Raw genomic sequence first — 288,358 nt, 5'->3', positions numbered from 1 at the left:
TTCAATCCAGTCTTAATGTGGTTACAGAATGAGTGTTGAGCTGCGAGTCCTTGTCGCTCCCTACTGGTCAGCTCACCGCATTCGGCCTGTACAAGCCCATTGAAGCCCTTATCTTGTCTTAATTGGGCCCTGAAGAGCCCTCTGTGTCTCTGGGCAGGGCACCATTGAGCTCCAGAAGGCTATTAATTCCCAGATAACCCAGTAAAATCTCACTCCGGCGGTGGGAAAGGTTCAGGATGTCCTCGGCTAAGCAGTGACAAGAGGTGAAGCGGACCTTGTCGTGATCGAACATATCCTTAAGGTACTGCACGATTTGTTGCTGCACATGAAAGGAGAGAAATGACAGAAACTATTATATATGTAACATGGTGATCCCAACTTTTTAAGAGGCTCTCTGCTGATCTTATCTTAGTTTAGTTTACTTGTCACTATCAATCCAACATAAGACGGACCCACACGAAAGATTTTTGAAATCTTAACAGATGATGAAAACATGAGAGACCCTTGACATTTCCATGAGCAGATTATGACACAATGGGCCCCTGGGCATAGATATGCAAACGACCCCACCACCTCTACCACATGGGTGCAGGACGCATAGTCTTTGTGGTGGGTTTGTGTGTCTTTGAAGTAATTTCATGTGTTTTGGTCACTGTGTGTCTCCTTGTAGTCTTTTGTGTAACAAATGAGGTCATTTTGTCTTATTGAGGTACCTTTGTGTCTCTGAGGTCATTTTGTACTGTGTCTCGTGTAGCTACTTTTCTGTCTCTTTGTGGTTGTTTTGCCTGTAATGTAGCTTTTTTCCTTTACATCTCTTTAAAGGTCTTTTTGTGTCTCTTTGAGGCCACTTTGTGCTCTTCCTGGTTGGTATGTGTTAATCTGTGTGACATTTTGCAAGGGAAGACGAGAGGGCTGCTGACACTTGGGGCCCCTGGGCCTGTGCTCAGTAGGCCCATTTAGTAATCCAAAATCACGTAGGAAAAAGCAAGCACTCTCAAAACTAAATACACTCGTAAGGTGCACGGCCAAAAACAGTCAAAAAAGGGAAAAACGTCAGCACTCTCAAATGTCCTTTCAGTTCAGTTTAATAAACCAGCTTGGATGGCAGCACCAGTACACAGACATTTCGACAGCAAGGTCTTCTTCACTGCCATCCAAACTGAACTAAAAGGACATTTGAGAGTGCTGACGTTTTTCCCATTTAGTAATCCATCCGTGCACATAACGACACGTGATGGTAAATTTAATAGTTTTGATCCTTAAGTGTGTAGAGAGCAACAACTTGGCCAATACAGTAAACAGAACAATTACAAATTCCGCTTATAAACAAGTCATAACTCTAAAATCTCACAAATCTCTCAAGATCAAACGTGATTTAAGAGTAAACAAACATAGCTGGAAGAATTACTAGCTGTTAGTTTTTGCAGAAAATTCACAAAGAAAACATTAAAAAAGTCGGATACAGTCATGGAGATGGTGTGAACATGAACTGTATGTTACAGCACGGGTTGGAGGCAAGTAAATTCTGGGATAAATCCCATTTGATATTGCAATAAAACCCACTAAGACCTGCAGGACTGCTGACAATTTTCAGGGTCTCACCCTCACAACATGATATCAGATTGTAAATACTGAACATGTTTAAATTTGCAATTGAAATTGGTGTAACCAGGATGGAATTCTGAGCAAATTGGGGTGTGTAAAAAATCCTCTTAACATACCTGACCTCATGGGTAAATCTGGTAAGATGATCTTTAAAACCATCAAAAAAATCTGGGCTTTGCTGACCAATGTCGGAAGGGAGGTGCACCCAGCATTAGCCTGCCAATACGTTTCTACGTTGTCTTTTATAGTTTCAGAGGCGCTGCTCATCAAGTCTGAAAAAACACCAGCTTGGGTTTGGAGTCTACAAATTTATAACAGAATGCATCTGTTATCAAATGGGAGCATGGAGTCCTACATAAGATGCTACTGAGTTGTGATATATGAAATGCTGGATCCAGCATTTTGAAGCTTGACCTTTACTAGGGATTAAAAGTTGGGATACCTTGGCCTCTACTGCTTCCATTTTGACTGTTCTTTTTTTAAATGTGTCCCTTGCAAGACTCACAAATTTATGGAAGTCCTATACTGCACTTTCATGAAGTTATTTTTTAACAGAGATAGTTCAAATCAGAGCAGAAGAAGCTGAGATATCCTGACCTTGCCCCTTATACACTTCACATAAAACCACTGGATAGCATCTTTCAACAGAAACCCTCTGCCTGATAAGCACCCTCATCTTTCAAACTCCACCTGGTCCACTTCCCGTTATAAATCTGAAGTGTAAAGCCAAATTTGAGACAAGGATGTTCTCTCAGACTTTGGACAGCTCCTGCAGAGCCACAGAAAACATTATACTGTACAACCTAAGGCTGTATTATCCTCCTCATGATCAGTAAACTAAACTCCATGAGTAAAGTCGGTGTTACACCACCAAATAGGAACTTGCTTTCCAGAGATGTGTCAAAATCACAGCTTTTTAGTTGTTTGCTCTCACCTTGAAAATAGTGCATACTTCACTTAGGTGCTGCCTGGGTCCCAAAAACCCAAATGCTAAAACTGGGCTCACATGTTCTGATATGGCATAGAAGTGGGAGATAAAACCATCAGGCACCTGTGGAGAGTAGAGAGAGAAAATCAGCTGTCAAAATCAGAGAAACAAAGATGCAGTAAAAAGATTTCAGTCTTTAAGTTAGCTCAGACTCACCATCAGAAGCCGCCTTTTCGCTTTTAGGACAGACCAGCAAGCTGTCGCAAGAGCCTGACAGGAAAACACAACTCTGTTATTAAAGTAACTTGTAACTAGCCTATTGGTGGCGCAATTGAGGAAATACTGTGTGTGTGTGTGTGTGTATAAATTAACCGTCTCTTTGAAGCTGTCAGAGAGCCAGCGGTTCCTCAACACAGCCACCACAGAGGAGGGAGGGCTCTCCAGGTCTTCAAATGCATCCATGAGGATGAAGTCCAACACGATGTCAAAAAAGTTCATGCACACAACCTGCACAGATTGCGACATGAGAACCCAAAATTACGTTGTGTTAATATTACTATGATCATATTTTCTCTTAAGGCTCAGATGCACCAAACCAACATCAGAGAACTAGTGTTGACAAAGCTGACTGTTACATCACCTCGTTTTGCCTGTGTCTCAGCCAATAAGTTGCACTTGAACACACCACAGAGACAACGGCCAACTAGTACTGTTTTCATAATCTAACAAGGGGAAACAGTAAGACTGACAGGATGGATTCAAGATGCTAGTTAGCCAATTAGCACCAATTACCAACACAATCCAGTGTTCAAAGAACAGAATGCAGTGGACACATTCATAAGATCTAGAGAATACACACAACATTGTACCTTTAACTTCTGAGGAAAACCTTTTCCAATGGTATCTATTATTTTTTTTAATTAAAGGGTTAATTGCAAGCAAGCAACCAACCAGAAAGTAGCTAACGTCTTGTGATGGCTTTCTTACCAGCAGAAATCAAAATACCGAATAAGTATTCATTAAAATGTCCCTGTTGAAAGTCAGCTTTTCCTAAAATAGAATTTCCTCTGGTATCTACTCCATATTATTTACGTCCAATCTGAGGCATATTGCAGTGCATCTGACTGTAACCAAATGTGCCTCTTACATGAAGACAGATTGTTTGCCAGTTACACAACCAGCGACACAATGACTCTAAAATGAGATTTACACCGAGTAAAGTTCAGAGTGGCCTGACTGTTGCTGGCTGCATTTCCGGTAAAGTTAAAGTTTAATTCAGGTTAGCTAGTTTACATGAACTTGAGCTACACCGTGACTAAGCATCCCTGTTCCCATGAATAAACCAATCAATGCATAATGCATACTTGAAGGTGGAACAGCATTTATAACAAAGTAAAAGTGAAAAATTTGACATGACACACGAGATGAATGAGTGCATTACTCACCCCTCGGCCCTCCAGCTCCATCTTAGTGATGGGCCACGTTTCCTCTCTCTGAGTATAAAGCAGCATGTCCTCGTAGCTCTCCAGGAAGGCTTTGGGACTCTGTGTTAAAGTAAAAAATAGCATGGGAACTTATTAGTTATGGCCGTGCAAATATGTCCACAGAAGCAGAAGCTTGTATTGTTGATCCAAATCCGTTGTGATTTTACCTTGTTTGCCTTCACCATCAACCCTGCAATCATTTGCTTCCCGGTTTCCATGAAAAATGTGCGGTGACTTTCATCTAACAACAGGAGCTGAAAAAAAAAAAATCATTATCAATCTATTTTCTGTGATAATTTCTATAACAGTTTGTTTCAAAACAACATTCAGCCCCACAGTTTAACCTGAAAGTGAAGGACAATTATTCTCATGGATCAAAATGAAATATACTGAGCCAGTGGATAAACCACTAAAAACACAACAGATACAAATGCTCGGTTCAACTCCAGCTGTGCAATTGTCCATGCAAGCCATATAAAACATCTGACTCAATTCCCATGCCTGTGCAGACGTTTGTCTGCGACTGAAGGAACAAAGCTAAAACTCATATGTTGCAGACACAAAAGTTCCATCCATTTTTCTAAGTGTGAGGCACACTATGTGCCATCTCTCCTGACTGCAGCTGCAGTCTTTATATTTGACCTCATAGCTTTTGCCTATATGTCGCTGTAGCAAAGAAACCTGACTCGCAGCCCTTGGGCACAAAGGCAGCATATTACAAACTCAGGTATGTTGAGTGTGCTGCCAGCAAGATTCCAGCAAAAGACAGAAAAGAGAGAGCCATCTTTTTTTATGAACAGGAACTATGATTACTGCTAAGACTAACCTAGCTCATGCTGCTAATTCAAAACCAAAATCATTAACATTCCAAGTGACCTTGTAGAGATTTGACCAATGGTAGTGCTATTGAGTAACATTTTTGAAGGGGGATGCAACATTAAGAAATGGCTTAAAAGCGCATAAAATGAAAGGGTTTATCACACTAACTGTTATCGTCCAAACAAAGAGAATGATCTATGTAACATGGGTAAGTTTTAGAAGCTGACACAGACCTGGAATGCTTGTCTCACACATTGAAGCTTGGCGAGGAAGTCTTGGTCACCATAACATTCAAGCAATTCAGTCCTGAGAGAGAGAGAGAGAGAGAGAGAGAGAGAGAGAGAGAGAGAGAGAGAGAGAGAGAGAGAGAGAAAGAGAGAGAGAGAGAGGGGTATAAGGAACTCAGTTAAGCTTTATTCTTCTTTTGACTGTACGTTTAAAGGAGTATAAATAGATTTTTTGGCAGCTTGTGAGAAGCGGAACAAGTTCTAAGCCCAGCACTAATAATATCATCATCTTAAATGGCAAACTTGTAAGCAAGACACAGAGCATCATTTATTTGGAGTTGTATTTCTGGCCACTTGATCACTGTCAGTCCAGTGTTCACTCTCATTTTGGCTCTGTGGTGGTTTTCTCAACCTCCTGAGAGTAATATCTGTCTCTTTAGCTACTAAATGGTCCACTATGTTCACCAGCTAGTTGCTATCTTTGTCTGCATTTAGGTGCTGGGCAGGTAGTGCACAACAGCTGCCTGTTACATATGGAAGAAGTGCTGATAAGAGCAGTGACGGTGTACAGCTGCCAAATTTGCTGGACCAAAACAATAACCTGAAAGACACTAAAACGCTTTATATAACTGAAAGTAAGTGCAAGGTCTGGGTTCATCACTCCTGTGACTCCTTTGACAAAACACAGTCATTCAATCCACTGTTAGTTAGGGCTGTGTATTGACAAGAATCTGGTGACACGATACGCATCACGTTCCAGGAGGACTGTTTTTTTGCAATACCGTAAGTATGGCGATATATTGCGATTTTTAAAGTCTAATTTCTGGAAAACTGTCACTGCTAGCAGTGCGCTCTTTAAGACCCCTGTTTTATAGGCTTGTGTTCTTTGTGTTTATGCTAGTGAAGGATCCAGCAGCCTGGGGTTTAAATACAACAGAAAATGAACCACTACCACAAATATTTGTAAGTAAACTATGAATCAAAAATAAATAAAGTTTAAGAATCAATACAGTATCATAAAACATAAGAACGCGGTATTGAATTGTATCAATATTTTCTCACATCCCTACTGTTAGTATACACCGCATCATGTACATACAGTGAAACAGTGCTGAACAAATGCTGCCTGAATTGGTTACTTTTTGGCAACCTAAAAAAACACTATCATTTGAAGTGTGTGCTCTATTTATATACTTGCTGTCAGAAAGCCCTTTCCGGCGGGGAACGGAAACTGTTATCTCTAAGCCACCAGACTCTACTGACAAAAACATTTTCATTTTCAGTTTTCAGTTTGTGTGTATGTAAAGTGGCGAAAATAAGTGTATATAGGATACACTTAAACTGATACTGATTTTACTGATACTGGCAGCAGATACATCAAACAGGTCAGACCACAGTGTTTAACTATAGATCTTTAAACATTACACTTGCGGCTGAAAATGACCATGTTTTCTGATTTCATATATTTCCGCAATTCAAATCAGTTGCCAGTTGGAAATGACTGTGGGTCTGTTTGAAACCGCATACTTACCTACTACTCATACTAACTCTTTGAGTATGTATTGTGTTTACACTGCGCAGTATGCGATTTTGAGTATGCGAGAAGTTCCCGGATGCATACTAGATTCGTCAGAAATGTTGAGTATACATCATGAGCTTACTACTCACACTCAAATTACCCAAGATGCAATGTAACGTGACGTCATTGATCGTTACTTCCTTGCCGCGAACAGGACAAAAGAAAAAAAGAAGAAGAAGTTATTTATTTATTTATTTATTTATTTAGTTATATTTATTACTACTGTATATTATAACTTATGAAACTTTATGAAATCATTCAATTCACAACGACTTTGTTGTTCAATGATGTACATTTTTCCCTCCAATTTTCAGGCTGTGAGGTATGTTATATTGCGTTGTATATTATGATTAGATTTATAGTTGATTAAAAAGGAAACTTCAGGAAACTGTACCGAAGACGGCAGGCCGATCTTCGTCTCAGAGCTGACAAGACTCTCCGGTGAGGCATTTTGAACGGTCAAATTCCGTTAACGGGACGAGATCGGTCAAAACGGCGGTTTCAAGCTAGCTACATCAAGGGTAGGTTCGCCTCCCGTTTTCAAAGTAAAAGCACAAATTTTATCGTTATGGTTTTCTGTATAAGAAAGGGCAACGGGTGTTTTATTTTGTGAAAATAACCGGAAGTGCGTTGCTCACTACGGCTAGCTTGAGTAGCGCCGAAATCTCCGAAATCATCCGAACAAAATTGTAAACAGCTGGTATTTGGTCAGATTTTAACACGTGGATCTAAACGGCTACTTTCTCGCTTAAAAATGTTTCAAATGTTGCTAAAGTTATATATTTACAGAGTTTAGAGCTTAAGCGAAATCAGCTTAAGGCCGGCTGATTTCGGCTTGGGCAGGAGCGAAATGCATTGTGGGTTATCATGTAGTATGCTACAGTGTAAACGGTCTGCATACTGTCTGTTGATTGAGTATGTAGTATGTAGTATGGCAGTATGTAGTATGTAGTATGCGGTTTCGAACACAGCATGTTTGTGATCGTCACAGTGATCCAGTATATAAAAATATTGATTAGTACAGCTTTAATATTTAAAAACAGACATTACACTTCACAGTTACCTCAAGGTCCTGTAGGCCACTTTACCCTCCCTGACCAGAGACAAGGCATCTTCATAAAGAGCAGATGGCTTTAGTGGCTGGTAGACATCTTCCAGAGACATGGCATCAAACAGCTGCACAGACAAACACACACCTCAGTGTATAGTCCACATATGGTTTATATAGAAAAGCAGCAGATATGAAGTGTATTCATATATGTTCATGATACAAATACTACACCCTTGGAAATAAGTGACAGCCACAATGTGTCTTGTTTTCAGTCTTCAGAGCACAGAGGAACGAAACTAACCTCTGCAGCCGAGAAGAAGGACTCGTCAGAGGTAACAGTAGTCGCATCATCATCTTGCAGTCTGTGGAAATTCTCCACTTGAGGCAGGATAAGAGTTCCTTCACTCTCTGCCAAAGGAACACCACAAACTCTGACTGACAAGGCAAGAGTCAAAACACAGATGTACTTAATAAAAATAGAAAAGGTGTGCCCTCACTGAGGAAAACAGAAACTGTTTACTACTGATACACACACTGTATCAGTAATGAACCATAACAAGTTTTCTTGGCAGCGCAGCTTTGTCGTTGTTCTTCAAACACAAGTCTGTAATCCAAATTTGTCCTCCTTGATTAATAACATTTAATAAGCTCAACATGCCTCTTACCAAAATCTGCCAGTACACTGTCTGTTGGGATACTGCTGCCAAAGTCCTCTTGTAGATGGTACGCTCTGTGCAGTAGTGTCTCCAGCTTCTCAGCAAACACTTTATTACGAGTTTCAACCTATAATGAGGAGGAAAAAAGGGTATAAAACAGGTCCAGAGTTATTTTATTAGTATATAATAAAAAGCTTGAGTTTGGCATCAATTCAATGTCTTTCAGTTGTACTGTATTAGTGCTGTGGCACCAACAGCATCACAAGCACAGTAGGTGAAATTACAACTGCTCCATGAAATACAATACTGTGTTCAAACTGTAACATAATCCAACCATGTAGAAAACCTTCACGTAATCTGTTTTGGTAATTATTGTTTGATAGTTACCACAGGAAAGTCTGCAGACGTTGCCCCCTGCAGAGCGAGGCTGTTGTTACTGGAGGTCGAGTGGGGGTGATGGCGGATATTCAGGGCCTGTTCCCACTTTCGTAGAGCTTCCTCAAACAGCTCCATCCCTAGCAGGAAATGAGCAGTCAGACTTTACCAAACTGTTCATTTGTGAGGTAATAAATCAAAACCCTGAGCTAAAAGTGACTACAATTCTGACTTTATCAAATGTATTGCTAAATGCAGGTTTAAGTGACACAAGTCTGATCAGTTGTAACATGGGGAAAAAGACAAGAATTCAAATAGTTCATGCAGGATAATCCAAATACCTAACGACAGCACTGCGGGTCTAAGAGTCCAACATTTATCTCATTATATCCTAGATTTTCTCCACTTGTTCTACATCACAAACACCAGAAAATTAACGCTAGCTTAACACAATGTAGGAAATGCTGCATCATAATTATTACTACAATAACATGGTAAAAGCACACACAAAATTAACTTTGACATGATACTCAAGATGCAAAGATTACAAGTCATCCAAACTGATTGCACATGTGAATATTTCCTTCCTCATTCTGCCGGTGCAGCATTTATTTTAAACAGCAGTCATTAAAACAGATTATTTTGTTCGACAACCAACTGTTATTAATCACTAAAAAGTACTACACAAATACTAAGAGACGATGTACAATTTATCTCTTGGTTCCTCACACTATATTTCAGATAACACAACAAAAAAGATGTCACCACATTTTACATACAGCTCATGCGTTACACTTTTATAAGGAGCAAGGTTAATAGTAAATACCTACCCATTATATAGAGGTTCTCTGCATTTGCATCCTCTATTGCCCCTGACTCTTCCACCACAGGCTCTGCTTCCCAGGGGGTGGATGGATTGGCAGACTGATTTGGAGAGCTTGGGACCCGCATCTATGCCAGAAGCACACACAAAGACACATTAGGAAAATGCGGAATAAGAGAAATGGTGGGTAAAAATGACACCAAATTCGTTGTAAGTTGTAAAACTAACAGATGCCAAGCTGTGTGAGGAACTTGAGTGTTTACTGGGGGCCAGGGAAGAAATCCCACTCATGGTGTCATTGCTCCGTGTGCTGGGACTCATCATCTGTCGGCCAGGAAACGGGCCTGTGGAGAAAAAAAACATTCTCTCGTCAGTAGATGTTGATACGCCAATAACCACAAAGCAGAAATATAATTTCAAAACTTTCAACATGACTTTTCCTCCAATCTTTAAGTCACGCACACCTCTCTTTAGTGATGAGGGTCTCCCTGTCTTCATCAGCGCCTCAGGTATTCCCACTGTCTTCTGGCCCTCCTTCCCTTGTGTTACCTGTTTCCTTTTTCTCCCCCGTCTTTTCAGCTGATGAGCGGTGAGAGCCAGGGCGACACTGCCCAGTGCTGTGGCAAACAGCACCTTCTTCAAGCTTGGGGTAAGCTTCAGCTGAGAAAATATAGACTGAAAGCAGGAGAGGCAAATGTAAGCCGCCAACATAAAAAGCTCTGCTAAACATTAATTCAGCCACTGTTACTTATTTTCTACTGAACAAGGACAGTGAATAGTGCTTATGTGTACAGATGCAAAATGTGACTGTAAATGCAAAGTTTACCTGCCCAAATGTGGAATAGAGAAACACTGGTATCTCTGCGACAGTCATGGCCAAAGCCTGGGCGATGGACATCCCGTCTGCTCGTTTGACTGACATCTCAGAAATGGAAATGCCTTCAGGCCTCGGCTCACCACAGCTCCTTCACATTCACCCTAAACGAGGTCTCGTCTCTGCTCTGAGATCAGCCAGCGTAGGGCTTGCTGATGTTTCGTCTGCTGTCATCCACTCCTGAGCTCATACTCCCCAGTGGTCCAATGTCTGATTGAAAATTTATAACCCTTTAAGAGATAAGACATGTGTTTTAGGACATGATCCAAGTGTGCAAGTGTCCTCCTTTAGAGCTGCGATGATAAAGACATGCCATCAACAGAAACACTTATCACTAATACAACAGTGCTCTTGGTTCTGGGGCAAAACAGTGGAGACGCAGACGCAGAACTTGTAAAGGTTCACTGTTTCAGCTGGAAAAATCAAGCTCGCATTAACTGTTAAGCAGCAGAGCAACCTGACACTCTGCCAACTACTTACCTATCTACACTGTCTGGTATGCAGCCAGTTGACCTGCCTGTCCCACACCTACTGTGCATGACAAACACCAGGTGTCCCCACATGTGGGAATGGCTGATTTTTTTCACTATATTTTAAGCAATACAGACTAATACAATAAAGCATCGACTGATATATAAAATAAGCAAACATTTTCCAATCAGACAGGACAAATTATTGATAGTGGAGAGGCTGCTGGCTGAAAGAGACTTGACTGTGAGGTGAATGGCAAGCTAGGCAGTTAGCCGTCAAGGCAGCTAAGAGCAGAAATAAACCCTGTCACCACTTATTTCAAATGTTACGTAAAAATAAAGCAAGTATGAGTTCTGTCTTTGGGTATGCGGATAATAACTGGCCAAAACCAGCATTAGGCAGCAGCACCAACAGACGAGCACGCTAATGTAGGCTAGCACACCTAGCTAGCCTAGCTCAGCCTCATCTGTCACTTCACATCACAGCATCATCCGGTCAACTGAACACTGGCTGTGTGGCTTTGAACTGACACCTCAGAGGCTTCACCGGCTCTGTGTACAACTAACCTGCGGCACAACTAATAACATAATCCCTCTCATAAGTACATACCGTGAGCATCCGAGGCGCCAGGGAAGGACATTCCTGTGTCACAGTCAGTGAAAGCCGCACACTAGCTTTGTGCTCGGGGGCGGGGATTTGGGAACGTAGCGATACTGACGCAACCATTAGCCAATCGAGAGTGGAGTACAGAGGTATTCTTTTCGTCTTGACCAATCGGATGGAAGGTGGGAGGGAGCAGGTACTTTTACAATCCAATCAGGTCGTAGATCAAAGAGCGTCGTCCCTGAATGGACAAAAATCAAAAGGTAAAGGTGACAGAAAGTTTGCAGTGGTGCGCATATATATATATATATATATATATATATATATATATATATATATATATATATATATATATACACATATATATATATATATATTTAAATAATGTAGAAATTATGCAAAATATATGCACATCATCCGTAGAAAGCTGAATTAGACAGAATTATAACTTTTATTATAGAAATGTATCATATTAGAATAAACTCCTTGAGATGCATCATCTCGTTTTTGAATGGGCCGCAGAACAAGCAATCATAGAACAAATGGAAACAGAACAGTACAGGACGTGTTACACGACATAACAATGAAAAACAATCAAAATGATCAACCCATAAATAAAGGCACAGCATGGCATTCCCAAAAACACCGGCAATCTGTTTTAAGATGAGAATACAGAACATTTTTAAATAAGTTGAAATGATGGTAACTTACTCCAATCAGAATAATCTCGAAACATGAAATATTTTGTTTCTTAACCAACTTCTTTACACACAAAGGACATCATAACGAGGATCTGATCAGAGCTTCTCCGCGAATAATTTGCTGTATAGGGAGCAACAAATTGTTTTAGACAATGATAACGTTTTATAATAACATTTTTAGAAGCAGGCAAGCAAAGACGCTCGTTCACAGCCTTCGTAAATTATCGTAATAAACGATTTGTATATACAGCTTGCTGGCTTTTTTAGTAAAGCAATTTCTGCGTGGAATGTAACATTTACGAGTGGGACTTGAAGGCGGCATTACAAAGTTACCTCAGTAAAACACAATTTCCGGTTTTGGCATCTACCCTTCGAAATAAAAGCACGAAACCTACATACAAGTTAATGAGAACTACGTTAAAGTTCTCAAATCATATTGTACTTTTTGCACAATAAAACTTACGGCCATTATTTTTTATAAGTGTCTATTATATGTGTTATTTGTCGCCTGAGCATTTTTATGTAATATATGCTCAGATAACACTTAGCTGGTGAAAAAGTCGGACCGGAAGTAGTGCTCTGGATAGCGGAACACCGTGCGGATCGATGAGACAGGGCCCAGAAATCGTTTGTCGGTTACTGTGTCAACTCGGATGAGATAACAGTAAACAAGATAACAGTTATTATAAACGTGCCGTCGATTAGACGAGACTAGTGAAGTAGCAAGGCGATGAAGGTTACACCGAAAAGAAGATCCTGGATTTGACAACTGACTGAGAGCAGCCATTAAAATCTGTAAATATGAAACCTATCGATCATGATCCGTCCGTGGCTGGGCTTGTCTCTGTACCCGCCTCTGCCTCAAGTTAAACGGCTGGAAAAAAATGAATGCCGTCGTAGTCCCTGGAGTAGGGCTTTCTTCAAGACCTTGATATGAAATATCAGGTAAGAACGAGCTCGTCAAATCCTTTGTGTATGTACACAATAAAAGAATTACTCATTCTTGTAATATGTACACATCGGCCGATAAATGTTTTTAAATGTAATATGTGCTGTATTTGATGGATGTCCACTCTGTTCACTTTTTCAGATGCTGCGCTGGCTCTGCCTGCTCAGCCTGAGCCTTCCTCTGTTGTTCTGGTTAGGATGTGTGATCATACGGGACAATCCGTCTCCCGCCGTGCAAAGCAATGGGCTCAGGGGCTACATGAGGATCACCCCCGGCAGGACGGAGCAGGTGAGAGGCAGGGCTGGAATTATACAAAATGCAGCTCCTTCCAAAGGTTTGCAGTCTAATCACAGTTCATTCATAATGTGAGCATGAGAATGATTTCGGATCCTTCATGTTTTGCATATAAAATTATGTTTGAGTTTCATATCTTGTCTAGAGTTAGTGGTCATGATGTGTTGACCCAGTGTTACCCTGTAGGCAGATACTGGTCAGAAACAGGGCTGAGAATAACAATTACTTTAATTATTATTGAATCTGCCAATTGTTTTCTCAATTCATGAATGAAGTGATTATAATTTTGGTCTATAAAATGTTAGGAAATGGTGAAAATGCCTGTTCCAATTTACTAAAGCCCAAGGTGACATCTTCAGATTGTTTTTGTTCGATGAACAGCCCAAATCTAAAAGTTATTCAGTTAACTGTCAGTTAATAACAATAATAATAATGATCTTTAATTATAAAAGCGCTTTTCAAAACAGAGTTACTAAGTGCTTTACATGTCAATAATTAAAACAGACAAGACATAAAAACACTAACTTTTAAAAGAACTGATAAAAACACTAGTGTATGAAAAGTGAGGAAATAAGAGACAGTCTAAGTGAACTTAAAATTCAAGTAAAATCAGGAAAGACTCTCCAATAAAAGTATGTTTTAAGAAGGGACTTAAAAGAGATCACTGACTCGGCTGACTTGATTTCCTCGGGCAGACTGTTCCAGAGCTTCGGACAAAGAAAAGCAGCATATGCTCCCAACTGAAAAGCTGGAATTTTGGTTTGGCATGTTGTACTTAATCAGTTATTAATTTAGTTGGTAATTTATTGTGAATTAATTTGTAATTATTAAAGCCATAATCAGGAAGATTTCCAGTGATGACTTTTGTTTGGCCTCAGTATACATTGTGACCTCTTGCTTGCAGGAAATGACAGGGCTTTGATAAGAAGAGATTACTTTCCTCAGTGTAGATATTGGTCACGTAGAATCAGCTGACAAAGCTTTCACATGACACCACCACCTGTATATAATCCAGTGATGTTGACGATACACTGAGAAGGGCTGTAACACTGACATGGTGCCAGCGATGTGCTGCTGAGATAAAAGCAAAGATATCAAACAGAAGTGGTTTCAACTTTGTTACTTAAATCAGACATAAAATACTTTTTTAGGAGTTTTCTGTAGTTCTGTCAGCATAACTGCTGAGTTATAACAATAAACTGACTGTATGCATGAAACCTAAAACAACTTCTTTATCCTGTTCTCTTTCAACAGTTCCTGCACATGCACTGCAACCAGTGTGCCTTGGTCTCCAGCTCAGGTCAGATGCTCGGAGCAGGCGTTGGAGAAGAGATAGACAAAATCGGATGTGTGATCCGGATGAACAACGCACCCACACAGGGGTATGAGAAGGACGTAGGGAGCCGCACCAGTGTTCGGGTTGTGTCTCACACCAGTGTTCCCCTGTTGGTGAAAAACGAGCGCTACTATTTCAACCAATCAGCGGGCACCACATATGTGATCTGGGGTCCTGAGAGGAACATGAGGCAAGACGGGAAAGGACGTACCTTCAATGCTCTCCTGAAAGTAGCAGAGAAGTATCCAAATGTCAGAATCTACGCTGTGACCAGCGAAAAGGTTCAGTACTGTGATGGTGTGTTTCAGAATGAAACTGGAAAGAACAGGTACAGTATGAATTCAGCATCTCAGTTCAATAAAAGTCTTGACTGAGGCGCTGTTTGTTTTCTGTGCATCTCCAAAGTAAGAGCAAGTTGTGGAAGAAGAATGAGATCCCCAAATCAAGTAAAAGTACTAATACAAACCTGTAAAAATACAAGTACAATTGCGGCATTAAAAAGCATGTAAATATAAGCAGGAAGATGTACAAAATATTAAAAGTAAAATAACTTAATGCAGACATGGCCCCTGTTATATAGGCTTTTGTGTCATTATATTAGTATTATTCATGTATTAATGTAAAATCAACTGCTGCTGTAGTTGGTTGAGGTGGAGCCCATATTGTGGGGTACGCACTTTGTTATCTCTCTTACCAAAGTGTATGCACTTGGTCCAAAAACAAGATAGTTTACAGCATCCTGATATGTAAGTGGAGGTAGTGCATCGGGGTTTGTAATCCAGCCTTGGCTAGGCAAAGGAAACACAGCGTGATCCTCACAAGATGGCGTCCCCATTTAAAGAATTAACATTGTGTGACGTCAGCTTCACTTTCTCTATAGATAATGGTCAAGTAACAGTACATGAACAAACTAATAATGATACACATCACAGATCCATATGACTTGGTAGCCCATGGCTGAATTACAGACTCTGATGCACTACTTCCACTCATAAATCCAAACACTGTAAACTGTCTCAATTTTTGCAAACACTGTACTTTGGTAAGAGAGATAACAAAGCGTGTACCTCACAAGATGGCACCCCTGTCTGACACAGCGTGAGATATTTTCATGTTCTGTATTGTACAAAATTCCACATTCTTAAAAATAAAATTATTGAAATTATTTAAAGGAACGGTGGCATGATGGGTTAGTGCTTAGCACTGTCGCCTCACAGCAAGAGGGTTCCTGGTTTGAACTCAGGGTTGGTGGTCCAGACCCAGGGTGGGGGAGTGTCAGCGTGTGTTTTCTCTGGGTACTCAAGCTTCCTCCCACAGTTCAAAGACATGCAGGTGACTCTAAATTATCTGTAGGTGTGAATGTGAGCGTGAATGGTTGTCTGTCTCTATGTGTCAGCCCTGCGATAGTATGGCGACCTGTCCAGGGTGTACCCTGCCTCTCGCCCAGTGTCAGCTGGGATAGGCTCCACCCCTCCCGTGACCCCCAACAATGACTGTTGCCATTTAATTTTCAGTTGTTTCAGTTGCACGTGTAGTCTATATAACTCAAGTAAAGTAAAAGTACCTCAAGTACAGCCCAAGTACCTTAAGTACAGCACTTGAGTAAATGTACTTAGTTACTTTTCCACCACTGCCTACAGCTGAAGAGAAAAGTACACAAACAGAAGGAAAGACAATAAATCACAGCTCCCTTAGACTTCACAAGTCTGTTACATTAATTGGCTACAAGAGAATGTGAAGTGGTGGAAGGTCACATGGTTGAGGACGGGGTGCCATCTTGTGAAATACGGACTTTGTTATCTCTGTTACCAAAGTGTATGCCCTCAGTCCAATAACGAAACAGTTTACAATGTCCAGGTATGTGAGTAGAGGTAGTGCATCATAATTGTTTTGTCAGAATACCGTTGCTTGACCACCATGGCAGGCACACGTTACACAGCTGGATCGTCACATGATGGTGCCCTGGTCCAAGAAATTTAACACAGCATGATGTCAGCTTCGTATTCTCCTTAGCACACCAATTTAGCTAACTAAATTAACACCTCAAATACATAAATACATTGAGGCTATACTATGCAGGATTGTCAGTTACTCTTTGTCAACATGCTTGCAAGCAAAAGTGACAGTAAAAACCATCCCTAGATTCACTCTCGTTTGGCATTTTGCCTCATTACATTGTAGTTTTTTTGGGAGCTGTGTCTCTAGGATGTCTTATGCTTACAGTCTGACACCTGGATGCCAACACCCCAACCTCACCTGATGCACTGTGGCAGAAAATAAGTCTTTTAAGAGCAGATGTTTGGTCTCTTACTCAGAATGAAGACGGGGGCATTTCTCAGTACGGGATTCTTCACAATGATTCTGGCGATAGAAATGTGTGACAGCATCCATGTTTATGGAATGATCGATGATAGCTACTGCAGGTGAGGTGTTTTACATCATGACCCAATTTATGATCTATACTCTAGCTCTGTGATTTTTTTAAGTGTCGGAAATAACCTTAACCTAACTCTGGTACTTGTCCTGACAGTCGAGCCAATCACAATGTTGTTCCTTACCATTACTACGAGAGGAACCGAATCGATGAGTGCAAGATGTACAGGGTCCACGAGCACACACAACGTGGGGGTCATCGCTTCATCACTGAGAAGGCCATCTACGCCAAGTGGGCAACACGGCACAAGATGGAGTTCAAACACCCCTCTTGGGTCCTCTAAAGAAAGAGACATTAACCCCAGAAGATGTTCGCTGGGCGCACACTGGGATTCACTATTGCTGGTTTATAGTCTATTTTGCTGAAGACTTTAGTGTTGCCTTACATGGTATTGTTACTGCTGGACTCCAGTTTTCATTTGGAATTTTACTTTTTTACCTACTCAACAGTTTTTTTCAAGTAGAAAAGACATTTGATACTGGCTCATTAGTGGTTAAATAATCTGCAGCCATATATATAAACAAATGCTTGAGACATCCACATTTACCAGCAGTTAACTGGTGACAGATGGTGAAGTACCACTCTCAGTATTACTGAACATTTGCATTATGTACAGCCATATACAGTATCAGTATAGCATAAAGCCACTAAGCTAGGCACTGAAACCAGTTTATACCAAAGCTTCTGGTTTTTAATTTCTTCATACCTGTGCCTTGACTTTTGGTTTTATTCTGCAGTGTTTTATTTTATGCTGCAATCATGCGTGTAGCTACAAAATGCACCCTTACTCTATGACACAGGAGTGTATTGTTTAAGGCTCCAGCTAATGATTATAATCGATCAATCATTTGGTCTACAAACTGTCAGAAACTATTTTAAAAATATCCATGACAGTTTCCTAGAACTCAAGTTCATGTATTTAAATTATTTGTTTTATTCAATCATTGGTCAAAAACCAAAAGTTTTTCAATTTGCAATTATAGAAGAGGAAGACAACCAGCAAATAATCACATCTGAGATTTTTTGGGGGGCATTTTTGCATAAAGAATTACTTAAATTATTAATCAACAACCAAAACAAATTGCTGCTAAATTTTGTGTCAATAAACTAATTGATTAATTGACTAATTGTTTCAGATTATGCTGACAACTTGCTCTGACTGCAACCAGTCACAGTGTTATAATGCTTGAAGTAGTAGTATTAGTAGTAGTAGAAGTAAGCTTTAAACCTTTGAAACCTGGAGCGACGTCACTTTTCTTGTGCTCCTTTTAGACGCCTTTCACAAGTATTTAAATCTTGGAACTCTGAGCAAGTTGGTGCAATTTCTTTCAAAGACATGGGGGAAAAAAGGCAATGAGCAACTTGGTAAGGAATGTCCCACAAATTGCAGAAACTTTGCAGGTTTAGAAAATTATTTGAAGAAATATGGAAAAAAGAAAAAGCTAGGGAAAATTATATTTATTATTTTTAAGCACCTTTTTCTAAGTCAATTCCTTCCTTTGTTTGTTTTAACTTTATTTTTTTAGCTAATTTTCTTGTTTTTAATTTTGTCTTGTAGCTAATTTCTTGCATATTTTCGGGTTATTTCATCTTCGTGTTTTTGAAAGAAATCAAGCCAGTTTGCTGAGGTTTCAAATGGTTAATGTAAACAGTGTCCAGATATTTCCATTGGGAGCTGAGTGCCATTTGACCCAAACAGAGATCATGCAGTTTGCATTTGTGCCTCGTGTGGTTTAACATGTGCTGAGGGAGCACAGTGACATAAACAAATGTGACCACGTGTTTACAATTCACAGGAAGGACAGTATTAAAATGTAACTGCAGAAGAGTCTACAGTCCACAGATGACAGTCCACTCATCAACAGCACACAGCTTTAATGCTGAACAGTGACCAACAAACACAGTATTAAATACAAAGAGCATGATAAGAAGATGCAAACAGAGCCTGCAGATCTTTGTGGTCAGTGTGTATTATCTGTACACATTTCTATAGTGCTGATGGAACAAGCAGCAGCTGCACTGTTGGCAGTCCTACCACTGTGTGGCATCCTAATCCTCTGACAGAAGGAGTTTGGTGTCATGTTTTGACATTGAATGTAATTGGTCCGATACCATAAACACAAAGTGAGTTACTTGTTTTTAGACATCTACTTTTAAAGTGTTTACCCTTTATGTTCTGCTGCTTGTTTACAGTGAGAAACATAGTGCTGCCTTTCCAGTCGCATAATGCTTCTTTTGTGACTAATTCCAAAGACTGTATAGTATTTGCACTACCGAGCAAACTGCTGTGTCAAAGTATTTACTGTAATTTTACATTTCAGACAGGAATTGTTTGAATTAAAACGTATTATTGAAGACATTGGTAACCATATGTAGTCGTCTTATTTTGTGCAAAGTACAAATTTGAATGTAAACTTGATTTTGTGTGTGTGTGTGTGTGTGTACTTGTTTTAGTATGAGACTTTAGACAAATGCTGTTTCTCTCTGTCCTTTTAAGACCACTTGGATTGTTTCTGCACGTTAATTCAGTTAAAGGCTGTACCCACTCTTGGTTCACTCACACAGATGTTTTCACTGATTAGACTTCCTCACAGGATGGTGTGGGCGTGTACAAAATGTGAGCTTGACAGTGTCAAACACTGTATGTACTTCACTTAATCGTAATTTTCAAAGGTCTGCACATTTCATAACAAAACCTCAATTATTTTAACCTTTAAATTGTCAGTAGTTCAGCCATCAATAATGATTATGTTAAGGTATTTTCAATGTATTTTAAAAGATATGATTAATTAATTAGTGGATTGTATGGGGCGACCTCCAGGTCACCTGATGGAGTGTGCACCCGACATAGGCTGAGTCCTTTGCAGTGGCCTGGCTTCACTTCCGACCCGCGGCCCTTTGCTGCATGTCATTCCCCCTCTCTCTCCCACCTTTCCTGTCAGTCTATAGCTGTCCAATCAATAATGGCAAAAACACACCCAAACAATAATCTTAAAAAAAAAAAAAAAAGAAAATACTGTGGGGCTTTTAAAGTGGAAAAATTCATTGAAATCAATGCCTTTTTCATGTTAATTGAAAATTGGCTGTCAAGCTCTCTGGTAATTTTGACAGGGTTTTTAACTCTCAGAAGCCCCCATCACAAACAGCACATTAAAAGCTCTTTCATGTATAATCCATTCATTTATCAATTTATTAACCTCAAATTTGGAATACACCCCTGACTTTGCACTTTGCCTGAAAAATTAAGGTCATTTAAGATATTTGTGATGTTATTATGGAAAATTGAAGGATATTTTTACCCATTCATTTGTGCAGAAAGCCCATAGTGGAGCAGCTTAGCTCAAGAGTAGGGAGGAATTGTGCAATTTGCGGGCAGCCTTTGTGAGGGGGATTGACTGCACATTGTGCCTTTTTGTAAATAACGTCCGCCTTGCCATGTCGAATTCTGTGCATGTGCTGGTTTGGTTATAGAGTAGTATAATGAATGTCTCTATTGTGGCCATTACCCCCTGTGGTATGTCATTTGGGGCAGAAGACAGTTTCAACAGGGCATGCGTAAGCTCTGGAAACACAGCTCTGGCCATGGGGTATACAGCCCATGGCCAAGAGAGCTTGATACAGCGTCACAGCCCATCAATGCATGGAACATTGGTAGTGTACTTGCTTTCTCAGGCCCTACTGGCCCTGCTGCAGGTTCATGGGCTGCAAGGTATCATACGTTCTTTCCAGTTCCAAATGCCAACCAAACCTCATGTTCTGGCTGTAAAGTCTGAGCCACTGCCACAGCCAGCACCACAACATCAGTATCAACCATTTGAATCATGATTTTCTGATGGCCATTTCTTGCTGCATGGGCAACATGTAATAACATGCGAAATCGGCTTCCTCATGGGTACAAGGGGCAATCGAAGACACATGTAGGAGTGATGGCTTGCTGAGAACTTCCCTATCATCTGTTACAACATGCTGTTTATCCTTCTCCACAAACCATTTAAGCAGAGCATCTGAAAGCAAGGCAAACAACTCAGTTTTAATGCTGTCAACTCTGAGAAAGTTTTGCCAGTTCCTGGGAATGGCTGCTGCACCTAGCACATGTCTCTGCATCCCTGTACCACGCTTTGCACTTGTAGCAGCTTTCAGAGACTCAGGAAAGTACCGGTTCCACACTAGATCAAGCCTAGACACACTTTCAAGTTTTCTGGCTAAATATGGAATGAAGATCTCTTGGGCGTAATCACTGAAGGTCTTTACAGAAGTTGGTTGCAGTGTCTGAATAACAGCCGCCCCATCTCCAATAGTGCAGGTGATCTTGGGATTCTCAGAGTATGCACTATGAACATGTTCCAGGCATCTCCCGCACTGGCACATCTTGTCTATTCAGGTTCGGCTATCCAACTACATCTAAATATGCAAACTACAATATTAATTAGATGCGAGGCTAATTTAAGATAGCATTTAGGAAACTAAAATACACTACTACTAAACTATGACCAGAGGCAGTACATTGATTACTGATTACAGAAAGCATGGCATTATAAAGCAGAGTGTATTTAGCTGACACTGAACCCCATGCTGAGTTTCACAGCAGTGGTGATGCAGTGTGCCCTGGCTTTGTTTTGACATCAGCTCTGTTACATTTTATTGGAATTAAATAATTGAATGAAATGGTGTTCATATTGAATTGTGAGATAGAAGGAAGCTTCCAAGCAATTCTAATGTTCCTGTTCCAAATTCTGCATCTAGAAAAATGTAAAATTCTACACTGAGATCATTCATAGCTGACCAGTCCACCTCACAGCTGAAAACTGGCGGCCATCTTGGCCGCAAAAGGGCAATTCATAATGGTGTGGTAAATAAATTTAACAAATTGTGTCCTCAATATCAAATTATATCCATCACACATAAGAAAATGTTTGTTGCTGGTGGCCATTTTGAAAAATGGCTGCCATGGCCGCCATATTGACAATTCAAGATGGCTCCATATCCAATTATTTTCAGAATGTGTTTGGCTATAAGTGTATCAAATTTCATGCTTTTATCACAAAGTGCACAATTGTTTTGGTTATCTGCCCCACTAAGATAAAAACTCTTATTGTATTAGAACCCATCAAGTTATCCATTAAATATTTTTGGAAATTTAGAGTGAACCCTTGAGTTTGCACCTTAACTGAGAGTTCAAGGTCCTTTTTAGGTACAAGGTGGTGATTTCCCCTGTAACCCATGCAGAAACCCCTGTAATATTTAACGTCTTCATATACAAATAACCCCAGATTCAGTGTGAACTCCTGCATTTGCATCTTGACTAAAAAAAATAAGGTTCTTTTAAGGCACAAAGAAAAAGACACTTGTTACTTTGAGCATTTTAAAGTTTTTTTTCTTTGTACCAAGTCTATCCAGAACATTCCACAGACAATTTAAATAAATAATTTAAATAAGTCAAATATTTCAACTTAATGTGTGACGAAGGAGAAAGCCATGTACCCCTTAAAATTTAAGTAATTTGTGAATTAAACATCCATTGTGTAGGATTTAGGGGGATATAATATAATGGCAGAAACAAAATGTAATGTAACAAGTATGGTCTCTTTAGTGTACAATCACCTGAAAAATCTCCTGAAAGTCTGGATTGTCTGTGACAAGCCGAATATGATACATGAAACAGACATTTTTTAATGTGAAACTCCTTAATTCTGTGTTTCCTCAGAAGTGTCACTTGGTGGTGGCTGTGATGCGTCTTTATCAGCTGATCAGTCAATCAGCCGATATTAGGGAGGTGTGACCGTCCTGTCACACCTGTCCTGTGACACTTCTGAGGAAGGGGGAAGTTTCCGCCGAAACATGTCAAGGTACATCCTAACATGTCTGAGATAAAAGAACAACTAAAGTCATTATCAGAAACTAAAGACATAATAAACACCATTGAACTTTTACTATCAAGTATTATAGATCGCAACTTTTGCGTACGCCTATTTCAGACCTTTGCTTTTCGCGTATGCAATGTTTATAAATGAGACCCCTGATCCGTTTGTTTTGGAGAGGAAGATACCTCTGTTCCCCACTAGATGCCACTAAATCCTACACACTGCTCCTTTAAGGGTCTCTGGGGTGAACATGTTTTAAGGTGGTTCATTTTTTCATTTAAATGTACAAAATGGAGCATCTCTTGGATCTGTGGCTGACTGGCTCTCACACCAAACACCTTGATTTAGACTGATGTTATGTGTATGAGTCACATGAAGCATCAACTGGAGCAATTTTAGGGGATGTTTATAAAACATATACACACAGTGACTAATTTAAAGGCGAACTTGATAAAGTTGGACAGCCCCCACACACATATCACTGTGCTGCAGTGAGAGACGTGATGATGACGTCAGCGAGTGGTGCAGGAAGATGGGGCACGAGAGAGATGAGAAAGACATCAGACACGGAGACCGCAAAGGCCATGAAACGGTAAACACTGGATTAACACTGGAGGCAGTTATGATGCTTTGATACGTCTTTTAAGGTAATATCTTTGTCATATCAGCGGCATTATGTTTTTCTTTTATCTGAGCCAACGTACGTCAACAGCGGAGGGACAACGGCTGCGCATTATGTTTTATATTTATACATGTAATAACGTTTAAGCGCCTCGTGCGTTTGTGGCGTTAGGTAAATACGAGCTAAAATATACGTTAACTATCTAGCCTATGACACCACAGAAAGCTCATTTCGTTGTATACTAAGGAAATAACTGTAAACACTTAACGGTTTTTTTTTTACGTCGCTTTAACAGCTACTGACCTGTGAAAACATTCACCCACATTTGAACATCAAAATCTGAAACCAACCTTGCCGTAACATTTGCATACATTGAAACATACTATCGAAACTACAGTCTAAACTATATTTGTCTCTTCCGGGCAGATATGATGACAGACAGTCACAGCCAGTGTGTTGGTACACAGCCTGATCAGACAGCATGGGGCTCAAGCTCAGTGGCAATAAGGTAAGAAAAGACCAAACAGAGGGTGTGGCACTTAGATCTCTTATCTTTTATCGTCATTATTATCATTATAAGTATTATTAGGGCACAGAGTATTACATCCATGCTGGTATTATCACTGTCATGACTGTTAACAAGTGTTCAGATCCTTTACTGTGGTGAATGTACGACTGTCAAACTGTAAAAACACTAATCCTGCATTGAAAATGTTACTCAGATATGATTAGAAAAATATACTACTGGCATATAAAATATAATTAGATTATTTCTTTGCTCATACATTGATGTCAGTGGGGCTGGGCAACGCCACAAAATGTGCCTTCAATCTGATACCAAGAAACACAGGGCCAGAATCACAGACACCAAAACTTTTTATTATTAAATGTGGCTTACATAATAATGTAGGGGAAAGCAGTGTGTCATGATTTATTAATCTGATTAACAATCAGTTGGATAAAGTAAAAACCAATGATGAGCAAATACAGCAGAGATTGCCACTGAACTCTAGAGTTGACTGGTTATGTCAGGGGACTAGATGCTGAGGAATTTCCCTGTTCTCTTTCTTGAGCTTTTATACTCTTTAGTTCCGCAAACATTTCAATTATGTGTCGGATTTATTTAGTCAGGGTACAAGCCGTGGTGGTGCACACCGAGGGCACAAAGGGACGCTTATGTCGTTTGAGCGCACACAAGACAACAGCAGTGAAGAAGCAAAAGTACATGGACTACAGTACTACAGTACACTACGTGTTGACGACAGACAGTTCTACCCTGAAAATAAAATTTGGTACAATGTAGGACAGAAACTGATACCTTTTTTTTTGTTATCGATCCTTGTGATGCTAAAATCGATCTTCAAAACAAAAACACAGTATCTGTAGTATTGATATTTAGGTATTGATCCATCCGCGCCTACGAAGCAGCTTTTTGTTGTTATGGTTATTAGGGTGGAGCTTTTTAAATATTTCATATGGAGCTGCAACTAGGGATGTCAGGATTAACCAGGTTCACCATAACCGCAGTGACATAATGTCATGGTTTTATATCCTTGTAAAAAGTAGATTTGATGCGATATCGATGGTGTCCCGATTGTTGTCCACTGAAAAACGAATCGTGTGTGTCACGTTGTTTGTGTGTGGCAGAGGTGAATGTAGGCTGGTACACTCCGGTACTCTGTGCCACTAAAAGATTCAGCGCTGCTACGCAGTACCAGGAAGAGAGGACAACAGCTGCCTGACTAAACCAGTTTGGTTAAGTTGGAAAGATATTCACAGTTTCAAATTTCCTGTATCAGTAACTCAAAAGTGAGACGTTGTTGAAACACAAAAGAGGCCTCTTTCTATCTGTAGTAAGGTGCATGTTTCTTCTCTGATTAATATGTGTGAAAATTGTGAAATGGTGATATTTCCTTTGACAATAATCATATCAAAATCTGCTGATTATTTACTGTTGTTTGGTTTGTAAAATGTCAGAAAGCAGTGAGAAATATCCTCCACAGTCAGCCCAAAGGGACATCTTCACATTGCTTGTTTTGTTCAGCCAACAATCTAGACCTCAACATTATTAAGTGTACTATAATTTAGGGCAAAGGGTGGCACTTTGGTGCAGTGGTTGGTCGCATCGCAGCAAAAAGGGTGGCTAAGTTTAGTTTATTTAGTTTATCAAGGGACTGTGTGCAATAGCATTAATCATTTACAAGAAATGAGGAGATGGTTGCACCAGATTTAGCAATAACTGCTAATTTCCATCTGTAGTCCCAACATATAATTTACAATATACACAGACCACAATCTAAAATACAAAGAAGAAACCTAAAATACAGATGAACAGTGGACAGCACAGAGACAATACAGACATACAATTTCCACATTTAAAATAACCAAGTTGTTACAGTAAAGGGAGGAACAACTTAGGAAACACTAAAAGGCAGTCCAAGTAGCAGTCCAAGCAGCCGCCTTAGCTAAGTGGTTTTAGCTAATTATTTGTGATAAGGAAATGCCGTAAAGAAGAAGCTGAATCCATGACCAAGTGTTTTGTTGCATGAAAAGCTCTAATTTTACAAAGGCTAATGTTTGGTAGTTTAACCTACAAAAATGCATCATATTTTATAAGCTTTTTAGAGGTTTTGCATGTAAAATCTAGATTTATAAAGTAGATACAGATGTGGAGTAAAAGGTACAATAATTCCCTCTGGAATGGAGTGGAGCTGGAGTATAGAGTGGCACAAAATGTAAATGTGCTTAGTTCATCCCTGTTGTTTATGCTACAGGGACAGCAGAGCCACAGGCTGGTGATCTTTGCGGCCATCATCGTCCTGATGACACTCCTCATCCTGTATGGCTCCAATAACGTCAATGATGCTGTTTATGCTCCCTTCCATGTGGCTACAAATTATGCTATCAAGGCAACAGATCTGAAGAAGTGGTCTGGGAAAGACGGCTATGTGCCTTTTCACGGAAACAAGGTATTCAGTAGCTTGTGCACAAACAGAGACTTGTGTTTTAATGATGGGGAAATCCACATATGTTTAGAATGCTGTACATCATTGTGAGTGAGACAATGTGTTACTGTCTCTCAAAGACAGATTTTGTTTGCATGAAGTTTGCATGTCATTTCAGTGGTGCATATTAACGTTGGTTCTCTAACTAACAGGATGTCAGTAAAGTTTTTTCTTTCTGCCTGTTTCTGCAGTTTCTACTTGTCTTCATCATTATGCCTGAGCTGACACACCCTAACCCCTTGTAAAATACCTCATTGGTGTGATCTTGTTTCTGTTAGCATGATCTTGTTTGCAGCCTCTCTTAACCTAACTCAAGAGCACACAGCCAAGCTAGCGATTATGTGGGAGGGAAGTTGTTAGAGTTGACAACATTTCATGGCAATCCATCCAATGGTTGAGAAGACACAGCACTAAAAAACTAAAATATCAAGTTTGTGTTGATACCAGAGGTAAAGTCAGGAGATCTCTAAAGTCAGTATGATTCATCCTGTGGGGACCATGAATTTTTGTACAAAATTTCATCTTGATCCATCCTGCTTTATATATTTCAGTCTGGACCAACATTGCCATTTCTAGAGCCACTCTGCCAGCACAGCTAACAACTACCAATGACGGACCTACACACATTTAAAAGATGCTGAAACTAGCTATTGAAACACTGCGCACTAGTCCCGGTAGTGTTGGCTACTTTTAGATTAGGGCTTATTGTTCTTTGCAAGCTCTGTTAACTGTAAACATAATGTTAAGATTAACATAATGATAAACATAATGTTTTAGAAAACAAATACACATCGAGAGTGGCTGAGCTGCGCAGCCTCACTTACTCTGCTATGATGGACTTTATTTCCACCCTTATTTCTTCTCATTTCAGACTATGAACCTACAGTGTCATAACTGTGCGCTGGTGACGAGCTCCAGCCATGTCTTGGGTACTCGAGCCGGAAAAGAGATTGACAGTACGGAGTGCGTGATTCGTATGAATGATGCCCCCACGCTGGGGTATGAGACTGACGTAGGGAACAAGACCTCTCTGAGGGTCATAGCCCACTCCAGTGTGTTCAGGGTGGTGCGGAGGCCTAATGAGTACCTACAGAGGCCAGACAGCAACCCAGTGATCATCTTCTGGGGACCCCCAAACAAAATTGGGAAGGAAGCCAAAGGAACGTTGTACAGGTTGATCCAGAGGATCAGCATGACCTACAGCAACTTGTCTTGCTTCAGTATCACAGCCAACAAGATGCGCAAATTTGACAGCCTGTTTCACAGGGAGACGGGACGAGATAGGTGAATATTTAGGTGGCCAGTGAATCTTATTTTGTTGTGTATCAGCCCTACGATGGGTAAATGTCACTTTCACAAATCCTTTTTTTCCATTTCAGGCAAAAATCTCACTCATGGTTGAGCACAGGCTGGTTCACCATGGTCATAGCCATTGAGATATGTGACAATATCAAAGTATATGGGATGGTTCCACCAAACCACTGTGGGTGAGTATAATGATGGCACTAATCAACCTATGTAGAAGGGCTGGGTTAAATACTTGGATGAAATAGTATCTGGTATGGATAATGTACTTTTTACAAGCACTAGTATCATTCAAGTAAAATTGTGATGAAGGAAAGTCCTTTAGGTAGCTGTGTTCAACTGCAAAAATTAGGCTGTTATGTAAAGTTTTTTATAAATAATAAATATAGCAATCTCTGATCAATCCATACCAAACATACCGCCAAATTGACATCAAAGAACTCGTCGATACGAAGACCAACTGTTTCGTTGCCTCACGTCACCTTTGTCTTGCAAAGGCTACAGTTAACGGCAAACTAGCATGTCGTTCTGCACCTGTGTGAGCGGAAATGACTCTCCATACCAGCAGTCATTGGCAATCTGTAATCGTCATTTAAAGAAGAGAAACGGGACGGATTCAAGATGCTAATTAGCCAGTTAGCACTTTAACAACAAAATCTAATATTGAAAGAACAATGGATATTTAGCATGTGCTGGAAAACAAAAGCACAAACAATTCGGAGCTGTTTCTGCTAAAGAACTCAATGCCGAAAAAATAATCTCACCTAACCTAACAACTTTGTTTCAATCTCACACCCTCTTGACTTTAGCCATTTTTTTGCTTTCCTCGGTTCGGTTTGTTTTATCGTGCACAGACCTGAACTGCCAATCAAGGTAATTTTGTTCACTGATGGGCTCCGCCAACTCCAAACCCAATTCACCATGCTGAATCAGCTGGGGAAAAAAATCCAGAGAAGGGCCGACTAGTGCCAACGGTGGGACACACAGCAAAAACTAGGGCAACAGATACTTACTGATGGCCCGACATTGTCCAATGGCCGCGATGTGTCAGTGCCTGTAGAATAACAACCTTCAGTTAGGTTCCACCTACTTTGGTTTAAGTACCACTCATTTATGGATTAAAAACCAGCCATTACAAGTACGGATATGGATACAGATAATTTAGTTGAAGAGACAGAGATAATGGTGTACTCGCTCACTTGAGTCTTTAATAAATCAAAAATGTATTATTTGCCTGATTATTACTAATCACAGATCAAGTGGTTGTTAAACTAATGAATAATATTAAAACCCGTCTTTTCTAGAAAATCCAAACCTGGATCTAAGAAGATGCCCTACCACTACTACAAGCCCAGGGGTCCTGAGGAATGTGTGACATATCTACAGAACGAGGGCGGCCGAAGAGGGAACCACCATCGCTTTATCACAGAGAAACAAGTGTTTTCACGCTGGGCAAAGCAGTACAACATCACCTTCACTCACCCCAACTGGTGAAAGACTTTTGTGAAAACCACAAAAAAAATCTCTCTGCACTCACAGAGGCCCGATAGAGCACGACGGGATGACGAATCCAATGAGCCATCAAGAAGCCCCACTATTTCCAGGAAATGCCATAAGGATAAAAATAGGTTTTGGAAGAAACTACTATCAGTGGACCAAACGACTGAGAAAGAGAGGTCAGGGTCTCGGCTTAGAGAGGAAATACTATATTGTGTATATTCCACATCGATATGTGGCGGCCGTCTGACAGATCTTTTTTGTAAATAGAAAAGAAAATGAATTTAAAGATGAATTTTTACATGTTTATAATATTTTTGTTATGTATTGAAAATGCACTTTTGTTTACCATGTTGAGGGGGGATTACATCAGCAGGCATTCTCATAGATATGACTAAGTGGCCTACAAAACATTATATTCTATCAGCTTTACATTAGCATCCATCATACGGAGATTATACTCAACAGTAATTGCAGTGAGATTCAGCTGACCACTAATTCAACATGCATGTACACTGGAGCCCTCTGATGCAGTGTAAGAGCAATGTGGCTGGATGCAGTAAGTAGAGTACGTTTCGGAGACAGTATCAAAACCATACTTTCTCCATTGTCTTGGCTTGAATAGTATAAACATTTCTACATATATTTTAATTTAAAAACAACTAAATAAGTCTTAAAATGAGCAAAAATGGGATTTAAATCAGGAAATATCCGACTCATGAGTAAACACGACTGCCAGCATACTGTACTTGGTGCTACAGATACCTTTGTGTAATTCAACACTGACTAATTACACAACTGTTTGTGGGTCAATTATTCTTTTTGTAATAATAGGACACACTCAGATTGCGGAAATTATGTGGCGCCAAATGTATTCTAGAGATACTGATTGTCACATTATACATTATATTATCATTTATAGCATCAATTTGAAGATTTTAGTACTTCATTGTGTCATTTTTGCTGCACTAGATGTTGATTTGAATGTTCTCATGGAATTTAGACTATAAACATAAAACTGTTGCCTCATGAACTTAAACCTTTTTACCTCAGTGGCATACCAACGCATGCAGCTTCAGTTCAACTAGTTCACAGAATGCATCATGGTCGTGTTATGTATTAGTATGTTGCTCTAGGGACTGCACGATTCAATTAAAAGTGACATTGCAATTTTAAAACTTAACTGAAGCAGAGGAAGGTGCAGTTTTGTAAACTATGTTGCCTTTTGCAAGTAATTGTAAAAACATTGTCAGAATATTAATCTTCAGGAGAGGTACGCAATGCGCTTGATTAGTTGTGATCAGAAACGGCGGTATCGTTTACTTGTTTGAAACAAATGATCAAAATTGAATGAGGGAAATACATTAATCGACTGTTGTACTACCTTACCGACATTAAATTGCCTGCTAAATTTATCGAAGTATTACATTGAAATAGTAACATTACTGAATTTTACATGATGCTTAATTTTAGAAGAGCTGTAAACCTTAAATTTTGTCCACCCAATTTACAATATATCAGTGAGAATGGAGTATTAGAAACACCTGTGCATACAACTCAATACAATAGAACAGCAGTTCAAACTACAGGCTTCAGAGTAACCAAAAACTTAAATCACCATCTCTCTTAAACAGTTTAAACTCAAACTGGACATTACAACCTTTATGCAGGTATTATTTATTGCAGGGCTGTTGTATCACACTTCATAACTTTTTGCTTGGTGTACCTAATAATCTGGACAGTAAGCCCATGACTAACCCAGAAAAACATTGCAAACCTGGCATTAAAATGAAATCTGTACCTGGCTTACTTGTGTGAATGAGGAAAAATGAAATACTAATACAGAAGGGGCAGATGCATGCAGCATGCACGGCAACAGGAAAGTGATTGCACCCGCAACACACTCTGAGAGCTATAGAGGCCTGTAGTCTTGCATTAAACACAGATGGGGCCACTTTCTTTTAACGCAGGCATGTGTTTGACCTACTCGCTCAGAAACCTGAAGCCGACTCTGATGTTTATTGATGAAAATATTCAGTGCCATTTGTTTGTCCATGTTGTGTCAGTCTCAACGTTGTTTTTTTTTTTGTTTTTCATGAAAAGTTCTGTACTGTTTATCAAAAACATATTATATGCTTTGAAAAATACAATATGAGTCAGTTCAACCTTGTGGATAGTATTTGTATTTAAATATGTACAATCTGTTGAGTCATTTACAAACACACATACAGAATGAAGACCAAATAAGGTTTGTAGCACCGACTGCACACAATGCACTGATGTGATGTTTGAGACGACAGCTGTTTTGACAGTGAGCAGAACTTAAGATCTAATTATGGAGGACGAACATCTCAGTGGTGGAACCAGTTTGATGACAAAATGTCAGCCAGCATGTCTGTTTAATCTCATCGCTAATTCTTTAATGAACCATTGGGAGCGTCTGAAAAGGCAGCTGTGATCTTCTGTCTCAGCCCTGCCATGGAAACCAAGATGGCCTCCTGTTGAGAGACAAAAAACTAAATTACCACGCTGCTTCACATCAGCGAGCACAACAATTACATTTAATCCTAATTGCTCACAGACTGTTCGGCATTTACTCAAACAAATGGTGTAGATTTATCTAGTCACAAAGTTCAGTGATTAAAACAAAGTCATATAATAAGCCCTCACCTCTGTGCGAATGGTCCTGCTGCCCTGACTGGGGCATGTGTTGAGGTAAAGGTCAAATAAAACACTGGGGTCGGTCACATCCAGGTTTTGGTCAGCATCTACACTGGCCTCCAGTCCCTGGAGACCTCCAAAAACTACCAAGAGATGCCTGAAACGTGGAAGAGAGTCAAGTTTAACTAATTCAAATGTTAAAATACAATTTATGATAACATAAGACTGAGTCTAACACTGTGCTAGCAGCTCTGTGAGGTTTTACTTTGAGCTACATGCTAATATCAGCTTGCTAACATGCTCATAATGACAATGCTAACGTGGATATCTAGTAGCTATGTCTACCATGATCACCAGCTTAGTTTGGTGTGTCAGCATGCAGTGGTGGAAAGTAACTGAGTACATCTACTCAAGTACTATACACTAGTTAAGTGCAAGTATCTCAAAACTGTGCTAAACTGTACTTAAGTGGCTGTACAGTGTGGCTGATGCTGTTTTCACCTTTTGAGTCTCACTGTGTGTCATCATGGCAAAATGTGGTCCTGGAGACACCAACTGTAGCAGGAACTACCACAGAAGCTGCTATGAATTCTTTACCAGGTGTCTGTCTATCTATCTATCTATCTATCTATCTATCTATCTATCTATCTGATAGCATCTTAACCATGCAAGATACAGTCACAATTGTTTACAGGTGAAGGCCAGGTTTGAAGATGGGTGTGGTCTGAGTAAAGGCGATGGAAGTCGAGGGGTAGGAAGTAGGGAAGGGGCCATCACCCTCCCAAACACAAACACACACGTAAACACACAATTTACACCCCTGGCCCACATTCTTCTTAAATAGCCGATCACTGTATCATGGCTAGCGCGATCCCATCACAAAATAGTCTCTAGTTTTGCCAGCTATAGTTACTGGTTACTTTGATTTTAAATACAAAACACATGATCAACTTATTAAATTTGAGGAACTGTTATAAACTGCAGGCCCCACATACCCTCACAGGTGTTTGATTTCATGGCAATTCATCCATTATTTGTTGAGATATTTCAGTCGCAACCAACCAACAGACCAACACTGCTGTGCTATGTGCACAGCTAAATTAAAAAAAATTCTCACTCTCATTGGCTCTGAACCTACTTGAATGGCGAAAGGGTTGTTTGGTCAATGTTGCTGCCTCTCTCTGATGTACCAATCGTCAGATCGTATCCATCTTCATGGGGACTTTCTGTGAACACTGCGCCTGTATTAACACAACGACAGCAATGAGGATAAAGTAATCACAGCAGGGCTGAGCCTCACACTGAATACACAATGTAATAGGATGCGTGGATGAATAAAAAAGTGCTATTCGGCTCTTATTCCTATAGCCTGTTGCAAATTAATGTGGAGCACATGCCTGATAGTATCACAAGCAAAGGAAACCTACTGAGGGAAGACGCCAGGCGGACAGTGTAACCCCAGTAAAGCCCTCCTTCAGTCCTGGGCAGGTGAGGAGCCACAACCATGCCTTTACACAGTTTACTCTCTGAGGATGACGAATAGACACACACACTGGACTAATTTGCAGAAACATAAGATCTTTTCTCCGAAAAAACATAAATCAAACATTATCAATGTCAATCAGACGGACAAAATTACCTTGATTCTGCATCTTATTGAGTTTCACAGTGACTCGAAGTCCAGACTGCAGCTGTTTATCAATCCGAACATCCTGTAGGAGCAGATGGACAGAGATGAGTTTGATAAAGCTAAAACAAATAGTCTATCAACAGAGTAATAATCGTACAAGGATTTTGACTGTTAATTAATTCTTGGTGTATTTGTTAAAGCACAAATGGTTAGTTTCAGCTCATTCATTATCAATATTTTCTGATTTTCTTTGTCTTCAATGATGGTAAACTGCATATATTTGGGTTTTTGACTGTTGGTTGGACAAAACAAGATATTTTGGGACATTTCAATAAGCATTTTCACTATTTTCTGCCATTTTTCAATTGATTAATCAAGCGAATACCTGGTCAATTAATCATTAGTTGCAACCCTACATCCTTATAAACGCCAATAACTTTAATCATAGTGTCCACATCAGTTGGTGACAGCGACCTCTATGAAGACATGCTCACCTTTCTCATCCCACAGTTGACCAACGAGCCTTTTCCTTGTTTGATCGGCCTGTCGAGGACTATTCCTTCCCGGTATTGTGATTCATCATCTATCCTCATGTGGTGAGGACTGTCTAAAGGGTTGAGCAAACCTAAAAAAAAAAAAAAAAGACCAATATCTTGAGAAAACACATCATTTTGATGGCCACCTCACTTCATCATATACAATTTCTCTATGCAGATATGATATTCAGATAATAATCAAATTGCACCCTCTGTATTTCCATATGGTTTCACTGCAGAAACAATAGTCTTGTATGATGATTGGACATTACTTTCTGCCAAAAACAACCATAGGAAGTTACTCCAGCAGCAGCATCAAGGTGTTTACATTTATATACATTTTGTCAGAAAAGTAGCAAAATATAGTTCAAACTTTATTTCAAAGTGAACACAAGCAAACACCACTCTATAAAATCCTTGGAGCCTGACTGCAGCATTTTGTGTCACACATTGTACTCCTTTTCAGAGTCATAACTCAGTCAAATCTGGACACACAGATATGGCATACAGGCAAATCATATTATGATCCACTGCTGATAAACATCAATGAATCAGCTTAGAAATGATGGACCATTACATTTTTCCATTATCAGAGTAACCCAGTAACGTGTCTGTGCATCGGTGGATACACTGCAAACAGGAAGTGCGGAATTGGGGCATGGGGCACAGTGTCAGACGCTGAAAACCCTGGCTATAAATGAACGTATGAAAAGTAAATTTGAACTATTACCTGCATACTGTAAATCCTGATGCTTTGGGAAAAACCACTTGCGCAGATACCTGGTGGAGAAGAAAAGCTGTAATCACAGTCTAATAAAACGGGCTGATGCTGGTGATTTGATAATATAGCCCTACTTACTGTGGACATTCCAGGTACTGAAGTATTCTTGCAAGCTGAATACAAGCATGTCCCTTCTTCCCAACACCTTTAAATTCTCCTTCAACGCTCCTGTGGGACAAAGAAAGAATATTTTCTATCAGCTTTCTGCTGCCGCAGGAGAGTGTTAACCAATAACTTGTACCTCTTAAGTTAACTTACTTGACATCTTCCCCTTGTTCATCAAACACAACGATCTCATCGACACAGAACACAACACAGGCTCGGGCAATCTGTCCGGCCAGGTACGTCCGAAGTTCAGTGGACTGAGCGTTATCTAGAACAGAACCTGGCAGAGCCACACTCACTGTGTATGCCCGACCTAAGAGATACATGTGCAGATCACACGTTACAGCACTCCATTCACAGGTATGATAACAACCAATGACAAGATAATATGGTTACCTTTACTGTTTTGGCTTTGTTCATGTTGCGCTCTGTCTGCAGCTTCTTGCTGTTTCTGCTTTTCCAACTCTTTGATCAGCTTGGCCTCTTTCCTTTTCTTCTTAGCCTCTTTTACTGTTATTGAAGAACAATCATTGACATTAATAAGATAGTTAGGTTTAGGGAAGACAAACTGGAAATATCCAAATTGAAAGATTTTCAGCTTGTGACCCTTTTAAATAAGGCTAAATCTACATGTGACCCCATCTGAGTTTATTAGCAGGTCAACCGAAAGCATAATATTTCATCCTTATTTATTTTTAATTATTATTTTATTTTTTTATTTGATAGGGATGATGCAATTTAACATAGTTCCAATACAAAGTATGGGACTGATGTGTTGCACAGAGAGTTTATAGCTATTGCTAATTTTCAACTCTTGTCCCTAGTTGGGTTTTTACACTTCTTATTTTACTTTTCCTCGGGTCTGATTTCATCTTAAGAAATTTAAGCTGAAAAAAAAATAGTTTATTAGTTAATTGACAGGAAAGCAATCAGCATTTTTTGATAATCATTCAATTCATTTTCAAGTAAAAATTAACCAACATTTACTAGTTACAGCTTCATGGTTATGAGGATTTGCTGCTTTAGCCTATTTTATCTTGTGTGATAATAAACTGAATATCTTTGAGTATTGGACTGCGTGTTGGAGGGAAAAAGACATCCATATGGACTTACGGTAATTATAACTGACACTTTTCAACATTTTGTGATGGTTTACAGACCAAACCATTAATTACTTAGACAAGAAAAATCATGGCAGATTACTTGCTGATGGAAATAATCATTAGTCACAGCTCTACAAAGGATCTGGAGAGGCCTGTAGGTTAAAGTATCCACAACAGATACAGGAAAAAAGCAAAGATTTATATAAATGGTGTAAAATATAAGTCAATCAATCAATCAATCAATCTTTTTAAAGCCCAATATCACAGATCACAATTTGCCTCACAGGGCTTTACAGCATACAACATCCCTCTGTGTGTGAGTGTGATTTTGTGGAACAGATATACATACATACATACATTTTCTCCTGGTTACTTAATCATTTTGTGACTCATCCTGACCCCCCACAGAAAGTGTCATATCAGTTGTATTTTAAAGCCCTTTGAGGCAAATTTGAGATTTGGGGCTGTTAATAACTACACTTGACTATTTACACCTAAATTTAACAAATTAAAGTTAAACTTTGACAACAGAATCTTCAGAGTGAGTGCTGTGCAGGGGCTAAAGTGGTAACAACTACGTGAAACGACTCTATTAGAAGTATAAATGATCATAAACATTAATGCTGTGGCCACACACATGCTAAAACATCATACGAAATACTGAGGCATTACTTTACTATAACGTCATAAATAAAAACAAGTAAAACCCACACACTTATTCTTGAACAAAGACACATTGAGACACTTTACCTTATCGCCATGGCGAATAAAAGAGCTAACTGTAACTTATGTGTCAAACAAAACTGATTTAGCTCTTTAGCTAATGTAGCTAGCTGTTTACTCACTTTCTGCTTTCCTCTTCTTCCAGTCCACCTTCTCTTCCGGCTGTAAAGACACACAAACACATTATAAACTATGAGAAGAAAAAAGAGCATCATTTGGATGTAAAACAATATCGTAACAGTACCTGAGAGGGCACAGTTTGGGGTCTTTTCACTGCTACGCCAGTGGACATTTTTACACACACCAACACGTGAAGTTTATTGACTTCCGGGTCGGAATCAGCGTTTCAAAATAAAAGTCTGTTGGTTCTGGCCATAGACTGGAAAAAGTTAAAGTTTTATAAGACGCAGATTTAACTTCTGTGATTCTTTTTAAACATACAACTGGAACTTAATAGAGATATTGGCATGTAAGGTTTAGCCTTTTTCTCTCTTTACTTAATTTAGGATCCTAGAATTACTGTAAGACTGTAGGGAAAATGTAGGAAACTTAAATTTCCACTAGAGGGCGATAGTTTGAACGTGTGTTTTTGTGATTTATTATATTATAAAATAAATATATATATATATTTATTATTCAAATGTTTTTATTGGATTTTAACACATTATATGCAAATATATATATTTATGACTGCCAAAAGTGTAAAAATTATTAATGAGAAATTTTACTTAAGTCTACTTCAAACATCAGCTACAAAATATGCTTGATTTTTGGCCAGGTTGGTATCATAGGATTTATTTATTGTAATCAGATTTGTTTTGTTTTTTTCAAGCACTGAGACATTTGTTGTCTGCAAATTTAATTATTTTGGTGGTTATATAAAATGTCCTTTTTGTGTAAGGGGCCTGGCTATAATGGCAACATTTTCCACTGTTAATATGGACACCGAAAGACAGCACCATTCACATATATTTATAACACAGGCCATGCCACAGGGTTATGAGACAGAGAAGGGTAATACTAATTAAATGAAGATGAGAATTTATAAAGCTTTATTCAAAATTTTGGACACTCGGGTACATGACAAATATCTCCGCACATACTGAGAAATAAAATATTGAAAAATATTTCATGTACAGTTTTCTGTAAAATAGAAATGATCACACAGAAACACTTACAGTCATTCAGTGTTTTGACTAGTACAGTGTGAAGAAAAACTGGAACTAAAGAAGCCTCTTGGAGGAGAGGTTAAACATCTTCAAGAAACTCAAGCAAGTTCAGTTGCCTACGTTATAGCACTTAAGATTCCCATGACCTGGGTGTGTGCTCAACACTTTTTACTGTCTTTGACTTAATTTTCTCAAGATGTCCTCAGCTGCATCCAGAGTGGAGTCCTCCTTTAGACAAAAAAGAGTGAGTTTGAGAACAACTGACAAAGAGCAACACAATGACTTCAATCAAAATCAGATTCAGTTCAATGTAATAAATTGCATTGTGTTCACCTTGACGAAACAGAATCGGATGTATTTGTCAAACTCCTGTCGGTGCTCTGGACTGTAGAATGCAGAGACTGGGATTGTTGCTAAACCCTACAGATTTAAAAAAAATGCCAAATTACATAGAAAGAAGCTGAGAGAACCACACATCACACAAAACTTACAGTCTTTTTATATCTTTAATGACATTAAATCATGTTTTCACCACATTTTCTATTTACCTTTTCTTTAGTTAGCCATTTAACAAATCTGAAGTCATAGGGTTCATCCCCAGCGCTCATGGAGTCATTAAAGTCCACCTCTGTCAAAAAAAAGAGGGTTAGTAATCAATACAATTCACTAATAAATATAACCTATTCAAGCTGCAAATGTCTTCGTTTATTTACAAGAAAATTTTACTTTTACTGCACAGTTTCCTGTCATGGTAAGTTCATTTAAAAAGGTAATATAGCAGGCAGCACTCATCCAACAATAACCAGAAAATGATTTCTGAATGACTGATGAAATCGGTTGAAATGGGGGTTTTTTCTCCAGAATTTGAAATAAGCCCCAGAGAAATTAAAAGTGTTGAATTTTCATCGGTTTAATAGGAGGTAAATAAGAGAACTCACTGACAGAGGAGATGTCTGCGATCAGAAAATAGCCTCCCTCTGGCATGATGGGCTGCAAACCCACACTCTCCAGGCACGAGGCCAGCTTGTTTCTTTTCTGGTGCAACAATGCAGGCAGCTGCTGGAAGTAACTCTCTGGAGTCCCAAACAGCTCGTATTCTCGCTCAAATCCACGAGCGATTGCCTCCTGTTGAAGGCAGGGATGGATGAGAGGAGCAAAGGGAGATACACAGATCTGAAGCAGTGCATTATATGCAGAAACAGGTATGAAAAATAGGATATATATTATATAGAATTAGTGACTATGTTTGTGACAAAAATTGCTTTTAAGTGGGACAAACTCCCTTTGTGGGCTCCTACTTTCAACATGTACAAATATTAAAACAAAATACTTATTTGGAATATTGAGGGTAGCTGCTAGAAAAGCAATTACAAAGAAATGGCCTAAGCCAGATGCCCCATCTATAAGGTACTGGTATGATATTATTTATGAAATCTGTGGAATGGAAAAAATAACCTTTTCAATGAGGTTTCAGGAAATTAAATTTGATAACATATGGAAGAAGTGGAAAATGTATATTTGCCACCCTTCTTTTGATTACATTTGTTAACTTATTATAATTATTACTATTTATTTATCTCAACAAACTGTACTATTAAATGATAGCAAAAACAGGAAGAAAAAAAGGAAAAATTAGGATATGTACAGATATGTCAGGAGAAAAACATTCTTTGCCATATCGTAAACCATTATACAATATTCTCTTTTGTGCTTCTTCCAATATTCCACTTACACTGTGTAAAATATTCAAACCCATGTTGTAATTAGACCTAGAATTAGACCAATAAATCTTTATCATATTGGACAGTATTAGCTTGTTGCATTTGTATCTGTATTGATGTTTGTTGGCCGATAAGTAACAGGACATTTTAGTACATATACCAAACTAGGTATTAGTATGCACCTTGGTAATAATTCTTTAAAAAAAAAAAAAAAAAAAAAAAGCAAAACTGAAGGGATCTGGATTATGAAGGATTATTGCAGTATATGTGTATGTAACAAAAATAAATGTTCAATGTGTCCAATGTTATTGGATTTTTTTTTTTACTAAAAAATATTTAGAACAGTAATGGCCTCAAACATCAATATTTGTTAGGCTCATTTTAATAGTCAAATGAAAGACAAATGAAATGCAAATGCTATTGATAGGTGATACTCAATTTATGGCCCGTGATAGAAAATCAATTGATTTGTTTTTTATACTTACATTTTAAATTATGCACCAGGGTGCACAAAAAGCATCAACAATTTTTGCTAATTTTAAACAAAAAAAAATAAATGAAAAAATACTTAAGAAAGGGTCGAATCCCCTAGACCTCCCCAACAGAGGTCAGTGCCGAGCTTAGTGCTGAATGTCCTTTCTTCCTGTCCTTTTGCAAAAGTGCCCCCTGGGCAAAGCAAGTTGAGTATCCCTGCTACAGATAGTATCCATTTTCATATAATTCTGTATGATTTATGATTTATTTACTCATGTATTTTCCTCTCAAATTTATCTACTATATTTACTTCCTCTTCTTTATTTACTTCTTCCCTTACCTGAACAGTGGTTGCACAATCAAAAACAGACATCTGATGCATGGCTTTCAGACGTTTGATGTTTTGCTCTGAGCTAATAGTCCAGCCGATCTGAAAAAACAAACAAAACAAAGCAAAACCCCCCATCACAACAAGTTGTAGTGAACCAAATTATGACCTTGTTTCTCAGTGTGTGCATTACCTTCCAGCCAGTAGCACTGAAGGTCTTTCCTGCACTGCCAATAGTGATGGTTCGTTCCCACATGCCAGGAAGGCTGGCTGCCATTATATACATTAATACATTAATATATTAATATCTTTATATAATGTGATGTTATAATTTGTGAGCACTCTGTTCAGCTCACCTATCTTAACATGCTTGTTTCCATCATAAGTCAGCCACTCGTACACCTCATCACTGATGCACAGCGCATCATGTTTGATACACAGATCAGCAATCATTTGCAGCTCTTCAGTCTTGTAAACCTGTAAAGGACATAAATGTGTGAAATGTATTTATGACAATGATGACTTTATGACGTATTTATGACAACGTCGACTGCAATGTCTTACCTTGCCCAGTGGGTTATTGGGAGTGTTGATAACGATGGCTTTTGTGCGTGGAGTGAATTTACTGGCCAGTTCCTCAGCAGAAAGAACCCAGTCTGCACTTGACAGGACGGTGCTTCCCTCAACTTTCTTAAATTTAACAAAGAAAATTAAAATCCTTTAAGATAGATGTATACATTTAAAGAGATGTCAAAGGCTGTCAGGAGATGCTTTATAACTCACTGGCCTCAGAGGTACATAGACTGCCGTCCCCCCGGCCATCTTCACCATTGGCTGATAGCAGTCGAAGAATGGCTCAATAATTATGACCTGAAAGACAAATGTTTCCCATTTTTCTTAGCTTGTGACCTGCGTTTGGTACCATTTCTGTAAGTTTTATTATGTAGAAAGTAAAACTAGGAGAATTTAAACAAAGTAAAACTCCATATTTCCCATTTAGAACTAGAAGAGTAAACTACACAAAAGACTAAAATATAACTTAATTTATTGCCCATTATAAAGTAATATAGTATGTCACCAAATATTAATTCTTTATCCGTCTTCACACAATAAACACGAGGGTTATAATAATGACTCTTCTATTACAAAGTATAGAGCATCTGTAAATAATTTAAGTTTAAAAAAAAACTGTGTTGGGTTGATTTCTGTACCTCATCCCCTTTATCAATCAGAGCCTGAAATGCACAGAAGAGAGCCTGATAAGCTCCAACTGTGACCATGATGTCTTCAAGAGGGTCAATCTCACGTCCCACAATCCTACCGAAGAACTTAGCAAGACTTTTCACCAGAGGGAGATGGCCCTGAGGAGGGGAAGGAAATGTAAGGTGACTCTTACAGTTTGTTCTGTATCTGTGTGTCTCATTAAAACTTGCTGAAAATGACTGAAATTGACACAGAAGGATAAAACTGGGACCAAGTGTGTGTTTCCACTTACAAAAGGTCGGGTATACTGGTGCATTTGGGGTCCTCCACTCACAGCTTCACTAAATGCATCCTGGATAAACTTGGGAGGGGAGAAGTCAGGAAATCCCTGTCCAAGGTTCACTGCTTTGTAGTCTGCTGCCAGCTGTGCGAATTCAACCCTGTTGGTGCAACACTGCTTGTCAGGCACTATGATGATATTCTCAAAATTATCTGTAAAGGTTAACAGTAGAAGAAGCATAAACAGGTGCAGCTGGGGTTGCAGCACTGATGATGTAGTCCCTGTTGGGGACGCATTAATGTTTACACTACAATGTGGTCCAGTGCATCCCAGATCACTTCGGCATGAGGTTTGAGTGTTCGGATCACAGTGTGTCTTCGTGGTTATGTACACTTACACTTATATTTTGCGCTTCACACTTCTGATCGGATCACTCAACACACATGTTAATAGCAGTTATAAACAGGGACATAATGTTCATAGTTATTAATGCTGCATTTGTATGAAAGTTTAACAGTTGCTTTCTGATTTTGAAAGAATTAATCAACAAATAAATAAAGCTTAGAAAACTGAGGGATCATGTTGCTGTTCGAGGACAAAGTTCAGGACTAATGAGCAGCAGCTGAGGAAGGCATGATCAATACATCCAGCAGGAGAGGAAGCCACTCGATAGGCTCAGCTTAGGATACCAAAATCCTTCAGTCTGCTATCACCACAGTTGTTTGTTTCGCTTCCTTTTCGTCTGAATGATTAAAAACACAATGAATACTCCACTACAACAAACTGTCCACTGACAGGCTGATTGAACTGTACTGGCGTCAACAAACTCACACGAGCTCAGGTGTCAAAAGTCCACCTGTGTCATTACCACTTACCACACACTGTTGTCCACACTGTCTGTTCTGCGAGCATAAAGTCGTCGGGACATGTTTATCTGAAATGAAAGCACATTTCAAGCACGCTCAAAGCTGCAGTTATTATAGAAATGTCTCTTCAGTGCTGCTGCTGTACTCACCTGTTGATGGTTTCTAATAGAACACACTTCACTCAGATTTACTGCAACATTCAGTCTCCTCCACCCCTCCTTCCCACGACCTTTCAACCTTCTGTATCTTTATATGGCAGCACTTTTGTTTCCCTGCAAGAGTCCTGAGATGTTTAAAACGTCAGAGTGGTCACACAATGCATAAGAGGCAGCAATGACATTGCAATATACATATTTACAGTCTCTACAGCTTTCATTTTTGTGCAAGATTTGACAGTGTTATTGCTCAGATTGGTCATGAAAGATAAAAACAAAATAGACTTTTTATCTTCAATGTCTCTACCCTTAAAGGGACAGTTCATCCCAAAATCAAAAATACATATTTTTCCTCTTATCTGTAGTGTTATTTAGTAATCTAGATTGTTCTGGTGTGAGTTGCTGAGTGTTGGAGATATTGTCCATAGAGATGTCTGCCTTCTCGCCAATATAATGGAACTAAATGGCACTCAGCTTGTGGTGCTCAAAGTGCCATAAAAAACATATGAAAAACTCAACAGCAATGTCTCTTTTCAGAGGTCCTAACCCTGCCTGAACCATTAAAGCTAAGCAAAGGAGGACGCAAATAATACATATTGTGCGGTCATGAGCACAAGCCTCTTGTCCATGAGTAGATGCATGCTTCCTTCTGTGCAGTGATACGGTTGGTGGGTGTAGTTCAGTAGAAAGAAAATAGTTCCAACATGAAACTGCTCAAAACAAAGTCTGTGGATTATCTTGAGTAATCAGGTCATGATTTCTGGAAAGAGACATTGCTGTTGAGTTTTTAAAATATATTATTTGGCGCTTCAAGCACCACAAGCCATCTAGTTCCATTATATTGGAGAGAAGGCAGACATCTCATATTGCTGCAATGCTTCAAACCTCAAATTTACCTGGAAATAAGACCCTAATTGACTGTATGTCTATATTACTATTACGCTGATGTTATTTCTGTTTCATACTGTTTATGTGGACATCCATGGGCTGTAATAAACACTTATTACAAGGCATGAGCCCGTGAAGCTATACAGCTGAGTAAAGACACACTGAGACAGGGAATGTGTGCATACATTAAAAGCTTTATTAAACTTTCTGTAAGTTTGATTCAGGAGAAATATATCTGCAGTTAAATTGTGTTGAGCTGTTGAGTTTTTCACAGCTGAGTAAAGACACACTGAGACAAGGAATGTGTGCATTTATTAAAAGCTTTATTAAACTTTTTGTTAGTTTGATTCAGGAGAAATATATCTGCAGTTAAATTGTGCAATACAGTTAGAGGACATCATACAAGAAAACAAAAAACAAAACAAAAAACATATCCTTTAAAATTACTGCAACATAATCATAACATTGATATTTTTTTCCTTTCAGAGTTAAGCGCTTAAGAATCATTGCATACAAGATTGTTTTCACAACAGCAGTAGGACAAACTGAGTGGACAAAGTGGACGTTGTCTTCAAGTTCCTGACTGTGCCTGGGGTGTCAGTAGCGTAGTGGATAGTGCCGGCGCCCCATGTATAGAGGTGATGCCTCGCTGCAGTGGTCACAGGTTCGACTCTCGGCTTGCAACCCTTTGCTGCATGTCATCCCCCACTCTCTCTCTGTCACCCCATTCAACTCTGTCCTGTTCATTAAAAGCAAAAAGTACCTGATTGTGTCATAAGCACACACTGAAACACTGAATATGGCTCATTTTAACAGAGGAGGCAACCCAGAGAGCAGCCTGGAGAGGTCTTTATGGACGGGTAATACTTTGCATCGTGGTCGGTTTTACTGTTCCTGACTCCACTTTCTCAAGATGTCCTCTGCTGCGTTCAAGGTGGAGTCCTCCTGTTAGACAAAGAGAGTGAGTGTGAGTCAAAGAGCGAGGCAGGAGAGGGGTCAAATTTATTTCAGTTACTGAGGCTGAATTCACCTTAACGAAACAGAATCGGATGTATTTGTTAAACTCCTTGCTGTGCTCTGGACTGTAGAATGCAGAGACGGGGATTGTTGCTAAACCCTGAAGAAAAAAAAAGCCAATTCATACAGTTAAAAGACAGAAAAGTCAGGAGCATGATGTTCTAAATACAACAGACCAAGATTAAAAATTGCAGAAAACACTAATCAAATCACTTCTTCTTCTCTTCAAAACAAACTAAAACACTTGCTTTAAAAGGGATTTGTTTAGCTGTCTTAAATAAAAATGAAATGTTATTTACCTTTTCTTTAATTAGCCACTTAACAAATCTAAAGTCATTGGGTTCATCCTTAGTGGTCTGGTCACTGATGTCCACCTCTGTTAGAAAAGAAAGCCCAGGTACATATAAATAAGACAGTGCTTATCAAAGTAAAAAGGTTTTTGAATTATTTTATGATAAGCTATGATGGATACAGGTGTTTGCTCTTTACTCACTGACAGAGGAGATGTCTGCCATCATGTAATAGCCTCCCTCTGGCATGATGGGCTGCAAACCCACACTCTCCAGGCACGAGGCCAGCTTCGCTCTCTTCTGGTGCAACAATGCAGGCAGCTGCTGGAAGTAACTCTCTGGAGTCCCAAACAGCTCGTATTCTCTCTCAAATCCACGAGCGACTGCCTCCTGTTGAAGGCAGGGATGGATGAGAGGAGCAAAACGGGAAATAAATAAGTTTGAGATGTTTGACTTATGTTCAAATAATCAGGGCATATGTGGATTTAATACAACAAACAAAACATAACTATCCTCAACATTTTCTGAACATTTCCATACTGCAGGAAAGTTGTTGGTCAAGTAGTTAAAATCTTTCATCTAGAATTAATCTTCAGCAAATCAGAAGCAAATAAGCCTATTTCCAAAATGTCAATCTTTTCCTTTAAAGGTCCAGTGCGGAATATTTTTCTAGGTGATGTACTGGCAAAAATGGAATATAATATGGTATGTTTTCCTTACTGTATAATCACCTGAAAATAAGAATTGTGTTTTTGTTAGCTTATAATGCGCCGTTTACACCTACATAGGTACATACATACATGTTCTCCTGAACAATGAACACTGAAGAAATTCTAACCAGGAGAAGTTTTAGCTGGTTGCAATCTGCAATCCTCACCACTAGATGCCACTAAAGTCCTCTAAATCTTTCACAATGGACCTTTAAAGGTGGAAAAAATATGTCTACACCATCAAATACAACAGAAAGGCTCTGGATGATGAGGTGTTTTGTATTTTGTAAACATTGGTATTAAGGATAGTGTTCTAAATATAAGTCCCCTGACTACTACTGCTAATAATCCAGAGAAGAGGAATTAAATTTCTTACAGCATGTGGAGCCTCCTCTGATAGACGCTCAAGAAGAAACCATGTTTTATTTCTATAAATGTATCAATAATGCTCAAACAATGATGTGTTGACCTGAGCAGCTGTAGCACAGTGGTAAACACAGTTCTGATGGATGGTTTTCAAGTGTTTGATGATGTGCCCAGAGCTGATGACCCAGCCGACCTGACAAGAAGAACCACACCATTATTATGTGGACATAAAACGGATACATTACTGAAATACGATATGAGTCTGTGCATTACCTTCCAGCCAGTAGCACTGAAGGTCTTTCCTCCACTGCCAATAGTGATTGTTCGTTCCCACATGCCGGGAAGACTGGCTGTCAATAGATTAATATAATTAATTTAACTTATATTGTGCAGCTTTATCCTTTGTGTGCATTCTGTTCAGCTCACCTATCTTTACATGCTTGTTTCCATCATAAGTCAGCCACTCGTACACCTCATCACTGATGCACAGCGCATCATGTTTGATACACAGATCAGCAATCATTTGCAGCTCTTCAGTCTTGTAAACCTGTAAAGGACATAAATGTGTGAAACATGTTCATGTGCAAGAACAAATTTTATTCAGCAGGCTCTAAAAGGAGACTCCTCACTGGTAAATGTCTTACCTTGCCCAGTGGGTTATTGGGAGTGTTGATAACGATGGCTTTTGTGCGTGGAGTGAATTTACTGGCCAGCTCCTCAGCAGAAAGAACCCAGTCTGCACTTGACAGGACGGTGCTTCCCTCAACTTTCTTAAATTTAACACAAGGAAATAAAAGCTGATATAAACTTTTAAAAGTACATGTACACAAATTGTTCAAAGATGCTCTGTAGCTATTATGTAAAAATGTAGAAACCACTCACTGGCCTGAGAGGTACATAGACTGCCTTTCCTCCAACCATCTTCACCATTGGCTGGTAGCAGTCAAAGAATGGTTCAACAATTATGACCTGAAATACAAATTTCTGTCAGTTATTTTTCAAACATTAAAACCCACAAAAATGGGTAACTGAAGTTATAGTATTTTTACACACATTACAGTTACGCACTTAGCACCATGTGGACTTTTATCACACCGTTAACCACACATACACTATATTCAAACTTGTTTGAACATGTTTGCTGCTGTTACGTTTTCCTAATTATTGCTGAACTGTACAACATTTTGACTGGATTTGAGTTGACTTTCGTACCTCATCCCCTTCATCAATCAGAGCTTGAAATGCACAGAAGAGAGCCTGATAAGCTCCAACTGTGACCAGGACGTCTTCAAGAGGATTAATCTCATGTCCCACAATCCTACTGAAGAATTTAGCAAGATTTTTTACAAGAGGAGGATGGCCCTGAGGAGAGAAAGGAAATGTAAACATAAGGTGGCTGTCACTGTTTTTTCTGCAAACATTTATACTTTCAATACCTGGTCAAAAATGACTGAAACCATCAGCCAGCAGGGGTTGTAGCCGATTCCGTGGTCTGTCCAGGGACCATGGTCTCTGGCACGGACCAGTGGTCACCACCACTAGGGGCGCTAGAGACACTGGTCGCGACCAGCTCATCAGTGGTCAGGACCAGCTGGTCTCTTTAGGTATCTCATTTTCATGTTGCGCCAGGGTTTCCCCTAGGCCCTGGTCGTAACAATTAATTATGAAGATCCCTGTGGTCAGGACCAGGTGGTCCCTGGCACGGACCAGTGGTCCCTACCACTAGGGGCGCTAAAGTTACTTGTGCTGACCAGCTGCACTGTGATCTGCCCTGTGGTCTGTGAAGTGACTTTAGTATTTTCTCCCCTTTCCAGTCGTTTAGGCAGCACTGTTAGCTGGATAAATGTCAAAGATCATAATATTTTGTCTATAAAATACACTGGTCCCTACCACTAGGGGCGCTAAAGTTACTGGTTCTGACCAGCTGCACTGTGATCTGTTTCAATGAGAAACACGTAAGTAATATTTTTTTAAAAGTGGTCATTTTGTCAGAGTGTATGAACGACTGTTTATTTACCCTTACTATGTCCAACAGATGAATGACCTCATCAATCTGATAAAGCCAACGCTGTCATTGGATTACAGCCTCCTCAAAAACATTGATTTTGTCATTGATGTCATGGTGCCAGAGGTAAGTTCCAATTTTAGTTGACCAAAGACATAAAGGTATCCATTACTGTAACAGTTCTACCATTCTAACAGAATTGAGCTTGAGCTCACTGTTAGTTGATCACCCATAAATATAATTACATCTGTTAATTTAACATTAATAAAGCTGTTAATGTGTCCTCTTCCTTGTGTTTTTTTTCCCCCTGTGTTGTCCTGAACTAAAATGTTTTCTTTTATGCAGACCACAATTGACATCCTGGTGAGACTAGAAGGTTTTTCAAGATTTTATGCCGAGAAAATCCTCGGAACGATCATCGAGTGATCAGGTGCTGGATCAATCAAGATTTGACTGTTACTTTTGTTACTGTACTGTGGGCTACTTGTGTTGAATTTTTCATTAACTTTTACATTTTTGTATTTCCATTTGATGTTCTTTTGTGTGATGACCCCTGCTGTTGAGGCAGCAGCCTCCTGATGTGACTTGGGTTTGTGGGAGGAGTTCTGGTGTATCAGGGGCACCTGGGCCCAGTGTCCTGAGATTATAAAACCCATGATTCATTCATTGTCTCTCTCTCTTCTCCAGCAGACGTCCCATGGGGTGATGTGGCAGCTGCAGTTTAGTTCCTTATGCTCAGTTCATGCATTCATACAACATACATTACATCTTACACACATGCACATCATACACTTCTGATAGTACTGATGTTCACATCCCATTTATTCATTATTTTCCTTGTTTCACATTTTGTTCCTTTTGTTAATAAATCTACTTTGTTACACCTCCTTAATTCAGTGTGTCTCCCGTCCTGTCATGGCCCAAAGAGCCAGGTTGTGACACTTTGTCACTCAACTCTACATTTTTTTCCTCCACTACATTTATTTGACATTAGTTTCTAGATCAAGATTTGATACAAAGGGTAATGTCACAAGCTTTTAAAATGCAACACATTGGTAAAGTTTAAACCAGTCAGGAAGACACAGACCTGCATAATCGATAGTATTACTCATACAACTATGACTAATAATTTAATCATTCTTATTATGACCTCTATTAATAGTGATAACATTGGATAGACAAATGATTATGGCTTCTCACATTTAGGCTATTCTGCTAACACAGTAAGAAAAGGGAAAATTTGTATTAAAAACAAACACTCCACAGATCACTCAACTGGTCCAAACAACAGAACAGATCACAGAGCAGCTGGTCAGGACCAGTAACTTTAGCACCCCTAGTGGTAGGGACCACCAGTCTGTGCCAGAGACCAGCTGGTCCTGACCACAGGGATCTTTATAATCAATAATAATAACAATATTAATCATAATAATTCTGATCAAGTTTATTTTATAGACAAAATATTATGATCTTTGACATTTATCCAGCTAACAGTGCTGCCAAAATGACTTGAAAAGGGAGAAAAGACTAAAGTCACTTCACAGACCACAGGGACCACAGTGCAGCTAGTCAGGACCAGTAACTTTAGCGCCCCTAGTGGTAGGGACCACTGGTCCGTGCCAGAGACCAGCTGGTCCTGACCACTGATGAGCTGGTCGCGACCAGTGTCTCTAGCGCCCCTAGTGGTGGTGACCACTGGTCCATGCCAGAGACCATGGTCCCTGGACAGACCACGGAATCGGCTACAACCCCCTCTCGAAACCATTCTAACATGATCTAAACTTAAGCATACTGCTCTGACGTTAACAAAAGATAAAAGTGTTCCTGAATGTGTGTTTCCACTTACAAAAGCTCGGGTATACTGGTGCATTTGGGGTCCTCCACTCACAGCTTCACAAAAAGCATCCTGGAGGAATTTGGGAGGGGAGAAGTCAGGAAATCCCTGTCCAAGGTTCACTGCTTTGTAGTCTGCTGCCAGTTGTGTGAATTCAACCCTGTTGGTGCAAAACAGATCAGACACTGCTGTAATGTCACCTAAATTATGAGCTAGAATCAAACAACCACAGGTACAGTACAGGCCAAAAGTTTGGACACACCTTCTCATTCAATGCATTTTCTTTATTTTCATGCCTATTTACATTGTAGATTCTCACTGAAGGCATCAAAACTATGAATGAACACATGTGGAGTTATGTACTTAACAAAAAAAGGTGAAATAACTGAAAACATGTTTTATATTCTAGTTTCTTCAAAATAGCCACCCTTTGCTCTGATTACTGCTTTGCACACTCTTGGCATTCTCTCCATGAGCTTCAAGAGGTAGTCACCTGAAATGGTTTCCACTTCACAGGTGTGCCTTATCAGGGTTAATTAGTGGGATTTCTTGCTTTATCAATGGGGTTGGGACCATCAGTTATGTTGTGCAGAAGTCAGGTTAATACACAGCCGACAGCCCTATTGGACAACTGTTAAAATTCATATTATGGCAAGAACCAATCAGCTAACTAAAGAAAAATGAGTGGCCATCATTACTTTAAGAAATGAAGGTCAGTCAGTCCGGAAAATTGCAAAAACTTTAAATGTGTCCCCAAGTGGAGTCGCAAAAACCATCAAGCGCTACAACGAAACTGGCACACATGAGGACCGACCCAGAAAAGGAAGACCAAGAGTCACCTCTGCTTCTGAGGATAAGTTCATCTGAGTCACCGGCCTCAGAAATCGCAAGTTAACAGCAGCTCAGATCAGAGACCAGATGAATGCCACACAGAGTTCTAGCAGCAGACCCATCTCTAGAACAACTGTTAAGAGGAGACTGCGCGAATCAGGCCTTCATGGTCAAATAGCTGCTAGGAAACCACTGCTAAGGAGAGGCAACAAGCAGAAGAGATTTGTTTGGGCCAAGAAACACAAGGAATGGACATTAGACCAGTGGAAATCTGTGCTTTGGTCTGATGAGTCCAAATTTGAGATCTTTGGTTCCAACCGCCGTGTCTTTGTGAGACGCAGAAAAGGTGAACGGATGGATTCCACATGCCTGGTTCCCACTGTGAAGCATGGAGGAGGAGGTGTGATGGTGTGGGGGTGTTTTGCTGGTGACACTGTTGGGGATTTATTCAAAATTGAAGGCACACTGAACCAGCATGGCTACCACAGCATCCTGCAGCGACATGCCATCCCATCCGGTTTGCGTTTAGTTGGACGATCATTTATTTTTCAACAGGACAATGACCCCAAACACACCTCCAGGCTGTGTAAGGGCTATTTGACCAAGAAGGAGAGTGATGGAGTGCTGCGGCAGATGACCTGGCCTCCACAGTCACCGGACCTGAACCCAATCGAGATGGTTTGGGGTGAGCTGGACCGCAGAGTGAAGGCAAAGGGGCCAACAAGTGCTAAACACCTCTGGGAACTCCTTCAAGACTGTTGGAAAACCATTTCAGGTGACTACCTCTTGAAGCTCATGGAGAGAATGCCAAGAGTGTGCAAAGCAGTAATCAGAGCAAAGGGTGGCTATTTTGAAGAAACTAGAATATAAAACATGTTTTCAGTTATTTCACCTTTTTTTGTTAAGTACATAACTCCACATGTGTTCATTCATAGTTTTGATGCCTTCAGTGAGAATCTACAATGTAAATAGTCATGAAAATAAAGAAAACGCATTGAATGAGAAGGTGTGTCCAAACTTTTGGCCTGTACTGTATATGACCAAAAGTTACAATCATATTATGTACCCTGCCTTTTGAGTGACTGTTGCCCCTGGAAGAATTTCATCAATTCTAAATAATGAATGATTAACCTACACACAAGTGAGTCAGAAAATAAATATTTTTCACTTATAAATACTACTTATAAAGAAATTATTTCTGTAGAAATCATTGTTAAAAATCTTAGTTTAGAGTTTAGAGCTGCCAGTGAGTGAGTTAAAATTATTGGTCAGTTCACCCAAATTACAAAAAAAAGAGAAAATTAAATCTATCTAGATTTGCACACAGTTTTGGCTTCATCAGTTATCAGTCCTTGATTTCTGCAATGGCCCAAGTGAAAAATACTGCACATTTTTTAATACTCAAATATTGAGCAATATGTAAAATATATGATTAATTTGCAAATCATTAACAGAAAGTCATTGCTTTTCAATTTAATATCAAAAAAGGACAGCTTATTTGACTTCTGACTTTTTTTCCCCCCACAAATGCTATCTTGAACGTACCATATGATTGACGTTTTAGAACTGAAATAAGTTTGGAGGATATTTATGTGATATGACAATACTTCAACCTCAACTTTATTTTGTCCTTAGAAGGCAATTGGTTATACAGCAAATAAAAACACACATTAAAAAAAGCACATATGAAGAGAAAAAGAATGATTAGCAGCAACTGAGACCAAGAGTAAGTAAAGTGCATAGTGACCCTGCAAACAACCTAGATATCGACACATATGTATCTATACAATATTACAGCATTACATTATATAATCTGACTGCTTATTATTTACAGACTTAATGTTTTTTTATGTAGTATTCACATCGTCTACTTTAGTAAAAGATGCAATACCACAGTGTAGAAATACAAGTAAAAGTCTTGCATTCGAACTCTAACTTAAGTAAAAGCACAAAAGTATTAGCATCAAAATACACTATATAAGTAGCAAATGTTTAAGTACTCAATATGTAGGATGGCACATTTCCAAATCATACATATCATATTAGTGTATTGTGATTAATCATGCATTTATGTGTAAATCACTTCGATATTGCAGTTTGTAAAGGTGGGGCTAATTTCAATTACTTTACATACTGCTATGTAGTTTAACTTATAATACTATATCATTACTTTTAAATAGATTTTAATTTCATATAAGTAATCTCAATCTGTAAAGTAACTTGTGACTAAAGTTCTCTAAATGCAGGGGAATAAAAAGAACAATATTTGCCTCCAAGGTGTGGTGGAGCATAAGTAGCATAAAATGGAGACACTCATGCAAAGTACCTCAAAACAGCATTTAAATACAGTACTTGAGAAAATGTACTTTCACCACTTTTTTTCACCTTCTCTTGTTGCACAGTCTGCAGCTGCATCAATGCTGCATTTAAGTATAAATGTGTAAAGTTACAAATTTAGAAGTATAGTAAAGGGACTTGCCCCGAGGCTGTGCACCACCCCCGTGCTTCACCAGTCACAAATTACTATCGTTAGCCTTTATTGAGATTAATAAATGACTAGGTTTGGACTCTGAAAATCCAGGCAGAGATTTACAACGTAATGCAACAATACAAGTGAAACCTATGTCCATATGTCCTTTTGTGCCAAATATTATCACTTACCAGATGTTTTTATCCACACCGTCTGTTCTGCGTGCATGAAGTCGTCGTGACATTATTACCTGAAATATAAGCACATTTCTAAATACGCCATTTATCATTTTGTTGAAGTGTCTCTTTAGTTTGAACCCACCTTGTGTTGGTGTCTAATTGAACTCTGATAACTTATTAAGTTAGTCGCAAGCTTCCTGGTTATTCCCATTAACAAATGTTTCCTATCGCGTTGTTTCTCCTAATGTGCGACCCTCTGTTCATTTACGGTTAAGTAACTGACTGGTAAGCGGACGGAGAAATCAAAAGCTCGAGACCCCTTCACGGCCAACGTCATCAAATAGTTGCGCGCGCACTTTGGCAACGGAAGTGGTGTTGTTCCCCAGCGTTCCCCAGCCGTTCTGACCGACACAGACGAGGTAGCAAGCATTTAAAAGTGGATAAAAATTGTTTCCAGCATCAAAATGTCTGGTTGTTGCGTGTACGGTTGTCAGAATCGATATTCCACCGGCGGACTAAAGTTTTACAGGATTGCGACAGGATCACGACCGTTTCAGAGCAACCGGCGGCGTCTGTGGCTGCAAGCGATTAAACGTGTTGACTGGAATGAGGACATAATCAAAAATGCTCGCGTCTGCAGCGCCCACTTTGTATCAGGTAAGGTTATCTATCTACTCTTTGATTTTACTGGAAAGCCTGGTTTACATTAGTGATTGTCTGTACGATGTAGAATAATAATCAAATGCAGCTAAACTTTGATGACTAGCTGGCGTTAGATTTGACTAGTAAACAAACGTGTGTGTGTGTGTTTTATTTGCAGGTGAGGCATCATTGGACTCTAGTAGTCCTGATTTTGTGCCTTCTGTGTTGCCCCCCTCTCAGTCGTTTTTTTTTTAGTTTGTTTTCCTCTCTTGCATAAGCTTTGGTGCCTACAGCTGCTGTTTTGTGATATGGATTAGTCTAACTGTAAATTTCTGCTGTTTTTACTGTAGGTACCATAGGAAAAGGAGGAGAGATGACAGACCTAACACTGCAGTAAATCAACCTGCTCATTCTGAAACTCCAGAACAAGAATGCAGTATGGATCATTGTCCTGGTATGAATATATTTAATCTTACAGTTAACTGACCTATTGTCAGGGTTCCCACCGTCATGAAATTCCAGGAGAAGTTATTAAATTAGAACAGTTTTCCAGGCCTTGAAGTGGTTTTGGAATTAACAATGTTTATGAAAAGTTTTTAATACACACTGTTTTGGGGTATTGTTTCTCCCTCGCTTCACCTCCTCCTCCTCTTATTCTTCCCCTCTTTTCCTGTTCTCCTACTCTCCTTGTAATCATACTACAATATAGGCCTACCTATTTTAAAGTACTTAAATAAAGTTATGGGAATGGGGCAAAGTATAATGGAAACATCATGGAAAAGTTTTGAAAATTCATTGGTAAAAATGTGTGAGAACCCTGGATTGTGAACTTGTCTGCATTGGTTGCAGCACATGCTAATTTTTCACTTTTCTATATTAAAGCTGAGGAGGATATCCCAGTTCCAAGGAGAGAGTACGATGATCTGAACCTGAGACACAGTCAACTTCAGGAGGAGTATGTCAACCTGCGACAGGAGTTTGACACACTACGAGCTGAAAATGTAAAGCTGAAAGAGGAGCTGCAAAAATCTACATTTTCCTATACCACTGTTAAGTGCAACATTGGACAATTGATTTTTCTCACAGGACTGACCTCCGTGATCTTTGAGTGGCTGCTTACAAAAATAACGTGCAGCGTACAAAGAATTAGCCAAAAACTTACAGTAGAGGACCACCTATTGGTTATTTTATTTTTAATTTAATTTAATTTTAATTTAATTTTTAATTTTATATACTTTATTAATCCCCGAGGGGAAATTCAATTTTTCACTCTGTTGTCAATTACACACAGGTCCGAACACACACATGCACAAACTGGACCTATACATGCACTAAGTGGAGAGATGTCAGAGTGGGCTGCCCATGACAGGCGCTTTGAGCAGTTGGGGGGTTCGGTGCCTTGCTCAGGGGCACCTCGGCAGTGCCCAGGAGGTGAACTGGCACCTCTCCAGCTACCAGTCCACGCTCCATATTTTTGGTCCGGACGGGGACTTGAACAGGCAACCCTCCGGTTCCCAACCCAAGTCCCTATGGACTGAGCTACTGCCGCCCCAATATCAATATATTGATGAAATTAAGGTTGGGCCTAAGTAATACTGACTTGGCATATAGATTTAAGGTATCAAAAACCACCGTATCAAATATTTTGCGGAGCTGGGTCCCTGCTATGGCCGTGGTCCTCAAGCCACTCATTAAATGGCCAAGTAAGGGGGCAATACTTAAAAATATGCCAAAAATATTCAAGCGTAACTTTAAAAGATGCCGGTGCATGAAAATTTTCAAAGCTAGACCCAGTAATCTGACTGCCAGGGCCCAGACATGGTCAAATTATAAACACAACAACACCATTAAATATTTGATCGGCATCACTCCAGCTGGTGCAATTTCATTTCTGTCTCCTGGGTGGGGTGGACGGGTTTCAGACAAGCAGATCACTAAAGAGTCAGGTTTCTTCAAACTTTTGGAGCCTAAGGATGAGGTTTTAGCAGACAGAGGATTTCTCATCAGAGATGAGCTTGCGGCTTATGGTGCAACCCTTCGTATCCCTCATTTCACCAAAGGAAAAAAGCAGCTTTCTGCACAGGAAGTGGACACATCTAGACTTTCTCGTGTGAGGATCCATGTGGAACGAGTTATTGGTCGGTGGAAGAACTTTAAGATTTTGCAAACAGTTATTCCAGTGTCGCAGGTTAACATACTAGATGATGTTGTGACTGTATGTGATGCCCTCACAAACCTCTGTAAGAGTGTTGTTCCCAAATGAGTTACCCATAACCATGTATGAGTTATAAAGTGATTTACATCTGTAAAACATGTATTTACTGTACTTAAAACTGAATTATAATAAACCTTCCAACATTGGCTGCCGCTGATGTGTCTAATGGTCCTTTTTCCCCCAGATTATCTCAGACTACAACAATTCAGAGTGCAGTATCACTTTTATTTGTAATGATGTTATTAACAGAGTTTCATTCCAAAATAACCATTTGAGAAATGTATACAAACAACATAGGTGCCATTAAAGTGCGATTAAACATTAACAACATGGAAAGTAGGAGTATGTACAATATATTAGAATCAAACTGGTTCTGTATGTTGTAAACAGTAGTGTAAATAAACAAATCTGTCAAATATTCCTTAATTTTAGGTCGCAAATTATCTCTATGGATACATACATACATAGCATTACAGAATAAAACTTTAAATGTCTTGTTGCACTGAAGTGCATCTACACACAGCAGTCAATAACAACAACATAAAATGTAAGGAAAAGGCTGCTGATGAATTCATTGTTTCAAACTTTAATAAATGTAGGTCTAGGTGATATGGACCAGATTCAGATTGATATTTTTGACCAAATACCTCAATATGGATGACTATTAGTGCTTACACAAAATATTTACACAATGAGATGTTTGATCTATAATAATCAGTACTGTGGATATAATGACTAAGACATTAAAGGCAATCATAATAATAATAGAACAGAACAGTCTGGTAGGTTCAGAACATGACATTTAACTGTAATGCAACTTTTACAACCAGGAAAAGACAATCCATATCCAACATTTAAGACCATATCTGGTCTCATATCACAATACCAATATATTGCCCAGTTCTAAATGAAGGCATTCAGGCCTCAACTCTCAGACATTTCCTACATAACCATGTTGCTGGCTTCCTTTTGATCTGTGCACAGCTGTAGTGAAAGCGGTTGTTGCATTTGACACAGATCATCATTTTGCCAAAATCTGGCCTTTCACAGTATTTGCATGCTCTCTGTGACACCAATACAGGGTCATGTCTTCTTGTCAGTAGTTCAGGCAACACACTCGAGATAAAGAAGTCTTGTGCTTTTGGCAAAGCCTCCTGCAGAAACTCCTCATTTCTTAGGATACGTTGCACAATGAACTCCTCCTTCGTCCGTAACACAAAGTCATAGTAGCTAACATCACACACAAACATGTGAAGATGAGTTTGATAGTAGTATGGGTGTGAATGTTTCAATGAGAATGACTTGTCCAGACAAAACTGCTTGTCTTCTGTGCATCCTTGAAGGCTATTGCAGTATTTGTAGGGACACTTTATCTCTACCACCCCTTTGCCACAGCAGGTACATCTTGCTATCCCGTCTGGCGATGATCCAAGGTGTGGCTCAGAAGGCTGCACTACTAAGCCACATGAGCTGATGCTGAAATCTGGATGGCTTTGGGACATAAATGCAGTGTAGGCTTGTCTTGCCATTTCCTCCATGTTTTCACCCCAGAGCACAGATGGGACATTTAACTGTGTTTTGCTGTACTGCATTATATCATTTAGGTATGTTTTGCTGATCTTGTCAGTTGTGGTCGCATGGTGAAATTTGGTACTTGTGACCCGACCAGCCCTATAGGTGTGCCACTCCTTTGACCTTGACTGTTGCTGTGTCACAAATTCCAGTTTCTCACATTGATGAGGTTGTAGTGTAGTTTTTAGTCTGTGAAATGTATCCTCACATTTCACCTGCATTTCCTGTGGTGTGAGTTCCCTGAGTGTTGCATCAAATAAAGCAGTCAAGGGCTCAGGTAAGTCTGGATGCTCCTCTGAATCAGTGTCAGATGATGCAGTGTCAGTGTCACTATTCTCCAGGCTTGTCATCTGTCAACACTGATAACAGAGCAACAAAAAGACACAATTATTGTGCTGCATAATATTCACATTTTAAGAATACTGACTGAATTCTTCTTAAACCAGTTAAGCAGAGCTTTAAACACGCAGGTGTACAATAGATAACAAACAATCTAATTTCTAGAATCAGTAATCTGAAGACAAATGCACAGACATATTCAAACTAACATAACAAATGATACTGACATTATTCAAACTGTGTCTGTAGGCCTTTAGGTTTTTCATCTCTGAATCACCAAGTAACACCTTTCTAAGGCTACATTATGGTGTCAAAACAATGAGGAGAAATCTTGAGAATTAATTAAATGCACTATGGCAAAAGGAAACTTATCTAGGCTCTGTCAACTATTACATGCCTCTGGGTGTGATACTATTCTTCCTAGCAGATGTTGAAGCTGCTGGAAGCTGCCTGCCTAGCCTCTTTGGTTTGTGGAAGCTGATTTCCCTCAATGGAGCTGGTCTGACTTCTTTCCTGCTGATGTCTTTCCACATGCACACTCCAGAAGTAACTGCTGCTTTCTCTGTCCTTCCCATCCTAACATAGAGCTCAACTTTGAATAATATTGCAGCTGCATGGCTGCAGCATGACCCAAGCCTGAAATTTCACAAAAACATAATAAACATACTGGCTGATCCATAATGATAACCTGAAAGGACAGTAAAACAGAAGCATAATTTATGTTTGCATAACCACTATATCATAGAGCTCTGAACTATGTTAGCTACAAGCCCACAACACCAAATAATAGGTTACTTACCCTGCCATACAGGTGCAATTCGTCATCAATGTGTACAAACCATGAACGGGTCTTGTATGGGCGGAGCGAGACGTAAGCAGGCAGTTACCAGATGTAACTCTAGTTCTATGAGCAACGTTACCTGCGTAGCCGTAGCCTTCTACTTTTAGAGCAGGCAAACTCATTCTGGTTCATGGACTGCATACAGCCCAAGTTGATTTCAAGTGGGCTGGACCAGAAAAAACATTTCATAACAGTCTATAAATGACAACACCTCGATTTTTCCCCTTTCTTTTAGGTCAAAGAAATTCATTCTGAGACATTCATTCATTTACAAAACAGATGTTTAACAGCCAGACATGTCTGTAGAAAAACAAATACAATTCAACAATATGTCCCAGTTTTTCCAAAGTGGCAACCTCCAGGGCTGAAAAATGAAGCCGACACGGAAGTGCCAAAAACTGCAGTTCCTTGACTGACCACTAGCTGACTGTAGGAGCCATTCAATCCCTGTAGATTCATGTTAAAATGCCCAATTTTACAGCAGAAATAAACATGTTTACAGCCTGCCACAGAAAACAGTTTTGGTCTATATAGCTAATATGCTTCAGGACAACTGTGTTTTTATGTGACTCACCCATTTACATTTGATCAAGGCTTAGAGTTGTGCGTAAGTAAAGGCAGGCTGCTTTGAGTGACAGGCTGTCTGCTGATAATGTCCTTGGTGTCTTGGTCAGATCTAACCCTCAATCTGATCTGATTTCAGATATCAGATTTGATCAAATCTTGAAAATGTGCTGTTCATAAAAAAAAAGTATAATTAAAGTTACAACCTCAAAGATCTCCTTACTGTTCTCTTTGGCAGTACCTATGGCAATAAGTGGTAATTGCATCGGCAGACTGCCTACATTGTGATATGCAGTCCCATGTAGAGCAGTGTTTATCCAGATTTGGTAATCTTGAAAAGTTTGTATCTGGATCAGGGAGATCTAATTCAGTGTTGCTTTGAAAAAACAGCACAAAAGTAAAATGGATTAGCTGATCCTGGATAGCAAAACATGGGTTTTCAAAATCAGGACCATTCTGATCCAGATTAAATTTTTTTGAGCAGCTGGACCCAGGATGACAACAGCTGTAATGCCAAACTCGAAGTCCCAAAACCGAGTACATATAGCTGCAGCTGGAGCAGCTACGTAACCTGCCCACTAGCTACGACTTGTCCACCATGCATCAGTCCATGAACAGCCCCCTTTGCCCCTTGCCCCAGAAGCCCAAGCCCCTACAAAAATGCTGTGTTAGCGATTAGCTAGCTATGAAGTATTAAGTTAAAAGAGAGGTGGTAATGGTAAAGATTACATCTCATTGTATGGTGAATCACGTCTTCATGTATGATCAAGTATAAAGTGGATTATTGCTATGTCTGGACTCGCTTTTATTCATGCTACATGTAGCAGGGTTCAGATAACCTTTGGATGGTGGGTTTGTCTTGTGCTGGTGGTTGGCTCAGTTTGTAGGGGCATGTCGTGTACCCTACAAATATAATGTGTCTGCAGCTTTACATGGCTCTTCAAAACGGGAGTCCACTAACCAATGGGTGACATCATGGTAGCTACGCTCATTACTTTTACAGTCTATGGGTTTTCCACTGTCAATCAGTCTACTAATCAGTCATTATTTGTGCATTTTATCAAACATTTCCACTCTGCTGGCATCACCACACCAAACTATAGTGAAAACTTTTAAGGAATCAGGTTAAGCTGTCCCCTGCCTTACAAATCATTTATGAATCAAAAGTTTTGGCAGTGCCTCAGCAGCAGGGTTCCACCGGTGTTGTTTAAGATAGAAGTCTAAAACAGATTATTTTTTAAACGACACTCAACAGGCTGGACAGTAGGTAAAATAAACACATACATTCCACAACAGAGGTCAACCTTCATGTCATAATGATGGATCACATTTTATTGACTATACCACACATCATATTAGTCCTTGACAGGAATGAAGGTACAGCATGTGCAGCAGCCATAGCAATTTCATATCATGTAATTAAATCATATGGCCGTGAAAAAGAGACTGATTTACTCATTTAAAAATTGTCTCTGTTGTCTTGTGATAAATCTTCACATAACACACACTCCTCCTTTTACACTGCTGCTTTTTTCAAGTCCTCAGGCAGCACTCTGCCTTTCTTGTGCGCCCTGTCCTTCTTCTTCTCTGTTTTGACTTGCTTACGTTTCTGGAGGTTCTTTCGTCTCTTGTCCTGGCGTTGCTGCATCTTCTCTATGACATTCTCACTACGCTGACTCCATTGCTTTTTCCTCTGAGCACGGTGCTTCTCCTTCTTCTTCAACGAGGAGCGCAGCATGTCTTCGTCATCTTTGATTTTGATGCCCTCTGCCTTATAAAGAATGTTGGTCCACTTTATCTTCTCCTCCATCTCTCGGGCCTTCCCCTCGTCTGTCTCCCTCAGCTTTGCCAGCTTCGCTTTGCGAGCCTCCACGCGACTGAGAAGCTGCTTGTAGTTCTTCCCTGTCAGCGGTGTTATCTGGCCCTTAACGCTCTGCTTCTTGTTCTTCTTTTTCAGCATTTTGTCTACATATCCTTCGTCCACTGTCTCTACCTTGTTGAAGACGATGGCAGTTTCGTTTCTTTTGCTTGCAGCCGGGGCTCGCTCCGCTTCCTGTTTTATCTGTGGCTGGGGCTGTTCTTTGCCACTTTCTTCAGCCAGTTTCTTCATCTGAAACTCTTTCCTCTTCCTCTTCTTGCGCTCACGTTCAAGCTTTCTTTTTGCTCGCTTTGCCTGGAATTTCTCCGATTCGGCATCCTTTGGGGCTCCCTAATAAAAGATTAGTGGAACACGTTAGTCTCAGTGCAGTCACTTATGAACTATGGAAGAAACGAAAACAGGACCATGCATTCTTCACAATGAGCTGTGGCCAGGTTAACACAGAACTTGCTTCCTCAGGATTAGGATTTGCATGTGTTTGTTTACCATCAATGAGTGGTATAAGTACACATTCAACATTCAAATGTAATCTTTTAAGGAAATACCGTGAGTAAATATTGTTTTACTGGTGTAAATAGCATGGCTCCAGCTGACTGTCTCAGTACAGTTTAGATAATGTTGGATAAACTGTCACTACAACAACATATAAATAAACTACCACATGGTTTTCTTTCATTGTCTTCATTGTCTTTAAAAGGTATACTACTAGAGAATTGTCAGTGTCTGTAAACAGTATCACCAGAAAAGTGAAACCCGACCAACCTGATTGTCATTTCGCCTCACTATATTTGCATTTTTTCTACACTGTGTCTGTGATTTTAGTAGCTTCCTCTTGGGTGCATGCTGCTTACAGTCTGACACCTGTTCACTACCTTTATATAAAGTCCCTACCTCTTCTGCATGCTGTGCTCAACGTTTTCTTCTTCAGGATTTGTTCTTAGACAAGAAAAGAATGTACGCACCCTCAAGAACACTTCTACGAGTTTGTGCAAAAAACTGCTCAATGTGTTATCTTGAATTCTACATAATATTGGGTTTAAAACACATTTTCTAATTTGTAATGTCTTTAACAATTATTTTGATCATTTTACGAAAAGCCTATGGTCAACAAACACTACACAACTACGTCAATTCACATCAGTTATGTTGATGGGAACCATGGCGTCCAATCATTAGTGATTGATCATGCTAGAAAAAATCATGAGCGGTTCAGGCGGACAGAAGAAACAATTACAAAGAAGTGGCAAAAATAAGTTATTACTAACTGACAGAAAATTGCGTGAAATAGTCCGGATCTTTTCAGCAGCTATTTCTGTAGGCGGGCCTGTCTACTCCTGACGCTACAAAAAGCAGCATGTTTGGTGTTAACTTTCTACATAAGTAACTTTACTCGGGAACTACTGAAGTTTTTTTTCCTTCTTCTTCTTTTTTTAAATTTTTTTTTTTTAAATTCAAGCTGCACCCTCTTTCGAGTTTTGTTTGGGTATTCTTGAATTAATTCTCTCATCTTTTCTTCTTCTTCTTCTTCAGTTTCCGTGTGTGCACACAGTCCTACAGTCTCATGACCTTTTACAAGGATTGGTGGGGCATTTCCCAGTGCAAATTGGGATCAACAGGCACATGCTTTCAACTCACACGCACAATGGGATTCATCATTATTTAACACAGGTGCGAAAAATTGTGCAGTTTAAGAACACGTCATGAATCTGACATCGACTTTTTTAGGACCATTCTCCAGAACAAATTTAACAAAAAACCTGAGCAGGTATATGTAAAAAAGGCCCATTGTTTTTTCTAAAGGGGAATCCTGCGTAGTATACCTTTAAGTACAGCATTTTGCTTTTCTATACTTTTACATATTTAAATCAGCACTGTTAGATGGAGCCTGAGATTTTCATTGCCGACAAGTGCTTCTTTGTTAGTGAAACTCAAAACTCTGTAATCAACTCTGTGGCCAGTTTAGCACATAACTCTCTCCCTCAGGATAAGGATTAGCATCTGTTTGAATAACATCAGTGAGCAGTAGAAGTAAAAATTCAACATTCACATGCAATGTTTTAAATAAATACTGACCCATTTGTTAGTTCAAATACATTGGTTCCAGTTTAGGACACAGTGGGTGGAGTTTACTACGTTAGTACAGGTCAAGTGGATACACTGTCACTGTCAGAGAGAGTATAAATAAACCTTCATGTGGTTGTTTTTCATTGTCTACAGCATCTTAAAACACTGCGTACCTGCCCTCTGGACTCTTCGATCTTTTCATGGAGTCTCTTGCGTAGTAAATCTACTGTGGAGAAGTTGGACCCAGCATTTCCTCCTTTAAGTGAAAAAAGGACAAAATGGGTGACTTTAGGAAACACTAACAATTCTTAATAACAGGAAAGACAGAGTAATGACACTTACTGTACCTTTAGGTTCCTGTGCTGTAGATCCATTTATACTCTGAGTTTTGGACACACTAGGTTTTGCTGTGGCTGGGCCTTTCTGTGCTGCAGCGGAGGGCGGAGGCTTTTGTTGGGATTTAGGAGCAGGTGTCTTCTCATCTGTGCTCTTTTCTTTAAAATGCTTCTTTTTGCACTTTTTCTTCTTCTTTGGAGGACCGGCATCATTTTTACCCTTGAAATAAGCTAAACACACAAACAAAACACATTAACACATATATTCAATGTTAAAATGTGAACTAATTTTTGGTTCTTCAATTGTTTTAACAGTTGCCTGGCTGGGAGATTAAACATGCTTAGGCAATGACATCAAACTGAAAGTAAAAAGTCAGAAAAATCAGGTGATTTTCTGTCACCAACACAGAAATAGCTCATAGTCAGCTTATTTCATGATTTTCTAACACACAAGAGTCAAACACAGTTGATATTGTGGGTAATACTTCCCCTCAGAGAGTGATGACTGTGTCACACAAACTAGTCTGTCTCAAACATAATAATTCAGAAGTGTTTAAGTCTATAAAAATGAGTTTAACGTTGTCAGACAGGTGACGCTTCCCCCCTTTCTTTCTGTTAAAGGCTAGAACTAATAATCACTGATTATCAGTAAAACTGTTCTTTATAATTAACCCAGTGTTTCCCAACCCTTTTCCTCTTGTGACAAAAAATATCAAGCAAACATTTTCTTTGTTATCCCTCATCATAGGTTTCATGTCTACAGGCTGTAAGCTGTTCAATCTTCAAGTGATTTCCCCTCTCAGATTGTTCCATTTGAATGTTTTTAAAGCCCCAAAGGGTCTACACCACATTACTAATGCCAACAGAACAGAATGAAGAAAAGTCAGACAAATAAACATAGTTTTGTGTACTGGAATTTAGTTGCGTATACTGCACTTGCATATATGGATGTCTACTGAGTACAATCGTATCTCTGCCCTTCTCTCTTTCCTATCTTTGTAATATTTTTATTTACAAACTAATGGATTAAGGTATACACTGGAGAGCGCCTTAATCAAGCTCCTCTGAGAGTTTTTTGCATCCCTCCATCACGAAATAGATGATACCATTGAAAGTGGTATCATGCAGACTGTGGGGCCACTGGCTCTCCAGCTTGTTTGTGGGTGCAGCTAATTGAACTTTGTCTTTTTATATGAACTTGTATTATGTAGTGTTAATTAAAAATAATAATTAACAATTTATTTATTATATTGTATTTTTGTACATAGACAATTGTGTGTTTGCATGTGGTCACTGTGGACCTTTCTGTGTCCTTAATAACATAAGTATTATTATTATTATTATTATTATTATTATTATTATTATTACTACTACATTTCTTTTGTACTTTTTTTATTATAATTCTTATCATTATTATTATTATTGGTAGTAGTATTTTGCGTGTGTAAAGGAAACCAAACCAGTTTAGTCTTAGTTCTTTTTTCCTATCAACACAATCATTTCTCTATATTAAAGCTGCAACCCCTTGTAGGGATCTTGACCCTGAGTTGAGAAGCAAAGAGTTAATCAATTAATTATTCTGTCTGTAAAATGTTAGAAAACAGTATAAATGTCACAATTTACTGGCTTACTGCCTTCAATTATGCACAACAAGCAGTCACAAAGCCCAAAGACTTAATCTAATTTACAAAAATAAGACCAGAGAAAGGCAGCAAATAATGGGTCATAAATAACCTAAATATTATGTTGATTATAAAAACAGTTATTCATTCATTATTTTTTGCAGATCGATTAGTCTTGTCAAACTACATCAGAAAAGCTGGTTTTGCTCGTCTCTATTTTTTTAACAGTGCAGCGCCTCCTTTGGTCAGTAGCAGTAATAACCCCGTGTTCGATGACATTAGATTTAGGTGCTTTTCTACAACCACTAAAAACACAAACACGAAGAATACACATAACATATGCAGTCACAGAACAGAATAATGATCCAGAATAAGGTGTAAATGAGCTAAAGCAGTGAGCTAACATTACCAAACGGTCTCTTCTTGGGCTCCTGGTCTCGCTGAGACAACACTTTACTTGCGAGCTTCTGAATGTACGAGTCTCTAGAGGCGAGGTCCATGTCGACAGAAGAACCGAGCCGTCACCTTTTACTGCGGCTAAATCACACACATAAAAACAGCAGTGTACTAACAGAAATATCAACACATTTCTGGACACACGTGGGTAACATGAAGGGCGGGGCGTCACTAAACCGGATGTAGTAACACCAGAAGAAGTCCCCCGGTTGAGCAGTTATGTAGCTGTCATGTACTCGGTGGATAATCTAACTTTTACCTTTTCATTAATGTTTTGACTCAACATGGCTGCTCTGAAATCAGCGCTGGCTTATTCCACCAGGGTGCTAACGACATTCAAAAAACAGGTGAGTTATTTGTTTCACATCTGCGTCTTTACATCCTAAACTTCACAGAGTCTGTTGAAAGTCACTTCTCACTGGTGGCAGATTTCTGAGCTTGTTTCTGTTATTTCAGACGCATGTCGTTTACATCAAGAGGACTCTCCTCCTGACCAGACTGCCACTCTTCAAAGGTGCTAAAGGTAAAAAAATAAATAAATAAATTTAATTAAAAAATATTGCTCTAGGGATGCAACGTTATGGGATTTTCACGTTAAGATAACTGTCTCAGAATATATCGCAGTTTAACGGTATCACGGTATTACTGAATTATCATTGTCATCAGTTAGAATGACCCTAAAAGAAAATGAAAGGGTTATTGTTGGTTAAAAGTTTTATCACTATAACTGAAACTTGACACCATTTTGTTAATGTGTGGAAAGTCTCCCCTTAGAAAACATGTAAAATAAGATTAGATAAGAAGTTGCATTTTTTTTTTTGTTTCAATATCGTAAATAAGCAAATGTGCACAGTATGATAATCATCAACCTTTATGTCACAGTATACCTTAAAACTGGTATATCGCTGCAACGCTAATTTGCTCACTGTAAACAATTGAATAATGACGACACCGGACTCCAGTTTCCACTTTTTACTTTTTTTGAACAACTAGAGAAAATACACACTCACACATTCACATAAATAAAATAAAATAAAATAAATGTATGAATTACTTACAAACGATAAAATTAAAATGAGATAAAATTAAAATTAGATAACAATATAAAATAAAAACTAAATAAGCAAATACTCTTGTCCTACCAATCATACAATAATTGTAGACAAACAAAAATAACAAACAAACATCTAAAACCAGTGGTGGAGTAAGTATAAAGATCTTTTACTAAAGTAAAAATATAAAAGTATTGGCATCAAAATACCCACAGTAAAATAATTAATTATGCAGAAAGACCCACTTGCTTTTATTTTATGAGCCAGGTAGACCCCTCAGGTCACCTGGGACACGCCGTCTGGTTACTCCCAGGGTCTCCACGAAAATTGGTGAGGCTGCGTTTATCTCCTACGCTCCTAGACTATGAAACAGCCTACCCAGTCCTATTAAGTGTGCTCCAACATTTCTATCTTTTAAATCAAAACTCAAAACATTCCTTTTTAGCCATGCCTTTCAGTATTCTGGTTTTTATTATTTTTATGTGTAGTTTATGTTTTTTACTTATGTCTTAATCATAATTGTTTTTTATTATTTTTATTTTGACTTTTATGGTTTTAATGTTTTAAACTTATTGGCTTAACATTATTTTAATGATTGATGATTTTATTTATTTATTTATTTTTTCATTTTATCTCCACTTTTGGTGGGCTTTTTAAATCACATTTATTGTTATTATTATTATTATTATTATTATTATTTATTTATTTATTTTTTTAACTGTGCTTACTTATGTGCTCATGCACATTGTACACTTTTTAACTGCAACCTCTATGGTGGCATATGCTCTTTGAAGCACATTGTGTTTCCGCCTGGAATGAATGAATTCATTCGTTCATCTTCTAACCGCTTCATCCTCTTGAGGGTCGCGGGGGGGCTGGAGCCTATCCCAGCTGACATCGGGCGAAAGGCAGGGTACACCCTGGACAGGTCGCCAGACTATCGCAGGGCTGACACATAGAGACAAACAGCCATTCACACTCACATTCACACCTACGGACAATTTAGAGTTATCAATTAACCTAGTCCCCAATCTGCATGTCTTTGGACTGTGGGAGGAAGCCGGAGTGCCCGGAGAGAACCCACGCTGACATGGGGAGAACATGCAAACTCCGCACAGAAGGGCTCCCAAGCCCGAGATAAAACCGGCAACCCTCTTGCTGTGAGGCGAGAGTGCTAACCACCACACCACCGTGCCGCCCCTGGAAATGAATTGTGCTATACAAATAAAGTTTTGCTTGCTTGCTACTTTAGATAGTTATATTACTAGATCATAATTATTGATGCTTTTATGTGTAAATCATTTGAATGTTGCAGTCGGAGCTAATTTTAACCACCCTATATACTGTTGTGTAACTTACTCTATCATAATACACCATAATTTATTAGTTGATTTATATTTTGTATTAGTAATGTGATTCTGCAGTAACTAAAGCTGGCAAATAGGGATGCACGATAATTTCAATGTTTGCTTTAAATGAACTATCAGAATCGACCAACATGCTTTTTCTTATTTTGCACAATGAATAAATATATACATTGGAAAGTATTGTGTTTCATGTCTCCATCTGCTGGTGGGCCATCACGACAAGAGTATGCCTGCATTATATGATGTTAATTCCACTACAAAAGAGACATGATGATCACTGAAATTTTGGTGCGGAAAAAAGTGGATATATCTATATCAGTATGGGTTATTGGTCAAATAAGGTGTTACATATCAGCATATTGGATATTCAAATCCAATATTGTGCATTGCTCCTGTCAAGTAAATGTAGGGTAGCTTAAAATGGATATACTCAAGTACAGGTACCTGAAGTGCAGTACTTGAGTAAATGTACTTGGTTACATTTCAAAACAGCCAAATAAATGTTGTATAAAAGCAACACTGTTTCAAACTCACAAAATTACCATTTTACATCAATATCAGGTTTAACCTTTGTCATGTAATGCTGAGCTGAATAACATTTGTCCTGTCCTGTGTATTTTGAATACCCAGGCAAGTTCATCACCTTCGGGCGACAGTCCAGCTCCACAGCAGCCGGAGCAGAGAGTGGAGAAGACTCCTTCCTCAAATGGTTCCTGCTGCTCATCCCCTTCACCACCTTTGGCCTGGGTACATGGCAGGTACAGCCTATTTTACTGTGTGTTCTCACATTTTTAAAAATAGAGCTGATGTTTTATGACGTGTCGGGTTTGTTGTTGTTGGATGGACTCGAGATACTTTGTTTCTGTGAAGGTGAAACGGCGTCAGTGGAAGATACAGCTGATTAATGAGCTGAAAGGACTCACTACTGCAGAGCCCATTCCTCTCCCTCTTGAGTAAGTACATGTTAGATACTTTTACTGATATTCTCGAACACACTTAGGATTATAGATTTTTACCTATTGCATATGGCTAACAGTAAATGCCACTTGGCCTTGTTCCCCCAAAATCTACATGTGTTACCTGTTAATCTGTTTACATCTGTCCTCTTGGATCCTAGTCCTCTTGAGCTGAATAGCCTCGAGTACAGAAGGGTCAAAGTGCGCGGATGGTATGACCACTCAAAGGAGCTGTACGTTCTGCCCCGCTCACCAGTCGACCCAGAGAAAGAGGCCAGAGAGGCGGGCAGGTTGTCTTCAAGTGGAGAGACCGGCGCAAATGTCATCACTCCATTCCACTGTACTGACCTGGGGTAAGATGACAGATAAACCACCCTGTGGTTCAAATACTGAGTAATCATGTTACACCTATCACCCACTGATCTTTGTGTCCTTCTCCTGCAGCATCACAATCCTGGTGAACAGAGGATACGTGCCTAAGCAGAAGATAAGACCAGAGACCAGGACGAAGGGGCAGGTTGGTATCTCAGATGATGATACATGAGTAAATTTTTATTAAAGGAGCACTCCAGTAATTTAGCATTGCACTCTTATAACACTGTGGCACTCATGAAAGACAGTCTGGTCTTGTCAAAACCTGATGTCTGCATTACCACAATATAATGCAGCTAATGTAACCTCTACCCACTTGCCTCAAAAGGCTTCAGAGGTCTTGTAAACTGAATTCTTTCTTAGGTCAGCACCCCCAGGTTTTAGTTGTAACCAATGCTGACTCAAGTGCTATTACTTGAGGCAATATCCAATTTCATGCAGCAAGAAGTATGAAGACTTATGTGTCAAATCGGTGGAGCTTCCCTTTAACACAACCGCAGACACTTTTGGTAAACATAGCTGATTTACTGCACTCGTCAAATTGTTTTAGTGGTACTGGGATTCCTGTGTAATGTCACAGCTACAATGAACCTCAAAAAACCACAAATATCACCATTAATATGAAAGGTAATGGTGGTACTGTAATTGTCCCGTAGTGATATTTAAATGTATTCCTTGGCAGCCTGTTCAGAGTTATTTAACATAAAGTAATGCTTCTTCTGTGCAGGTGGAGGGGGAGATGGATGTGGTCGGGATAGTTCGGCTGACGGAGACTCGTAAACCCTTTGTGCCCAACAATGACGTGGAAAGAAACCGCTGGCATTTCCGTGACCTGGAGGCCATGGCCAGTGTCACAGGAGCTGAGCCCATCTTCATTGATGCAGACTTCGGTAAGGTCTCAGGAACTGCAGGGGTCCATGATGCTTTTTAAATCAACTACATCATAGTGACCATCAGATTTAATATATAATTGGCTCATATTGGTAGTAATTGTTCTACAGGTGAGAAAAGAACAATATATCCCACTTGCAGAAATAAAGATTTTATTTATTAACATGAATTATTAATGATCATGTAGGGAGCACCATTCCTGGTGGACCAATAGGTGGACAGACCAGAGTCACACTCAGGAACGAACACATGCAGTATATAATTACATGGTAGGTGGATGAACTAAATCTTGTTTTCTGTTGTACTGTAAATAACCCACTGTCCTGTTGTTTTATTCATTTATTTAACTTGGTCAATCATCTTCTTTCTCTCAGGTATGGCTTGTGTGTAGCGACGACCTACATGTGGTATGCAAAGTTCATCAAGAAGATTAAATTGTGATGATTAAATGCAGTGAACTTATATCACAAATGAAGACTGATATGTTGTAATCCTGATGTACATGATTTGTGCTGTATGAGCTCATCTGCTGCATACATCCAGACAAATGTAAATAGTTGTGGATTATTCTTCTTAAACATGTATGAGAATAAATTACTGGCCTAATTAATTATGCTCTTGCATTCTTCTGTGCTTACATACAGATCGACAACTATTGTACCATAAACTGATGGACACTCAGATAAAACATCTCCTTGAAATAGAATCAGTGTTTCGCAGAATATTTCACTTCCTCATGGACCTATTAATTTGAGCTAGTTGGTTTTTAAAGTGAAAATAAAAGATGAGCTGCAGTGATGTCTTGTACACTAATGGTGACTTTTAAACCGTAGGTGCTCAAGCCTCAAATTCACAAATAGTAATTTGGACATACCATCTCAGATTTCCACCTCTAAAGGAAACAGGCTACGGATTTCAGCTCTCCCAAAATTTGGTATCTCCATAAAACTGGTTTAATTGATATTTCTTTTCAAACCAATGTTACAAACCCATCAGCTCGGTTACTGCCTTTGCCAGGAGTTCCTCCTTTGCAAAATGATCATGCACTCTCCCCTACTCAACCATTTCTAAATTTAGATAAACCAATCATGTCACCCACTGCCATACACACATATTTACTCTTCATCCCCTTCTACAGTGAGATTAACTGTTATATAGATTTAACTGGACAGCCAAATTCATACTGTGTTGTAAATTTATCTACAGTTGCATTTTGCTACCAATATACCATACATGTAGCTGAGACAATAATGAAACCAATTCTGTTTTTAGGACATACATTTTTTATTCCAAACAATTTAACCAAGCTTGGTTGCCAGTTCCTTGGCCTTTGCCTTCTCCAGCTTAGTGATGCGGGCTGTTGATTTCGGGCCCATAATACCACCTCCCCAGTGACGACGGATCTGTAAAACAAGAATATAAAGAGTTAATATGGTGCAATTTGAAATGAGCATGTAATTTCAAAGATTTTTGGATAGGAGTCTAAGCATGAAAAGTGGGGGAAAGGGGGCGTGACAAAGCAAAGGACAAAGGGCTGCAGGCTGGAAATGAACCTGCGGCCACAGCAGCAAGGACACTGCCGTCATATATGGGACACTGCTATACCAACTACGCCATCAGGCACCCTAAACATGCAATTTACTCATTTGAAGATACTTAAGTAAATTCAAATAAACGCTCACCTCTTCATATCTGTCATTGTAGTTGGTCTTGATGGCTTCCACGAGCTTGGCAAGTGCACCTTTATCCTCACTAGAAAGGAACAAAGCTAGTTAATACAGTGCTGACACGATTATAGAGATGGAGCAACAAGGCATCATTAACAAAATCATATCCACTTTAATGCATTTGTATACTTATCTATTGGTTCCAGAAAGACCACAACCTTAACCCTTATCACGAATTTGGTGTTATGCCCTGTTTGATCCACAGCATTGTAATCATGATTAATGCATCATGACTAACCTAGCAGAATGCGCAACAAGTGTTGTCACTGAACTGGATTTTCTAACTATGATACAGAGCCATGAAAAATATAAGTAATTGATAACATGGTGAAAACTGATGCTGTCGGCACAAAATGTATATTTTCATGAGATTACAGCAAGGCTGTAAGATGTCAATAATGCTGATTTTTTTCTTTTCATGGTATGTAGCAGACAACAGCAGAATGACTATAGTAAATAAAAGAGAGCAAGAAAAGCCCAGTTTGTACTGTTGTATCCATGCTGCAGAAAGTATTTGTTTCAAGTACTTGGAATACACCAATATTTTTAACACCAAAACTGCCCTCTTTGAAAATCTAGCAAATTTCCCACTACATTTAGTATGTGCATCAGTTACACAAACAGTGTGATTATTGTGGGGAAACACTGCTGCAGAAAATTACCTCTTATTACTTTTAAAGAGATTGAGAATTTCACAATGTGCATTGATGTTAAGGTCACTACACTATTGCCATTTTACTAGTCAATGAACTAGCAAAATACATTAGAATATTGTGTCAAATTAAAAGGTCACAGCTCAGTCTATGCAGACACTTACGGGTTAATCTGTGTGAAAGCAACTGAAGTGCATGTCTTTCTGTGCACCAGTCTGCCCAGTCTAGCCTTGCCCTTGACGATGCAGTATGGGACGCCCATCTTGCGGCACAGAGCTGGCAGGAAGACGACGAGCTAGAAAAGCAGGAGAGCCACAGGAGAAAATGTTAGCATGTTAGGAGAAAATTATTACATTTGGGTAATGTTGGAGGAAAAAAAATTGTTGAATCTGACCAAAAACTGTACTGTCCACAATAAATGTTGTGGTCAAAACATGAATTCTTGGTTAGTGGTCTCTGCTCAGGGTTAAAAAGCTCGTAAGTTTTGATCCACACAGAGGATTCAGGTGAAGAAATTCAAACATCATTGCCAGAGACCACTTTCAAGACTCAACTCCTAGTATGGCATGTTGCACTGCTACTAAAATAATGTATGACAAGCTTACCTCAATTGGATCCACATCGTGGGCAATGATGACCAGCTGGGCTTTCTTGCTCTCCACCAGAGAAGTGACAGTGTTCACACCTGCAGAGAAACAGGGGTATAAAAATTAGCTTCCACCCATAAAACACCTTCACAAAAATATCGCCTTTATATTTTGGCCAATGCTCAGGGTTAAAAAGCTCATAAAGCATCAAGGCATGTTTCAGGTGAAGAAATTCATGACATCACTGCATCCAAGCCAAGTAAGACAAGACTTCGCAAGACGGGTCACACTAATAAATCAACTTTGATAAACATTGTTCAACACAGCCGGACCAACAAGACTTTATAAAAGTCTGCAGCCTCACTGACGCTTTAGGTGGGACAATTCAAGCTACAATGTTACCCGTCAATTACATGTAATGCAACTCTTCATTTGTTCTTCTGTGTACCTCACCTGCACGGAGGACAGGGGGCCTCTTGGTTGGGGTATCTCCCTTTCCAGCTGCCTTCTGCTCAGCGCGGGCCAGCAGCCTCTGCTTCTTCTCCTGCTTGGTCTCTGGCCTGTACTTGTGGGCCAGCTTGAACAGCTGTGTGGCTGAGGAGGAACATAAAGTGCATTATAAATCTAAATTCCACCATCCAACACTGGCTACAAGCGTGGTTTGTTCTCCAAATGGGAAGTGGACAGTATTTCAAGTAACTGCATCAGCGGTCTTGGAGAAAATGTCAACACAGACTTTCAGAGCAAAAATGTCACATCATCTGCAGAGTCACTATGGCACAATTTAGGTTCCATAAGCCATTCCAGAAACGCCACATACAAAGCACCAGGGATCCAACATGAAATGCCCAAAACTCTAGAAACATACCAGTCTGGCGGTCCAGAGCCTGGGTGAACTGGTTGATCGCAGGGGGGACCTTCAGACGCTTGTAGAGGATGGAGCGCTGCCTCTGCAGGCGGATATAACGAGGCCATTTCACGAAGCGTGTCAAATCACGCTTGGGCTGAATATCCTGGCCTGTAAAAAGAGATAACACGTTTCATATCTCAAACTGAGACAAAACCTGTATTATTTTCTTTAATTTAAAGTGCATCAGCGATCTTGGTGATAAGATTTGTCGTCAATGCTGTTAAGATAGCAAATATTCATTACATCATCTGCACTGCTCAATCCTAAGTTCTCCCAAAATTCCCGCCATAGCTACTCACCGATGCCAAAGTTCTTTGGCCTCTTCTCAAAGAGGGGGTTGATTACTTTTTTGGCCTCATGTTTCTTGGCCACAGAAGGGGCAGGTGCCACCTTCTTCCCCTTAGCCTTCTTTCCCTTAGGCTGTCAAGAAGAAAACAGTGTTAGGATGCATTCATGAATTCACTCTCTGCGAGAACAATTCCTTGAGTATTTTGGCCAATGCTCAGGGTTAAAAAGCTCAAAAAGCATCAAGGCAAGTTTCAGGTGAAGAAATTCAGGTCATCACTGCATTCAGGCCAATTAAGAAAATGGGTCAAGTCATGGTGTTGAACTTATACCAAATCGTTAGTTACAATTCCTTTAAAGTGCAAATCAATTCTTTCAATATGAAGGCAAAAACTATAAAACTTACCTTTGACAAGAAAATTTAAAGTCTAATTGTAGGTTTCAATCTAAAGCTATGCCTCAAGTTAAGTGCACAGCATCACTGCTATAAAGACCAATACATCTTAAATGCAGTGTCCAAAAAAGGTAGATATGCGAGGCTCTTGTGTTAAGATTTAAATCTAAATTTAACATGAATGCTACGTGCACTGCTCCAATTAACCAGCATGTATGGGCTTTAGCACCCATTACTTAGCATGCAACTTTGCCCTGTCAATTCATTTTCCTAAAACTATTTCCATGACACATACTTCAGCATTACAATCTCAACCAGCTACTTGTCAATACAGTATGGGCACAAACTTAACGCTAACGCTACTAAGTACTACAGTGAGGAGAGCTAGCCAAATCTCCATCTCCACCTGTATACACTGCGTTAGCATGCCAGACAGCCGGAGTTAGAGACAATGCTATTACTTTAGCTAGCTACTTTAGCTGCTACCACTGAAGCTCTAATTAACAAACCAAGACATTCTCACTTTAGATAACTATAAAGTCACTAAAATCATGGGCTAGATTTAAGACATGGCTGCCAACCTTAACGTTAAACAAACAGAAGCAACGCTCGGGCCCATTCACTTAGCACTACCGGGTAACCACCGGGACATACTTGTATCCCACATCACATTACAAGTCCAGTTAACCTTCCCTTGGTCACTATTTAAAATTAAATTACCAGACACGTTCTGGCAGTTAACAGCTATGCAGAAAACAAACTATTAGAGCTATAATGCTCCTGAAATCCAGCGTGTTCACCACCGTTAGCATTAGCTTCTTACGGGCAGACATGGTGCTACTCATACCGGCTACACCAGGGTTAACTTTACCAAGTTTTACCCCAAAATAACACAACATCCACACTCAATATCTACATTATATTAACGAACAGGCTGTACAGAAGTCATAGTTACATTCTACAATGTGAGATCAAACATACATACAGAGATGGAAACAGATACAACAGCTGTAATATTTCTGCTAAAGAATAGGCTATGCACCCACCATGTCGGTTCAGGCAGAAAGGAAGACCGAGGCATTCTGGGTAGGCTAAATACCGCGAGGCTTGGGCCGTGATTACGTGGACTCAAGCGCAGATCTGGAGTCAGATGTCAGAGCCGCTCGCCAGGATTAGGCTTTATAGTTTTAAAAATTAGGATTCTGACTCAGGATCAGTGTTAAAATATACAGCCTCAGCATTATTTTGTACGTCATTTTCCATCACCTTTTAAGATACGTAAAAACATACAAACACTTACATTATTTTATGTATATTTTAATTTATTTCGTATACAAATATATAATATAATATGATATAATAATTTATCTTTAAACCATATTAATTTTGAATACCATGTATGTTAAGTAGTAAATATCGTTTGTATTTTACATAATAGTGTCATATATGTATTATATAGTATTTGATTATTACTTATATTTTATCTATATTACATAAGAAAATAATGTAAACATATATCTGTCATGAGGAAGTCTCTCATACACATTTATTCTATTTTAATTATAGCCTTTCCTTTTTAATCTATTAAACAATTTTAATTATATGATCTTGTAGGACATTTTCTTTTTATGAGTGGGCTATAACACATTTTGATTGTTATGTTATTCTGATTTTGTTTGTTGTCATATCCTGCCCATTGTTCTATGTCTTGTCGTGTCATATTTTAACTGTTTTTTAATTGTACATTTTGCAGATAAAGACAGGAAAAATGGGAAATGTAATCAACTTTGCTAAATTCAACCACGCATTACCAGACAGGGGATTTTCTTGTTTAGCTTTTAATGTTGTCAAAGTCCTCTTCATTACTATAGTTGGTCAGGTTTATGGTATCGTACATGCTGGCTCACTGTCACACTGTCATGGCTTACTGGGACACTTAAATACAACAGAGTCATCATGTTCTTATTAACACCTGTGCTTTTCCTGCTGTGACAAGTCAACATGTCTGCTGTGATAAAAATACATTCAGACAGATCCAGTTTAGAAAAGGTATTTACAGTTAAAGTCAGATTTCAAATGTTTCTTTTACCAATTTGTCTGCTTCTTCATTTCCATAAGTGAATGTACTTGGACCTACATAAATGTGTTATGTTCCCCTTAACTTGGCTTGGACACATCATCAGTCATAGGGTGTTTCAGGTCTTTGATCATCAGACATCCTCACCTGGGTGACCCAGCCAGGGGTGATCAGTCCCCGGCTTGTGTCCAAGCAGCGCACTACACCATGGATCTGCCCTCTTGATCACCACCTTGAGGCTTTTTCTACTGCCTCTCTGATGTTTCTGGTGACTTTCCTCTCCTGCAACCCTCTGATGCCAAGGAACCTGAGTGCCTGGTGCACAGATTGCCCTGGGAAACTCCTGCAGCCCACCTCGACTGGCTCACAGTGGGCCCTCCTACCACCCACTCTACAGGCCTTTTACAGCTCAAGGTTTTTGGCCTTCTTTCACTCATCCAGTCTTCCCAGGGGACTGTAAGTTCCAGCAGCACTACTTCCTTTGTGGAGTCAGATGTTAAGACAAAATCTGGCCTGAGTGATGTCTTTGCAAAAAAAAGAAGAAAACAAATATATACATTCAAATTATGTGATGTTCTTTTACTAATTTCCACCTGGTAAATGGGAATCACAACTGTGCAGTCTGTTGCATCTGTGGATAACCATCAGTAAAAAATTTTAAAAAGTCAATGCACTTATGATCACACAATTGCAGAAAACAGGGCAAGTAAAGTAAAGTGCGCTGAGGGTAGAAATTGCTTTTTGGTTTTATAATAATACTTTAATATTTTGAAAATAGAATTGATGTAATGTATTGGTTGAGTTTATTTAAAAAAATAAAAAGAAAGGTTTGTGATTGGAAATTTTTGATTTATGAATATGAATAATTATATACTGTTCATAAAAGAAGAGACAAAAACCAAAAAACAAACAAAAAAAAACCACGATAAATAATATCAGCGCTTCAGAACCATCGTTCCCCCTTCACTACGTAACGTCACACCCAAAATGTCAAACTATGCCTTTAAGCACTTTTACTCTAAATTAATTCACCTCATGACGAACTCAGAAATATAAGACACGGGTTGCAAATGTGCTGTTAGATAATTAACTGTTTTATTTGACATGCATACGTCTAATCAACTGTTCTTCCAAAAGTGGGCTTGGGGACCGTAGACATATATACGTAGACGCCGCATCAAGTGGGTTTGCCCGCTGCCGCGATACGTCAACGTCGCCGCCATATTGGATGTGGCAAGGCTGCGCTGTAAACTATTAGAAGTGCATGGACTTAATTTCATAAAGCGCCTTTCTACAAAGAAATTTACGTTAATGCCTCTCGTTTATTCATTCACACATACACTAATATACTTGGGAAACAGTTAGGCACCAAAACAATGTGTTTGATCTTCTCAGATGGCTAAGATAAGAACTTTATTGATCCCACACAGGAGCAATTCATGTTACATCAGCTATAGAGAACAAGGTAGTGCCGAAAAACAATGCACTATATGTATATATATATATATATATATATATATATATATATATATATATATATATATATATATGTATATGTGTGTGTGTGTGTGTGTGTGTGTGTGTGTATAGTACAGTAGGCCTACAATAAAAAATACAAGACACAGTAAAAGGACAGACAGATGCAAAAATAGCAAATATTTGCATATAAACTAAAACGCCAATGGTTCCAAAGCCTTGAGGTGAACCTAACCGTACTCATGGCAGGATTTGCAAGCGCTAAAATTAAGCTGTTTGGTGACTCAGATATCCTACACAATTACACTTTTTGGGGCTTCTGAGGCTTGCGCTTCCCTTCCTTCAGAACGGTACTCCATGCTGGGGAGAGGAGTTGGGGGCACGCCGTCACCCCCAGTGACTGCCGAGCAGGCTCCGCCGACCCCGGCGCTTCCCTCTCCTGCGATCCCGACCACCAGCACCAGCCCCACGGGCCCGGCCGGGCGATCCATGGCAATGGCACCTCTCCAAGTCCGTCATCCGGCGATCCAGAGCCGCAGCTGTTCCCTGGTCTTCGATCACGCTTGCCTGTGTTTCCAACGCTTCTCTCAGAGTGGAAACTTCCTGGCTATATATATATATATATATATATATATATATATATATATATATATATATATATATATAGGCTACTGTGTATTGTTTTTCGGCTGATGTAAGGTGCATTGCTCCTGTGGGTGATCAATAAAGTTCTTATCTTAGCCATCTGAGAAGATCAAATACATTGTTTTTGGTGCCTAACTGTTTCCCAAGTATATTAGTGTGTGTGTGTGTGTGTGTGTGTCTGTGTGAATGAATAAGAAGCATTAACGTGAATTTCTTTGAAGAAAGGCGCTTTATGAAATTAAGTCCATTCACTTGTATTAGTTTACAGCGCAGCCTTGCCACATCCAATATGGCGGCGACGTTGACGTACGGCTCAGCGCTCGATGCGGCGTCTATGTATATATGTCTATGTTGGGGACCTATTTGACCGACGCACAAATCTACGTCACTTCCTTAAACACGGACTTTAAACGTTACTGATTAAAAAATTAAATCTATCTATTTGAATAATAGTTAATACTAAATTACACGTAGCAAATACATGATAAAGAAAAAAACTATGAGATTAAATCGATGAAATAGGAGTTTCATTTTTTAAAAGCCTCGCTGTGGGCTGGATTTGTCAGTGTGACGTCTCCGTGTCACCACCTCCTCCTCCTCCTCCTCCAGCCCTGCGTTGGGCCGTGCGGTGGATGGGAGGCGGGGGGAGTGTGTGTGGGGATGGTGGGCCGGGGTATCGCGTCTCTCGACTCGGCTCCTCGATATCTTGCTAGCATACAGACAGTCGCCTGCCCGCATCCAGTATGGATTGTTTACAGGAAGAATAAAAAATAGCGATCACCATCGTGGCAGCTGCTTCTGTTGGTAAATACGCATCATTCACAACCGCTGTTGTCATCGCTGCATTGAGCAGATGATTTCTGAGCTTTGGTAAACATAAGGCCTTTCAGCTGTTTGACTGTGTGGTATATGTCGGGGGTTATTGTAGGAAGATGATCTAAACAACACTGCGGATATATCTAACTTGTGTGCCCATTATCACCCAGAGGCGAGGTGCGTGTGATATCTTTTGTGTTTCTGTGTTGAGACATTAAAGCTAGCTGTAGCTACAGCAGCTTGTCATCTGAATCACCACAGTTTTGTTATTGCTGTATAATCAGCACACGTTCCCCTGAAGACAGCGAGTAACTATGGCAGAACAAGACATTTGTCCTCACCTGGACTCCATAGGAGAGGTAACCAAGGAGGACCTCCTCCAGAAATCCAAGGTGGGTGTTCATTCAGTTACTGGAGATGTTGTGCACAATGTCAAAGATGCCCAGTGTAGGTCACTGGCTGTGTGTGTGCCATGGCCTACACGACCCTTGAGGTTGTTACAGCAGCCTTGTACCATTGTAATAATAAGCAAATTAGATGGAATATATGCTCTGTTATGTTGTCTTTATTTGGTACAGCACCCACAATGAAAAACATCCCTGCTTGCACCTGAGTGAACCATCATGTTTGTGTATTTCTAATATCTTATTCTATTCCTTTTTACTCTATTCTGTTCATGCTGCAGGGCACTTGCCAATCTTGTGGAGCAGGAGGCCCAAATCTGTGGGCCTGTCTGCAGGTAAGGTCCTTGAAAATCCTTTTTTAAAATGCTTTAAATCATATTCTTTTCATGGGTAATTGCTGCTTTAGCTTGTGCACCTTGTCACAAAAATGATGACTACTGCAGACACAACTACCACTGCATTTCAGATAAGGCGGCCAGGTGAATGCTTAATAATTGATGATGATGTAGAGCATAAATGTAATTATAAATGCAGTCGCTTTCAAACTCAGGCAGGCAAGCAAGCAAGTACACACTGTGTGCAGATAGAGCAATGATTTTAAACTCTGATTGACGTTTGACATTCTGGTATGAAATTAATTTATAAATTAAGCCAATTCAGATAGATAAACAGGAAGATATTATGATGTAATGTCTTTGCAAGTTAGAAGAGAAGAGTCAGCAGCCTGTCTAATACTGTGTCTCTGCTCTGTAGAGTGACTGTCCGTATGTTGGCTGTGGAGAGTCCTTCTCTGATCACAGCACCCTGCATGCACAGGTAAAACCCTCCCACACAAATATCTGTCAGTTGATCTTCTTGGTGGATGCTTATGAGAGGAAAAATGTCAAAACATAGCCTCTTAAATGACTGTGCCTGTGCTTTCTTTAGGCTAAGAAGCACAACCTGACTGTGAACCTGACGACGTTCAGGATCTGGTGTTATGTGTGTGAGCGAGAGGTATTTTTGGAGCACAGGCCTACGCTGGTGCCCGTGCCTGCTGCTCCCCACCACTGTAAACCCACGGAGCAGGTGAGTCCTAGTGATGCTATTTCAAATTCACACACCGTGTTCCTTACTCACCTCCATATTTATAGTATCTTTTAATCATTTTCTTAGGAAGCAGCTCCTCAGCCAGTAGGTCACCCGCTAAAAGCAGTACCGATTGCTGTGGCAGAGGAAGAAGGTTCAGAGTCAGAGGAGGATGAGCTTAAACCCAGAGGTACAACATGTTTACTATAAACATTTACTCTCCCAAACAACAGTACACATTGGTCAGACAAAAATGGTTTTAATAATCTGTAAAGATAAGCTCCAAAAATCTCTTCTCTGATTATTAAAATCATTGTTGTACTTTTCTATTAGGCCATGGCTGCCATATTTAATAGATATAATTGCTTTGAGTCCCGAGAATAGATACTAGGCCTGTTTTGTTTTTTTTTAAATCCAGGCATGCATGGGTAGTTAACCCTTGGTGGTGTCCTCTCTTTTCTCTTCTAAAAATATACATCTACATTTCTCAGTTTGTACACTTTTTGCACTCTCAGAATACAAAAAAAACCTGCATGGCTTTTTTTTTGTTTGTAGGCTTGACAGGAATGAAAAATATCGGTAACTCCTGCTACATGAATGCAGCTCTCCAAGCCCTGTCCAACTGGTGAGGTCACGTCCTCCCATTACATTTGGTCCATTACAGGGGAGGTCTCTCCTTTTCTGTGTTAATCTGTTTTCCTTTAAACAGCTATGATGATGTCATTTCTTCCTCTCTTTCCTCACCAGTCCCCCTCTCACTCAGTTCTTCCTGGACTGCAGTGGATTGGTTCGGACTGAGAAGAAGCCTGCTCTCTGCAAGAGCTACCAGAAACTAATCTCAGAGCTCTGGCATAAAAAACGGTAATAAACACATAAAAAGTGACAAGTGACAGAATGTAGCCATAAGAGATTGTTATGTCCCAGTAAATCATGTACAGTGTGTTAAACTCACTCTCATTGCGACTACTTTTCCAGGCCCAGCTATGTTGTGCCTACCAGTCTGTCTCATGGCATCAAACTAGTAAACCCCATGTTTCGTGGTTACGCTCAGCAGGTAGGGGCAAGTACCCAGCAGGTAACTACACCTGGCATCACTCAACAGCTTGATACGATCTTGTCTTTGCTTTTAAACTGTGAATCCTTGTGTATTTTCCTCAAACATTCCCTGAAATTTACTGTTATTTTTGCCATTAACATTTGTTATTTAAGAGTAACTTCAGTATTTTTGTAAACCGGGACTCTTTTTTTATTTTCCCATGTTTTTGTGTCTAAGTGACTAATGAGACAACAATTTTTGAATTGGTCCAGTATGGATTGAGTGCTGCAGCTGGCAGCTGGGAAATAGGCTGCAATGTAACGTTAATGGGCAAATGTACACTGTCAGTCTGCCTACTTTCAGTTTAAGTAAAACAGAATTTGTGTACATACATACAAGTCAAAGCAAATCAACTATTCAAGATTTTCTTTAAAAGTTTCAACAAATTTGACAAGACCTTTACTTTTCGAGATGACATTAACTTTCGAAACTTATAAATATTTGGATTTGCTCTATAGAACTGTCCGACCAACTCTCTTCTCTCTTCATCGAAAAAAGAACACACAAGTACATAATGACATTCGTCTCCTCGATTGCCAGTCAGACAAAGAGTACATTTCCGGGGGACATATTCAAGATCATACCTGCGCTCAGAGATAGGTAACTTATGATTTGAAAGTGCTTTTTTTGCCACTGACAGGCTCTGACAACATTATGGAAAGGATCCCTGCAGAGGTTGACCTTTTTTTTAAGTGTCAAATCCTTTTTGTTTAACCAGAAACAGCCCTGAATTCACTATCCCCAAAACCACCAGACTCCATTTAAATAAACAGTAATTTTATCATCGTAAAAGTTTTGCATCAATTCAAAGTTGACGGAATCAAAATAAAACACACAAAACCTGTCTTGGTTCACCTCTCCACTGGAATAAACTCTTAACTCACTCAGTTCGATGTGAAAATATGCTGGCTCTATACATGCTTAAATTACTCTCACTTTAAATGGAGTCTGGTGGGTTTGGCGATGAAGATGTCGCAGCTGATTCTAGTGAACAAAAAGGATCTTACCCTTTACCAAAAGGGTCTGTCGCCATAGGGATCCTTTCCAGTGTTGTCAGACACTTAATGTGAGCACATCAGTGGCAAAAGCAAGCACTTTAAGTGGATGCAAATTGACGATGTGTAATTGCCCCGAGTGGTTACAGAGCAGCTTGTTTCGCTGCTGTCGAGGTGTTGCTCAAAACTGGACAAATTTCAAGAATTGTTGATCCCATTTGTCATTAGACACAGAAACATGAGAAAATGGGATCCAGGTTGAAAAATACAGAGGCTTGACTTGAGTTGTTAACTTGCTTGATCGTTCAGTTTTTGGGGGGAACTTTGTATTTGTCTAACATCCCCAGAACCAGACAAAGTCATAGATGTATTGTTTTGTCTCTCTGTGGAAAACAGTAGAGAGTAACTAAGGGAGAGGATAGGTATCATTTAAATTCTTTGCTAATCATGACATTAGGGACTTTATAAATGCTTAAACTACAATGTGTACTTTTGTCAATCCAACAAAACCTCTTAGAGAGGTTTGATAGTGTATTTCTTCAAAGAATACCTTGCCATTTTAGGAAATGCACTTTTTTTGCTTCCATGCAGAGAAGCAGTCGGCTCAGCTTAGCACAGCAGGGAAAACAGCAAGCCACAACCTATAATTTTTATACTTCAGTTTTCATGCAAATTAAACTCAAGATATAAAGTGTTAATTAGTGAGCTTTAGATGTGCTAGTAGGGTGGATGTTGTCACTGTCAGACAGTGCCAGACTAGCTGTTCCTTGTTTCCTGTTTATGCTGTTCAAAGCTAACTGTATCCTGGCTGTAGCTTTTTATTTTGCACACAACAATAAGAGTGGTATCGATCTTCTCATTTAAGCCTCGGCAATAAAACAAATAAGCATATTTCACAAACTGTCAAACTATTCTTCTAACTTTAGAGAGGCTACTTGATCCAATAGACTTCCAGCACGTGCTAAGACAGGCTAAACTCATATGTCAACATACCTTCAAACTGCATGTCGACCTGTGACTCTGCATAACTCTTCTTCTCGGAAGAAAAACTAAATTACTCCTTGAATACACAAACACACAACTCAAATCAAACCTTTGTGTTTGTCTGTTTCTTTGTCAGACACTGAATTTTTTATTTAACCAGTTAAAAAAATGTTTCATTCTTAGTGCATGTTTGATTGGAAGAGTCTGGCTTTGTTTGATCGTGATTGTGATTTAAAAATGTTTTTTAATAGAAATGAGTTTTGCCTGTCTGTTGTGGGTATGATTATGTCGTCCTTGTGCCGCTTCTTACCAATATACAAACTGCTCTCTTGTTGCAAATAAGACAAACACCATTAACTACACGTTTCACTGTCCATCCACTTGTTTCGAAACAGTTCTCGACAAAACTCCCTTCTGTGTCTGTAGCCGCACTCGTGCCTCCTCCTTTTGAGTGAGTGTAATGTGCTTTATCTGCTCCAGGACACTCAGGAGTTCCTGCGCTGTCTGATGGACCAGTTACATGAAGAGCTAAAGGAGCCTCTGACAGAGTGCAGCATGAGCGGGGAGGGAAGTGATGGTGAAGAGATAAGAGATGGGGACCGCTCCCCGTCCGAGGACGAATTCCTATCCTGCGACTCTGGCAGTGACCGTGGGGAGGGAGGAGGAGCGGGTGACAGTGAGCTGCTCCTGCAGGATGAGTGTGACGGGGTCAGGTCACCGACAGGAGGGATAGTGGGTGTCAGTACCGGCGGGGTGATCTCGGAGAAGGAGAGGCTGAAGGAAAGGAGGGTGTCTGGCTCACCCTTTCGTGGAGGCTCGCAAGAGATGGATGAGGATGCTGATGTGGATACAGCAGCTGAGGAGGGGGCTCCTGAGAGGGGGGAGGAAGAGGAGGCGATGCCAACCGCAAACACTGAGGTCCAAAGCCAAGAGAATAACCAGTTATCTGATACTGGGCAAGGGCAAAGCCAGAGCAACAACACCTCAGGTATAAAGCCTGCAGTACAACTTAAAAAAATATTTTAAATCCCTAGCTTGTGGATCATTTATCTCTAACCTGTCAATTCTGTGCGTTCAATGTGCTGTTTTCTAGAGCCAGACAATGAAGCGTCAATGCCCCAGCCCCAGTCCACTCCCTGCAGTCCTGTGCGAACCATTCAGGAGCTGCATCCAAAACTGTCCTCCAGTCAACCTCGCTCCAGTCCCCTCCGCTCTGCAGGACCTGCGTACACCTTCAAAAAAGGTAAGAAAACATCCCAAAGTTCAGACGTTACGCTGCTCATTCAAAACGCTTCTTCATTTCTACTGACTCCTGAAATTCACAGTACATTTGCAGTGTTATATGAGAGTTATTAAGGCCACATTAAGAGCCGTGAGAGATTTTGTTTGATTGAATTAAGGAAATCAAGTCATCAGATGTGAGGTGCCTTTTTCGTTTTGTGTGAATCTGATGAATTAGAGAGGGTTTTTAATGTTTTATACAGCAGGCCTCTTTTTCACCTTTAGATTTGCAGTCCTTTAGGTTAAGCAAAGCATTGCTGCATTAAAGGGATGGTTCTAATCTTTTTAAGTGGCGCTGTATGAGGTACTTACTCATAGTCATTATATTTCTGACGGAAAGCCGTTAACAGCTTCAGGTTGCCAACTATACTTTCATCAAAGCCACCAGACTCCATTGACAAAAGCAGTATTTTTAGCTTGCTGAACACTGGAGCTGCTGGTCTACCGCTGCCTCTATCACTTAGTTTGTGTAATTTTGTGACTTTGGTGAATCCACAAACCCAGTTAAACACCAAAGTCATGCAATACACAAACTGATGGAGGCAGTGGTAGACCAGCAGCTCCTGCTATTCAGTGATGTTCAATTACTGGCTTTGAAGAGAGTGATATAACAGCTTCAGTTCCCTGTTGGAAATAGCTGTCTGACAGCAAGGTAAAGAGATGAAATCATTTTCTAAATATAGCATACACTTAGAACTAACATTTGTATGGGACGTTCTTAGGTGGCTAAAATACGTTCTGCTGCTGCCTCCATCAGCACCAGTACATTGCTTAGCCTCTGTGTCGGTACGCCTCCTACATACAAACTGGGAGCGCGCCGACTGCCATCTACAGTGTGTAATACACTGACTATGGATAAGTACCTCATATAACTCCACTTCATATAATCCAACCTATCCCTTTAAGGTGCCAGGTCTGTAAATCACAGTGTTGATGTTTGTTTGTTTTTTAACCAATCCTTCCTTCATTTTCAGACTTACCAGCAGCATATGGGTAAATCTTATTCTACTTTTGGTATAAATGCAGCTGACGGTGGTGGTCTTCTGATTGCCACAATATACACGGACATTTCCTTGCTTGCTTTTCCCTCATCCACACACAGTATTGCAGGTTGCACTGATTAAGGTAGTTTTGTCAGTCAAAAAATATCAGCAATATTAAGTTTGTCATTGAATATCCTCCCTGCTGTCATGAATCTTCCAGCTCAGCTGCTGCTCAGTGCCAGGAAGAAGAAACAGTCTCACTATCGCAGTGTGATCTCGGACATCTTCGACGGCTCCATCCTCAGTCTGGTCCAGTGTTTAACCTGTGACAGGGTGAGTTGTGCTTCACGTGTTTAAACACCAGGGGGAGCTACATATTTAGTCAGAAACCACAGTATATTTACTTGATAAATAATATTTTTTGTTGAGATAAAAGTATGTCCTTTGTAATGGTGTCTTTTGAGTATTTTTCATTTTTAGAATGAATATAATGCATGAATGAAAATTTTAATTGATGACACATTTTAAACCTTCATTTGCTGAGATTATTTGGTTTGTATTTCATCACATATGGCTTTTTGGAAACACTGATGTCAAAGGTTAATTGTAATCTGAAATAACTTATCCATCACAGTTGATTTTTTTGTATAAGCATTTATTATATTATTATATAAGTACATTGTTTAAAGCTCTACTCTTACTGGTGGAGACATGCTGTGTAAACCAGTTCTCTGAATGTGTGACAGGTCTCTACAACAGTAGAAACCTTCCAAGACTTGTCTCTCCCTATTCCTGGTAAAGAGGACTTGGCAAAGCTCCACTCTTCCATACATCAGAACCTTCCAGTCAAGACAGGCGTGTGTCCCGACACTTACAGCTCACAGGGGTGGATCTCCTACATCATGGACTCCATACGCCGGTCAGTGGACCATGTTTAACTGTCAAAACAGAGGGAGGAGTTTGCGTGTTTGAACGCATGAATTCAGCAAAATCCAATCTATCTAGTATCTGATTGCACACTAATATCGTGAGGTTATTGGAATTATTTAATGAGGCATGCTTCTGCAGTGAGGTTTCTTTTTTAACCTGGCATTTTGATGTAAACAGATAAGCTGAACACGATATGACTTCCTGAGTTCCTTTCGGAGAAAGAAGGCAAGTGGAGTCATGAGTTGTTTATTCAGAAAGTCATGCTCACTTAATTTCTTATGAAAATCCACATCATCTCTGAAAATCACCAACAACCACGGGGAGGATGCCAAGGAGAGTGTTAGGTGGGGATTTGGCTCCAGTGAAGTCTCTTTTCAGTAAACTGCACTGTATGTGGTTTTGAAGGCCACAGATGACACAGGTGAAGGCATGCAAGTATCAGTGGGCTGTGCTAGATCTGTCAAGGCAATGTTTATGTCCTTGTTGTTTGCTGCACATACATGAGCTGGCTCAACAAAGCCCCAAGCCTCAGTCAGAGATAACAGGTACCACCAAGGTAGTTAGCAACTTTTATGGTTAACCCAAGCTTCCCTCTTCAGAGTCTGTGCACATTTCTATATAACAAGTCAAATGACACGTTCAGCACGCCATTTGAGTCTTAAAAGTGATTGATCTCGTACTGCCTACTATCACCTTTGAAGAATATCAAAAACGTTTTACAGCAAAAACCAACACTGTTGCTTCAATTAAAGAATCAGCGTGTAAGTTTTGGGGGCATTTAGTAGCATCTAGTAGTAAGGAGTGCAAATTGCAACCAACTGAACCTTCTTACAGTAAGAACTCCTTCAGTGTTAAATGTTCAGGAGGTTTTTAACATGAGCTGAATTATCAAAAGCGGTCTCCTCCTCTCATAAACAAACAGAGCAGTTGATTTGAACCAGTAAAAACACTGAACAATGCAGTTTTATGTTAGAAATGAGTGTTTCTCCAACGCTGTTCAGCATGGTGGCGATAGGCCGCTATCCCAGGCCCTGCCCATAAGTGCTCACCTTTTTTCTCTGCTATCTTAAAGTCCAGATGTTCAGGAGGTTTTTATCAGGAGCCAAATTATCCACAGAGGTCTTTTCCTCAAAACAAACAGACCTTGTGATTTAAAGCAGAAAAAATAAAGCAGTTTAACCTTAAAAAAACATGTCATGGAGGGCCAATGCGAAAACACGCCTGGCCCTATCTGTCGCAAGTATCTGGCTCATCCATTCTTAACTATTGTGGAAACTTGGTGGTGCAACATGGTGGAATCTGAGGACGAGGACCTGCTCCCTATGTAGATTCATTCTAAGGTATCGAAAACACTGATTCTTATTTTCAGGTGATATACACCAAAGAAAACATACTTATTGTATGATTCAATATCTGTCAATATATCCCCCTAAATCGCACACACTGGGCCTTTAAGGCGAGAGAGGAAAGCTTGCAGAAAATAACCAATTATATATCTGTTTATCTCTTTCGTGACAGCTGCACATTTTACAGCTCAACTTCAAACTTGATGCAGCTGATAGAAACTTTGCATGTGGTTCATGCAGTGAGAGGGCCTTGAGGACTTCTGGCAGTCAGTGCAGGACTGATGGGTTGGAGGAGATTAGGAAGATTGAGGAGAGCTCTAAAATGCCTGACCCAGTGCTTCAGGAAAAGATTTGAGTGCTGATCTACCAGATGACGCAACAGGAGTGATGTGGAAAGAGAGGTTCTTGTCTGTGTCAGCAAAGCAGTGGTTTTCCTGAGATTTTCTGAGATGGGTGAACTGCTGTCCACAGAAGAGGGTTGTATGTGGCTTGTTTGAAATAAAAGTTCAATCACTTCCTTTGCCAAGAGCATTATTCACATAGCTGGACTACGCTAGCTGTGTGTATTATTTTACATACTGGGACAGAACTGCAGAGACAGGCCTTGACTTGCTATTGGCTCATCTTCCATCAGTTCCCAGATTTTGATAGCAGCGTCATAGTAACAGTGCTGGTGACGTTACATTTCTGAGAAAAAATAAATTAAGTTTTCAGGAAGTGGGCTGCATTGTCAGTTGCATGTTCCAACTAAAAAATGACCATCAGGCCCATCCTGCTGCTTCCATGTAAGACAAGTCATATCTCTTCTTCATCTCCCTGTTCTGTCAGAGTGTCTGGGCACAATTTAATTGGAAGAAAGGGGCACACAATTCCTGCCAGGAGACTGTGAAATCAGGTGTATTTAGGCTAAAAGCAGCCCTTCGAACTTGCCATCAAAGAGCTTTTCAGCAGCATTTCTTTTGGGGTCATTTAATCATTAAAAGTTCACAACCCACATGAAGGTTATTTCTGTCAGTATGATCACTGTAAGGAGACAGACTGAAAGAGGCACTGTGGCTTTTTGTGTCTGTAATGATTGCGTCTCTTTGTATCACTGTATGCCTGTGAACAGGTTCGTAGTCTCATGTATCCCTAGTTGGTTCTGGGGGCCCATGGTGACCCTGGAGGACTGCCTCGCTGCCTTCTTTGCAGCAGATGAGCTCAAAGGTAAAGAGGACTACACTGTACTATTCTGCTATAATACTCTAAGTGGTCAAGTGTAGGCGAGAAAATGTATCTCAGGAATAACATTTACAATCATTCTTCCCACAGGGGACAACATGTACAGCTGTGAGAGATGTAAAAAGTGAGTATGTTCAGTAAATCCAGGTAGAGTCATTAATTAGAACTGGAGATGTTCTCCTCTTTAAAGGGACAGCTCACCCCAAAATCAAAAATACATATTTTATCTCTTGCCCTTGACACTGTTTATCAATCTAGATTGTTTTGGTGTGAGTCTGAATGTTGGAGATATCAGCTGTAGAGATGTCTGCCTTCTCTCAAACATAACGGAACTAGACAGCATTCGGCTTGTGGTGCTCAAAGTGTCAATAAAAAAAATGCATTTGAAAAACTCAACAGCAATGTCTCTCTCCAGAAATCCTGATCCGGTTACTAGGATGCCTGCACCTTCTCATGTGCGAGAGGCTTGTGCTCTAGCAGCATGAGATGTAAATATTAATGGCATCCTCCGTGACTGAGCTGTACCATTAGCTAAATCAGTGGTGCTAGGTTAGCTAGCAGTAGATACACGCTTCCTTTGTGCTGTGATACGGTAAGCAGGTGTAGTTCGGTAGAAAGAAAATAGTTCCTACATGCAACTGCTCACATCAGAGTCTGTGGATTATGTTGAGTAAGTGGTCATAATTTCTGGAGGTATCAAAGACAGAAAGAAAGAAGTATTAACTGTTGAGTTTTCCAGATGTACATTTTTGGTGCTCTGAGCACCACAAGCCAAGTACCATCTAGTTCCAATATATTTGAGAAAAGGCAGACATCTCTACGACCAATATCTCTAACACTCAGCAACTCACACCAAAACAGTCTAGACTGGTAAATAGCACTACAGGTAAGAGGAATAATATGTACTGTCCCTGTCCCTTTAATGCATCAGAACATCAATTTAAACAAGGGTATTTTTCATTTTTTTCACAGTGTTTTGTTTTCTACAGGTTGAGAAATGGTGTCAAATATTGCAAAGTACTTAGACTTCCAGAGGTACATGTTTTTTTTAAATTTTTTTTATCTGATATCCGTCTTGCTGCAGATAACAAGCTTAGTCACGCTCGTGGTTTGCTTCATAAAGTGCTGTGTGTTTGTGTAGATTCTGTGCATTCACCTGAAACGCTTCCGGCACGAGGTCATGTATTCGTTCAAGATTAGCAGCCATGTGTCCTTCCCGTTGGAGGGCCTCGACATGCGACCTTTCCTGGCTAAAGAGAGTCCATCCCAGGTCACCGCTTACGACCTGCTGTCAGTCATTTGTCACCATGGCACTGCAGGAAGTATGAGATAATTTAATTTCCCTCAGATAAGTGGCACAAACGATATTAGAAATAAACATGCCTGCTTTATCTTCTCCCCCTTATCTATGTAGGGTAATCATCTTTCTTTCTTACTTCTTTTCTTCTTCTTCTTTTTTCTTCCCTTCTCTTCTGTGCTGCAGGTGGACACTACATAGCTTACTGTCAGAATGTGATCAATGGCCAGTGGTATGAGTTTGATGACCAGTATGTCACAGAGGTCCATGAGACGGTGGTGCAGAACGCAGAGGCCTATGTGTTGTTCTATAGGTAAGCATTTAAAGACCTCGTAACGTGAAGCATTTATGCTGAGTCTATTAATTCAAAATGTTGCTAATGACTGCCCCCCCCCCCATACTTGTGCAGAAAAAGTAGTGAGGAGTCTGTGAGAGAGAGGCAGAAGGTGGTGGCCCTCGCCAACATGAAGGAGCCCAGCCTGCTGCAGTTTTACATCTCCAGAGAATGGCTGAACAAGTTCAACACCTTTGCCGAACCAGGCCCCATCAGCAACCACACATTTCTTTGCCAACATGGAGGTGTGCACTTAAATCTTAACCTGATGAACATCTTGTCACACTGAGAAAACATATACATGCTTCTCTAAAGGGGAACCAAATCGGCCTTACTGAGATTTTAAAGAAAAGATGCTGTTGAGTTGCATTATGTGATTGAAGACTGACTAGCAAGTCAGTGCATTTGTCTCCCTGAATTTCCAAAAACCTGTTCCCACCATCTCCACACAGATCTCTCTGGCCATATTATTCAGCTGTTAAAAAATGCAGGGTGGTGGTGTGGGGAGGTTTCTGGCCCCTCAAGACGTTTCAGCTCTTAAAACAAATAATTCTTGTTCTTGTTAAACTGGATGTTCCTTTTAGTTTCATGACACTTGGCTCGTAGATACGTCTTAATTGGAAAAACATGGCTTTATTACTTTTGTGAGTTACAGGCCATCATTGTTCAAGAGGTCAACAGGGATAAGGTTGGGGAATTTTGTGTAGGTGGAGAAAAATCTACCACAGTCACAGGCCAGAAAAGGGGAACAGATATCTCCTTTAACTTTTACATGTTTTATCTTTGCACAGGGATCCCTCCTAATAAATACCACTACATAGATGACCTGGTTGTGATTGTTCCTCAGAATGTGTGGGAGTACCTTTACAACAGGTAAATATGCAACATACTACCGTTTTCACGTTGTTCCTCTATATTATATGGGTCAAATGGCTACGTGTAATGTTAAACAAGTCATTTGTAGTGACCACCAACTGTGCAGCTCCCCTCAGCCCTACAGTGTGTTCAGCTCAGTCTCACTGATCTCATCAACACCTTCTACAGGCAGCTGTTTTTGCACAAAAGAAAAAACACGAATAACAAAAAAATGCATCTTAATTAGTCAGTGTCAATGCAACAAAGGCCCGTTTTGAATTTCACTGAATGAATTGCATTTGGATGCACACATTCACTTACAGCAATCTGTCACTACATAAATGTTGGTGTTTCTGTGTCCAGTTTTGGAGGTGGCCCAGCGGTGAACCACCTGTATATGTGTGCCATCTGCCAGGTGGAGATTGAGGCTCTGGCTAAGCGCAGAAAAATGGAAATAGACACCTTCATAAAGGTAAAAGCGTGCATTCTGTGAGGGTTTACCTGTGCAGGGATATGTCTCTGTGTTGGATGTTGACCGAGCAGTTTTCTCTCGTCTGTAGCTGAATAAAGAGTTTCAGGCTGAAGAGGCTCCGACGGTGATCCTGTGCATCAGCATGCAGTGGTTCCGAGAGTGGGAGAGCTTTGTGAAGGGCAAAGACAACGGTACAACCCTGCGATTAGACAAACACAGTAGTGCATTAGAGTTCTTTGTCTTTACAAAAATGTTTTCATGATTTGTTTCCTCAGAGCCACCTGGTCCCATCGACAACAGTAAAATTGGTGTTATGAAAGGAGGACACATACAACTGAAGCAAGGTAAACCTCAGCACTGGTTGTAAAGGTGGTAATGAGAAAAACAGACATGTCAGTAAACCGCCTTTTATGTGTGTTTCTCCCCCTCAGGCGCAGACTATGGTCAGATCTCAGAGGAGACGTGGCAGTACTTGTTGGGTATTTATAGCGGAGGCCCTGAGATCGCAGTGAGACAGACTGTGGCCCCGGCTGACCCCGACAGCCTTCATGGAGAGAGGAAGATCGAGGCAGAAACCAGAGCACTTTGAGATAAAAAGAGGTTGGAATGTTTACTTATTGGGAAACACTGTAAGATAACTGTAAATCCTCATAAGACCTCACACTCCCTTTCATATACACAGACTTACATACAATCACGTGTTTAAATATACTCTTGGATAATGTGTGACATTTTACTGGTAGCGGTGATCGTGGAGCTGGTCTTGGAACAAGCACGTTTTCCACCCACTTTGCTTACTCAACCACATGAGCTCATAAATTCCTTCTGGCCAGCAGAGAGTAAGATAGCCGCACACGTGGCCAAGAATAATGGAGGCAGCACATTGAGCAAATAAACAGCTGTAAATCCAATCTGGACTGTTTGAGCTGAGGGCCCATTATGAGTCTGTTTGTTCTCAACTTGTTTTTTATGTTCCCCAGGTCTTCTGATTCCCCCCTTTCCACTCCTGCCCTCGCAGGAAGCTGAGGAATTTGCACCTTGGTGAAGAAGCCTTGTTGTGAGCACTTTGTAAATGTAGCAACGTATTATTCTGAAGCCGTGACGCGAGAGGGTGAAACGGTACTTAAATATCACATAGTTTATTTATTGGATAACTCTGATCCTCAATGTTAAGGTGTAAACAAAAAAAAAAAAAAAAAATAAGACGTCGTGTCACATCTCTGGAGCTGTTTTTGGTAGCTATGGTGTTTCAGTGGCTGCTGTAGTGACTAGGTGTCAGATACTGCTTTAGTGGCAGACAGCTGCTGGTGTCGGGAACCAGCCTGCTGAGGAGGACAGAACTACGGTGTGATGTTTGCTTTGAGGACTGCACTTTTCTTCTTCGTTGAAAGCAACAACCAAGAGATGTTAACAAGCTTTCTGTTTGCCTGTTTACTAGTTACATAGCAACAAGTTCAGACATCAAAGTGAGAGATATTACATAAATCATACTCTTGCACCTCCAACCTTAAACACACAGGATAACTGAGCCCTCAGGAATGAAGTCTTTGGTTTGTTAAAGCCAGTGAAATGATCAGATTAACAAACTTTAAAGAAAACACCAAAGCAGGTTTGTGTCACACCACAGAACATGCATGTGTTCCTCAACGACCATTTTCAGGGTGGGTTTGCAAAGCTTCAAAATGCATGTTACTGCTCCTCCTTTATTTGGACCTGTAAGGCCATTTCACTGACAGGATGAGGTGTCGAGTTTGTTCGCTCAAATGCAAAATAAAATCTTTTCTGTCTTTAAAACGATGGAAATATTGAGTCGCTCCTGTCTACAAATAGGCACATGGGCATAAAGATATAAAGACATGGCAAAGTTCGGAAAAGTCAAACTAACTTAAGTTAAATATGGCAGGAGTTATGTAAGTAGAAGAGTATATATCTGGTGCAATAGCTGTACATTTTCCAAAGAAAGAGGATGTTGTGCAACAAAACATCAACTGTCTTCTCTAATGACAGCATACAAAGTAAGCTTGTAATTCCTCTGAAACAGTTGTCATACAGTTAGTTCTAGTCATTAAGTGACTAATAATGCAGTACCTGTTTTAACAGAGAGGGCAGTATTTTCACCATGTAATAATTTAGCAGAGAAGTAGAAATCTGACATCACAAATAATGAGCACAACATGCACAAATCCAAGACAGCAGTAAAGTAATTTATGATAACTATTTGATTTTTTTATTTAGTCATAATGTCTTAATTGTGCACGTTTCGCCATCAGAAAAATGAAGCTGTACCCCCCATAAGGTTAGGGATATCAAACTATGCGTTATTTACTTGTAAAAAATATTTGTGCATCTGCAAATTTCATTTCTGTTGAAGAGGCATTTTAGATTTGTACGCAAAGATACAGATCTTCACTGATTGAGACGCTTGTTTACTCAAATTATAATCTGCTCCACCCACACAGGAAGCCATTGATCAAAATGTTCCCCTAACCGCAATGCTTTGTTTCGAGAAAAAATGATTCAGATCTTGAGGTTTTCTCATCTTTTAATATCTTCTGATCAGAGATCAGACTGGTAAACAAGGGTGTTTTCTGCAATATAACAACATTTTAAAACAACTCCTAAAGAGCAGCCAATATGCACAGTTGCTCATTTTTGATGGCTGTTACTAAGTTTTAATCTGAAATATTCAAAGTAACATTGCATATTGTGTAGATTTTTTTTCCGTTACAGCATTAGTCAATGCAAGATTAAGGTGCCAGGGTTACATCTGTAAAAAATGGGTCAGTGAGTCAGTTAAAGCTCAGCAAGATAAAACACTTCCTCCTTTATGTTATTGTAGATAAATCACATGCCTGCCTTTTTTAATGTAGGCTACAGATCTGCAAAGACAAAGTTTGCCACCACATTTAAAGCAGATGACGCCTAGCATTGCATAACAAGACTGTTGAGTGTAACAGCTTTTCTGTTATTTATTAATGTTAATAATAAATACTATTTTTGAAGGCCCAGACTAGAAAAATTAAATTATTATTTTTTTCTGTTAAAGAAGCTGTATGCGACATTCAGAGCGTATCTATGATTGAGAGTCCGAGCTGGGCTTGTCTGCACATGGCTTTCAACATGGAGGTGGTTGAGCAGGCAGCTAGCAGCTAAAGGTGCTAACAATGAGAATGCATTATCAGAGGTAATTGTTGTATGAGCACATTGCAGTGGGGACGATAAGCTAGTCAGTGGGTTACACGCACAGGGTCTCACATGCACTGAAATGCACAGGCTGCCAGCACAGCTACCACAACAACAACAACAGAGAACCTCAGATAACAACACACACAGAGGAAGCGTGACTGCATTCTCTGCTCAGGACGCCATTACTCCACTATATCTTTACATAGCAAATAGCAGTTTGCTGCTATATTAATACTCTGAATGTTGCATACAGTGCCTTTAAGTTGAATAATTATTTTTAATAGCACAATTATTTAAACTATATTAAAAATGGCAAGATAGTATTAAATAAAAAAAATTTGAAGTTACAGTTGATTTACATTTACAGTTTTATGGTAAAATCCTGTTACATGTCATGTTACATAAAGCACCAATTCACCAGTAAGTTGTTTTAAAATCTTTTCCATTATCATCAATCTTTAAAGTAGTAATTATAATTATTAGACTTTTGCAGAAAAACATCCATAAGTTGGAGATCCACTCGGATAAATACTGCTATTTACCAGTCTAAACGGCCACAAGACGTATCAGTAAATACAAATGAGTGACAGCCCAGCATCTTGAAGCCTGTTTGACTGTAACTTTTAATGCCAAATGACTGCAAAGAAGAATGAATACTGATTTTAATCTTTAGCTGCGGCGCAGTATTCACATAGAGATACAGTAGTTCAAACCTTTTGCTGTTCCTTTTTTTGACACCTTTTTTGTAGCAGCACTCAAACTATGAGATCTGGTAAAGATAAAAGCTAATTATGAGCTGAAATGTAAAGAATATAGTAGTGTTATAATTTATGATGCAGCACAGTCATCCTACCTTGAAATACAGTGCCTTCAAGCCCCTTCACACCCACAATGCACGTGCACAGGTGTTTTTACATATTTTTGCCTGAATATGACTGTGTGAGCATATACAGACATTAAGCATTTGAAGTTAAGTTCATGGTGTTTGTTGACCTCGAAATTCCCTGCATCGCTCTGCTCAGCTGTAACCTGAGCCAATCTTGCATTGACATCAGCCAGGATGTGTAAAAAACAGCTGTGTGGGTGTTAAAGGGTGACCGTAAACTTTCTATCTACCTTGGCTTTGGAAAGGTCTCGTTAGCGGTGTACTATTAGATCTCCCAGCTGTATTTCACTGTAAGATCAATCAAAAGAGGTGACCGTGATCTCAAAAAATGAAATTCAAATACATGACACAAGATACAGTGTGGGGAGGGGGAGTGACGTATAAATGTGTATGAACTAAGAAGGGTATTCAGAGTGCCCATTGATTAAAAAATGTTAAAGTTTCTCTCCCGGCACTGATTTAACCCCTAAAAACTCATCTCTGTTCATCAAAATCTCATATTTAAAATCCTTTTATACCTTGAAATGGTGATCATATAACTATACATCTTTACCTGACTTAGTATGCGTGGATTGATAAATATGCAAATTAGCCCGCTCCCCAGACGCTCACCTGCAGCAGCGCATCCATCCACCTTCGATTCTGTTCATCAAACAAACAAACCTCTGCTTGTAAACTGTATTAGATAACGTGAGCCTTTAGCTTGACCATGTTATCGGCTAATAATGTGTTGCTAATGTTGTAAACTTTTTCCCAACTGCCCTGACGAGTTGAACTCCCGCCTTTCGCTGTACATTATGGGATTGGTCTCTAAGGTTTGTGATGACACAAACTGTCATTGGTACACTGCAGTTCCAAGGTGAAAATGCTCACCCATGGCACTGACTGCTTATTTCGCTCATGATATATGTCTTGTAGCACATAAAAAAAACACCATATGGACAGATTAACAAGGTTAAAAACTTGATATTCAGTGGAGGGGGTCTTTCAAGGTATAGTTTGTCATTTCGGGCTTTCTGGCCGAGAGTCAGATGAGAAGACTGATGATGATTTTCTCATTGAACTTGATTTCAGACTATTCCTTTAAAGATGTAAAATAAGTTGTTAACATACATAAAACAAAGCTTGGCCTCAAAATGATGCATCACTTAGATTCAAAGTTAGTTTTCTTAGTTAGCTAAAACTAGAAAAACTTAGAGAATTCAGGAAAAACAAGACAGACTTGTGATACAATCTAACAAAGATCCAACAATTTCAAAAAGCTCAACAGAGGTATCTGTCCAACAAGACACGAAGATGGTTACTCAGAATACCCAAGATGACTTAAAAGACTCACTACAGATATTTTGACTTGGCGTAGCAGGAAAAGCAGGTGTATCTTATACCATTAACAATCATCCAATATTCTGTTTAAAGGCTCAGTTTGCAATTCAGGTGAAAGAAAGTTTATTGTTGAGTCTCATTCCCAGGTCATCAAATACAAATACTTTGGGTTGGTGGTGTCAGTATTTACAGACTTTGGCGATAAATATAAGCCCCGTGCTCTGTTTTTTGGTCCCTACCAACTCCCAAGGGAAATATCTGGCTCTTTAGCTGCTAAATGCCCCACTATGTTTAACAGCTAGTTGCTAATTGTGCCCATCTGCAGTGGGTTTTTAGTGAAGTTGTGGGCAGGGCAGCAAACCAATAAGCTGAAACTCACTAATAACCTCTGGAAAGCTGATAATCATCGCAACCACTTTCAAGTTGTCATTTGATGCACTGCTATCAAAAAGACATCAATTATAGCCATCTTACATTTGAAGCTAACAGTCGTGATACAGCCTAGCTATTGTCACTGTCATGGCTAACATTAACAAAAGCTGCAGTTCCTTGAATGACCACTTGAGGCTGGCTACAGAGGTGAAAACGGGGATGGATTTTTATACAACTCACCCTGTTACATTTATTAAGGCTTCAAGTTATGCATAATGAAGGGCGGGGCTGCTTTGAGTGACAGGCTGTCCATAAGATAAGACAGCTCCAGCCTCCCGTCCAAATATGGTCACCTCTGGCTCCAAAAAACCAAGACGGTGACTGCCGAAATGCCAAACTCAAGGCTTTAAAGCAGGAGTCCACAAACCAATGGGTGACATCATGTTGGCTACATCCATTATTTTATATAGCCTATAACATTAACCTAGCAAGTAAACAAACCATCTTACAGTTTCCCAACACTCTCAGATGAGGACACTGAATACATGGTGGTAACAGAACCTATATCAGTGGTTACGGCTCAGTGTCATCATACCTGCCTGAATGGGGCCTGAAAAAAATACTTAACAGAAATCAGCAATCATTAATATTTTTAATTTCAGTTGAATTATTCCTGCCATGACATGTCAAACATCACCTCTGTCTATGAACTTTCTTCCAGACCATGGCCTAAAGCAATCCATGTCTCTGTTTAGTTTGTTGATGTGCCCAAAGAGCAATTTACCATTTTTAACAGCAGAGGACACTGATCTGCCCATTTGTCAAAACAGTTTTGTAGTACTTTTCCTTTTTACACATGTTCAGTCTAGCAAGAGATGATATCAAAACTAGGGGAATGTGTGTGTGCTATGTTGAGATACTTATTGGGGAGTTTGTGCAATTAAAAAAAAAAAAAAAAAAAGGCAAATCTTTGTGCAATCTTATCATCAGAGAGACACTGGGCAGCTATCAAACAGAGCAGTTTGAGCAGCTGACAGTAAAAGACTGAGGCACTGCAGCTTATTATATTGCAGTGTTAAGACGTGCCATGTGGTAATTACTCAATTATCCCCACCTGTGAGTTTGCCTCTGTTACAGCACGTAGCCATGCGTGTGAGATTTCCATTTCACTGGTAAATACAAGCATTCCTGTGGTTGGACGGAGTTCATCAGTATTATCATGACACCCTGGAGACGGCACAACAGGATTTCACTGACTTATGTTTTCCCCTCATTTTACAGTGTGGCTGTTGTGGTCATGATAATGGTGATGCCTGATAACATGGGACTTAAGTGGTTGACCTCAATTCAATGGGATGTCTTAATGTCTGTATAACTGATGTAATTATTCATGTCTGGTTAAATGATTAAAACTGCCTGGTCTTTGATTTGATTTGTGGTTTCTTTGCTGTTATATTTATATATAAAAAACAGCCAGCACTGAAAATGGAAGAAAACTGGAACTATTGTTTCTGGATAAATATTTTAAACCACATCGAGTTGTTTTTTTAAGTGAGAAAACGGATCTGTTTGTTGAAGGCGCTTTGTCAAGCCTGAGAAGAAATACCCTGGTGATGTCATCAGGGTTATCTCAGCTTAGAGACTTCACTGTTATACCAGAAAGCCTGCATTACAACCCAGAGCCATGGAGTTTCAAAGAATAGTTTTTACCTTATGGTAAAGTTGCTTAATTACTTTCTTGTTGAGATTTAGATGAGATGATTGAAACTACTGTCATATTTGTGGGTTAATGAAATATGAAGCTATAGCCAGGAGACAGTTAGCTTAGCTCAGCATAGCATAAAGACCGGAAACATAGGGAAACAGCTAGCACGATTGTGTTCAAAGGTATAACACACACACAATTTGGCTTGTTGCAGACTGGCCGCTAGCCCAGAACCTGCTAATGTGTGCTCACCTTTTTTTTTATAAATGAATGTGAGCTCACCTTTTTTCTAATCCAGATGTTTTTATCAAGAGCCAAATTATCCAGAGGTCTCCTCCTCTTCGAAAACAAAACACAACCAGTGATTTAAACCTGTAAAAGCACAGAATGAAAAAGGTTTCACATTATAAATCAGTGTTTTTCCTGCGCTGTTTGGCCCGTGCCCAGCACATGCTAATGTGTGCTCACCTATTATCTCTGATAAGATCCAGACATTAAGGAGGTTTTTACTTGGAGCTAAATTATCTGCAGAGGTTTCTTCCCTCTCCAAAAGAAATAGACCTGGTGATTTAAACCTTTAAAAACACAGAATAAAGCAGTTTTAGGTTAAAAAAAAGTGTTTTCTGACATTGCACTTCGCGAAAGGGCCCATCTAGAGCCAGTGTTTATTCTGTTTCATTTTTGCCAGTATATACCCCTAAATCCTAAACACTGGACCTTTAAACCTGTACAAAAACTGACAGACCTTACTTACTCAGACAGAGCTAGGCTAGCTGTTTCCCCTTGTTTCCAGTCTTTATGCTAAGCTAAACTAGCAGGCTGCTGACTCCAGCTCCATATTAAGCATGCAGACATGAGAGTGGTATCAATGTTTTTAACTAACTCTCTTTAAAAGGGTGAATAAGTTAAGCTCTCTAAATGTCAATCTATTCCTTAAAACGACATGAGAATATACCTTTACAAGGAGGGCCTTTCTCAAAGACACTTCTGACTGCATTGTAAGAAAAGACAGGACATCTTGTCCTCAGCTGTAAAGATGTGACCAGTCTTTACAAATCTGTCTCTTGTGATTCCTGTTGATGTGTGTAAAGCCACCTCTTTAGATTAGATACACAAATAAATATGTCCAGATAAATTAACACACGCATATTAAAATGAGTCATCTCTTCCTAGGGCACACTGTCTGGGATTATGTCCATTTCGGCTTCATCACTACTCATCTAGAGTAAAGCTTTGATAAATAGGTATTTTTTTAAGGATGAGGCAAATAAACTGGTTGTTTTGTTCTACTGTTTATGTAACTCAGAGAGAAAATATGGTTACATGTGAGACACAGAGTGAGAGGGCTTACCTGTTTCAATTTAAGAAAGAGGGGGCAACTCTCAAGTGAGCAGCTGTGATGTCATCTCAAGTCCCATACGTATGCTGAGCTGTATCCAGCCCAGACAGAGGCAGACCAAGAGCAAAACACACCGGGCTGATGCAAGGATATGATGCACACACTGAGCCTTCTTGAGGACGGGAGAGCTGACAGGCTGTTCAGGTAAGAGACAAAAAACAACACAAAAACTGGCTTAGAGGACATGAATGCAGCTGCAGCATCGGTCCACATCACACTGCCTAAAACACTGGCATGTTTCCTGCACTGCGTGCATGTCATCAATGCTGGGATACTTACTGGGATGTATTTCATGACACACCGGATTTACCGATGAATAATTAAACATCCCATAGCAGTAGTTGTACAGGCCATTGGATATTAAATCAGCAGATCACAATACAGCGAGAATCCAGGACAGCAGGGGAGGCTGGCTTCCAGAGGGTTGCCCCTTCTGTGTCCATTCACTGGGATGGGATGGGTGTGGCGAGTAGCAGCAGACCACTTGTCCTTTCCATCCTCATCATTAATGCCATTTTTTTCATACTGTTGCTAATTCACTCTCTGTGCACCAGCCAGCTTTGCATGCTGAAGGTCAGACTATAGATTTAGGAGGGCAGGTTGGGATCTGCATTAATGAAGTGGAATAATTACCAGTTATGCATGGAAATATCTGTGTCAGGGAAAAAATGAGCTGCATAGATCCTCCTGTAGCTCTGTGACGGCTCTGAATCTGCTGACTAACTGTATGAAGTACAAAGTATAAACAGCTGTTCATCTCACGGAAGCATTGGTGTAACGTTATTTGCAAAAATAACTCTTGTGGAAATGATCTGTGTCTGTTGCTACAGCTGTCAGAACAAACTGGATTCGGCTAAGGTTGTATATACATTTTTAATACTCCAGATTATGAACACTTGAGTTGTTACCCCATTTTATCTAAGAGTATGCACTGGTTACCCCTCTTCAACTGTGCTCACAGCACTCCAGATGTTTGCTACAAGAGTCTTAAATCAGTGCTGACTAGCAGGGGTGTAGCACCAAATTCTGTGCTCTGTGGCCCCCAGCCCTTCCTCTTCCATCTATCAGTTTTTGCACTAATTTAAAAATAATTTTTCTTGTCTTTGAAGCTCTTCCTCATGGTCTTGCACCAGCCTGTTTGACATGTTTCGACATGTTTTGCAATGAATGATCTTTATGTAAAGCTTTCAGTTTCAAATTACAGAACACATTTTTTTTGTGTGAGGCAGCTTTTAGTTGTCGTGCTTTAAGCAGTTGAAACATTCTGCCTCAAGGACCTGAGAGCAGCCCTTAAACTAGTAATCCAATTTTTCAGCCTGGCTCTCATTAGCATGTTTTTAGATGTTTTTTATGCCTTATGTGCACGCTGTCTACATTTGTCTCATAATGAACTTGGGGCCCTTTAACTTGTCTTGAAAACTGACACTGGAGTGTCATATATTAAAAAGGAACTACACATGTTGTTCTTATGGTCAAAGACAGTCCAAATATATTCGTAAACATGAATAACTCTCTCCCAAATCTAAAACTAGAGTGCTAAAACTCATTTTGTGATGTCATAGGGTACAATATGAAGTCTGGAGCTGCTCCATACATTCTGTGGATTCACAAAATCAGGCTTCCATTCACTGGAGCAGCTCCATACTTTATACCCTATGACATCAACAGTTTGAGACCTCTCTGGTTTCATGCTTTGAGAGAGAGTATCTTATGTTTCCAAATATTGATTGAACATTCCTCTGCCACAGGCCTAACATATAGGAATTCTTAATTTAGATGGTGTTCACCTTTAATCTGCTACTAACTATCCTCCCTCCATTTCTTTCCACAGGGATACATGAGATCTTATGTGACAGCCATGCTTCGTCAAGCTGAAGTAAGGATAACAAACATGACACAGGGAGCATTTCATTTATCAGAGCTCCAGTATGAGCAGACTCTGTGGTGATCCTGTGCCCAACTATAGTAAAAATCAAAGTGCTGCAGCACCGTCAGAGGAGCAAGTCACCACAAAGAAATCCTAAGAGAAGCGTCGCTGGACAGACTGTAGCGCAGTGATTCAGCTCCTCTCTCTGGGAACCCTCTCTCTGTGTTTTTTTCTGCAAAGGCAACCGCTGTAAATATTTACATGCCGTGTCTGGCAGCTCTTAGAGACGAAGAACACCTTGAGAATAATGACTCTGTGACCCTTTAACTCATGATAACCCTTGTCGGGCCCTGCAGGCAGGGCTGGATGGGAGACTTGTGGTTTTTCGGGTGCTGAAAACAGGAGGGAACTGGATCAGTAGCTCCACTAATTGTTTTGCGGTACTTTGTGCCGTGCCTCCCTTTCCCTGCTTGTTGTGGTTTTTTTTCCATTGCAAGCCTTTTTACAGGAGAGAACACAGATACACACATTCCAGGGAAACAGCCTGCATGTATTTCGCTACACATGCCAATTCATTGCCACATACCTGAATGTTTGCAAATTATAATGATCAAACATCTCGTCTTGTTTTTCTATTTAGTTGGCATTTATGGAAAATACATGCGTATATAATTTATAATTATTGCAGTAATTTTGCATGCATATTATTTAGTATATTGTACAATACCTTGAAAATCCACTGGACTGTTAGATGTGGGTAAAAATTTAAGTTCTCAGTACATGTAAATATGTTATAAATTGTGTAAAAATGCAAAACATATTAGTGAAGGTGGTGAATTAGTGTGGATGAGTGTGTATACTGACGCCTTCACACCTGTATCTCCTGATCTGTTTGCACACACATACACACATCATGGGCTGTGCCATGTGTTCCCAGCTGGTTGACATGTGGACTGTGAGGGCGAGCAGGACGGGCCGCAGGGCCATGGAGCTCACCGCCTACCCACAGATGCTCCAGGGAGGCTACCACAGAGTGACGGGCCTCCACTACATGTCCTCCTTCTCTGACGCTGAGGACTGTTGTGATGACAGCAGCTCAGGCAGCTCTCTCACCTTGGACTGGCAGACACAGGGCACCGATGGCTGACATACAACCTAAAGCTGTTATACTATCAATAAAACAAAACAAACATGATGACATACAAAGGAAATGTGGTGTATTTGCAATAAATGTGATTGGAGTTGAAGAGAAATATGATGTGAGTGATGTTTGTTTTCATAGTTTCCTCTTTATTTGATTAAGTTTTTTTGTTGTTGATAAAGTGGTTTTCCAAATGAGCTTTGTTGCCTTTCTGTTTTCATCAAGAACGGATACATGTAAGAGCATTTTAATGTTGTAGGTTTGTCCACTTTTAGATACTTCTTACTACTACTGGGTAGATTAATAGTATGGTACTTAATCATATCATATGAGCATATCAGATTTTTTTTTATGTAAAAGTAAGTTGTAACTTTAAGTGTCAAATAAATGTTGTGGAGTTAAAAAGTTAGTATTTCCTTTCGAATTATAATGGAGTAGAAGTAGGAGTATAAACTACCAAAGAATGGAAATACACAAGTAAAATATGAGTACTTTACTTGAACTTCAGTACAGAACTTGAGTAAATGTACTTACTTACAGTCCACCGCAGGACTTGTAGTAGTGTGTATACTGTACATATATCTATCTTAGAATTTTTACTTTTGATGTGAGTACTCTGGACTTAAGAAACAGTATTTTCAGTAAAATATACTTAAAGAATCGAAAGTAAAAGCACTCTGATGAAATATGATATTAGATAATCATTCATCATCATCATTAGATCACATCAAGTAGTAGTAGTAGTTTACATATATTCTATTGAGTAGTTTCATTTATAACTATGTCTTTTTTCTAGGCTGTATGTATTATTACATTAGAAAAGTAGAGTAAGAAAGTCAATGTTTGTCTGAAATGAACTGGAGTGGAAGTATAAAGCAGCACAAAATGAAAATACTCAAGTAAATGTCAAGTATGTCAAAATTGAATTTTAGTACAGTACTTGAGTAAAAGTACTTTCCACTATGTGGACTGCTGTTATCCATAAAACCATCATTATCCTGTACTATGTAAAGTGATGACAGATTACGATGTTGGGCAATCTAATTACCGGATCATGGAACCACAACAATCTAAACTGCAGTGGAAAGTTTCATTGTTTTCCAACCAACCACTCATCCCATATTTTGCCAACAGTATTGCATTAAGTCATTTTCTCAGCATGACCGCCACAGTGCGCAAAAGACATGCTGGCTCACAAGCAGCCTGACTCTGAGTCAGATCATAATTATCTTTTTACCCACTGTATTACACAGACCCCAAATGTGATCTAAGTTTCAAAATGATCCTCAGCTGTACTTTTCCTCTCTCTTACAGGATCCCCATGTGCTGTGGCAGAATGTACACCAGCGTTGTACTTAGGTACATTTGTGGTAACTGTACACTAGGGATGGGGCCGATCCGATCCATTATCGGTATCGGGTTCCGATACCAACGTAATTCACGGATCGGAAATTTCCGATCCACGAGCCGCGTCTGTGCTTTCACGTTGTCTGCTGGAATGATATGATGATTACTACATAGTAGTGTTGCACTGACCGAGGTTCTAAAACACGATGGTACATATGATACCATAATGTTGGAGTAGGCCGTGTTGGACTAAGAGTCTCATCCTACTCTCCAATGTGCTATGTGTGAGCTCAGTCCTGCGTGTTCTTTAATGAAGCAATAGGAGAAGATATTCGGTCTCAGTTAATGTAGTTTATTAAGCAGTAAAGGAATAAAATTACAGAGCTCTGGGTCTCAACTTCACGTCCCTGACGAACAACAAAGGTGTGTCAGTTCACGAAGTCTGACCTCCTGTCCTTTCCCTGACCCAGTATATTTGAGCGTAACAGAGTGTCATTGTGCACGCAAGGCGTTGTCCTCTTCTTATTGGCAGTTCCACTTCCTCCTTCACCACACCACGCCCCTGCCTCGTGTTAATCTGACTCCTTCCCGCTGGCGGTGGGGGCGTGGTTCCTGTTTTGAAAGACAAGAGAACAACACAACTCCCTACACGTGCTGTACCTTACTATCTGTATATCACTTTCTATTCTTTTTACCATATATGAAACTAATTATCTAAGCATTGCGGTACGTGCTCCTCAGACTTCATGTCTCTTCCTCTCCTGTACTTCTCCACTTCTGCAAAGCAAACACATTCAGATCAGCTGAAATCATCTCAGTATTCTCATTGTTCACACATCTAAAACTTATATAGTGAAACACAATTTATAGTAACACACATAAAATCATTCTATTCCGAACAGCTGCAGTACTACGGTACCTCAGGTACCACTACTGTGGGATAAGATCAAAGTCCAATCGCAAGAGCGTGAGTGTCCATGCGGCGTCCAATAACGGCGGCGCTGTCCACCTGGCACTCGATATGCCGCTGCAGTGGTTTGTATCCAGTGACATTTCAGGTATGAACTGAGCTATTGAGTATCTTTAAGCTGTGAAAGTTATTATTAATTTATTTTTACTTGTAGGTTCGATTTGTTTATATATGCTACAGTGATTTGTTTTCCACTACAGAGCTCTACGTGCGAGCATTTTACTGCCATTTGCGACTAAAAATAGTTTTGTGCGTGCAAAATAAATCATTCAGCTGTGCCAGTACAGATTTCAACCAGCAGCAGAAACTAAAGGCAAATCCTGCCGGTTGTGGGTTGAACGGGGGTCACAGACACAGAGGGGAATGCTTTCCTGTCAAATACGGCGGAGGCTCATAGTGCTGCGCGGCGCAAGAACGACTTACCGGCGACAGCTCTGAAGTCTGACTCCAGGTCTAATAATGTCCTCTTCTTGGCGTCATGACTGCCCAAAAGTACCTGAACAGCCGAACTGTGGCGGCACACAGGTATGTGATGTGTCAGAGGAGAAACGAGCCGTTCACATTTCTCTCCGTGGCAGGGAACGGTTCACAAACCTCACCGCACTTTAGGGACCGTTCGTTACTTATGAAGGGACTGTTCTTTACTTATGAAAGGACCATCAGGGGGGGAGGGTGGCTGGTTGATTTTTATTTTATTTATTTATTTTATTTTGATCCCCCCTATGTTAATCACTTATTGATGCCATTTTTGAAGTATGAATAAGTCAATAAGTAATTTATTCCATTGAAATATCATTGATGTATTATAGAAAAGTGATTTATCTTTTTATAAATGACAAAAGGCACATCTGCCTCATTTTCGCTGTGGTATCGTGATACTACTCAGAACCATGATACTTTCACTGGTATCGTACAGTGGGTCCCAATTTTGCTACCGTGACAAAACTACTACATAGTAGTGTCTACTTGATTTGTATCTGTGCTGTTCAGATTAATATGACAGGTACTTTTTGTTTTTTGATAGTGTATATTGTACTAGTAGTTTAACACTGTCTTGGAATTTAATAAATGTTGACAATCAATCTGAAACCCTTACAGTTGCATATTTGTTTTCACGATGGGATTTTTCCTGTGAACAGGATTTCCTGCTTTTCTGACCTTATACTTACCTCAACTTGCCTTTTGGGACATACATGCATACATATGTACATAGCATACTTGCCTGTAGAGAGGAGTTTATTACAGCCTCATATAAAATCAACAATAATGATAATAATAATATTAAAGTAAACAGAGCTAGTATCAGTATCGGCAGATATCCAAATTCAGGTATCGGGATCGGATCGGAAGTGAAAAAATGTGGATCGGTGCATCCCTACTGTACACTTTCGTATTTACATTTCATACTGCATTAGAGGGAAATATTGTGCTGTTTTACTTCACTACAGTCATCTGACAGCTGTAGTTACTAATTACTTTTAAGTAAACAGAACGGGGTCATCCCTATGTTCCCGGGTCCTATATTCCCCAGGTCCTATGTTCCCCCCTATGTTCTGCAACCAGGGCACATAGGACCCTTTTCCGAAAACGGGTCCAATGTTCCCCACTTTTCCAAAAAAAAGGGTCCTATGTTCCCCGGGTCCGATGTTCCCCCCTGAAACGCGAAAGAAAAATGCACTTACCTCATGTGATCGCATGATTCAATGCCCAAAGGCGCAGACAACGCTCTCCAAGAGTCACATATACACTGCTCAAAAAAATAAAGGGAACACTAAAATAACACATCCCAGATCTGAATGAATGAAAAATTCTTATTAAATACTTTGTTCTTTACATAGTTGAATGTGCTGACAACAAAATCACACAAAAATTATCAATGGAAATCAAATTTATTAACCCATGGAGGTCTGGATTTGGAGTCACACTCAAAATTAAAGTGGAAAAACACACTACAGGCTGATCCAACTTTGATGTAATGTCCTTAAAACAAGTCAAAATGAGGCTCAGTAGTGTGTGTGGCCTCCACGTGCCTGTATGACCTCCCTACAACGCCTGGGCATGCTCCTGATGAGGTGGCGGATGGTCTCCTGAGGGATCTCCTCCCAGACCTGGACTAAAGCATCCGCCAACTCCTGGACAGTCTGTGGTGCAACGTGGCGTTGGTGGATGGAGCAAGACATGATGTCCCAGATGTGCTCAATTGGATTCAGGTCTGGGGAACGGGCGGGCCAGTCCATAGCATCAATGCCTTCGTCTTGCAGGAAGTGCTGACACACTCCAGCCACATGAGGTCTAGCATTGTCTTGCATTAGGAGGAACCCAGGGCCAACCGCACCAGCATATGGTCTCACAATGGGTCTGAGGATCTCATCTCTGTACCTAATGGCAGTCAGGCTATCTCTGGTGAGCACATGGAGGGCTGTGCGGCGCCCCAAAGAAATGCCACCCCATACCATTACTGACCCACTGCCAAACCGGTCATGCTGGAGGATGTTGCAGGCAGCAGAACGTTCTCCGCGGCGTCTCCAGACTCTGTCACATCTGTCACATGTGCTCAGTGTGAACCTGCTTTCATCTGTGAAGAGCACAGGGCGCCAGTGGCGAATTTGCCAATCTTGGTGTTCTCTGGCAAATGCCAAACGTCCTGCACGGTGTTGGGCTGTAAGCACAACCTCCACCTGTGGACGTCGGGCCCTCATACCACCCTCATGGAGTCTGTTTCTGACCGTTTTAGCAGACACATGCACATTTGTGGCCTGCTGGAGGTCATTTTGCAGGGCTCTGGCAGTGCTCCTCCTGTTCCTCCTTGCACAAAGGCGGAGGTAGCGGTCCTGCTGCTGGGTTGTTGCCCTCCTACGGCCTCCTCCACGTCTCCTGATGTACTGGCCTGTCTCCTGGTAGCACCTCCATGCTCTGGACACTACGCTGACAGACACAGCAAACCTTCTTGCCACAGCTCGCATTGATGTGCCATCCTGGATGAGCTGCACTACCTGAGCCACTTGTGTGGGTTGTAGACTCCGTCTCATGCTACCACTAGAGTGAAAGCACCGCCAGCATTCAAAAGTGACCAAAACATCAGCCAGAAAGCATAGGAACTGAGAAGTGGTCTGTGGTCACCACCTGCAGAACCACTCCTTTATTGGGGGTGTCTTGCTAATTGCCTATAATTTCCACCTGTTGTCTATTCCATTTGCACAACAGCATGTGAAATTGATTGTCAATCAGTGTTGCTTCTTAAGTGGACAGTTTGATTTCACAGAAGTGTGACTGACTTGGAGTTACATTGTGTTGTTTAAGTGTTCCCTTTATTTTTTTGAGCAGTGTATTTAGAAAGGGCGTCAAGCTTCATTCATTCACATAAAACTGATAGCCAATTACAACCTAGAATAACCTACTTTATAAGTATTTGGATATGCGCGTCACATGGGCTATATCTTAAATGCAACATTAAACTATGTGGGAAAATGCTGAATTAAATCAGGGAAGCCCTGCATAGGCTATTTGTTGTGGAATTCGGCAATTATAGTGGAGAAAATGAGCCCTTTCTAAATATTATAATATAGGGCAGCCAGTACTATTAATTATAAATATACAAGAGACAAAACTCAGACAATTACACTAACCTACAATAAATAAAAAGATCTTACCATGGTGGGTGACACAACAAGCAGTGTTAAGCCACACAAATTCAGTAACGTGACACTTCTTACAGGATTAACAGCATATAAAACATCACCAAAGTAGACAAAACAATAACTGTATAATCAGTATAAACTCCACAGCTGGCCTTTGTTGTTGTTATTTACTTGTCGTTATTTGCTTGCTTACAATACTGACTGACTTTGTTGTTGTGCCCACCTGTTTGAACGTCAGTCTGAGTCTTGAGTACCATGAAGTCCTCTTCAATCTGCTCCAGACAAGTTCAACTTCTCTTGGTCAAGGCATAGCCTAAAATAACAGTTCACTCAGCCTCCTCACAATCCCAGTATAACCAGTCCACTCGGCCTCCTTGTCCCAGTATAACCAGTCCACTCGGCCTCTGTGTCCCACATTAGCGGTCAAAAACTGCTGAAAGTCCAAAACCACCTCACTAAGGGTAAAAGTTCCTCTGTAAACACAGAAGCCAAAGCCACCATTAGCTTGTTAGCATTTAGCATGTTAGCCAGACAGAGCTGAACGTGCTCATGGAGCGCGCGCACCTGTTGGTGACGCAAAAAAAGATGGGTGTGTTTGATTTATGTCACAAGGCGTAGTAGCGGGCGGTGCAGTTAATTAGAATCAAATAGATGCAACTTTTTTTTTTTTTTACAAGTGAGTTGCAATAATGCTAACATAACCATATAAGTGGTACATAAGTTGAAGTAAAAAATCTCTAAATACTCAAAAAAAAAAAAAAAAAAATACAAGGTCTGGTCTAGCTAATAGGCTACTTAAATAGTACTTATAAGTTAATGAAGTGAAAGATCTGAATACTTCCACCATTGCCTATGTGACTCTTTAAGTAGGCCATACCCTCAGGGCTCCAAATTTGGCGTGCCAAGAAATTTGAATGTTCAGTCTGGAATTCACAGAATTATGAATGAAACATTCCGCTTAACCTGCCACCGTGATTTAAGTGAGTGGGTGGAGGCATCACCAACAGTACATAACAGCTTCCCCCTCCGTCCGTCTCACTCTCATTTTTAGCAGCTTTACGCTCGCACGCACCAACCTCAGAGCTCCTCTTCCATTTCAGTGCAGCTCACTTTGGATCATTAAAGAAAGCCAAGCCATGGCAGTCATGATAAGAAATGAGGTTTTCTCCTGTTTTGTTTTCTACGGAGTGCTTCTGGTGATCAAAATGTACGTGATAGCGATAATAACGGGACAAGTAAGGCTGCGCAAAAAGGTGAGTTACTATGGATTAGAAAGAAGGATCAAAGCCGAGAAAGCAACATCATTTCATAATTAATTTAACCAAGAAATGTTCACTGATCCAAAGTTTTTTTTCTTTCCTGAAAGGCATTTGCCAACCCTGAGGACGCACTGAGACACGGAGGTTTACAGTTCCACAGAGAGGATCCCGACGTGGAAAGATGCCGGAGGTATGTACAGAAACTGGCACTATCACGACATGGCTTTATTTTGTAGAAATAGCCTGCTGTCAGATCAGAGACCACACAGTCAGTTATATTTTGACTGGGTTATCCACTTTTACTGCAGCACACAGTGAAGGAAGTATTTAGGCTACTTAAGTAAAAATACCACAATGTAAAAAATACTGCATTACAAGTGAAAGTACGACAGCAAAATGTACTTAAAAGTATAAAATATGGTACTCAGCACAGGAAAATACTTGATCCTATATTGGATCTTTTAAAATAGTGATGCACTCATACTTTAGTAGCATTTTATTAGTACTATTACTTGTCTTAACTCCATGACAAGTAACTCCATGACAATGCATCATGTTTTACCTAAAATCCCAATTTACTAGCTGCTGGACCTAGCATAATTGGCGCCCTAGGCATTATTATTATTATTATCATCATCATCATTAATGTTTATTAATTGTATTTATTACTAACTACAACAAGAGGTAATTACAAATCAACAACCTTGCCAACAAAAAAATAACAATAAATAACAAACAATAAGAGAATAGGCTATGTCCACATTTGCAAATTTTTGTATTCATACAGCACCCCAGGTGGTTTTTACCTTTTCATGTTCACTTTAAAGCTCTCCACATACACTCCACTCCACCATTTCGCTTATGTTCGTCATTTTCTGGACGTCTCACCCCTGCCTGCCCCCCACCTGCCACCATCTCTCCCATGACCTGAAAAACCTCATGTAAAAAACCTCAATATTTCTAGTTACAGTACAGTACTTGAGTAAATGTACTTTCCATCACTGTTAGCATCATAACTTCTATACACTTCTTGCCTGCAGTTTCCACATCAGGATGTTGCTAAATTTTGTCACTGTGTATCTGGTTAGCAATAGTTGATGTTAAAAGGTTAAAAGGTTATGTGTTCACAGGTTTATTAGAGGCTTCTGAGGTATCTGTGGCTGGGTACTTAACATTTTATAGACCTGCACGTGCCAAAAATAGTTCCTGGAAGTGCTTATTATTATTATTATTATTATTATTATTATTATTGTTAATTAAGCTTTTTCCTTCCAGTGAAATTTTCCCTTTAGATGCAACTCTTCAGTGAGATCATGCGATTCCCTCTGTTGGTTTTCAACAAGAGCTGGCAGCCTGTAATGAATGTGCTTCACTGCTTTGTTTTAACTTGTCCAGAATATGATCTGCGGCAGCAGTGAGGACAGCCAGTGTTTTTCTACTAGTAAAAACTTTCCCCTCGTCTGTGTATCCTGGACCATCCCTTCACTTTTGATGGGAAACTGTGTATTGACAGTTACAGACAAATCCTGATATAAATCTAGAGATCTGGCTCGGTTGTGTATATATGTTCGTGAGTTTTTACAACATGATGGACTTGAATAGTCTACAAGCCTCGTAACCTGCTTTTAATGTGCTGTTACTGCAAGAACTTTTTACAGGGCAGGTTCCCTGAATAATATTATTCAAAAGTCCACCCACTGGGATCAACTTTTGAATAATATTATTCAAAAGTTGATTCCAGTGGGTGGACATGAGGCAGGAAAATAGTGTGGCTGATAAGCAGTCTGACTGGGCTGCCAACAGGAGAAAGTCACAGACACTTGCTGCTTTCCCAGACTGAATTCAACTGATGAGTCACCTTAATGAGAAATTACAGAATTCATCTAACAGTTTGGATTCTGTAATTTCTCATTAAGGTGACTCATCAGTTGAATTCAGTGGGTCGTCAGATTACCAACTCTCCAAGAAAAATGCAGAAGAAACCACAACATTATCCAGAACTGAAATCACTGAAATGTGTTATTGAGAAATACTTTATACTATGCCATCCCTTCACTGCATCATAGCTGAATCACAACATTGCAGGATATTGAAAACAGCTGTGTGTGTGCATACACGTACACACTTGTGACTAACTCATTCTTTTTTTTTCTCCTATAGAGCTCATTTTAATGACATGGAGAACATCCTCCCCTTCCTCTTCCTGGGTGCTATCTACTCCATGACTGGACCCTCACTGGCTGTGGCCCGCCTTCACTTCCTTGTCTTCTTCATGGGTCGTGTGCTGCACAGCATCGCCTACCTGTTGGCCCTGCGAGCACCGACTCGCTCTCTGGCCTACATTGTCGCACAGGTACCTTGTTTCTCTATGGCTCTGCAGATCCTCACGGCGGTCGCAGCATATGCCTGAATATCCACAAAGAGAGAACTAGAGGTGTTGTTCTGGCTGGAAAGATGGCGGTTACGATCCGTGACCTGGGTCAGAGAAAGCAGGAGGAGGATACCGGAGAGGCCTCCTGGGAGGGAGAACATAAAAGACAAGAATGTCAGTGAGAGTGCAATACAAGGTGTGTGATTACACCACAGCCTGGTTTTGAGAGACTTTGTCAGTATTGTTATCGTCCTATTTACGTCTCTGAAATGTGAGAATGTCTTAAAAGTTATTTGAAGTTGTCATCCTGTACTGTAATATTTAAAAAGCAAATGAAGGTTGTTGCTCATTTTTGTCTTTTTGTTGAAATGACCTAATGGAATTTCACTCACAGACAGTTGTAGACATTTTGTTAAAACCACTTTGGAGTATTTTCCAACACTGTGCTGTGCTGTATGTTCATCCCCGCCTGCCCTTTTTGGGTTTACACACAACACAGACCACCATTTGTTTGGTGTTGTATCCTCCATGGCTTCATCTGTTTCCTGTGTGGATGTTCCATCTGTTGTGTTAACATTTGTTTGCTTACTATGTTCAACAAAAACATGAATGAATCCTGGCATGATGGCTGAGGGTATGTTGAGAGATTTGATATCACTCAGCAAAACAAGGTGTGATGCTTTTACTGAGTGAGTGAAACTGTCAATTTTAAGGAAGAAGAAAGTAACACAGAGTTTGGACTGAGAGTGAATTCTGCAACAACCGGCAGAGAACAAAACTGGTGGAAGAATTTTATCTGTGAAAACACATTTCAAGGCTATTTTTAATATTGTAATAATATTTATTTTTCAGTGTAATGTATACAGTGCTTTTTTTTTTTGAACACCTATATACATTTTTGGAGGAAATAAAACAGTTGGCACATGCAACCAAGTTCACTTGAATGCGTGTTAATTCAGTATTCAGTCCTTAAATTGTCTTTTAATAGAGAGATCATTGTGTTTGCTCCACCTAGTCGTGCAGAGACAGTGTGTTCTGGTGTTACAGGGGACCGGGCCCCACTTTGTGTGTGCTTTTGTGCGAGAGTGAGATGATCCAGAAGTCCACGGCAAAGCTCCAGCATTCCTCCACCTATTATGTAAGACCTTTGGCTGTGCTGTAGTTGTATCCTGAGGGGCCGGGCAGGGTGCTGGGAAGCCATCTAGACGTGCTGACAGACAACAGAGCGCCCAGTCATGCATTCATACTGATCATGATTACAGCATGTGTGGCACGTATGTTAGTCTGCTTAAATCACCTGTTGCATCTGGAGTGAAATGTTCTTTTCAAATTGTTTTTGGCTTCCCTGCTCCTGTTTGACTTGCATTTGGCTCCAAGCAATAATTTCCCAGCCCTGAGATGTTGTATTTCCAGAAATCCCATTTCCACTGATGACTAAACTTAAAATTACAGAGCTGCAATGTATTCTGATTATGGAGTTGTTATTCCAGACAAAAGACAGACGACAAACCCTGAAAACGTGGGAGGACTGGAAAATTCTAATCCTTTTCTTTGAGTGGAGGAGCGTTAGCAATACATACGATCAGGATGAAAGCCAATGACATGCCTATGTGGGTGTGACTATTTCCTGTATGCCTCAGCGGTGGGGTCGTCTCAACCTGCCTTTACCTTCAGGGCAAAAGGAAACAAGGTCTCTTCCCTATACGCCTCACTTTTCCTTTTTTTGACGTTCTCTTTTTCAGCCAGTGAACTCACCCGGTGACTGAGCAGCGAGGCCTGACTCACACACACACACACACACACACACACACACACACTAAAATCACATACTACAATGTTACCTAATGTGTTGAGTAACTGGAAATTTATGGCCGCATAAAAATTTTACTCTCTCCTTTTTGTTCTGTTTTTTCATGCCAGATCAGGTGATCACTCTTACAAAAGCTGTGTTTTCATTGCCCCTGGCCAGCCTCTGTCTAGAGATAAGTTTATGTTGGCTGAGATGGTTTATTGTTCAGGGGTGTTGGCTCACCTCCTACAATAAAGAAAGAAAGCAGTACAGAGAGAGGGGTTTGTGTGCAGACTGTAAGAGAGGGGTTTAACGTGAAGGAGGCATGACTTAAAGTTGGTTAAATCACACAGAACCACATGAGATGTCACAATGAGAAATCAGCAAGATGGCAGATCATACAGAGACAAGACCCTTTAATGATGGACAGCTTATCGACTCAGTAGATCATCTTCTAGCATACAATGAATTTATGTCTCATTATGAATTTCCCATCCAGACAAAATGTTATGTAATGATTTTATGCGCACCTAAATGGTCATATACATATATGATGATGATTTTCCATTTTTAAGCCACACAGCACCTTTATTATTCTTACAACACCTCCTTTTACACACAGATTATTGAACCAATCCCTGCCCTGGACATACATGGACACACATTAATCAGATAACTGCTGATTTGTTGATTACTTATTCAGTTTTTTTTACTTTTGTAATAAAATGTTGACTACACTTGTCAGCAGCATGGCTTCTTAATTAAAGGGACCTTATTAACCAGATCTGTGTCACCAAGGTGTGGAGACTGTTTGTATAGGAACGGTTTCGAGGCACTGCCCTTGCCAGCAGCACCATGAACACCCCACCTGTGCCTTGAGCAGAAATCCATGACGCGGAACGCATCATTTTACATCGCTGATGATGCCCTGTGCGTCATCACTGACATGTTTTGCATCATCCGGTGGATTTTGGCTGGTGGATGAATTAGGAGCTCTAGGAGCTGGCAGCACAGGGGTTGCCTTAACACATTTTTTAGGAGTGCAGTTTTTTAAGATAAGGGTATTATTATTATTGTATTGTATTGTTTTTTACACTCTTACCAGTAGGGGGAGTTTTTGGATTTGAGAGAGTTCATTGCAGTGAGAGTGAGAGTGGAGCTGCACAGTTTTTTTGACCTCCTATCTCTTATATCTTTTATCCCTTTTTTTTTTTAACCTTTTTTTGTGGATAATTGTGGATTTGGAAACGGATGACTGTTTCTGTACCATTTTTGAGTTTTGAAGTAAACAGTAGTTGAGTGGGCCGGTGGATTTTTTGCACATGCGGATTAAGATGAAGCGGATGATTAGAGCGTCAAGCTATGGCTTCACTAATTGGAAACCTACACAGTTCATCTGCAAACACTCTCAACACCTCGGTGACACAGACCTGGTTGAAAATCAGCAAAATAACCCTTTAATGCTTCACACTTACAGATGAGTTGGCATTATTGGTAAAGAGAGAATTGGTAATACCTGAAAGCTGCAGAGACCAACTAGCACACATGTATTCATTTTTAGAGCTCAACTTTTGTTTTCTTTTTAACAGTGAATTAAAACTGGGGTAGACATTTTTCTGAAAAAGGCATCATCCGGCTTTCTTTTTGTTTTAAGAAAGTGCACATTATACTCATATTTGTCCATCAGATGCTGACATTATGTAGTAGTGCAATCTTCTACATATTGTCTTGCAGCCTCGGACAGAGAACACTCCCTCATCTTTGGGGAAATACTCTAAATCTCTGGCCACCCGGTCCGCCAAAGCCAGGTCTGGCCGCAGTCCTCTGGCTTTCATCTCAGCCATGACACACTGGATGACTTGTTGGTACTCCAGAGGCAGAAACGCGACAAAGAAGTCCACCAGGTTCTTGTCAATCAAACTTGAATGCCACAAGCCACCTGGAAGAGATTTAGAGATACTGCCGGTAGTGAAAAAGGTAGAAGAATAGAATCTATTTTTGTGTGGCAAAATAAGCTTACTCACCATAATTGGTGTTAAATACTGATACAGAGAGCAAAGTTTCCAGGTCTTTTAGCTCAATCTCTTCTCGATCTCATCCTCCTTTCCAGAAATCCAAAGCTGTCTGTGTAATGCTCGTCCCTCCAGCGTTACTAGGAGGAGGATTTAAGCAGGAAACAGAATTAGCCTGATTGCTACCAAATTTATATTTATCAAACATAAAACAATATATAATTATATCCTTAAAATGTTGCTGCTCATGTTTTATGCATTACAGGATTTTGCAACCCTGTTGATTTAATGGCATTTTGATGATGATAAAAAATAGTAGGGCATACAGTGAATAAAATAGATTGAAATAAAAACACCCAAAGTACAATATAATAGGACAAAAACAGGACAATAAACAACGGAAAAATGAAACTTTGGGCTGACATAAATAAAAGACTTTTAGTTTTAAGAAGTGATTTGAAAGTAATGGTATTATACAGCAACAGCAGCATTTTAATGCATTTCTGTAAAGTAATTATCAGAACACTAGAAATGAAGGTTAAAATATAGACTCTGATAGTGTAAACTGTGTTCTGTGGTGAATTGATGTTTGTGTTTCAGCCTCAGCACATCAAAGTTTGGGCAAACATATCTCAAATGCAGTAAAACAAAGAACATACGCAATCAGCAGAAACTATGCCCTGTTAATATTGTCACTATCATGTTTTTAATTTTTCTTGCCCAGATTGTCTCTTTGTGCTGTTCAATATAAAATTCTGATCTGTCAGATAAACGTGTTCATCTTTTCACCTGAGGAAGATGAACATAGCTTTCCGATAGGAAACACCATTCAGCTTGCTGTGGTACCCCAGGTATGGCTTTATGCTGTCAATCAAGCCAGGATGCATCTTGTACATCTCATCAAAGACGAACATGAAACATGCACAGTTGGTGACATTTTCTTTGATCTGCTGCTGCAACTGAGACTGAGGAGAAATTTAATTTAATTATAGCATATTTAATCATACCAAACATAACTACAATCACCACCTCGTGGTTGTTTTCACTGTAAACAATCCTTCAAATATGAATCTTTCTGCAGAGAAGCTACAGTTTCAAGGTGGGCACCCAAAATAAGTGTCACCAAATCAGTATTTGACCAGGTGTCTCTCCATTTGTTCCTGAGTTATGACGTTGAATGATGGCCAGAAAGGTGTTTCTGCAGAGCATTATGATGTCACACTGACGTTGATCTTTTGGATATAAAATATCATCACTTTATCATTTATCCTGTTCGACATCTGTGTGAAATTTTGTCATAATTAGAGTAGGAATTCTTGAGGAATGGCCAAAAACATGTTTTTTGAGGTCACAGTGACCTTGACATTTGACCGCTAAAATCTAATCAGTTCATTGTTGAGTTCAGACATGTTAGGATTTTACATACCTTGACATTCTTCGGCGGAAACTTCTGTCTTCTGAGGAAGGCGGAACTAAAGACATAATGAAAACCACTGAACTAATGCAGCTGATGCTTTTTGGTTGTTTGGTTTTTAGCACAAGCTGCTTTTCTAACACTGTATTAGTGCCTGGTTGCATCAAACACCTTTTCAGACACCACTGACAAAGCGTTTGGCTGTTTGTCATTTGTTCAAAACATCAGCCTGCGTGATCTGCTCACACCTAAACAGCAACTCTGTGCCTCGTGACTCACTGGTCACTGACAGCCCTGTTGGTAGTCCTACAGTGTTTAATATTTCCTGCTGGCCTATGATTAGTAAAATACAACACTTAGAAAAAAAGAAAAGAAAAAAAAAAGTCAAACAGTTCAAATTCCATAAATATTTATTACATATCAATGAACAGAATCGACTACTTTCACAGCAGTGGTCTACAGCACTTGTTTAAAATAATTGCTCAAATAATAATCATAATAATATTATTAATAATAATAATAATATAGTTCAGTTTCATTTGAGGCCACATTTGATACACAAACATTTACAAGTAGTACTTGGCATTAAAAACGATGGCGATACAATATTTTAAGACACTTGGTGTTTTTTTTGTTAATTTTCTTTCGTTTTGATATCACAGAGAGGTTCAGCAACAGTCTAAACAGTAAATATAGATTCAAATACAAAAAAAAAAAACAAACTAAAACAGTGAAAATGCCAAGGGGAGGTAGAAACAAAGAGTACTTGACAGAAATACAGGAGAAATAGGAACATCATAAGTGGGAGAAGCAGTGTCACAAACTGTAACTGCCAGACATTCCCCAGTCACCCACTCATTTGGAGTAATAAACACGAAAGAAGAGTACCTTTGTAAAAAAAAAATCCCCCCCATCCCGTTCTTCTTCTCCTTCCCTTTTTAGTTTTTCTGAGTTTTGTTATAGTGTTGGAGGGGTTCACACTGAGACAGGCAGGGAGGAGAACAGAGGAGGGGCGTGAGGGGAGAAGAGGAGGAGGAGGAGGAGGAGGAGGAGGCTCATGCAAGATCTGAAAGCTGCTGTGTTGTGAAACCACCACATCGAGGTGCTCTCATACCTACATTAGCATAGTCAAAACCACTGCTCCCAGTTTGTCACCCAACCTACCACTGGTTCCTTTTTTTTTAGTTTAACTGACTGTTTTGTGTTAATTATTCACTGTTTCATTTTAGATTCAACACTAACACTGACTCACAGGACTGATGTAACTTCCTCAGTGCTTAATACAAAGAAGAAGTATGTTTATACTCAAGAATTAAATTTCTGGAGGAATTGCAGTTTGCTCTCCGGCTGCTGAAAAGCTGACACTAAGTTCTACTGCTTCACATATGTCAGGGTGCTGAGCAGCATTGCTCTGAGAGCCAGAAGCTGAACTATATTGCTTGATGGATGGCTGAGAGCTAAACTGGATTCCTGGCTTAACGTTTTATGAAGGAGCAGCTGAACAGAGTTTGAAGAGTTGTAATAGTAGGGAATGAGAAAAGGGTGCAGCAAATAGTTTCAACAATGAAAGGTGTTGAAATGATTGTTTAAAGATTTATATAAGCTTAAGTGTATGGAGAAGGAGTTGTCTTAGATGGAATAAAGGTAAAACAGCTGATGTCTAGGAAGGAGATTAGTTTGTGTGTGTGCATGTGTCTGTGTCTATGACTATGCGTCCATGTGTTATTGCTGTTAGCACTAAAAGCTGTGTTGAACTGCCTTAAAGCCTTATGTGAGACAGAGCAGTAGTTCCCCAAATTTTCCCTTAATTGACCTAACTAAGTGACATACTTAATGGATATTTAATTTTATATTCAATGCATAAACATAACAGTACAGAACAACTGATAATCTGTACATTTAACTCAGACAGTGAATGCAATAACTGCAGGACATTTGTGTATTCAAGTTTCACTAAATTCCTATACAATTATCAGTCTGTATGATGTTATGATTTATTTTATTTTTTGTTTTCCTTCTCCCTGACACTTTGCTATTGTTCTATTAGCTCTTTGGTTGTTTTAATGGTGTACTTTTCTCATGCAGGATGTAGCTGTTAAGCAAATATAGAAGGCTCTGTGGATTATAACATGTGTTCAGGTCTTAACTGTGCCCTTATCCTGTCACCTTTTTTAATTTCACATTTTAAATGGTAATCTAAACCTTAAAAATAAAAATTTCATTGAGTTGACTCTACAGAAATGAATGAAATGCTAAGATATAGGCCTGTTGTACACATATAAATATTTTCCAGCACCTCTTTAAATCATGAAGGCCTCACAACCTCTCCCTGAAGCTTTGGCGACCCCTAGTGGGCATCAGGACCATTAAGAACCCACCAACTGTAGTTAACTGCTAGGGACTCCTGGGTGAGACTGGTCACCATCTAGGGATTCAAAAGGTGGGCAGGAAGCAATAAAAGGAGTTGAGATAGCAGGTTAAATGTTAAAATGTGTTTTTTAAACCCGTGTTTATCAGTAATAAAGCTCCCGTGACACTGCAGAGATTTTCCCACTGGACTAAAAATCCACTAACATCTGGCTTTTGTATTTAATGGGAAGACAATCAGCATTCATTCCTGGAAGAAATGACTCTGCAGTAGTCTTGGGTATTCATTGGTTCCAGCTCTGATCAGCTCAGATCAACAGTGACGATAATACGACACCTGGGTGGATGCGCTAATTTTTGCCCTTTTTCAGATGCGATGACAATGTGATCCACTGTATCTCTAGGCTCCATGCAGCTTTCTGCTGTTTACGAACCCTGTTTTCTGGCTCGTACTTTACACTAAACTTGACACACGTGCAATTAATGGTTGCCATGGTGATAGCAACTCAACCCTACTCTGCTTGTGATGGCAGCCACTCTGTGAGCACTCCTTCCATTAATTTGAATGTGGGGAAAATCCTGGTTTACACTTAATATTTTGGAACATATGTTGTACCAAATAAGCTGAACATTTTAAGGTTTAACTTCAGTTTTTGCACTGTGTTGAAGTAGTTTGGTGCCAGAAATGAGGAAGATACTACTGACTACTACTCAGCCTGTTAAAAAGGTTGCACAGTTTTTTCTGCAGTTCTAGTGGGAACTTTCTGTTTGGGCTTCAGACATATGTCTTCTGAGCCCTACAACTTCATGGAAATGCAATACTAAATCACTGGAGTATCCCTTTGAGATCACCCTGTTAGAGTTTGAAACAGGACTGATTTCTAATTTACATAATAATAATGAAAGTCAGGATGTCAGGGACAAAATAGAACAAATGGGAATAAAGTGTTCCTTGTCAAGTTAGAACAGTCAGTGAATGTTTGCTTATGACTGCAAATAACTGCTGTCAGGCTCTGACCTAATACCCGCGAGTTAACTGATCAGTAAATTAAACTATGTGCAGGTGTGTTGGCCTTCAAGACATGTATACCTGTTTATCAGTGAACACATGGGATGGTATGGGAATTAAAGAAAATTGGAGTGTCACCAGCGTCCCGTAAATTGGCCCATAATTCATGGCTTCGCCTTGCACCTGGGGTCCCAGCTGTAAATCAGAGTTTTACTGGACATCCGGAGTAGACACCAGCAAGGCTTCTGTGCTCGCTGCTGAATGCCTAATAGGGTTATTTCTTTTATAGTGTTTCCCCTTTTTTATGCTTTTCACTTTTAGTTAGTTTTCATGGATAGTTATTTTCTTCTTCTTTAATTTTACTTATGTCTTGGTGTTAATTTTAGTTGAGCAAATACAGCAATTTCCTTAAAGGCACAACTATCTAAATTCAGAGTATGTTTTCTGTGTGTCATTCAAATGGTTTATTGTGTAATGTAAACAATATACTTTTTATGTCTACATTAATGATTAAATATTGAAGACCACTTAAAATTCATCACCTTTTTGCTCCTTCCACTTAGAGTAAAGATCAAATATTTAAAATATGTCACACTTCACAGCCAAGTTAGTTTTAGCTTTTTACGTTATGACAAAATTCTGCTTTTATCATTTCAGTTTATGACAATATACTTTATTTTATAAATATTTTTTGTCTTAAATTGATTGTTTTGTCTTAATTCCTTTGCTATACTATTGACCCTCAGGCCATCACACATGACAGTCTAGTAAAACATCCACACTTCTTCTGTTGTCTCAGGTTGTGGTTTGCTTTATGCTGCTATGTTTGGTATGATGTCGCAGACCTTGTGGTTTCCAAAGAAGCTTTTTTAAGTCACAATACATGCAGCAAAGGCAGGTCATGCAGATTTAAGGACGTCTCATTCTTATAGGGTAAAATGTTGAGTGCATGTGGCTCTGAGGGTGCCTCCAGTAAGTGAATTTATCCAACTTAATGGAGCTGTGGGGGTCACCATAGTAATCAAATGTGGACTACAATCATGGCTGCTACTGTCAGACACCAGAATACGGTGGCTGTTAGAGGTGTAGTTCAGTGGAGGATGCTGGGAAATGGCACTTGTGGGAGACTTTGCCTCCAGCCCTGTCTACCTGTATACTGTGAATAAGGAGAAGAACAAGGACTAATATGTGCAGAGAGAATAAAACATCATCTTTTACTAAATATGGGAATAAAATGGATTTTTTATAATATATCTATAAATATGCATCACAGGCATGACAGGCATGCACACCTGCCACTGTGTATGCATTTTTATGTATAAACAGATGTACACATACATATGCATACCATACAACATTTGAAAGTGGATCGGAAATAATCACATAATATACAACACATATTTAAGCTTTAGCAACTTCAGAGGGCATTGTGAACGCAGAGATTTTTATCGTGCCTTGGTGCGCAGATTTACATTCAGTTTGTGGTTTGGGATCAAACCGTTAACATTATCTCAAGGCTGTTGCAGAACTCTGAATAAACCACGGCATCGTACACAACCTCACCGCCTCTTTGGGTTATTTGCTGCGGGGCAACACAAACACCCAACACACAGGGGCTGAGGGACTGCTCGCGAAAAACACGCACACAGACACGTCTTTTCACTCCCACTGCACCCATCTTGTCGGATAAATGGGGAGACCCAAGATACAGGGATAAAAACAACAACAAAAAAGAATGCAACAAACAACAAATTAAAAGCAAACCAACCAAAACAATAAAATAACGGTGACAGTACGGGAGTGAGCGGGCAGAGAAGTGCACGGTGGGATTGTCTTCACTTTAGGTCCAGGACATCTTCTTCGAAGGATGTGGAGAGGGCGAAGGCGCTGGCGAGAGGCGGGCTCTCTGCTTGCAGCACCACCTTCTCTGGCTCGGGCTCCGAACTGGACGAACAATGCAGCTGGACATCCAGGTCTGCTTCAAGAGACTCTGAGGCTAACCTGTTGTGCACAGAAACACATGGCTCAAGTCTGTGTCACATCAGGAAACTGTTAAATGTACAATGCTGCTGTTGTTGAATGTGTCACCTGTCACTGTTTGTTGACGTCAGTGGCCGTGCTTTGGGGTCTTCCTCTGTGTTCTTCTTGCTCATTTTCCTCTGTTTGACTGTTCCACTGTCTGACTTCCCACTTGGTTCCTCCGTCAAGCCTTCACCGGTATGAGGTAACAGAGAATGTACGATTTAGAGGAATAGTTTTGGAAACACGCCTATTGTCTTTCTTGACAAAAGTCAGATAAGAAGATTAATACCAGTCTCATATCTGTCTCTTTAGTATAAGGCCACAGCTAGCAGCTAGTTAGCTTAGCTTAGCATTAAGACTGGAAGTAGATATAACAAGGTGGTCTGGCTCTTTATGAACGTACCAAAATCTCCCGACCAGCACCTCTAAAACTCAATAATTAACACATTATATCTCATTTGTTTAATCCATTAAAACAAAACAAAAAAAACAGCAATTTGTGGCCAAGTGTAAATAACATGTTAATTAGTGAGCTTTAGAGGTACTGATGGATTTTGTAACCTTTAGGACCATGGCATACAAAGCTGATAGTTGGCCGTCGGTCAATGTTGGGTTGTCCATGAGCGTCTGCCGCCCTAGTCTTTGCAATGTGTTGTGCACCATTGGCCGTCATGGCCCTTGTCTGCTTTTTTATTTTGCCGATTTGGCAACGGATAGCCCATTGGTGTTTGAAATCACTTCGTGCACGTAAAGAGAAATGAAGAAATTAAGCAAATGACTAAAGTCAAGAGGGCCTGAGATCGAAACAAACTCAAGATTATTATTTTCAGATTCTCAATTGTTTGTTATTGTTCGTTAATGCGTGGTAAATATGCTTTGTTCTTTCAACATCCGATTGTGCTGTTAATGTTAACTGGCTAACTAGCATCATGACAGTCTTCCGGTTTCCCTTTTCGAATATCGAATACAGACTACCGCTGTCTGCTGGTATGGAGAATTATTTCCTCTCACACACGCAGAACGTATGGGTCCATGTCATTGGTTCGACAGCCCATTAGTCCGACTGTCCGCGGTGCTGAACGGCTTGCAGCGGGCGTATGGTGCGCCGCGACCGACTTGAGGCGGAGCAGGCTCATGGTTTATGTGTTTGTCACTTTCTTTTTCATTTTAACCCACACCATGATCCTTTCCTGACCCTAACCAAGTGGTTTTTGTGCCTAAACCTAACCAGACCTTAACCACAGGGCATCATGATGATTTCGGAACGGACTTAGGAACAATGGGATGTCGAACCAATGGGCAGTTCCCGAACGTATGTGGTGGTTGGCTGCTGGCTGTAGCCTTTGGGGTGTGTTCATGTGCAACTTAGCAGAGACAAAGGCGATGTGAGTCGACGGAACAGTTGGCTTTTGTCACGGCTAGTTCCTTGACGTCCATATTGTGTGTCTGGGCCTTTAGGCAGAGCCAGGCTAGCTGTTTCCTTCTGATTCCAGTCTTTATGCTAAGCTAAGCTAACCTGCTGCTAGCTATAGCTTCATATTTAGCCTACAGAAATGACAAGGTATTAATCTTTTAGGTTAACTCTCACCAAGAAAGCTATTACGTATAGTCCAGAAAATGTCAAACTATTCCTTTAACTTTAGAGAGGCTACTTGATCCAGTAGACATCCAGAACTTGAACTAAGGGCTTAACTCATATTTCAACATATTGGCTGCTAGCTGTAGCTTCATATTTAGCACACAGAAACAAAGTACGTTATTGATCTTCTCATCTAACTCAAGAAAGCTACTGAGCACATTCCCCAAGATGTCATACTGTTGCTTTAATACATTACATAAGGTGAATTTGTAATTTGGCGTTTACCCAGCAGCTCCTTCCGTGTGCGGCTGGCTATCTCTTTGATCTCCATGCGTGACAGCGAAAGCGAGTGTGTGGCAGAGATGAGGGGAGTCGGGGGTACCATGGTGGGGGCCGGCGTCGTCAGCACCTTGTTAACCAGAGGGGACTTGAGTGGTCTTTCTATGCTGCGTCCCACCAAGTTACACAGAGGGATCTTGAATATGTGCTTGCATGACGATTCACCTGTGAAGTACAAAATCCCAAAGGAGAGAAGGATGGAGAGGAGAGCAAGTGGGTAAAGTCAGAAAGCCGGAAGGAGGCAGGTGACATGAGAAGACATGAAACGAGAGATAAAAAGAGCAAAAGATGGGAATAGAGTGTTGGAAAGAGACACATATAAAGGGTGAGGAATGTGTGGCAGCTAATGAGAAATGCATGAAAACTCCTGGCCTGAAGCACTAAAGTGTCTTTGCATGTTTGAGCTCATTAGCTACAGAAATATCTATTTAAAACATATCCTTTTAGAGTGTCCATGCACCCTCTGAACATTTTGTCATTGCAATTTTTTATTTACTCTTTGCCAAAATGACATTATTGTTGCAATATGATGCAGTTGGTAGTAGTGACTATTTTCTGCCCAGAGTTAGATGAGAAGATGGATACCACTCTCACTGTTGTCCGGTAGAGAGGTGCATTAATACTTCTGTCCATGCACCTGGTATTTATCTGTCAGAAAACATTTGCTTACCTAGCTAATGTTTATAGGCATGAACTAGGGCTAGCTGTTTCCTTCTGCTCCTTTATGCTAAGCTAACTACTTTTCTGAAGGGACAGTTCACCCCAAAATCAAAATACATATTTTCCTCTTACCAGGAGTGCTGTTTATCAGTCTAGAGTGTTAAGTGTGACTTGCTGATTATTTGAGATATCTGCTGTAGAGATGTCTGCCTTCTCTCCAACATAAGGGTACTAAATGGCACTCAGCTTGTGGTGCTCAGAGCAGCAAAAAAAATATATTTGAAGAACTCTAAAGCCATGTCTGTTTCCAGAAATCATGACACGATTACACAAGATAATCCACAGACCTTACTGTGAGCAGTTTAATGCAGGAACTATTTTCTGTCTGCCGAACTACACCCGCCAACTGCATCATTGTGCAGAAGGAAGCGTGCATCTACTGCTAGCACACTGACACTGTTCTGTCACAAGTACGAACCTCTCACCCATGAGTACCACGCTTTCTTCTGCGTGGTGATTCGGTTGGTGGGTGTAGTTCGGTAGAAAGAAAATAGTTCCTACATGAATATGCTCACAACAAGGGCTGTGGATTATCTTGAGTAACTGGGTCATGATTTCTGGAGAGAGTCATTGCTGTAGAGTTTTTCAGATGTATGATTTTGGCACTTTGAGCAACACAAGCCAAGTACCATCTGGTTCCATTATATTGGAGAGAAGGCAGACATCTCTACGGCTGATATCTCCAACACCCAGCAACTGACACCAAAACCATCTAGATTAATAACTAGATTAATGACTAGCACTACAGGTAATAGGAAAAATATGTATATTTAATTTTGGGGTGAACTGCCCCTTTAAATATCTTTACCAGAAAGACATGAGAGTTGTTAGGTAATCCCTTGCAAGAAAAGAAAATGGCATATTTCCCAAAATGTCAAACTGTGGATTTTAAACACCCCCTTGCCCCTTGGCGTTGCATTCAAGGACCCTCTAATATTCGGCTCACTAAAGCATTGCTCCCATGTGCTGTGCTGACGGAAAACCAAACCCACAACACAAACAGCAAACAGATATTTTTGAAAGCATAATGTAAACTGGTCATTTTATGTGTTTAATAAGAGTCCTTGAATGCACCATTAGAGACGGTAATCAAAACAGAGAGTGACTGCAACAGCACAAATAAATAAATAAATAAACAAATAAACAAAAGTGTTTATTGTGATGGACAACTAACCTCAAGCAAGTTTCAAGTCTCTGCAAGCCACGTTCATAGCTCAGTAAAAGTAATGGTAAACAATGGCCGCCTAGAATGTAAGGGATCAATCTAAAAATTAACATATGCATAATAACTTTTTTTGTGACTTCGAGTCTGGAGGTTGACGAGCTGATACAATAGAGCCAAACCTCCATTTTCAAATGAAGACACTCAAAAGTGATTAATAGTCCTATTTACTGAAACAGCATGTGATCTTAAAATTAATCATCCTTACCGCAGAGAGCTAATGTGATATAACTGTTCACTTGTAGCCATTTATAGCAGACCATCCATTATTCAGCCGAGACTATAAACGCTTAAAGTCTGTTTGGGACACAGTAAATGGATGTTTGGAGTTTTTCAAATGGCACAATCTGCAGCGTGCCAAACCTGCAGTGCCCGATTGTGCCATCAGGGAGCAGTATTGCAGTTCGGCAGCCTCGCTCTGCTCCACCGAGGCAGGCTGATGGAAACATGGATGAGACTGAATCAATGTGGTGAGGCTACGGCGCACAAAGAGGACTGTCTCATCTGAAATGTCAGCGGGTGAGAGGTGAGCAAAGAGCCACGGAGAAAAATAGAGGGTCACTGCTGATGTTTGACAGGTACACCGTGTTAGTGTTGTCACAGATCTTCTCTCCTGTACCTGCGCTGTCACACAGCAGAAATGGCAATAAACCAAAATGCAGGGAAAGCATGCAGTTATTTGGAATATATAGTCACAGAGATCGATATATTCCACGTGCGTTTCTGGACCAGGGGAAGTGTCACACTGCATCACACTGGCGAATTAATTAAATATGAATATTGGGGTTGTTTTCAGCACTAATTGAAGTCGAATCCTCCACAGCGGAGAGATGTTTCGCTGCAGGTCTTTGGCGCATGTTGGAGCCAGTGGATCGAGGTGGCGGCTAGCAGCCACATCAGTAACAGCATCTTGTTCACATTACTGATGCGATTACATCAGATGAAACCCTCCCCAAGGAGCAGATACGGCAGGCGCACAGGCAGTTAGAAGATGGGATTTTTGTCAGCACCTCTTCCACCTCTCTCCCTTTTCTTCAGCCTACGCCCCCCCCCCCCCCCCCCCCCCTTAGATTGTGACACCGCTGTTTGGACTACCACTTTGGATCGAAGAGAGGGCTGACAAAAGTCTCCATGGCGACAGTGCAATCTGTAAATCATGCTGCGGCAGACGTGTCTTCTCCTTCCCTCTTTCCCTTTTCTCCCTCCTTCTCTCCCAACCTCCTGCTTGTACACAACCCCTCCCTTTTCTCCCGCACTCATGCATACCTTATCTGCATCTCCCCCCCTCAGTAATTTTAAAACCCACCGCTTTGATCGGCGTTATCTCCTCTGCCTCACTTTTTTTGTACTTTGCACTCTATCACCTCTTCTACCCTCTCACTCTGCCCTCGCACTAATGCTTTAATTAGTTAAAACAGAAAAGGGGGGTGGGGGGGATGGGGAAGACATAATGTTCACTTAACATTCAACCAACGTTCAAGTCAACATGCCGCCTTGGAGCAGACAGGGTGGTACACTCTGGGAGCATGTGCATGTTAGTGGGGCAGCATTATGAGCATTATTGTCATGAGCTGAGGACGAGTTGTGGGAAAATCCTGCAGTACCTTCGGCGTCCTTAGACATGTACAGGGAAAGCTTGGTACCATAGGGGATCCGTATAGAATCTGAACCAGGGATGAAGAAAAGGGTTACACAAACTGAACACACACAGTACTGTAACATACATTTCAACACACACACACACACACACACACACACACACACAGTAGGATTCTGTTAGGTGTACGACTCCCAGTGATGCAGAGTCATATGCATAACCAGCTAAAACAGGAAAGAAAATGATAATCCCTTTGAGAGAAATGATTACCCGAACCAGCCCCAAAAAGCATAAAGCTCTTCCTCGGCTAATTGCAGCAGCAACAGCCGAACCGTCCTCCTTGTTAGCCTTAATGGGACCTGTAAATACCCGCTCCCATCAGGAAAGCAGAGAAGGACTGCCTTGATGGCGCACACAACCAGGACATTTTAATAATTGTTTTCTTCAAGCCTCGTCCTTCCCTGCAGCCGTCAGAATTACATGGATGCATCTGAGGATGACTTTGTGCCCCTTTCAATAGCTACAAAGTCTAATGGACAACGAGAAGTTGACATTGCCTTGAAACATCACATCAGTCTGTTGTGCTCATGGCGAATGACAAACCTGTATGTCATTAACGACAGCTGCATATTACAAATATGCTCCATTCTGAGGCAGTTGTATCAGTCTGGAAGAGGTCAGCCATGGGGGAGAGGGGAGACTCCGAATGGTCAAATACACAATAAAAGATGGAGGTGGGAGGGAGGGGCTCTTATTGATCCTCAATCATCCTTGAAAGCCTTCTCTGCCTCTGAGGACACTTATTGTGTGCCATGAATAGCGGTGGTGGTGGGAGGTATGTGGGTGATTAGTCTGTTCCTCTTTGTGATTTGTGGTTTTTAAGAATTGAAAGGATCATAGCGATGCATTTGAATGTTTCAGCCCTTTAACTACAAAGTAATTTTCCATAACTGACAACAATTTTTATATTGAAGCCACAGGTTTCCATTCCTTTAAAGACATGGTATGTAACTTTTTCACATTAAAATGTCTAAAAACAACTGACAGACCAGTGTTAAGCTATCTAATTTGTTAAGTTGTGTACTTATATTATCCCAAATGTTTCCAACAATGTACAAGCCCAGAGAAATCTGTAATTTTTAATCAAGTACATGGTCCATGTGATTTGGTTGCTGTCACGTCTGCTATGCACATGCGTCAGGGTTGTGGTTGTTTGCCAGCAGTTTTAAGCCACATTTAAGATGCACTTTCTGGATCCTGGTCATTTTTAACTATATATTTCAACCAAATAAAGGTTTTTTGATTTAGATGTCTGGATCTTAAGTTATCAGAGAAACAAGCTGCGCAAACATTAGTGACAACTTGGTTCCAACCCCTGCTGCACCAAACACCTTTGGAGAAACACTGATTTTTAAGGTGAAAGTGCTTTATTCAGTAATTTTACTGGTTTAAATTACCTGGTCCGTTTGTTTTGGAGAGAAACAGACCTCTACGGATAATTCGGCTACTGGTAAAAACCTCTTAAATGTCTGTGTCTCAAGTTATCAGAAAAAAAGGGTATCATACATTAGCAGGAGCTGGGCTAGACAAGCTGAACAGTGTCAGAGAAACACAGACTTCTAATGTGAAACTGCTTTATTCCGTGTTTTTACTGATTAAAATCACCTGGTCTGGTTTATTTTGGAGAGGAGGAGACGTGAGGATAATTTGGCTCCTGGTAAAAACCTGTTGAACAATACACACTGAAGGAATCTCAACTAGGAGAAACTGACTGAAACAATGACATTGCTCTTTTGTTATTGTTTTGACTGACATACCCCTAGCAGCAGAAAATTACATATTGCAGGTTTAACTATTGTGTAAAAAAAAAAAAAAAAAAATCAATTTGCAAGCGTCACGTAAATGACCACTGTAGATATTTTGTTGTCTTGATGTTTCTCATGTTATCACTGCATTTAAATTAGACTGTTTTGAAAACTGGTGTGCTCAAGGATGCTCCAAAATCCAAAAGAGCTGGCTGTTCTATATTTTTCTTGTTATCAACAAATCCCATAAAAAGACTAAAACCAACAAGGAATTCATCCTAATAACAAACTAACAAGTACTGCCTGTATATTCAAAGCCTGATTTATCTTATTCCCCTGTGCCACAGAGCTCCATTGTTTTCCATAACTATTATTAACACACTGTTGCTTTGGGTGACATGTTTCTTCATTACAATGAACACGGCTGCTGTTGTTTATTTTGAGTCAATACCACTGACACCCTCCTGGTGCTGTAAATGCAGAGTAAAGTGCAAATTGCATAATATTCCGCTGCTGAAAATAGTCCCCAACAATCACATTTTACTGCTGTTTGAAAAATGTTTGGTAGAAACTACACTGCCCATCTGTTTCAGGAAAAAAAATCGTATTCTTAAGCTTTACATCCTCAGTAAGGAACCAATGAAAGAGCAGATAAGGTGCAAAAATATGAACCATCACATCCTGGTTTTTGGTCTTTCAATGGGATTTCTGACATCAAGAAATATATAAAATAACACCAGCCACATTCTTTAAAGAGGCAACAGACAGCATCTTTTCCTAAATATATCATTATGAAAATAATGTGGGTTGCACAGGGTAGTGGCCACAGTAAAATCAGACTATCAGCATTTACATAGGTTACTTAGTGGCTTTGCAATCTTGGCAAGCTTCTGCCACCGGTGCCGAAATTTCGCGGAAAAAAATCGGCTTTACGGCAGGAAATGCGTCATGTATTACGAAATTGGTTGGTCAGCCAATCAGGGACCGGAGCGAGTCCTTATGAGGAGTTGGGCATGAGATAGTTGAGTCACGAGCACAATGGTAGACAGACAAAGTTTGGAGACAAGTGAAAAACGGCCTAGAAAAAGAAAACGAGCCCCTCTGTCTGAGGAGGCAAAGAAGAGCAAAAAGGAGAGTGATAAAAGAAGAGGAAAAACAAGAGTAAACCTCAGTCAGGCGTTCAAGAGATGGAGGGAGTTCTGTGACCAAAGAGGCTTCAGAACCAATGTCCAGCTAGCTTTCTTTCTAATGGATCAGTAAGTAACACGGCTAAATGTTAGCTAGACCAGAGAGTACTGTACTGTACTGGCTGCTAGTTAATTCCTAGCTGGCCAGCATCGCAAATCGCCGCAACTAGGGACCGCATAGCGAGTGTTGGTCGGCTGACATCCTCATTGCCATTCTACGGCAGCCCTCGGACAGTTCCTTCCTTCTGTTCTCTTCTCACGGAGGCAGCTATCGACGGACATCGCCCAGCTAAGTTACGCCCAGCTAAGTGAACACTGAACTTTGTTTCCCATTCAATTTGAACTCCAACAGGCTGCATCGTTTCCATACAGTACCGTTTATTCTAGAATCGGGACTGTTTACGTGTGCATATTGGTATAATTCCACTGTGTCTACTGTTGTTTGTACTGATACTGTACATATTGGTATCATTTACAGCTGTTTGTACGGGTACTGTGCATTCTGGTATAATTATTTGCATTACTATTTGTTTTTTCTTCAGATAAATCTGATAATTGTTGCTTATTTTTTATGAACATTTAATGTCATAGAGAAAAACTTATACTTTTAAACAGTAGGGATTTTAAACCAGGTTGTTTGGGACTTTAAAATTGCCGCAAGTTGATTCTCATATTGTACTGAAATAAACTGAAGCAAATGGAAAATGGTCAGCTACTACATAATGTTAAGTTAACAAGATTTGTAGTTAATGGGCTAAAATATTCCAAATTATCAGTAGGGTTATATAAGTTATCGTAAAAAAAAGGAAGCTACACAAAGAAAACTTTGTGAAGATCTGGATCTTTCCCAGCATCACACTGATTAGTGCCAACAATGAGGACATTTTGTCATAAAACTAAATTATGTCAGAATGTACAGTGAGAAAATATGAGGTAATAATGATGCAATTAAACATGTTGCCCCAGAAAATGACACATGATTTGACCATGAGAAAGTAAGAACTCTGGAGGAGAAAGGCTGCGGCTGCAATGAACCATTCTGCTGAGACAAGTTTATGGAAATGGATCTGCTCAGGGCAGCATCCAGACTCAAACAGGTCTGCAGGCAAAGTTGACATTTGAAAACCTTTTAATACCGAAGCACTACTATCAACATCCTCTGGTTATTTTGCTATGCGGGGCTTACCATCACCGAGTGGCGAAGGGAACACGGGCATCTCGTAGCCGGTGGGCGTCTGCGGGGAACTCTGGGAGCTGGTGTCTCTTGAACTGCAGTTGGAGGCTGAGCTCACCGGAGCCGACGAAACAAAATAGATGTCTGACTGTGGGTGGAAAAACGGGAGGACACAGAGAGGGAATGAGGTCAGTAAAGAGACGTGGCGAACATGTGAGGATACCGAGAAATATTAAGAAGACAAGAAGGACAGAGGCAGAAGGTGAATCATGGAAAGAAACAAAGAAAAAACAGAGATCTAATGAGGATAGAAGTGTTGTTATATGACAGGTGCAATGTGGTCTTTTAAAACTTATCTTTGTGTATGAATTATGAGTGTATTATTGATTTCTAACCATGCAGATTGCCAGCCATATTTCCCACCAGGGTAATAACAATTGATTTAAATGAGAAAGCTGAGACAGCTACTTCTATAACGCAGAGCAGAGCGAGGCCGTCTAACACCGACCCTCACAAGCTAAAAGGCCTCTTGCTTTAGTGAAAAAAAAGTTTGTTGTAGGTACACCCATGATGCATTTCTACTACCTAATCACCTTACTTACATATATTTGAAATATAAATAAAAAAAATACATCTACAAAGCTGCAGTGCACATTGCTGATTAAAGCAGGGCATGGACACTGTGTTCACTTTCAATTATACTGACCCGTGAAGCAGCCAACTGTAGCTCTGGGACCACTGCTGTGTACACAAGGTTGCCATTGACCACCAGTCGGATCTCAATGGAGTCCGTTGTGAATGCCAGGATGTAAGGGAATGCACAAACTGCAAAGACAACATGAGCATTGATCAAACCAGCTTCAAATGATCAACAGGGGGTGAGAGACCCCCCCCCCCCCCCTCCATTACTTCACAAAGTTTCACTGGAAAAACAAGAAATTATTATTATTTTTTTTAATTGGCTCAACTGCCCAACTCCCGCAATACGAGACATTTAATACTTTCACTCAGAATGGCATTTTGAAATGCCATCATTAGCCGATGATATATGCAGAAAAATGAGAGACACAACAATCGAGCTGAGCATCTCTCTTAGGAGCTCCGGTCGCTTTCCCTCTCCTCTGTATAAACGTAGAACAAGGTGAAAGTGAACTGCGGCACAGCGTGGGCACCAGTGTTGATAAGTAAAATAAAATTCTGTGAAGCCCTCAAACAATCAGCAGACACAGAGCAACATTAGCATTCATTTAGAGTTGTGATGAGTGTAAGTCCCATATTCATTTTGTTATTAGCTCTGCTTGGTCTCCACTAACTCCTGAGGACAATATCTGACTCTTTAGCTGCTCAGTGCTCCACTATGCTCACCAGCTAGTTGCTAACTTTGTCTGTCTGTAGTTTGGTGCTGAGCAGCTGGTGTATAGTGGCTTAATCAGCTTTTTATCTGCAGAAAACAGCTTGAAATATGGTGGGTTTGTCACTTAAAGTGACAACTTTCACATTACACATATTTCTAGTTCATTTTTAATAAAAACATTGATTAGAGTAGCTTAAAGGAACAGTTCACCCCCAAATCAAAAACATATTTCTCTGACCTGTAGTGCTTTTTATCAGTCCAGATTGTTTTGGTGTGAGTTGCAGAGTGTTGGAGATATCAGCCGTCGAGACATCTACCTTATCTCCACTACAATTAAATTACGTACAGTACAGGCCAAAAGTTTGGACACACCTTCTCATTCAATGCGTTTTCTTTATTTTCATGACTATTTACATTGTAGATTCTCACTGAAGGCATCAAAACTATGAATGAACACATGTGGAGTTATGTACTTAACAAAAAAAGGTGAAATAACTGAAAACATGTTTTATATTCTAGTTTCTTCAAAATAGCCACCCTTTGCTCTGATTACTGCTTTGCACACTCTTGGCATTCTCTCCATGAGCTTCAAGAGGTAGTCACCTGAAATGGTTTCCACTTCACAGGTGTGCCTTATCAGGGTTAATTAGTGGAATTTCTTGCTTTATCAATGGGGTTGGGACCATCAGTTGCGTTGTGCAGAAGTCAGGTTAATACACAGCCGACAGCCCTATTGGACAACTATTAAAATTCATATTATGGCAAGAACCAATCAGCTAACTAAAGAAAAAGGAGTGGCCATCATTACTTTAAGAAATGAAGGTCAGTCAGTCCGGAAAATTGCAAAAACTTTAAATGTGTCCCCAAGTGGAGTCGCAAAAACCATCAAGCGCTACAACGAAACTGGCACACATGAGGACCGACCCAGGAAAGGAAGACCAAGAGTCACCTCTGCTTCTGAGGATAAGTTCATCCGAGTCACCAGCCTCAGAAATGGCAAGTTAACAGCAGCTCAGATCAGAGACCAGATGAATGCCACACAGAGTTCTAGCAGCAGACCCATCTCTAGAACAACTGTTAAGAGGAGACTGCGCCAATCAGGCCTTCATGGTCAAATAGCTGCTAGGAAACCACTGCTAAGGAGAGGCAACAAGCAGAAGAGATTTGTTTTGGCCAAGAAACACAAGGAATGGACATTAGACCAGTGGAAATCTGTGCTTTGGTCTGATGAGTCCAAATTTGAGATCTTTGGTTCCAACCGCCGTGTCTTTGTGAGACGCAGAAAAGGTGAACGGATGGATTCCACGTGCCTGGTTCCCACTGTGAAGCATGGAGGAGGAGGTGTGATGGTGTGGGGGTGTTTTGCTGGTGACACTGTTGGGGATTTATTCAAAATTGAAGGCACATTGAACCAGCATGGCTACCACAGCATCCTGCAGTGACATGCCATCCCATCCGGTTTGCGTTTAGTTGGACCATCATTTATTTTTCAACAGGACAATGACCCCAAACACACCTCCAGGCTGTGTAAGGGCTATTTGACCAAGAAGGAGAGTGATGGAGTGCTGCGGCAGATGACCTGGCCTCCACAGTCACCGGACCTGAACCCAATCGAGATGGTTTGGGGTGAGCTGGACTGCAGAGTGAAGGCAAAGGGGCCAACAAGTGCTAAACACCTCTGGGAACTCCTTCAAGACTGTTGGAAAACCATTTCAGGTGACTACCTCTTGAAGCTCATGGAGAGAATGCCAAGAGTGTGCAAAGCAGTAATCAGAGCAAAGGGTGGCTATTTTGAAGAAACTAGAATATAAAACATGTTTTCAGTTATTTCACCTTTTTTTGTTAAGTACATAACTCCACATGTGTTCATTCATAGTTTTGATGCCTTCAGTGAGAATCTACAATGTAAATAGTCATGAAAATAAAGAAAACGCATTGAATGAGAAGGTGTGTCCAAACTTTTGGCCTGTACTGTAGATGGCACTCAGCTTGTGGTGCTCAAAGCGCCAGAAACATACATTTGAAAAACTCAGTGATGAAAATCATGACCTGGTTACTCAAGATAATCTACAGACCTTGTTGTGAGCAGTTTAATGTAGGAACTATTTTCTTTTTATTGAACTACAACCACCAACCGTATCACTGCACAGAAGGAAGTCTTCATCCACTGCTAGCTCACCTAACACCACTAAGCTATCTAATGTTACAGCTCAGCAATTACACTGTAAAAGGTATAAATTAATGCTTACGTCATAAGCACAAATGTCTTGTCCATGAGTAGATTGCTGCACACTAGTGCTCTGACTGGGCCCAGAAAATTCAGGCCCAACCATACATGAACCCACACAGTTTATGTCCAAGCTTGACCCAAACCACGGCAGCAGTTTTGAGCCTGAGTCTGATTAAAAACCTGAATTTCTACTGTAATAAATATGTTCTATTTTATAGAATATATTTATTTTCATATATTGAAGGCTATGGGCTGGCGTGTTTCCTTGCACAACTACTTCTTCTTCTCTTCCTTAATTCAGTGGTCTGTCATCTTGTGAAGGACAGGTCCGGTAGAGTGCGCATGATGATGATCATCGCTCATCACTGCATGTTACGCATATTTCGTCTCACTGCTTGGGAGGTAGAAGCAAACACTGCCAACCAAGATGCCTTGCAGCCCCCTCTATCTCTCTTTCTCTCATTGCCCATCCTTCTCTCACGTGCACTCTCTCTCTCACCCCAGGTTTTCTGCTATATTGCTGCGTCACTCTTGTTCCCTCTTGATTTAGTCCATTAAAAACTCCTGCCATTTACAAATGAGAACTGTAGTTTCATTAAAAAAAAACAATAACAAAACAAAAAATAACCACCAACAACTGGTGACAACCTGACTCAATTCAAGCCCGGGGGGAAATTAGAAGACAGCCCGGCCCGAATCTGGCAGGTCAGGTCGGGGCCAACTGGGCCTGGGCAGAGAATCAGAGCTCTACTGCACAGTTCCCTCTGTGCAGTGATACAGGTATGGGTGTAGTTCCGTAGAAAGAAAATAGTTCCTACATGAAACTGCTCACAACAAGGTCTCTGGATTATCTTGAGTAAACGGGTCATGATGTCTGGAAAGAGACATGGCTGTTAAGTATTTCAAATTCTATTTTATTTTTTTTGCTGCTTTGAGCACCCCAAGGCGAGTGCCATCTAGTTTAATTATACTGGAGAGAAGGCAGACATCTCTATGGCCAATATCTCCAGCACTCAGAAACTCACACCAAAACAATCTAGATTGATAAATAACACTACAGGTAAGAGGAAAAATATGTATTTCTGATTTGGGGTGATCTGTGCCTTTAACTGCTGTTTTCAAAATGAGGCACTCCAATACGTATTGGTACATTTGTTTTATTACTCAGCACACTCTGTTATTGCTTATTTCAGTGTGTGTGAGTGCCTGTGTGCGCATTTTGTTATCAGCTGAGTCTGGGTCACAGATTCAGCACCATTTGTATTTGCTTTTCATCACCTTCTCCATTAATAAGAACACGCACAGACACAGACACAGACACGTATACACGTGCACGCACACAAATAATCACATCGGCCAATTGGATGCTTGTGGCTACACATGGTGTTTCCATGGCGACAGCAAGCTCCGGCCAGGCCAGCAGCATCGACTGGGTGGGGCCCAAGCATTGTTGCCGTGGTAACCTACCAATAGCATTGGGCATCTGGTTCCAGCTGAAGTGGAAGTCGGAGGTGTTGGACTGGATCATCGGTGTGGAGCCGTTGAACGGACAAACTTTCTTATAGTAGCAAATATCTGTTCAAGACAGACAAAACAAGTTGAACTTTTGAAAATACTATGTGTTTACTGTTGTTTTATAGAAATTTCATATCTATTTGTTCTATTATTGAGACATAAAAAAAGCAAACAAAAGCTGAAGTGGGTGGCTGCATTTTCAAAATTCATATCTGACTCTTAATATTCTGGAGCTGTGTTATCATTTTTACTCCAGAAAACACAGAGAAAAAAACCTTAAGGCTCAGCTTTGACAGCAGAGACAGAGACCTGAACCAAAAAACATCTAAAATATTCAGAGTTAAAGGAAGACTCACAGTTGTAACACAGCAGCAGACCTGCCTCCCCGTCTTCATACACATCAATGGCTGCTACAAAATTTACCTGCAGGCAGAGACAAGTCGGTTTAGGAGAATCATTTCAACAAGATTCAAAGGTCAGGTATGACAGATAATACCAGGTCACATACCCGCAAGGTACAGGGTAACAATCCAGGCAGAATAAAAGATAGATGTCTACTGCGGTCTGTGTATTTAGTCACTCTTTCAAAGGAGAAATGATTAAAGCAGAGTAAGATGGTTTATTAGAACAGCTGTTCATCCTCCAGCCTACTCATTCATGCCTCTTCCCCCAGCTGCTGCTGTGAATGACAATGTGTTGATTCACCCAAGCAGTCTGGTAATCAGCAGGTAAATAAAGCGACTAACTGGGCTGACTCAAGGTCTCACTTCAGAAAACCACCAGGGTTTCACATATGTGTGCGCATGTGCCTCACCCTGTTGGCGTCCACATGATGTAGCCGGTAGGCATCTCCAGTGCTCTCATTGATCAGGTCAAACTGATGTTTATAGGCCACGCAGATCATATTGTCATTTTCCCCCGTCGGCCCGTCCACAAGTGCCATCACCACCGGCGGGTCACACAGACAGATCTCCTAAAGGGCGGATGATACATGATAGATACCTCAGTGCTCACACACACATGCACTGGTTTAATTACTTCAGCAGACTATTAAGGTTGTCTTACTTCTGTTTGGTAAATACCCATGCTTCAGGTTTTGAAACTACCGTTCCCATAATGATTTGAGGGATACTGCTATGGAATACAGACTGTATATAGAGTTACATTGTTTTTAGCCTGTATTTGTTGACATTTTGGCACATTGGCACTCTTAAAAGTACGGCGAATTAACTGTTTGCAGTTCCTGTTTGCAATGTACCCATGAATGTAAAGACAACTCACATTGGATCACTCTGATATTGAAGAAAACTTAAAAATACTGAGATTTTTGGGCAAGTTCTGGAGTTATGAGTGCCTCTTTTCTGTGACTTCTAAATGGATTTATTGTACTTTATTTGCTATGTACACTGGAGATTATGTTATCCCTGGAAAGTGCATGTCACACTGAATCTAAAAATATATCTATCATGAGTCGGAGGAGTCGTACATGGGTACATTTTTCGACGCAAACTGGGACAGCTAAGACACTTAAAAATTCTCCTGACTCCTTTAAAAGGGAATTAACATTATATACCTACTCATTCATTCACGAATGAATTCATTTTTCTGTCCATTTAGCTATTATGTTAATCACTCATATAGAGTTTGTTGTACCCGTATGTACTGAAACTCCTCCACCGGTGAGTCTGCTCCCGATGCGATGGCGCTGAAGCCTTCGAAACGTGGATGTTTCCTGGTGATGAGGAGGAGTTTGTTCCTGATGGCTGCTACTATCCTCAGCTCAGAGCCGTGGTGGGTGTTGATTGAGTACAAATGACAGCCTGGGACAAAGAGGAGGAGGGTGGTGGGGGGGGGGAGATAGAGAGACAGACAGTACATTGGACATGTGCTGTGCTGTAGGTGGTTGTTCCCTGGCATCAACCCACAGATCGATGAATCCACCACAGACACTGGCATGACACCAGCAGCAAGTTAAAGGTTACGTGTTTGTGCTGCAAAAAAAGGATGTTCATAAAGGTCACAACTTCCTGCTTTAGGCTGACATGTCTAAGTGCATTAGGAGGAGATCTCTTAATAGCTAGTATGAACAGGGGTGAATTTACAGCCAGCAGAACCTGTATAATGGGCACCTGACAGCTGAGACAGTATATTTTTTTTCCTGTTTGTTGTGGGGATTAATTTGCAGTGGGTGCAACGCTGTGTATATTCTTGCATGCCTCGCGTCGTACCTTTAGTTTTCTCCAGTTTATTCTCCCGGCTGTCACACTTGCTTCTGACGAGTTTCTCCTCCAGGCCTCTCCTGAGTGCGCTGAGTCTGTACACATAGAGCCGAGCGTCCTTCCCTGAAAACAAAACAAAAGCCACTTCTGTTTTCCATGAAGGTTACTCTTAATTTGCCGTCTCTTTTTTAGCATCCTCCCACGACCAGACAATGGTGCTGTGCTGCAGGAGGATTACTAGAAGGCTTCTTAAGACTCGCGCTCTCTCAGAAGCTTAATCAAAGCCCACACACAGTCGTGACAAATGTTTGCGCTGCCATCACATAATCACTATCAAAACCGAGTCAACCCTGTTTGTCAATATTAGAGTTAGCTAATCATCTGCAGGGTAATTAATTGCATGCTCCTCTGGTCAAGGCAAACATGAGACGAATCCTACAGCTGTTTGTAAGCACACGGCGACTTCTTATATGTGCTATTTGTGCCGTTTTATGCATGTATGTTTAATTTTATCTGTGCCTGTCTGCATGTCTGTCGGTCCTTTATAGCCCACTGCACTCTCACAGTCAATCCAGTCGTGCAGAATAAACACACACACACTCCCATACGCACACATACACAACCTCGACAGGGATCGGTTCTCTATAGGTCAATTTCCTTAGATCACAGCCAGAGATCAATGTGTTCGGTGGGGCAACGAAGGTGGAAAGGGTAAGTATGTACTCGACAACGCAGGGAGAGATGACAGAGATGAAAGAAGAGAGAGGAATATGAATAATAAGAAAGAAGATAAATACTGTTGAAATGAAGAATGAATGAGGGAGATGACAAAAGACGGCTCCACGGGGAGGCAGTCTCTGATGTGCTGCAGGGAGGAGGTGATGAGGTCTAAGCGTACCTTTGTCCGCCCTGGTGATAAGCAGGTCCTGAGGCTCGAGAACGTGCACCTGCTTCACCACCATGGTTTTGTCAAACACCTGCACTGGGGGCACAGTCTGTGGCTCTGAAACACGATGCAAAGGTCACAATAAAAAGACAGGCAAAACCATATAAACATGTCATAAGTGAAGCTGACATGCTTGTAACAAAAAAATCCCCCGAGCAATAAAGAGATGGATTGGTTGTGTGGCACTCACCGGCGTTGGGCAAAGCTGGATCAGGGCCTGAAATGTGGACAACATCATTATCAGCACCATGTTAGCTGTTGGCCTTGGCATTCAGCTGAGCGCAGTATTGAATGGATATGGATGGGTGGCTTTATTTTAGAGGACATGGGGAGATATTGATTAGGGATGACCTCACCATCCAGCAGCATGACCCCTGCAGCGTCGGTGGCAGCCAGCAGAGACTGACCCCAGGAGTCAGAACACACGATCTCATAGGGGAATGTGCTGCAGAACAGCTGAGACTCCCATGGCTGCAGCATATATGCACATACAAACATGCAGACATATGAAGATATATGCAGAGACATTCATATAACAGCCACTTGCTTTGGCAGGATATTAAAAAAAATCTGAACACACACTGAAAAACACCTTTAAGCACATATTTAGATTTGAAGATATGTTTTTATAAAACAAATCAAGTTCTGCAAGTGAGTAAAATCCATGTTTCCTGTACATTTTTTCTTATTTCTGGAATTTAAAGTATGTTAAAACAAACAGGGCAAGGCATATTTCTGCTCTAATATCAAGAAAATAATCCAAAAGAGAATAATAACACTTGATTCTAGAGCCTATTTATCAGCCAAATTGAGCTTATTACAGAAATTCAGCAGAAATACCCAAGATATGTTAAAGGTAACTTAGAAACAGTGTCTATATTAAATAGTTTGTACGCCAAAGACAACTAACAAGCCTGTACAGTTCATTTGTTGATCACAATTGTGATAATGTCTTTGATAAGGGATCTTAAGTACGAATTGGTTTGGGGAAAAAAATGAATTGCTTTGGAAATATTTTAAGTAAGCAAACTTTTCAAATGTATAAAGCAATGTTTTTTTTGATTCAATAAGAGAGTAAATGACTTAAGATGAAGTGCTCTCACCTCTTTTCTGCACAGGCCGGTGGTAACAAGGCTGGTTGGGGCATCTCCTCTCACGATGGTCTTCAGCTTCAGTGCCTAGAGAAAATAAAATGGCATCAGATATGACACAATGACAGAGACATCAGTGCTCTCAGTTCCTTATACTTTGGCCTGTGGTGCTGGAAGAACGCCTTTATTTAAGTAAAGGCAGCAAAACAACAATGTAAAAATATCCCAGTACATGTAAAAGTTAAAGTAAAGTTAAAGTTAAAGTACAGAAATCTTACCAGCAAAAAGTGCTATGGCCCCTGTGATTCATATGTCATTACATATGGCATTATTAGAGTTTTAGCTGGTCAAGGTGGAGCTATCTGTAACTACTTAAACAGTTGCATTAATCCAGTTATTCCCAACCTAGGGTGCGGTCTCCCTCCAATCGCACAAGATAAATCTGAGAGGTCATGAGATGATCTTTTGGATTTAATAAGGCTGGAAAGAAGAGCAAAATAAATTCTGCTACACACATTTGTATTTATTTTTCAGACTTTTCTCTAGTCTAGTGATTTTGTTGATAACATATTAAATACATTAATGAAAAGCATGAATTTTACTACTTTGGGTCTTAAACTACTATTTAAATGAAGCCATCTGTTTCTAGAGTTCAGAGAGGTGAAACTGACGGGCATCTAAAATGTAACGACGAACCTCAATTGGAGACAGCTCTACCTGTGTCAAATACTTGGTAAAAAGTATATTTCCCTCTGAAATGTCGTGGAATAAAAGCATAAAGATGCATTAAATAAAAACATTCAAATAAATTACAAGAACCTCATAAATAAAACTGTGCCATGTGCAAGTTAAGGTTGCACGCATTTTTAACCTACACTTAAAGTGAGCGACTACTTTTTAAAGGGACAGTTCACCCCATCTGTGTGTTTATGTGGTTGACAGGCGTGGTTCAGTAGAAAGACAACAGTTGCTACATGAAACTGCTCACAGCTGTGTATTATCTTGAGTAACCAGGTCATGATTTCTGGAAAGAGACATTACTGTTGAGTTTGTTTTTGACGCTTTGAGCACCACAAGCTGAGTGCCATCTAGTTCCATTATATTGGAGAGAAGGCCGACATCTCTATGGTCGATATCTCCATCATAATCTGGAATGATAAGCAGCACTACGGGTGAGAAGAAAATATGGATTTTTGATCTTGGGCTGTCTCTTTAAAATAAATTAGAAGCTTTATATTTGTACAGTGTCTGGACAACAGTGTTAGGCAGTAGTGTCACTACAATTAGCAAAGTTAATAATTTAACTACAGTACAGGCCAAAAGTTTGGACACACCTTCTCATTCAATGCGTTTTCTTTATTTTCATGACTATTTACATTGTAGATTCTCACTGAAGGCATCAAAACTATGAATGAACACATGTGGCGTTATGTACTTAACAAAAAAAGGTGAAATAACTGAAAACATGTTTTATATTCTAGTTTCTTCAAAATAGCCACCCTTTGCTCTGATTACTGCTTTGCACACTCTTGGCATTCTCTCCATGAGCTTCAAGAGGTAGTCACCTGAAATGGTTTTCCAACAGTCTTGAAGGAGTTCCCAGAGGTGTTTAGCACTTGTTGGCCCCTTTGCCTTCACTCTGCGGTCCAGCTCACCCCAAACCATCTCGACTGGGTTCAGGTCCGGTGACTGTGGAGGCCAGGTCATCTGCCGCAGCACTCCATCACTCTCCTTCTTGGTCAAATAGCCCTTACACAGCCTGGAGGTGTGTTTGGGGTCATTGTCCTGTTGAAAAATAAATGATGGTCCAACTAAACGCAAACCGGATGGGATGGCATGTCGCTGCAGGATGCTGTGGTGCCATGCTGGTTCAGTGTGCCTTCAATTTTGAATAAATCCCCAACAATGTCACCAGCAAAACACCCCCACACCATCACACCTCCTCCTCCATGCTTCACAGTGGGAACCAGGCATGTGGAATCCATCCGTTCACCTTTTCTGCGTCTCACAAAGACACGGCGGTTGGAACCAAAGATCTCAAATTTGGACTCATCAGACCAAAGCACAGATTTCCACTGGTCTAATGTCCATTCCTTGTGTTTCTTGGCCAAAACAAATCTCTTCTGCTTGTTGCCTCTCCTTAGCAGTGGTTTCCTAGCAGCTATTTGACCATGAAGGCCTGATTGGCGCAGTCTCCTCTTAACAGTTGTTCTAGAGATGGGTCTGCTGCTAGAACTCTGTGTGGCATTCATCTGGTCTCTGATCTGAGCTGCTGTTAACTTGCCATTTCTGAGGCTGGTGACTCGGATGAACTTATCCTCAGAAGCAGAGGTGACTCTTGGTCTTCCTTTCCTGGGTCGGTCCTCATGTGTGCCAGTTTCGTTGTAGCGCTTGATGGTTTTTGCGACTCCACTTGGGGACACATTTAAAGTTTTTGCAATTTTCCGGACTGACTGACCTTCATTTCTTAAAGTAATGATGGCCACTCATTTTTCTTTAGTTAGCTGATTGGTTCTTGCCATAATATGAATTTTAACAGTTGTCCAATAGGGCTGTCGGCTGTGTATTAACCTGACTTCTGCACAACACAACTGATGGTCCCAACCCCATTGATAAAGCAAGAAATCCCACTAATTAACCCTGATAAGGCACACCTGTGAAGTGGAAACCATTTCAGGTGACTACCTCTTGAAGCTCATGGAGAGAATGCCAAGAGTGTGCAAAGCAGTAATCAGAGCAAAGGGTGGCTATTTTGAAGAAACTAGAATATAAAACATGTTTTCAGTTATTTCACCTTTTTTTGTTAAGTACATAACTCCACATGTGTTCATTCATAGTTTTGATGCCTTCAGTGAGAATCTACAATGTAAATAGTCATGAAAATAAAGAAAACGCATTGAATGAGAAGGTGTGTCCAAACTTTTGGCCTGTACTGTACATCTCTCAGCACCATGGAGGTAAGGTCACTACTTTCTGAGTCAAATAGCTTTTCAGTAGCAAAGTTAATTAACTGAGCAAATAGCGTGGTAGCATCCCCAAAAGTTAAGATATTTTTTCTCAGCAAAAGCTCTTTAGTGCAGAGGTCTGCCTAAAAGTAAGGATAATAAAACTGAGGATAAGTACTGTGATTGACGCCAGCACCACACCGAGGCATGTAGACAAGTGACGCCAAACGCTAATCCTCCAGTTTATTCTGCTTGCTGCTTTGCTATTGGCTTTTCTTGGCAAGACCCGCAATGCCCTGCCTCTCATTGGCTACATTGCACTTCTTGACATGTCTCTTATGTGTCTTTCCCATAGACTGTATATATTTAGTGGATTTGCAGAGGACACAAGAGAGATAAACACAACAAGGGCCAAGAAAAGAGCTGAGAGACAGAGAACAGTATTAAGAGAGAAGAGAGGAGAGGGAGTGAGATACTGATGTCACGTTTGCAGGACTTGTTCATGTTCTAATGTCCCCCAAAAGAGAAAAGTTTTAATTTAGGTCTCTTATTTTTATTGTTTATATTAGGGATGTCCCGATTCAGCTTTTTCACTTCCGATCCGATACCGATATTACAGCCTTGAGTTTTGGCCGATACTGATCCGATCCAAGCGCGTATTATACATATTCACTTATTTTGTTGTCAGTCATGTTAGAAAAGGTTTGATCAAGTGATATTATTCTAACACGAGCAACTACTTAATCGGGTTAGTTAGAATGATCCACAACAGTTGGTATGAGAAACTGACCTGTTTATTGTTAACAGGGTTAAATAAACAAACTTTAAACTTGAACATTAACATTAAATAAAACATATAGCTGGTTTGTTTTGGCTGTTTTGGCCCCTTAATAAATAGAAAATAAATCAAAATGTCTAACATTGAAATTAAAATAGCAGCAAGACTCCACACACTTGTGCTTTGCTCCCCTAATAAATAAAAAATAGATTAACACCACAAGACATTGTTGACATTTAACAAACAATGCAGCCTTTCCTTTTCAGTTATTTTTGTAGTGTCAGTGCCAGCCTGGTGCTGCTCTTTCCTGTGTGTCTGCATGCTGGCCTGGTGGATTGATAGTAAGTGCTGGAGCGGATCACTGGAATGGACTCCTTGAATTGCGGAGCGCTGGGCTGACCGGAAAACCTGGATCGGACTCTATGAAAAACTGGATCAGAGTTCTTGGATCGGCATTTTTCCATGCAGTCCGATCTGATGCTGATGCACGTTTTTTGCTAATATCGGTGGCCAATACGGGACATCCCTAGTTTATATTGCTGCCTTTTATTTATTATGACTTTACTGACAGAAAAATTTATTTTGAAATTCTGTTTTTTAATTTCTGACATAGCCAGATAGCCTACTGAAAGAGGCCAAGACAGAGAAATACATTAAGTAGGATGAGGAGAGAGAAAGACAGAGAGCAACAGGACGACTGATGATGTCATGTTATTGGAGGACATGTTCAAATGTCACAGTCTTCAAAAAAAAAAAGAAAAGAAAAGAGGAAAGTTAATTTAAGTCCATTATTTTATAATAAACAGTTCAACTGAACACTTTTTTGCCTGCCTATTTTTTCTTATCACTGAGAAAACACTGATTAGACATAAAGTAAAAAAATAAATGTAACTTTTGCTAGCTTTTCTCATAACTTAGCTTGCTACATTTCTCTGGAGAAAGCTTCGTGCAGTGAAACAGAATTTTGATGTATAGTAGCTAGTTGCTTAGCTCACTACATTATCTAAGTAGCCGGCCCAACACTGCTGGACAAGACATTCAAATCACGAACCCTGCCTTGGATAAAGTGAGAGTGTGTGCATGTAAACTGTGCAGGTAAATGCATCACCAGAAGGAGAGCAGTGGTCTGGGCTTGCTGAATTATGCACCTTGTCTTCCATCACTAATTTTTAACTAGCCTGCTGTTGTTGTTTCCTTGCTTTCATGCGTATTTAGGCGCTGAGCACTGTGACAGCTCACAGAGATGAAGAGTATCTGGACAAGCAGACTGGCGACAGTAAAAAAGTGTCATAATACATTAAATAAAAGGTGTAATTTCTCCAAATTCAAAGAAGAACACAGGTTGCACAAATGCTAAAGCAGCACCCGTCTGATCAGACTGACAATTTCCAATCCAAGTGCACAGTCAGGCATTTGTATTTACATATCTGCATAAACAGGCAATCTGGAGATAATGAAATCCATGAGAAAATATCCATAAAAGAAATACATATTCCAGCCTATCAGGAATCCATGACAAAATGAAATCATTGTGTGTAACGTGCGTCACACAATGAACGACCACACAGAGAGTCGGTTTACTTGAGGACAGACGCCTTGTCTTGACAAAACTGAATAATCGATGACTCGACACGTCTACCTTCCTTTGCTTTCATGCTTTGCAGCACAATGTGTCGATGCCTCGCCTTTGTGTTTATGAGCAGAGAGTGACGGGAGCAAGAGAAACAAGGCAGAAAACACAAACAGTAATGCCGAGAAGAATAAGGGTTAGCAAATGACGACAACAAGCAAAGGAAACAAGAGACAGAATTACTTTAGCAGCATAAACAGGTATCTTAATGAACAATTTAAAAACAGGTACCGACTATGCCGACTTAATTCCTTCTAGCAGTTTGTTTCACAGTGTGCGGCTGTGATGGAACAAACACAAATCATCTCCATAAAGCCAGGGGTCGTGTAGGCTCAGCACCACAGACAGTTCTTTACGCATTTTCTTTTTTTTCCCTTAATGTTTTCAGACTTTGTTCCTGTATAATTACAGTTACATCAGCAGCTGGAACAGAGGTGTAATGATGATTACATCAGCCCAGTAATGACTGCAGAACTGTGGCTCAGAGACTTGTTCCGTATATTATTCCACCCTGACCCTCCTGAAAGCAGGTGTCCCGTTCACATAGCCATCTGTCAGGAATTACAGCTCTTGAATGACTTATCATTTAGAGACACAGATCTTCCTCACATAGAGAGAGGCTAATTTTTTGAAAAACGCACTGGTGCTGGTAGATAAGTGTCTACAAAAGGCATTAAAAAGTAATTAAGTAAGTTTAGAAGATACACGCTTGATTTGACTATCTCAGACTGATGAAGCCTTGCATGAACTTTCCAACATTTTTCATCCAAGACAAGGACTGAAGGTTTTGTCCCCCTACACTGAACTATCCTCAATTTGATGGTGACAAAATGAAACACATGGCACATAAAAAGGACATGATTTCTTCTGTTGAAGTTGTAGTTGTTGAATTTTACAAGAACACCTTTTTGTCATATTTTCTGAAACTGTCAGCACATCCACACAGCCGTACGTGAGACAGATAATCTGTGAAATAAAAATCATGCTCCTCTGCCTCCTCGTAGCGCTTCTCATGGTCTGACTGCATGTGAACAAAACCAACCTATCAGATCCCAGGAGTCTCACAGCAGCTGTCAATCACTGCTCCCGAGCTGCAGTCAAACTGTCAAACTAGGCAGCGCTGATCACATATGAATCAAGATTTTGTCACTGCATTGCCTATTTCTCACCTGTAATGTTTTCAGAAACATATTTTAGTGCACTGTTTAGCTGTGAAATGAGAAAGTTTGTGACCCGACAACCAAACGGCTGAGTGAAAACCACGCACTGCACACCAGCCAGACCAACCTCTCATTTTACAGCTAAACAGTACACTAAAATATTTTTCTGCAAACATTTGAGGCCAGAAAAAGGCAATGCAGTAACAGACTTTTGATTCATATTTAACGTAAAACTTCACGTAATAACCCAGGCTATTATTTGCCTCAGCTCTTGGGAAATACTTTCAAATTATTTTTAAGTCAGTATGAATATTACTTGTGTATAAATTGGGCTATGATTATGAATAACATAACAATTACTCATCATTCATTTGATCTAGCTCAGACAGAGTGCATCACAGAGAGAGACTTACAACCATTTATGACGGCCGTTTTACGGCGCCTGACATACTGACACCTATTTATTCTGCTAAAACAATATTTACAACGTGGATAATTTTCTTATGATAACCCCTTTGAATTTTTTGATCAGTGGACCCTGACAGATTTAAGGAATATAAATACGAATGGACACATATTCCGACTTCATGACTCCCTCAGAGGTAGCTAGTCACAGTCACCAACTTGTTTTTCATCTCTCTGAGCAGGTCAGTAAATCAGAATGAATTACAATCTTCTTAAGTGCATGTGGTAAAGGTGAGGAATCTTTGAGTACCGCAGGAAGGGTGAAATTAACTTGTGACACCTGGACTTCAAGGTCAGTGGATTCATCTGTGACTATAACGGCACATTATCTCACAGAGGACTGGCGACTGCTGTCTCATGTTCTCCAAACTGGAGCAATACACAAAAATCACACCAGAGCAAACATGGCAGACCTCCTGCAAAAAGCAGCGCAAGAATGGGGGATTGTGGTTGTAACAGACAATGCTTCCAACACGGCTGTTGCTGTTCAAATGGTGGGATACCTGCATGTGAATAGTTTCACTCATGCACTTAATCTGGCCTTGCAGAGGGTATTAAATCTGCCAACAGCTCAGTTTGTCAGTTTGTCAGTTTGTCAGTTTGCATGCAGCATTTCTGACAGGTTTAATGATGGTGTCGGTCAGTCTGTCTGTTTTGCATCACATTTTGCTGCAATAAAAATGATTAAAATCAGATGAACAGACTGAAAACTTGATCTTATGAGGTAAAACTCATGTTGACTAAGTTTGCCTTTAGGCAAATAATTTGCACTTGGGAAAAAAGGTAGTAAATCGCAATATATCGCAATATATTTTATCACAATATTCAATATATCACAATATTGCAATAATATCGTATCGTGACGTAAGTATTGTGATAACATTGTATCATGAGTCCTCTGGCGATTCCCACCCCTAATATTCATAAATTTATATTCCTGATCATTTAAATACCTGTTAGGTGCTGATGTCATGCTCCATGACATTATTATCATCAACACCTGTGTTTACATGTGCATGTGTGTTTAGGTTTCTTAGGTGTGTTTGTTTGTGGCTTCCTTTGTCTGGGTGTGTATCCTGGTTCCCATGTGTGTGTGGGTGTTTCTGCCTGCTTACTGCAGAGCTCTGGTTTGTTAGTAAAACTGTGTTTGTGTGTACCTTGGCATGTTTATCACTTTCTTACCTGCCCTATTCTGACAAACTCGGCCTGCCGTGCCTCCTCCTTCTTGCGTGCTGACTTTGGAGACTCAGGCAGCACGTCGCTGAAGGACCGCCGGTTTAACATGTTCTGGGGAGAAAAAGGAACCTAAACGTGGAACACCAAACACACACACACACACAGAGGGGAAAAAGAAAGCAGAAAGGGGTCTTAGAGAGTGACCCTAGCAGGGGGTGAGAACAGCAGCAGTGAAACACAGTGAGAACTAAGTTGTGTTAGGAGCAACAGTGAAAGGAGGGGAGAGAAAAAAAACAAGAGAAATAAGAACAAAAGTGATGTGAGGAGAGAGAGCCCTGCTGAGAAAGTCAGCATTGCAGTAGTATCCAGTCGGTGTGGTGCAGTATGCAGAGGCAGACTGAGGGCTGCAGTGGAATACAGCAGAACACAACTCAGCAGTGGCTACAGTCACTGCCAGTGACTCAAGTGACAAGGAGGAGACAACTTTGGTGGACAAAAAAGTACGCACATCCAAGAATGAATAAGACACTGGTGGTCAGCAGTGCAGCTGTACCTTGTGCAGGTCAGGCATGAGATCTTGGTAGAGCGAGCGGATCAACATGTCAAGGGTCCGCTGACGCTTCTGGGCAAACGTTGGCGTCTCCAGTGTGGCTTTCTCTCCATTGATTACTGCAGGAGATGAAACAGGATCAGATTATAAAACAGGAAATAATGATGGTACATTTAGTAGTCATATTCTGATTTTATTAGTTTTATTTTCTTACATTTGACTAATAAAAAGTCCCTGAATTCTTGGTGATCAGTAAATACAGGCGGAGATGGGAGAGGGGGTCCAAACAGCGGAACACTCTCCTCTGAGAATATCTTCAACCTGTGAAAAAGAGCAGACATATAAAATCTCTCTTACACTTATAATGGATGAAAGCACTTCAAACATTATGGCAAAGTAAACTATTCTTTTTAATCACAGAAACAATCAACAGGAACTAGTAGCAAGAATTTAAGTTTTTTAGGTCGAGATACTGAAAAGCAGTTGCTACAACGTCTGGATTATAACACTATAAACCACAGCATCAATTCAAGCACTCACCTGTAACTGTCATTCTGGCAATTATACCTAACTAATGCAAAAATATCTGGAAGTGAAGTAAAGGAAATGCTGGTTATATAGGAGACACAAAAGCAATCCGTGTATCTTCAGTGTTACAGGGCCGATGTGACATTAGCAGAAGCTCCTCCGAACATGTTGCTGATTAGCACTTCGTTTCTCTGACAGTCACTGTCTGTGTGAAGGATACGGGTGAAGTGCGATCGGATCATAGACGGTTTGAAGGACGACGATGCGTCATCCCCTTCCTGGAATACTATGGTAACAATGTCATTTCCAATGTGTCTCTTTCTCTCCACCTGCCAGACAGAACAGACCGAAGAGACACAAGATGAGGGAAAAAAAGACAACTTAACCTCTGTGAGTCATGTGTGACAGGAAGTGTCTTCAAACCTGGATTCATTGATTTTATGGTCACTTTGGAGCAGAGCAACAAACTTAGCACACAGTTGCCTATTTACACATCTAGCAGACACACATTAAAATTAGCATTCAACTGGAGTCGTGCCTCTGTGCACATGATCAATGTAGGTACAATAGTTGAGTTATGCTGTGGGCTATAACTTGATCTCTGTTTTTTCAGCCTATTTGTTTTAATTTTAGTAAATTGGCAACATTAAATGTATGCTGAATCACCTATTAGCAGCTCCTGTTTGCAATGTACCCAGTTATGTTCAGACAAATATCACTGAATTACTTTGATACTGAAGAAACTTGGGTAAGATTCTTGGGTAAGTTCTGGCAATCAGGCAAAATTAGCGTCTTTTTAGTGATTTCTTAGCAAATTTATTGGACGTATATTCACAGTGGACACTGGAATCATGTCCTCAGAAAGTGTAAGTCACACTGAATAAAAAAAAACAAACTCTGTGAAGTCTTTGTGTTCCGATTTGACTGAGTCATGACTTCAAGAAGGAGTGCGTAGTTTGACGCAAATTGCGGCAATCGGGCTCTAAGTACCGTAAATTACCTCTACGAGCTGTTTGTCACCGTCAGTTGCTGCTGCTGCTGACTGTTACGTGAGCCAAATCAGGGGGCCAATCTACAATAACTAACTTCATGTTGCTTTTAAAACACCAGCATGTACCTACCCTTTTCATATCAACTTTATTTGGTACAGGGAAGGTAGCTTTAAGTGGGTTTATCTGAGCTTTTTCGCTAAAGCAGCTTCCTGTAGCATTTAGAAATGATGCTGATAAGAGCGGTAAGACTAAATCAACCCAATCAAAATTAAAACAATCAACTGAAAGATGCTAATAGACTCTGTAGAGCTAAGGGGGGACTATAGAGCTGGGTGGTAATTCTCTGTGGGTTCATCATTATGAGCAACACCTTTCACATTAGAAGTCATTTCATCGGCTGTAAACGTAAAAATATTAATTATAGCAGCTTTAAAGTTAATGAGTTTGCATCATCCTGTTGATGAGGTACTGAGTAATGGGACATTTGAGTGTGAGTGCAGAATAGGTTATGATTTTAACAGCAAAACATTTTCCAAGCTCTCAACACCACAAACACCTTAAGAAGCGGAGATAATTTCAACTCTTTGATCCTAAAACTTCAGAGGCACTAACATCGAGCAAATCTACTGCAGTCTCACCTGCTGGTTTTGCCATTTCTAGTTTGCTGCACTTTTATTATATTTTCTTTGCCACCCATCCTCTCCTCATCAATGAAAATGTAAAATATTTTTGTCTGTGTGATGGCTGACATGTCCATCCAACACTTTGTTTCAAAGAAAGCCATCATAACAGCTACAACTTCTTGACTTGACTTGAATCCCAACCAAGTTAAAATCTATCCTCGTTCAACTCTTTGGTTCGTGACAACATTTCTAATAAAACCTGCTTGCTGAGGACAATCATGGTCCTCAGAGGATGAAGCTATACACTGTGAGCCTTCCTTGAGGGCTACAGTAAGGCTAAAATTTCAACTTTGCACACTAGCTTTTTTTATTATCAAAAAGACAGACTGCTATGTGATTACCTCTGCACAGTCATGCTCCAAGGAGGACAAGTCCTCTTGATCTTAACACAGCTTTTCTTCTAGCATTACCCTAAGAACTTTTTTAGCTTTGTGTTAAGTAGGGGTGTGCCATATCATCTCATTCACAACAATACCTTTATAAGTTTTAACATCATATGAAAAATTCATACTGTGATACCCGCAATGTTTCAACTTGTTTATATATAATACTGTTACCCACGGCAACAAACAGCATGGCTGGAAGCGAAATTATTACAGAATCTGCTGTGGTTTCAAAAAGAGGAGCAGCTTCAGTAGTGTGGAATAAACCATGACATGTCATGAATGTGTTATGAACAGCCCTGGACTTCTCAGACTCTTTCAGTGAGTTACCATGAGTTACCCTCCCTGTCATCAAGTCATTTTGTCATAAACCTTTGGTAATGTAAACCTACATGACGCTTGAGGCTCAACAAAAAACTGCATACATATGAATGTGCAATAGTTGTAGTAGCATTACAGCACAACAGTGATGCTTAGAGGAGAAATGGCAGAGCATAAAGGTCCAGGTGGAAAGAGTTTGCTAAAAAAGAATGAAATCACCTGTTGATTTATATATATAGATCCCAGGGTACATTTTTTGTATTTGGGAGCTGTTTAAATTTGTAATTTGTGCTAGATTTTCTACTGTACTATTGATATTGTATACACAATCTGAATGTCACTCTGAGTTATTATTGTTGTTTACAAACTAAAAAAGGAGAGATCATTTTTGTTTAGTTTTTACTGAATATTCAAAGGCAAACTGTTAGGTTGACATGTAAAACTATATCACTTATTTTGTTGCAATTTCATTTTCTTATTTTTTTTCCCCACTAATTTGTCATAAAGTCAAGAAAATCATTAACGCAAAAATACCTTGCAATATTATGATATTATGTAAGGACCATATTGCCCACCCCTAGGGTTTAGCCTTATTACCTGGAAGGCTATACATAGTGTAGCAAAACTGTCAGGATGCTTTTCCTTATATCCAACAACTTTGAGGTGACATTAACACCACAACTTCGCCAATTAAGCTGAACTTGAGTTACTCTGGTGTGAAATAAAATCACGTTATGTCATTCGATGACAGTTTTTGTCTCTCAGGTGGATGTGAGACAAGCGACAGACCAGCAGCCACACTCACATGCAACACAAGCACAGACTGTTCCTTATTATTGACCGCCAGAAAGCCTTTTCTCTATCTTAAGAAGAAATCCAATTCTGTGTCAGATTTGCTGAGCAGCTGCCCTTTTAAATCATCCTCACTAATATTGGCATTACAGAATGGAGCTCTACAGTAAAGCAATAACATCCTTTTTTCTCCATTCTTTCCACAGTGAGCATATTCTGCCAAGTTGGCTGCTATTGTCCTGGCTTCCTATTGGTGGGATATATTCTCGGCTGAATGACTTAGAGATGAAGACCTGTGACTGATGTACAATTAAAGTTTCTGCAATTTCTCTAATACCAGTGTATAGCACAAACAGAAGGGCTCAATCTTTGGGGGGAGTTAGTGGTAAGACATGAAGATGAAAGAGGAGGAACATATGCAAAGAGTAGGATACAAAAATATCATGACAGAAAAAAAAGAGTAGAGAGAGAGAGAGAGAGAAATATTTATCTCGAGTATTGCAAGTCTAACCCAACACGGGGCTACTGTATGTTCATCTCAGCTGTTTCTCCTCTTAGTTGTTTTCTCTCTCTCTTTTGGATGAGCCAACACTAAACAAGACAACAGTCTACAGCCGCGCTAGTGGCTCTTCAAGGCTGTACTGGAGCACAACGATGCTTTGAACTGAATGCAAAAGTCAGCCTGTTAACATGCTTACAATGTCTGTGCTAACACGTAAATGTTTTGTGGGTATGTACATCATGTTCACCATCTTTGTTCAGGGTGTAAACAAGCTAGCATTTGCTAATTAGCACTGAACGCAAAGTAAAGCTAATGCTGATGGAAATGTCATTAGTGTTGCACATATTTAGTCATAAACCAAAGAATTAGACAAATTAAATTTGGACAAAGTTAAAACAGTTCATCCTCAGGGGATCATAAATGTCTGAACTAAACTTTATGGTAATATATCTGATACTCAAACCACAAATGTCAACCTCATGGTGGTGCTACAGGAATAGTCAGTGCCAGTGGATAATGAAGGTCTATAGGATTCATCCTCTGGGAATCCTGTTCCTGTCAGTCCATCCAGTAGTTTAGATATTCCATTATGGGCCACAGAGGTGGGCTGACATATAGCAGGACAAAATTGCACAGCTACACCTGCAGACACATACCTGCTGTTTGTTCTCTTTCGAGTAGGGTAACATGGTAGACACATGGAACATGAGCTCGTGGCCCTGATACACTGTGTAGATGGACTTAATTCCTGTAGTGTCATCTGCAGGTGAAAAGAGACAAAGATAACTGACATATTCAACAGCCTTTTGCTTCAAAATCATGTTAATATGATGTCATTTAAACAGATGTCTTACTCTTGGTGTCTAGCCCTCCACGGTAACCTGCCCATCCCTGCAGCGTAATAGAATCCCCCAGCAGAGTGAGAAACTTATCAAAGCTCTCACTCCCCGTCTCTGAAACAAACACAGAACTTTTGACTAAACAGACGGCTCCTCTTGCTGCTGTTTTGACACAGGGATAGTTTGACATTGAATTTGCTTTCTTCCCCTGAGTTAGATGACCATTCGGCTTTGTAGTCAGATGTAAAGCAGCCGCTTAGCTTAGCTTAACACGACTGGAAACAAGGAAAACAGCCAGCATTGTTCTGTTGCAAAGCAATAACATCCACATGACAAAACCAAATACTATTTCTTGGCTGGGTGCAGTAAACAAATGAGATGTAACATGTTAATTAGTGAGCTTTACAGTTGCTGGTTGACAAACTTTGTTACCTTGAATGCTTGGCTAAATGTTTCCCCCCGTTTCCAGTCTTTATGCTAAGCTATGCTAAGCTAATATAACTGGCTGCTGCCTCCAGTTTCATATTGAATTGACAGATATGAAAATGGTATTGATTTTGTCATCAAACTCTTGGACACTGTAAAAAGTTAGAGGGATTTACCATTGCTAAACATCTCGTCATCCGTGAGCTGTCCGTCTTTGGCAAACAGGACGCCAAATTTAAAGTTGACAGAACCCTGAAAAATCATAGCTGGATTAAAATTATAAAATAATTTACAATTGATGCATTTATTATTCTTTTCCATTGTCATACAGTGTTGCTATTGAAAAAAATATGATGCCAGAGACACACAAAAAGCTATTTGGACTGCATCTTTAAATAAAAATAACGAAGATGCACTGAGAGAATAATTACTCAACAAGACAGTATTAATAGAATAAAAAAGTAATGAAAATGGCATTATAATGAAGGACAGCTTTACTTGGAGATATATTTAATGCTTTTCTCCTGCAAGATTTCAGACAATATTAAAGACTTTTTTTAACTGTCTGGCAGAGACTTATGCCAAAAAAATCAATAAAGACCCAAACAAGTGAGTGATATGTGGGTGTGTGAATGTGACTTACAAGCTAAACAAAAGGAAACCAAACAAAATAACATAAAAGAAGTAGTGTCCAACCTTGTGCAAAATAAATCAATAAATAAGTTACTGTGAATGCAGTATCCTGTACCTCCTGTTCCTCCAACACCAACAGATCCTGAAGAAAGAGGACATAACAATTATTATTCACTCTGACCAGCCTCTAGCCTGAGGACATACAGTTTAGATGCTGCTGATCAGGCCCGGCATGTACGGACCGGTGATAGATTTCACTGGGAGTTGGCCGATGCTTTAAATCTCACCTTCTGAATCTCCGGGTTGAGGATCTCCCTGGGGCCTTTCTCAAACCTGTCCATGTTCATTGCACTGGGAGTAATAGGAGGAGGAGGAGGAGGAGGAAAAGGAGGAGTGGAGGAAGTAGTGATGAAAAAAAGAGAAAGGGGTATTTAGGATCGATGGAAGACAAATAGCTCAAAGGGTTACACAGAAAAATGAGTGGGAACTGATACAGGGGATTTCTCATCCTGCTTGTACCATTTGTCCTCATTCAGAGTTTGAGCGGTGACGCTGCTCAGCCTGAGGAATTTATAATCTCCAGTCTCTTGTTTCATGCATCTTGTTACATCCTGTTACCTTTCACTCATGAAATCTGCTATCTGGAAACATAATGTTGAAGATATGAGCTGGCAGATTGGGTCTATGTCCGAGCCATTGGCAACTTTGGGCTAACTGTGAGAATTTGCTGCATTTTTGTTATATATCATAGTGAACTAAATAAAATTTTTGACTGTTGATAAGACAGCATAAACAACATAAGTATGTCCTCTTGGGCTTTGGAATTAAATAACACTTTAAATGAAAATGATCTAAATTACAGCCCTAAACTGATGAAACCAAATGTTATTTCAGTTCTTTGTGACTAGGCTTAACATTTTTTTTGATTCAAATAATACATTTGTCATGGCTATATTATGTTGTAAAAGCTGTTCATCTGTTCATAAAAGATGATTTTGGTTTTGCTGTATGTTCCACTGTGTGGCAGATACAAGCATAGTTGAGACCAATCTGCATGTCTGTCTTATTCCAACAACACTTATCATATACCATATTGGAGACTTATGGGACAGCTCACCCCAAAATAAAAAATAAAAAAACATTTTGGTGTGAGTTGCCGACTGTTGGAGATATTGGCCGTAGAGCTGTCTGCTTTCTTTCAAATATAATGGACCTAGATTGCACTCAGCTTGTGGTGCTCAAAGCAACAAAAGAAAAATACATTTAAACTAGAATTACCGCCCTGTGTTTGTATGCCTCTGTGCACCAGTCAAATTTCTCTTACAGTTTACATCCATGTCTGTAAAGACATGATGCTTCACACATACTTCCCCCCAGCAGGACAGAAGATCTATACAATCAGCACAGTTTCAAGATCAGCGTCACCAATTCAGTGTCTGACCAAATGTTTCGCCTTCTGTTTCTGAGATATGACATTGAGTAATCATCGGAAAAGTGTTTTATGCAGAATATTATGATGTCACAGTGAAGTTGGCCTTGACCCTTTGGATATAAAATGTCATCACTTCATCTTTTTATCCTATTGGACATTTGTGTGAAATTTTGTCATAATCAGCGTAAGAATTCTTGAGTTATGGCCAAAAACATGGTCACACTGACCTTGACCTTTGACCTTCAACCACCAAATTCTAATTAGTTTATTCTTTAGTCCATGTGGACATTTGTGTCAAATTTTAGGAAATTCACTCAAGGTGATCTTGAGATATCGCGTTCACAAGAATGGGATGGACATAATGCATCTGGTCAAGGCTACCGCGGGCAAGGAGGCATAAAACAGCTCAACAGCAATGTCTCTCTCTAGATATCATGACCCGGTTACTCAAGATAATCCACAGACCTTGTTGTGAGCAGTTTCATGTGGGAAATATTTTCTTTCTTCCAAACAGCTCCCAAGTAAGTATGCATCTACTCATGGACGAGAGGCAGTCAACAAGTTGTCCTTGGCTAAGCTGGTACATTAGCTAGCTCACTGATGCTAGGTGGGCATCCTTCCTTCTGTGCAGTGGTACGGTTCCGTATAAGAAATGGTTCCTAGATGAAACTGCTCACAACAATGTCTGTTGATTATCTTCAGTAACCAGGTCATGATTTCTGGAAAGAGTCATTGCTGTTGAGTGTTTCAAATGTATTTTTGGTGCTTTGAGCACCACATGCTGAGTGCCATCTAGTTCTATTATATTGGAGAGAAGGCAGACATGTGAGACAGGTGAGAGTAAAAATATGTGGTTGTGATTCTGGGGTGAACTGTCACTTTTTTTTAAAAAAGTATAATTTCCTTAATATCTTTATAAATGTACAATCATATTTTGTTTTCACACAAGCATCTTAGTGGCAAATATGCTTGCACCAACATAGCAGTAAACACTGTGTAACATATATATACTATCAGAATATTTTGTGTGTGTGTATTTGTGTGGACTGGACATGAAAATGGTGCCATAACAGTATGATGGCAACTGGGGGGGATTTGTGGCTTTGATTTGCTGTTGGTCACATCAAGTCTTTATGTCTCAGCAGCAGCATGAGATAACCCACAATATTAATTCTCATACATGTATTGTCAAGACTGAACTGTGCTGTCTTAGAGCTCCAGGCTGCACCGCTCACCTTAGGATGGACTTGACTGATAGTGTTTTGGTCGGGCTGTAGGGCAGGCTGATCTTCAGAGTGCCCTGAGCAAACAAGACACAGATCAGGGATTGCAAACTCTTTTCTCCGAGGAGACACTTGCTCAAACCTGTTGCACATTTATAAAAAGAACATCCTGCAAACGATATTATCCCAAAAGAAATTCACAGCACACAGCATCTTTTTTAATCAGTCATAGAATAATTACAGAGGAACAAATTAAACCGGAGCAGTTCAAGCCAGACAAAGTTGTTCTGCTCAACAACAACAACAACAACAACAACAACATCCTGTACCAGTTAGAGTCTGACAGAAACAAGACAAATCGATGTGATCAGGCAGCGGAGGTGCACCACCCTAATCAGGTTCCAGATGAGGCTGTAGGCCAAAATTAAATCCAAGCTATCCTGGTCATGCAGCTGAGTCACCACACTACAAACACACAACAATGAATATGCATCTTACACTCACACACACCTACACAATCTTAAAAGTGGAGCATCATAGTCACTCAAGATGCCATTTTGTACCATCTTATATTTAGACGTTGAAAAAGTTCCACCTGCTACTGTGGACTCCAGTCGAAAATGTTAACAGTTAAGCTCCTGTTGAAGATGCTGTGAGGCAGTGGTGGGAACTAAGTACATTCAGTACAGTAATGAGGTACTTGTATTTCATTTATTTCATTTTATGCTACTTTATACCTCTACTCCACTACATTTCAGAGGGAAATATTGCACATTTTGCTACTACTCCCTGTATTTGTATTTAAAGGTGTTTTCTGATAAACAAACAAAAGTTATGTCTACATACATAAAATGCACTGTGTGTATCCTTGAGGTGTAACAAATGTCTTCCCTGCCTTTTTGCATGTGTCTCATGCACTGCAAACCTGAAATTATCTATACATTATCCAGAGAACACAAATGTCCGAATCAGTTGGTTCAGAAATTAAACTGACTTCATCCTGCCAGCAAAGTCCCTATAAGCACAAAGTCCCTGCAATGTCAGATGTCTGAGCCCATGTGTGAGTAGAGCATCAGAGTAATTGGGCGCGTGGATGATGTTTCTGTCATGCAGATGCCGGAAAACAGGAAGAAAACAAACATCTGAGAGAAGAAGAAGAAGAAGGGTCATCTACATAAAGACAGCAATGAAAATGTCTAAATGGAGAGATGACAAGATTCGAGAACTTCTGTCAATAAGGGCTGATGCCAAAATCATCAGACAAACTCAAGGAGCAGCAAGAGATTCTGGGACTAACTCACAAACTGGCTATGAGACAGCAGTGTAATCCATGTCATCTTCTGCATTCTGCACACTCTACCCAGGCACCACCTTTTGCCTAAACCAAACAGAGTATTTTTAGTAGGTGAGAACACGTCCAACAGAGACGAGTGCTACACGTGTGAAAGGGAAATGTTTGGAATTCATACCAAAAAACTATTGATTTGAAGGCTGCTGTCTTGAAGCCTCGACTTTAGTACTTGGCCATTGCCGTCTTGGATTATTAGAGCCAGCACTGACCCGAGGTGACCATATTTGGACAAGAGGGTGGAGCTGTGAGGAAGTGAGAGGTGAATCTGAGCTGAGGTGATGCCTTGCAGACAACCTGCTGCTCGAAGCAGCCACACCCTAAAATGTGCATAAACAGGCGATTTATAATTCACCCCTGTACAGTTGTCATGAATGTTGAAATTAGCTGTAGAGACCTCAAACTGTTGTTTGTACCAGGCTGTAAACACACTGATTTCTGCTGTAAAGTTGGGCATTTTAACATGTGGGTCTATGAGGACTGACTGGCTTTTGGAGCCAGCCTCAAGTGGTCATTAGAGGAACTGCAGTTTTTGGCATTTTAGTGTTAGCTTCATTTTTTTTTAGCCCTGGTGGCCGCTTCATGTATCCTTGTGTGCACAAACAGAAGATTAAAAAAACTGCTTCATTAGATGTCAAAAACTCAGGACTACTACTTGTAATGGAGTATTTTTTTATTGTTGTGCTGCAACTTCTACGTAAAGGATCTGAGTACTCGCTCCACCACTGCTGTAAGTAGTGCAGATGGTGAACTCACCGTCTTTCTCCAGAGGATGGCTCTGTACTGAGGAACCCGCTGGTTGTTCTGGTCTGAGAGGACGACTGACAGGTAGAAGGGATTCTTCTCTGCGTCTGTACCCACATAGTTCTGATGGACTGAGGGAGACAGAGACAATATACAGATACAATTATACATGCACACAGAGTGATTAGAAAACTGATGTTTAGTTTTACTCATTTAGGTAGATTTTTTTTTCTTTCTTCCTCTGACACCAAAACATTAAAGGTATTCCATGCTCCCTTTTAACCCTCACTGTCTTGGCCTGTCTTTCTCTGCCTTTTTGTCCTCCTCTCTACCTGTTCATTCATTATTTCCTGTGTCCCTTTTCAGTTTCCCCCACGTCCATCACTAGCTTTCTCGTTGTGTGACATGGGCACAGACAAAGATCTCCACAGCATTCATGCCTCTGCTTCTTCGGTTGACAGGGTAACATCTTCGGAAACAATGCTGAACAGACCTCTAAATCCAATTAGACACAAGATCTTTGCCTGCATTGCCGTTTCTTTGTCCTCCTCAGATGCCTTCTTTATTCCACAATTTCACTTCACATCTCCATTTGTTTGTTTTTTTTTAGATTTCATCGTTCTCCTTTAGCCGTGTTTTTATGCTTCAGGTGAGTGACAATTTTGCAAGGTTGGGCTGCAATTATGTACTTATTGGTTTAGGCAGCAGGAGCTTTTTCTTTGTGTGAGGAAAAACTCATTGTAATCATTTGGGAATTGGGAATCTAATGTGAGACAACAGGGACACAAATTAGGTCAAACTGTTTTACTATTCCTCACCCAATCATCAAGAAATCGAGAATTCAAGTATCTGTATTGGATGCTTCATTAGACAGGAAGTGCCTGTGTTACAATAGCTGGCCTAGAGTTCATAATGTGTTGTGTTGTACGATGCAGTCGGCTCTGCTCAGGCTGTGAGACACAGATGGCTCAGCTGCAGTCCAAACAGGTCGAGCCAACTTTCTGGAGACGTGGCTTGTTTTAAACTGCCCATGCCATAGCATGATTAGACCCTGGCTGGAGGAGGAAAGGCATTTCTTGTTGTCCAACTTTCCCTCACAATTATCTCCATCCATCTCGGGCTCCGTCCTTTATCTCAGCCTCAGAAGCTGAAGGCATTCCCCCTGCTTCGAATCGCGTTAAAGAAACCTGGACAATGATCTTTTGTTGTGCAATTTTCTGTGTCACCTACACTGTGAACCTGAGGACAGGCATGCTGTTAATGAGGATGGCGAGATGATGAGGGTCACAGAGGTGAAGGGGCAGGTTACCACTTCTAATGCATTTTTTAACAATCACAGAGAAGAATGGCTCCTGCTAGCCGGCTGCAAAGCACCAGGCTCATTGCAGAAGCCAGCAGTCCGATCTTAATTGTGTTATCTGTTGGAGGCGAGCTCTGTCTAGTGTTGCTGAAGCTGTATGTCCTCTGTGGGCTTCCTCCTTGGGTGGTGTATGGGATTAAAGTGTGGTTGAGACTCTCAGTGGGGATATGGCTGGATGCTAACAAGTTTTGGCCTTGAATGAAGAGCAGTGCAGCGCGAGGACAAGACTGACTTCGCAAGATAAGAAGCATCCTGCAGACCAGGGAGGATATTCAGAGGATGTTTTATTTCTGCAGCTCATAGGCTAGCCCTCACCCTCACCCTCTGTATTTCCCTCTCTATCTCACACTTACACCATGTGTTTTAAACATAGCACAACAGAGCAGCGCTGACCTTTTCCCAGGAAGTATTTAAAGAACCATCTGGTGTGGTACTCTGGATTCTCCAGATGGACATCGGTTCTCCTCCAGGTTCCCGGCGTGTAGTCCAAAGCCTGTTTGTAACACGCATATACACACACACACATACAAATGCACACACACATTGTCATCGTGATGGCCACAGCTTGAGTCACAGCGGTCTTCTCTGTGGAAAACTGTTACACAATGCAGCAGTAATGATTAAAATACGGGTCAGGAAATCAGATACAGCCAAAGCGCAGGCATAGTGAGTTACACTTAGTCTTTTTACTGTTATTGTTTCATCATGATGGAAATAATCCATACCAGGATGCGAGACAAAAGCAGGGGAGTGAATTACAAACACTGCAACTGCATTTTTGAAGCAGCAAAATAAAAAGCAACAGAGACAATTAACAGTTCAAGGAAAAATTAAAACTGCATTGAGTGTGACATGCTGAAATTGTTTGTTAGTTTACAGAAGACCAAAAGTGTATGAGCAGAAAGATATAATGCTTTTGTAATCAAGTAATATGACTTTAAGGATGTAAGACAGGAAGTTGGATGTCAACGTGTCTATAGTAAGTTGGGACAATTAAATCAGGAGATCTGGTGATGAAGATGACTGATGGACAACTTGATTTCCCATCGTAATTCAAGAATAAGTTGATTCTTCTAGGGTATATATACCTATATATACCTGTATTGGTGCATTTATCAAGAACTAGTGCAGTGCCTGTTTAGAAGGAGGCCTATTGCTTGGCCTGTGGTATTGCTGCGCTTCTTGTGCTCCACACTGCTCTTCCTGGGTCTTGAACAATACACCTGCTCTCACAGTTGCCTCCCCTAGCAATGCAAGAGTATAAACAACATTTGCTAATAGCTAGCTATATGGGACCAGGCTATGCAGGGACAAAAGGTTTCAATCCATTTCATCCCTGATGCTTGAAATGTTTGTGTTTGCTACAGTGTAACATCTCCAGTCTCTGATTCTGCATCTGGACTGCACTGAGTGACGGAGAGCGAGCTGTGCCTAACATGCTGCGGCAGTGTAACACCTCCTCTGACATACAGCGAGCAAGTAAACTCTCATGAATGGAGCCTGAAAAATTGCTCAGGTATATGAGCAACATTGCAGCATGAGGAGGGGATGTGATGGTTTTTTTTTTTTTTTTTTTTTTGAGTGTCTACATTATTTATTCTTAAAGGCGCTGTATGTAAGAATGTGGCTAAAACGGTTACTGCACTCAAATTCCTACAGATTTGAGGTTGCTGGACAGCAGCACGCTGGAGACTGCTTTGTTTTCCCATGGGCGGCTGCCATGGCAGGGCTGCATCGCCATGTCCTTGATCTTCGGTTTTCCAGCGGACCGTTTGAGCAAGTCCGGCTTCTCTGCTGCTAACGCTGCTGCCGGGATACAGCTGAGGAGGAGCCGGCTGCTAATGCTATGTACTGGGACACTGCTAATGCTGCTTGCCGTGCTGCTGTAGCTCAGTCGTAACTGTAACTGATGCTGAGACTCTACTGACTGTGTGACTTGTAGACCGCGGTGGGTGGCTCAACAGGCCAAAACACAAATTCAAAACATAAACATGATTTGCAGACTGCAAAAAATTTTTTTAGATGCAAATACTCTGGCTGTACTATTGTTGTCGGTGAGATCAGTATGTTATATGAACATTATTCCTTAGACTCTGTGACATATTAGGATGATTTTACGACTATTTGCTTTAGATTTCTTACATATAGCTCCTTTAACTAACATCATTTTCTTGAGTCAGTGTTGATTTTGACCATAGACTATATATAAAGCCTGCATATCTTGTATATAACTATATATCTTTATGCTGTATATCATTTTTACCAGTAAAACTGAATTATCACTAAGTCTGTATTCTGACACCTTCTCCTGGAAAAGCTGAGACAATCTGATGTTCCCTCATTTGCACATTCCCACATTCGCATTGTGTCAAGTTAGAAAAAGTTAAGTTGTAACAGTTAATAGGGGCCCCCTGAAAACACCACACAGTGTCTCCATAATGCACTACTTATAATATGTCCCATAGATGTTACTTAAGACCTTGCACTCAATGCTGCACTTCCCTGACACCTCATGAATACCCCCCCCCCCCACCCCCAAGTGACAGACTCCTTCCATTTTTAGTTAGATAAAAAACAAGTGCCTTTCAGTTAGCGATAGTACCTGTGAATGTTATCTCACTTTGCTAATTTTTCAGATTTTTTCTTCCATATAAATTAATATTTTTGAGCCAGTGGCTCCCAACCTTTTTGTTGTGACCCCTTAAACTGAAGCAGTGTGACCTTTCATCACAGGTAGCATATGTCTATGTGTTGTGAGCACAATACAGATGTTCGCCTCAAAATGTCTCAGATTGCTTTTAACTAAATCAATTTTAGCAACCACAAAAAAGTAAACTCTTCCGTATTACAATTAAAAAGCAACAATGGGAAAAAGTCAGAAGAACAAACCCAAATGCACATAGCAGGTTAATGTTTTTTCTTCTGTTTCTATTCCATTAATCATCTTGTGGCCCCTCAGATATAACTTTTGACCCTCTTAGACAGGTCCTAACCCCTGGTTTGGGAGCCACTTCAATAAGTAGGTCTTGTTGATCACAAAGGCAGCTGTACATGGAATAATTCAACATTTTGGGAAACATGCTTAGTTGCTTTTGTGCTGAGAATCTTGTGAGGAACATTACCACTCTTGTGTCTGTGTTATAAATATGAGCTGGCAGGTGTTCACCTTATCACCTGTCACCTTGAGAATAATAGTTCCAGTCCCTAACCTCCCATGCTTTTTTTTCGTACAAATTAAATGAACAAGATAACATGTTAATAAGTGAGCTTTAGAGGTGCTGATAGGCAGATATTTGGACAGAGCCGTGCTTGTCATTTCCCGCTGGACCTGAGCAAAAGCCCCGTTTCCACCAAACACTTTTGGTATGGTACCTTTGGAACCAAAAGTAACCCTTCAGACATGGTATACCTAGACTCTAGGTCTGCTTAACGTTTTCACCGCAAACAGTACCCTTAAAGCACTCGCTGTATTTCCTCCTTTATCAGTCTGCACCTCATTTATCGTCCACAGAATCTACAGGGACAATGTTCTGCAACACAACTTTTCACAGTGGAAACGAAAAAAAGCGTTCCGATCTGAACTGTACTGTACCGTACATGCTCTGTGGAAACGGGGCTTAATTGTCTCCTGGCTGTAGCTTCATATTTAGTGTACACACATGAGAGTAATAGAATCCTCTAATCTAATTCTCAGCAAGAATATATCCCAAATGTCAAACTATTCCTTTATGTGACAGTAAATTAAGTATAATTTAATAATAATGTGTCTTCATCTCTGACCATCGCCAAGGCAACTCTGTGGCCTCAAAAATGACCACCCCTTTCGATATTTTGTCCTTTTACTAAGGTTAGTGAGAGCAAGACACATGTAGGGGTGAGTGGACGGGTGGGATGCCTGTGTGCACAAAAGTGTATTATATTGTATGGACCTCATCTGACGAGCCATTCTCCACCCTGAAGCGTCCTGCCCTCTGAATGGCCCCATCTGCGTCACTGGAAATTAGCTGAGAGGGAGACAGAGAGAGACAGAGAGAGAAAGAGAGACATGTTTAAAATTAGACATGTGACAAACCATGACTTGTGGCAGACAGTAATAAGCAGGTCATAAATACATTAGAGCCAGCTATCATCACGGACGACAAAAAGAGGAACCACGGCGGACACATCAGCTTCATGTGACAACAGCAGCATGAGTCCTACCTCAAACGTACAGTATCTGTCCTCAGCAGATTACCAACGTCTCTCCACACTCCTTTAATCATCAATAATTACTCAAGTCTTTGTGATGACTCCACCAACACCCCCTTCACCGATTTTTTTTTCTTTCTCACATCTGCCACCCTCCACTTATCGCCACAATTATCTGTCTGTTGCTGACTCACCTCTCTCTACTACAGCATTGGAGGAGACATTATGAGAGTGAAATGGGACAGCTAATGATAGTGGAAGAGTGAGAACACAATGTATCCTCTGTAAGTACACACAACTTAAAGAAATGGTTCGACATTTGGGATATACTGTACGCTTATTGGCTTTTTTTTTTTTTTGCAGAAAGCTGAATGAGATTTAGGTGATACTGCAGCTATTTGTAAACTCCATATGTGACTCCATGATTTAGTACTATGTTTTTGTTTATTTGACCCCATTTTAGTGTGGATGGGTGGAAATGGAGGTTTTTGAAAACGATGACACAGATATTCATACTATTTCCCAACTGATCTTGTCAGTCATGATGTGTCAAGGCAAAAAACATTGTAAGTCGGGTCAACATAATTTCATCCTTCTTTTGTGGGTACTATTTCCCATTGCTATGGCTTGCTCTGCTGATGCATAATGCACCCAGTATTGCTCTAATACGTCGCAGTAATGACTCAAAATCTGTTTTCTGCCACCTTGACCACCTTATACTCATGTTATACTCATGACACAGTTCCACGTCACCGTTTTCACCATCTGCGTAGCATTTTCTATAACTAAGGAACAAATAGCAGAATAGAGTAGATCTGCATCCTGTTTACACAGACATGTGCATGCCCAGTATACGTGAACGGTCATGCTCTGAAACAGTGCTACAAACGCTCATGTGTACAGGGATGGATTTTGTTTTAAAATGAAATGTTCCCTACATGCATCTTAGGAGACGAGTCAAAACATTAATTTTAGCAGCAGAAGTGGGTCAGTTTGTTGTATTGAAATTCAGGCTGACCCAAATGCTTCGAAGCTTCGAGCGATGCCATGGTAGGTTTTATATTTTTTTATATATATATATATACACACACGTTAGCCTCAAAATCCTATGTATTAGCATGTTTTGTGACTCACACTTGCTCTTATCTAACGTTAGTCATGATCAGTCCAGCGTCACTGAAACTGGGACACTTTGACAGGTGATAAGCTAGAGAGATATCGAAAGAGTCAAGCATCTGGAATAGTTTCAAAATTTGGGAAGATGACCTCTAAAATGTCGAGTGATAAACTCGCAAATATCTTGGGGTGACGGTGGGTAACTGCTTAGCCATCCTGTAAAGTATTCTATTTTTCCAGCTATTACAGCTAATGTTTCTACGACCTGCATGCTAACAAAGTGGATAACTGTCACATCATTTTAGATGCATCGCCCCTGAAAGCTTAAAGTAACTGCAGATATTTCTCACTGAAGGTTTGATGCCCAAATCTGATATTCAGGACAGCCCTGAGAAATTTGCAATATTTGGCTGGTAAATGGTTCATGATTTTTTTCTTTGCAAATCCCTGGATGTGTGTAGGCTGCAGCCCTCTCAGTGTCGGGTCAAGGTTTACATGTCCTTAGACCTGTAACAGTGCAGCCAATACTGAAGAGCAGTGTCTGCTCTGCTGCAGCAATGTAAAGCCAATATAAGTGCAGTTATTTAGATATCTCAGCACCAGTAATGAGTGATTTGCCACCTTTTTCTCACTTTTGTGAACATCCTCAAAGCCCCCTTCAATCTATTCCTCTTCACATCCCCCTTTCCTTTTTTACCCCCCAACACAATAGCACTGTATGATGCTTTGTTGCCAGGCAACGGATTGCAGAGTGCCTCCTCCCTTGTCGCTGTTTCTCCTCCTGCCTCTCTTTTCTGCATCTTTGCCCTCTGCTCTTTGACCTCGCCTTGACTGCCGTGCTCTGTTTTTCACTTCCCTCACAGATAGAGGTCCCTGCTCTGCCGACATGTATACTTAAAAAAAAAAAAGAGTTGGCTGTGTATCCCTGCACCCACTGTGATACGTCCAGATGGCCTGAAATGGTCTGGGGGAGCCAAAAAAGAAGAGGATGAAAAGGAAGTTCCTCAGAGAGAAAGCCTGAATGTGGAAAGCTGCTAAATGTACCTCTTAGCGTAAATGACCTTTAGGAAGTACACACAATGAACACAGTAAAGCAACTACAAAATATTTTCATTATCGATTGATCTGCAGATTGTTTTGCTTCATGAATAGTATAGTCCATAAAATGTCCATCCTGGGTTCCTCAGCCCTTCAAATGTCTCTCCTTCTCAACCAACTGTTTAAAAGCAGGAAATATTTATATTTGAGAGCCTGACAACAGCAATTTTCTGGGCTTTTTTCTAAAATATTACTTTAACAATTAGTTGCTTATCAGAAAAGCTGCAGATTTTTTTTTCTGACTAATTGTTGCACTGTGGCATGTACACATCTCATCCGGGGTTCTGACCATTCTTTGCTGTGTCTGCAGGTGCACCATCACCTAAAGCTATGTAGTTCTTTGTCAGAATAACTCAAAATATGATGGTAAATAATGATACAGATGCTAAAATAAAGGCAAAGTCCGACTTAAGAAACGCAGATAATACAGTAAGTTGTATCATCGCTTATTTTCTATTTTTAATGACGAGATGGAAAAGCTACATTCAACACAAACTATGTTCAAACTATGTTCATCAACTGTTGAAGCAACTCAGTTGGCACAGAAATAAAAGCCTGAGATGTTCAGAAATCAAAGACCCACCTGCAGGCGGACCATCAGAAACGTGGATACTCTAATGATCATGCGTACAGGGACATGAATAAGTTTCTCATTTGCCATGTATCTAGAAAATGATCAAAACCAGGCATGTACATGTACTCTCAGAAGTTTTCCTGCTCTGTGCACAAAGAGGAACAGATATCTAAAACCGCACTGTGAATGGCCGACACAACTTGTACAGGACTGAGCAGTGTTTATCAGTTTGGAGAGTGGGTGGTGTGTGCCCTACTTCAGCGGCTCATTAGATCACGTCCGACGGTACAATAACGAGAGAAAGTGATGAGAGGGCACTTATCGTGGAGAGAGAAAGAGAGAGAGAGAGAAAGAGGGTTAAAGTCCATTCGAAACTTTGCTGTGGGCAAGTGAGGATGAAAGGCGAGTGCTTTACATTCTGAATAAAATCATTAATAACTGTCACCATGACTTTATTGTTCATGCTAAATTAAATCTGATATGCAGTACTGTACTGTAGCTGGGGGGATTAGACAGCTCTCAAATGAGATTCTGTAACTTTGGCTTTACTGGAGTTGAGTCTGAAAGAGGAAAGAGGCGTGCATATTGTAGCACATAAATAAATAGTTTGTTTTATGTCATCCTAAACATTTGGCCAACAATTACAAGTCATCACAATATATCAGTTACCTGCACCTGTACATACTTTGTAATTACCTATATTTATGAGGACATCTTTTAATAATTGTACACCTAATGGCAGAAAGCAAGAAAAGTAATGCTACAAGAATAAAATTAATCCTGAGGACCTTACTTCCTTATCCTTTAGGCTTTCTTCTTAAATGTCTCATACATGAGCAGTTTTGTGTATCATCCATGTAGAACAATAATTTGTTTTTATCTCTGTACACAAAGTAACTCAATTATTGTTATCATCAATTAATTAACTTGACTTATCATTTGGTCTGTTGTCAGAAAACAGTGAAAAATGGCAGTCACAATTTGCCCAAGGTGGCATCTGTGTGTGCTTGTTTTGCTAACAGTTCAAAGCCCAAGGACTTTTTCTTCTTTTTTTTGTGCTATCAGAAAGATATGCAGAAAATCATCACAAGTAAAAAGCTGGAAAATATGATTTAGAGTTTGGGTAGGCCGTTACGTTTTGGCATCATTGGGCAGAAATCCCATAATAAACTTCAGCGTATTGTAATTCAAGTGGACTGAAAGAAATCTAGTCTTTGCATCTCCGCTTGGCTCTGTTTTCAGGCTTTAGAAATTTGGCCCATGATGGGAGACTTAAGCCAATCACAGGTTATTTCAGAGAGGGGGCGTTCCTATTGGCTTTTGTACAAATGCAGATGCGCGTGCATGTCTCTTTGATGAAAGCCTGATTCAGTGGCGGAGAATCTTGCAGAGAAAGTTGCTATTCCAGCACTGGCAACAACTGCCTATACTGTAAAGCAACCCAAAAAAGGAAGAGGGACTTGTCAAAAAGAGAGTCTGCGGTTAAAATAAATAAAGCACGTGTCAATAACAGCGAAGCGAAGCAAAAGACGGGAGTAAGAATTGAGCCCACAGCTGCTGCAGCAAGGACATGTAGCAGGGACATGGCCTTTAAACATAGGGTGCCTGCTCTACCAGGTGAGCTAGTGAGCACCTCATATCCAAAGGTCCTTGCTACAGCACCTATGGGTTCAGTACCAGCTCCTGCCCTTCGCCGCATGTCATCCCCCCTCTCTCTCTCTATTTCCCGCTAGAGCTTTCCTGTTTAAAATGGTGTCAAAAATGGTGCTAAAGCCAAATGTTGCTAAAAGGTTAGCCTTTTGCTAAGGCTTCGAGTTAATGTGGCTAATGTTAGCCACAGCCTTGAATCACAGTGTGTCCTCTGCCCAACTCCCTGCTGTTACAGACCACCTCACTGGGAGAAAAGCTGGCAGCAGCTCCAAAGTGTAACCCCCAGTCAGCAGCTGCAGCAGTTCTAATCCAGCCAGTGCAAACCCAGCTCCAGGGGACCGGACAACTCTGACTCCTTGCTGCATCAGCAAACTTTCTGATGCTTCTGTAACACAGGTTAGATCTGTCACTGCCACTGGTCACCAGCCCACTGTGACACCCAGTGCTGGGGATTTACGCTGACCAAAGAGGACCTGCAACAGCTAACACCTGGCTAAGTAGTCCACAGCAGCTGGGAGTGAGGTGAACGGGCCGTGGGGTGGCTAACTTTAGCTTGGTAATTCATGTTTTTGTGGCTTGATAAACAGAGAGAGAGAAAGCGGAGCGAGAAGAAGCTGAGTGAATGTGGTCTGTACAGTGAAATAAGATTTTTTAAAAATCAATGTATGGGAAACAATGGGTTACTATGAGTATGCCCATAGTCGTCTGGTGGGAGGGGCTTAGGACAGAGAGGGGAGAACTGCAGGAGGGGGGTGTATTTCTAAAGTTTGCCTTTTCCTGATTTCTGCCTATGCCAGCTTTAAATGACTCATTGTAACAATAGTTTCCAGTTATTTGTCTGTCGATTGATTTAAAAATTAATCGGCTAATCTTTTCAGTACAATACACTATGCTTATTGATCGACTTTGAGTGGAATGTGATTATATGACTATAATCTGCTGTCATGTTACAAAATTCTGTCTGTATAGTGACTCCAAGTAAAATATCATTAAAATCTAACAAAATGTATTAAGGTATAAGTTTTACAAATCACGATGCTGTGACTTATAAAAAAAAAAACACAAAAAAACCCATAGGCATTCCTATTAATATGACGGTGATTTCACCCACCCACACATACAGCACTGCCTGCATTTTCTCCCCATGGTATACTGTATACAATGAGATAATACACTCCAGCTAAAGCATGTTTACTGCAGGTGTGAAGCTCTGATAAACGACAGAGAGCTTTCTGCGCAGTAATTGGCTGTGTCTTAGGAGAGGCTGCAGGAAAAACTGCCTCCTCTCCTTTCATATGCATATTAATAGGCCTGAAAACAAATATATATTTTCTGCATGCGTCTCGGTGTGGTGGTATGTGCCGGTTTATGTGTGAGCGAAAGCGCTTTCTGTTGCGATCTGTGCATGTGTGCGGAAAATGGAAAGTAAATGTCGAAGCTATAGGCCTCTATCTCCCTCCATTTCTCTCGCCTCCTGCAACATTAACTGTCCAATCGCGGGATAATGGAGGGGAAACCAATGCAGTGTTCACACAGAGCAATGCACTGCTTTCCTAGTGTATGTGTGTGTGAAAAACACAGGAGGAAATTTGTGACATTCTGTATTAAATGCGTGTTTAGGTAAGTGTTTGTGCTGCTGTGGGTGAATAGGCTTTCTTGCTGGTTTTTGGGTGAAAGAATGAAAAATAGCGGTAGAAAGGAGCCATTAAGCGCTCTGGGGAGTCTGTGTGTGTGAGTGTGTGTGTGTGTGTGTGTGTGTGTGTGTGTGTGTGTGTGTGTTTGTGTGTGCACATGCATCACACAGCCACTGCTTTTAAATCATGCAACACAAGAGTGGCAAAGAAGGAAAAGCTGCACTCCAATGATTCCCCCGTGGGCCGGGGGAAGGCAGGGCAGAGGAAACAGGGGAGAAGGGGCAGCCTGTTATGCTTCTACTCTTTAACAAACAACCCATAAAACACCTCACCTCTGCCGCCGAGCAACAGTGGAGGAATAGGGCGGAGAAAAAAAAAGAGAAGGGGCATCAAATGTTTCGAGAGAGGGGGATGGAATGAAGGATGAGGTCGCTGGCGAAGAGAGAGAAAGAGCGATGTCTAATGACAACAAAAAGCCGAATGATAAAAGAATAATAGCCGTCTCCACGATGCGTAGCCCCATGGGAGAGACACAAGGCTTTCGAGCTTTATAGACGGAGAAGAGATGCACACACACTCTCTCTTATACACACACTTAAACAGCTCCCATTTTAGGGCCATGACTTGAACATTTCACAAACACAATCGAGCTCACGGCGTACTCAGAGAGCCTCTGATTTCCCCAAGGCCCACGGGACAAAGGAGCGCTGCAGTGCAGAGAGAGATGCATATGTGTGTGTGTGTGTTGGGGTATTAAATCAATACTTTTGTGACTGCTGATAGATAATTGATCTCATCAGTGGGCCTGTTCATGCACACTCACAATCCTCCAGGAAGGCAGGGAACACAGAGGCATAGGCAACAGAGCGGGAGAGGAAGTGAGCAGAGGGTGAGGAGGGAAGTAGTAAGTAGCTGGAGGGGGAGGATGAAGAGAGGCAGGTGCACAGTCAGAGAGAAGATGTGAGTGATGGATGAGAGAGAAGAGAAAATTAGGAAGGAGATGACTAGAAGAAAAGAAGAAGAAGAAGAAGAAGAAGAGAGGAGGCAGAAAATGAATAAAGAACTATTCAGAGGAATTTAGATGCTATCTGGTCTTTTTCCTTCCTCTGCTAGCAACTGTAACTAAGCAGCTCTGTCAAGCTTTGGATTTTTGGAAGTTGTATTAAGCTATAAACCCAAGAGCAAACTGTAAGGAATAAATCAAACATGTCTACTCTGACATAAGCAGATGTTACCTTGCTAAGTAGTTTAGTTAGGCCTACATTTTGTGTGGCTCCTATGTTCAACTGGTCTATCCACTGAGTGGGGACCAACTTGTTTTTATACTATCAGAGTTCAGGGTAAGAATAGTCGAGTAATAATCGTACCACTGTGACAAAGTAACACGTTACTGTCATTCCACTACTTTTGGCCGTATCTAGGAATGTAACCAATTACTTTTTCAAATTAATTAACCCGATAACATTAACTGGGCTCGTTTTCTGGTGACATTATAATCTAACGTCACCCAACCTTTCTGCAGCGTGGTCTTGGAACCCATCAATTATAGGTCTGACAATAATGATCCTCTGGGGTAAAGGCTAGTATTTCAGGCTGATCCAGTGTTGCCACCAGATATCCAAGCCAAGACTTTCTCTTGCGTTCACTGGTCAATTAATTTACTCATCCATTCATTTTCTGTAACTGCTTATCCTGTTGGGGGTTGCGGGGGGCTTGAGCCTATCCTACCTGACATTGGGCGAGAGATGGGGTACACCCTACACAGGTCACCAGACTATTACAGGGCTGACACATAGAGACAGACAACCATTTATGCTCACATTCACACCTACAGCCAATTTAGAGTCACCAATTAATCTAACCTGCATGTCTTTGGACTGTGGGAGGAAGCTGAAGTACCCAGAAAAAAACCCACGCTGACACAGAGAGAACATGCAAACTCCGCACAGAAGGGCTCCCCAGCCCAGGGTTTGAACCATGAACACTCTTGCTGTGAGGCAGCAATGCTAACCACTGCACCATCATGCCGCACTAGCCATTTCAGCAAATCTCTATTTTACAGATACCTGCAAATGAAAGTTTAAAAAGCAAATATAAAGCCATCGTGTTGTCAGCCGATGGGTTCTAAGATTGCATTTTTGCCAATCTCCACATACAGACTGTTTACCTGCTGTTCAAATGTGATTGGTCAGTACTACTTAGTCTACAAACAGAAACTAAATTCTTGTCCTGTCGCCTACAGATTCTGCATACATATGCAGATATCTGCTTATAGAGAAAAACAATGGTGCGATGAATAATCGATCAATCAGTGTGATGCTGTACTCACATGGACTCAGGCAAATGGACAACACAGTGTGGGCGGTACATGAAACACAAGCAAACAGTCCGACAGAACGGCAGGAGGACGCCAAAATGAAACATGCATGACGAAATGTTAGTGAGACAATGTCCTATTGTTTACAAAGAATGGAATTAAATATATCAAAACTATTATCTTAAGGACAAAGTGTTAAAAATTAGCAACAAAAAATGATGCTGCTTGTTGATGCTACAATACATAGGCCTAACAACACACCTATTTTATTGTTTCACTACTTACTTTTCATCATGGTGATAATGGTTATACTCAAGGATGCAATTTGACAGTTGTGTTGTGCCACACTGAGTCACAGCAACACTAAGATAATATAATATGTAGTAATAAAGAGAACTGAAGCAGATATTTCCAAGTAATGAAAAATACCCTTTTTCCCGCAACTTAGTATGTTTATATGCATGAATTGCTCATTTTCAGGAGCCTGCACAGCACTGCTTAGGATACAGTAAAGTCAGACAGTAGCCTCAGTGAGTGTGTGTGTTTGTGTGAAGTTGTTTAGGGTTATACAGTAAGAGGTAATAACATGAATGTGAGAGAGTTATCATTAAAGGTTGCACTGAGAGTAAAGAGAGTCTGAGAGCTGTATGGACATGAAGTGTGTCACATAGGTCACCCAATGACTCAGACAGTTCAGAGTAAAAATACTACAGCTGCTGCATTTAGAGAAGGAAGTAAAATGTGGCAACTGAAATCACTGCGTGCGGTGAACAAATGCTATCAGCCTTTTTTCTCACATTGTTTGGTCTGTTTTCCCAAAATGACTGTTCAAGTGACCGCACGGCCGTGAAGTTTCTTTTTTAAAGTCCTGATTCAGAAGGCCCTTACTGCATGGTGTCAGTACAAGACATCAAGAAATCCCATGACAAGAGCAAAATCAACAATGAAGTGATCCTACTAACAAATATTGACTGTGTTGTCAAAGCCTGATTCATCTGTTCCACAGAAGTCCATTGTGCTTTCAATAGTTTCTTTTGACAACAATAAAGCTCTTTGGCACAGAGGAACAAATCAGGCTTTGGATACACACACTACTCTTGTTAGCTGGATCATTTCATTGTTGGTTTTAGTCTTTTTGGGGGAGAATTTGTTGACAGAAAGAAAAATATACACCAGACTAACCAGACCTAACATTTAAATACTACAGAATGAATTAACCTGTAGTGTACTAGCATAAAACATAACCATTAGCTCCTCCTGTCAAGCTGCAATCACACAAACTGATTGCTGTACAGCATGCATGTAAAAAAGCTCTTTCATGTAGGGGAAGACTCAGTGCTAGTAATGATGTATAATGCATGATGTTGCTGTAGACATGAAATAACCACCCACTACCTGTGAGGGAGAAAATTAGAGGTGAAAATTGCAAATCAAAGACAAACGACGTCTGTAATGTGGCTGTTTGCCATGTAGCCATTGACTGCACCTGATTAACATTAACGCTGCCTGCGGCTAGGACAAATCCAGCCGCGCTTACAGCAGCACCACATCAATAATCTGCCCATTTGTACGACAGCAACACTTGCGATGACTAATCTGATGGCGAGGACTGAAGGCATCAGGCCATTCGCCCACCCAGGAGTAACGCTAGTAGGGTGAAGCAGCTTACAGGGACCCTCAAGAGTGGGCAGATGCTGCAGTGGGGCCTAGGATCATAGCAGCATAGCACCAAGCATCAGCTGCTCTAATAGACTGTTAGTTATGTATCAGAGAGAATGGGAGGAGGAGGGACAGATGGAGAGACAAGAGATAGAGGGCGAGGGAGTTTAATCTTTGGACGTTTGGATAAGCACCCACTATGACTATTTTAAATGACTCTTAAAGAGGCGCTTCATTATCCAAACTGACATTTTTTAACTTGTTACAATGATCAAAAATGCGTCTTCATTCTTCTGCATATTATAAAAGAGGTTTCTTCTTCTGTAGCACACAGAGACACCCAGAGATAATGCATACAGATTAAGTTGCATGCTTTAAAAACTCAATTACAGAGTTTGCAAGAGCAGATGACAGCACTGCTACGTCTAAGAGAGACATACTGTAAAGTGTCATAAAATGAGAAACAGAATAAAACAAATGTACAGTTTAAAGGAACAACAACAGCCTCTGCTCCCACATTTAAGTTGCAACAGGCCCCTGCAGCTTTACTGAAGTGTCAAGTATGCAATTGAGCTCCAACAGAAAAACTTAACTACCTCTAGATGCCAATAAAAAACAAGCCTCCCACAAACCCCTATGAGCATTAGCTTCACAGACAATATACAGAGCAAAACATCTGCATGTCAAACTTTAAAGAAGCTGCCCTGGTTAGCCAGTGTTCTCTGCAGTTTCTGGGAGGGTTTGTCAGTTGGCACACACTTGCAAACACAACTTTGTGAGTTTCTGATGAATACCACCAAACATTTCTACCAATACAATCTAACTATCCTGCAGTTTTCCAGTAGTAACCCTCAGTGACTCTAGATGTGACTCATGAGTGTTTATTTCTGTTCCGAAGGCTGTCCAAGCATCTGGGTATGTGTGTGTGTGTGTGTGTGTGTGTGTGTGTGTGTGCTAGCAAAGCAATGAGTTGAGCGAACAGAAGCTAAATGTGTGAATGTTGTAAGGCCCACAAGTTTTAATCATTGGACCTACTCACAGTGATAGATCACAGTTGCTGTTTTAGTGCAAATTTCTGTGATTTTTCATGTGTCAGAATGTTTTCTTGTGCTGCAGGGCTGCAACTAATGATTATTTTAGTTTGTTTGTGTGGTTGTGTGACTTTGGTGTTTGCAAAGGGTTTGCTCGGATTCAAAGTTACACAAGAACAAAAACTGACTGAGGCAGTGGTAGACCAGCAGCTCCTGTGTTTAGCAATATAAAATGACTGTTTTGTCAGTGGTGTCTGGCTCTTAAGAAAGTATAGATAGAGTCAGAAAGGTCTGTCTGTTTGAGAAGTACTGAGCATAGGACTGGAAAAATGAGACTTTGATGATGCTGCATGCGTTGTGTGTGTTTGTAAATGAGTGTTTAGATATTGTTTTGCTTTTGTTAAATGCAGATCCCTATTATTTCAATTCATCAAGAATTTTCTCAGTTTTTTTATTCTTCTTTTACCAGAGGCATGCAAGAAAAACACGTTCTTCACGAATTCAATGTAACACAGGGTGAGTAGCTGATATACAAATGATCATTGGGAGAGTGAAAATGTGATTATTTTCTGGTTTATTTACTCCTCCATGAAAGTAAACTGAATATCTTTGGATTAGACATTTGAGGACATCATCTTGGCCTTTGGGAAACACTGATCAACATTTTTCACAATTTTCTGACATTTTATAGACCAAACAACTGATCGTCTAACTAACTAATTAATCAAGCAAACAATTGATTGATTACTGTACAATGAAAATAACCATTAGTTGCAGCCCTACATACAGTACTTTAAAACATGGCTAGAGGTGGACTTAAATTGATTTATCATTTCAGATCTACTTCCTTGTCATAAAAATCATCTCATTTTCTGACAATATTTTTCAGCTAATTGTCATTTTGAACTGAAGTGCCCATAAATTGTAGAAAAACAAGCTGGAAACTGACTTCTAGTTCCATGGATGAGCTAATAACTCTTCTACACCAGTGAGAACCAGTGGTGCCCCCAGACATTTTTCATAGGGGTGGCCAGATGAGATTACTGAAATCTTGGGGTGGAACACCAAAATCAAAAGTCATATTTAAATATCAGGAATTCTGTTATGCTGTAAAATCTCTAGGCCAGATGAAAACTATGTCAATATGAGAGTATGGGCATTGCATACTAATATACTTTGGCTCGTTTATTGAAAGTTAATATTACTAATTATCTTATGTGCATAGGCTAATACAGGTACAGTTTGGTATGAGTACCCAAAGAAGCCATTTTCATTCAGATATCTTGACATGAGAGTTCAAGGGACCCTTTCGAAAATCACCATGCGAGTTTTTCCTCTTGCCAAAATGTAGGCAATATTCACCACTGGTAACATCAATGGTCTGTTTAATAAATTAAAGCAAGACCACATAACTTTTGAAAAAAGAAAAAACACATTCATCCTCCTACAAATAAAAGTAGCTATACTGAGGAATAAAACACAGCCTTGCTCAATTCAATACACTCAGGGGTTTAGCTACTATTGCCTTACTTGGTCTGGTATGTAGCTTAGGTGTAGCTTTTGGTAGTTAATGTTGGCTATTGTTAGCTCAGTTAGCATTTTAGAGAGATGATCTGAAACGGACTTCATGACTTTTTTCTACTGCTAACCAACCTGGTCTCATTCCGAAGCTGTCGAATAGCAGTGCTTGCACAGTGACTTCCGGCATCAGACACAGACGAACAAAGATGTCCTTTCATGTCAGTGTGATACGCGGCTGGTCACCTTTAATGTTTAATAGTGCTCGGCAGCATCGGGGGAAACGTGGCTGGACATCAACACAAGTTAATGGGGCGAGAAGTTTGTGTAGGGTGGATGGGGAGGGGTGGTTGATGGGTCTAACAACCACTGACTTTCACCCAGGAGGCCGGTGTTTGCTAACCGTATGAACGTAAAGTCAAATCCTGTTTTTCTTTTCTAAATCTAACTACATGTTTTTGTTGCGACAACCCAACCATGTGCGTGTGTGGGCTAAACGTAACTACATGCATTTGTTTTTGAAGGAAAAAAACAGCAATTTGTGGTGTTGTACCGACGTAGTATGTTTATTTTGAGAGCTCTATGCAAACTGTACATTTCCTGTGAAAACAGAAGTGGATTTTGAAAACAAACATTGCATGTAACAGGCTGAAGTTGACAGGTGTCCCAGAACGTTAACAACAAATGCACTCAGGGTACCTTGTTTGCACATGCCAACGTGGAAAGTCCATAACCAAGCATCAACATGCGAAGAGGTTGTAGTGAGAATGTGCTGGCTAAAATATATTTTAGCATGTCACAAATACACATTTTAATGGCTATATCACACAAAAAAGAGAGGATTAAGCCCATCCTCATGAAAGGAAACTCAATCTGCCATTTTGTTGTAATTGTCCTTTGTGGCCACAGGGGCCGCTGTTCAGCAAAAAGTTACACAGTCTCGCTTTAATGTCAATAAACACACAAACAGATGTGGTCACACACAGCGCGACGTGCACACGCTGAGAGTGGGAATAAATTCAGTGTGACAGTGCAGTCAAAAGCCTCTGAGGCAGTGACAGTAACACTGGTAGGCAGGTGGGAGTGGAGCCGTCTGCTCACCACTCACTGTGCAAGACTGACAGCTAACCTCTCAACACAGCCCTTCTCCAACACACACACATTCTGACAGTAATCCCAGTTGCGTTCATTGCTGTGAAATGCACATGGACACACGCAGACACTAAATCAACATGAGAGTGTGTGTCTGAAGGGTTTTATCCTCTGTACCTCCAACGGGTTTTTTGTTTTCCTGTGTGGTGTACAACACAGCGACGAAGACAGCCAGCGCCCACCTCTCGCCTATCCGTCACCGCCTTCATCTTGTGGGCCTCAAATAAAGACAATTCAATTCATTCGACGAAAAAAAAGAAAAGAAAAAGAACACCACCACCACACTCTCCGAGCATGTTGTGTCAGGATGAAATGGGTTTAATTGTCGTCAGCTTCAGCTTTGGCGGGTAACACACAATTAAGCTTTTAAAAGTGGACCGTGGAGTTGTCAGTGAAGGAAGTGACAAGACGGGGTGGGAGTCGCCTTTGTTTTTGTGTTGTTTGTCTCCATCTATGAACGCAGATGCCATCATGGAGTATTTGTTTGCTCATTTGTGTGGATGTGTGTTTGTACAGTGTGCGTATGTGTGTGTGTGTGTGTGTGTGTGTGTGTGTGTGTGTGTGTGTGTGTGTGTGTGTGTGAACCGCTGATTCCCCACACTCTCGCCTTTAGTCAGGATAACTTCGCCAACAAAATCCTATAATTCAATATGTTCCAGTGAAGTGCAGCAGTGAGTACATAAATATTCCACCACACACTGACCTCCTGATGAGCTCAGGAGAAATGAAGGTGAAGTTGTATTGTTGTTGTAGGTTGTGGGATGTGTTTTAGGCATGCTGGCAGCAAGGCTCTAGAGCTGGCAATGCCAGTGTGGTGTTTGGTTAGTTGCAGCATGTTTAAATTCCTACCCCGGGGCCAGTCCTCTGCTAGGTAGCAAACATGACCACAGCATAGAAGTGTAATGTCGACAGTGAGGGCTGCTGCTTGTAGGAGCAGTGGAGAGTTGAATACATTTTCACTGCAAGATGAAACAGTTGTCTAATAGTTTCCTAATAACCCATTTGATGTGAAAGCCGCTGCCCCCGAATGTTTTTTTCATATTATCTAATCTGGCCCCCATTCAAAAAACTTTGGACGACTTTGGGTTAGTCAGTCCACCATTTTGGGCCAGACTGAAATACCTCCACTATTTTTAGATGGATTGCCATGACTGTTTGTACAGACATTAATATCTCCCCAAGGATCAATTTTACCGACTTTGATAATCCACTGTCTTTTCCTCTAGCATCAACATGAGGTTGAAATATTTGTTTTTTCTTAAAAATAGCTTGATAGCTATTCTACAGGTTGCCATGACATTTAGCAAAAACAGTCAGTGTCACTAACTGATGAATTAATAAAAAGTTTAATCCCCTGACTTTTTATCTAGCGCCATCATCATGTCAAAATTTGTTTGTCCAATACTATGCTTTATGACCAAATACCAGGGTTCAACATAATCGATGACGTGGGGCCATTAAAAATGTGTGCAGGGCAAGCTGATTGGTGAATCAGATATCGACATTACATATCAATAACTACAGGAAAATCAAATCAAATCTAAGGGAACTTCACTACTGCACATATCATCTATAATAAATTGCCAAATTTGTGAAAAAAAATTAAAGACTTATGTTCACTTTTTGGCTGCCGGGCCACTGAAAATATACAGGGGGCCAGTAAAACTCTACGCTGGACACTGCCAAATACCTGCAAAACTACTGACATTCCCACCAGCCTCAGTTGCATTTGGAGTTCAGTAAATCTGTTGCATGCCATCAGCTAAGCTATGATGGTTAACATGGTAAACATTATATCTGCTAACAGGCTCAGACTGGCCATCAGGCATTTCTGGCAAATGCCAGATGGGCCCTCCCACCTTGCAGACCATAAGGCCAACACCAGAAATGCTAAAAAAAAAGTGTAGGTGAAATAAAGACAGAGCTGCTGGCTGCGGCCCACTTGATGTGGGAACAGTCCATCTGATTTGGGGTTACATGGTCAGAAAAATTTTCAACAGACTACCTATACTGTGAGGGACAGTGGTACAGGTCTTTGTCACCTGTCCCCACCCTGTCAAGTGGGTGACAGGTCCAAAGGAAAAACGCCAGGGCCAAATTTGTTCCCAGTCCGACCCTGCTTGCTGAACATCAACACACTAGCATTATCACTGAGCATGTTCGCGTGTTGATGTGAGCATTCAGCTCAAAGCCTGGGTACATCCTCACAGAGCAGTGAACAGTAGACTGTTGTTGGAGGGATTGATTCAGTTATTCTGCTTTGCTACTTTAGGCATAATTCTGAAGATGTGATGCTAATAAGAGTGGATACACACAGAAGGATACATTTACTGAAACCAATCCTCGTGTCTCATTACAACAGAAAAAGAACATTGTATTTTAAAAAATGTCCCTGATTCCTACAACCTCAGGTTTCCTTATTAAATGCACTTAGAACAGAGTTTCCACTTTAAACTCTCCATAAGCACGCTGAAATATAATCGCATCCTTTACACTCCTATAATGTCAAAAGTGGTGCGCGTGTGTGGACTAGAGTGAATCATACCACCACAACAGTGTCTGTAGAGGTACCTGCTCTTATTGGCAACTGCTACCACCGCTTCAATGATGCCAAAAATAAAGCAAACAGACAGGATGAGTCACAGCTGTGCTTATGCTGGTCTCTCTTATTAGGGGGACCCTGCTTTGAATCTCCCACTTGTGTTGAGACATTTGAAAACATGTTCTTCAAAGCAGCAGAATACACTGGAGTCCGTGTCGTGTCTTGAAAAGATACAACACAAAGGGTGAAGTGATATGTAGTCGGAATAATGAGATTTATACCGCGGTCACTGAAACTTCAGAGGTACGACAAGAAAAGGACTTTTATCATTAACTCTGGTAAAGTTTTATAGTTGACTTAAACATAATAGTTCTTTTTGAATAGAACGTGTTTAAATACTGCCCTAAGTGAAGTGTTTGCCTTTAAAATATATCTTGTGTTCTCTGTTATACAGTATGTGGAGACAAATAGGTTTAATTTTATGCTTTTCATATCAGAATCATGGATAATCAAGAGAGTAAAATGATCCTAAATTTCATGATTTCCATGATTTTCATGGAAATGTCAGGTCCTAAAATATCTTGCCCACGAGCACACAGATTCAACACTGTCAACACAAGGAGCTGTTTGTTGGCTAAAAGGCACCAGGACCTGAATTTACACACTTTCTCCCGACCTTTGCACAAACCTCCCCTGGAGACATGCAGCCTGAAACAGTGCAAGAAAACATTTTCCCTTGTATGTTCACACAAGCAATTATATTTCTCTTTCTAACAGGGAAACAAAGACTTAATTTCTCTGCAGAGTCAAGGACCAGAGATAATTGCTGAAACGTAAGCTTGGCATCATGTGCTTAGCCTCCCTGAGGTTATTTCGGAAGATCAACCTGGGTTTATCAAGCCCTGCCATTAATTTTCCATTATCCATTCACTCTTATATCAGAAACACCACACAGCCCTTTTATCCCTTGTGGAACTGTTACATCCTAAAAACAGACGCTTACATTTACTTGGTTAAAATAATTCTTGCTAATAACGACACTGAAATGATAGTTCTGAATAAAGAACTATTCCTGAGCACTTCTAAAGTGCAACACACACCGCCGCCGGTGCGGCGCTGTGGCCGTCAAGTGCCGCCCCCCAACACACATTGGCAGCGGCGCGCAGTGGTACCGTCGATGTGTATTTCCCACCCCAGCCCGCTAGGTGGCTGTACCTACACTAGTTGCCAACGGTTGCCAACTGCTAGTAACGGAAGAAGAAGAGAAAAAACTTTGAGGCAACAACAACTTGGATTTCACGGGTGAGTTTTTTATCAAAGTCGTCTTATTAAAAATTTGAAACAACTGGAGGTGATACTACGGCGGCCGAAACGTACATAAAAGGCTTTTCTCGCAGCACCGCCATGAGCGCCGGCCGCGCTGGAAATAGAGCAGTGGGCTGAAGCAGAGCGGTGCAGCGCGTCGGCCGGCGCCAGTGTGGGTTGGTTCATAAAATATAATGGAGGCGGGCATTTTGACGCACGGCGTATGGCAGCGGTGTGTGTTGCACTTAACTGATACAATCCCAATATCATAAATTACTCATCAAGACCAAATAGGAAGTTGTATAAGTTGTAAGTGGTTCTGTTTGTTGAATTTCAGCAGCAACTCTCCATTTTGCACAATGGTGTTGCTACTTTATACCAGTTTGTCTCCCCATTCACAAAAACCACTCTCTGCATGAGGCTAGAAGTGGCAAGTTTTAGCTTAGCTTAGCATAAAGTGAGGAAGCAGGAGCAAACAGGCCCAGAGGAAGTCTACTCAGCTTTGCTTCCAATTTTTCTCAGTGGCTACTCGCAGTAGGGATGACTTTATTTTGTAGGTCGAAGCGGAAGTTAGTGGTGCCATGGTTGCTTTGTCAAAAATATGATGTGACTTTTACATTGGATTTTGGATTATGTCAAAAAAGAAGCTCTGTGGCAAACAAAAGTTTATGGTACTTACACATTTTGTTCCATAAGTTAATCTTCACAAATGAACATCACTCTTATCATTTTTAAGCATGAATGCAAACACCAGAGGCAAAAATGGTAATGTTAGGCTATAAACAAACTACACTACAGCCGAATGGCTAATGTTGCCATCACAACAACGCTGTACAACTGTGTTTGGCATGATGACGTTCTGTTGTCTCTTTTAGCCACTTGTTAGCAACCGCCTTTTTTAAAGACAAATAAAAGCTTCAAAATTCATGAGTGGAGTATTTACATGAATTTTTTATGTTATAGGACAAAATATGAGAGTATCTAAGACCCTATAAAAGTTCGAGATGAGGGAACATGCTAACTCATTTCCAGGTTTTAGGGGCTCACTCCTGCATGACTCTACTGCAGTGAAAACAAACAAACAAAAGCAGCACCCTAAAAAGCATTTTCTCACAGGCCATGGTAAAGAGATGCCTGCAAAACTATTGACCAGATGCCTCAAATTGCAATAAAGGTTAATTATGACTCTGTCACTGTACATCCGTCAATGCTTTCCACAAAATATTTTCATTAAGGCTAGCAAGTCCATGTCACATACTTTGCTCGTCAATCCATCCACCTTGTTCGGTAAATGTAAACATTTAGGTCATTATAGGCAGTTGATCAAACACCAAATGTGGTAATAAAATTTAAATAATTGATACATTATTTAATCGCAAAAATGGTGACAATTCAAATGTGCAGACTGGTAGCTCTCCCTGCTTTATATAATTGTAAATTGAATACCTTTAGGTTTTGCTATGATTGGGGCATTTTTTAACTATTATGCCTCATTTGGTAGATTTTACCATTAATAAATCAATAATGAATGACAAGAATTATTGGTTACAGCCTACAGTGAGCATTTTTCAACAGGGCCGGAGCCTCTTATTAACATCAAACCGGAGGTTCACATCTGTTTACAGTCTTTTCATCCATTCTACTAAGCTTCCTCTGCATATTGTCTATTTAGTCAATCTATCACGGATCACAGAAACCTTTGCACATGCTGTATACGTAGTTTGTACAGCAGCAATATCAAATTCTAAGTGTAGCAGAAGTGGCAAAGATGAAGAAGCCCTACAGCTCACGCCTGAAGGAAGAGGGACAGGCGTCTCACACTGCTGTGTGATGGGCACACTTTGAATATTGAGGCTATCAGTGGACTCATCCTGGCTCACACCCACCGCTGTGTTTGGATACACTCTCTCTTTTTCTTACATACACACCCACACGCACAGCAGCATTGTGTCTAGTGTCAGTCTGCTAGTGCTGATAGGCAGCATGTGGTTTCTCCTCAACACTAATCTGTCACACACGTGGTGCGCACCACTCATGGACAAACCCACAATATGTCTCTGGTAGGAAGTCCGATTGCAGTGTGAAACCCTAGGACTTCCTGTCCCTCTGGGCTATCGGGACGCACAGACTCAGCTCGCAGTGAAGGGTTGAACACTCATACGCACACACTCCCCCAAAGCAACAATGACTCAACAGCTTAGTAATCAACCACGAAGACACACACTGTGCTGCAGCTTTACACCAGCAGCGTCAAAACAAAACAAACGAACTTTGGAGGCTGAGCAGGCAGCAGAGTCCTGCATCACTGTGAGTGGAGCAATGACTGTGATCCACGCTGGCAAAGCACATCGCTGGACCACACCCAGTACATCATGACTCATCAGTCAGCCCTCTGTTGTCCGTCCATGCCAACAGAAAAGAGGGGAAGGCAATAATAGAAGAGAGAGGCAGAAAGGGAGGGGAGATCATGAGGAGGAGAATCAACGAGCAGGATGAGGGGAAAGAGGATGAGGAGACGGTCACGCTGAGACACAAAGAGAGCAACAAACAGATGAGTGCATTGTGGGTGGGACTCACCAGCTCCACCGAACCATAGTGTTTCCTGCTGAAGTCTCCACGCCTGCAGCCCAAGTCCTCCGAGGCAGAGCTGCAACACAAACGCATGGTCAGACACATGGCCTGTCTGTCCTCCATCACACAACACAGACATACGTAAACTGTGGCAGCTGCAGCATCTGCTCTTCTCCAGCCTTTTTTTTTTATCTCACTTTGTCTCCTTGCTCATGCCCACTTTCTTCACCCTACGTTCTTTCTTTTTCTCCCTTCTCTTCCCTTTTTCTTTCCTTCCCTTCCTCCTGTCTGAGTCTTTGTCGGTGTGGCAGGGCTGCTGGTGGCATGGTGACTGGCCGGGAGCGGCGGCCAACCCCAGTTTCTGATTGAGACGTGGGTCCTGATTGAATTAAGCCACGGTGATAGATGGAGACTGGCTGGCAGAGCTGACTGCTGGTCAAATAGCCAAATGTGCACACACAGAGTAGATACAATGCTAATATGTAGAAAGAGAGTAACACACACACACACACAGTTTATGAGGCCATCATCGGCCTCAACTATACCTGTGGTTGGTGCAATTTAGTAAATGTTAGCATGCTAACACCCTAAATCAAGATGGGAAACACCGTTATTATTATACCTGCTAAAAATCAACATATCAGTAGTCAGACTGTGGCCATGCTGACATTAGCAGTAAACCTGAAGCACGGCTACCTAAGCAAAGCCTCACCGCTAGCTTGACTATAGACTATATATAATCTAACTATAAAGCAAGGACTGCCTGTATGTCCTTTGCAAATCACGAGATCAATATATTTGATCTTCATTACACTTGGCGGGTGTATTGCTGGGGACCCAAGGACGTGCAGTGTCAAATTTGATGCAATTTGGACACACAACACATTCAATGTTAATACATTTTGAATAGACAAGCCAACAGCGCTCTATGCAGCACCATGCCTTTACAGGCCATAGCTCATTGACGCTTTACTAACGTTTATGCTTGCGTGGTAATCTGTGTTACCAGTGTTACATTGTGTTTGGGCGTACAACAATTACACAAGGATTACATTACTTACCAACCACCACCGTCAATTAGCTTTATTTATAGAAATAAAACCCATTACGTTGATTTTTGTTGATTTTTGCATGTTATCAATAGTTAGTGGGACGACAGATGCTAAAATTATAAACTGAAAGCGTCTTCTCTGTACAGCAGCAGCAACAGAGTTGCTGCACAGAACTCCATCTGTGTGACTGCAGTGAGCTCTGCCTGAAGCAAGCCGGTGTTGTATCGAAATACATTCCACCATTGAATACTACATCCCCCTTGTTAAAGTGTAGCTTCCCCGTTGGTGGTTAGAGTTAGAGCTAAGGGTCTGGGTCAGGTTTGGGTGGAGGGAAACACATCAACGGGGAAAAAGTCTTCGACACAACACCAGGGCTTTATACGCAAAGAAACATTCATGGCCCTGCGTTAGTACCCGACAACGTGACTGCTGAGGAGACCAAGAGGATGATAGAGGAAGAAGCGGTCATCCTCAAATGGAGAGCACACCCTTTGGAAGACGAGGGAGATGAAGGAGTCCAAGTTGTAACTTTTTCAAAAAGAAAAGCAGGCTCTGCCACACCAACTGCTGCCATTATGTTTGCTCAAAGTAAGAGGAAGATCAAAAGATCCAACATTAAAGATCAAAGTAAGCACTCTACAGATGTTTAGCATCATCAATGAATATCTTTCCTTGTAAAATGTCAGTGTAATAATCGGATTCTCCGGTGTCCTCACAAGTTTATTAACCAGTGGGGAAAATGTTACAACCAAACTCTTCATCACTTCCTTGGTGTCAATGAACATGAGTTGATAGCCTTCAGGTGCAGCGCCACTCTCATGTTGCAACCCACACTGTGTAAGTTTGCCATGCAGGTGTATCAGTCAGGACCCAAGGAAGTGCAGTGTCAAGTGTGAAGTTGTTTGTATGATGAGTTTTCGAGAAAGTTGCAAGCAGCAACATCACCGGCAAAGCAATCAGTGGCCTTCACTATTCCAACTAAGAAATTAAGAACCGTCAGAATGCATTAGGAAAATATTTTCAATATAAATACAAGCTACACAAACACTGCAATTGACACTCATTCACTGACCATGGACATCAGAGAGACAGCGTCCTCACCCACTGTGGGTTTATGTTCTGCTCCCAGACAAGGTGCACAAGGCTAATATTTTAGCATGCTTATGTCAGAACAGCTAAGAGTTTGTCCTAAAAATGGAGAAGGGTCTAGATGCATACTTGCAGAGTTCTCGCTTCACTACAAGACTACAAGACAAGGCTGTGACTCAGGAGGTAGAGGAGGTCGTCCACCAATCGGAAAATCAGCGGTTCCTCCAGTCTGCATGTCGACGCACCCTTGAGCAAGATACTGAACCCCAAATTGCTCCCAATGGCGGTTCCATCAGTGTGTGAGTGTGTTAAAAAAACTGAGTAGCAGGTGACACCTTGTATGGTAGCCTCGGCCCTCAATGTATGAATAAGTGTGTAGGGCTGCAACTAACAATTATTTTCATTGTCGACTAATCTGTCGTTTATTTCTTCAATTAGTCGACTAATCATTTTATCGAAAAATATGTTAAAATGTTGAAAAATGTCGGTCTGTCTCTCCCAAACCCCAAAATTGTCTTGTTTCGTACTCACGCCAAAGGGTTTTAGTTCACCGTCATGGGAGAGTGTGTAAAGCTGCCAATGTTTGAACGTAAGTAGCTGCAATAGGAGTATTTTGGAGTACTTTTATAGTACTTTTCCATGAAAAATGACTCAAACCGATTAGTCGACTACTAAAATAGTCACCGATTATTTCAATAGTTGATTAGTCATTGATTAGTCAACTAATCGTTGCAGCCCTATAAGTGTGTGAATAGGTGAAGATAGTATAAAAAGCGCTATGAGTGGTCGGATGAAAGAAAGGCGCTATACAAGTGCAGTCTACTTACCATTTACCCCTTGTGGACATCTTTTCTCAAAAGAAAAATAAATTGTGTGTCTGCACCTACTTGTAAAAAATATGCATGCATAAAATAACTTTGCATGTACCAGTACGAAACACAACAACCTACCAACTTGGGAAGGGCCAAACTGTGGTTGATATGACCTGCATGCTTTCTGCTTCCTCTGTCTCTCTAGACCACATCCCCCACTCCTCATATATCTCCCCCTAACTCTCTGGTCAGGTTTCTCTCTCCCTCTGCAGAGTGGGGCTGTTAATACATAATGTACACTCAAGCTTAAAGGACGCATTTTAAAGTGCATCTGAGCTACAGGATGTATCCATCACTGTTCCCTTACCCACCCTCTCACTCTGCATGCTGCTGATTGGGGTGGGGTCTGCTGGAGCGCCATCGCAACACGTGCTCCATCGCAGCTTTTGTCTCTATAAGCTCCCACTTTTTCCTATCAGCACCCATCGCTATCTTTCCTACCCTTCACCTTTCCTCGGAGAGGGGGTCACGAGAAGGATTGTACCTTGGTGGTGGGAAGATTGAATGATACCACCCAACCCACCTTCCTAATGAAACCTTTCCATCTCTTACTGGAGCTCATCTCCTTCTTTAAAGGCTTCCTGTGATGTTTAAAGGGATTTGTGGATGGACATTTTATGTCTAGACTGAACTGAGAGGCAATAATGACTGATATAATAAGGTAGTTAGTTTTTTCTTTGTTTGGAATTGCATGTACCCTCAACAACATGCCTCTAGTGGCTGTGGTTCCAGAGATATTTCTTGTTTCATAACCTTGGTTAGTTGGTTTGGCTTTTTTTGGCTTGAGTAAGTACATGCATCAAAGCACTTGTACACAAAGACATGTTTTCAAATCCACAACACTTGGCTGAATAATGCCCCAAGGAGAAGAACCAGATGGAGAATGCTTCCTTGTGTACTTTGGGGAAAAGGTTCAGTCTTCAAATTTAGTTTTTCACTTTAAAAATGAGAGACATTTTAACACACGTAGGAGGTGTAGCTAGTGGTGAACTAACAGCAGAAATACATGGATCAGAGGACATGGTGGGACAGGTCTTGTGCACACCTCTTCCGAACATACAGCAAGTGATCAAACTCTGGAGGATGGAGCAAGAAACTGTCCAGATGCACTACAGGTGACAACAACATTCAGGGAGTCTACCGAGCCCTAAGCGAGCCTATGGAACGGCTTGCTGTTGCTCTGAAAATAGGTTTCAGGTGTGCAAACCTTTGCAAAAATAAAGCCAGGGTTAGTCTGCTTAGCCTGCTAGTTGACACGGGGAGCAGGTTAGGACATTTTCAGTGGTAAAAACTAAAACAATCTGGTGGCAAAAAGGTGCCAGCATTTCACGTGAAAATAAATCAAATGAATGCATCCATGATCCTGTAGTTAAAACAACCCAGTTAATTAATTTACCACCAGTTAATGTAGCCTACACCTCCAAACTCTGCATAACCAACTGCATTATCTCCCTAAACTCAATACAGACACATTGAAGTTTGCAGCAACCACACCCTACAGAGTCTGTAACACCTAAAAAAACCCTGTTCCTCCACGCCTATATGACGCGTCTATACATTATGTATTTCAGCTGTAAGAGCAGTTTGTGCACAAGGTGGTTTCTGTCAGTCCAAAACGCCATGCTGACACCTATTAAAGAGGTGGAACGAGCCGAGGAAGTAAAGTGTCTTGAGTGTGATGAGGAACATGTACCTGTCAAAAGCACTCTGGGAGTGCAACACACTGAAGATGACATATTCAGATTTCAAGTAGAGTGTGTAAGAGGAATCAAAGTCCAAAAAAAAAAAGATCCTCTATAGTGTGAGCTTGTTCATCCTGTTAGGAGTTCTTGTTCCAATCATGATAACTAAACTAAGGATTGAAGCTTGAACAAAAAACCAAGGAAGTCTTGCTGTTTGTAAAAAAAAAAAAATGCAGACAACCAAGGAAAAAAAACTACTGCCTCGTTTACCCAAGCAGCGCTTCCTTCCTTCCTTCTTTCTTTTTCAATAAGGATTGAAGCTTGTTTGAAGTGTGTTTTTACTTCAAATCTCGAGTTTTTCAACACTGTACTTGTTTCAGTACTGAGTAAGAATAATGACATTTTTCAAAAAAACAAAAACAGCTTAAACAGCACAGATATTATGAAGTTTGATGCCCATTTTATATTCTTTCCTTTTCATCTTTTAGCTATATTATCTGTGTGGCTGTATGGGATGGCAATGTTAATGTCAGTCAGTTGGCCAAACACCTTAGTCCAAACTTAAATATCTCAACAACTGCTGAATGACTGTCATGAAATTTTGGTGCAGACATTCATTTCCCCATCTAACTATGAAGCAAAGAATATCTGCCTCTCTGTCTGTTTGTATCTGTGTCCTTTGCCAGTCTCAACAACCCTTCATCCAATCTACTTCACACTTGGCAAGTGTATTGCTGAGGACGTGCAGTGTCATATTTGGTGCAGTTTGGATACCCAACATGCTCGATATTAATAAGCTTTGACTAGGCAAGGTTACTTTGGGGAAGGTCACTTTTGAAATGTAATAGTTTACAGATAATTTATTGGTTAAAAGTGCTGGTAAACAAGCTTTACGCTGTACAGAAATATTAGAGCCCGTTTCTGATTTCAAAAGGAAAATATTGCTAAGTTTCCAGCACTTGTCCAGTGACCACGGCCACCCACATTGGCATTCTTGGCTGGCTGCAGGCATGGCAGACTCAGGTTGCTTAGAACAATGCACATTGATTTGACTGACAGACAAGAGGTGATGCAAATGCAAACAAGATAATCGTAACAACGCTCAAAATTTTGCCACATATTGCCAAATGAATGGAGCCTGTCTGTATGTAGAGACAGCTCCTCGTAAGCCATCCTACCCTGGAGGGTGTTTATTCAAATCTGTCGCAACAGCTTTGCTTAACCATGTTTTCTGGGAATATGCCAAAAGTAGGCAGTCCTGCATGGCAAAAAGATGCACAGCAACCTCTATTTGTAATCACCAACATTTTCCATCAGTAACTACTGATTAGTAGCTGCAAAACGCCATTACATGTAACGAGTGACTCCCCAACACTCGTAAGTGCCAACTCAAGGTGCTGCTGGCATGGCTGTAGACTCTTACTCATGGTTTATGCTCACTGTGCTACTCCCAGCGTGAGCTTTGCATGCCAGTAAATGATGAAATCACCCTTTCGCATTGAGTGCAAAGGCACTAAAAGTTGTTGCAGCACTTGGTCTTGCATCTCTGATTATTGTAACTTGGTGCGCTGAGGGAAGACTGGCCGAGAAGGTTTGCCTGCACAGACATTTCTAATGATCTCTTATTGAAAATCATCGAGAGATCACATGGACGGTCAGATGGCCATAAATTATTGGAAGGAAAGAGCCACCACATTGGGGAAAGAGGAGGCTACTTGCTGCAGGGTGTGAAGAACATGATAAGATCGCTATAAAAGCTAAAAAAAACAGTCCCATTGAAAGAGGCGATCTGAAGGGAAATCAAAGCGGTAAAAATTATTTTGACTTTGAGGTAAGCAACAGTAATAATTACAGTACACAAATGCAATGTTTGGTGGTACGTCAGTGTTGCCAAGCATCCTACTTTTCTGGTAACATTCTTCCAGTAACACTTGTTGACTCCTTGCTTATCCACAGCTTATTATTTCTGTACGCCGCCTGGTGTTTCAGAACATATTACACTAACAACCTGTTGAGCACAAACCCCTCTTTGCACGCTCGTAGCTCGCACAGTATCTAAGCCTCCTGTTCGTAATCTCTGTTCATGTCATCCGTATTTGTGCTTGTTTTCTGAAAGCTTATGGATATGGACAAAATGGAGCAGTATCACTAGAGACTGTGGGGCCAATGTGGCGTAGTTCAAGTGAGGCAGGAAAAAAAAAAGGCGTAACAGAATGAATCAGAAATATCATGAAAAGAATTTGCTATCTACATGTCACGATGTGTTTAATGACCTCACAGACCACTGCTGAACAATACTACAACCTCCACCACCATTGTCTCATTTGTCTAAGATTTTTTACTTTTACATCCTAAAGGACGCATGGGAGTATGAGGACAATGACGTTTACAACGTTTGTGATCTACTTTTGTACATAAAGGGAGTATACATAAGCCTTAAGGAGGCCCACACCACAGTGTCTCACACTAGTAAAAGACAAGTCTTGTGATAACAAGGGTGATTTATTATAGGCCTGTTAAATTACCTTCTCCTGACATGCTGCTTAACATATATTTGAGGTATTACCCGGAATGAAACCATTATCCTGCATTCAAAGCTGCCCGTGTGTTTGGACATCATAACTTGAACTCTGCACCACAGTGGTTCAGTCACTTTCCAGCAGCGTAATGGCTGTTAGCCAAAGAAAAATGACTTTGAAAGCTTGGACCAAAGAGAAATAGCACTGAAAGAGCAAAGAGGTAAAATAGATATTCATTACTCAACTGCTGCCCTCAGTAATGGAGTACGGGAAAGGTTACAAACTGTGGTTTCTGTCACAAGACAATGGCCAGTCGCCACTGAAAGGCTCCATAGAGTACAGTGAAATGTGAAGTATAAATCACACTGCCAGCCAGCATACTAAACCACCTCGTGCTGCTCAAGAAAAAAAAGCCAATCTGTTCATCAGTAATGTTAAATACCGTATGACTCTTTAAACTCCTAAATCACTCTATGTAGTGGCTCTTTTTGAGACTGTGCTAGAAAGAAAAGTTGAATACACCGACAGACCTTGATGATAACCGGTGTGGAAGTGATATCACTCACAAGACTCTTGAGAATGACAAAGAAATGTATAAAAAGGCCAGACATTCAGAATTTATCAAACATTTAACAGCTTATCTTGCTCATCCATATATACATCCACATCTGGCAAATACATGTGAAAGTTTGAATAATTTAGTCAGTCGACTGCTGCAGTTCGTGGAAACGACTGCAGAGATGTGAGGTTCAAAAGGTAAATGACAGAACCGAGGTGGAGTCTTTTCCCCCCTGTGTGAGGTAACCGGTTCAATTTGGTGAATCATTTCGGGATTTAAACCTTTCTCATCCAATTTGAATTTATCTGATCCAAGATTTGTTGATTCATTTAAAAACCGAAGTTGCAGATTGTGGCACTGTATGCACAGCGCAGATGATTACTGAGGCATCATACTTTTCCACCAGAGATTATTCTTAATGAAAGAAGTCATAAAGTCATTTTGCTACAAGTGATGTACAGAAACTATAAATTCGAGGATGAGCTGGATGAAAATGCATAATACAGAGAAGAGGTACAAAGCAAATTCATGCCATATGGGGAATATGATAAGTCATTGGAGCATTTCATGAAAATTTCAGGACATCTTTGCCTCTTCTCTCCTCCCTCTCTGCACAATTGGTGCAGCCAGCAAAGAGGCGTCTGCTATATGCAGCACTGTGCCATGAGAGCTTTACCTTCACTATATGATCTCTCCCTGTTCAAGTGTCACTGCAGCTCCACTCTCTTGCTGGTAAAGAGCTGCAGCATGGCATTTTCAGATCAATCTTAGAGAAAATGAGCTACTACTGACTGAGCGACCTTGGACTACATCTGAACTCTGCTGCACAGTTTAAGCCAGCTGCCTCCAGTGTCGCCGCATAGGTTAACTCTGTCGCTGTCACATAGCCAGAGCTGCATGCACCTCCACTCTACCTTGTACCGAAGAGCACGTCATGAATAATTCATCATTTTCCGTGCTCATACTGAAATATCTGCTCTCCGGGAAAAAAAGAGGCGGCACAGATCAATTAATAAGCAACAGAATATCCGCACAGATGAACCGAATCAGTTTACTATTCGTGAAACTGGCGACAAAGCTGCGCGTAAACCAGCGCTGTGGTTCTGGAGCTGTTGTGGCTGAAAGAGTCTGTTGAGGAGCGTCAATACTTCCAGACTGGAGACTTGTGGATTCAGTGGCGCTCAGTTTGCCAGCCATCCCAGAGTAAACCAAAAGAGATCAATAAATTATGCACTTGATACATAACTAGACAAGTCTTAAAACTCGCCCCATACAGTCGATCACTGTAAACATAATTAGCCGATCCATGGGCGTAATAAGGCACTTTACGCACCGGAGCAGGTGTCTCTCCAGCTTTGTCTCTTTGCTCGGGGCTGCATAATAAAATATGCCAGTACTGCAGGGATATGACACAGCGACGACAGAGAGCTATGCATTCAACAGATTAAAGCTGGCATGCATAAACACAGGTAAGAGTAAGATTTTTGTGTTTTTACCGCTGATTGAAAGTCAACAGTTTGTTAGAGGCTGGATCCACACTGTTCATGTCCCCATGCGATGTCAGTCCAGCAGGACAAGGCGACAACAGCAAAACCGGCGTCTCTTTTTTCCTCTCTCCGTGTGTTTCTCCTCTCGTTAAGAGCGCAGGAACATCACTGCGGCGCAAACTCCAAACATCTGATCAAAAACCCGGCTGGCGGTCGGACTCTTCTTGGCTCCGGTGTCTGCGCGCAACTGGTCACAGCATGATGATGAAGCGGAACGGCTCTGCCATAGGAGCTGTGTGTTTACTGGGTTATCTCTCCCTCCCTCCCTCCCTCCCTCTCCCTCTCCCTCTCTCTCACTCACATCAATGCTGCATTTCAATCCACCACAATTTGTTGCTGGAGGCTCTGCAGAGCAAAAGGCACCATTCAGAGCAGGTTATTCTCATCGTTTTTCTTCCTTCTCTAAGTTTTCTGTTACATCACCGTCAGTTACGCGAAGCTTCTCTACAGTTACAATATCCCGGGGCGCAAAGTGATGTCAGGACACAGGGTCGCATCATATCATCCGGAGTGAGTATGGAAAGAAGAAGGAAATTTAAACATGCAAAAAGCAGGAAATAGTCTGTGATCAGCTTTGCATCCTTTAATGTCTAATTATTTATAGTAAATCAGCCACCCTTTATAAAGAATAAGTTGTAAATAGTGGCTTTATTAATAGTTATCAAATTGCTAATACTTTATAGATCAGTTATAAGCCATTAATACGGTGAGCAACTTTTGGTATGTCAGGTTGTGAGCTATGTTTTTTATGGTAGGCCTTTCTTAAAGGAATACTCCACCCAAAAATGATCATTTGTGTATCAATTACTCACCCCATGTTACATTGAATTTGGAAAAAAAACACTGTTTTTCTTTTTTCTTTTTCATGCCTCTACAGTGAACGAAGAATCAAGAAAAAGGTGAACATTTTTAGTGAACTGAACTCATAGAGGTCCGCTTTAAGATCCTGGTCTCACTCCAAAGTTGTCGAAATCCGGCACCTGGGCAGTGACTTGCGGCGTCAGACACCGACGAAAAAAGGCATCCATTAACGTCAGCATGATATGCGGCCAGTTGCTGTTATAGTTTAGCGGTGTCCGGTGGTGTCACGGGAAAAGAAGGACGAAAGTTAAGGCGGCAACAAATGGCAACAAACACCAACTTTCACCCAAGAGAGCGGTTTGTGTCCCGCAAGATTCTAAAGCCAAACCCTGTTCTTTGTTTCTAAACCTAACTGTGTGCTTTTGCTGCCTTAACACAACCACGTGTGAAAAAAAAAGTCAATTCGCAGTGTTTTACCAATGTAGTGCGTTTATTTTGAAAGAGACTGTATGTAAACGTTAAATTTCCTGTGAATACGGAAGTGTATTTTGAAAGAGGACAATGCATGTAACAGGCAGAACCTGACAACATGTCCCAGAGCGTCCACAACCAACACACCCAGGGTACCTTGCCCATCTTATGTGGACGTGGAAAGTCCTTGAGCAAACGTCAACATGTGACGAGGTCAGAGTGAGAATGTGTTGGCTTTGACAACAGCAAAACTATAGCCAAACATTCATTTACAAAATCTTGCTCAACTTGTGCAGTATAATCCAAGTCTCACTTATCCAGTTACATGCTCAATAGAGTTGGGTCGATTTCCAGTTTTGCTGGTCATTATGACACGTTCTGGCAAATTATACAGTAGCCTAAATCAGCAACCTGTGCTGATGGTGACACAGCTATAAGTCCAACTTGTATTGCATTAATAATAAGGTTTATAATGTTAATAAACAGACTATTGGAGCACATTGAGTCTGAGCCAACTGCCAGCAACATTAAGGATATCAAATTTCAACTGAGGTGAGAGGAGGACCAGTGGCGCAAGTTGTGTTTGTTTAGCAGAAAGTTCATGGATTTTGGGTGACAAGAGGACACATGGCAGATTTGGTCTTTAAAGGAAACTAAAACAGTGCCAGTATGGCAACATTTTGGATTTGAAGCTGATGAAAGAGGCGTCCTAACTGGCCCCGAGCAATGCGGTGCACTGTTTTGAGCTGAACTTTTGTTGGACACCCTGCTTCTGTTTATTCATGTTGCTCACTTTGAAAGTGCCACAATGGACAAGCAATGGCTGATTCATGAGGTTGAAATAAAGAATTGTCTTAAAGAAACCTCATGTCCCAACCAAAACCTAAATAAAGTGGCAGCTAGCTGGAGGAAGATCACCAGGGAGCTTGAAGTTTCTGGTAAGCTAAATGACCATTGCTAATAACAAGCTAGGCGACTTGCTGCTGGGAATTATGTATGTCACTTCTCGAAAAATATCACAATGTGGACCCTTATGACTTCAAATCAACTAACCCGATTCAGTGTAACAGGGGGAGAGTAATGACATGCAAATGATCATTTGCGATGTGAAGTATTCCCTTAATAGGCCTATACGAATGTTGGCAATTCATCAATAAATACTTCCCACTTAGGAATTCAGAATTTCCCACTTCCTAATGAGTCTAAGGTTACAAATGTTAGCATGTCATTAATAAAAGGATTTAATTCATCAAGTCTGTCATTGTAAATGTTAATAAGATGTTAATAAATTGATTTTAGTCCCATTAACAGTTGAACCAATCAAAGGAAGAGTGTTCACAACCTGTCACCCCAAAGACTGTTCTTATTAATGGCTTTAAACTAAAGCATTAGGAAATTATTTGCTAATCATTACAACTTAAAAACTGTTTAAAAGATGACGAATTACCATATTTTCTGAGATCCTCACCAATCAATTTGCTCTTACTGCACATGCTCTCCAGGGTCTACTCATAATCCCCCTCAACAGCATGGCCAGGCAAGGATGAGGTCATTCCTTCATTCATGCTGCCTACACCCTCTCCTCTCTTCCTCTTCATCTCTTTCTCGCCACTCTCTTTTTCCACTCACTAACTCTCAGCTTATTTAAAACGTTCACAGAGGTACACACACCAGACTGAGACTGACATTTATAATGCTGCCACGTTTGTTGGAGGAAGTGTTGGCATGCCACAACTTGTGTTTTGTTGACACTGACCTGACTTACTCATTGTCTGCGGTCCCACAGATCCTATGACTGTAAGTGTAAAAATAATAAATGAAAAATCAACCTATTCTTTTCCTTTAATTGTTGTATTTTCTTTTTTTCAGGCCTTATTAAAACTCAGTTCTGTAAACTCAATTTCATATCCTACAAACTAGAGTTGCACAATTGATGAAGAAATTATCATAAAGCATTGACTAATATATCAGATCGTGTTAGCTTATTATGCATATCGTGGTATTAATGTGTGTTGGAAGAAATTGTAATATACAGATGAGAACCAAAGTTTAAGGTAATTTAGAAATAGTGTCTCTTTATTAGCACCATAAAAAACATATATATATCTTGCTCTCTACCAACTCCTGAGGGAAATATCTGGCTCTTTAGCTGCTAAATGCTCCACTGTGTTCACCAGCTAGTCTCTACCTCTGTCTGTCTGCTGTTTGGTGCTGAGCAGGTAGTGTATATTGGGTTTTCAGAGCTTTTCACTGAAACCAGCTGCCTGCTGTAACTGAAGACAACACTGTATGAGAGTGAAGCAAAACAGTTAAGTTGCAGCCGGACAGTTAAACACTGGGCTGAAATTTGTTGTAAAGCTCTGTTAAGTCAAGAGGAGCTGCAGTTTCAGGTGATTCAAGGTTCATCACTTCTAGCGACTCCTTCCATGTTGTCACCTTGCTTTCACACACAGACTTTGCCGCAGGAGACTGACGTTCAAGATACGGTTGCAGTGTTTGTGACTTAAGGTGTCTCTTAGCCACAAGCTGATGCCTTTCCACGCACATGTGTGCTACTCAAAGCCGGGTGTTCTTTCAGCAACATCTGCAATCTCTTCCTAACCATACCCAAGTAGTTTTGTTACTTAACCTTAACCACCAATGCCTTACGTTAGTCGCCGAATGTGACTTACATCAACAACGACCTTTTCCTAACCACACCGAAATAATTTTGCTGCCTAAACCTAATTGCAACCCCTTCCCACCACTGTATTTGTGCCACTGAGCCAGCTGTTGTTTTTTTTGAGACATCTGCGATCTTTTCCTAACTACTACCAAGTAGTTTTGTTGCCTAAAACTTACCCCTGATCCCTATTTACCGCCAACCCCTTCTGCATCAAGTTGCAATGCAAAAGGCTGCCACCTGCATCATTTTGTAATGCCTGGGGCCTCTGCCCTAGATGCAAAATATGACAAGTAGGAAAGAGATTACATTGCCAGGACCACAAACAGAACATTAGGGGTTAGATCTTGAACGCTGACAGTAATGCTACAGGCTAGGGAAAATACTTGTCACTTGTCAGTATGTGTAGTAAAAGAATGGAACACAAAAAGAAAGAAAATAATGAACATGTGAGGAAACAGAGGAATGTGGCAAAAACATTTCAAAACAGATTTTAATTTTGTATTCTTCGCTCACACACAAACAGGCGAAATGTGAGCTTCTGTAAATCTGATACCTTCACAATAGCCCAGCCTTAGCCTGTGTCTCCAGCTTAGTCTACACACATACACACACAAAGACACACACATACACATACAAAGACACACACACACATACACACGACATGAAAGAGTGCAGGAATGCTCGGCTCAGGCTACACGGCACTCAGCTGCTCATCAATTTTTAATCAGTAGAAACCCCCCTCTGTGGCACGCCACACCACAGGAAAACACCTAAAGCTACCAACACACATGGCATTTTCTCCCTCTGAATGTCACTACCTTTAAAAGAGCTCACGTTATGCAGCTGAAATCCACTACAGCCTGGAGAAAAAGAAATCCTTTTAAAAAAAATAGAGAAACCTCTGAAATTAAAGCCCTCGTTTTCTCATGTCAGGATCAAGTTACAAACAATCAACCTGAGATACCTGAACACCCCTGACTCTAATTAGAGCCCTGAGGCCGATCACACACACACACACACACACACACACACACACACACACACACACACATTCATGCATGTTGCATAAACACAGCTTCATCACACACCCTCCCATTGTGACATTTTGACACGCACAGCCCACATGGCCTTTGCATAAGGGCTTCTGGCTTTTAACAGTCGCATGTGAAGCCAGTCTGTTACATAGGAAGTCAGACGGGGAACACTTCCTGTTCAAACATCAGTCTGTCTGTGTGGCCTAGGAGCTATAGTATCATCCTGAATGCATAACAAAGCTGCCATAACAGAAGTAACTAGCATAACATGACAGCAGTCTGCTCCAGGTGATGAATACGATCCACCAAATCCCCACAATGGAAAAGAAAATGTACAAACATGAAAACACAGGACGTGTTGGTGTTTAAGCTTGTGTCGCCCTTTATCTCCACTGATCTAAGAGAAGTTGACTGTTAAGTTATCTCATCAATACAGCAGCATCTAACACATTTTCTCATTGCTGATTCATTTTTTATCCTCAATACGTCAGCAAATAGTGAGAAATTTCCACCACAATTCAAATCATGAGTCTTAAAATAGCTTAAATAAAAGCTATTCAACCAACGCTCCAAGGAGGACTAATGAAGGACTAATCTATTAACCCACTTGTTGTTTGAGTTCTGGCTGCAGCTGATGATTATTTCGATTATGGGTTCATAAATTTAATTATTTAGTCTAAAATTTGGTCTAGAATTGCCGGGAAATAGTAAAAAAATTGCCAATCACAGTCTCCCAGAGGGCAAGATAAAATCTTATAGTAGCTTGTTTAATCCAAATTACAATTCAAATCATTAAAGTACTGTAGCAAGAATTAAAAAAAAATGAAAGAAGACTGTAGAGGACTCTCTGAAGCCTCTTTTACACTGCCTGTCCAACACGGGAATATCGCACTGTAATTCCACCTCGAGGTTCTGTACAAAAGGTACGATCACAGAATAGGGGGACAGAGTTGTCTCGCCTCTGAGGTGGGGAGGGAGGTGGTAACAGCGCCAAAACTATGTCTGTATAAACAGGACAGGAGGCATGGGTGTGATGTTTTGACAATGTGTTATGTATGCCACCCACTGCAGGAGAAAAAGTAGCTTGTAGCAGTTAGCAGCTAACTCAAAGAAGAAGAACAGCGGCTGTTAATGTCCACAATTAGGGAAAACGATGAGGTCTGGGAGATTCTCCGAGCAGAGGACGAGATCAGCCGCCATATAACAGAGACAGTAAATGATAGTTATTGCCATGTTATGTCATTGTTATTGTTTCTAAATCGCTGCCAACCCTCTTTTTATTTTGCGTTGCTGGTACGCTATGGAAAATAACACTGAAGCAAAATGATGCCACCGTTGTTGGTGTGTAATAATCCAACAGCAGTGTAAATAAGAGACTGTGTAGCAGCCCTATGGCCCAATCTCTGTGTAGAAAGGCCTTAACACAAACACAATTCGGCTTGTCTGTGTCCTCAGTCCTGAAAATTGTGCTACTATAACGCATAGAGTGGAACGGGTGTTTTGATTTTTAGCGTCCAGCGCATCTCTTTGTTATTTTATATCTACCTCTGATACTACAGAGGTAAATATGTAAATAAGTGCAGGCTGAAATGCCTCCACTTTATATGTGTTTCTTTTTTTTCCTTTTGGATTCCAGTGCTCTGCCCTCTTCAGACTTTCAGTTTGGCATTCTTGACTTAATTCTCTCAACTTTCCTCCCTCTTGTTCTGCTCACAGCCGGGCAGTCTCGTGCCCTTTCGTGGGGATTTGCAGGGCGTTTACCAATGCTAATTAAGATCAACTGTCACACGCTTTCAACTTATGAGGACAATGAGATTCATCATTTATGAGCACACGTGCAAACAATTTTGTGGTTTAAGAACATTTTAGAGATTCTGGAACCATTCGTTCATTTTATTTGTGGATTCTTTAAATTTCCTGTTGATCGCTTTCTCTTTCAGCAGTGTTCACAACAAAATGATTCAACCATTATTTTTCAAGCTGGATGTTGCCTTTTATTTTCATGAGCATGTCATTTGCCCATGGATTAACTCGGCTCAAACTGCAGTGTGTGTCACAATATTTTGCATTATGTCATTAAGCTACTGGGGTGCTGCTGAAGGGTACACACACCCTCAGAGGCAACTTTTCATTATGCTAAATAAACAGTGAGCCTTGTCATCTGGATCTACAGAGGGCCTCAGCATTAGTTAGTAAGTAAAAAATAAAACTATAACCCTCAATCTTCAACTCTTGTACATGTGAGGTGTGTATGTGTATGTGTGTGTGTGTGTGTGTATGTGTATGTGTGTGTGTGTGTGTGTGTGTGTGTGTGTGTGGGACCCAGCAGCGATGGACTATCCCAGGCTTTGCGTTCCCCAGACAAATGCAACTTCAAAGCTCAGGTTATAACTGTGGGTGTAAGCATTATGGTGCGTGGGCTCAATCCATGTGTCCATGCCAGCAAGGGTTATAGAGCACAGGTACGCAAAATGCAAGTGTGTGTGTACAAGCACTCGCATGCACAAGTCCGTGGAGCTGCATGATGCGGATCAGGAGCTCTCGACTCAATAGTGTACTAATCCTTCGGAGCTGCGCCGCCTTCTCTCTGGACAGCTGCCACTCCGGCCCTTTAGTCTCACAGAGTAAGCCATGTCTGACCACGGCACCTTTCCCACGCGCAGGATAAACAAAGCCTCTGTTACTCTGTGTGTGTGTGTGTGTGTGTGTGTATGAGAGTGTACAATGTGATTAGATGCGCAGCTACTGACACTGACTCACATTGGATCCAATGGGAGTCATGTCTTTAAATAGACATGTATGGAAATGAGGAAAAACAATGTAATGCAAAGCGCATGACACACTTCTACGAGCATCAACAGCAGGGTTTTTGTCTGTCACACACATCCAGAGGCAACATGCAAATCAACACACCTGTCATTATGTCACCTTTCATTGATGAAGCTTTGGTCCCTGGATAATGTGTAACTTGGAGGAGGAAGCAGTCATGATAAATGGCTTCCTTTGACTCTGACATTATTCAACCTCCACAACACACTGGAAAAGTAGAGGGCAGTAAAATAGTGAGTAAAGAAGACAGCCAGCTTAGACTGAGGAGTTTTTGTAAGTAAGTTTGCTCAGGGACTGTACTTAAGGAGACTGTAAAGGTACTTGAGTATCTTCTGCTATACTTGACTCCACCACATTTCAGAGGACAATAGTCTGCCACATTTATATGACGGTTATACTTACTTTTCAAGTTAAGACTTTACATATAGTAGGCTTATGAAATAGAATACATTATCTAAGATTAAAAGGGGGCCTCTGCATATGTGAGTTGTTAGCAGTTTCTCTCTTTAAACGTCTCAGATGGTTTTATTCATTGCTTGAGAACCAAAGTGTTCGAAAGAAAATTAATGAAAGACAACTAATTTATGTAACCAAACTTTTCTTCTTTCCAGCCTTCATATATCATCTTATGACCCTTCATATTTTGTACGTGATCATTTGGAGGATCCCGGACCCCTACGTTAGGAGACACTGGGCTGCAATGCCGCCCCCAGACATTTTCCATAGGGGTGGCCAGGCACACCAAAACCAAGAGCCATAACTGAATTTCAGGATTCTGATTATGCTGTTGTAGTATATAGGGTAGTTGAAAACTGTCAGTATGGAGAGAATAAAGGAACTGCATTATGATATACTTTGGTTTCTTATTTTACAGTTAATATTACAGTAATACAGTACAGTTAACAACAATGCTGTTTTAATATGCATCTGTATATACATATTAGGCCATTCATTTTTTTTAATAGGCTGTCTGTTCTTTTCCTTAAAAAGGAGTGCATTAATTGTAAAGAACAAAACATTTACCGGGAACAACCCTTCTCAACTTTAGGGGAAGCTTGTGGGTACCCACAGAACCCATTTTTATTCAGATATGTTGAGGTAAGAGTTAAATAGACCCCTTTAAAAACGGCCATGCCAGTTGTTTACTCGCCAAAATTTAGCTTAAATATGGAGCATTATTTCACCCCCTTCCTGACAAGCTATGCTGACATGGGTGGAACCAATGGATGCCTTAGATTGTCACTACCTTTGTGCCAGCTTAAGAAATAAGTGTGTCATAGCCTCTTAAGATTATGTTCCTCAGCAACTGTATCAGCAGTAGCACAACTGCTGGACTGAACTACCTAACTGTTTTACTTGCAACAGATTAGAGCTGCAATGATTAGTTTGATTAATCAAGCGACAGAAAAATTAGTTGACATTTATCAACCTTTTTTTGTGATTTTTTTTTAAGCAAAAATGCCAAATATTCACTGGTTACAGCATCTCAAATGTGTGACTTTTAGGCTTGTCTTTGAAATATAAAAGTAAACTGGATATATTTGAGTGTTGTAAAGAAAAGCTAGATGAATACAGAACTTTGAACTATTGGATATTAAAATTGAATTTTTTTACATTTTAAAGACACAATGATTAATAGATAATGAAAAACATTATTAGCTGCATACAGCCCTATAATGGCGGATTAACAATACTGTGTTGGTACTTTTACATGAGTAAAGAATCTGAGTTCTTCTTCTGCCTCTGGTTTTTGGTGGAAATAAACTGATTCAGACTGTTTTATGAGTTCAAACCTCTGGATGTACATTCCAGTGAGCAGTCAGTAATCATCTCTAATGGCACTCAATTACACACATAAGGACATGTACACACACATGGATATGCGCACACACACACACACACACACACACACACACACACACACACACACACACACACACGTGCAGATGATTTGGATTCAGGCCTTGGCCTCTTTGTTTCCAGTGCGTCCCAAATGCCAGCAGGTCACCATGTGGCCTCAGTGAAATGTCACAGTGTCAGGCTGCAGCGATTGATGATGGCACTCTCATTAAACGTGATCAGGTGAATTAACCTTTTGTCTGTAACGATCAGACCGGCTCTGGACACCACTCTGCCCTTTGCCCTTTGGCTACATGTGCTGTGTATGTGTGTGTGTGTGTGTGTGTGCATTTGTACAGTGTTATTTAAACACTGCTCTTCAAAGTCTATCCTTTCCTTCAGTCATGAGTTTTTAAAGTAGGATGCATTAGTACATCTGGGCGAAACAGCAATTTCAGTAGTTAGAGAACACTCAAAATATGAAAGCTTGTTGTGTCTGAATGAAACCCTCAGCTGATGCTCTCCATATTACTGTCACTGCTTCTTAATGCACTGACTCCTCCTAGTGGAAAAGTATGAATGACCAATGCACTGTGACAGGCATGTCATTTCTTTACTGTTTCAACTGCATACAAAACAATTCAGACTTTGTTTTGCAGAATCAAAATGCACAAACTAAAAGACAAAGATCCAAAGTGTGAATACTATGTCCTAAATTACTTTTTTTTTTTTTACAACCACTGACCCACCATCATATAAAAACACAGCTTTTACAGGGAGAGTCTGCCCTCTTGTGGTTATAACTTGAATCACAATCACATGAGAAAGAACTCAAAATAATGTATTTGCATTGTATAAAACTTCTGAGTTTATACTATATATTATATAGTTTTATAACTATGTAATTTCATCATGTAAAGGTAACACGTACCCTCTACTCATAAATTATGAAAAAATATTTTAGCCTACTCTCAGGAGGACTGGGGTCTTCTGATGATCCCTAACCCACTGCAGAAGGTGGTATGAAAACACCATGAAAAATAAGATTTATGTAGAAAGCAAGTGGCATATGCAATAAAAAAAAATGTGTACCAGAAACATGCATATGGGCATTTATTTATTTATTTATCTTTTTATAAATAATTCACTAATTTTAAAAATATATTTTTGAAATCTATTTTCTGGTTTCTCAGCTTTTTGGGACTTTTGTTAATGAAACAAAGAATGACATGTATGTGTATGGCTCAATATTATTCTCTTCCTTTCCTTAAATCCAGCCTACACTTCAGTTCCAATCATAAATGGCAAATATGAATCATTCTTGGCTTAAGATATATCTAATTTGTTAAAAGGACCGGTAAAACCTTCATAGCTGCCTCTAAAACCTCATTCACAGTACTAAGTCACTGTCAGCGGGAAAAAACATGAACTACTCAATCAGGTTCCTTTTGCCTCTTTAGAAAATAAAATGTCCCTTATTATTACATTTTATTTCTAAAGGGACCATGTACAATATTAAACTGAAATGTTACTATTTGATGTACTGTACCAGAGTTAGCTTAAAGCTAATGCTCATCTACAGTCCGCTGACAGGACACAAATAAAACATCCACACAGTGATAGAAGAGCACTGAACAAACTAGACAGCAAGACAAAACACATAATACAAAGTAACAATGAGTGGTGCATCACATCATACGCACGCACACATACACACACCATGTCAGCATTAAGTATATGTCTGTGTCTGTTATCACCTGTGAGTATTAGTGGACAGAAAAACAGGGCCATCATTTTATAAAATACACCTCCATCACTGAGAACTGAGAACAATGTCACCTTGAGGAAACAAATGGTGTCTTACAGTAAAATATGTCTTCAAACCTTCAATTATTAGGGATTATAATCACCAGAGGCCCCACGATACGATATTTGCACGATACATAAGTCACAATACAGTAACACTGGGATTTTTAACCTGTTGTGATATGCTGTATGGCGATAAAATGTATTGCAATATACCGTGATTTATAACCTTTTTTTCAACTACAAATTATGTCCCCAGAGGAAAACTTTGTCAACATCAACAGTTTTATCAAATAAAATAGTTTGTTCATCTCACTTCAGTCATTTAAGTAGATCAGGAGCTAGAGCCTTCAGCTATCAGGCTCCTCTCCTGTGGAATCATCTTCCTGTTACGGTCCGGGAGGCAGACACCGTCTCCACATTTAAGACTAGACTTAAGACTTTCCTCTTTGATAAAACTTATAGTTAGGGCTGGCTCAGGCTTGCCCTGTACCAGCCCCTAGTTAGGCTGACTTAGGCCTAGTCTGCTGGAGGACCCCCCCATAATACACCGGGCACCTTCTCTCCTTCTCTCTCTCTCTCTCTCGTATTCTATTACTGCATCTTGCTAACTCGGCCATTCTGGATGTCACTAACTCAGCTTCTTCTCCGGAGCCTTTGTGCTCCACTGTCTCTCAGATTAACTCATATCGCAGCGGTGCCTGGACAGCGTGACGTGTGTGGTTGTGCTGCTGCCGTGGTCCTGCCAGATGCCTCCTGCTGCTGCTGCCATCATTAGTCATTAGTCATACTTCTACTGTTATTATACACATATGACTATTGTCACACATGTATACTGCCAGATATTAATACATACTTTCAACATATTGTACCACAGTAGCCAGAACTATAACTATAATATTATTACTTTCAATAATGTTGTTGTAAGCTACTGTTATTACCTGCATCTCTTTCTCTGTCTCTCTCTCTGTCTCTCTCTCTCTCTGTCTCATTGTGTCATGAGGATTACTGTTAATTTATTATGCTGATCTGTTCTGTACGACATCTATTGCACGTCTGTCCGTCCTGGAAGAGGGATCCCTCCTCAGTTGCTCTTCCTGAGGTTTCTACCGTTTTTTTCCCCGTTAAAGGGGTTTTTTTGGGGAGTTTTTCCTTATCCGCTGCGAGGGTCATAAGGACAGAGGGATGTCGTATGCTGTAAAGCCCTGTGAGGCAAATTGTGATTTGTGATATTGGGCTTTATAAATAAAATTGATTGATTGATTGATTTATATTGCTGTATAGTCTATCTAGTAAACTGAAAATGCAAGTGATTATATTATTCTAGTAGTTTAGGTTTAATTTGTATTTGTATTATTAATAATTTATATCATAAAAAAAAATCAATATCTGGTGTCTATGTAACAATCCGATATTGCCATTAAAAAAAAATCGCAATACTATGCTGTATCGATTTCTTCCCCGTATCAATTATGTTTCTTGGGAGATTCATGCACATGCTTGTATTTCTTTTCAGCCATGCTAGCAGCCGAGCAGCTCGAGGGATGGCAATACCAGCTGGTCCACCACTTTGGTTCTGACATATCCTCAACAACTTTTTGATGGATTATCATGAAATGTGGTACACACATCCATGATTCAGGGCCCAGTTTTTCAAAAGATGTAATCTGATCAAAGTTATCCGGACTCCCTTTTAATTCTGTGCCGGTTTTTCAAAGCAGCACTGGATTGGATCACCCTGATATGGATAGAAACATTCAAAGATATCAAATCCAGATAACCAGCGCTCTGAATGGGAATACATAACACAGTGTAGGCTACTTTCTATGTAAAGAACAACAGGTAGGATAGCCAGCATGGGATGACTTTAAGCGTGTTACAGAAGAGACATAGGCACATAGGCGTGATCCAGATTTGATCCAGATCAAAACTAAAACTGGATTACATGTTCTAACCCACTTTCATAATCCTTTTTTGCTTTTGAACAACCCATTTTCAAGATTTGATCCAATTCGACAACAGAAATCCAATCAGATTACTTCTGAATAACTGGGCCCGGAGGGCGAAAGGTGTGAAATACCCAAATTTATCTTTTTCTGGCACTGCGCCACATGTGTTACTGCCTCATTCAAGGGCGTTCCCTTTCCAGAAACCATTATACCCACTTCACTTCCTTATTTGATTGCTCAGAAACTTGTCATCGGACAGTATGATTTGTACAAAATTAGAAAATATCTACGGGTAGAAGGGTATTTTGTGGAAACCAAGTGCAGCAGTGAGGCCTTTCACTCACTGCGGGAGGATGCACACATTTCCTGCAGATGTGCACCTGTGTCTTCTATCACATTGGTGTTGGAGTTTTACAAAAAAAAAAAAACAAAACAAAACAAAACAGTATAGGCTCAGATTGAAAACGGAAAAATAAATGCAAACAGGGCTCAGAAGACATAGCAACATGCAATATAATCCATACAGTATTACAGCTGTATGAGGCCCATAGTGGGGGAAATTCCCTGTAAGCTGTGTTTTAAAGAATGTCCACACTTCAACAACTTAATTTGAGCCACATCTTTACAACCTCTGCTGAAAATAGACCCTTCCTAGATGTTTCTACACGCACTCTCAATCCGCACTTCCATCTCTTTCATTCTTTCACCGTTTCTCTCTGTCGCTCACTCTCTAACCAAAAAGAGGTTTTGGCTGGCCTCCCTTACAAAACCGCAGGGTAAAAATGTACAACAGTAACCATTCACAGGCTCCATTTCCTCCTCTGTCTCTCCTGGATCGCTCTTTAAGGGTTATGACGGGGGCAGCGGGCTGGTGTGAAGCAGCCCACAGTGTACACACAGACTGTACCCATACTGTGCAGACTTCCTTTGATCTTTTATACTTCAACACACACTCACTTTCACTTTGCGTCATCCCTGACAGTGACCGTGGTAAAAAAATAAATAAAAAAAAAGGAAGTTTATGCAACTGAGGAAAAAGAAAACACTCCGCAGAATATGACTCTTTTATGCAAGTGGCTTGTGGCTTGTGCTCGAGCTGGCTGCATCTCAACCGATACTCTGCTTTACGCTGGGCTTATTCTAGCCAACTATAATGGGAAATGTTTTTCCAGCCCCCGAGCTTTCCCGGAGCAGTGCACAGTGCATTTTAATGTGTAGGTATGTGTCTTAAAGCCCTAAATGGAAGCAGATGTTTCAGTCGAAGAGCAGAAGTTTACATAGGGCTGTAATCAAGCGAGGGATTTTTCTTTCCTTTTTTTTGTATTTTTTTTTTCTTCCAGTAATTTGAATCTATTTTTCTGTCTAAATGAGCCCGGTGCGCTGCATTGTGCGCATGGCCGAACTGTGCCGGGTTGTGCTGAGCTATGCAGCCACATATGGGAGTGATTACAGTCCAGTGTTTATCAGACCTCACTGAGGGACTGACTGTACGGCTGAGCAGAGCAGAACCAGCCTTGCACACTATTTCAATTTCCCAGCTACAACCTTCTATGGAAATCAGACAAGTGATACAATATTGCACCAACACTGTGCATGCAATCGTAACTCCTGGGAATGCATTCACATTTAGAGCTGAAGTGATTACACCATTCAAAGTCTGCTTACAGGTGCTGTGGAGAAAAAGCTGCATATCTGAAATAAATTGTGTAAATTAATTAATAACTGTGAGCAGGAAATTGACCATCTGCCTCAAATGATGTCACTTGAGTCTGTTGGGGCTGAAAACTGCTGTTTAAAAAAGGAAAAAAAACCTGAAGGTGTGAAAAGAATTAAGCTAACCCGACCTCTGAGGCTAACAGCTGGAGGCTACATTAGCCGCTACTAGAATAACACATGGCTATATAGAAACAAAGATACTCTATAACAGAAGATACCCCACTACAAGCTGTGCCAATGGAACAAATTGGTATACTTGTAGTTTCCGAAGTGGGCATGGTTGTCTCTCCGCTGCAACCCTCCCCTCATTTGGAAGTGTAGTAAATGTCATGTGGATGAATTAAATCAGATTCAAAACAATACAACGCTATACACAGTACCAATTTAATGGTTGTTCTTTATTTTGCTACTCGTTTTTATCCACTAGCTTCATGTCTGATATCAACCAAGTGTAAGATCACCACAGTTGTTGCCACATCTTGCTAGACTATGTTACTAAAACAGAGACATGTCAGAACAAAGTTAATTGTCTCTTGATGTGTGTGTCTGAAAAAATGCCATTCAGTGTCAGAATATCTAGAAGGGTTGGGGCTTGTGAAAAATGGCTCCAATATTTACTTCAGAGACTATAGGGGAAAGGAAACAGCACATAATCTGTGCTCATGTTCACCTTTCCCATTGGAATGCATGAAATCAGGACCACTGCTAGTCTCCTAAAGGGGTGGCACATGACACAGGTACAGGAAATGAATCTAAAGTGGGATGTCTCCGTTTATCAACCGTCTCTGATAGAGAACTTGGACCAACTTTGGAGGCGGGCTCCATTTATTGCTATGAAAGTTGCTCAGTGGAGCATAAAGCCAAAAAGTTTGGAAAAAACTACCCAGATCCTCCACATTGTTGGCCCCATAGATCAGGCAAACAAGAAATTCCCCCTGGCTGAGCGGTTAGCTTTTGGTTTAGCCCTCTGCTAATTTAAATGGAGATAAACGATTTAATTGTATGGCTCTTACAGACTTTTGAACTGAATGGATCAAATTCTAATGGGGTTAGCATGTAGCGCAAAAGCTGCATCACCTTTTCATCACTCAACAATGTTACAGAAATGCAATGCTAAATCAGTGTGTACTCTTTAAGTAATTTTTGGGTCAAACATGACAAAAATGGGGCGCCTGGTGGTTCAGTGGGTAGAACAGGCATCCCATGTAAGAAGGTAATGTCCTTGCTGCAGCAGCCCCAGGTTCGATTTCAGCCTGTGGCTCTTTGCTGCATGTCATCCCCTCCTCCCACCACACACCTTGACTGTCCTAATGACCTAATAAAGGCAAAAGGCCAAAAGAAAAAAAATGTATGTATACGTTTGTATGATCATAGGTGTGAAAACTAGAGGGGCGTCAGTGACATTTAACCAACTTTACAGGACAGCAAATACAAAATAATGACCATACTTTGTCCTGTCTCTGTTTACTGAATTTAATCTTTCATATCAGAACTTGATAAATATTTGGATAACAATGTACTTGCCCTTTTCCGACACAAATATTTCAGTGTTAAGTCTTTTATTAATATGTCTTGATTGATTTAGAATTCAGAAATACCCTTTTGGCAGTACAAAGAGCTCATCAAGAGCTTTCATTTAATATATATAACTAATTTTTGCCCAAAATGTCTGGTTCTCACCCCTCAATATGTGAATATTTGCTGTTTTTTTACTCTTATAGATGGAAACTAAATATCTTGGATTTTGGACTGTTGGTTGGACAAAACAAGCAATTTGAAGATGTCACCTTGGACTCTGAGGTGGACAGGTGGAAGAAAAATGACAGCATCAGCCGTATCAGCAATGTCCCCTAAACTGATGGTAAATGACAAAGTTCTCTGGCGGCCGTAGAATTCATAACTCTTGCCCATCGTAAGCTAAGGAAAACGCCATGTGACAGTAAAGTAGAGTGACAAAGACTTCAACACAAAGAGAGCACTGTTTGGTCTTCTTGTTCCTAACTGGCAGTCAACGTTGGCTTCTTTCAACTGTGGTGACAAAGGTCCCTAACCTTACTTTCAACCTAAACCAGGATGTAGGTGTCAGCACCTAAGCAAGCCTGAACCATAGTGTTGTCACATCCTAAAACAATGATATGCAATGGTTTTGGAAGGCACTAACAAATTATGCTGATCTGCTGATTGTTGACCAAATGATTAATTGAGAAAATAACCACTTGATTTATGTTCTTCTTCTTTCTCTCCTGTCTAATACAAGCATAAAATTCTGTGTGTGATCTGCTCTACCGTACATGAGAGCTAAATGAGTTCACAGTACGCAAAGCAGAGGAGTGCCTCAAGTCAGCAAAAATGTCAGTAAGTCCATCAGCTCAACTCCCCACTGGTTCTTTGATGACAGACTGTAACGCTGAGGGAGCCCCCAGCATCCCAGCCTACCACTACCACCCTCCCTATGTCTGTTAGAGAGCACATGGTCCTGTCCATGTTAGTGCCTCCTTAGATCTAAAAAGATAGAAAACATGTCTGACATTCAAAGCATGTGTGCTTCATTCACACGCTGCTTTGAAGCCTACTGTAAAAGCTTTACCAGGAAACCACAAGAGGACAAACCCTAATACATATTTCCTTCTCTTTTTTCTCTCTCTTTAAAGGCACATATGCTCAAAACTCCCTGAGCCGTTCCTCTACAAAGCACCTGAACGCAGCACTTCAGCTACATCTGGCTCCAGTTCTTGTGCCAATCTGACAAGGAGGCAGGCTACGGCAAAACCCCTGGCAACTGCAGAGACAAAAAAGTTGTTGGTTTGGCAGCGAGAGGTTAATGAAGACACTGATAGCATTTCAAAGCAAATAATCTATGAGGTGGGGAGTTCAGGGAAAGAGGAGGGCCAGTGAGTGAAAGAAACTTCAGTGGCTGCAGGATCTATTTTTGCTCTGTTAATGCAGCCGCAGTCGCAGGGTGAAGTTATCGCTGCTTTATGAGAAGCTTTTTGTTCATGGAGGCGTGCATAGACGGTAAAAGCAAGGAGGGGCTGGATTGATTAATGAAAAGCACATATTTCAAAGCCAACTAATCCGGGCTGTCAAAGTAAATCTCTCCCTCCTACATTGTGAACTAGCTCCTTATCAAAACGTATTTGTTAGGTCTGCCTTACAAAATTAAACCTTAGTAACATGTTCTAATCACACATCGCCCTGCGTTAGCCCGATGATAAATGGGCTTCTCTGCTCCCTGCCAGCACATGCCTTTCCTTAAATGAACTACAAATGTTCTGTTATGGATTGACAAGTGAGCCCAGAGACTCCACACAGTGAGGTTAGTTTCCACTGCATCAGAATTTGCTGATATTGCCACTGAACTCATTCAAAAGCACCGTGCTGACTTTTTCTCATGTTTGATACTGGTTTCATCTGATAAAATCTTCCTGCAGTGGTCAGTGTTTGCTGGATTGTAGTATGTTTTACTGCCTGTACACATAATTACCCTTTGTCTCTCTGGCACTGTCTCTACAGAGTCATGTTTGTCCTTCCAATCCATGGTCAGTCAGTGATTTCCTGGCTCTTTCAAGTGTCACAGTAGCCTAATCTCATTCACACACAATTAGCCGAGGTTGTCTGGGAGAGGTCTGAGACAGACCAGAGCCAAGAGTTCAGTGACAGGCGGAGTTGATATGCTACAATTGTTCTGAAAATTAATGGAAAAAGACACCAAATAGGTTGGATTTGTTGTTCCTGGAGGACATCCAGACTCTCCTGTTGAGCTCAAGACTCAAGGGCAAGGAACTTGCCCAAAGTTGTGTGTGCTTGTTTTATGCACCGACATAAGATGCTAGAATTTCTTAAAAGAGGACTCTACTCATGTAACACTCCTATAACATTGTCAGACTCACTGTGAACAGTTTATGAAAAACTACCACCTCACTTTTGTATGCCTCTGCAAACCAGTCAAGGTGCAGTTTACAATCATATCTGTGAAAACATGAATGCGTTACGGACATCTTCAACCCAGCACATAACATCTATACAATCAGTTTAAAATAAGAAACATTTATTGAACAGTAAAAAATACTAAAACAAGATGGAAAGTTGAGGTAGAACAAGTAGAATATCATTATTATTATTATTATTATTATTATTATTGTTATTATTATTATTATTATTATTATTATTATTATACATTCAAATAAAAAAAAAGAGTTCAGTGCTCTTAAATCTTCCAGTAATGTCTTTATAAAATAAACAAATATTTAAGCTGAAGCATAAATAAAACAACAACTACTGTACAAAGTAGGATTCGCTGCATGTGCGCTGCAGGGTCTTCCGGCAACACAGAGCTGCCTGTGGATGCCTGTCTGTAAATCATGCCAGGGAAAAATAAATCCGCGAACCCACGCGCGTATCGGCCGATGCCGATACAAGTAAAAAACTCAAATATCGGCCCCATATATATCGGCCGGCCGATGTATCGGTCTATCCTTAATCAGCACAGTTTCACCAATTCATTATGTGATCAAATGTCTCCCCTTCTGTGAAAAGTGTTTTTGCAGAACATTAAAATGTCACAGTGAACGTGCAACTTTTGGATATAAAATGTCATCACTTTATCTTACTGGACATTTGTGTGAAATGTTGTCATAATTAGCATATGAATTCCTGAGTTATGGCCAAAAACATGTTTTGTGAGGTCACAGTGACACTTTGACCATCAAATTCTACTCTGTTCATTCGGTCCAAGTGGCCGTTTGTGCCAAATTTGAGGAACTTCCTCCTTTGAGGAACGAGATATCTCGTTCACAAGAATGACATGGACACAAGGTCACAGTGACTTGATCTTTGACCTTCAACCATCAAATTCTAATAGGTTTATTTAATCCAAATGGACGTTTGTGCTAAATTTGAGGAAATTCCCTTTAGGTATTCTTGAGATATCATGTTCACAAGAATGCAACAGAAACAAAATCACAGTGACCTTGACCTTCGACCACCAAAATCTGATCAGATCATCCATTAGTCCAAATGGATATCGCTTTCACAAAAGTGGGACGTACGGATGGAGAAACCAAAAACATAGTGCATCTGGCAATGGCTATAGGCATCCAAAGGCCAAAAAAACAATACTGCAGAATCACAGACATTGTCTTTTATATTCCATGCATTCTTCTTTTTTTCTTTTCTTTTTTTTTTAAACTTGGCACCTACATTACCCACAATCCAACTTGACCATTCAGTTAGTAGCAGCGAATGTAGCCGCTAGCCTCAAGCAGAGATGAGGAGTGGGCTACAGAGGTCTGATAGGCTTACTTTTTTCAATCTCCACACCCCCTTTTTTTTGTAATTTTCTAACTTGTAGTCTTCAGCCCCAACCAGCACTGACTCATGTGACATCACTTGAGGCCATTTATCTGATTTCACACAGCTCCCTCTGGAGCTATTTAAGGCTTCACACAATTTTTGATGTGTAAAATTTCCCTTCTAAGTCCTTAAAAATGCACGCTCACACACACACACACACACACACACACACACTGCTTACACAGAGTATGTACACTGCAGATACACATAAGACCACCTGCAACTAACCACCTGCAACCAGCATATCAGAGGAAAATGACCAAACAGTTCTAGTGGTCCATTCAACTTTTCTGCTTTCACCCACAACTCTGCAGCTACCTGCTGTCAGTGAGAAGATCTGCCAACTGGCAGTCCGCTGACTTTGTTAGATAAGGCTTAGTCACCATGAAGCAGTGTCCAAAACACAGTCAGAAATAATAATGTGATGTGATGTGTTTATCCCAAAGCAGATTAACGTGTGGAGATTAGCACAGATCATGAGAATTAAAGACTATTAACTTCTCAATAACATAATCTTGTATTCTGATTCATGACATTACATAATGTAAGATGTCTCTTACACCAGTGATGGAAAGTTACCAAGTACGTTTAAGGAATTTAAGTACAATGTTGAGATGCTTGTATTTGAGTATTTCCATTCTTTGACACTTTATACTTCCGTCGCACTTTTTACTTCACTACATTTAAATGACAGTTGTAGTTTATACTTCCTTTTCAGATTAAGACTTTACATAAAACTTTATTAGCTCATAAAATACAATACATTTTTCAAGATTATATCAGAGGTTCCAACCTTTCTGCCTGGGGAAATCTCAAGAAAAATCGGGCCCCTTGTTATGTGTCAGATGTCTATGAATTGCTAGCTGTTCCACCAAAAAGACATTTCCCCTCTAAACCTCTCACATGGTTTTATTAAATGATTGAGACCCAAATTGGTCAAATCATCTAATATTTCACACAAAAGCATATACTGGAGAAAACCCAGAAAAATAATACAAGTTTTTGTAGCAGAACTTTTCTTCTTCTCTCTCTCACACAATCATCTCATGCCCCCTCAGAGTTATCCTGTGATCCTTTTGACGGGGCCTGACCCCTGGATTGGGATCCACTTTACAACCCTAAAGCGGCTAAAGCGCCTAAAGAGTCATGCGGCTCAAATATTGGGTCAGAAACTGGCTAAAATTGTACAGTGTATGCCCAACTAGCTCCACTTCAACCAGCTACAGCCGTGAAAATGCATCTTATGAACTGATGCATCACTATTTACAATCTAATAATGTGATATAACACAACAAATCACTCACAGGGGCCATTTTTCTGCAGGACATGTCCTTATACTTTTGAAACTGTCAGTGTGTTTTGCTTATAATACTTTAACTTAAGTTGGATTTTGAAAATAGGACTGTAATGGAGTATTTTCACACTGTTGTGTTGGTACTTTTACTCAAGTAAACCATCTGAGTGCTTCTTCCATCACTGTCTCACACTGAGACTGTGTCTGGAGGAGAAAAAGAGGGCAGATCAATGTCAAGATAAAACTACCTCATGACATACAGTACAGGCCAAAAGTTTGGACACACCTTCTCATTCAATGCGTTTTCTTTATTTTCATGACTATTTACATTGTAGATTCTCACTGAAGGCATCAAAACTATGAATGAACACATGTGGAGTTATGTACTTAACAAAAAAAGGTGAAATAACTGAAAACATGTTTTATATTCTAGTTTCTTCAAAATAGCCACCCTTTGCTCTGATTACTGCTTTGCACACTCTTGGCATTCTCTCGATGAGCTTCAAGAGGTAGTCACCTGAAATGGTTTTCCAACAGTCTTGAAGGAGTTCCCAGAGGTGTTTAGCACTTGTTGGCCCCTTTGCCTTCACTCTGCAGTCCAGCTCACCCCAAACCATCTCGATTGGGTTCAGGTCCGGTGACTGTGGAGGCCAGGTCATCTGCCGCAGCACTCCATCACTCTCCTTCTTGGTCAAATAGCCCTTACACAGCCTGGAGGTGTGTTTGGGGTCATTGTCCTGTTGAAAAATAAATGATCGTCCAACTAAACGCAAACCGGATGGGATGGCATGTCGCTGCAGGATGCTGTGGTAGCCATGCTGGTTCAGTGTGCCTTCAATTTTGAATAAATCCCCAACAGTGTCACCAGCAAAACACCCCCACACCATCACACCTCCTCCTCCATGCTTCACAGTGGGAACCAGGCATGTGGAATCCATCCGTTCACCTTTTCTGCGTCTCACAAAGACACGGCGGTTGGAACCAAAGATCTCAAATTTGGACTCATCAGACCAAAGCACAGATTTCCACTGGTCTAATGTCCATTCCTTGTGTTTCTTGGCCCAAACAAATCTCTTCTGCTTGTTGCCTCTCCTTAGCAGTGGTTTCCTAGCAGCTATTTGACCATGAAGGGCTGATTCGCGCAGTCTCCTCTTAACAGTTGTTCTAGAGATGGGTCTGCTGCTAGAACTCTGTGTGGCATTCATCTGGTCTCTGATCTGAGCTGCTGTTAACTTGCCATTTCTGAGGCTGGTGACTCGGATGAACTTATCCTCAGAAGCAGAGGTGACTCTTGGTCTTCCTTTCCTGGGTCGGTCCTCATGTGTGCCAGTTTCGTTGTAGCGCTTGATGGTTTTTGTGACTCCACTTGGGGACACATTTAAAGTTTTTGCAATTTTCCGGACTGACTGACCTTCATTTCTTAAAGTAATGATGGCCACTCCTTTTTCTTTAGTTAGCTGATTGGTTCTTGCCATAATATGAATTTTAACAGTTGTCCAATAGGGCTGTCGGCTGTGTATTAACCTGACTTCTGCACAACACAACTGATGGTCCCAACCCCATTGATGAAGCAAGAAATTCCACTAATTAACCCTGATAAGGCAGACCTGTGAAGTGGAAACCATTTCAGGTGACTACCTCTTGAAGCTCATCGAGAGAATGCCAAGAGTGTGCAAAGCAGTAATCAGAGCAAAGGGTGGCTATTTTGAAGAAACTAGAATATAAAACATGTTTTCAGTTATTTCACCTTTTTTTGTTAAGTACATAACTCCACATGTGTTCATTCATAGTTTTGATGCCTTCAGTGAGAATCTACAATGTAAATAGTCATGAAAATAAAGAAAATGCATTGAATGAGAAGGTGTGTCCAAACTTTTGGCCTGTACTGTACTTCCACAGGCAAACATATGGAAACAGTTCAGCCAGTGTGTGTGTGTCTGTGAGCACATTATACATGTGAAAGCACATTTCTAACATACCGTGTGTACTGTCTTAAATGTGTTGGGTCTGTTTGGTGCATGCATATCTGGAGTACGATGAATTATACACAGCCTCCTCAGCAGCAGCCCTTTACTTGAGTGTCTCTCATATCCCCTCAGTACAGCAGAGAATCTATTTCCCCCATGCAGTAGCACTTCAGGCTCAGCTCTGATTGATTGTCTGTTAAACTACTAGTGTCTGAGAGACAGTCTGCCAGGAAGCCTTACACTGTGACTCTGGCTCCAATGCATACAGTGAGGGAACAAGCTCCTTCACTACACAGGATAAATCAAGCTAATTAGAAGAGATGTGTAATTTGAAAGTAAGTGCTTGGCACAAAGCTGGCCAAATCTCGCCCCCGCATGCACCCTCAATACAGTACATGCCTCTATTTGGAAAGTGGGACCTGGCAGCCTGGATGGAGAGACATCTCCAGCACAACAAATCTCCCCATCACACGTTTTGAGGCAAAGTAATCAGCTACAAGGGCAATGAAGCGAGATTCATGAGTAAATGTGCACTTCATGTACACCTCCGCAGATTGTCTGAAATAGCAGGAAATGAGAGAGGAGGTGGAAGGAGGGGAGGTGATGTGATCAGAACAACAATCCACAGACAATGTCTTCAAGATAATGAAAACTAGAGCTGCAAGAATTAGCAAATTAATCAATAACAAGGAAATTAATTAATAACTATTTTGAAAATAAAAATAATTTTAATGCCAAACAATTTCATGCTTCGAGTTATCAAATGTAAGAATTCTCTGCGTTTCCCAGTCTTACATGATAGAAAATCCATTTTTTGGATTCAGACGGTAGGTCAGAGAAAACAAGACATTTGTTAATGTCACCTTGTGTTCTAATATATTGGACTGAACATTTGTCTCTCACTAAAAATCACTGGCTCAAAATTAAACCAGTTTAGGTCAAAAGAGAATTTTCCCAAGCTTAAGTTTTACCTTAAAGGTCCAGTGTGTAGGATTTACATAGGCAGAAATGGAGTATAGTAAGTATGTTTGATTTAGGATAAAATCGCTTGAAAATAAGTGTGTTTTTGTTACCTCAGAATGAGCCAGGGGAGCAGGGGTTTCATTTATAAACACTGTGTACGCACAAATAAAGCCTTAAAAAGGCGTACGCCACTTCCCACGTAAAAGTTACGATCTAAAAAACAGACTTGATGGAAGAAACGCTGACCCATGCTTACAAACGTTTTGGAGACAGGAAATTGGTGATGTGAGGTGGAAGCCTGATTGTAGAAACTGTCAAATATCTTTTGGTGCATGCCTTTTTTGGCTTTTGTCTGTACGTACAGTTTTAGAGTGGATCCTATGCACTGATTTAGAAATGAAACCCAGGTCCTCGTCCACCCAAATCACCATGTTTCTACAGTAGCCCAGAACGGACAAACAAAACAATAGCTCAAGATAGTGCCAGTTGCATTTTTGCATTGGCCACTGAAATCAGCAAGCCCTACACAACTAACTAATTATCTGTTTAAATCATTCTGTTAATACGTTTGTTCTGAAGAGGAAGAGGCCACTGAGGATAATTCGGCTCAAGGTAAACACCTGCTGATTGTCTGGACCTTAAGTGATCAAAAAAAAAAAAAAAAAAGGGTGAGCACACATGAGCAGTTACTGGGCTAGCTGACTGTCTGCAGCGTGCTGCACAGTGTTGAAGAAACGCTGATTTGTAACATGGAACTCTTTATTCAGTATTTTAAAGAGTTTTAATCACCTGGTCCATTTTTTGAGAAGATGTGATTCACAGTCAAAACCTCTTGAGTAATGAATGCTAATAATGAAGGAATTCTAACCAGGAAAATGTTCAGCTGGTTGCAATCTCCAATCCTCACCACTAGATGGCACTAAATCCTATACATTGCTCCTTTAACACTGACATGAAGCTGTCCAAAACGATGTCACATTCAAAACTACAAAGGATACATAACATATCATTAAAGGTCCACTGTGCACAGTTTTGGGGCATCTATTGGCATAAACTGTATATTCATGACTATGTTTTCATTAACTTATAATCACAAGAGGTGTTTTTGTCACCTCAGAGTTAGCCGTTTATATCTACATACAGAGCAGGTCCTCTTCAGTCGAGTCTACCATCTTGTTTCTGCAGTGGCCCAGAATGGACAAACCGAACACTGGCACTAGATAGAGCTATTCATGTGTGTGTGTGTTTTTCAAGTTGGCCTCCTCACTGCTAGATGCCACTACATCCGACACACAACTAAAACTTTAAGTGTGTAAAGACTGCTATATGTTTTATAGATCAAGTGATTAATTAGCAAAATAAATGGCAGTTAAATTGATAATTAAAATGACAGTTTCTTGCAGTCAGAATGGAAACACCTTGAGATTTTTGAATGCTATGAACTGTATAACATTTTGTGCTGTTATGCTCTATGATTATGCATGGATTGATTGCTTTGGCCCAGGGGCCAAAGTGTCAGGGGACCCCCTGGCCTTCACTTGCAAAATGTCACTCAAATTAACATGGCCACAAAGGGACACAAAAAGACCACAAAAAGATGAAATGGAAATGCAAAGAGACACGATATAACTACAAAAATGAGCAAAACAACCACAAAGGGACACAAAATTACTACAAAGAGATACTAAACAACCAACAAAAGACATAAAATAACCTCAAAAGGACACATAATTACATGAAAGGAACCCAAATGACTACAAAAAGACACAAAACCACAAAAAAATGCATAACAACTATAAAGAGACGCAAAATGAGTGCAAAGTCTGTGTGTCTTGCTCCTATAGGAGAGGTGGTGGGCCCCTTTGCATATTTGTGCCCAGGGGTACATTGTCCCATAATCCATCCATGATTATTCTCACACACTTGCTGTCAGTATCTCTTGACAAACATAGCAGTGAGTGCATATGCAAAGAGGAAGGAACTGGTGTAACAACAGTAAACGTGAGAGTCTTTAAATACTAACAGCTATTCACTGATCCAAACCACAGTGCACAAACTGACACATGACTTTAAGAGCAAGGGCCCCACCTGGAGCAGTGCGGGTTTGGATATCCTAACAGCTCGGGGACACACAGCCAGTGGCATCCTGCTACACGCAAAAGTTCACGTATTTCAGACACCTCCAGGAGGTTTGCCAAAAACAGGTCGCGCCACGCAGGGAAGTCACATCATGTGGTCTGTCTGTTACGGACACTCCCTGCCTTCGTGTGTTTGTCGCTTCAGGATGTGTCTGCACTCACAGGTGTGCAGCTGTGCCTCTGTGGCATGAGGCTACAGCAGGTGATTTCAGCCCCCAATTTATCTCCTGTAAAGTAGGTGCATTAAAACCCGCATATTCTCAGTCCCTCTGTGGCGCATGATTGGACAACACTGGGCCACCGTGGTTGCTGGACTGACCAATCAAAACCAGGTTTTGGCAATAAAATGACGATTGGCGGCGTCCTGCCACTGAGCTTTCTTTGTCAACATTGCAGAGTCAGGTGCAGACGAAATGTATCCGTGCGTAACGCTTCCCACCACAGTGCGATCGGAAATGTGAGCGCACGGTGTTGACATGATAAATTATGAGATGAAACAGAGACATAAGGATGTGGTTTTAGCCAGAGAGGTGATAATCAGTGGCAGTTATGTGACTGCACTTTCCTCAGATATATATTATGTTTTGGGGCTCCTTATTTTTGCGCACACTCAGCGTTGATTGGCTAAATCCCCAATCCACAAGGTGAAACACATTCATTGTGTGGTCTCATGTGAAGTGCCACTTCTGTGCAAGAGATTGCAGTTACTGTTGGTTAGTCCCGCCGTTTTGATCACCCTCTTGTCCCACACAAATATCGCCCCCCTTTAAAAACACAGAGAGAGGACCTACCTGGTAATCTCGAAGCTGCAACCTTTCCGAAGGAGCAACGCTCTCTTCCGCATGATGCCTTTGTCCCTGCCGAGGTACACATTTTTATCTGAATTCATGGGTGCTGGGCGAGCAGGTAGACTCGTGGAAACAGCAGTGCCTTTTTTTTGCCAAGGACAAAAAAAGTAAAAAAAAAAAAAATATATATATATATATATATATATATATATATATGCGAGACTGCGAGAGGGAAGGGAAGGGGGAAAAAGAGAGAAACGGGCTGGCTGAAAAAGAAGAGGAGGGAAAAAAATCCTTTGACGCTCGGTCCACCTCAGCGGAGCAAGGAAAGTGATCTTGCAGACTTTCCCCCCCTCAGGCTACACAAAAGACGGTGTTGTTGAAGCTCTCAGATGTGCATGCTGTCGGGGCTGGTGGTATGTCCATGCGGGCAGGCAGTACGGGGGCTGCTGCAGTTGTCAACCTGAGCGGACCGTGCTGAGGAGTCCTCCGCGGCTCCAGAGATCCAGAACTGAGGAGCCCACAGCGCTCCTTCAGTTTCAGCCCGGCACTGAGTGGCTGCTCGGCAATGACTTCATGAGACTGATGGAGGGAGACAGAGAGAGAGAGAGGGAGAGAGAGAGAGATTGGTGAGACTATCTACAATACGTGAGAGTGTGTGTGTGTGTTAATGGTTAAATTAGGTACTGAGCGTGAGAGAGGAAGACAGACTGACAGAGTGAAAGTGAACATGATGTCTGTGTTCAAGCCAACACTATGAGTGCTGTTATATTAATAAAGAGATCAATATTACATAAATCTGTGGTGGACTCTGACTTAGGCTACTTGTTGCTAAAAAAGGGAGAAATTCTTAAATCCTTAAAATTTGGTGGCTTTCGGTGAACCTGGCCTTTAAAATTTTAATCCAGAAAGTAGCAATAAAAATAGTTTTTGCTTATTGGTTCCCTTTGGCACAAACAACAGAGAGCAATCTGCCACAGGAGATTTCCAGTAAAGAAGGTGTACGTGATATTCAGAGTATATTATGATTCAGAGTCTGGGGCAGGATTTCTTAACATGGGGGGCTAGCAGCTAACAGTGCTAACAAACAGTTCTTACAACAGTGCTGACAGAGCTAACATTGTTACCAAGGAGGAAACTGGAGTGTGGGCGCTATGCTTACATAACAAGGCAGTCCCGATATCAGCTGTGATCACTGCATGAGCAACACATTCTCACTCCGACCACATATCGATGCTTGGTCATGGACTTTCCATGTCCATTTACAACATGCATTACATGCATTGTCTTATTTCAAAATACACTACTGTTTTCACCGGAAATTTTCTCTTTAAAAAAAAAAAAAAAGCACTACGTCGGTACAACACCGCAAATTGATGTTTATTTCCTTCAACAACAAACACACTTCTAGGTTTAGGGGAAAAGAACAGGGTTTGGTTTTAAAATCTTACGGGGCACGAACCCCACTCTCTCAGGTGAAAGTCTGTGTTTGCTGGACCCATCCACCAACCCTTTCCACCCAGCTCAGTCGGACTTTTGCCGCTTTAACTTTCGTCCTTGACCTGCTGCGTTTCCCCCTGATGACGCCGGGCGCCGTTAAACTATAACAGCAACATGGCCATGTATCATGCCAACGTTAAAGGACGCCTTTTTTCCTTGGTTTCTGACGCCACAAGTCATTGCCCAAGCGCCAGATTTTGATGACTTCGGAGTGAGACCGGCCTCGCATGAGCACAGTGCAGAGTGGCAGCTATAAGCTAGCCAGTGGGATACACTCACAGTGAATCACATGCACTGGCAGAGAAGCTTGGGTTACCTCGCTATATCTTTACATAGCAAATAGTTGTTTGCTGCCATATTAATGTTCTGAATATTGAATATGTAACGACCCCTCCACTCCACTAGGTGTGTCTGTTTTCCTGGCTGCTCTTTCTGTTACAGGATGCGGGTCAGGGCAGACGGTCATCGTTAACCTCATGAGCCACACCTAAGCCCGGTGTGCTTCATGATATAAAAGTTCACCACCTTCCAACATGTTTGCCCTCTTCCCTCACGGCATAGCTGCTGTTCTTTTGCTTCTTCTACAGACATTTCCACACACCATACATGCAGACATGACTGATCACTGACTTTCACATTTATTCAGTTATTTATTGTTTTTTTTTTGTAAATAGATAAGCTCTCATCTCCCAGCAGGGTTGTAACATACACATAACCTTTAAAGGTAAATGTCTATTTAGGTTAAGTATACTTGAACATATTTTTTTCTTAATTTAACATTTCTTTTTGAATGAGAGCTAGATGTACAACCTGAGAAATAATGCATTTTAAATATGAAACATGAAGGATTTAGATGAATGATTAAGAAAATTATTGAAAAAACAAAGAGTCATTTAATATGCAGTGCAGACCTACTCTTGCAGGCAACAGTATAACAATTTTTTTGGTCGATGGTTCCTCTTTTTTGGTTTTCTACAAACCATTGCTGATTTATATTGAAACATATTTCAGCCCAGCTAACACCACATGTCAATATGACATCAGAAAGACGGACAGACGGTACATTTTGGGTGGAATGAAATTCAAATTAACCATATGTTACATGTTCAACGACTTTGTAATTTCATGTGTTGATATTGGGTTTTGTGTCCATAACACGACTAAAGGTTATTATTTTACATTAAGGTGATACTGGCATGAGACATTAAGGAGATGTTGCGTTTTGGTTACTGAACACAGCTTAAAAACAAAATATACCAATGTCTTCTGTTATTAGTACTCCACATTAAATTCACATTGGCTTCAGATCAACAACTTTGGTGGCCAAATGGGCTGCTCACTTCAGTCTGGATAAGATGTCAGTATCTACTGTGTTTGAATTTGGCTTTCGCTGACTCATGCATTTACCTTATTATCATCATTACATGCATTATAAAATGTCTGGAAAATCTTGACTATTGATATAATTTAGGAATTTTGTACCATAATGATTGTAACTGTAACACAGAATGAGGACTTTGGACCCCCCCCCCTTATTTATTTTGAAAGTGTAAAGGAAGTGATCTTTTCAGGGCCAGTGTGAACAGGAGGAATGTTTACAACGAACAAAACCTGTTTCAGTGTTTATACAGGCATGTGACTTCTATTCTATGTTAGACTAGAAAAAATTGTGTGCCTACCCTTTAATACTCCCAAGTGATTTGATTTAAAAGCAGCATGAAAAAGAGAAAAAGGACAGCTAATATCTCAACAAGATGTCACAACTCAGAGTGTGCTCCACGGTAGAGGAGACCTTGAAGCAATGTTTACTCTGCTATAACAGCACTCTGCTGCAAGTGCACCCAGCTGTGGGTGCTATGGATTAGTTGATTAGCTCGGGGTTGCATCCTGTGCTTCATTAGGGTGAGATGATGAGGGGTGATTCACAGGGCGCACAGAGTGAGGAGACTGGGAAGTATGGGCCAGCTCTAATCTATTCTATTCTTTTTTTTTTTCAAGTGGATGGCTTGAACCAAACTTGCACCAGCTGTCCCCTGTTCATAATATCTCAGTCAGTCTGCACATATAGATATTCTACCAAATTGCATCTCAGTTTGTCTCACATAACACAGCAGTTGCCCTGTAATAGTTTTGCAAGGGTTGTAAACATTTAAAGAGCTAGATATCTTGAAAATGCTCTCTATGCACACATACTATGGGTCTAGTTGTTGGCACCCCTTTAGCGGATGTAGCAAAGAGAAAACCAGTGACGTTTAGCTCCTAAAGGGCCAGAAATTTCCTTCAGGAGATTGAAGAGATCAAAAACAGAGCTAAAAGAGAGTGAATATTGGACTTATATTCATCATGTCGACACAAACATGACTCCATATAAATGATAAGACGTAAATGCTAAGTAAATAAATAGGCAACTGTTTGCTAATATGTCACCATTATTAACTTAAAAGGAGATAATATGTAAATATCCTGTTGACAACTTGTTTCTGCTGCCCACAGGCGGCCAAAAGTCAGTTATTGCTGGTTTAACAACTTTAAACATACTTTTAACATACTTTTTAAAGTGTTTAAATTTGTGACGTAAGCTAACGGTAGCCACCTTAAGCTACTGGTCGTACCATACCAAGTGAGTCGTTGTGTGTTGAAATAAACAAAAAATGTGCTTTGTTGTTTGTGAATTTCACTTTTCATCTGTAAGAGGAAGATTGTGTTATATCTTCTTTCAAAAAAAAAAAAAAAAAAAGGACAGTGTCACTTTAAATGTTATTGTTAGGCTAACTATAAAAGGTTAGAGTTGATCTGAAAATAACATACCAGAGTGCAACCCCTTCCAGTGACAGGAAAGATATAACGGTAGATCACCTCTTAAGTTTCTATTTTGATCAGTAAATACACATGCAGCTGTTGCCATGGGCTGTTGGTTGTACGTTTTACCTTTTCCATCTAATAGAAGAGCAAGTAAGATGATCACTCCCACATATGTACAAATACATACACAACACACACTCACTCCGTCTTGTATGTCAGCCCACTGTTTAGATGTGGAATTCTCTCAACGTGACTCACACAGCTGCATTCAAAGAAAGACCCGGCCATGTTTGTGTGATTGGAAAGACTTCAGTTTTGTTGCTCAAACCTTCTGACTCACTGTGATTCAACAGCTTACCACATCTCCGGATGGCTAGAGACGCCTTTAAATAACTGCCCTCTCACTAACATCACTTATCAATGTCATTTCATAGCAGCTATTTACAGCTAAATAAAGTGCAACACGCTGAGCAGAAATAACACATACTTGTTGAGGTTTTACTTGTGGCGTTGTGATTGTAGGGAGACACAGCATTTAGTGTAATCGAGACATGACTGAGGCTTTTTCATGTTTTCCAAATGAATACCACGCATTTCAGGTTCATAACATCCTCTTGATTTAATGAAATGCACTCACAGGTGGAGTCATGTGAGGCAGTGAGGTTATGCAATGCCTGTTCAGCTCTGGATTTTTTTGTATTTACTGAACATGGAGGACACTGAAAGGCCTTGTTAGTCTGCGACCTTCAGCAGGACTTAATGAAAATGAGTCTAAACATAACCTGGCCTTTTGAAAATCCTGTCTTTCTGTGGACTTGGGTGCAAAAAGAGGACAAATATTGTAGCTGCTCATAAGCATGAGGTATGCATGGATTAATTTACTGTGCTTTATGGTCAGACAATTCAAGTGAAAATAGGATCAGCAACATTTATATTTATTTTAAATTGATTGATAAATAGTTGTTGTTGTTTTTTTATCAAAGTTGCATGAACAATTTTCTGGCCACTTGGGGGTGGTAGAAACAAGCTGTAAAAACAACCTTGACATATCATTGTCTTATAAAGTTGATATAGCAAACTTACTGGTAAAAAGTGGCTTACTTGAACATCTAGCAGTAAAACAATGCCATACATTTGGTGTTGTGTTTCTGGACACCTGATGAATGTAAGTCTTAGTAAGCTGTAGCTTCGGTCTCCACCAGCTCCTGGCTTTTTAGCTTCTAAATGCTCCACTTTGGGCATCAGCAAGTTGCTAACTTCCCATGTGGTGCTGAGCAGGTGATGTAAACTGGGTTAAGAGCCTTTCAGCTGCCTGCGGTGAGAGTCAAACAAACGAGAAAATCAAAACAAGGAGCTGAAAGACATTAAAATGCTCTGTGAAGCTAATGGGAACTTCAGAGTCATAATGTTCTGTGTGTTCATAACTAGGAGCAATCCTTTTTACATTACACATAATCATTTGATCCATTTGTAACCCTGTGTTATGTTGAATTTGTAAAGAACACATATACTCAGTCTGGTCTTTTCTATCAGGGAACTGAACTGAAAGTGAAACTTAGCAATGTTCTCTTCAAAGCCAGACTCCACTGACGAAACATGAATTTTACCTGGTTGAACACGGAGGTCTACCACTGCTTTGTGTTAATGTGTGACTTTGGTGAATCCAAACTAACCCCTAGAAGGAATCACACAATAACACAAACTGCCAATCAAGGCAGTGGTAGACCAGCAGCATCTGTGTTCAGCCAGGTAAAGTTACTATTTTTTGTCAGTGGAGTCTGGTCTTGAAGAGAGCGTACATAAGTTTTACTTTTAGTTTAGTTTTTTGTTGGAAAGGTTTGTCTGTTTGGGAAGTACTGAGCATACAACTGGATAAATGAGACTTCAATTATACTGCATGCCTTGTGTTAACATTTGTAAACTGTTGTTTCGTTATAATTTTGCTGTTGTTAAACCTTGACCCCAATGACCTCAATTCATCAAGAATTTTTTCAGTTTTTGGACTCTTCACTCACTGTGGAGATATGCAAGAAAGACAGAGTTTTCTTCACAAATTCAATGTAAAACATGTTGATTAATTGATATACAAATGATCATTTCAGGTTATAGAGTATTCCTTTAAGCAATTTACTGTGCAAGGAAAATGATAGTACTAAAGCTTCAACTGTTGCTATATTTATGGTGTCTATTACAACGGCATGGGCACCACCTTTTATTGTTTATGAATGACTTTCACAATATCAGCAAATGCAGTATGAATGAGTTTTGGAAAGCTTCAACAGATTTGTGCGGTTGGTGAAAAAAGAGTTTATGAGATGGGACAAGTTTATGTGTTAATAACTACTGCTATCATGAGTTCCATATCCTTGGTTTGATATGTGGTGTACTGAGCCAGTTTTGAGTGACACTTGACCAACACAGTAATGAGCAGCTGACATTTTTAACATGCATGTAAGTAAGTAAGTAAGTAAGTAAGTAAGTAAGTAAGTAAATTTTATTTATATAGCACTTCTCACAGAGAGGACTCACAAAGTGCTTCACAAGATAAAATACAAAAAATACAATAACAGAAACAATGCAAAATACACAAAAACAAATAAAAAGTAAAGTGCAGCGAAATACAGAGATGATACAATGGACAAGTAATGGAACGCAAGCCTAAACAGATGTGTTTTTAACTGCTTTTTAAAAATGTCCACGGAAGAGGCCGCTCTCAGCTCATGAGGTAGTGCATTCTACCATTTCAGTGCAACAGCTTTAAAGGCTCTATCACCTTTTGTCTTTAATCTTGTGTGAGGGACAGTAAGTAGGTGGCCTTCAGCGGACCACAGTGACCTGACAGGACAGTGAAAGGACACCAGATCTGTCAAGTATGCAGGTGCTTGACCATGGAGGGCTCTGTAAGTGATGGTTAGAATCTTGTGCTGGATCCTGAAATTAACAGGGAGCCAGTGCAGGAATGCCAGGACTGGAGTGATGTGAGTGAACTTATGAGATCTGGACAGAAGCCTGGCGGCAGCGTTCTGGACTAGTTGGAGGCGGTCTAATGAAGTTTTATTGAGACAGGTGAAAAGGGAATTACAGTAATCTAGATGTGAGGAAATAAAAGCATGGATGATCATTTCTAGCTCGGAATAAGTTAACATGGATCTGAGTTTGGAAATGTTTTTGAGGTGGAAAAAGCAGGAGCGAGTGACAGTTTTGATGTGGTCATTGAAGAGCATGGCCTGATCAAATGTGACCCCAAGGTTTCTCAACTTGGGGCGCACATTTGCACTGAGGGACCCTAAGCAGCTGGCCACTTTAGATGCTGAGGCGTCAGGTGCAATAATTAAAATCTCAGTTTTAGCTGCATTCAACTGAAGGGAGTTACTAGCCATCCAGTCCTTAATTACATTCATACAATCGTACAGTGAGTCAATTCCATCGGTCCTATCAGGGTTAAAAGAAAAATATAACTGGAGGTCATCTTCATCCATATGGTATGATATACCTTCAAAATTGCTGATGACATCTCTGAGAGGGAGCATGTATAGCATAAAGAGGATAGGCCCAAGCACTGAACCTTGGGGCACCCCACAAGAAAGGGGGGCAAACTCTGATTTATGAGGGCCAACAGCCACAGAAAAGGATCGATCAGACAGATAGGATTTAAACCAATGAAGGGCGGTCCCTGAGATGCCTACCCTGTCCCTCAGCCTGTCTAAAAGGATGTGGTGATCAACAGTGTCAAAGGCTGCACTGAGATTGAGCAGAACCAGGACATGTGTCATGGGGTGCGTGGTGTATGAACTTTAGCCAGCCCCCCTGCTCTGACTTTGGCTCAGTCCCTATCACCAGATTGACCAACGACCTCTGGATGTGCATTTTAAGGTCATTTCACCCAAACAGAAGCAGAGTGTAATTCTGTGTGCAGCCTCCATTAGTCAGGAAGTGGCAGTTCAGGGGACGAGAGATAACATACACACACGCATGCACGCACGCACGCACGCACGCACGCATGCACACACACACTTCAGGAAGAAGGAACCTTTGTGCTCTGAGTGAAGGATACTTGAGTGATGGAGGGAGGAGTAGAAAGGGGAGGCCAATAAAATATGGGATGAGGAAGTGAGTGAATGGGTTCATGGTGGGATACATCAACCGTTAATTTAAAGGGAAACTTTGGGTTTTTTTTTTAACCTGGACCCCATTTTCCCATGTTTTTGTGTCTACGTGACTTATATTATGGAAACAGCAATTTTTTTTAAATTGCTCCATTACTGAGAGAGCGACTGCAAAACAGGCCGCAGTGTAACCAGGGCATATTCCCTCTGTCAGTGTATGTTCATTAACGTGCTTGTTTCTGCCACAAAGAGGCCCAGATTGTTATTGATGAAGGCCACTAGCTGCTGGAGTTTTGACCTCTTTAGACTTCTTTCCCTTCATGCACTTTGGAGGTAGGTGAAGTTGTGCTAGACAGCCCCACCTTGCTTCCATACTTAGACACAAAACATGGGAAAATATGGTCCAGGTTGAAGTATCCCTTTAAGACATGTGCGTGCACTAATGCCTGGTTTGTGAATGTATCCTCTTTATGTGACCCCTGAGTTAAAGTTGATGAGCTGTTCATGATTGACAGGCAGGCGGACATGGTTTTGGTTGGAAACTTTACAGTAGATACCGATACAGTATTTACAGATTCAAAGATTGTAAAGAAACAGTTTGACATTTCAGTAAATGTGCTAATTTGTTTTCTTGCTGCTCTCACATCTGTCCGTGCAGTATGGAGCAGGCACTGGGAGATATTAGCCTAGCTTAGCATGAAGACTGGAGGTGAGAAAACGGCTACCCTGGCTCTGTCCATTGGTTAAAATATCCACCAACCAGCACCTCATAAGCTCACATGTTATATCTTGTTTGTTTAATTTGTACCAAAACTACAGGGTTTATGTGCTGGAAGCAACCGCATGATCATTGCACCTGGCTTGGAAATAGTTACAAATTGTCGCATAAACTCTTCGGTTTCTGTATAGATCAAACACATTATTATTGAGCTTTAGAGGTGTTGATACAGTGGGTGGATTTTTTGCCTTTTGAAGGTCAGGATAGCTGTTACCAGTCTTTATTTTAAGCTAAGACAATGAACTGCTAAATGTGGCATCATTTTTAGCCACAGATATGACAGTGGTGTCACTCTTGTCATCTAACTCTTGCCAAGCAAACAAATAAGTCAAAGTATTCCTTCAAGAGCTGGTGACAGGAAATATTTATTCACCTTTTGCTGGCTCTGGCTCGAGAGGACACACATCATAAAGCAAAAAGAGCTCAGCCTATTATGCACTTATCAAATAATAGTTTTCAACAACATCCCAGCCTGCTGTGGCACAGCCTGTTGCTGCAGGATGCTTTGCAGTGCTGAATGATGGTCTGTACACCCTGTCTTGTCCAAGCAATTTAGCTGAACAAAGGGCTTCTGTTGCACTGTCAGCACGCCATGAAGTAAGTTTGCGAAGTCAAAAGAAATAATTGCTTATAACCAATCCCCTCTAACCCGCAGCTGATGGAGATAGTGTTAGTGATCGGGGGGGAAAAGCAGGACCTGGCAACATGAATATGGAGCCTGCTCTATATCTCTTCACCTCCTGTCTCAGCTGCCTGTAAATGGACTGATTCATCAGCGTCTTGCTGACCTGAGCAATAAAGAAAGAGCAAGGAGGAGAGCGGGACCACACGATGTTGCCAAACCACAGCTGAGGTGAGTCTATCAATGACACTGGGTCCCATGCCAGCAGTCCACAGCAACCCAAATCTGAAATACATTGTGGTGACATTTAGCAAAATGATGCCAACATTGGCACATCTCTCTGGGTCATAGGGTTTTTTTTGGAGGGGGTGTTGGTGTCAGCAGCTTGTCGTCCCCTGAGGGGGCTCAATGGGCAGCAGTGTGCAGAAGATGAGAAGCAAGTGCCAAATGCCACTGCAGAAACCACTCTGTTGACAGGAATACAGAGAGAGAAGCTGTTATTTTGCTTTGAGTCATACTAATACAGTTTCAGCGCTTTTTGAAACTTGAAGCGGAGGACGTGATTGTGGATTAAAGCGGTGCTTCCTAACTTTGCGACTTGTGACCGGTGAAATGGAAGCAACAAAGCACATGTGACCCCATTCACCCCAAAGATTATAGCCTTTGTGTGGCATGTTAACCAAAGAGTGACTACTAATTTTACAGATTGATTAATTTGATTTTAGAGATTGAACTGTTGCTGACAAAAACAGAGAAAAATAAACATATTTTTTTCATTTTTTCTTCTATTATCCCTTTATTAATTTGTGATATTATTGTGACTTAAGACAAAGAAAGGTTTGCAATTCAGCTTGGACTTAAACACCACTTCAACAACACTTGGACTTGAGCCTTTAGACTTGAAAATTTTTTACACTTTCCCCAAAGCCTGAAGATCACAAAGTATGTTTTTTAAAAACTGCGCCACAAATAAATTGATTTACCTTCATTTCGTCATCCAAACTAAGGTTAACGCTATTCATTCCCAACAAGTCGAAACTTAATTTACCAGATCGTCTTTGTTTGAGCCAATCTGATAGCATCCAGCTAAGTTGGAGGAGAGAACCATTGAGAACTAACTTCACGTTACTGAGCACCAGTTGGAAAAAAGATATCTGAGATAATTTTGTTCTCCTACAAAAAAAACATGGTGGTCAACAAAAAACAAATTGCAGTATGAAAAGCGTGTGGAGACAAAACAACCTCCAACAGACTTGCTGTAGGTACGCATTCAAGATTTTTGTAAGTTTAATGTGTTATGTTATTATCAGAATGACATTACATTTGGTTAAGAGTGCATTTTGAATAGTTTAGGACTCGAAACTCAAAGTTTAGGACTCTGGACTTGAGTGCAAAGATTTGAGACATACTTATTGTTTGCAAAACAATGACTTGGTTCCACCTTTGGGGAGGATGTGGTCTAACTCAGGTAACTCAAAATATGAATACCTGTGAGGAGGGCCTTACTTAGAAAAGAAAAAGTTGAACTCCCCATCCCAATAATTTGCATACAGTCCCTAAAAATGTTGAAAACCAAAAGAAACCTCATCATGCTGCAGTCCCCTGCAATATGACGATCCTAATCTTTATTCAAATCCATTCATAGGAGGCCTAAAGCCAAAGATCAACTGTTAATGTGTGTGTGTGTGTGTGTGTGTGTGTTTGTGTCTTGATTCGTACCTAGCTACCTACCTAGTGTGTGAACAGGTGCAGGGGTTTCGTCGGGGTTGACGGCGTTCATTCAGGCTCAGGAAAAGACTTCAAGGGCATCAATGGCGTGAGGACAACCTCACTGTTTACTTGCTTTTCACTCTGTTGCCCAGCACTCAGATATGCACACACACACACTTGCACAGTCTTACACACCTCTCCTTCTCCTGCCTGCTTATAAAGAAATCACCCAGCTAATCAGAGAGGTGACTTCACAGACTGAAATCATGATTAGAGGAAAAATTCTTTTCTTTAGGAAACCTGCAGAAAGAGCCATTAAATGCCAGAGTTACCACTTTGTTTAAAGAAATCCACTCTATAATGCCACATGGAGTTCACCCAATTTGCTCACAAAAACCTCCAGTACATTTGTGCTCTTTTGGCAACAACCGACTGCAACAATGAACATATAACAGAGATGCAAAATCAGAGCAATCATCCAGGAGACCAGATGATAAACCATCTGAATACTGATGTCCTGCAGTCATTTGGACTCAAATTGCAGCTGAAAACAATCATTGTCATACCTCTGTGGAGCTGCTGACAGGCCTGCTTGAGCACTCTAAAGCTATTATCAGTAGGAGAACGAACAGTATAGAAATGAAAATGTCAGGATTTCCTTTTAAGCCATCTGCTGAGAGGAGAAAATATTCTGCCCTGGGTATTTTTCGACCTCCTGTGACATGTATAAAACACAGACAGCATGTTTGTTCCCCATCGATTCTCCAGCTGCCTCGGGGGAGCGTTTAACAGCTGCAACACAAAAACAATTAGAGAACAGACATTAATGTCAGAAATAATCCTGTCATGTTTACGGATTACTTCATAGTCCGCAGATGAATCTAAGAGCTGTGTCCGCTTGTGAAATGTAGTGTCCTCGTTCATCTGTCAAATCTCAGTTGTCCTATGGGAGCATATAACCATCTATGTGAGGAATCAGCTGGGTTTTCAGTGACCTCCTCAGTATCTTACTTCTACTTACCGTGCACCTGCAAAGAGACTAACTAAAGCTGATCCGCCAACCTCTTTGCTACTCCACTTTTTCCTTCATTGCATTTTTGCGCCCTCTTATTACTTCTGTTTCTTCCTGTATGTAAGAGAAAACATACTGTTTATTTTTACATATAGAAACCATTGTTTCCTCTTACATACAGAAGTACAATTTTGAGGTGCTTGTTCTTTACTACTTCCATTTGATTCTACTTTATACACCTCACTTCACCACATTTATGCGACAGCTGTAGTCTCTAGTTACTTTTCAGATTTAAATTTGACATGAAATACATATTGAAAACTTATCCAATGCATTGTTAAAGACTGAACCAGTGGCTCCCAATTTCAGTGTCTAGTGATAGGTTGGTAGCAGCTCCACCAATGACTGATTTTCCCTCTGTACCCCTTAAGGAGCGATCACAATGAGATGAAGAAAACGTGACACCAGTAAAACCATTGTTTTCCTATGATACGGCGCGTCTGACTGGCATTCAAGCGTCTGTTTAGACGGCCGTTTTTCCGGTGTCTTTTTAGACGCGCGTTTTTGTAGACGCGCGTTTTTAGATGCGCGTAGACGCTGAAAATTTAAAATATTTTCAACTTTGAGTGTCAGACACCAGTAGCTAGCGCGCATTGAATAAGCGTTTCAAGCGTCTTTGAAGCGTCCGCATCTCTAGCGTCTCATTTCTGTGTGATCACCCTCTCAGATGGTTCCATTATAATAACTAACATTTTAAAAAAGCACAAAAAACCCCCAATGTTCCATCTGATGTCATAAATAAGTGTTGGAAAACCGTATCTGTGAATCAGTGGTGGTTATTTCAGTTTTGGGAACATTACCGTCAAAAACTGATGAGAAGAGTCATAATAACACTGTCATCAGTAAATTTTACCACATGGGGATTTATACATTTATCACAACAGTCATATATAGACCAAAGGTCTACAGCCATGCTAGCGGGTGACTATGTGAGGCTGTACTTGTGCTGGATGCACACTAACTTGCATACAATGATTATGCTGATGATTATCAGGTTCACTGTGTTGGTTTTTGCTAATTGCAAAATACAGCAGAGGCTTATGGGAATGTCATTAGTTTTGCAAGTATCTGGTCTTATCCAAGGTATTAGACAAAAAAAAAATTTTGGACCAGAAGATGGTTCTAGTAGAAAAGACAAGAAATTAAAGCTGGTAAAATTCATCCACTGGGGACCACTGATTGTCACACCAAATGTAATGGCAATCTATTCAATAGTTATTGAGATGTTAAGATAATCAGCTCAAAAGACAACGTCATGTTGGCGCAACAGAAAAAGCCAGAAGATTCCTAAAGTCTGCAGGATTCATTATCTCGGCTGAATAAATACATGTACCATAGAAATGGAGGTAGCCACCGTGACGTCACCCACTTGTTTGTGGACTCCTGTTTTGAAGCCTTGAATTTGGCATTTCAGCCATCCCCATATTGGATTTCTGGAGCCACAAGTGACAATATTTGACAAGAGGGTGGAGCTGTGGAGGAGTGAGGGGTGGATCTGACTCATAGGCTACGGTGACACCGTGCAGACAGCCTGCCACTCAAAGTGTCCTGCACGTAATTACCTGTAACTTTAAGCCTTAATAAAATTTAAGCTGGTGAGGTATAGAAAACTTGTACAGTTGCCATGAATGGGAAGATTTGTGCAAGTCTGTGAAACATGCTTATTTCTGCTGTAAAGTTGGGCATTTTAACATGGGCATCTTTGGGGATTGATTGGCTTCTGGAGCCAGCCTCAAGTGACCATTCAAAGACCTGCAGTTTTTGGCACTTTGGCTAAGCTTAATTTGTCAGCAGGTTAGAGTTAGATTGTCAAATATCTAACTTGACAATTTTGACCTGATGGAGGTACTAATGGAAAATTCAGAGGATCGTTCAGATTCATTCTTTGAGGACCTTGAATATCTGTTGTGAAATTCATGGCAATCCATTCAACAGTTGTCTGGTACAACATAAATTGCCATCCTTAGAAGCACACCATTAGCATGGCTAAAAGTAAAGTTATTGTAGAGAGTTAAATCAACACATTTAAGCAAAAATCAAACATCAAAGCTCCATCAAATTAGGACCATTGTATTGGATTTGGGGGCGCAGGTGTTCATGACATTCAGTCCAGCCCTTAAATGTCTTTGAGTGTCAGTTAAAGCCTGAACCCTCATCAGCAGCAGGATGGAGAAAAGGATGCAGCAATCACAGTCTGTTGGTCTGTGATCACAGATGTTGACTTAATGACTGTGTGAGTGTGTGTGCATGTAACGCTAGCCTACCATGTATCTATTTTACATCTGTGTGGTGTTGTACACTTAAATTTGTTGGTTGCGCTGGTCTGATAAAGCAGAGTGTAAAGTCTCAATAGAGTGAATTTTCACTGTGGTTGTTCTTGTAGTTTACGGCTGATGTGTGCCCTGGTTACAAGACTATAATAAAATGGAAGTAGTAAGGTTAGACAGAGCTGCACTGGTGTGTATTTGTGGAATGAAGGTAAGAAACGAAAGTCTTTCTATCTATGTGGGAGTTTATTCTAAAGAACGAGGAGTACTGCTGACTCACTGGAGTAAACTGTCTGCAGGTTTCTATGTGCCTTGGCTCCTTCCTCTTTCTATACCTATTACAGGGTGACTCACAGCTTATCACTATAAAGCCTCGAAAGAAGACATGCTCAAATGCACACACAAACACACACACACACACACACACACACACACACACACATACACAAACAGTTACCTACTCCCTGTCAGGATGCCAGTAACACTCTTTTCCACTCTCAGCTCATCAGAGTCGGGGCCGTCAAGAGTGGCAGTGTTGAACGGGCAGATGGTGCCACTCAATCACTTCCCATCTGAGGGGGGTGGGGGGTGGAGTTGATAAGAGAGAGCCTAGATCAAGACGATCACTTGGATTTGTGCCTACCATCTTCCAGTGGCCACATCTAAAATGTACCAATATGTCTGCAAGATGAGCCGAGGTGAAAATAAAATAAATGCAGACTAGAAATGTGTCTGAACTCTTTTAGGAGAAATGACAGAGCCAGAGACAAAAAACAACAGATAGAAACTGAAGTATAAAGCTGCCAACATGTTTCATTTTCTTGTGAACAAAACCTACCAAAACAATAAAACCAACATTTTGTTAGTCTGAGCCAGTCTGTGGTTCTCAGCCCTATGCCCATCCATTCCTACTAGACTAAGACATCTTTAAAACAGACCATAAATGTACAGTTTTGTTTTTCGCCATGCTAGCACCATGGCTCTTGGGATGGCAATACTGTCTACCACTTTGCTCCAGACTAAAAAATCGAACCTCCTCTAACTCCTGGATGTATTACCAAGATGTCTATACAGATATTCATGGTTCTCAGAGGATGATTCTTAATCACTTCTGTGGTCCCCAGACTTTTCCTCTTGCGACATTTGTAGTTTTAAACAGTTGGATGAATTGCCCAAAACTGTCATAACTTTGGTGATCTTTCAACTTTCCATCAACCACCACCATCAAGACAATTTGTCAATCTGTCCGGTACTTTGTTTTTAGACCAAATACGTGCAAAGACATTGACATCAGCCTCAGAGTACTTTGTAATTGATAAGGCTGTCCTCCAATAAATACAACCACATAAGTCAATTTGTACAAGCAAAAATTACAACCCATATTTACAATTTTTTTTGCTAGGCGGCGACCTCTAGTGGCCATTGTAATTGTTACCTCATAATTACAAAGTGAGAAAGTTCACATTAGGCAGAAGTCTGCTAAGGGGAGGTGGATGAATCGAGCAAGCACATGACTTTCATCCACGAGACTGATATTTGTGTCCTGTGTGAAAACTACCCAGCTGGCACCAGACGTCAAAATGACATCAGGAACATGCTGGACTAAATTTTGGTTAGAATGAACATTGAATTATCCCATTATAATTTCACATTGTGTTGACTTTAACATTACGATTTTTTGCAGACGTTTGGTTTTGTTCTCCAAACGTTACGACTAAATGCTGTTATACTATGTCAAGATGATGTTGGCCTAAGACATTTGGAAGATGTTGGATTTTGTTTACTTAACAACATAACTTAAAACCAACAAAATATTAACGTCATCTGTCACCAGTATTCTACATCAGATGTTATCGTAGCATTGAATTTTGGTCACCCAAAACCACAACATAAAGTCGACCAAATAGCAACATGGAAAGATGTTGGTGGCCAGCTGGGTAGAGGCATCTTTTATTTTAACGTATGTCGTATGATGTGGTTGACGTGTGGCACTTGAGATATGTCACATTACATTAGCCTAGTGACAAACATTTATTTTAAAGTCAAACCATGATCTTTTTTCTAAACCTAACCATGTATTTTTAGTGCAACTACGACAGTTTTACAACGTTACCGTGTTTAGATTCATGACCATTAACAGTCATATACAAGCTATTCTGTAATCCATCGGATGGTGCGCTAATTCAGGAAATGCTTCTTTGGGTATTCAGAGCTAGGAACATACAACCTTTATGGTCACATGAGTTGGAGAGCTTGTTGGATTAATAACCAATGTTAGCTAACACGCTAAACTATGATTCTGAATATGGTAAACATTATCCCTGCTACACATTAGCACGTTAACATTGTAATTGTGAGTGTGTTAGCATGTGTGTATTAGCACTTAGTTTGAGGCAACGCTGAAATCAAGTACAGCCTCTTACTGTAGCTGCTGTAGCTCCAGACTCGACTACTCTTGTTTAAAAAAGCCTACATACTTTCCTTAAAAACCTGGGAACTGTAATGTTTAGCAAACTCAACTACTACTACAACTACTAAAATAGGAGTAATCAGGTCATTTGTTGAGGACTATTTTCAGCTGTGGATTAATACACATTTAATGCAAGTTTGCAGCAGCAGAAAGATGCATGTGAGAATGAAATAAACTGCGGAAGTACATTTGTTTGTTTGTTTGTTTGTTTGTAGGATAAATTCATTGTTGTTTTTGTATTTCAATGGGATTTTGAGAATAAGAAACACAGATTATCAACAGACTTACCAATCAAGTAAAAAGGCCTCACCAGCACATACATAGTGTAACTGAAATGCAGGGATCTACACCTACTATAGCATACGCACATGTTAAATGAGGTGTTATGTTTCTGAAGAGGAAATCCCTCAGATGGAGACACAGATGACTAACTGAGTGAATAATGAAGCCAGGTATCATGTGTCTTCCAGCTTTCTCTTTACTTACATTAACTTGTCAATATCTTTTTGGCTCATTATCCTTCTCTGCAGTGATTTCCTACATAATCTCATGACCCCGCGCACACAATACACAGTTTTATGGTACGATTCAACATAAGTACTCTCATCTGGAGAACAAGCCACTTAAGCAGCAGCTATGCAAATCAGATTCTTTCCCTTCTTCCCAGCCTCTCTGGCTGTCGATGGCTTCCTGGGCCTGTGGGAGGATCAGAGAAACAGATGTCAGTTATTCATGAGGTCTCTGTGTCTCTCAGAGATGGGATTAAGATTGTCTGATGCATCCATGTAATAACCACATCCTTCCTTTTAAATGTCACTCTGACCGTTTGGATCAGATTTAGCAGATGGGGACACTTTGCACACGCACACACACACACACACACACACACACACACACACACACACACACACGCACACGCACACATCTCTGTTCGTGTGACATGTACCCTTACATGCATATGCACAGGAGGAACTACCAAGGCTGTTTCCTTGGGAACATGAGGTGAGCAGGTGCTTCAGGCAGGGATTCCCAATCACTAAAGCCATCAATCACCTGATAAGGATGTAGCTGGAAGGCTTCCCCGTCTCCAGCTAGTGTACACAGGGATACAGATGTAATATTAAAACGAGGAGAGGCTTTCATAAATGCGTCATTCTGTTATTTATGTAATATTTTCTCTGCTCTTCTCCTCTACAAAGGAAAACACTGATTGTTCTTGCAGTTCTCTGTCCCTTGTCACCTCTATTCTCAGCCTCTTATCCCTCCCACTCATCCCCTGCTCTTCATAGATGGAAAAAACTTTAATGTATGTTAATGAGGACATTAGGTGACTCAACAGGGACACTTAAAATGTAGAATAAATTGAAGTCTGTTCTCCTGCCTCAATTGTATATATTTAAAGTCATCTATCACATTATACCTTATCAGTGTAACTTTGGTACAATAGTGCAGATATACAGGAGCAAAGGGAGACATTATTGTTGTGTCAAACAGAAACAGAGCCTGTTGCAACTACTGTTCATAGACAAGTAAAAGAGCTGTTACCTTGTTAGCATTCGTAGTTAGCATTAATTAGCATTCATGAGAATGCAAAGATATTCCCCATCTTCCCCAACTTCTTGCGTGTCACTTGTTTTGCACCACAGGAGAGCTATGATGTAATTGAACGCTAATACAAGAGTTTTCCCTCTTACAAATGTTTAAAGTGGTGTGCTTTGAATTCTGGGTTTTCTGTCTGTGTTATCTAAATGTGGTGCAGGATCAAGAGGAAGCTGTGGACATCTGAGTCACACACGAAGAGACTGGATGAAAAGTGTCACTCATGCTGCCGCAGTCGAGGCTGCAGGCTCGTCCTCTTGCAGTGTGACAATCAAATCTGTCCTCCGCATCGACGTCCCTGTGTGACGGCCACTCTTTATTATTCTGTGACTCATTAACATAACTAAAGACAGAACTTTGCCCTTGAACATGGGGATGCATGTTCACTCTGATGCTTTCAGGCACACAAACAAAAAAAGGCAGCCACAAATATGTCCACACATGGGCGGATCATGAGACGATGGACCCTTGGGTAGACTTGCAAAAGGCCCCATCAAAAATTGCGACCAAGACACACAGAGTTTGTGGGGATTTTACCCTAATTTTTTGTTGTTTTTGTTTTGTGTCTCTTTGTAGTCATTTTGTGGTTGGTCTTTCTGCATTTTCTGTCTCTTTGAGGTTTTCTTGTCTCTGTCTTTTTTTTTCTTTTTTTCTTTCTGTCTGTCTGTCTGTCTGTCTGTCTTTCTTTCTTTCTTTCTTTCTTTCTTTCTTTCTTTCTTTCTTTCTTTCTTATTTTGGTCTCTTTGTGGTGGTTTTGCCCAAAATAGTTTTTATGTCCCTTTCTGTAGTTATTTGGTGTCTCTTTAATGTCATTTTGTGTATTTTTTGGTCATTATTTGTCTCTTTGTGGTAGAATTGCCCCTTTTTTGCAGGTTTTTGTGTCCCTGAGGTAATTTTGTGTCTATTTTTATTGTTTTGTATCTCTTTGATGTAATTTTGTGTCTCTTTTTTGGAGTTCTTTTGCATCTATTTGTGGTCTCTTTGTGCCTCTTGGTGGAATTCTGAGTCTCTTCACGGTCAGTTTGTGTTACTTTGAGTGACATGTTGCAGGTGAAGTGCACAGTGGGCACAGGCCCAGGAGCCCAATGTGTAAGGGGGCCCCTGGGCCTGTGCCCACTGTGCCCACACCCATTCATAAACACACCACCAAAACCACAGTCTCTTTTTCCTATCTCTCAGTCTCAGAGGAAAAGAATAAAAACAGTAAATTAAAAAATATGGTTAAAATCTGTCACTGCTAAAAATTGATCAAAGTTAATGCTTGCTGTAATAAAAGTTAGGCAAAGGCACAATGTTTTTTTTTCATTACATATTTTTCTGTATGTGGTTACTCATTCAATCATTCATCCATGCCAAGTGCGCGCTCTCTCTCTCTCTCTCTCTCTCTCTCTCTCTCACACACACACACACACACACACACACACACACACAGGTGTCCCTTCCTTTTTATATTCAGATAATACAAGATGAGGAGGAGGACGAGTGAACAATCTCTTGTGGTGCATTTTTATCAGAGAGGGAGAGATGTGACAGAATCCAGAGAGATAAGACGTTAGGAGAAAAATAGAGAGACCAACAACAGCGTTTTCATCTATTATCCTTTGATCAGACTCAACTCCTCCTGCTGTCCAATGAATTGCTCTCTTTTGTCTCCTTCTGTGTGTGTGTGTGTGTGTGTGTGTGTGTGTGTGTGTGTGTGTGTGTATGTGTGTATGCAAGAGCCCAATGTGTCACTGATTTATCATTTGTGTGTGTCATGTGATCTTAAAGCTTATGATTTGATTCCATTTTGCAGCCTTTATAAAATGTTTTTCCATTTTTAGCAGCACTGCTAGAAACATGTGATGTGGAGGTGGTGAGCATCTGCTATTTAAACAATGACCAAGTCTTGGGTGGTATTCTTCAATGATATGAAGGCAGCATGTATCTACTGTACAGAGCCTGCTAACAATTAAACAATTGAAATCATACCCATACTTTGTCTAATTTGCTTGTTATGAAGGTTGCACTCACTGTTTATGTGGTTTATGTGGTATGTATTTTCCATTTGATAACACCCATGTATTTTATTTAAAATGTCTGCCACTGAGGTAAGGCACTCCACCAGGATTCAGGATTAGAAAGGATACTTGTTACAAGTTGGCTCATGAAGTGTGCAGACAGCAGCTTACTCAGAGGTGACTGTTTTATTTGTGCCAGTAATTCCAGTGTCTGCCTTAGAAGCCAACGACTTAAGTGTTCACATTAATTTGAACTGATAAACATGTCAGTGGGATCTCTGTGGCATGTCTTTGTTTTGGCGACTTTGTTTCGGACTGAAATATCTCAACAACTATTGGATGGATTGATGTGAAATTTTGTGCAGACATTCATGGTACCCAGAGGATGACTCCTAATGAATTTGGTGATTCTCTGACCTTTTCCTCTAGTGCTACTGTGTTTATTGCATTTGTGGGTTTGAGTGAAATATCTCAGCAGCTGCTGTAATGACTGTCATGACATTTGGTTCACATATTCATGTTCCCTTCAGGATGAACTATAATTACTTTGGTGATTCTTTGACTGTTATACCCACTTTTGAGATGTCAGCATTAGTATTTGGCTCAGCAGCCTCACAGAACTGTTAGGATGGTGGATGCAGACTCTTGTTTGAGGTCCAAAATGCATTCAGATCTTATCTTCCTATTAAAATTGGCACTGAACTTCCAGGGCTGGGTACTGTTTTAAAAAATATGATACTAGTACCATTACCTACACCCTTGAAGTGGTACAGATACCAATAGAGTACTTCATTCAATACTCATAATGTGAGTGGCATGTAGTACTGTCATAGTTTTAAAGTTTTTGGTGGCATTTTGGCATGCTGAACTTCCAACCCCATCAAATACACTGTGCCATGGGTTGTAGCTACTGCTGCTTTGGGTTGAGCTCCACGCTAGTTGTGATTCCAACCAGCTGCACACACACTGACAGTGCTAATGTTAGCATCACAAGGCTAATGCTATCTAACAGTTATTGACTGTTTAAGAGTCAGAGTTGAGTTGTGTCAGTGTCTTTGTTGAGTTTGTTGGGACTGTTTAATGGCTTGGTGTCAGATGTTAGCCGCTGCTGCCTTGTTAGCTCTGCTGACTGGGCAAACTTAAAACTGAGCGTTTGCAGAGGGAGGGCGGCTCGGGAAACAGCAGCAACAGAAAGTTTGCTGATCTGGCATGGAGTCAGGATGGTTCAGGATCAGATCTCTGGTGGCAAAAGGATCAAATGCAGGTATCGTTTGACTGGAGACGTTTTGTTTATACTTGGTGCTGGGTTATTTTGGTCAATTAAAGGTACTGAGTACTGATACCCAGACCTAAAAACAGTAAGGACTGAAAGAATTGATGCTTTAGTAGACCTGCAGTGATTTTACACAAGTACAATTGCATGATTCAAAGTTAAAAGTTGAAAAACTTTTTTTTTTTTTTCTGGCAGATTATATATTTGTTTTCACAATTAAAGTATTACCACAGGAGATTAACTGTATCCCAGACTGGATAACTGGGCACAGACAATATTTTAAGGTATTTCCCCTGGGTGCCTTTGAATCAAGCATGAGACGGTTTCAACAAAAGCAAAACAGATTTCCTTCTGAAACAGATACTGTCACCAGAAGTACAAGGTGCTCATGTCGTGTTTGACTTAAATACTACTCTCAGATCTTATTCACATTGCAGATAAAGCTTTCAAAGTGTGTTAAAGTAGATTTTTTTTTTCAGCACCTCTGACAACAAACATGGAAACACATGAAACTGCAACATCAAACATTCCTGATGTGACATTGTAAGATGTAGTGAGTTGTGTCTTTGTGAATGTGTGCACTCCTGGCAGCTGCACCGTTAAGTGAAATGGCTGTGTGAGTTGATTAGAGTAAACAGATTAAGTCTTCATGTTCTGCCTTTCAGGTTACATCTGCCTCCGTCAATTACAGTGTAATCTAACGAAGAAACCCCATGTGGGGACAGGCACACTGGTGTGTTTGAGTTGCATTAAAGGCATGGTTATGAACAAAAATTAGACAAAAAAGTTGATGAATAGGAGACGGAGGGGGAAAAGGGTAAAGGTGGGAAGATTTTAGAGAGAAGAGGTATAAAGACATAAAAAGCATGCATTATACTGTATGAAAGAGGAAGAAGAAAAAGAGGAGATGGGAGGACAGGACAAAAAGTAATAGGAGCAGGAGGACAAACTCAGACAGAATGAGAATTTTAAAAAGTAAGAGGGACCAGACAAATGACTCTCTTAGGTCAGAGACAGGCCACAGTCAAAGCACAGTCATCTATTTGTATGAGCCTGATGGGTTGATGGTACTGCAGGGCAAGCAGCTGCAGTAACAGCTTTGTGGCTCATTGACGCTTTAAGACAACAACCAGAGAACATTATCTTCTGATGTGGAGTTTGATGTGGTGATAGTGAATGAATGGGGCTTTGTGTGGCTGCTGCCTGGCAACATGACAGAGTTGCTTCAATGATACAGTTACCCCCTCCTAATAAAAAAAAGAGAAGACAGATTAAAAGACATAAATCACGCTCAGAGAAATAGATAAATCAATGCTCCTTGGCTTAAGTGTGTGTATGTGTTTATGGCATGATGTCCGTGTGTCGGTGTGTGTGTGTGTATGTGTGTGTCTGTGCACACGCATATACACACACTTTCCTTTGTGACAAGTGCAAGATTGAGTGCTGCAAATGAGACGGGATGTTTTCCTACATGCCCCTCCAGAGAGTGGTGCACATGCTGCTTCAGCATCACTCCAATCAATTTGTCACTGCACCCTGAATAATCTGATTCATCTCCATGAGGGAGGAATTAATTTGGAAAAAGTGTGACCGGAGGGAGTCGGGTGGATTTAAAAAAGCATTATATATTCTCCTGACTGTCTCTTAAAGTGGAACTTTTTGGTGGGACAGCTGGGTAATGTATTCAGAGGGGAAAGAATAAACAAGTAACTGATTTAAAATGGTGAGGACTGAGAATTGGAGGTTGTAATAATAATAAGAAAACTGACCCAGTTTGGTCACCAACACAATACTAGGTTACCTACACACAGTATCAATGTACCAAGTTGTTCCCCATTGGGTTTAAAAAAAAAAAAAAAATTATGGTGGGATTATTAACCACCGAAACTTATCATTATTATTGTTATATTATTTTTGACCAAATGTTAGACACAACAAGCTCGAGTTTTGCCTTAAAACTGTTCCAAATGTACTGCACAAAATGACGTGTGTATGACATTCAAAATTACAAATAACTGTCCAGTGTGTCGGATTTAGGGGGATACACTGGCAAAAATGGAATACAATATTTATATTCATCTGTTTTCATCAGTGTATAATCACCTGGAACTCAGAATCTTTTTGTTTTTGTTACCTTAGAATGAGCCATTATATCTTCATACAGAGAGCGTCCTTTTCCACAAATCCAACGCTGGCTCCAGATAGGGCCAATTCAGCAGTGAGGTTTGCAATCTGCAACCTCAGTGCTAGATGCCTCGAAATCCTATACACAAGACCTTTAATTTATTATTATTAATTTATAAAATGTGGTGAAATGTTAAATGTTTGTAAAGACCTATATATCATGGCAGCTTGCAACCATACTTTAGTTTGGGCAAATACTCCGAGAGTGTAGGTTTCGTTTCAATATTTGGGGCATATGATGAGGACACATATGAAACAGGGCTCTGGGGGTCCTCTGCTAGAAGTGTCACATTTATTTTTCCTGCGTTCTCATGAATTTTATGTATTATTTTTTGCCTTTTCTGCATCAATTAATGGTGTAAATGTCTTTAATTTTGTCAAGATAAAAGTCCTCTGCTACTTTGATGGTTTTATTTGGGGGGACAAATGCACATGCTCTAAATATCGAGGGATATATTCAATTGTCCTCTGTGTCCTCTTTGAAATCTACGCCAATACCCAACACTAATATGAAAAATATAACTGGGCCAACAGTATTGGGTTTCATTAACGACCCAGTGGTTTTTTTATCCATTGGTACTGCGTAAAGTTAATACAGCTTTGCATTAGTACAGCAATACATTGGGCACTGGGGCAAATTTTGACCCTGTAATTATTTTATTGTGCTATTTGTTTACAAGGAGGAAGGACATAGAACAGAAATGAATAATCTTGATATATGGGAGTGAGGAGAAGGTAGAAAGCTGAAGCTGAATTTGAGAAGCAGCTGTGGTTGTATTTTTGTCGTTCTGTTATAATTCTCTTCCTCAGATGCCCCTCATGCTGAAGTCAAATTCGATCTCTCTCCGGGATGTGATGAAATAAATTGAGTGTGAAAACGTATCAGATTTGCAGAGAGCTGAAGCAACACAGCTGAGTGAGGATATACTGACTGACTCACCGCTCTGCGTGTCACTGCTATTATTACTGTCAGGCACACACACAAATTAAAACCAGGCACATGGAGTCTGATAAGAGGTGGCAGGTATCTCATTTAATGAACAGGGAGGCAAAAGGAACGGAGTCTGGACTTAAATGCTGACTCATGCTTCAGCATAATGTAATAAAGACGGCTTGAACTTGTAACCCTGCAACACTCCATCATTCATCATTTACAGCCTTTTCATATTGTTCAGCGCTGTGTATGTGTCTGTCTGGAAAGTGAGGATGTATGTGATTGACTTCAACCAGCAACAACTGCTAATCTGTAACTGCCAACTACAGCTTTATAGAGGTGAAAGTAGTTTTTAGATCCTTTACTTAAAGCTGGGGTACGCAGTTTTTTGGTGGGTTTCACTGAGCAAAACTTCCATAACGAAGTTTTAGCATATTGCAATTCACGTAGACTGAGAAAACTAGACTCCTGCACCTCCTCTTGGCTCTGTTTTCAGGCATCAGAAAATTTAGGCTGCGACTGGAGATTTTGGCCAGTCACAGGTCATTTAAAAGAGAATGCGTTCCTATTGGCTCTACAAATACAGATGCATGCCCTTTCAGATGGTGAAAATCTGGCGCCACCAGTTCCAAACAAGTGTGTTGGCCTTTTGCAAAATCTGGCCATAAATCAATGACTTGTTTTTCAAACACCACCAAACAAGTTCATGCTGTATTCTGGTTTTTTTTTTTTGTTTTTTTTTTAAAGATATTTTTTAGGGCATTTTGCCTTTATTGGGCAGGACAGGCAAATTTGTGCCATGCTGTATTCTGTTTAACTAAAAGTTCAAAAAAGTTAAAGTATTATCAGCAAAAGATTGCTTTAAAATTAAAGTACTTATCATGTAGACTGACTCCTATCAAAGTTATAGATAATACAATTATTAATGCTGATTCATCAACATGTAAACTGTATTTAAATGCATGCTGTCCAGGTGAAATCAATCGTCAACTTCATACACTGCTCAAAAAATAGGGGAACATTTCAATCACACATCAAATCTCGATGAAGGGATGATTCAAGTTGAAAATCTTAACTGATGTACATGGAAAACTTTGTTGAGAACAAAACGACATTACAACAGTTAATGGACCCAAAAGCATCAACCCACTGAGGGCTGGATTCAAAATCACATGGAAAATCAAAGAAAAAAACTGAAATTACAGGCTGATCCAACTTGCATGAATTTTATCACGGCAACTCATAATGTGACTCAGTAGTGTGGATGACCCCCACATTCCTGTATGCACTCCTGACAACACCTGGGCATGTTTCTGATGAGTTGGCAGATGGTGTCCTGGGGGGTCTCCTCCCAGACCTGGATTAGGCCGTCAATGAGCTGAGAGAGAGAGAGAACAGGGGCGCCAGTAGTGGACCTGCCAATTCTGGTGTTCTCTGGCGAATGCCAGTCGAGCTGCACGGGGCTGGGCTGTGAGCACAGGTCCCACTAGAGGACACTGGGCCCTCATGCCACTCTCATGGAGTCCGTTTCTGACAGTTTGGTCAGAAACATGCATACCAGTAGCCTGTTGGAGCTCATTTTGTAGGGCTCTTGCAGTGCTCCTCCTGTTCCTCCTCACACAAAGGAGCAGGTCCTGCTGCTGGGTTGTTGCCCTTCTAGAGCCTCATCCAGCTCTCCTTGTGTAATGTCCTGGTATCTTCTCCATGGTTTTTGCAATGGCACGTATGTGCCATCCTGGAGGAGCTGGACTACCTGTGCAACCTGACTGGGCTGCAGGTACCGCCTCATGCTACCAGAAGTGCCAAGGACACTAGCAGAACACAAAACTAGAGAAGAATCAGTCAGGAAGGATAAGGACCGAGCAACTGTCTGTGGCCTCCACATGTAAAACCATTCCCTTTTCAGAGGGTTGTCGTGCTTTTGCCTCTTTATTGCACCTGTTGTTACTTTCATTTGCACCAAAGCAGCTGAAACTGATTCATAATCACTTGAGCTACCCAAATGGACAGATTGATATCCCTGAAGTTATACTGTGATGATTAAATGTTCCCTTACTTTTTTGTAGGAGTAGGCCTATATATCGTTGACTAGTTCAATCTTTATAAACCATCATATTTAGGGCCCGAGCAGGAGACCTGCGAGGTCCCTATTGTTTTTCTTCGGATTATTTATATACATACAGTACAGGCCAAAAGTTTGGACACACCTTCTCATTCAATGCGTTTTCTTTATTTTCATGACTATTTACATTGTAGATTCTCATTGAAGGCATCAAAACTATGAATGAAGACATGTGGAGTTATGTACTTAACAAAAAAAGGTGAAATAACTGAAAACATGTTTTATATTCTAGTTTCTTCAAAATAGCCACCCTTTGCTCTGATTATTGCTTTGCACACTCTTGGCATTCTCTCGATGAGCTTCAAGAGGTAGTCACCTGAAATGGTTTCCACTTCACAGGTGTGCCTTACCAGGGTTAATTAGTGGAATTTCTTGCTTTATCAATGGGGTTGGGACCATCAGTTGTGTTGTGCAGAAGTCAGGTTAACACACAGCCGACAGCCCTATTGGACAACTGTTAAAATTCATATTATGGCAAGAACCAATCAGCTAACTAAAGAAAAACGAGTGGCCATCATTACTTTAAGAAATGAAGGTCAGTCAGTCTGGAAAATTGCAAAAACTTTAAATGTGTCCCCAAGTGGAGTCACAAAAACCATCAAGCGCTACAACGAAACTGGCACACATGAGGACCGACCCAGGAAAGGAAGACCAAGAGTCACCTCTGCTTCTGAGGATAAGTTCATCCGAGTCACCAGCCTCAGAAATCGCAAGTTAACAGCAGCTCAGATCAGAGACCAGATGAATGCCACACAGAGTTCTAGCAGCAGACCCATCTCTAGAACAACTGTTAAGAGGAGACTGCGCGAATCAGCCCTTCATGGTCAAATAGCTGCTAGGAAACCACTGCTAAGGAGAGGCAACAAGCAGAAGAGATTTGTTTGGGCCAAGAAACACAAGGAATGGACATTAGACCAGTGGAAATCTGTGCTTTGGTCTGATGAGTCCAAATTTGAGATCTTTGGTTCCAACCGCCGTGTCTTTGTGAGACGCAGAAAAGGTGAACGGATGGATTCCACATGCCTGGTTCCCACTGTGAAGCATGGAGGAGGAGGTGTGATGGTGTGGGGGTGTTTTGCTGGTGACACTGTTGGGGATTTATTCAAAATTGAAGGCACACTGAACCAGCATGGCTACCACAGCATCCTGCAGCGACATGCCATCCCATCTGGTTTGCGTTTAGTTGGACGATCATTTATTTTTCAACAGGACAATGACCCCAAACACACCTCCAGGCTGTGTAAGGGCTATTTGACCAAGAAGGAGAGTGATGGAGTGCTGCGGCAGATGACCTGGCCTCCACAGTCACCGGACCTGAACCCAATCGAGATGGTTTGGGGTGAGCTGGACCGCAGAGTGAAGGCAAAGGGGCCAACAAGTGCTAAACACCTCTGGGAACTCCTTCAAGACTGTTGGAAAATCATTTCAGGTGACTACCTCTTGAAGCTCATCGAGAGAATGCCAAGAGTGTGCAAAGCAGTAATCAGAGCAAAGGGTGGCTATTTTGAAGAAACTAGAACATAAAACATGTTTTCAGTTATTTCACCTTTTTTTGTTAAGTACATAACTCCACATGTGTTCATTCATAGTTTTGATGCCTTCAGTGAGAATCTACAATGTAAATAGTCATGAAAATAAAGAAAACGCATTGAATGAGAAGGTGTGTCCAAACTTTTGGCCTGTACTGTATATATATATATATATATATATATATATATATTTTTTTTTTCTTCTGCCCATATGATCTCATTTTTCACTGCCTGAACATACCCCAAAACTCACCAAACTTGGAATATAAATCACACCTGGCGAAAAATTTTATAATCTATTGTCGTCCTGAATTTCCACCACTAGGTGGCGCTATTATTAAGAAAAGTGCGTTTTGGCTCATAACTCCCATATACTTTGTCACACATTCAAAAACCTTATATCCACGCGTTCAGTGAATTGTGCTGATTCTCGTGATATAGGCCACGCCCATTTCCGCCTACGTTTTTTTTCCGCAAATTCGCAAAATGTCACAAACCTACTTTTTCGAACTCCTCCTAGGCAATTTCACCGATTTGCACGAAACTTTGCACACAGCATCTGTGGACTCTTCTGACAAAAAGTTATTAAAAGAATTTTGATATTCCAAAGAATACTCAAGTTATTAAATAACAACTTCCTGCAGATTTAGTTCTAAACAGGAAGTGTTGCATATCTCCACATTGGTGGGTCCGAATGACATGAAACTCAGTTTACTACTTTCCCATGAGCCCTTTAGGCTCTGTGCAAAGTTTTGGGTGATGACCACAAGGTGGCGCTCTTTAAATTGAAGTATTTTATATCCCAACATCGGTTGGGCGGATTAAAATGAAACTCGGTATAATTATTGTCAATGCCCTCCTGAGGATATCTGATGAAGGACTTACCGATCCGCCACTAGATGGCGCTCTGGTGGCCATCTAATTTAATATTTGGCACTGTGCCAACACCATAACACTCATGGAAATAAAATTGATAGGGGTGGTATAGACTGGCCCCTGTAACTCACACACCAAAAATGACCAGCAGGTGGCGCTATTTTCAATGCAAAAGCGATTTTGGCTAATAACTCCCACATAATATGTCGCACATTGTTAAACCTTCTATTTACGTGTTCTCTGAATTCAGCTGAATTGTGTGGTGTAAGCCACACCTACTTTCGCGGTAACTTTCCATTCTCTAAATCGCGACAAATGAAAAACATACTTTTTCGAACTCCTCCTAGGCGATTTGACCGATTTGCACCAAACTTTGCATGTAGCATCTGTGGACCCTCCTGACAAAAAGTTATTAAAAGAATTGTGATCGTCCAAAAAACGCCCAAAATATAAAACAACAAATTCCTGCACATTGTTTTCAAAACAGACAGTCTTTCATATCTTGACCAAATACAGTCGGATTACCACAACACTTTTGCTAATTGTGTTCCATGGCCCGATGAGGGATTGTGCAAAATTCAGTGCAAATCGGCCAATAGGGTGGTGCTCTGGTGGCAGTCTAATTAGTGTGAACAAAAGTAAATTGGAATATTTTCAAATCCTCTTCAAAACTCATCGACTTTCAACCTCTTCTTGTCCCTCATACTTTGAGCTAGAGACACCATGTCAACTTTTAAAGAGTCAGAAGACCTTGAACTATTGGGCATGTATCCAGCTTCTACTTTTTGGAAAAATACATACGTGGGTTGGGTGCCTACCTGTATACTGGAAATGTAAGTAAGAGATAACGTTTATTTTTTTTTTAATTACAGCTGACAAGACTTCTAGGTGCACGGCCGCCGACGGCAGTATGCCCCGACGCACGTGGACTGCGAGGGCCCGTTCATCGCTGCTTGCAGCTTTAATTTATAAATGTATTGTGTGTTAAATAAACTGCAAAATCAGTGGGCACTATAGCTGTCAAATAAATGCAGTTAAGTAAAATGTCCAGTATTTTCCAAGTAGAAAGTAACAGAAATGGAAAATATATATGTATAAAACTGTAGGAGTATTTTTGCAGTGGGAACTTTCCCTCCAGACGCAATATGATTTTACACTTTTTTCAGCAATAGACACTCTTATTGTTTAGGGGTGTGTGTGTTTACTGTTCTGATATTTCTAATTCAGCTATTATTCATAGTAGTAGTAGTAGTAGTAGTAGTAGTAGTAGTGGTACCCAAGATTCACTCTCAGCGAGTTAACTGGGGACATTTACTGACAAGCACACACAAGCTTGCACACACAAGCACAAATGCTGCTCCTTCTCATTTAGACTCTAACAAAGAATCTAATTCACACCTGGTGCTTTTATTTTTTACTTCCCATAAAAGCGTCTCAAAATCAGCTTCTTATCAGTGTGTGTAACAGGAACCATCAGACTAGTTCTATTCTTCTGAACAACTTCAGGGAGAACAAAACAGAATAGCACACAAAATGTCTGCCAGCGACACAAATCTGAGTATTCATCACACTGTGGAGGAGATGGAGTACAGAGACGTGCTCTCCACTCTCCAGGCAGTGGTTGGTAATTTCATGAAAGAACCCAATCCTGCACCTCCACCTTCTCCTTCTGTCATCCCTGCTGGGTGAGAATTTGACATCCACCATCAGCCAAGTCTGAGCGGAGGATACGATGGGTGCTTCCCCCTGGGTCTTGTAGTCAATGACAAGCTTCTGCCTTGCACCATAGACTGTTACAAATGTACAAAATGATAAACAAATGGCTCTTCTGTTGTCCTCATCAATTTAGTTTTTTTTAGAAGTGTTTCATACTCATTTCTTTCTGTGTTGATTAGTTTTTCAGTCATAATCACACATTCAGTACATTATTTTACCTTTTTTTTGATAAGTGCCCGGACAAAACTTACTATACTGGTACCTCCTTTGAATCTGGACTAGGTGAGGCTTCATGCTATTGTCCCATTGTGTTCTCCAGCTAATACTATTTAGTTCTAGTCATCTGCAGCATCTTTTTTCAATTATATAAAAAAAATTAATTCATTTCAGTGTGCTGAAAATTATATAAATCAATGACAGTGTTTTTTATTGTGATTCTGTTACATTTCAAATGAGAACATGCATACACACATACTACAAATGGAACAAGAACAGCATTCAGTTCACTCTGGGTATAACTTGGATAGGTGTTTTAGGTGAATTTAGGTGAATTTTACAGGATCACCTCACAGGTTCACCTTACAATTCAACTAAATTAGCAAGATTGACCAGATTTATCTTAAGTGATTTGATGAGATGTAATCTGTTTTGTAAACCTCCCAAACAAACGTTAATAATATGAAATCTAAAAGTTTACAGGTGGACATTATTAGACCAAAAAGGTAGGACATTTTTTGATAGCAAACAGAGTTAGAGTAACATTGATTTTTAATCAAGTTGGGATTTAGCTTTTATATAAACACACCTGAACCCATTTACAGCCTTACAGAGCTGATAGGACAACTCTAGTCTTGTTTCTTTACACACGTTACTGCAGCTCAATGAAACACTTACACTACAGTTGGTCTAACCACCTGCTCTGTGTCTTTGTGTCTGTAGTTTAACAATGTGCCAGTGGTGAGGCTCCCTAATGGCACGACCCAGAACCTAACTCCTGTTAAAGTGCTGTAAGAAACATACACATGAATATCAATGAACACACATGACAGCACGCAGCTACTGAGCTTCTGTTTGTGTCTTAAAAGAAACTCTTTCTATTATCTTAAGTTGCTTTGCCTCTCTTTTGCGGTGCAGGAATGAAGATGTTTTCACTCTAACACCTCAGTCAAAGTGAGTCAACGCTGGCCAGTTTCGGTCAAAATGTCCTTTTCTTCTTAATGGCTGGTTCATGATCTGTGGAAGTGGTCACCAAATCATTATTGGACCACATTTACCTCAATTTCTTGCGGCTGCTGTTTGACTGCATGCGTCTTGTTATTTGTCTACCAGAATGCCAGCATGAATATTGTTATAATCAGTCTTTTATAATGGGTTTGAATATACAACACAAGGATCCATTTCACCCATGTCTTGTATTTTTTGCTTACTTTACTGTTTCTTTCTAAAAGAAAGCCGCCAAATGCCTTCATGCTGTTCTTAAAAGAGCAGAGGCCAAGTCTTGTAGCTGCATTGAACATCAGAGGAAGGGCGGCAGTGAATACTGTCCTGGGACAAAGGGTAAGTATGTTTGCTCTGTGAGACACTCAGTGTTTCACAGTCTCCATGACAGTCTGGTGAAATATTATGCTGACAACATGCTTATTCTTTACTGAGCTTGAGTGTCCAAGAAAACAATTTCCTCTAACTCTAAATCTTCACATCTTGACATTAATTTTTTGAACACATCTTAATTTATACTGAGGATTTCCAGCATGTTATGACACAAATACACTGTCGGAGTTTGGTGCTCTGCGCTCATTAATGTGGATCTGTGTGCATATTTATGCATCTACTAATGTGTTTTTATGTGGCCTGTATTTGTGTGTTGGTGTATGTGCTGACAGTGTGTAATCGTGTGTCTGCAGTGGAAGGCGCTGTCGAAGGAGGAGCAGGCCAAATATTATGAAGAGGCCAACAAAGAGATACAGCTCCACGAACAGTGACACTGTGCATGGTCATCCAGTTACATATGTACACTCTGCTGACACACAACTCATACATGTTAATGTCACTACACTTGAGTTTATGGCTAAAAGTCACTAAGAAGGGCCTTGCTTTTATCAGCTGTCATCAGAGGGAAAGTCTCGTGTTTATTTTTATTGAGGGCTGAAAGAGAAAGAGGGACAGGAGCAAGGATGCCAAATAGGCTGTGGTTAAGACAACATTTCTGTGGATCATAGTGTGTTTTCATGTGAGCCCCTTCCACTCGTGCAACAGCCACAGTCACAGGCTCAGGCTCAGACACGGATTCAGGCTCAGCCACAGCCACATGCTGCTCAGCCATTGTTTCACCTTCTGCCTCAGTCACCCTCTAATCCAGACACATACATGTGTATGCAGATTTTTCTGATCTGCTCTGATCAAACAAATCTGTAAACGTGTCGAGGATGAGGCAGAAATAATGTTAATGACCCAACCAAATAGCAAACCTAACAGAGCACCACAGAGACGAAAAAGTGCGCATCCATAAAAAGTTCTAAAATGACATTTTCAGTCACAGCCATTTTAGCTGAAGTGTAAAGAAATTTACAAAATTCTATGTAGCGACTGCTAATAAAAAAGCAGCTAAGAGGCCGAGTAGGCTCTCTACTGGGACTCGTTCAATAAAGTTCATGCTAAAGTCCAAAGTTGCGTTTTTATGATGATTTATTAAACAACTGAGATAACTAATGCAAAATGAAATGAAATATTATGTCTTCTGATTACATGATAGCGGTAACGTTAAGTGACAATGATCAACAGAAAATATCGCAGCCAACACTCACCCCTATGTCTAATAGCTGCCATGCCAGTGAGTGAACAGGTTAAATAATGTGAAATCACACCTGCACCTGTGCCAATTACTACCTGAAGTGAAAGTGACCAAAAGAATGTGTGCAGCAGCCTAAACAAATAATAAACAGCAAGGGTTAAATACACATTCTGGCTCCTACATTCACTTCACTTTTTATATTTTTTATATATATGTTATATATAGTCTCATTTATCCAGTTGTATGCTCATTATTTCCCAAACGCATGCATTTCTGATAAAAGCGTTACAACCTGAATAACGCCTGAGTAGTGTGTGGGCACATGCATGCCTTTTCCAGAAAACTGTCCACCCCAGCTTTAAGTAAAAGCATCAGCTATCTAAAATTAGCCATTACAAATTCTCCTTTCCAAATCCTACCTAAAAGTACACAAGTCAAAATGTTCTTTAAGTATCAAAAGTAAAAAGTATTCATTCTGCAGGACAGTTGCCACAAACAACAAAAAAGTTCTACTGCACAAATTTGCATGTCGTTTTTTGGGCTGTTCTCACAAATTTTTCGTAATGTGATGCACCCAAATTCATACATATGCCACATATTTTGAAAGGCTGCTGATCAATGCGCTGACAGCAGTAAACAGTAAACAAACAAGCGCTTGTGAGGAGGCAGGTTGGGGTGGTGGATGTGTCACTAGAAATCAGACATTCGCCTGGGACTTTCCCCTGACACTGTGTGAACTTTGAGTGAACTTTGAGTCATTTTAAGGTATGTCCTCACCATGTTTCTTCCCAAAGCTGATTTCAGTAACTTCTGTACCTCTGTAACTGTACTTTGAGGATGTAACATCATAAGTGGGGCGCAAATTCTTAGGTGTATCATAAGGACCGTTATATGAAAATACATTGAGTTTTTGCAATTTTCCCTGATCTTTGCTTTTATGTAAAATATTGAATACTTTTACCTCTTTGGGCCTCGAACAGTCATTCAAATTTATACAAATAGTTTATATCATGCAATCTTCAAAGTAATATGTGTTGACATCTTTGAATGTGTCTTTTTACGTTTTATGTTATACAGTATGTGTATTTCTGGACTCCAGGAGGACTAGCAAATGCATTAGTGGAACCTCATGGGGGTTGTGTAAATGCAGGACTCTTGGATGGATAAAGCTTTCTTACTGCATGAACAATCATTGACCATCATGGGTTCTGCACAGCACACTAGCCAACTCCCGATCTGGGTCAAAATATATCAATTTATGCTTCCTTAAGACTTCTATAAAAGTCAATGGGCAGCGTGCTTATGCTATCTATGTAACTCCTGACAACTCAATACAACACAACATACTAGGGCTGCCGTCGGAAACCCTTCAGTCGACTGAACTGCTTCAAGTTGAGCGGTCTTTAGGGGGAAGGGAGGTCAGCTACTGTGTCCTTCTAAAGTGGGATTTATACTTGTGAGGCAGACCCTAGGCCGTAGCCTACGCATGTCACCTACGCCGTTGTGAGATTTATACTTGTGTGTTGGTGTGTCTGCGTCACTCTGCAGTTACACCTCCAAACCACTAGTCAGTGGCGGGGTTTCTGTGAAGTGCCGTAAAGTTTAGTTTAGTTTAGTTTAGTTTAGAGTCATAACACTCCCAAAACAATCTCAAACACAAGTTCACAAATTGGCTTCACTATAACTTGCAGCATTCACAGACAAAGCATTTGTCTTTATCTGGACACATTTTCCCCACAAATACAACATGCTAATGTTATTAGCACAAGCCTATGGCATTTTACATTGTTTAAATTAGCCTAGCAATGAGCAGAGATATCCTCTTCTCATATGAAGCCAGGGACAACAGCAACATCTAACAAATGTAACATTATAAAATTTAGCTCCATTACAACTCACATGGTTCACCGACAAACAACTGTCTTATACTAACCATGTTTGCCAAACAAATATAACATGCTAACATTATTAGCACAGGCCTATGGCATTTTGCATTGTATAAATTAGCCTAGCAATGAGCAGAGATTTCCTCTGGTCATATGAAGCAAGGATAAATCCCGAAGTATAAATCACACACAGACTTAAAGTGCTATTTTGTGGGGGCTTTATTATCTACACAATTTTTTGTTTCTTATCTGTGGAATTAAAGTAAATAAAAGCTTTGTTTCCACTGAGGCTTTGGTGCAGGTTATGGTGTAGACTCTATGTTGACGCAGAGCCTACGCTGTAGGGTCGATTCAACACAGGCGTATTAATTTCGCCTAAGGAGGTTTTGGTCCCCAGATTTTTCTGCAGAGTAAGCACTCTTCGCTTTCATGCTGCTCTGTGCTACAGGCAGCTGCGTACATGGAAGCAGCTGCACTGCAAAAGAGTGGCTTTGCCCCATCAGGCTTAGAAATATCATTCTTATTGCACATTTCGGGTCTGTCATTAGCGCAGTTAGCTTGTTTACTAGGAATGGGCGATATGTTACCATCTGCGATATACTGTCAAAAAATTTCCCCACGGTAAGAATTTTTCATCTCGCGATACAAACGATAAATTCCCATTGATGACCTATGCGCGTGATGAAGTATGCGCAACGCACTCGCAGCCCAACTCCACAATGTGTAATAGCGGAAGGCGGAGCGGATGCGCTGGACAGCGAGGAGCTCGTTCCTAAACGAGCCTCATTTTTGCCTCATACAGATCTGCTGGTAAAGTTAACTTAGCGTTAGCAAGCGTGATAAAAGACGGCAGAGAGGCGACGTTGTGCAAATAAACCAAAGATTTATTAATTTTCTGTAGCAGTAAACACATGGGCCGATAACAAATGTGTTAACTAACTATGCTAAAGCTTTACAAGCTATTCAGGGCTGCCGACGATAACATTAACATGACAAACAGCAAGGCTACAGCTAACAAGTTAACATACTGACACTCCTCAGACAGACAGACACACACACATACCGGACAGCCTCTCAGTCCTTAGCCGCTAACGTTAGCTCATGTACAACACAGGTACCACACAGAAACTTTTACAAAGGGTCACTGTTTTTTTTCCTGTGACTGTCAAATCGCCAGCGAAATTTGTTTACACTGCAGACATGGAGAGCAGCTGTTAGCGCCTGCTCTCATGGGACAAAGATCCTCTGATAGAAAGATCCTCTCTGAGGAAGAGGGTTCACTTTGCTGCAGGGTTCACCAAAACGTTTTTTTTTTTTTTTCTTTTAATAAATTGAACACACATTAAAGAACATACAAGATCCTGTAGAGAATTAATACACATAATACAATACAATAAACACTGTCAAATTAAATGAAAGAAGAGGATTTTTTTTAAAGGCAAATAAAATATTGGGGATTTGTGTAAAAAATATACATAGAGACATATAAATAATTATATAATTAAAGATATGTAGGCTATGTTAGGTGAATACTTCCGTCACATGCATGGTGTTGAAACGTTTAATTTTGATCTTCCTTAGTCCATTTAGACTTTATTTTATCATAACAATAACAATGAATATTATGAATTGTTCACATTTTAAATTAATTTTAATAACATTTATCACACAGCATTTTGTGGAAAAGTCAAATGTTCAGTTTACAGTTTTGATAAACTCAGTTCGGTTTTTCAACACATATATTGTTTTGTCTTCATTCAGTGTAATTAGCACATATTGTTAATGCGCCATTGGTTTTGGCCTTGGTGCCCCACATTTTGACCGTGATGTCCCAGTAAATTTGTATTTTTCAAAGGCCAAAGTGGCCTTGCCCTAAAAATGACTTAATTCCAGGCCTGTAACACCACCAATTTGTTCCACTGATTTCATAAGCTAAGTTATTTTTGCTGTTTGCACTGTTTTGCCACTGCCTCTGTGCCAAAAAGTTTGAATAAATGTTGAATCTGTTCTCACATTTCAGACTTGTTTGATTGGTGTCACTCACAACAGTTTTGCAGTACAGGTGTACTACTTAAACTTAAAGATATAGTTGGTAATGTTGGAGAGCTAGCAAGATTTGAAAGTGGCACTTCCTCTAAGCTCCACCCTCTGCTCCCCCTCCCGTCAGTGCTCCATCCAAAGCCACGAGCCCAGACATGCCTGAATGCGCATCCTGCAGTAGGAGTCAGCAGCAGAGCAGAGGAGAGCCGAGTAAAATAACAAATCCCCCCAAAGCAAACAAATAATTACCTGTCTAACAGAAAGACAGCAACCTCTGCATCACTTTTCAGGCCCTTCAACTCCCTCAGTTGTCTCCACCATTCAAAAGCTGGACTGCTGTTGATGTCTGGTTTGTCCTCTTACTTTTTCCAAAGCCTTTTTCATCGCAGCCTTTTCTGCCTCTGACTTTCTCTTCTCAGCCTGTTTAGTGGGGCGAGCCGTTACAAATAACGCTGGAAATGGTACTTTTGGCTGCATTTTCTCTGCCATTGTGCAGCAAACTCCTGCTTACTCAGTATTTCTGCTGAGGAGTGTGCTGAATATTTCTGGCAACGGTGACATGTGATGAGTGCGCACAGGGAGGAGGGAGGGAGGGATGGAGGGACAGAGGGGGGCTCAGGCAATACGAGACATGAAGGCATCTGATTGGTTCTTTCCATTGGCACCGAATGGCAGGGATTGGTCAGAGTTTTTACAGGCCTGCAGCTGCCACAGAGGTCTGATTTTTTTCATTCCTTTTTCTGAACACATTATGTATTGACTACTCTCAGAATGGAAGGACCATTTCACCCAGTATAACAAAAAGTGTTTCTTAACAGGATTACCAACTATGGCTTTAACTGGTGTAGTTTAGTAGCCTTAAGTATTATTTTAGGGCTCAGACTGAATGTCGTGATAGATTTATAGTCAAAAAGATGGCTGAATTGGTATTTTTTTTATCGTCACTTTTATCGTTAGCGCAATAAATACCAGACATGATTGTGATAAATTTTTTAGTCCATATTGCCCATGCCTATTGTTTACTATATTATGTGAATGTCACTGTCCCACTGAAGGTTCTGCTGAACCCCTTTCAAAAAATAAACAAATAGTTGAATATTCATTTTGAATAGCCAAATCTATTTCAAATAACAATACTGAGTCAGATACAGCCCAACAACATACAATTTATCAGAGTCCCAATAAACACAGGATTATAAAAAATAATCTTTTATTTTGAGGGAAAGCATGGTGTAGAAAGTGTAGCTGTTGGAGGAAGGGTGATAAGGGGAAGTTGGAGAGTGCAAATGAAGCCTTTTTAAACACAGCTTTCCATTGCAGAGAACAGCGAGAAATTCTCTCCCACTGTCCATTTGTATGAAAGCTGTGCTCAGCATTTTGTCCAGATGGCAGATTACAAGCAAGGTCACACACACACACACACACACACACACACACACAGAAGAATCTTAATGAAATGATTGTTCACTGCAGGAAAATCAATGAGGGGATGCTGCTCTGGTATTTATTACTGTGTTGATAACCATGAGAAGAAGTTTCTGAAACACATTAACAACAAAGTGGCAAACACTGAAAAAAAGAGGAGGAGCGGTCACACTTGTGCTGAGGCAGAGAGTGTGGAGAGAGGAGGCAGCTGAAGGAAAACTGATGGAAATGGAGCAAGGTAAGCTGAAATTGTACTTGTGGCCCCCGGGGCTGTAAAACAATGTATGAGAAATGGGAGGTTTGGATGAAGAAATGTCAGCCACCATTTGTAGTATTATACATAGTTTTATTTGGGAGTTTGCAGTCAAAACAAATGAAAAAAATCTAATTTCATTTATTTTTTTTTTTACATACAGTGTAAACCGAATTGACAGTGCTGTATTGGCAAAAAATATGGGGAAACAAGGAGGGCTGAAGCAACTAAACTGTCTGATCACTGTCCGCATAACTCTAATAGTGTGTTCAGACCCAACACAAAGTGAGCATTAGAATATTAAATATTATTAGAATATATCATTAGAATATTAAAAATTAAAATATTTCAGCTTGAGCAAGAAATTGGCATAATGCTTTGTGGCCAAAGCCTATCAGCAGTGAGATCTAGTTGAGATTCTTGTAATGTTACCGAGACTCAAAAATGGAAGACAAACTTACTGGAGCTCTACAACTCAATGTCAGTACTGTGCAGAGGCAAAACTAAAAGGAGAGGGCTCAGAGATTACTTACACAGATGTATCTGTGACTTGTTAAGCTATTTTGTTGAGTGGCTTCTTAGCAAAAATAATGAAGAGTGCTGCCGTCTTGGTTCATGCTTGTTTGGAGCACAGAGCCTCTGTGTTTACATCACTTAGTTCAATTTCCAGCCATTGGTTGTACTTAACTGCACACCAACTTAGCAATTAGCGGCCTTCCCAAGTTAGTTATCACAACTGTTAGCATGCCTGTTAAGAGTGAATATTCATTGGTCACAAAATACTCCAAAAAACACTCCAGTGGCCTCAGTCGCACATGTAATGCAACACGAAGATTCCCTTCACATTCGGTGTGAACACACCATAGAGCTCATTTGCTACTGATACTTAAGGCCCGTCCCAATACCTCCCCCTTAGCCCTACCCCTTGGCCCTACCCCTACATTTGTGCGCTCCTGGGGTAGGGGTGTCCCATTCCTTTTTGCGTGTAGGGGTAGGGGGCATAACGAGGGGTAATGGGTATGAAACTAGCCCTTCCGAGCGAGGGATTTCAGATGCTTACTTGCCAGCGAGGGGTAGACGTCGCCATGGCTACCACCGAGCAAGAGACGGGGAAAAAAGTTTATACAACGTTATTGTCATCAGGTTGCTTGTTAGCTAACTAGCTAGCTCGCACTATCTGGTGTCTGTCATCTGTCCTGTTCTGCAAAATTGTCGGACTTTTCACATTACGATAACACACCAGCTAGCATAACTATGCTGCCTTGTAATGTTAGCTGGTTAGCTAGCTAGTTAGCTAGCAGAAGTCCCCTGTCGTCTGTCGTTCATCAAATGAAGCATGATGAATGTGGCAAACACAATTGGTAGGATGAATGAGACTAGATGCCGGTTGGAAATGTAGATGGCTCGCAGCTTCTTGTTAAAAACACATAAGTATGCATGAACGTAACCGACGCGGTGATGTAGTGAGTGGTGTCCCAATTCCTAGGGAAAGATTTCTACCCCTACCCCTCGTTACTTCATTTTGAGGGCCAAGGGGTAGTGGGCAAGGGCTAGGGGTAGGGCCAAGGGCTAAGGGGTAGTGGACAAGGGGGGGTATTGGGATTGGGCCTTAGTATATTTCTAGTAGTAGGCCTACTCATAGTCTGGTGCGCTCGGAAATACTCACTCTGAGTGCCAGAGAGCACTCTAGCATAAACTGGACCGTTTGTAAATTTAGAGCACTGTTGGAATGTACCATTTGGTTATACAGTGCATCACACTCTCATGGCAGCAGAGTGCACTGGGCATTTGTGTAGAAATAGAATGCACCCTTTCTTCAAACAAACAGCTCTCTCATTTTAATGTAGAGCATCGGATTTGATTTACGAACACACCCAAAGTTTCATCAGTTATGCCTGACCATTTTTGGTGCAATTTAGACAAAAGAACACTTGACATGTAGTGGTATAGGATTTTTATTTTTATTTTTTATCTTTTTGAACATGCATAGAAAGTTGGAGAGGGGTCTATGGGTCCTCCCACAAGAATTTTCAAGCATCCAAAAAACACTTCATTTCTAGCACTCGTTCAATTTTTATGCATCAGTTTATGGCGGAAATGTCTGGTACTTCCTGTGTCAACTGTATAGTTGCGTCATCTTCCATCTGTTTTATGGCTGACTGCCATAAAACAGAGGTTGCATACTGCCACCGCCTACTTTACCAGCGGCATTGTGACATGTGACATAAATCACACTTTAGCAGTTTGTCAAAACAAAAGCCCTCTGACACTTTCATGTTTTAATTGGTGGGGGGCACATGCACATAGGCTATTAATAATATTGAGAGGGCCCCCCTCACATCCTTCAGATTGAAAAAAACCCCACAAGCATTAATTTGGAGTCATGTTTCTTGCCACCCAATGATTGTCAGCTTAATATTTACTCTCATTTTTGCTCTGTTTTATTCTCCACAACCTAATATCTATCGCTTATTGGTTAAATGCTTCAAAATGTTCACCAGGGTTGGATCTGTCATTTGGTGCTAAGTAGGCATACAATGGGTTATTAGAATTTACAATCTTGAATATTTTTTGCAAAAGTGCAATTTTAACATTATGTCTCTCAGGGTATTTTTTCTGAAAGGCAGTTCTCTCTGGCTGGATATGTTTGTATATGTGGATAAGTGTTTGAGGGGTTTGACACATGAGCTGTCAACTCTCAACTCTGGGAAAGTGTCAGCGCTAAAAGGAAGTGAAACTGTGCTGAAACTGTCTTCACCCGGGACTGAAATGGGGTGGAGACTCATTTGGGGTTCATGGGTGTGGATGACAGAAAGCGTATATATAGAGAAGAGTGACTGGGTGGAAACATGCAATAAGTTACACAATCTATGTTGTCTTTCCACTGTGTCCACACCAAAATGATGAGACATTCTTGAAATGTTCAATTCTCTGAAGTCAGAGAGATTCCTACGTGTCATATGTGACCATTTTTTGAAGTGTCTGAAACGGTTCTGCTCACATTTGTAGGATTTCAGTGCATTAATGTCCGTGGGCAGCATGCACAATACTAAGATTAGGATAATTTATAAAGTGCTTTAAAAATAGGCTTTATAGAAGAGAACATGCACACAGAAAGAGGTCTGAATTATACAATATGTTTTAATTTGCAGAAAATGTATGTGTCAGCTAGTGTTTTATGTCACGTTGGCATAGAGACCTATTTGAGTGTCAACTGTGTCGCAACAATTCTTCAATGAAAGGCCATGTACTGTGTGTTGTTTGGCATTTGGAGGGAATGAGGGGGCTCATGGCCACATCACCCTGAGCTTTTCTGATCTCAGAAGCTAAACAGGTTGGTTTCACAGGCTTGTTCGGATGAAAGAACTCCAGTCAAAAAAGGCGGAGTTTAATTATTCACAAAGATGATAAAGATACAGAGGACAAAAATTACCCCCACAAGGATCAACAAAATCAAGTCTAAACTGACATAGAGTAATACAGCACACAGCCATTTCACACCAGTGAGTGGATCTTTTTAACCTCATCTGAACTGGAACCTACCACCTGCTCAGGTAATCATGGGGGTGAGCCAACAGGTGCAAGCATTCAAAGAAGACACATAAAAAAAACCCCAGTAAAAAACAAACCAAAACAGTGGCTCATTTAGGGTATGAAGCTACTGTTTGCATTTAAATTAGCTGTGAACACAAAAAAGTTCACACAAGTGCAAACTTTGAAAGGATATTATCTAATATAGTTTAACACTGGAATCCCTCTTTCCACTAAATGTAACAATGCCCAGTCACTCACTGCTTAAAGGACATGATGATGCACACCTGATTTCAATCATTACTCATCACCACAGTGGTTGTGAGCCTTTCAACACACCTAATGCTTGACATACACTGGAAGACATTTAAAAGACTTAGGAAAAGACTACAGTCTGACACTCTTTCACATCTAAAGACAGCATGAGTTTTTAATCCTGCACAGAAAGATTTTGCAGTGACTGGGGATTTTGCAGGGTCACTATTTGCGGGACTATAACTAGATTTCTTTAGAGATTATTTCCCATCCTGCTCCTGGAAAATATTATGCCACATTCCTTTAAGAAATATGACATATATCAACAACAGCTTACGCATCCACAAAAACACATAACTCCTGAAGCGCAAGATAAAAGGTGTCATATGTCGACAGTATTCTGTCAATTCAGCATCAATATAATCCATTAAGTTAAAGTGTGTTTACATACAAAGTTTACATTTTGGATTTTGTTGTCTCAGCTCACTACCAGCCTATGTTGGTTAGCTGTACATTTTATGGGGAGGAGACCGTGGATTTACTACTAAAATAAGTGCTGGTTGGTGGATCAGATACACGCCGAATTAAACACCGACCCTTGTGCACGCCATCATTCCACCAGTTTCTCGTCCTTTTACAATCCAAAAGAACTGAGATTTGTTAACATTCTTGCACCTCCCTGGAGTCCCCTCCAATGATGCATACAGCCCAGACAAAACAGTCCTGCATTGAATGCCTAGAGTACTGCTTTTTAATACAGCAGGGTTCGATTCAGTTCAATTCAAAGAAACCTTATTGGAATGGGAAACATGTTTACATTGCCAAAGCAAGTGTAAAATTAAAACAAAAATTGTACGTACAATAAATAAAACTCCCAGAATTTCGTTTATATACACGGCACTGCTGATTGGGTACACCTCTGACACACCCACCACACAAGCGAAAACTTAGCTCAAAGCCCATTGCACACCCTATTACATCATTTCAAGGAAACATTTTGTTTAACATGGAAACCACAGCAAAACGGTGCACACTATTTTCAGATTTATTGTGCCTCATGTTGACTGTTTACCTGGTTTGCAGCTTCCTGTTTTGCAATGGAGAGAGCGCAGCTATTGGCTTTTGATCATTTTCACATTACCAAACTTCAGTATTTGCATTAGCCAAGACTAAAAAGTTAGAATAATTTGAACATGTCGGACTTTGTCAGTACATCAAGACAGATAAACAAACTGTCTTAAGACAGCCAGGACTGAGGTCTATGGCCACCTTACACTAAACAATCAAGATCATGGGAGTGTGCATCAAGTGAGGTAAAACTCTCAGAATTTTATGTCGACATCAAAACTTTGTCTGTGCCAATGAAATTGCTTGAAAAGGTTTTTGGTCTAAGGCCGATATGATCCTGTAGAACCCTGAAAATAAACCTATACAACAACTTCTGTCATTTGTGTGATGTGACTGATTAATTATCAGAATACAATACATTAAAAAATGATTGATTTAAGACAAAGAAATCCTACAATGTGAGGGAACAGGACTTCATAAAAATGAAAGAAAGCACTGGTTTAACAAACTGATGTTTTACTTGTCAATACATGTGCATGTGGATTAATATAGTGAACAGCAAAGGACCCAAAATTGAACCCAGGGGGACCCCACAACTGATTAATCCAACAAAGGCTGTGAAATGTGTGAGATACAAGTGGAAACAACACATGCTGCTGAGATGAGGTTAGTACTACCTAGTGCAGGGAGAGTTTCACATGAGCTAAAACAGACCATTTTCAAAAATGGCTCTACAAAATTCTGCTTTCCAGCCATCCTGTTTGGTAGCATGTGTTGAATCATTTCACCATGGATTAGCCTTAATATTGCACACTTTTCTCTGTAGCAGGGAAAAAATGAAATATATAAACGGGAATGACTGAATGGATCTTCATTGTTGTGAAGAGAGGATTCAATTACACGGATGGTAGAGGGTTCAGAAAACCTGGCTGCAGAGATGATGTGACGGGAGCAGGTGGTGGCAAAAACAGCATCAAATGAAATTAATTTGTGATTCGACACAAGGATATCTCTTGTGTCAACATTATATCAGCATCATATGGTGCTGGTTTCAAACTGTTCCAAGTCAAATAAGTCAAATTTGTTATTGCAAAAAGACCTAGGACGTGTGAGGAGCAGAAAAAATGAATATTTTAATCACTTACAATTAAAACAGTCATCGGTTTAACATAAACATTCAGGGAATTTCCTAAGAAACTGATTTGTTATGCTTGGATGGTCTGACTACAATACTTTTATCATAAAGCAAAGAAGGAACCAAGCAAAACAGATAAAATTGTTCTCACAAATTACACCCAGCCTTCCCCCACACTCACAGGGACCATGCTGAGGGAGAAATGCTGAGATGTGATGTAACAAGCTGTGAGATGTGACAGCGATTTCTAAAATAGGCAGGATGGTCATTTTTTTGGCTTTTGTGATGATTTGAATGCTTGCAAGGAATTGCCGGGTAATATGCCGGTGGGTAGGAACAGAACAGTGTGTTGGCGGTTGCTAATGTGCAGCGCACTGAGTGATAATTATTAAAGCCACAAGAACTGTAGGGATTTTACGGCACAGGTCAGTATACAACTAACAAGCTTAGAAGGTTAGACGTGCATGTAAAAATAATCTTGTTATTGGTTTACAGATGTAATACCATCATTCACACGTTTTCCAATCCATGCTAGCATGCCAGGGATGGCAAAGTCCACCACTTTCATCCAGATTCAAATATCGTAACAAATACTGGACGGACTGCTGTGACATTTTGGACAGATCCCCAAACGATGAATCCTAATGACTGTGGTGATACCTTGACTTTTCCTCTAACGCCAACATGAGGTTGACATTTGTGGTTTTGAGTAAAATGTCTGGACAAGTATTGGATGAACTGCCATGACTTTTGGTGCTGACACTCACGTCCCTGTATGTTCAACTAGCACAAAGTTTTATTTGGCTACGTTTTGGGTTTACGAACTAATACATGCTATATTTCATCTTTAGTGCTAATTGTTGACATGCTAACATGCTACACATAGATGGTGAACCTGGTAAACAAAGATTATATGGTCCCCTACAGTGTTTTTGTGGACTTTTTGGGATCGTTGTGGCCTAAAATGCCTGATGCCTCACAGCAGCTTTTCTGAAGAAAATAATGTGGTGCATGTTGCAGTGTTTTTAGGTATTTGGTTTTTTCCCTTTCTCTGAAATAACAGGAGCACGTGAAAATTGCTAAAAAAAATAGTAGCATTTTTTAAGTTTTGTGTATATCATTAAAAATCAAAGGGGACTTGTTTCAGTTGGAAGGAAAACTGTTTTGAGTTGGTGATTTATACTACACAATGTTACCTCTAACTGTGCATATTTTATCTGCCTCACCTTGATTCTTTTAGCATGTGCAACAGCCTCTGTCATGGTGACTTCTTGTGTCTGTTGTCCTGTTGTTTCAGTCATTCTCCAGGTGTGTTTTACAGTAGAAAAGTGTCAATGTTGTTTGTGTTCCACCACAACGTTGCATGTCGTGCAAAGCAGTTTACCCCCGAGAACATCAGGTAATTTCCTTGAATGGCCTTAAGCAGTCATTTTTGTTAGTAAATGTGAGAGATCAGTGTCACACGTATCTGCATCTTCACAACCAGAAATATGGAAGTGAGTTTGGTGACATTATGTAAGGGGCTGGCGTGATTGGTGACACTCACGGTAAACTATGATTATTGGTCTAATGTGCAGTAAAAGTTGTGGTGACTGCAGGACAAAATTGCAAGTTTATGCATGGGGATTGCTGATGTAAGCATTTAGCTCAAAGCACTAGAGCTGCCCGACTAAGAATTTTCCTAGTTGTCATGTAGGGCCATTAGTCGGCTAGTCGCCTGCATGTTTACAATATTAATTAAATTATTAAATTGTGTATTTTGGGCGGGGCAAAACAATGGTTTGAGTTCAAGGTCTGAGAAATAATAGTATAAGTAATATGTTACCACTGTGCTACATTACAGAGAAATACAAAACCGTACTAATGAACCTTCAATAATATAGGCCTATATTTTATCTACAAGCCAGCACACTGAGCGAGCCACCTGTTAATGACGCTGTCAGCAAAGTTGTGCTAACATGTTTCAGATGATACGTCATGTTTGTAATCCACAGATGATAGACAAATGTTTGCCTGCAGAGTTAACACATCACCTTGGGTTCGTCCTCCACCTTCTCAAAATGATCCCACATTTTGGATTTCCTGCCCGACATGTTATTAACTAGCCTGTGTAATGACCGCAGGTACCAGCCCTGTAAATTAACGTGACTCCTGTGTGACTGCTGAGCGTGGCCACTTCTTGTGTCAGTCCTTTGAAATTCAATTCCCACATGGCCCAGTCATAAAGGTTTTGATTGATTTTGACAAGGCGCTGCTCCTAATAGAGTTTCACATTTTTTTTCTGTGACCAATGAAATCTTGCCGACTAATGCCTTTCTGGTTGACAGGGTTTGGTTAACTATTAGGGGACAGCCCTACAAAGCACTGTGTTGTGCCTGTACAGCATTACAGACCTGCTAGCATGGCTGTAGACTCGCAGTCTTGTTGTGATCAATGAAGATTGACTGAATCACTGAATATCCAGAATATTGGTGCTAAAAAGCTTTTAATGATTTCATTAAATACATATAAAGTCATCAAAAAGAATGTAGATGGTGGCTTAGAGAAAAAGGTGAGGTTTAAGTTATGATGTGAAACGTGTAACACAAGCAAGAAAGTATCTTTTCTACATTATGCATTTTTTTTACATCCAGTAAGGCCTGTGTTGTTGTTTTTTTCTATTGTTGAATGTGCAGGGTGACAGGCAGAGAGGACTATTTACCAGGCAAACTCGTTACTTATCAAGGAACAAAGTCAAGGATATACTGTAGGTCATGTGACAAAAGCACAAAAGCAAGCGATAAACTCCATATGCTGGTGGAGATATCACATGTGGCTGTGGATTGGATTATACAAGTAGCTCTCACTCCAACACACCACACCACACACACACACACACACACACACACACACACATATATATATATATATATATATATATATATATACAGTACAGGCCAAAAGTTTGGACACACCTTCTCATTCAATGCGTTTTCTTTATTTTCATGACTATTTACATTGTAGATTCTCACTGAAGGCATCAAAACTATGAATGAACACATGTGGAGTTATGTACTTAACAAAAAAAGGTGAAATAACTGAAAACATGTTTTATATTCTAGTTTCTTCAAAATAGCCACCCTTTGCTCTGATTACTGCTTTGCACACTCTTGGCATTCTCTCCATGAGCTTCAAGAGGTAGTCACCTGAAATGGTTTTCCAACAGTCTTGAAGGAGTTCCCAGAGGTGTTTAGCACTTGTTGGCTCCTTTGCCTTCACTCTGCGGTCCAGCTCACCCCAAACCATCTCGATTGGGTTCAGGTCCGGTGACTGTGGAGGCCAGGTCATCTGCCGCAGCACTCCATCACTCTCCTTCTTGGTCAAATAGCCCTTACACAGCCTGGAGGTGTGTTTGGGGTCATTGTCCTGTTGAAAAATAAATGATCGTCCAACTAAACGCAAACCGGATGGGATGGCATGTCGCTGCAGGATGCTGTGGTAGCCATGCTGGTTCAGTGTGCCTTCAATTTTGAATAAATCCCCAACAGTGTCACCAGCAAAACACCCCCACACCATCACACCTCCTCCTCCATGCTTCACAGTGGGAACCAGGCATGTGGAATCCATCCGTTCACCTTTTCTGCGTCTCACAAAGACACGGCGGTTGGAACCAAAGATCTCAAATTTGGACTCATCAGACCAAAGCACAGATTTCCACTGGTCTAATGTCCATTCCTTGTGTTTCTTGGCCCAAACAAATCTCTTCTGCTTGTTGCCTCTCCTTAGCAGTGGTTTCCTAGCAGCTATTTGACCATGAAGGCCTGATTCGCGCAGTCTCCTCTTAACAGTTGTTCTAGAGATGGGTCTGCTGCTAGAACTCTGTGTGGCATTCATCTGGTCTCTGATCTGAGCTGCTGTTAACTTGCGATTTCTGAGGCTGGTGACTCGGATGAACTTATCCTCAGAAGCAGAGGTGACTCTTGGTCTTCCTTTCCTGGGTCGGTCCTCATGTGTGCCAGTTTCGTTGTAGCGCTTGATGGTTTTTGCGACTCCACTTGGGGACACATTTAAAGTTTTTGCAATTTTCCGGACTGACTGACCTTCATTTCTTAAAGTAATGATGGCCACTCGTTTTTCTTTAGTTAGCTGATTGGTTCTTGCCATAATATGAATTTTAACAGTTGTCCAATAGGGCTGTCGGCTGTGTGTTAACCTGACTTCTGCACAACACAACCGATGGTCCCAACCCCATTGATAAAGCAAGAAATTCCACCAATTAACCCTGATAAGGCAGACCTGTGAAGTGGAAACCATTTCAGGTGACTACCTCTTGAAGCTCATGGAGAGAATGCCAAGAGTGTGCAAAGCAGTAATCAGAGCAAAGGGTGGCTATTTTGAAGAAACTAGAATATAAAACATGTTTTCAGTTATTTCACCTTTTTTTGTTAAGTACATAACTCCACATGTGTTCATTCATAGTTTTGATGCCTTCAGTGAGAATCTACAATGTAAATAGTCATGAAAATAAAGAAAACGCATTGAATGAGAAGGTGTGTCCAAACTTTTGGCCTATACTGTATATATATATATACACACACATATATACGTGTATATAGTGAGACTTACTGTGTGGGTGTTTTTTCCCTCTTATTAATCAAAGTTTCCATCTCTTATAATCATCTTGTGCCTTAGTGAAGGTTAAAAGGTTATGAAAACACAGACAAAAAATAATCTCAGTTGAATAATGTGTTTATTCCAGTGACAGACATTAAATCTCCCCAGGCAGCTCAAGGCTTTTAAATACACATAAAAAATAAATACTAACACTACATTAATATTCTACACCACACCACATCCATACTCACAAACACCAAAGGGTGCCAAACCTCCGACCCCATGGTAACACCTTCTGTCCTCTGATCTTCTGTGGGGAGACGCTGTTAATCGCCCGCAGCAGTTGGGGGAAAAAACCACAGTGCATTTCAGTCAGAGCTGCCAGAGATAATATTGTGTTGTAATTCCATATTCCTCACTTTCTGTGCAAAACCTTCAATTATCATATTCCTGAGACTCCCTCTGGATATTTTGCTTTCAACAAAATGATGTTTACATTGTTATTCACAATATAAGTACAATAATTCTCTGCAGTTTTCATCTGCACAGTTTATTTGTGTTCATATCCCATCAAGACTTCATTCTCTTTATTACTATTTTTCCAATATGTTGCTCTATATGAAAAGGCTGTGAGTGGGTGTTTATTATTGCTGTTGCTGTGTATTGTTGGAACATGCATTACTGGTATCTGGACAGTGACAAATCTAGCATGTAAATCATCACCAAAAAATATTTTCTGACTTAAAAAACTTAATTATCATTATTATTATTATTATTATTATTATTATTACTTATAGTGTTATATTTTCTGTGCATTCAAATGGATGGAGATTCTTTTTCAACAAAAAACAAGCTAATTTATTTTTCATGAATGGTTAACTCATATCAGTGGACAACACACTTTATACATTTTATTGTATTTTTCATCACTACTCGGAATATTCTCTATATCTGAAATATCTGCAGAAAAATAGAATGTTTAAAACCTCCTGAAATTAATATTCTGTGCACATCATCAATAGGATGCACTATAAGCTGATTATATCATTAGAAAATCAAATCAGATCAGTCAGGACCATTTTGTTTCAAATCCTGAGTTCAAGCTATAAAGCTTTCATATGATATTTTGACATGTATAAGTAATATAACATCTCATGTTTACTTTTTGAGTTTAAACACAAATTATGCACTTTACCAATATGACTGATAGATTTAAATGTCCCTTGCGCTTCCTTCTTGCCTCACAGTCAGCCATGCTTGTTGAAAAAGGGGGTGTGGCTCTGCTGCAGTCCACTTCAGATGATGTGGAACACTGTGATTGGATTACAAACATGCCACAAAATAAGTCTGTGCATTTTAGTGGGGTCACATGACACTGGGGCTGCATCCCAAGTTTCTTAATTGTATACTGCTAACTCCTAACTCCTGACTTGAACCGGAAGTCGTTCGAGGTCCGCCATCTTTAAGGCCATCTCATGTCTCTTATTCCTGCCAGTAAGGAGTCAGCGTTAGATTTAGGAGGGATCTTTTAGGTGCAATGATTAAGGAAACACAAGAGGTTCCTAACAGGACGTCTTTTTCAGCTTGAGCCTCTGACATATAAATACCCGCCCCCTACGTCTGGCTAATTTGAACGAGATGGCGGAGAAACAGCACAAGTTTACCCGTTATATGCATTCTTTGCAATGAAACACTGTAATTCACATGCCTACGTGTAGGGTTGGGTACTGAAACTCAGTACTTTTTGTACTTGGTACCGATTCACGTCGGTACTACCGAGTACCGATTCACTTAAAATGAAACGGTGCCAAATTTCGGTACCTGAGGTGGAGGCGGAGCGAGAGCGCATGACTCGCACCTCAGACTCAGCAACAATGGCGACAAAAACAATGTGCAGACAAAAGTTAATGTGCAGCACTGTTCCTAAATGTTCTCAATAAAATGTTGAAAATTTGAAGTTTAGACTATGGGCCCGAACGACGCATAGTGTGTCCAAATTCATACCCGTTCTTCTCTGTGGATTTTCTCCGCGACCCTGTGTCATAGCCAGAAGCCACGCATATCAGCGTAAACAGCAGAATTGTAGCTTTCCGACAAGGCCAAGCAGTTTGTTGGTAATCCAATGTTTTCACAGCGAAAAATTACAATAAAATGATGTATAACAGAGCTTTCATACAGCTTTGCACACACATTACTGTTGGATGGATTACTCGCGAATGCAGGCTCGCACAGAAATGCCACGCATATCACATGAAAGCGCAGAACCACACACATCATTGTGCTGTCATCCAATCCCGCTCTAAATACAGATCAATTGTCTACAAAATAAAAACTTGACGAATTTCTTTACAATCCATTATACAGATCTTGTTATCAGTCACTTCATATAGTGAGGAATATCATATCTTACCACGTCTTAGGCTTGCGTGTGTTTCTCCCTGTCTATCCACATTTGTAGTCCGGCTTTCAAGATGCAAATATCTCCATATTGTCCAGTTGACACTCCATCAAACTTTGTATGACATGACCAGCCACTTCACCTTTGCGCACCCAGACAACTGCAGCCTAATGCATGCTGACAGGGCCATAGTCACCATATACATTGAGGGGGACACGTGCCCCCCCACCAATGCCCAAAATGTCTCCCCAATATACAACTGAAACTGAAAAACAAATATTATCTTGGAGGACATCATTGCACTTGGTTGACTATTTTTATATGATCTTAGATGTAAATATTGCATGTTTCCTTCAGATAAAACACATTTTTGACTTGTGAATGAGTCAATGGAATTTCTTGCAATAATGAAAAAACACTGGCAATCATGTCCGCCTGGCACAAACCACATGTTTTGGACAACTGTGAAGTGACAGAATGTCCCACCATCATGGTTCTGATATTGCCAGATTCCACAGAGTCCCCCCTCTTCATATATGGTAGAAAATGTCTTTTTCCAACTTGCTATGGTGAGATACATGTAAAAATGTAAGAATTTAATATAAAATACAGGCACATAGAAGGACATAAAATGATGGCTAATCTGGTTAGCCCAGATTGTCCTGAAAAAAAACAAGATATAGCATGTGTATGTAGCCTTTATAATGACTGTGATATGAGCTTAAAAGTAAAGGCAGTAAAAATACCCCCAAAACGCCTAGGGCCCATAGGGTTAAAAAGTACCGAAATAAGATACCGTTTGGTACCGGTACCGAATTCCAGATACCGGTACCGGTCATTAATTTTCTTGCATGTCATGTGAGTGGAATGTTTAATAGCTTGTAGGTAATATTAATTAGCCTATTAATATTAATATTAATATTAATTAATATTATTACTTTCATTAATGTTGTTGTAAGCTACTGTCATTACTGTCTGTCCTGCATCTCTCTCTGTCACTGTCTCTCTCTCTCTTTCTGTCTGTCCCTGTCTCTCTTTCTGTCTCATTGTGTCATACGGATTACTGTTAATTTATCATGCTGATCTGTTCTGTACGTCATCTATTGCACGTCTGTCCGTCCTGGAAGAGGGATCCCTCCTCAGTTGCTCTTCCTGAGGTTTCTACCGTTTTTTCCCTGTTAAAGGGTTTTTTGCAGAGTTTTTCCTGATCAGCTGTGAGGGTCCTAAGGACAGAGGGATGTCGTATGCTGTAAAGCCCTGTGAGGCAAACTGTCATTTGTGATATTGGGCTTTCTAAATAAAATTGAATTGATTGAGGTAGACTGACAGGTCTGATGTCTTATTCACTCAGTAGCTGACTTGTTGAATGATGGCGAGTGGATTTAATAATAGTGATAATAATGATGATGATGATAATAATAATGATAATGATGCTCATCACAGTGACAGTGGCAGGGCTACAGACCGTTCTTTAATTAACACAAACTTCAGCAAATGACTCAATAACAATGTCATGACGGCGGGGGTGGGGGGGGGGTTACGGCTTTGATCAGCGAATATAATGTGACTTGGGATGTATGCCAAACGCTGGCTCTGTTATGCAGCAGATCCAGCTGTGCCGCCCATAGGTGCCGCCGTCATCAGAAAACGACGTCGCTTTACATGATGCTTCAGAGTAAGGCCGTCTCATGTCTCAAATCAGCAATCCTCGCTCGTCACTCCTAACTCCTGACTCCTTGCATGTTTTCCTAAGTGGGAGGGACTAAACAGTTAGATAAGGTGGCTAGATAAGGTGGTTAGCAGTAATTTTAAGAGACTTGGGATGCAGCCTGGGCCTGCTCAATTTTGACTGCCTAACGCATAGTGGCGGGGGTTGAGAGAGCTGTTTAAATGGAGTGTAATCTGTCAGCCAGTGGCAGCAACCACTTAACTGTCAGCTGACAAAACAAACAAGGCAAAAGTCATAGTTGCTTTCCTAGTTGACAAACTATTGCCTGCATGGACAGTAATGTTCACAATAACTTTATGTAAGCCTGTATGATATTCATCAAATCTCCTCCTCATCAACCTCCCTTGACTTGTCTGTGTTTATACATGCCATGTGGTCATGGTAATGTATACGCTGCTGTCGCTGCTGAAATTTATTGGCATATCCAGGACACTGCAGGCGTATGCCAGCGTGGTAATTGTGCAGAACTAGTAATCATAGATCTAGACATCCTAGAAAAGTTATGTACACCAGAATGGAGAGGGGATCTGAAGTTACAGTATGCCAGTATTATGAGCATAATTTACTTCAAGTATGAAAAGTAAAAGTACTCAGTATTACTGCTGCATCATATTGGTGTTGGTGTTTTTAAAGTTTGTAGTTCAACAACAAGGAGAACTTGGAGAATTTCCTCAACCCATAAAGGAACATCCTTTACAAGCATTCAAATTCAAGATCCAGTTTGGTACAGACATCTCTATATTATAGAAAAATGGTAAGTGAAATATTTGCCTCTGAGATGTAGTGGAGTAGAAGTCTAAAGCTGCATGAAGGGGAAATACTCAAGTAAATTTCTACTTAAATAAAGTACTTGAGTAAATGTACATAGTCTTCACTAATCACTGAACAGACTATAGCCGGATTGTTTGGGAGCCAACAGAAACACCACACACTTCAACCCACCTCTTCAGCTTTCTCTCTTGGCCTCAGCTTTGACCCCTCCGTGCAGTTGACCGTCCAAGCAGCAGCTCTGAAACAGTGTCTCCTGCAGAGCTCGTGTCAACTAGCTGAACAAACTGAAGTAGTGTTTCTCTCTTTAGACCACTCCCATAAGCTAAAAGAAAGGACAGAAAAAACCCGCAAACATCACTCTCCAGTCTTGTCATCACAAGCTATATTTAACTTTCAGAAAGGGCCGTGCTGTATTAGATCTCAAAGTGCAAACAAGAACTTTCTTGGCTTTCAGACTGTGACTGACCTTTTTGGGGAGGATGTAGAAGTAGGATTACTTCTCCTCCACTTGACTTCTGAGGAAAACATTTCTGCAGAAAGGAAATGGTTTAAACCCCGAGGGTTATTGTGTTTCCTCCAGGGCCCGACTTCAGACATCACTCACCTAAAGCTCTCACTCAGAGGTGCCTCACAGGCTCTTCAAGAAACTCAGTGACTCAAAACAACACTTTATGCCTGTCTGTCCCTCTTCTAAGAAAAAGAGAGCAAGACTAAATACAGCATTAACTATTTCAGATACATGTTTTAAAAGGATACATGATGAATGTCGGCAAAATTTAAATGTCACACTGAGGATGTAAGTACTTGTCTATTGTCTAAGACTGAAAAGACGTAAAGGGAAAGCTATGGCCTGACATTCATCTTCTGGCTACCTGCTGCATTTCTCAACAGTCTCACCACTGTTTCCACTTATTCCCAGCACCATCTGTCTGCCTGACACCAGTGTATACATATCTGAGATGACTGTGTTCCTAATAAAGCCATGACAATGGGAGGCAAGCCACAGAGGGATGCTCCATTTCATGTTTGATTTAACAGACCAGTTCAGCAAATTCAACAATTCATCTTTTTTCTCTGGAGTTTTGGCTTTTTCAGGAGATAAACTCTGCTCTAAAAAGATAAAACACACAATAACATCAAATTTAGTCAAAATAGTGACTTATTAACACCTGTTTTACCATTTAAAAATATTATGCCATGGAGATGTTCATTTTTCTATGAAACAAAGCCTGTAAAATTTGCTGTAACTCAGAAATAAAAACTACTAAAAATCAAACCACAGTACATACGCTCTGTGAGATGTAGTAAAAGCTAGTAAGAGTAAGCTAGCTGGTGAGGTTGCTATGAATTATAATGGATCCTGCTGCTTTACTTGGCAAGTTCCACCCCACTGTGCTGTGATTGGCTAAAGCACAAAACGTTTGTCCAAATGTAGTGACCAAACGTTCAGAGAGAAGCGGCATTAAATCCTCGAAAAAATTGTATGTGCGGACACTGGAGGAGAGCCGACATGGGACCCCGCCAACCTCCCACCCTCCCTCTGGTTCTCTGGCGGAGCAGCAGGGCACAGCCTGGGTCAGTGGGGCCTGCTGGAGGCTGCTTAGGGGCTGTGAGATGGAGCCAGGTGGCTGAGAGTCAAACCAGGGCCTGTAGAGCATGTTGGAGAGCCAGAGGGAGGGTGGGAGATCTGTGGGGTCCTTGCACACGGCTGTGTGCCCACTGTTGGCTATCCACCAGTTTTCTCAGAGCCCTGGAGTTTGTGCCTCTTAACATGCTCTGTGGGCCTTGGCTCTTCTCTCACCCACTATGACAGCCTCTCCAGCCCCGGTAAAAGCTTTGTCGCTGTGGTCAAAATCGAAATCAGTCAGATCTTTGCCTCACGTGACCATGGCCACCTGGCCAGTCGTAGTGCTTCAGGGCTATGTAGGAGCCATAAAAAGAAGAAAATATACTTGATTGATTCCAACGGGGAAATTCAATTTTTTCACCTTGTTCGTTGTCATATACACACAAGCCTGAAATACACACACATGCACAAACAGGACCGATACATACACGGAGCGATGTCAGAGAGAGGGGGCTGCCTTGGACAGGTGCCATGAGCAGTTGGGGACTCAGTGCCTTGCTCAAGGGCACCTCAGCCGTGCCCAGCAGGCAAGCTGGCACCTCTTCAGCTACCAGTCAGTGCTCCATGCTTGGTCCATATGGATTTGAGCCGGCAATCCTCCAGTTCCCAAGCCAAGTCCCTATGGACTGAGCTGCTGCTGCCCCTGGCTCAGTTTCTAAAGCTAGTCTTGGCTAAAGCTATATTTCGTTATTAAAAAATATATCAATTTTGTTGAGCCAACATCTTGTTAATTCAGTTTGATGTTCTGCATAACTAAATGAGGCAGCTAAATTAATCATTGAGAAGAAAAAAACAAACAGTTAAACTAGTTATGCTAAACGCTAACCAGCCTCGCTTAGAGCAGCAATAAATGACATCTTAGCTTTTAACTCATGAAATTCATATGAAATGATGGTTAAGCCTTCTTAAATCAGATAATCACATGCATTATATCGTAAATCAATTTAATATGTTGATTTTAAAAAATATTAATAGATATAAATATATCAATATGTTTGTAGATACTACACTTGCCCCTAGCATTCTTCAAAGATTATCCAAAGGCAGAGTGTTGGGATCATGTTGGTCAATGCCAGGGGTCAGCAACCTTTACTATCAAAAGAGCCACTTTTGACCAAACATTAAAAGAAAAAATATAGATAACACAGCCTATTAAATTTTTAATTAGCATGTTAGCATTACTAATAGTTCTAAATGAGCCCACATCAATTTGTTTTACCACAAGATGGGTACGCTGAAGCGGACTATTTATAATTATTTGGTACTTTAATTTTGCAGCATAGGTGGTGAAAGCAAACAAATCTGCCCATGCACCAGGCCTGGAAATGAACGTTTTTGTTTACCTGCCACTGTGGCTGGTGGATTTCAGAATCTACCAGCCGCCCAATAGATCACCATTATTTTCTTGGCTGTTAAGTGACGCACATCCAGCAGGCACTTGCAAATTTTACCAGCATTTGGCTGGTGGCTGGTGCTAATTTCCAACACTGTCATGCACCATTAAATTCTCTATTTCCCTCTGAGACTTTTCCTTTTATGGATTTGGAATCTATAGCTAATCTAGCCAAGGCTAAACTCAAGACTAGCCACGACTATTGAGGTTTGGCAGAATCGAAAGGAAAAGGCAGAAGGCTGTATGATGCACTTTTAGAAGCCTAAATGAAAAAAAACAACATTTTTTTTATTCAGGGTATAGGCTACAAAATTTTACAGTTGGAAAGTGAGAGAATTTCCTTTGGCCTACAAAAATGCTAAATGAAAATTAAAACCTACAGAATGACCCTATCATTTCTATATGATTTTTTTTTTTTGTCAGTGCCACAGGGAGCCACTGGAGAGTGGCATGTGGCTCCAGAGCTATGGGTTGTTGCCTACCCCTGGTCTATGCCTATGATGTCTGGGGTAAAATAATTATGCTAAAAATGTATAAAATATAAACATTACAACATTCATAATATATTACACACCGTCTCTTCTTTTTTTGTGAGCCTGTCCAGAGGATTTTGGAATTTGATATATCAATCACATTATGTTTAGTTATGTGGTACTGTAACTACTCCCTGCCCATTCCCAAAATATTATTGTGAAATGTATAATGATTTTCCTCGATGTATCCTGTATAAATGCAGGATAAATGCTCAAGATGTATCATTACAATTAAGGCATGTTGGTCTTAAAAACATGGAATCCTCTACATCTATCAGAATTAGACTGCTCGGGCATTTTGAATGATTTAGAAAATCTCTTTAGCAACAAGAAAGCCAAATCTGTTGTCTTATCTTGATTTCCACTGGCAGCTGTTAAAGTGAGCAGCCATGTGTGTCTGTGATCACCAGCCTCACACACAAAGCTTTGATCACTGTCAGGCTCGCTCCTGTCTGTACAAAGACTAATGACTTTTCAGCAGCATTAATGGGCACATAAAGGGACGACGGCCATCTACGTAAAGCAGCTACTTTAAAGCCACAGAGCCAAGGTTAACAGTCTGCGTCAAGCTGCGATCTGGCTCTTTGTAGGTGCGTCAGATTGATTGCAGATCACACACAGTCTGGTATTGAACTGGCTCAGATGGAGGCCACTTCTCTAGAGAGAAAAAACAAGAGAGCAGGGGGAAGCTTGAGCTACACTGAGCTGCACAGACATCTTGCATTATTGATTAGCCAGCTGGGGAATTCCAAGTTGAAGGAGGGCATGTGAAGGCTCCTGTGCCACAAATAAAACAACACACAAACTTCATGAATTCTCTTGTTTAGCTTGTACCAGAGGTGATGTTTGCACTCCTGAGATCAGAGCACTGCGGGGGAAATCATGGCTAATACCTGGGAACTGAAGGATTCACCTCCATTCTCATTACTGCTTCCCACTGATGCACTGAGGACATTAAACCTGTCAGTCACCTTTCCTGCCTCCCAGCGACAGCACTGTCTGCAGAGGCGAGCTTTGAAGGCTTGGGGACAACAAAGAAGAAACACCTCGCCTTCGAAAGGCACCTCGGGAGAGAGAGAAAGTCTGCACGAGCCTTCAAAGTGCGTGAGATGTGAGTTTTTATGCCAAATGTGACCGTGCAGAGTTATAATAAATTCAGAGTTAAAGGGCAGAGGAGGAGCGCTTGTTACCAATCAAAGAGTTCAAGCAAACGCCGTTTCTTTTTTTAATGGGCTTGTGGTTGCATCATTACTCAGTGGTTTGAGTCCTGCTGTGAGCTGCTTGTTATCATTTCCTTGGCTGCACCTGTTTGAATGCAATGTGTGAATCCTTTAGTTTGAAGCCTGATCTTCCCATTGTTCATTCAGCTCAGTCGGTGGATACAAGTGTGTTTACATGCTGCAGGTACTGGAAATTACATAAAAGACAGGCATAAAAAAAAAAGAATCCAGCAGGTAAAAAATAACAAACATCCAATGACAGTGGATTTAAACAGTAAAGTGAGCAGAGGTTCCTTTGAAGACTGTACCTACACAGACAATAACTTGGATAAAAAAAATGTGGGAAAAAAAAAAAAACACAAGTGAGTACTTAGGTTCTTCGACTATTCCTCTTTATTATTTTTTCTTCCATGTGTTATTGCTGTTATAGCTTCCAGCCCCATGTGATGTTGAGAAAAGCCTCTTTTCTGGGTGTTAAAAGCTTCACCTGTGGCCATTTTACACCTGCACCTTTACACCACCTCTCTTCTCACACCTCGGCTTCTTTTCCTCTCGCGTCCTTTTAGTATCACTGCTACTTGTCGAAGGTTACACCTGGATTCAACTGAATAAAACACTTGTACTATAACTAGGGGTGACCCTGAATAGTGAACCATTTGACAGTTGAATCTAAGGAGCCTAATTTAACTCCCAATGTCACAGTCAAATCTTAATAGTTGCAGGAAAATGATGGCAGAATCAGCTGTTTGCAACTTGCTATCTCTTTTTCTCAAAGGGAATGTTAAAGGCTCTGTTTAATCCATGAAAAGCAAGCAGAAACAAAACAAACTGACGTATTCTGTCCGTCAATGGATCTCTTCCACTTCCTTTCAGTGCAACAGACAGCACAGCACCAACACATGCACCACGGACACATGACAAACAGAGCTGGATGGAAGATGTTCTATTATTCAATAAATTCTTGACATTGTTTACTTGGATGTTTCAGCTCATTTGTTTGGTGTGTAAAAATGGAACCTAATGTCGCAAACAGAAATCTGCATCAACGAGCAAAACTAAAATAAAACTCGA

The 288,358-nt window shown here is 40.5% G+C and overlaps 12 protein-coding genes, 2 long non-coding RNA genes, 5 other non-coding genes and 1 pseudogene across 30 annotated transcripts in view; 6 read left to right on the top strand and 14 right to left on the bottom strand.

Moving 5' to 3' along the window:
- The window catches only part of miga2 (mitoguardin 2), a 14,779-nt gene extending 3,099 nt beyond the window's left edge, over positions 1–11,680 (bottom strand). The window contains exons 1-16 of one of the 2 annotated variants that reach the window (XM_033647218.2): positions 11,502–11,680; positions 10,374–10,651; positions 10,012–10,222; positions 9,776–9,891; positions 9,555–9,675; positions 8,737–8,864; positions 8,359–8,476; positions 7,995–8,128; positions 7,706–7,818; positions 5,070–5,142; positions 4,185–4,271; positions 3,979–4,077; positions 2,906–3,040; positions 2,750–2,803; positions 2,540–2,656; positions 1–319 (exon numbers count right to left, since the gene is read on the bottom strand). The exon at positions 1–319 is cut by the window's left edge and continues 3,099 nt beyond it. In XM_033647218.2, coding sequence (XP_033503109.1) covers positions 119–319; positions 2,540–2,656; positions 2,750–2,803; positions 2,906–3,040; positions 3,979–4,077; positions 4,185–4,271; positions 5,070–5,142; positions 7,706–7,818; positions 7,995–8,128; positions 8,359–8,476; positions 8,737–8,864; positions 9,555–9,675; positions 9,776–9,891; positions 10,012–10,222; positions 10,374–10,469 — 1,803 coding nt within the window. In that variant the 5' untranslated portion in view covers positions 10,470–10,651; positions 11,502–11,680 and the 3' untranslated portion in view covers positions 1–118. The remainder of the gene's footprint in view (positions 320–2,539; positions 2,657–2,749; positions 2,804–2,905; positions 3,041–3,978; positions 4,078–4,184; positions 4,272–5,069; positions 5,143–7,705; positions 7,819–7,994; positions 8,129–8,358; positions 8,477–8,736; positions 8,865–9,554; positions 9,676–9,775; positions 9,892–10,011; positions 10,223–10,373; positions 10,652–11,501) is intronic. The other variant, XM_033647219.2, reaches the window with a different exon arrangement.
- A 1,137-nt stretch (positions 11,681–12,817) lies between these two features.
- Positions 12,818–19,579, top strand: st6galnac4 (ST6 (alpha-N-acetyl-neuraminyl-2,3-beta-galactosyl-1,3)-N-acetylgalactosaminide alpha-2,6-sialyltransferase 4). Its single transcript, XM_033647456.2, has 5 exons — positions 12,818–13,141; positions 13,287–13,433; positions 14,694–15,103; positions 17,091–17,198; positions 17,306–19,579. The coding sequence occupies exons 1-5, from the start codon at positions 13,130–13,132 to the stop codon at positions 17,490–17,492; spliced, it is 864 nt and encodes a 287-aa protein (XP_033503347.1). The 5' UTR covers positions 12,818–13,129; the 3' UTR covers positions 17,493–19,579.
- A 3,982-nt stretch (positions 19,580–23,561) lies between these two features.
- Positions 23,562–29,778, top strand: st6galnac6 (ST6 (alpha-N-acetyl-neuraminyl-2,3-beta-galactosyl-1,3)-N-acetylgalactosaminide alpha-2,6-sialyltransferase 6). Of its 2 annotated transcripts, none has more exons than XM_033647096.2 (6): positions 23,562–23,662; positions 24,119–24,200; positions 26,467–26,661; positions 27,569–27,981; positions 28,077–28,184; positions 29,307–29,778. In XM_033647096.2, the coding sequence occupies exons 2-6, from the start codon at positions 24,174–24,176 to the stop codon at positions 29,494–29,496; spliced, it is 933 nt and encodes a 310-aa protein (XP_033502987.1). In that variant the 5' UTR covers positions 23,562–23,662; positions 24,119–24,173; the 3' UTR covers positions 29,497–29,778. The 2 variants fall into 2 exon arrangements, with proteins under 2 accessions (XP_033502987.1, XP_033502986.1); XM_033647095.2 differs by having other exon boundaries at positions 23,573–23,717.
- A 1,382-nt stretch (positions 29,779–31,160) lies between these two features.
- Positions 31,161–37,358, bottom strand: spout1 (SPOUT domain containing methyltransferase 1). Its single transcript, XM_033647094.2, has 12 exons — positions 37,283–37,358; positions 37,161–37,200; positions 35,609–35,722; positions 35,366–35,525; positions 35,186–35,275; positions 35,057–35,106; positions 34,285–34,415; positions 33,800–33,872; positions 33,588–33,686; positions 33,299–33,401; positions 32,170–32,317; positions 31,161–31,997 (listed from the first exon to the last, which is right to left on the bottom strand). Exons 1-12 carry the CDS (start codon positions 37,328–37,330, stop codon positions 31,911–31,913), a joined length of 1,143 nt encoding a protein of 380 aa, XP_033502985.1. The 5' UTR covers positions 37,331–37,358; the 3' UTR covers positions 31,161–31,910.
- Positions 37,359–38,062: 704 nt separating this feature from the next.
- On the bottom strand, positions 38,063–43,307 carry LOC117269974 (kynurenine--oxoglutarate transaminase 1-like). The gene is made up of 13 exons (XM_033647358.2): positions 43,229–43,307; positions 43,089–43,147; positions 42,226–42,373; positions 41,942–42,091; positions 41,514–41,600; positions 41,295–41,420; positions 41,087–41,207; positions 40,924–41,000; positions 40,743–40,832; positions 39,146–39,332; positions 38,756–38,835; positions 38,541–38,627; positions 38,063–38,435 (listed from the first exon to the last, which is right to left on the bottom strand). Exons 2-13 carry the CDS (start codon positions 43,139–43,141, stop codon positions 38,376–38,378), a joined length of 1,266 nt encoding a protein of 421 aa, XP_033503249.1. The 5' UTR covers positions 43,142–43,147; positions 43,229–43,307; the 3' UTR covers positions 38,063–38,375.
- A 1,119-nt stretch (positions 43,308–44,426) lies between these two features.
- Positions 44,427–54,176, bottom strand: LOC117269920 (kynurenine--oxoglutarate transaminase 1-like). 3 transcript variants are annotated; one of them, XM_078162184.1, is made up of 13 exons: positions 54,108–54,176; positions 53,837–53,895; positions 50,357–50,504; positions 47,718–47,867; positions 47,388–47,474; positions 47,150–47,275; positions 46,932–47,052; positions 46,779–46,855; positions 46,609–46,698; positions 45,633–45,819; positions 45,439–45,515; positions 45,153–45,239; positions 44,427–45,067 (listed from the first exon to the last, which is right to left on the bottom strand). In XM_078162184.1, the coding sequence occupies exons 1-13, from the start codon at positions 54,159–54,161 to the stop codon at positions 45,008–45,010; spliced, it is 1,323 nt and encodes a 440-aa protein (XP_078018310.1). In that variant the 5' UTR covers positions 54,162–54,176; the 3' UTR covers positions 44,427–45,007. The 3 variants fall into 3 exon arrangements, with proteins under 3 accessions (XP_078018310.1, XP_078018311.1, XP_078018312.1); XM_078162185.1 differs by having other exon boundaries at positions 53,967–54,168; XM_078162186.1 differs by lacking the exon at positions 54,108–54,176 and adding an exon at positions 53,967–54,107 and having other exon boundaries at positions 53,837–53,863.
- A 26-nt stretch (positions 54,177–54,202) lies between these two features.
- LOC144458769 (uncharacterized) lies at positions 54,203–56,833 on the top strand. Its single transcript, XR_013488150.1, has 3 exons — positions 54,203–54,481; positions 54,817–54,920; positions 55,349–56,833. It is a non-coding gene; the product is annotated as an uncharacterized LOC144458769 (long non-coding RNA).
- Positions 56,834–61,302: 4,469 nt separating this feature from the next.
- Positions 61,303–66,525, bottom strand: surf6 (surfeit 6). Its single transcript, XM_033646847.2, has 4 exons — positions 66,307–66,525; positions 64,288–64,506; positions 64,114–64,196; positions 61,303–62,206 (listed from the first exon to the last, which is right to left on the bottom strand). The coding sequence occupies exons 1-4, from the start codon at positions 66,395–66,397 to the stop codon at positions 61,514–61,516; spliced, it is 1,086 nt and encodes a 361-aa protein (XP_033502738.1). The 5' UTR covers positions 66,398–66,525; the 3' UTR covers positions 61,303–61,513.
- Positions 66,519–71,601, top strand: surf1 (SURF1 cytochrome c oxidase assembly factor). Its single transcript, XM_033646848.2, has 9 exons — positions 66,519–66,700; positions 66,810–66,876; positions 69,403–69,530; positions 69,643–69,725; positions 69,890–70,081; positions 70,173–70,245; positions 70,828–70,990; positions 71,179–71,260; positions 71,366–71,601. The coding sequence occupies exons 1-9, from the start codon at positions 66,638–66,640 to the stop codon at positions 71,430–71,432; spliced, it is 918 nt and encodes a 305-aa protein (XP_033502739.2). The 5' UTR covers positions 66,519–66,637; the 3' UTR covers positions 71,433–71,601.
- A 650-nt stretch (positions 71,602–72,251) lies between these two features.
- On the bottom strand, positions 72,252–76,618 carry rpl7a (ribosomal protein L7a). The gene is made up of 8 exons (XM_033646849.2): positions 76,594–76,618; positions 75,168–75,288; positions 74,827–74,976; positions 74,412–74,552; positions 73,977–74,056; positions 73,536–73,666; positions 72,674–72,743; positions 72,252–72,394 (listed from the first exon to the last, which is right to left on the bottom strand). The coding sequence occupies exons 1-8, from the start codon at positions 76,594–76,596 to the stop codon at positions 72,290–72,292; spliced, it is 801 nt and encodes a 266-aa protein (XP_033502740.2). The 5' UTR covers positions 76,597–76,618; the 3' UTR covers positions 72,252–72,289.
- On the bottom strand, positions 73,827–73,903 carry LOC117270243 (small nucleolar RNA SNORD36). Its single transcript, XR_004502781.1, has one exon. It is a non-coding gene; the product is annotated as a small nucleolar RNA SNORD36 (small nucleolar RNA).
- Positions 74,136–74,208, bottom strand: LOC117270244 (small nucleolar RNA SNORD36). The gene has a single exon (XR_004502782.1). It is a non-coding gene; the product is annotated as a small nucleolar RNA SNORD36 (small nucleolar RNA).
- LOC117270247 (small nucleolar RNA SNORD24) lies at positions 74,659–74,724 on the bottom strand. The gene has a single exon (XR_004502785.1). It is a non-coding gene; the product is annotated as a small nucleolar RNA SNORD24 (small nucleolar RNA).
- Positions 75,048–75,121, bottom strand: LOC117270246 (small nucleolar RNA SNORD24). Its single transcript, XR_004502784.1, has one exon. It is a non-coding gene; the product is annotated as a small nucleolar RNA SNORD24 (small nucleolar RNA).
- LOC117270245 (small nucleolar RNA SNORD36) lies at positions 75,366–75,438 on the bottom strand. The gene has a single exon (XR_004502783.1). It is a non-coding gene; the product is annotated as a small nucleolar RNA SNORD36 (small nucleolar RNA).
- A 3,768-nt stretch (positions 76,619–80,386) lies between the features above and the next one.
- usp20 (ubiquitin specific peptidase 20) lies at positions 80,387–96,120 on the top strand. 3 transcript variants are annotated; one of them, XM_078162182.1, is made up of 26 exons: positions 80,387–80,549; positions 80,674–80,738; positions 80,846–80,953; positions 81,247–81,300; positions 81,719–81,781; positions 81,893–82,033; positions 82,121–82,223; positions 82,589–82,658; positions 82,781–82,894; positions 83,009–83,087; positions 85,589–86,096; positions 86,202–86,351; positions 87,593–87,705; positions 88,119–88,291; positions 90,760–90,854; positions 90,960–90,993; positions 91,859–91,904; positions 92,011–92,191; positions 92,353–92,479; positions 92,576–92,745; positions 93,292–93,373; positions 93,719–93,827; positions 93,916–94,018; positions 94,103–94,171; positions 94,259–94,427; positions 94,808–96,120. In XM_078162182.1, exons 3-25 carry the CDS (start codon positions 80,876–80,878, stop codon positions 94,414–94,416), a joined length of 2,820 nt encoding a protein of 939 aa, XP_078018308.1. In that variant the 5' UTR covers positions 80,387–80,549; positions 80,674–80,738; positions 80,846–80,875; the 3' UTR covers positions 94,417–94,427; positions 94,808–96,120. The 3 variants fall into 3 exon arrangements, with proteins under 3 accessions (XP_078018308.1, XP_033502592.2, XP_033502593.2); XM_033646701.2 differs by having other exon boundaries at positions 80,400–80,549; positions 83,009–83,108; XM_033646702.2 differs by lacking the exon at positions 80,674–80,738 and having other exon boundaries at positions 80,414–80,549; positions 83,009–83,108.
- Positions 96,121–102,742: 6,622 nt separating this feature from the next.
- On the bottom strand, positions 102,743–103,091 carry LOC144458768 (uncharacterized). The gene is made up of 2 exons (XR_013488149.1): positions 102,978–103,091; positions 102,743–102,834 (listed from the first exon to the last, which is right to left on the bottom strand). It is a non-coding gene; the product is annotated as an uncharacterized LOC144458768 (long non-coding RNA).
- A 9,595-nt stretch (positions 103,092–112,686) lies between these two features.
- Positions 112,687–116,224, top strand: ptges (prostaglandin E synthase). The gene is made up of 3 exons (XM_033646424.2): positions 112,687–112,914; positions 113,028–113,110; positions 115,081–116,224. The coding sequence occupies exons 1-3, from the start codon at positions 112,798–112,800 to the stop codon at positions 115,328–115,330; spliced, it is 450 nt and encodes a 149-aa protein (XP_033502315.1). The 5' UTR covers positions 112,687–112,797; the 3' UTR covers positions 115,331–116,224.
- A 2,467-nt stretch (positions 116,225–118,691) lies between these two features.
- LOC117269921 (torsin-1B-like) lies at positions 118,692–124,050 on the bottom strand (annotated as a pseudogene). The gene is made up of 4 exons (XR_013488178.1): positions 124,021–124,050; positions 119,882–120,057; positions 119,105–119,232; positions 118,692–119,019 (listed from the first exon to the last, which is right to left on the bottom strand). The product of XR_013488178.1 is annotated as a torsin-1B-like (transcript).
- A 195-nt stretch (positions 124,051–124,245) lies between these two features.
- Positions 124,246–227,438, bottom strand: garnl3 (GTPase activating Rap/RanGAP domain like 3). Of its 5 annotated transcripts, none has more exons than XM_033646030.2 (31): positions 227,083–227,438; positions 190,154–190,223; positions 169,722–169,796; positions 166,186–166,285; positions 164,445–164,563; positions 162,353–162,417; positions 159,973–160,036; positions 159,801–159,827; positions 159,229–159,304; positions 158,642–158,740; positions 158,444–158,547; positions 154,335–154,443; positions 154,127–154,172; positions 153,801–153,907; positions 153,590–153,705; positions 153,043–153,165; positions 144,895–144,969; positions 144,148–144,262; positions 143,982–144,008; positions 143,744–143,848; positions 142,855–142,968; positions 142,280–142,446; positions 141,441–141,599; positions 140,983–141,049; positions 140,579–140,686; positions 136,234–136,352; positions 135,540–135,675; positions 131,369–131,428; positions 127,769–127,987; positions 125,971–126,091; positions 125,072–125,883 (listed from the first exon to the last, which is right to left on the bottom strand). In XM_033646030.2, exons 1-31 carry the CDS (start codon positions 227,178–227,180, stop codon positions 125,718–125,720), a joined length of 3,156 nt encoding a protein of 1,051 aa, XP_033501921.1. In that variant the 5' UTR covers positions 227,181–227,438; the 3' UTR covers positions 125,072–125,717. The 5 variants fall into 5 exon arrangements, with proteins under 5 accessions (XP_033501925.1, XP_033501921.1, XP_033501922.1 ...); XM_033646031.2 differs by having other exon boundaries at positions 153,043–153,147; positions 227,083–227,253; XM_033646032.2 differs by lacking the exon at positions 227,083–227,438 and adding an exon at positions 199,417–199,601.
- Between the last annotated feature and the right edge of the window lie 60,920 nt (positions 227,439–288,358).

This window comes from Epinephelus lanceolatus, chromosome 19 (genome assembly GCF_041903045.1).
Source record: "Epinephelus lanceolatus isolate andai-2023 chromosome 19, ASM4190304v1, whole genome shotgun sequence".
In the NCBI taxonomy this organism is placed as follows: Eukaryota; Metazoa; Chordata; class Actinopteri; order Perciformes; family Serranidae; genus Epinephelus; species Epinephelus lanceolatus.
The sequence above is the reverse complement of the archived record's forward strand: the minus strand, read 5'-3'. Positions and strand labels throughout refer to the sequence as shown.

Bases quoted from the DNA above. Each gene is read 5' to 3' on its own strand.
- surf1 (XM_033646848.2), top strand. From the start codon at position 66,638: ATGGCTGCTCTGAAATCAGCGCTGGCTTATTCCACCAGGGTGCTAACG. The intron at 66,877-69,402 runs GTAAAAAAATAA...TTGAATACCCAG, and splicing joins ACTCTTCAAAGGTGCTAAAG to GCAAGTTCATCACCTTCGGG. The intron at 69,726-69,889 runs GTAAGTACATGT...CTTGGATCCTAG, and splicing joins CCCATTCCTCTCCCTCTTGA to TCCTCTTGAGCTGAATAGCC.
- LOC117269920 (XM_078162185.1), bottom strand. From the start codon at position 54,035: ATGGGAATAACCAGGAAGCTTGCGACTAACTTAATAAGTTATCAGAGT. The intron at 46,856-46,931 runs GTGAGCTGAACA...ATCTATTGACAG, and splicing joins AAACAAGCATGTAAAGATAG to CCAGTCTTCCCGGCATGTGG. The intron at 45,516-45,632 runs GTGAGTAAAGAG...CTTTTCTAACAG, and splicing joins GGCAGACATCTCCTCTGTCA to AGGTGGACATCAGTGACCAG.
- ptges (XM_033646424.2), top strand. From the start codon at position 112,798: ATGGCAGTCATGATAAGAAATGAGGTTTTCTCCTGTTTTGTTTTCTAC. The intron at 112,915-113,027 runs GTGAGTTACTAT...CTTTCCTGAAAG, and splicing joins AAGTAAGGCTGCGCAAAAAG to GCATTTGCCAACCCTGAGGA. The intron at 113,111-115,080 runs GTATGTACAGAA...TTTCTCCTATAG, and splicing joins GACGTGGAAAGATGCCGGAG to AGCTCATTTTAATGACATGG.
- garnl3 (XM_033646030.2), bottom strand. From the start codon at position 227,180: ATGAATTCAGATAAAAATGTGTACCTCGGCAGGGACAAAGGCATCATG. The intron at 169,797-190,153 runs GTGAGTCCCACC...TCTCCCTCTCAG, and splicing joins ACTATGGTTCGGTGGAGCTG to CTAATTTCCAGTGACGCAGA. The intron at 126,092-127,768 runs GTAAACGCCAAA...ATACCGGTGAAG, and splicing joins CACACGGAAGGAGCTGCTGG to GCTTGACGGAGGAACCAAGT.
- st6galnac4 (XM_033647456.2), top strand. The intron at 15,104-17,090 runs GTACAGTATGAA...TCTCTTACTCAG, and splicing joins AATGAAACTGGAAAGAACAG to AATGAAGACGGGGGCATTTC. The intron at 17,199-17,305 runs GTGAGGTGTTTT...TTGTCCTGACAG, and splicing joins ATCGATGATAGCTACTGCAG to TCGAGCCAATCACAATGTTG.
- rpl7a (XM_033646849.2), bottom strand. The intron at 74,553-74,826 runs GTATGTTTCTAG...GTTCCTCCTCAG, and splicing joins GGCTCTGGACCGCCAGACTG to CCACACAGCTGTTCAAGCTG. The intron at 73,667-73,976 runs GTAAGCTTGTCA...CTGCTTTTCTAG, and splicing joins ACGATGTGGATCCAATTGAG to CTCGTCGTCTTCCTGCCAGC.
- spout1 (XM_033647094.2), bottom strand. From the start codon at position 37,330: ATGTCCACTGGCGTAGCAGTGAAAAGACCCCAAACTGTGCCCTCTCAG. The intron at 33,873-34,284 runs GTGAGCATGTCT...CTGCTCCTACAG, and splicing joins TCAACTGTGGGATGAGAAAG to GATGTTCGGATTGATAAACA. The intron at 33,402-33,587 runs GTAGGTTTCCTT...GTGTTAATACAG, and splicing joins CCGCCTGGCGTCTTCCCTCA to GCGCAGTGTTCACAGAAAGT.
- LOC117269974 (XM_033647358.2), bottom strand. From the start codon at position 43,141: ATGTCCCGACGACTTTATGCTCGCAGAACAGACAGTGTGGACAACAGT. The intron at 42,374-43,088 runs GTAAGTGGTAAT...TTGCACCAACAG, and splicing joins AGTGTGGACAACAGTGTGTG to GGTTGAATTCGCACAGCTGG. The intron at 38,628-38,755 runs GTAAATAGAAAA...TTAAATCTGTAG, and splicing joins AATGGCTAACTAAAGAAAAG to GGTTTAGCAACAATCCCAGT.
- usp20 (XM_033646701.2), top strand. From the start codon at position 80,876: ATGGCAGAACAAGACATTTGTCCTCACCTGGACTCCATAGGAGAGGTA. The intron at 82,895-83,008 runs GTAATAAACACA...CTACTTTTCCAG, and splicing joins GAGCTCTGGCATAAAAAACG to GCCCAGCTATGTTGTGCCTA. The intron at 93,828-93,915 runs GTAAAAGCGTGC...TCTCGTCTGTAG, and splicing joins AAATAGACACCTTCATAAAG to CTGAATAAAGAGTTTCAGGC.
- surf6 (XM_033646847.2), bottom strand. From the start codon at position 66,397: ATGGACCTCGCCTCTAGAGACTCGTACATTCAGAAGCTCGCAAGTAAA. The intron at 64,507-66,306 runs GTAATGTTAGCT...TTGTGTGTTTAG, and splicing joins GCCCAAGAAGAGACCGTTTG to CTTATTTCAAGGGTAAAAAT. The intron at 62,207-64,113 runs GTACGCAGTGTT...ATCTTTTATTAG, and splicing joins TCGAAGAGTCCAGAGGGCAG to GGAGCCCCAAAGGATGCCGA.
- st6galnac6 (XM_033647096.2), top strand. From the start codon at position 24,174: ATGGGGCTCAAGCTCAGTGGCAATAAG. The intron at 26,662-27,568 runs GTATTCAGTAGC...TTCTCATTTCAG, and splicing joins TGCCTTTTCACGGAAACAAG to ACTATGAACCTACAGTGTCA. The intron at 28,185-29,306 runs GTGAGTATAATG...CGTCTTTTCTAG, and splicing joins GTTCCACCAAACCACTGTGG to AAAATCCAAACCTGGATCTA.